General features: G+C 34.8%; 2 protein-coding genes and 3 pseudogenes across 4 annotated transcripts; 2 read left to right on the top strand and 3 right to left on the bottom strand.

Annotated features, from left to right (window-relative positions):
* Nucleotides 1–27,170: 27,170 nt before the first annotated feature.
* Nucleotides 27,171–27,877, bottom strand: LOC117020687 (arginine-fifty homeobox-like; annotated as a pseudogene).
* An 18,836-nt stretch (nucleotides 27,878–46,713) lies between these two features.
* On the bottom strand, nucleotides 46,714–59,542 carry GJA1 (gap junction protein alpha 1). Its single transcript, XM_033103183.1, has 2 exons — nucleotides 59,331–59,542; nucleotides 46,714–49,599 (listed from the first exon to the last, which is right to left on the bottom strand). Exon 2 carries the CDS (start codon nucleotides 49,581–49,583, stop codon nucleotides 48,435–48,437), a length of 1,149 nt encoding a protein of 382 aa, XP_032959074.1. The 5' UTR covers nucleotides 49,584–49,599; nucleotides 59,331–59,542; the 3' UTR covers nucleotides 46,714–48,434.
* A 46,907-nt stretch (nucleotides 59,543–106,449) lies between these two features.
* On the top strand, nucleotides 106,450–285,854 carry TBC1D32 (TBC1 domain family member 32). Of its 3 annotated transcripts, none has more exons than XM_033093938.1 (34): nucleotides 106,450–106,569; nucleotides 106,746–106,901; nucleotides 118,583–118,744; nucleotides 123,543–123,720; nucleotides 134,393–134,461; nucleotides 136,373–136,498; nucleotides 137,974–138,052; nucleotides 138,191–138,294; nucleotides 138,388–138,449; nucleotides 139,035–139,179; nucleotides 141,645–141,704; nucleotides 148,260–148,350; nucleotides 151,942–152,082; nucleotides 154,611–154,703; nucleotides 156,687–156,829; nucleotides 160,399–160,526; nucleotides 169,471–169,672; nucleotides 170,394–170,476; nucleotides 174,713–174,851; nucleotides 178,037–178,124; nucleotides 179,964–180,082; nucleotides 187,225–187,341; nucleotides 198,517–198,605; nucleotides 222,879–223,001; nucleotides 224,174–224,282; nucleotides 225,116–225,209; nucleotides 245,728–245,853; nucleotides 249,494–249,577; nucleotides 257,143–257,212; nucleotides 259,053–259,168; nucleotides 259,953–260,107; nucleotides 267,788–267,925; nucleotides 274,531–274,719; nucleotides 284,042–285,854. In XM_033093938.1, the coding sequence occupies exons 2-34, from the start codon at nucleotides 106,747–106,749 to the stop codon at nucleotides 284,159–284,161; spliced, it is 3,897 nt and encodes a 1,298-aa protein (XP_032949829.1). In that variant the 5' UTR covers nucleotides 106,450–106,569; nucleotide 106,746; the 3' UTR covers nucleotides 284,162–285,854. The 3 variants fall into 3 exon arrangements, with proteins under 3 accessions (XP_032949829.1, XP_032949822.1, XP_032949836.1); XM_033093931.1 differs by having other exon boundaries at nucleotides 267,785–267,925; XM_033093945.1 differs by lacking the exon at nucleotides 267,788–267,925.
* LOC117018293 (malate dehydrogenase, mitochondrial-like) lies at nucleotides 209,259–220,017 on the bottom strand (annotated as a pseudogene).
* Nucleotides 237,397–238,872, top strand: LOC117015345 (fibroblast growth factor receptor substrate 2-like; annotated as a pseudogene).
* Nucleotides 285,855–288,358: the final 2,504 nt, after the last annotated feature.

The raw sequence follows: 288,358 nt of genomic DNA, 5'->3' as shown, positions 1-288,358 counted from the left end.
GTGGGGTTTTTTTGTTGTTGTTTGAACCCCTCAGGGATTTCAGTTATTGTTTGACTCCACCACTTTTAACCTCCATCTGAAGGAATCAATATCCAGAAAGCTGCCAATTTTGAATGTGTACTCAGGACTCAAGATGCAATGATAAGTTCAGAGATTCAAACATGATATGGATCTGACCATTTCCAATGGTTACATTGTATTTGAGCATATGTAATGGAAAATGTCTAAAACTATACCTGCTGCCTGCAGTCATTTTCCCTGGAGATACTGCTATGATTCCTCTATTCAGTGTGTAGCTAAAGTAATCATTTCATTTGTTGCTACCTAAGCCACAAAGAATCTTTCTTTATCAAAGTCACTCAAAGATAACTACAATGAATGATTTTATCTATGGTATCTCCCAAGCAGATAAAAATTCCTCTGTTCTGTAAGCTTTCATGCTACGCCATTGGATTTTTTTTCCCTCCAAGGAAAGTGATAAAGCCCCTTTATTTAAAACCTTTCAAATCTTGGCTAGACAAAATAATTTAAATCACTTTGTGAGAAATGAGCAAGATGTTTTAACTATTTAAATCTCTACTTTCTCTAACCTGCAAAGCTAAGAAAATCATTTGGGGGAAAACCATGCAGTCTTCACCCTGACCAATTCTAGAATAAGGGTGTGGTACATTCTTAGAGGCATCAGCCCACAAAAGTTCTTTTCCACATTGGTTAAGTTAATTTACATATTCATTTCCTCAACACAATAATAAGTCAAAAGAAAACTTGTAAGCTGGGCACCTATCACAGAGTTGCTCTCCTACGGTATCAAGAATATGCTCCCTTACTAGATCTTTGAAAGCAAACCTTTAAAACAACTTTACCACTTTTCTTCCTCATTCTTTACAGATGCTCTTCTGGAAAAACTCACTTCAGTCAATCTCCTGTTTCTTCTCTGTGTGTCTCCTTTACTGATCACACAGAACACATCACTTCTGACACTTCTGGTCACCAAATGTGTGGAGGATTTTTCCCCACATCAAGCAATTCTCTGTGACACCAGCTGGTTACCCTACTATTTAATTCAATTCTGACACTGTTGTCGACATAAGAATGTCCAAATCTGCAGAGAATTTTTTTCAAAATTATTTGAATCAAACAGGATATGCCTGGAAGCAAGATCTCAACTGACTGAGAAAAATTCTTCCAAGAATAACAGTTTGCACTTTCTTTTATGTATTTGAGATTGAGGACGGAGGTAAGATGGGAGAAAGCAAGGTGAGGATTGGATTATAGACTAGTTACGATTATGTGCTCTCTGGAGGGTGGTCTAAAAGGGGGCATTTTAAAGGTATGTTAACCTAGGTGCACAGAAACAATGGACAGGGTTTGCTTCAGGCAAAGATAAGCCTTTGACTCAACAAGTTATAAGTTTGGATCATGACTACTCCCTACTATTGCAGAAAAACGGCAAGGGCAGAGATCAAGGAGAACACAGCTTTATTACGCCGGCGCGCTCAGTGGGATCCTTCCCAAAAGACTGAGCCCCTAGTAAGGTTTTGAGCAGGTTTTTGGGTTGGAGACTTCCTTGAGTCGGGGAAGGGGTAGGTGTCATCTGGTGATTGGCTCGGGGTGTGGCTTGGAGGGGGTTATGCGGAAGTGGGCTGGGGCTTAGGCTGGGGACTTCTCTCTCTTCTGGGGCCACTATTTTAGCTCAGTTCCACGTGGCAGGGAACCATTGTAAAGTCAGTTTCCCCATCACTACGACCTACCCAGTTAGGAATTCATGATCAGATCACACTGTGAGGTTACTGTCCATAAAGCCCCTTTTTCATCCATATTATCTACCTAAAGATTTCAACAGATCCTAGGCGTTAAGTGCTCAGTCCTACAAGACTGACCCCCTCCACCACAACACACACACACACACACACACACACACACCCGTGCGCACAAACACATTTCAGATACCAATCGCAAGCTCACATCATCACCTGTGCGTCTGGCCAACCAGCTATAGATGAGATGTTCCAGGGACCCCCTCCTTGGGTTTGATTAATTTGTTTGAACTGCTCACAGAATTCAGAGAAATATTTGTGTTTGCCAGTTTATTAAAAGATGTGATAAAGGACACCTATGAACAGCCCCATGAAAAGATCCATAGGGTGAGGCCTGGGAGGGCCCTGAGATAAGGAGTTTGTGTCCCCATGGAGCTGGGTTGCACCACCCTCCCATGTGGATGTGTTCACCAACCTGGACACTCTCCGAACCCTCTACTCTTGGGATTTTATGGAGACTTCCTCATGTAGCCATGATCAATGACTAACTCCATTTCTAGCTCCTCTCCCTTCTCTGGAGAATGAGAGGTGGGGCTGAAAATTCCAAGCTTCCAGATTCATAGCTTGGTCTTTCTGGTGACCCATCCAAGAGCCATCCAGGAGCCCACCAAGAGTTTGTCTCCTAAATAGAACAAAAGATGCTCCTAGTTCTCTTATCACAGAAGAAATTACAAGGTTTCAGGAGCTCTGTGTCAGGAATGGGAGGAGGGCAGAGACCAATATATACACTTTTTATTACCTCACAGATGCCTATTGTTAGTGAGCAAATTTTCAGAAATTATTAACTTTGAATAAATGGGTGTTTTATTGATCACTTATTTGGTGCCAGGTACAAGCAGATCCTTTCTTTTCAACCTCACAGAGAAAAAATATCGCATGTTATAGAAAAGGAAGTCAATGCTTAGACAAGCAAAGTGCTTTGTCTAATAAATGGGAAGAATAGTATTTGAACTCTGATCTCCTAACATTCCATCCTCTCCTAACATTTCTGCTCTCCCTCAGGTGACTCAATTAATTTAGTATTAATTGATCTAGAATAAGAAGAGGATTAACATTGTAGAAAACAAGTGAAATCAGGGAATTCCACATAGAAACATCTGTCCCAGAATCACCCGTTAGTTCCAGGCCAGCAACCTCTAGTCTCACTTCTTCCTGTCCTTTCTCTCATAGTCACCTTCACTGCCCTTTCTCTGATCACAACTATGGAGGGGAATGATATTACTGATTGCCAACTCAGATCCAGGTAGGGAAGGCTGTTTGAAGACCAGCACAAGAGCCTTTTCATTTAAAAGTATCATAGTGAATCACTGTGAGAAAAGTAAAATAAGATTTGAGCATTTGGCAATTTGTAAAGTTTAAAAACTAGCAAGACTGGGCCCTGGCTTTTATAGACTCACTTGAGATGGGAATTGATTTTATTTAAGCTGGAGCTCCCTTATCACTTCTGTGCCTTCAGGAATGCCCTGTAGGTGTTTTCCCTGTGAAATAAATGAACAAGTCAGGATTGAAAATGTCATCGGAGCAAATCTATAGGCACCTTCTAGTTCCAGGGAAACAATTAATATATTTAAGAACCTTCAACCGAATTATATTGGGAAGGCCTGTTGCCCAGCAATAATCTTCTATGGTCATTTCCTCACAGTTCAACAAAAAAGAAAAAAAATCAACAACAAACTGTAGGTGGTAAATTCACTTCTACTCAATACACCATAAACATTCCTTGCATGCAGAGAAATAAATTTTATTTTCATCCATTTCAAAAGACCTCCAATTCTCCCTTGGGAAGAGGCCTCTTATTGAGCTAACATGTTCACCTCTGAACACAAGCAGGGGAAAAAATACAAGGAAGACGCCAAAATAAAATATGTAAACCTTTTTTGCCTAAAACAATAAAGTCAAGTTTAGTGGGTTTATGTTTACAAATTATGACTAGTTTAACTAGCAAAAAATTCAAGACCACATTGTTTTATCTATCATTATCTTCATAAAAGGTCAACCACAGATTATATCCTGACTTTTGGGGGTAGTGATTTTTGGCCACTTCATAGTAAGATACCCAATAAATCTATGAGAACTCTATGGAGCAATAAATAACTAGAGTTCCTTTCTATGGCTTTGCCCTCAGAGGTCTCCCACATTGCTCATTTAATTATACTGTTGCCCTTCAATTTTATCAAGTTTCAAAGTCTTCTAGTATATAATAAAAGGAAATGCTAAAGAGAGTGTAGCAGTGTAGGGTATGTGGCAATGCCCTTGATAGTTGTAATATACCCTTGAAAGTTGAAGTAATACTTGACACAATAGATTTGGAATTCACTTTCAAGGTATAAACTAGTTCTCAATTTTGTGAACCATAAAAATAGAGGGTTGGACCAAATGACAATAATGTCTTCAGTCCTCTAATTCTTTGTTTTAATGGTGATTTAATTCAATTAGTTGATTTAAGCTGGGTGTGAATAAAAAACTGCAGTTTTCCTGGATCAGACTTAATGTCCATTCAAACACAATATTGAAGTAGTCATAATATTTTGGCTTTGAAAGGAAAAAGTATTCAGTAACGGAGTTATCCAAGCTGGTTCTCTTCATTCATTCTACTAGTCTCTTTTGATCATGTAATCTCAGTCTCTAAAGCAGAGCTTTGCTACCAGTTATGTCATTAAATTATCTATTAGGTTATCATTAAATTATTAATGCCTTTACAATCTAGATATTATTTCATATTTTAAATCCTGCTTTAGATTAAGGTTACTAATAGATCACTAAAACATTTATGTTGTTGATGACATGGTTAACACAACATAATTTTGGCAATGATAATCGAAATAAAATTCTTGTCACTACTACTTATCACATACGCACAAATAAACAAATCTAAAGATTATCCTAGTCAGCATGCTGTGTCTAAATTGCTTTGTCTTGGAGATGATTTTTAAAAAATCATTGGTCACCATTAAAACAGAATAAATTTAAATACAAGGCCAAATCAAATAAGAAATAATTACTGTGTCAGCCTGATCTTCCATTCAGTTTTTTGCTGCATATTTGATAGCTCTAGGGAAAACAAATAACTACATATAGCCCACCAACCTGTGCTAGGCATTGGGCTTAATACAGTGTTTTTTCATTATATGAAATTAACCTTTTCCAATTTTGATGAAAACTATTAATAATTATCATTAGAGGGATCAATGCTAGTATTTTTGGTTTCTTTAAGCATGTTTATTGCCATAAATTTGGTTGATATTGATAGAAGTGAAAGTAGGAGAAAGAAGGAATAAAGGAGCAAGCAAGGGGAGTCTCAGGTGCCGGAGCTCACAAAGTCACAAGACGAGGAAGAAGGGTAAAGTACCTCCAAATCCTATGCCCAGAACCTGTGGCCAGGAAGAGGAAGGACACAGAAAGAAGCCCTGTGGCAAAGCACAAAGTCAGTGGATGGCAGCAATTCATTAAGTCACTCTTCATTAGAATCTACAAAACAGGTCACCAATATGCCAGTCAATGCTTAGGCTGAGGCTCTGCCAATGTGACTCAGAGCTTTCCAGACCTCCTCAGGAAAGTTTTACCTCTCTCTGGAGTTAGCCACTGAGGTGTCTGACCCCTCCTGAAAAGCATACCTCTCTCTTCAAGGCCTCTGCAATGAAATTAGATCCCACTCCTGAGATATTTAAAAATAAATCACTTTTTTTTTGTTTTTTTTTTTTTTTTTTTTTTTTTTTTTTTTTTTTTTTTTTAACGAAGTCAACTGTTTATCACATGTCCTTTCAGAAGTGGCTTGTAAGATAAGTTTTCTCTTTAAGTAACCGATACTTCAGTTTATCGCTATTTTTATCACTCACCTATAAAAATTCCATTTCACAAAGGAGCAGACAAGAATATTAAATATTTTTTGTTAACCATTTGGTCTTAATTTTTATGATTGATTTTTAAATATTAATATACATCTTAAAATTACTTCCTCTTATGACCTCCATTATTTTGCTACCAATACAAGTTTATCTTAAAAGGCAGTTACTTGGGGCATATTCCCAGCAAACAAATTTCTCATTCTTATGTTATTAACTGATACACATTAAGATTGAGGACTTAACTTGTGGTATCAAACAACATATATGATTTTATCACTTTGCAAATTGAGAGTTAAGTATATTGGAAACTATTGAAGGGATAGCAATTTTATAGCTCTGATCCAGCCTATGTTTCTCTGACCCAATGCTTCCTGTCTTGATTTGAACAAACAAGAAGTTGCTTTTCACCTACTATCCTAGATCTGGACCACAACGTTACTCCAGCAACCTTCTTTTCTCTCTTTATCATTTGTTCTTCTAATTCTAAAAGGCTTGTGCTTTGAGAGGCCGAAAGACTAAATTTTTGGGAGTATCTCTTTATAAGTCTTCTTCACCCTTTTTATTTCTGTCAACATGGTAATGACTAGGTGTCATTTCAAAAACACACATTTTCTTGCTTAAGTGGTTGGTGTTTTTTTTGTTGTTCTTTTTTCTTTCTTTTTTTTTTAGTATAGAAATGTGCATAGTGAGCCAGAGAAAAGGGAACCCTTGTGCAGTGTTGGTGGGATTGCAAATTGGTTCAGCCACTATGGAAAACAGTATGAAGGTTCCTCAAAAAATTAAAAATAGAACTACCTATGACCCAGCAATTCCATTTCTGGGTATTTATCTGAAGTAATCTAAAACACTAATTCCAAACGATTGATGTACCCCTGTGTTCATTGCACCATTATTTGCAATAGCCAAGATATGGAGGTAACCTAAGTGCTCATCAATAGCTGGGACAACTTTATTGTTATTTGTTCCTATGCCTTCTCCAGGCAAGTCACTGAAAAATAGCTACCCTGGAATAGGAAATGTTGTATCTGAGAGTATAAGGTCAAAAGCTGGCCATTAATGGAAACTATCATAACATTTTAAAGAATTATTTAGGTGGTTTTAGCCTTTTTGTCATCAAAATGAAGGTGGTTTGATAGTTCAATGGACTACTCAGAAACAATTGAACTTGCATTTAGTAATAGTTTTTAATACTATAGGAACATCTTTATGATATAATGTTAAGCAAAAAATAAAAGATATTAAGTATGATCTTAACTGGGTAAAGAAAAAATTCACACTCAATAAATATAACAGGATATGAATCTGTCAAAATATTATCCACTTATTATGGTGGATAATTTGTTTTCTTGCTTCTTTCTACTTCTATGTATGTTGCCAGCCTTCTATAATGAGCATGCATTCCTATGATTTTGAGGGGGAAAAACACTTTACAAAAGGAAAATTAGTTATAAACAATGAGAACTAATATCATTCATCATCATAATATTGACTATATTTTAAATACTTACAATGTGTTATTCAATGTACCTGTATCATCATGAATCTTTATGATAAATATTATAAGGGAAGCATTATCTCCATTTCACAGAAGGTAAAACTGAGATTCAGAGAGATTAAATAACTTTCCCAAGGCAACACAGAAGGAAACCAGAAAAGCTAAGATTCAAATACAAATTTATCCCTTTTCAAAGACTGTTGTTTTTCCTACTACTGAGGACAAGAATATTCCTACTTGTCCTACTACTACTGAGGACAAGAATATTCCTACTACTGAGGACAAGGTGTAGTCTTCACCTCCATGATACATTTTGAAGAAATACAGAGGAAAAAAAGGAATCAGTCAGTTTAAGGATGAAAAGGGGTAGCATGGATCAGTTTGGAATGGACCCCACATCTCATGGGACCAATACTTAATAAGAAACTGGATTCTGAAAAAAAGAAAAACATCCTATAGGATTTACCTTAAGCATGATTAATTATTAGACTGCTTTTTTTTAACTGTAATAAAACAACAATGAACCTTATTTTTAAAAACTCATTATCCTGCATGAACTGATATAACATATTACTGCAGAGATATGTATTTATTTAAAAAAAAAAATAACTTTCCTCTGACAGTTCCAGAATCAAGTCATTTCTGGAAAAAGTCAAGTCTGTTCCTTCAACTGAAGAAAAATACTTTGTCAGGAACTGAATAAAGATACTTATTTGTCATTGATTTGTGATGTTCTGAGTAAATTTCAGCTTCAAGTTATTATTCTTTCTAAAGTAGTCTGGTCTTTATCAGTGGTTTGAGACTTCCCAGATATAAGGTATATTAGTTTTGCAAGTAACTGCCCTTTCTTCCATCCAGTTATTTTAGTACCACTAAGGCAGTGTGTTTATAAAATATCAACTTATATTTCTTTGTATATTAATTAGGGTCTTTTAAGGTTTCAACTTGCTGTATCCACAGCAATTGGAAGGTAGTGGTTGAAAAAAAGACAGTTGCCAAAATTGAGCTTGTACGTAGACAAGAATGAAATGAAAGATAACACAAAATTTAATCTATTTTATTAAGGCTGACCAGATTTCAATATTCTGGATCATTGGGGAAATGGAAGGACTAAAATAGGAAAATTTGAGATTGATTATCAGAGAAGTAATTGATTGTAGACCCAATCTTGTCTATACGTATTTTGTTTCTAGTCTTAGAAATAAAAGACTTATTAATTCAGAATACTTATTCAGATTCATTCAGTGAACACATACTTGATGAACATCTATTATGTCCTACCAGAGGCAGCTTCAGGTGTGTGCAGCCCGTATTGTTGCACAGCGCCCCGCAGTCAGAAGGGTTCTGCGCTTGTTTTAATGTTCTGCTCTTATTGTCTTAAAATTCTCAATAAGTTTTGAACAAGGGATCCCGTATTTTAATTTCACCTTAGGCCTCAGAAATGTTATGCTAGGTACTGGAAATATAGCAGGAAACAACAAAGACATAGTTTGCTTCCTCACATCATTTACAGAAATAATAAAAATGGTATGCAGTTAATTAACAAAGTGTTATTAGTTGTGTAATAAGGCAAGTGCAGAGTGAATATTATGAGATGGACAGTGTTCATAAGATCTATTACTCTGTTTAGAAGTGAGACACAAAATCTATCCAAATGATAATGGATATATATGCTTCTATCTTTTCCCATTGCTTCAGCCTTACCACGATGAGAGTTGAAATCCAGTAATTTTGTGGTTCAAACTCTTCAATTCTGCTGATCTTCATCTTGCAATAGTTAATATACTTAAGGGAAATCTAGGACATCACAATGCCAGAACCACATCTATAGGCTTTTTTCTGTCTTTGCCTCTGCAATTCTACTCGCAGTGCTTGATCTTGTGGTAAAAAAAGGTTGTAATCTGGGTTGCAGTTTTCGTAATGTGCCAAAAGATGAGTCAAGAAAGAGCGCTATCATTAGTTCTTGTCATGTGAAGTTAAAAAATACCTTATCCTGCCATAGCTCAGGGGAAAGTCTGAACATATCTGCATTTAGTGTTTTAAGTAGTTAGATTTAATAGTGTGTTGAGATTTCATAGTGTGTTAATATAGGCTATGACTGCTTGCTGTAGGAATAAAACAAGAAAGGAAGCAAAGGGGATCTTTTCAAATCCTGGCCTCTTGGTGCCTTGGAATAGGACTAAAGATGAACAGTATCCCATCTGGAGGATGCTGGTCTAGTTATTCAACTCTCTGTATCTCTTTCTAAAGCTACTTAACTGCATTTATGGTTCCAACCTTTTCCAGCTCCTGATGACATTCTCTGTGTTTGAGTACCACTGCTCTCTATGCAGATTTTTGTGTATTTTATATTCAAATTCACCAGGAGAAAACAAATCTAATTAGAATAGACTCAACAAGAAAGAAAATCTCCTTTGATTATTTCCTCACTATCTGGTGTGAACATATGTTTCTAGAAGAAATTTGCCTAAGATCATCTCATAGGCTGTTGGCCATCACACAGAGAACCACCCCTGACTCAATTCCAATCTCTGGTCAAGGTATGGTTTCAGGATCAACTGACCAAAATGAGACGAATCCCTATCCTTTACTGAAAAGAGACTTGGGTGTGGTATGTGACAGCCCTCAGAATATCATTGATGTTTTAAAAAAAAAAAAAATAGTTTAGCCTGATTATTCTATGTGAGTTTTGGGGAAGGCAAAAATATTTGCATGTTTTTAAAGTTCCAAAGTAGAGAAAAAAGCCATCTCTTACTACTGCTTAATATGTGAATATATGTGCACATATGTGATATGAAAGGCGTACCGAGAGTTAAAGGAGAAGCCTGGACAACCTGAATGCCATGGGAAGGAAAAATCAAATATTATTTCAAATCTGCAATTGCCATAACATTTTTCATTTTTCCTAAATATATTTTAAATCTTCTGATTTGCTGACTTGAGAGAATCATGCTGTTTATATTATAATGTGAATTTCCTCATTTGAAAATAAAAAGATTAAGTAAAAGAGGGAAAAATCTATGGACAAACCCCAAAGATCGATGATGAGCTGTTGTAATTACAAGGAGCAGAGTTTCAGGACCTGATGGCATGTTATCACCTCACGGAGACAGCGTTATCTCTGCCTATGATACTCGATAAAGATGTATTGAGTAAAGGGAACTTTTAAAGTGTTTTTTGTCATTGACGTTTTTAAAGACCAGGACATAACTGCAATTTTCAGTTAGCTGTAGATTTGGGAGGTCCAAGGGAGTCATATGTGAGATATTTAACTCCCTAAGATCATTTCCTTCATAGATATTCCCCAGCCTCTGATTTCTGAGCCCCCTACAGCTCTAGCTGCTTTTCAGAAAGAAGGCTTTTCTCTCCACTGAAGTAACCGCTCTTAGATACCTAGCTTTCACTCCTATCATGATAGAGAAACCAGACATAACCTAATGAAAGGAGAAGGAAGAAATGTCTGTCTGACATGGTGACACATTTGGCTCCTTTTCCAAACCAACTCTTGAAGCATATATCACAGCCCAGCTGTATCTGCAATGCCAGTTTAGGGATAATGATAAGGAAATAGGATCAGGAGACAGAGCGCTCTGATTATGGAGGCCAAGGAGGCCATAAAGATAAAGGCAGATTTCTGGGTTTCTGAAGTGTTTAAGATAGTAAATCCATTGAAAATTAAAACATTTTAAAAGAAAGCTAGAATTTAGAGATTATCTATGGGGATTATCAGAAACTTGCTACCTGTCTTGAAAAGACAGATCTAAATGACCATTGTACCTAGCAAAAAAACTGCAAGCCATTAGTATGTAGGAACCAAAACAAAGGATTAAGTTAAATCTTTGAACTTCTACAATGACAAAAATTACTTAGCCTCTCTAACCTTTGTTTTCTTCTTTTATAAAATATTTTACACGAGACCTCAAAACTTCCTATCAGCTCAATGAAATGTCTTTAATTCTAGTACAGTATTTCTTTCAAACAAGATTCATTCATGAAGTTTCTAGGAACCAACTAACTCTCTAATTCTCTTCATAAACTTTTGTAGCTTCGAATCGGAAATCTCAATTTCATTCCCAGAAATAGAATCAGTAAATGCCTCATATTCTTTAAACATACTAGGAAGAACAAGTAAAGCAAATACTGGAAATTGGACATCTGAACTCCACAGGGCTATCTGTTAAGAAATGACCTAAACTACTGTATTTGCATGTCCTCTTAAACAACACCAACACCACTTCCTCCTCCTCCACAACCACATTCTGTGAATCATTTCCAAGGGAATAGGCCTGCTCTGTACTTAGCAACCAAATATTCTCACAGTTTCTGGAAGTAGAATTTTCTCCAGAGAAGACACAGAAGGTAAAGTGGTTTGTCCCCACAGCTTTCATACAATCTGAAGAATGTAAATAAAGGAAGAGTAGTTTTAATTCAATGGAAGGAAGATGAAATATTATATACTTCTGAGCAAAAGTGAGGTTTATTATATAAATGGGTCCATACATAATAAAATAGAAAGTTGAGACAGTATCCGAAATCCCTCAGGTTACCAAGTATTATTTTTTCCTCCAAGTACATGCTTGTAAAAAGCAGATATTTGTTATTTTTGATACTATCCTGATCCTTAGTTCTCTCCCTAACTCACCTGGTATTTGTAACCTTCGCTCTTAGTTCCTTCCTTGGAGCCTGTTTTATTTCTTCAAACAATATCATCATCAAAATTTGGAAGACAAACTTCCTGGTAAGCAGCCTGAAGTTTTAACCACACAGATAGCATTTCCACCCCAAGCGTAACTTCATCGGTTAAATGAAAGTATGATGACAATTCTTTTAAATAAAAGCTCCAATGTATATCAAATGGCAACAAATCCAACACCGAGTTAGAGCAATATCCTGTCATCTGATTTTATCTCTGTTAAAACAAACTATGACTCTTCAGCTTCTCATAGGACAGGAAGGTTAAATAGACAATTGATGGAGAAGGAATGCAGTAGAAGTGTGTGAACGTGTTCTTCATTCACCTGACTTTCAGGCTTTGGAGAAAACCATGTACCATCCAGGCATTGTTCTTCTACGGCCTGACTCAGTCCCCTAGCAGACTCACTCTCATGATATAACTCCTACATTCTTTCTAAAGTATGCATGCAACCCTCCTTATGGGGGTTAGAGAGCATTGAGCAGGCATAGAAAGGTGGTCTCTCTAGCTGAGTGTGGGGTCATGTTTGGGAGCAGATGAAATGCTTGACTTCTTCTGCCTACACTCACGCACAGCTGAGACTTTGGAATGCCCCTTAGTTAACAGTTTCCTGGGTGGACTGAATATACTAAATAGCCACTGATAGCGCATGAAGAGGGAGGCTGCTGATTGTGAATCAGAAATATTCCACTTGAGCTGGGTGTAATTCGTGGCAAGAACCAAATTCTAGAAATGATTTGGAATATGAAGGAGTGTTTTTTACATTGATAGTTACACAAATTTCATTAGTTTGCATTATTAAGCTCTAAAAGAGAATAGGGTGAACATCTCTCAAGTCAAGCCCACAGGTTAAGAGGCACTTTTCAAGAATTTGAGGAAATGTCAAAGTCAAGATTGATATGTTAGTGGTTCTATCACCTACTATAAAATTAAATGTTAAGGTCTGTCTTTTAAATGATAATTTGTGTGTTGAGTTATAAATATACACCAAGAATTTATTTTATGGCTAGTAAAATTCACTTTAGTTTTATTGATCTATATGTTTAATTTTTAAAAAGCTAATAATCTCCATGGTTCAAAATTCATGGACAAAGAAGACAAAAGTTCTTCCTCCCTCACTTATACCCTATCCACTCAGTTCTCTAACCTTTCCTATCTCCTTCTCTGTTTCTGAGTGTTCTTTAGGCCCAAATTACAGTAAATCTAGAGGACATCTATGTTTTTGGACCTTTTGGAAACAAGGTCATCATTCCATGAGTTAGATAATAAAAAGGGGATTTGTCTAGTTCTGAGGGGATTGTTCTGCCATTGTTGAGTACGGTGAAGGCACTTTTAACTTTTCTGATTTGTAGTGAAGTAGCAGACTTACTGAAAGAAAGTGTAGGAGGATGTGAAGCTTGAGAGGATGGACAAAAGTAACTGCAAGATTGGGACAAAAAAAAGAGGAATGAGGAAAAGAATCACGGTGGTTTTCGTCACTAATCCATAGCATGTTCATAGTAGCTAATTTCTGTGGTTAGAATCAATACTTCTATAAATGCAACTTGATGAAGACACTGAGTGTGTTTAACTCTGCCATTCTTACTTTAGTTTCCAAAGGAAATCATCAGTGTGTCTTGTTAATAAACAGATTGGGAAAGTTAATCAAAATATTGTTGAGTGCTTACTAAGGCAGACATTGCACTAGGCTCTGGAGAGACAGTATTGAATAAGAGAGAGAAATCTCCTGCTCTCAAGAAGTTTACATTCTTATAGGACCAGAAAAGTAATAAAAGTGAAAATAAAATGTAAAGAATGTAAAAAGAAGTAGAAAGTAAAAAGCAAACAAACAATGGGCCTTATAGTTAATAAGTGTTTAATAAGACAAAACAAAGCATTCTATGTTTATTGTTGTGTTCCTAAGGCTTATTGAACGTATTTTCAAACCGTATCTTTCTATGTATCACAAATGAGTTGTTTTAGTTATGATGTTTGCAAAATAAATCACTCCATTGGAAATAGCTACAAAGTTATAACCTACTACATTTCTAATCCTTTGGGGTATATTAACAATTTGCTAGAGTTCTAGCCTAACATATATCTCTAAGCATGTAATAAAAAATGTGGTGAAATGTTTGACAAGAATTCTTCCTTGATCAAGAAATAGACTAAATAGATCTGGAGAAAAAAAAATGCTCTTACTAACTGGAACAATGGTGTAAATCGGACTAATAGAGGAAAATAAATATAAATAGAAACTTCAAAAGTAAACAATCAAATTTAAATAATTATATGATGGGAGCAGAAAAGAGGGACTGGCTTAGAAAACTTTCAAGGGCATGAATTTGGCAATGCTTTAATTGTAAAATAAGATTAATGAATATGACAGAATTTGGAGAACTTAAAAGTACAAATTGTTTACAGTCCTAGTCCAGGCATAACTGCTGGCTAAAATCTGTAACTGTTGAAGATTTCTTCACTGTTTTCTTACTTAAGCCTTAGCCTTCAGCCAAGTATCCATTTCCTTTTGCTCTTAAAGCCAGATTAATGACATTTTAATTTTTACATTATCTGTTTTTTCTCCCCTACCTATGGCTTTTGGAGCAGTTTTTTTATAGCCAACAAATTAAAATTGAAAGAAGTCCAGGGAAAAGGCAATAAACTAAGGAAGAAGATCCCCATATTAACTTCAGATGCCCATAGTGTTAAGTATCCTGAACTATTCTTAGCTCATCAATACTTCCGATTATTTCTTGTTTCCCAATAGAATGTAAGCTCCATGAGTACACTGTCCTTGCCTATTTTGTTCAACGTCTTATTCCCCAGTATCTTTCAGAGTACTGAGCCCAGCACTGAGTACTGAGTTAGTGTTTCTGAAATATTGTTGAACAAACAAATACAAAAAATGAAATATCATTTTAAAATACACTTAAAGTCTAACTTAAATTCCTTCTCTGCTACAGCTTAAAGTTATGTTTCTCGTGTTTCACTCCTTCTGAGAAAAAAATGTTAGTTTATCATAATAAAAGACTTGATTTTCTTAATATTTTGATAATGGACATAAAATCCACGTTGAAGAAGTGGGTTGGTGCATGTTTGGTTGTGGTTTAAGGCTAATTAGCTCAACCTAGAGATCCTTGATGACCAAAATTTTTTTGAGGCCATTATAGGTACTGATGGACAGGGGTCTTTATTTTTATATGTATATATTTTTTATTCATTTGCACCCCTCCATATTTTGAAAAGATTTCAGGCAGGTTTTATGGTTCCACGGATGTGTTTGTTGTTATTACTCTTATTAAATTCTTAAATTACCTCACCTAGGTTGCATGATATACAAAAACAGATCATTTAGGCACATAAATGATCCTCAACACATCAATGAATTTAAGACTGTTCACTCAGAAAAATTTCTGACCTGATTAATGACATGCATAGAAAATAATGAAAACAATTTCTTGGCTTAGCTTTTCTCTAATGATGTTTATATTGACTTGATACTACTTTCCAAAGTTTCTCACATACACATATTACTCATCAATCATCATTGACTATTTATGAGGTCCTGGCCTACCTATCGCTTAATCCTGCTAACATCGGGCATTGGAGGAGGTTACATTTATCATTCTACAACGATGCATTATCTCTAAAGCTCTAAAATAGAGATTACATTTTGTGAAGTACAAAATGTCCAAGTAGGAGGTGACTTGGTCATTTTGAGCTCACGAAGTGTCTCACTCATATCTGCAATTTAGGGTTACATGATATACAAAAGCAGACCTTCACTTCAGGAGCTTTCATGAATCTCCCATTGTCAATATTGTAATTTTGCCTGGCCTCTTTACATTCAGCAACTTTCAAACAAGTATTGTACTTACAATGATGATACATGGAAATCAGCATCGCTTGTAGCTACACAGACCAATCTTTAGGTGAAAATCTGCAAAAATGATAATAATTAAGAACATTACAGAGAGTAATAGTTCTAAAACAGAACACTCATGTGGCAGCCATAAAAAGGAACTAGGGACTTTTTCAGCTTGTATTTTAAAGATGCAGACAGCCAACGTATCAAAACAAACCATTTGTGTTATGTCTCCTGTGTCTATTCAAACTGAGAAGCTCAAGAAAATTTGCCAGGTATTTTAAATAAACATTGCTGGTTAATGTCCCTATACCAGAACAAGCAAAATCTCAAGAGACTATTTCTGGTGGGCAGAAGATGCTTTTTATATCCAAAATGGTAAACTCTCTTACATAAATTATAAATTTTCTCATTAAATACTTGAGGTTTTTTTTTTTTTAAAAGGAAAACCTCAAGAAGTACAATATATGAGTGGCCATTTAAAACACAAAAAGAAATTATTATTTTTTTTCTGCTAAGACACCGTAAGTTACATCATTGTCCAAAAGTTAAACAAGATCTTAAAGTATCAAGCCTCAGTGCACCTTGACCTGTAGCTCTTCTCTAGAATGTCAACAGGAGGGTGTCTCTGCTAAAGCTATCATGTCCTGACTGAACACCAAGCACCCACATGCTAAGTATTATATGAATATTGTTTCACTTAATCATTATAACAGCTGCTTGAGCATCATTCCTATTTTATAGACCAAGAAGCTGAAGCTTGAAGCGGTCAACCACGCAGCCATAAAGAGGTGATATTTAAGAATTGAGTCTACTATTATCTTACTCCAGCGGATGTTCTTATCCTGTCTATGTTCTGCCCCTTCCAATGCAATGCATGGCTAATTAGTGGGCTACCTATCGACCTGGTACACATATTTCTTCTTTCAACCTTTGGAGCTATATTCTTTATTATTTACTTCTTAATCTCCTCTTCTAGAATTTGAATGTTCTAAGAGCAAATTCTGCATCTTATTCATATCCAGAGCCCCAGAACAACTGACAGCCTTGTCCCTCCTGAAGTACGTACTCAGTGACAACTAAAATAAATTGAAATCATCTATTGCTCTCAGGTCCTATAAGAGTTTGCTAAACCTGAAAACAGACTCTCGTAATATTTTGCTGAATAACTTCACGTATCTCCCACATTATAGTCTTTAAAATCAAGCAAATTAATTAGCTGTAACAGAATAATGAAAAAAGGACAAGTGAAGACTGTACACACCCACGCACACACTTTGAAACGAATCTTTTCCTTTTGATAACAGTAGAACGTTTCTAGTTGGTTGCTAATTTCAAGGCATTATTTTCCCTAAAAGATACAATTTAAAGCTCTTTGGGGAATAATATCAGAATTTTGATAGATATGTGACTGTGTAGCCACATGTGCACAGTTGTGCTTCATTTCTAGTGAGCTGTTGCTTTCAAGAACAAACCATGAGAGAGTCTGGCTGCTAATCAGAGATGAACTTTGCCATTCCTGATTGTTTAAGCCAGAGGCCTCTTTTGAAACAGTAATCCTCCTTCAAGAGGAGAACATCTTCTAAAGTTTAAATCAGCGCTTCCTAACAGTGGTCCTTGTCATTATTTGGTTTGCTTTTAAAATAGGGCAATTCTTGGGCTCCTCCTCAGGCCTTATGAAGCAGAATCCTCTTAGGTTGTGCTCAGAAATCTATATATTTGAAAATGCACAGGGAATATTGAGAACCACTTTGTTCTAACCTGACCAAATTCCCTCCTCCAACCAGTCCTCTGTTCTCTCGAGTCTGCACTCTCCAATCTGCTGCAGAGGGTCGCAATTTTAACGACCTAAGTGTAGTCTCAAATTACAAACTAAAAGTCAGCTTTCAAATTACTGCAGGCTGCTGTTGTTTCCACTGGAATGTTTGAATCCACAGAGCAAGTTAATTCCATCTCCAGATACATGAGTGAAATTCTTACAGAATAACTTTCCACTAACACTGTCTCCGGAATCTAGAACAAACCCTACCAACTTCTACCTTATCCAGCCCCTAACACGATCTACATTTTCAGCCTGTATTAGCCCAAAACTAAAGCTGCTGGATTCCCACCATTCTGCTTTTCTCTGTTACTCTGAGTCACCAGATGATCCTGACATCGTGACACTATTTCTTGCCCACTAACCTCACTGCTAATGTCTATTCCATTGATAGTTTATTTCCTCCAGCCACCGTCCTGCCTTCACTAAAATGTTTCTCCCCTCATGACCTCTCTTCCACCACAGGCTACGGGAAACAGAGGCAGCTCATTCTACCACATCACGTTTCCTACAGAGTCTACAGATCATGTCAAGCTCCCCTTACTCCTCTATCCTTTGAGGTTCATGTTATCTGGCTCATGAATATTTTCCTCCTCAAATGTCTCTTGACAATTCATTCATATGAATCGTTCATTTATTCAATAAAGTTTATTGAGTGTTTACTATGTGCCAGATGCAGGGAAGAAAAAATGAGTGGTAAAACAGGGAGGCAGATTGTAAGTGAATGATTATATTTTATTATAATGTTATTATAATAATATATTATATGAAATATTGAAGAATTTATTGCATCCATGTGTTCAGACGGCTCTTCTGATTTGCTGACAATGATTGCCAACTCTACGAAACACTTAAAACCAAAGTTGTCAATATTTTGCCCTAAACTCCTTCTCCTGGCTTCCTTTTCCCTCATTAACACCAGCCATGCAGATCACTAAATTAGAAACCATAGTACAAGGATAGAAAACTCAAAATGGTTACAGAAGAGAAATAGAATCCATAAGTGAGTGATTAGGGCAGTGGTAAACAACTGGGAATGATGGAAACTGTGGCAAACTGAAAACCACAGCCTCATTTTTAGAAGACAATCACTGCTCCATTTCTAGCAATTATTCAGCGCAGGAGGAATACAGGCCCAGTGTTGCCGCATCTTCCAATTTTTAACAAGAACTTGGGAATCCAGATTTTTATAAGCAATGTCCTAATTTTTCTAACATTACACAGCCAGTTAAGGATCACCAAGATATGCAAAAAACATGCATGCATGGGGTGAAATGTTGTTAGGGAGCGATATGGGCATAACACGTTTAGGTATAACCTCACAGATTACTTAGTAGTTACAAAAGGGAAAAAGCACCTTTACAATGAGAAGTCTCGTACAGACCACCTTGACAATGTGATTAAACTTAACATTACCAATAACAATAACCAGACAAACTGACTTATGTTCCCCTGCTACAATTCAATGGAAAGTACAGTAAGTTCCAAAAAGGTTTAACCTAAATCTAATCATAAGGAAAGAATCAGACAAATCAAAATTAAGTGATATTCTATAAAGCAACTGACCAGAACTCATCATAAATGCAACAAAATGTCACAAAAGACTTTGCTTCCCTTATTAATCTGGCAATTTCCAATTCAGCATTCAAAACCCCAATCAAATATCAACTTTCATGAATTTCACCTCCCTCCTATGAAAGAATGAAGAAATTCTTACTGTACATGTCTATTGTACTCTCTTCTTTATTGTGTCTCTGTGTCCCCCTTCACATTGCATGTCCCCTGAGGAGAACCCAGGTCTAGAATGATGGCTGGTGCTTGGGAAACTTAAGGAAACATTTGATGAGTTGATTGACTTTTTAAAAATCGCTTTCTTCAGCCTACTTTTCTTTCACTGCTTTCTCTGAAATATCTGAACTGTTCAGAAAAGGTCAAAGATGGGTACCCTGTGAGAGGTAACGAAGCACTAGAAATAAGGTAACAGAAAACACAATGAGCGTGTTGTGGAGAATACTTGTTTCAAAAGCAAAATTACATTTCTGGGCCTATCTTAGATGAGAAGAAAATAAATCCCAGAGGCAAGGCCTTCAAAGTATGACCAAAGAGGTTTGTTGCTGTGAGGTGTTAAAGGCTTAACTTCTCTGCTTCCACATGTCTGTACTCTCAAGATCTCCTTCTGTTCCTTGGGAAATTCTAAACATATTACCATGGCCTTTTCAATGAAAGGGTCTGTTTCCTGTAACTCCATGCCTCCTTTCAATTAAGATCAAATGAAATTTAACATTAAGCGGAGCCAGGACTCTTTCTCAAGTTAATGTTAATTATAACTTTGGTGGATGTGTTGCAGCTTGTTCTCAGCCTATCTGATTTTTATGAACCAACAGGGGCAAAGCTTCAAGGAGACCGAGTATTCTGCCTCTATTATTATTATGTTTGCCTGTAATAATACATAGGAATGTTTTCTTCCCAGAAAACCTTCATGTAAGGATTTCTTATATTGAAAACATTAATCATTCCTAGAAGCTAACAATAAAATTGTCTTTTTATTCCCTTTTGCTATATTGTTTAGGTAACTGAAAGAATCTCAGATGCTTTGTTCTTACATATTTAATGTGAAATTTGCTACCTCAAAAATATAATATGCAAATAATTTACTATAGTGTAAAAGGAGAACAACCATCTCTGAACAAGTGTTCAGAGTAATATGTGATACCCTAAGTGAAGGTCACTGACAAACCTCAGAAGTGAGTACACACCACAAAAGTCAACATACCTATTGTCTCCTTAAACTAAAGTTTGCAAAGTGGTGGGTGACTTATAGTTAGGTTTGCCAGATAAAATACAAATAAACAGATAAAATTCAAATTTAACTAGAAGTCCTGTATTTTTATATGCTAGACCTGGCAATTCTACATGTAGGCTAGTTTTGTTTGGTAAATATACTCTTTTTAAAAATCCAGACTTTTTTTTTTTTTAATGTAAAGTATTTCTGGCAACATTGGGCTCACATCTTGCATTATATATACAGCTATTAGCCGTAGCTGTGTATGCATGTCCCATCTTTTAGAGTTTCATTTGCTTTCTACTTCAATGCAGTCACCATCTGGCCCTTTCCTAATTCCTTGACTCTACAAGCATGTTTTCAACCTTGGTCTGACGCACTATTTAAGTTTACAAATCATATAGTTGCTACATCCACCAGCTGTGGCATCTGCACCTTGACCGTGCCCAAACTCCATTTGAGAAGCAGGTCATTTCATTACAGTGGTGCATATTTGCACAGACTATACATTGTGGTATCTATCTCATCATATATTACTCAAATATGCAAGTTATTTTTCAGATACTCTATAGTTTCTTCTCCAGCCCACCAGTCAGTTCAGCCTCAGCCCTAAGCATTTTAGGTAAGATACCATGCCGTAGTGGATTTTTCTATAAGAATGGTGAGTAGTTTAGTCCCTGCTCAATACCTAAAATAATCATGTGACTTTGGAAGGTTATTTGATCTCTCAACATCTCAGCTGTCCCATTGGAAAAATATAGAGGTTCGACAAAATACTTATGGCTTTAAGTCCATATTGCTATTAATAACTAATGATTCTATGAGGTTAGTTTATACTCAAGGCTTTCTGAAACTCTAGAATCGGGAATCAACTCCTGAGGCAAACAGTTGAGTAACTTTCCTGTATTACTGTAAAGTTTTATGTCATTGGAAAACATTTATCTATTGTCAGACTTGCATAGCATCACTGCAGATTGCTAGGAGACAGTAAATGTTTTTACAAGCAAAAAGCCTTCGCTTTTTCCTACTGCTATCTACTGAAGGAAAAAAAAAGTTTGCACAGCTACTGGTGCAAACATACTCCTTTTATTGACTCAGAGCAATAGATATACCTTTTAAAGATCTAAATTGAAGAAAAGGAAAAAAAAAGCTGTTTATCCTTTAATCTCCTTAGCAGCTCAATGAAAGGAGGGAAAGGGTCTGTGTAGACAAATCTCACAATAATGAACTTGAAGAGCTATCCCAAACCGAGCTTTGGTTGATTTCTATCTACCAAAAACAGTGGGCTTTAAAAACCAGGGAGGTGAAACTGGTTTTTAAAACCAGTGGTTTTTAAAACCAGTGGGCTTTAAAAACCAGGGAGGTGAATCCTTCAGATTGCAGAGACAAGACCGCACCTGAATACACCTACTCTCTCGGAAAAAATTAAGCACCTACCTCATTAGAAAAACTTCCCTTTATGCAAACCAACCAGGTTGCCTCAACCTTAAATGAACACAATTAACACTTTCTCAATAGATGCACTTATCTCCCCCCCACAGCTTTTTTCTAGGTTCCTGTAATCATAGATCATTGCTTCTCAGAAAGGTCAGCATCAATCCTATCCCCATTCCCACAATTAACTTTCAAATTAAATTTTTTCTGTTGTGAAAACTAAAGAATGAGGCAGAAAAATGGTATCCTGGAAAGAGAATTGGTTAGCCATGGGACCAGGAAGATTCTTTTAAAGTTTATTAACTCACTAGCTTTAAAAAAAAAAATAACAATCCATTGTTATGCTCAGTAATTATATAGATTTAAAATGAACCAAAGTAAAATAAAATGAGAGTGTACAATAGAAGATATAATCAAAATTTTAAAAAAATTCAAGATTTTGCAATGACTCTTTTCTGCCTAGCATTTAGTTTAAAAGATATGGCAGAAAACATAAAATATCCCAATTGTTAGGTTCTTAATATAGATTATATTTGTAACAGTGCATATTACCCATATCTCTAGGAAGTTGCACAGTAGAAAAAAATATTATACTATTTTGGTATTATAAACGAAAAGCATTAATATAGGTATGCTACTGCAAATAGTATAAAATTATTCCCAAAGGAGCATTCTAAATATAACCTCAAACTACCTCATCTCTATTTAATAAGTGACCACTCAATGATGAAATACAATAAGCAAATAAAAAATTTATCATCTCAATAGAATAAAGATGCCATGTCAATGCACTACCATTTCACAGTTAGTTTATAAACAAGTCGGTAAATGTTAATAATACTTTATATTGTATTTACATATCTGGTAGTAGGCCCAGAAATACCTTACAAAGATAGCAAAAATACTAATTAATAAAGGTTAGAAAAAAATGTTGGATCAGGTTAGAGCAACCCAATAAAAAGGATTTTTTAACAAGGATGTTGGAAGTTCTATATACCATATATACAATGGTGGAATAGAGCCTCTGTATACAAAAGGCAGTACTAAAGAAAATGGATTTATATGATACTTAACAAAACCTTTCTGAGCCTTTTTTTCTGGGGAAAAAAAAGGTGAGACTAAGAATGGTGGTTTTATCTGTGATTAAATATATACATTTATATATATATATATAATATATAATATATATAAATATAAAACATAATATATATATAAATATAAAACAAAATATATATATAAATATATATATATTATATATAAAACAAACTTCTTAGAATAGTGCTTCACATAAAACAAAATATATTAAAAATACTGTCAGTAGCTATTACCATTTTGGTTTGTGGGAGGACATGGCAGGAGGGGAAAAGGTAGAGGTGAAAATTCTTTTCTATCAAAATCTTTCTCATGAAAGCACAAAGTTCTACATTATATGGAAGCAATATTGTCTTTTGGACTATCTAACTAGCAATACAAATTCTGGCCTTTTTAAAATTTGCGGGAGAAAATAAGAGATGTGGTGTTTCTAGAGTATATGAGGGTGAATGTATAAACACGAGAAATATAAAATGGCAAAATTTCAGTCTTTCTTTCAAGGGATTTTATAGACTGTCTTTTATAGGACTATGCCACATGCTCTCATAGTATTTTTCAATTGTTAAAAGAAAAAGTAGAAAAATTAAAAATACAGATATACTTAGTAGTGGGGCTTATTCTTATACGGTTGTCTACTTTTAACACCTTTCAAGTCACATAATTACACATTTCAAATATACCAAGATTGTACAATGTATAGCTTTGTCAATTTTCCTTTATTACATTCTTATGAGAAAATGAAGAATGTCATTCATGAGTGAAAAAGTATTTACCCTTGGGTTCTACTTTGTTCTAAATAATGGGCAAGCCACTAATATTCAGAAATATAAGCCAAGCGCTTGTCCTCAATTTAATCCCTTAATTTATAGAGAGCAAAACTGTCAAAGAACAGTAGAGAAATTTCATCTTCAACAACCAGGATAACATTCTTCATTTGAATATTGGAGATAACTCGGAAGACAAAGCAAAAGGAGAACTATTTAGGGAGAAAAGAAATTAAATAAAAACTAGAGAGGAAAAATAAGAAACGGGAAAACAAAAATCCAAGCTGACAGGTATGTTGAGAGGTGATAATATGAAAAAGAAGGAGAATGGTTTTCACAGTAATGTTTATTTAAGGTTCACATGTGTATTAAGACAAATTAAAATCTCCATTTTTTTAACTTTGGAAAAATCAATGATGAGAAATATAAGATGAAACGTTCAGAAAAGTCAAGAGATTAGAATCAGACCAAAAGATGTGTTCAAAAAAGGTATATTTAGGCTTCTTACTCACCCTGTAATTTATGCTGAATGGTGGAATAGAATGAGATCATCTTGGAAATTGACAATGGCTGGTGGGAGTGGAGGGGGAGCAGAATTGGCATGGTTCCTTTATGAGTAACAAATGCTAAGTGTGTGACTATAATTACCAGTCTGTGCTATAGTAAGAAAAATGTAAAGTTTAAAACTAATATAAGTTGCACATTAAAGGTACTGTTCTTAAAGAAATGGCCAGGGAAAACTCCAGTAAGTAACAATTAATTGCATATATTTGTTTCTAGAGTTTAAGCGGCAGAACACTGGTTAAAAATGTGATCAGTTGAATAAACGTATAAGGTTTTCTCAAGTGACAGTGGTCTTCCTGCAAGGAGGTAGCATTACTTTAATTAGACCTTCATATTTTAGAGTCCGACTCTAGAAATCTTAAATGAATTTGAAATTGAGACATCATAGATGACTGGGTTTGGATTATTTAAATCAAGAGACTGCGGTATAACTGCAGGCCCAATGTACGTCTGTATTCACCGATATATTATAATGAGTAAGTACATGTGGCATAGCTATATTCTTTTCCTGTAGCCCAGTCGCCATGGAAAGTCAATTTATGATTGGGTAGTCAAACATGAAAGGGGAATCACTTGTGTGATTGTAATATTTAATGGCACTAGGTCCCAAGAGTCGGAAGCCTACATCTGCGAAGGGGTGAAATACCTACCTCAAGACTTTCGTCATATACATGCCATAGAAGTGATTTACTGCAATTTTGTTTTCTGTTTTCTAGCTAAATATATCTTTTCAGTTTGAACTTTCCATACTTTTTACACATGATTAGGTGAGATTATACCCCAAATGCTTTGTTTGAGTTTTGGGTGTTTCCAACGTCTTCAATTAAAAATTTAAGCCATCTTTTGGTAACTCCCACAGATAACTAACCTTATTGAATAATTGTGGGTTGTACTATTTTCTCTCTCAGAGGTCATCTACTTTTCCCAATTTCCAAGTGTTTGGAGTACCACACATTTTTTTCATGTTCTGCTTACAAACTTGGTTTTTGGTCACACAGCAATCTCTCAAGTGGAATTTGGGAGGAAAACTATACATTTATCATCACATAGTTAATAAAAATATGCTATTTTTTGCACTCTACTTCACAAAAATATCCTTGTATCCCCAAGACCAATATATCTACATATTGTGAAGTAGTGAAAATGTAAATATTAATGACTAAAATTATATCCATCCATGAAGTCGATAGTGGTGCCATTCATGCCTGTAGAATTCCAGCTGAAATAGATTTTGGGGAAATATGTTTAATTTTATCTTGAATATGTTACGTTTTGCATTCCTTTGAAATACACAAGTATTTTCCAGGATGAGACAGATTAGTTAGCATGTTGTTAGGCAGACAAGAAAGTCCCTGGTGTAATGAACAAAGACAGCCATATCCTGAAACTTCAGGTTCTAAGATAACTCCTTCACTCCAGGACAAAATGTAACAGTGCCTTGAGGTTAATAAATTATCTCGTAAATCCCTTTTGGCTGGATAAACGGAACAGATCTTATAGATAGAAATGGGTTATTTTGCTAATCCCTTCAGGATGTGCTAACAGAACAAACCTGGTAGACGAATTTCATTAGAAGTTGGCAACCCCCTTCCCCAAACAGGCAAGGGAAGGTATAAAAATAAGAAATTTTGCCTCAGTCACTGGGCACCCCCATTCAGGACTCCCTCCTGCTCGGGAGTTCTGACCCTTTGCTTTTAATAAACTATCCTCTTTTTTAAAACTCCTCGCCTCTTCTTGGTCCATACTTCCATTCTTTGGTCTCCAGAGACGCGATCCCCGCAGTCACTGAAAAATCTCCTACATCAAGGAGACAGATGATAAGTGACGTATGCTTTCCCAGGATAAAACAAGGATGGAAAACTGTACCTGACAACTTATGTCTTTGACGATTACTTGAGAATGGTTTCTCTTGAACATGAAGCAGAAACAAGATTTCACTTGGTGGAAGAGATTCCACCAAGAGATTCCAAGTAGAGGAGATTCTTTCAAGAAGTTTGGCTGTAAAAGGGAGGAAAAAAGAGAATCAGCTTGTTGCCAGACAGAGGCTGAGGTGAGAGAGGTTGCTTTATGTTTTGCTGTGTTTTTATAGGACTTAAACATGTCTAAATGCTGAATGAAAGCCTAAAGAAAAGAAGAGGTAGAAGATACCTCAGAGAGTATCTTAAAATTACAAATATTTGCACAGAGATTAAAGAAAATAATGTCATTTTATGCATTACCAAATCCCAAAGAAAACCATGTGATATTTTCTAAGAGGGGTAGTTTGAAAAAAAAAAAAAGAGGGCCAGCTCGGTGGCTCAGGTGGTCGGAGCATCCCGCTCCTAATGCCGATGTCGCTGGTTGGATTCCCACATGGGTCAGTGAGCTGCGCCCTCTGCTAAGATTGTGCACAATGGTTCTCCCTGGAGCTTGGCTGCCGTGAGCAGCTGGAGCTCAGTGTGAACTGCCCCTGGGGTGGGAGGGTGTGGGGGAGGGCAAGGCTCATAATACCAGCATGGGCCAGGGAGCTGTGTCCTACACAACTAAACTGAGAAACAACGGCTAGAACCAGAGTGTGCAGATGGTGGGGGCGGATAAGGGGAAAAAAACAAAACAAAAAGATTAAAAAGGCAAAAGGTATCTATTGGAAAAAAAAAAAAAAAGACCGGCAAGTGTGATAAACTTAGAAGGGTCACATGCGAGCTAGAGGTTGTCATGGCTGAGGTTGTTTTATTGTGCCAGGCGCCAGTTACTGTGGACCGGTTACTGCATTGTCCGCAGGTGTGATGGCGCTTCTCAGGGCACGTGGGGCTCTCTGAGTGCCCAAGGCAGATGCGCAGCAGAACCCTGCACTGGGTATAGCAGTCAACTGTGCTTTCTTCTCCGTTTGCTCTAAATACCCAGATGATTTCCATCTGCCTTGGGTAGTTATCCAAAAAAGATTTTGAGGTCATACCTTCAATTTTCTAAAGAATAACTACGTATCTCTATCTTTATCTACATATTTTTTCCTGTAAAATCTGGCATTTATTAGTATTTTGATCAGAGAAATCCAAAGTCCTTCATACTGGATGCGTTCTGAAATTCCAGGCCGTCTCTTAGACTGTAGGCTGCAAAGCCTCAGCTTGTCATATTGGAGACGTTTTCCAGGAGATGGATCCACAGCTGGACCAGCAAAGATGCTGAAAGAAGAACTCTGTTCTTCTAGCTGGGCTCTGTGGGTGAGCAATACTGATATAGACAGTGGAAAGAAGAGTCAGCTCATCCTCATCAGGAAAACTGTACAGTTACATGATCTGGGCTATGTCGCAGGCATCAGCATAAAAAGCAGGAACTGGCTACTAGCCTCTCCGCTGAGGACCTTGCATGTGGGCATCACTAATGGGATTCTCAGTGATGACAGAGTCCCATGCCCAACGGGAAGGGCCTAACGGCTGAGATGGAAGGGAGCTAGAGAAATCTGAAACTGCAGAAAAGGAAGAATAAGGACTGGTTGGTGTTGTGGGTGAGGTGGGCACATTATGCGCTGGAAGAACCCGGCTTGGTTGCGGTAGTGATAGCTGTTGCCGCTGCCGCTTCCTCAATTTGACTCACCGGTTCCTGAGCTAAGTCTTTATTGTTGATTCCGGGTTGGTTGAGTTTCCAGGCAGATTTTTATCTGGAAACATGGTGTGGCTAAACAGAGCCTCCAACTCCTTATGTTGTGTGTGCATGAAATGAATGAGGTGCATTTTTGGTGCTTCTTTCATATTGACCAGCTGGATTCTGTGGTATCCAGTGCATGCTGGAATCATCCATGTAGATAAAAGGGTCTGGCTGAGGATTCTCTGGGGCCATTCGCTTCATCAGGGACGCTGACATATGGGATGAAATGCCTGTCATGAATCCCCTTGGAGTGCCCATTTTCAAGTCTGCTGGATGTGTCTCTCTGAACACACAGTTTGTTTAGTGTCCAAATACCCATATTTAAAGCTTGGCACCTAAATATGTGAAAATGCTTAAGAGGAACAGAATTCAAGAACAGTTAACTCCAAGTCTAATTATAACTGAAAGAAGAAATCACGCATATACTTTAAAAAGAAAGTGTTTATAAAAGAGAATTAATCGTGTGTGAAAAACCGAAAAGAACTTGCTCAGCTTATAATATTTTTTATATTTAAAAGCTTCTAAAAAGCTAAAAATGGTTCATCATAGTAGGCAGAGCTGATGACTGTAAATGAAACCTTAAAAAGAAAATCTGTCTAGTCTCAAAATCTTGTATACATTCAACTTGCTAAACATAATAAACTTTATTATGATAATGAATGAAATCCTGGAAGAACAATTTACGTTCAATGAAATGATCATATAAATTCATATAAATTGCAAAATGGAACACCAAACAAAGGATGGCACTGAAGGGTGTTAAAATATAAGACTGAGTAATGTTCATGATGAAAAAGCTTAAGAAACCACCCAGTCAGGTCTCAATACCAGAGTCTGTTGTGCAAATCAGAAGTTGGTAAACATTTTATGTTCGATAATTCTATTTCTTTTTCTTTAGTTTAGTTATGAACTTCAACCAATTTACTAAATTTTGTATCAATATCTTGCTTTGGAAACCCCAGATATAAGTACATGCTAAATTTATTTTGTGTATAGGAACTACTGAGGATTAAAATAGCCCATGTAAATATAGCAGTGAATCATTTTACCTTTTGATAAAAGTATATCAGACTATGAACTTTGTTTATACTGGATGACTTATATAGAAAATTTTTCTTATTTCCTTATATTATTTCCTTATATATTATGGCGGCAGGAGTTTCATTTTCTAAATTAATTCAAATTATAGAAGTCACAGTGTTCTCTAATATGATTGCACATATTTTTAAAAATAACCAGAATTCATCTAGGTAAATTCTATTTCCTACGTGTAATTCATATTGTATTCAGAATTGGTGGTTGCACAGGTAAGTGATTGTTGGTTTTAGCTGCAATATTTCATAAAAGAAACAGAGATTCATAAACTTTTTCCTCATTGTCATTTCTTTTCCCTAAAGTAAAACTAAAAAGTTATGTGAATATAGTAATCTTTGCTTAAAACAAAAACAAATAAACCTGAAAACATTCTTACTATGCTATTGATTCATCCTTCTTTTAGCTTAATGTAACAATTTGATAGAAAGAGGATGTACCTAATATATCTTAGATAATTAGCATATATATATAATGTCTTATGTCCTACAGGGTACTATTTGCCTACTGACCTTGATTAGATGATGCATTTTTTATGTAAGATTGGACATGTTTCTTAGATAAGATTACCTATCAAGAAAAAGAAATTTAAAGAGCAATTTAAAGAGCAATTACTAATTTACAAATGATTGACTTACGGGATCTTCCCCGTCATCAAATCAGATAAATTATAGTTAAAGTGAAAATATTTTTAAAACAAAATTATCTCATAAAATTACTTCTGTATCTTATAAAGATGTCTATGTATATCCCGCTGCAATGCAGTTCCATTTTTAAATCTGTAATCATCACAGACCAATATTAAATCCATCCCAAATTTTCACTGAATTCAAATTGCCTGGGAGGTTAGAGTCACCAGATAGTTCTACCAGTTTTCATGTTATGTTTAGATTCCATCCTAAATTTTTATGATACAGGGAAAATACTGTAAGATTTTCAATGATTGTTTGAGTTTCATATTACAAGATATGGTCAAAATTTAATTATATTTCCACAAGAATGTAATCATAGAAGTTATTAAACAGAAGCAACGCTTAAATATTTACTCCATAGAGAGATGATAGAGTTGTAATATTAAAATGTGCCTTTAGTTTTGAAATTGACAGTGGAAAAATTTACCCCAGATAACAGTTCCAGAATTTGATTGGGTTTTTAAGATCAATGTAACCAAATGCCTAGTTCAAATGTCTAAGAGATAAAAAGTGAGAGTGAGAATTTTCCTCCCCTCTCCCAATTTTTTTATCTTTCATTTGCAAATAGTCTCTACTTTGGAAGAAGGTCACTGAAAGGTCAATTAAACTTGATGTAGAGTACCAAAATTGTGTGAAATCTCCCCCTATTATAAAATTGAAATATTTATTCAGAGTAATATTCCTTCCTCAAGTTAATAATTTGTGAGTTAGCATATATAATTCCCTAAATTATACATGTTGCAAAATTTTGTTTTTAAGTAGATTTTTTTGGTAATGAAATGCATATTTCCATACAGTGCTCTAAGAATTTATTTTTAAGGAAGAAAAACATGTACTTAACAATAGTATTTCAGAACTATCAATAGAAAACAAATAAAAAGATTGAAAAGAAAAAAAAATTAATAACTCTTTCTGAATAGTAATTCTGTAGAAACAATTTTTAACCAGGAAACTATAATAGAGAAGGAGATGTTTGTGAAAGAGATAGTGTTTTACATTTTCAAGCACATTAGCAACTTTACTGTGGTTTTCCCTTTATAATTTTAAATTCAAAATGACTATTAGATACACACACACACACACACACACACACACACACACACACAGAGCAACGGCCCATGCACATTTATAGATACATACATCTTTCCTAAATCTGTTCACTAAAAGAAACTAAAGCAGTGATAGCTCCCGGATGACTTGAAGAAATTAACGATTCTGGGACCACAATAAGAAGGGTTAAATATGAGGGTTGAACATCTTGTGGTGGTAGAAGTAAGGAATTGCTCAGGAAATGATAGAGATATATAAGGACATAGGAGCCAGCTTGAAGAGATAACCACAGGCCAAATTTGGGAAAATATGATTATCAAGTTCAGTCTGTGACAAATGAATCTAACTGTATTACAAATGTAGGACATAATCTCTCTGAAGTAGGTAGGGAGAACAGAGCTGACCTAATTAACTTTGGAAAACAATATTTTGATTGGAAACTGTAAGGCTAAAGACAAAAGAACTTCACATAAGCATTGTATTCTAGTTTGTAAAACTGGAGTATGGTTTAACAATTCTGAAAGCACTTTGCTCAGTACTAGGGTTGAGCAAATAGGCAAATTAATGTTAGATTACGGAAGCCAGATTTCTCACTGTTAGAGAAAGAAATTACAATCAAGCAGATAAATCTAGAATGAACCATGTGGTTCTAGGTTAGAGCTGAAACATTAGTATGAACTCATGTTTAGTTTTATAAATAGATGATAGGTTAGACAGATAGATAGATGGTAGGTAAGTAGATTACATAGATGATTATAGATGTATGTGTATACATTGATTCATAAACATAGATGTATTCCCCTGCACTGTTCACTAGAAGCAATGATACTCCAGTAGCATTCAGAAAACAGGTACCTAGGTTCTGGTTTGTAATACCACTCTCAATAACAAGAGAAATGGCTTTTCTAGGACTGGGGCAGAAAAAATACAAGATGAGCCTGGAGCACCCTTTAGTACAACAAAGTAAATAAAGTGCTCAAAAAACAAAATGGGAGGCACACAGGAGTCAATCTGAAAGATCTCTCATTGTCCAAAACTGGAAAACTTGGGACAACATAATAAATACCATACTATGAGATTATAATCCAAAGTATAAAATAAATCTACATGAGCTCATACTGATATAAATAAATAATTGAATGGATAAATAATTGAATAGGTAAGTAAATAAAGGAGTAGATAAGTCCTCATTTATAGAAGAATTACAAACATAACATACTCGTATGTTGATATTCTCTTCCAGGAGACGGAGGTTAATGCTCTCCTTGCATGTGGGCTGGACTTAATGACTCACCTCCAAAGAATAGAGCATGGAAAGGGAAAAGTAATAACTTTTCCCAGTGGAGAGAACTGGCAGACACTATATTAACTGAGTGATCAAGGTTAACAGCACTGATTATGAATTATGCTAATATTATATACTCCCTAATGTAATGTGATACTGTTGCCATGTAAGTGACATTTTTTTTCTTAGAAAATGCACACTAATAATTCAGTGGTAAAGGAGCATGATGGTAACTTACTGTTACATGGTTCGGAAAAAAATACACACACACAAACACACCATGTATATGTGTTTGTGAGTATACATACACACAGAGAAAATAATAAAGGAAATATGGCAAGTGTTAAAACAGATGGAGAATTAGGATGAGAGGCGTATCAAAATTCATTGTACTATGCTTGCAACTTCTCTAACGTTTAAATTATTCCAAAACAAAAAGCTAAAATTTAAAAGTAACAATTTTTCTTATTACAGGATCAATATATCGTCATAAATTTTTGAGAAAAAAACAAAATTTTAAAAACAATATCAATAGATTATGAACATTTCATACTTTAAAAATGCATTTATATTTTGTAAAGGAAACATATTAGACAAACTGATTTTTAACCTGATTTGTTTCCTTAGTATAGTGTGAACATTTTGTAATATCATTATAGTTATGCTATTTTAATAGCTGAGTGGGATTTCATTGTAGGATTATTTAACCAATTTGCTAATGCTGCTTATTCAGAGTATTGATATTTCAGTATAATAGCCAACACTGATACAAAACATATTTCTAGCTAAATCTTTTCTTACATGTGTAAATATTTTCTTAATATAATTTTCTAACAGCTATCAATTTGTGTTAAATAGTAATAATTTTTTATTGTCATATATGCTTAGAAAAAAATCCAATGAAACCTAGGGAATCCATAGACTCCAACACCCTCATTTCATTGAGTGGAGGCCATGACCATAAGTATATTCTATTTTTAGTTCTGGTAGTTCCATTATAACTTTAAATCACAGAGCACTATTCCTTTATCTATTTACTCCCAGCTACAAAAGGTTACAGAGTTAGTGCACTTATATCACCTTTCATTCCCCTTTCTACATTAAAAATAGTGTAGTCATCTTGGATTTATTATCGTTCACATGGACCATATGCCAGGCACTACATAAAGAGAGGAAGAGTATCAGAGAAGGAATAAATGATGGTAAAATAAAATATTTGATTTTCTTATTCTTAATTGATCTAATAGAAAACTGTTTGCTCAAAGTAATCATAACAACAATGTATTGGGTGATTATAGTGTATCGATAAGTAAGATGGATGACATTAGTGTTATAAGAGTGGGAGCACGAAATTGATAATACTGTCATAAGCTACCTGTACTGTCCAGGAAGCATAACAGTGTTATTTAAAGATGGACTTATTTGGTGTAAATGTATATTGCAAACTCTAGGGCAACGACTAAAAATTTTTTAAGAAGTTTGTTTGATATGCTAAGAGAAGAGAGAAAATGGAATTATACAAAATGCTCAATTAATACCAGAGAAGGCAGAAAAAGGATAGAAGACAGAAAAGAAACAAAGAACAAGAGCCAATGAATACCATAGATATTTGTTTTCCACATGTTTAGAAACAGAGCTACTCTGATGATGGCAACAATTGCCATCTCTTCTGTTTTGATCACTTTAGTCACCAACTGCCAAGGATTCTGATACTTAGAAGCTCTCCCTGCTGCTGCGGGTGATCAGAAGAGTGGAAAGAATGTTTTATACATTAGTGCCCCCTTTATTCCTGGTTTCGCGTTTCATGGTTTCAGTTACCCATGGTCGACCACAATCCAAAAATATTAAATGGAAAATTCCAGAAATAAACAATTTGTAAGTTTTAAATTGCACACCATTCTGGGTAGTGAGATGAAATCTGGTGCCATCCTGCTCTGTCCCGCCCAGGGGATGAACCATCCCTTTGTCCAGTGTATCCACATTGTACATGCTTAGCCACTTAGTAGCCATCTTCATTTTCAGATCAACTGTCATGGTAGCATAGTGCATGTGCTCAAGTAACCCTTATTTTATTTGATAATGGCACAAGAGTAGTAATGCTGGCAATTCAGATATGCCAAAGAGAATCTGTAAAGCGCTTCCTTTAAATGAAAAGATATGTATGTATAGAAAGATATGTATGTATAGCAAAACACGTAGTATGTATAGCTTTTCATACTATCTTAGGTTTCAAGCATTCACTGGGGTTCTTGGAATGTATCTCCCGCAGATAAAGGGGGGACCACTGTATTCAGTTATGTATCTTACAACAGTACTGCCATGAGTTTCTAGCATCTGAGATGAGTTTAAGTGAAACACTCCTCTTAGTGTTTATTCCCCAGTCCTCTCTAGAAAAAATTCATGAATTCCTGGAAACTGGGCCAAATGATTGTCTTAGTGACAGACACATTGTTTTACTCAGAATCACTGTCCCTTCTTTCTCTTCCTGAGATAATGTCCTTAAATCAAACTCTGTTAATTTGGTATAAGAAGTTATTATGTGCGCCATACATGGTGGATGACACCATGTGAATATAACCCAGTTCCTGCCGTCAATGAGTTCACATTCTAATAGAGAAGGTAGAGAACCAAAATAGATAATTGCAATATAGTATAATAAATGCTATGACAGAGAGAAGAATATGAGTATAGGGGCACAAGACAGAAGCACTTAAGCTGGACTGGATGGCTATCTAAAAAATAACACGATCAAGATAAGTTTTGAAAGATGAGAAAAGGTTAGCTAGGTGAAGAAATATGTTGCAGATAATGTAATGTGTGCCACAGATGCAAAACATGAACAGATTGCCTAACATTTTAGGGCTATGATGGTGTTCTTAGGATAATTAATTTTCCAGAAGTCTCCTGGGTCCTTTGTTCTTTTTCCAAAGTGACCGCTGTCTGGGCCTACACCTCAGTCTATCAGCCAACCAGGGGCATTTTTTAAACCAATGGTTAAAGTGCAAAGTGGATCATTTCTCAGTAAAAAATCAATGACATTGTTTAAAAAAGAATACAAGAGGTAAAATAAGGAGGAAGAAGAGAGACAACATCTAACTTCACTCCCCTCCTGAAATGTCAGGAGGTACCATATTTCAGGTGTTTGGCTGGGTCTTGGACAGCAAGTGGCCTGGGGAGATGTGTACAGTCAGTCATGTCATGCAAAAGATATTTGTACTAGCATATTTGTGATTGGTGCCAATACTTGGCAAATTAAAATAGAAAATGAAAGTCTTTGCCAGCAACTGACTAAAATGACGGGCACTAGCTTTCCTAATGTGACCCTATCCAGTGAGTTCTCATTGTTTGCTGCAAAAACAACTCCAGAAATTATCTGATGAGTGGATGTCTTGTGTTAGTCTTGGTCATTCAACTGGCCTAACATACAGGATGTTTGCCAGTAAGAAGAGGGGCAGTTGTGTTTTTGAAATCTATACTTTTCTGTCTCACATTTCAGTATTCACAGAAAATCTAGCTAATTCATCTTTAATTTTATTTTCACCTTAATACACAGTGTCCTACCTTGAGTTGAGAAATCAGCCGGTTGTTGGAAAGCAGCATTAGATGTCAAAAACCTATCAAACTTCATTTTACAAACAAATCAGGCAAGTTGCAAAAGCTTGAGATGTCATCCTCGCGAAATGTACGCATAGCAATAAATTGTGAACCTAACATGTCAAAGTAGAGCAGAAAACTAAAATAATTAGTCATCTAAAGTTCTCTCTGCGATGAGCCTAGATCTCAAAGGAAAGGATCTTTCAGAGCATGAATGAAAATGCACAAGCTTAACTCATTGCTTTTCCTGCGTATTCTGCTCTTTCTTGATCAAGATTATTAAATCAATAAAATGTTTTTGAACTTCTACCTTGATTTCATAACCTTGTTATCTACAGCTGCCCATCTTCTCACTTTTCCCCTGGATGCATTTCAGAAGCAGCAGAGGAAAATGTCCTCATCTATTGCTCAAACCACAAGAAGCCCGATTCTCTTTCATGGCATTTCTTTTCTTTTGCGTTATGTCCAATTGTTTACTACAAAACAATATCTTTCCTCAAATTTACTTTTGAATTTAATGAAGGTATTGAATAGATTTGGTTTTTAGATTTGTTTTCAAAAAATTTTGATGTGGTGAAGAGTTGAAAATAATATATTACTCCAGAAATTGTTGGTCTATGTAAGTCTTTTATGTCTGGTGAGAGCCTGTGACCCAAACCTTTTGATTTAACCCCCCCACACAGACACACTTTTTTTTGCTGTGATTTATAGAAGCTAAAAGGATCGAAGGTAGTATCTGGAAAATAAATTCATAACAACATTTAATAAAAATAAACTTCAAAATAGTAAACTGAGCTCTAAAATAGCTTTTTAGATAATAAAATCTATTCTGAAATCAAAATAACTGTTATGAGGCCACGGTAACATAAGCTAGACATAATTCAATAAAACAGATTCGATAGACCAGAGCTGACTCTGTCATATATAAATGATAACATAATATAGGAAGCATCACAATTCAATGAGAAACAGATGGACAATTCAAAACAGTACATTGGCCAAACACTTCAATGTCATAGAAAGGGTGGGAAGAGACCACTAGTGACTTAAGAGACATAACGTATGGACTGGGTTTGGTCTCATATGCAAACAAATCAATTGTAAAAAGACATTTCTGAACTATCAGGAAAATCTGAATATGGACTGAGTATTAGTTGATATCAAGGAATTATTATTAATTTTGTTACATGGGATAAAAAGTGGTAATTATATAGTTTTTTAAAGGCGGTGTCTTGCTCAGTTAGAGAAACATACTAGATTATTTACAGGTGAAATGAACAGATGTCTGGGATTTGTTTGAAATCATCCAAGATTGAAAAATAAGACAAAACAAAAGAGTGGAGGACAAAGTGATGAGATTAAAAAAGATAAAATCATTTGGTGAAATACGGGAATTCATTATTTTATCCTTGCTATGTTTGTGTACTTTCAAAGATTTCTATACCAGAAAGTTATTTTTTAAAAAACACAAATAATTTCTTCAGATAAAATCTCACATTGAAACAGGAAAAAAAAAATCAGAGCGTTTTTCTAGGAAAAAAGAGAGAGGAGAAGGCTGCAAACTCCTCCCAGATCTTCACCCTTTCCCAGGAAACCCCCTGAACCGTCTCCATGGAACACGGTTTGCAAACTGCTGTGTCGGGTTCAGCTCCCTAAGCTGACAGAAGAGTTTCTCTCCAGGCACCAGCAGTTCAGAGTTGACTGTTCCCACCCCACTGCTGACCTATTTATAGGTCCCACAGTGTGAATAAGTACACTATGCTCACCACCCTGCACAACCCAGGGAGGGGTCTCCTTATATTCACACTGACTTCACCCCTTTCCTTGCTCTTGGTGCCTGAAACTTGGTAAATATGTTACTCATCTTTTGATTTATTGTCCTTGTATGCAGAATATTTCACCCCAGGCAAATTATAGTTTTCGTGTTAATAAAGGACTATATAAACTAAAGTTTAAAAAATCACATAAAAAGCTAGAAAAAGACAAGGGGTTATTCTTTTTATTATAAAAAGAGCTCTTAAAAACACTAAGACCACCACAAAAGAGCAAAAGGCAAAAGTCACAGTCATTTTATATAAGAAAAATACCATAGGCATATCTATATAAATACACGTATAAATCATTAAGGTCACCATTAATTAAAGGCATGTACATTTTAAAAAAAGTGTCTCACCTATCAAAACAACAATAAAAATAATTCAACTATAATTCTTTCTAGGTTCAAAAAAGTCTTTAAAATGTTCAAAACTTTGACTCTAATTCTTAGAAATTACCGTAAGAAGTAAATCTTAAATTTTAAAAAATGAAGAAGGTTGTCATTAAATATTACTTATAATAGCAAAAAAGTTGAAAACTAACGTTCAACAATAGATGAGTGATTAGCTAAGTAATAGCTCAAATACTCAAAGACATTTAAAAAGACATTAATGCAAAAATGCTTACATTTTAAGGTTAAGTCTAAAAAATGAAGGATGTTGATTTTCATATAAAAACTATCACTAATATTTTCAAAGTAAAAGCAAATGTATTCATAGATTCAAAAATATTAAAACAAAATCTCTACATTTAGTCATTCTTTTGTTTGGATGTTGAGATAAAAGGAGTGTTTTTTTTTCTTCTTGTTTTTTGTTAAGCTTTAAATTCCTTTCAAATTCAATAAATATTCATTACTTTTACAATTCTGTTAAGTATTATTTGGAAAGATATGTACTTAATTTACAGTGTTAACAACTAGTGTTTATTAGGAAAGGATGACAGAAGTTAAGCAATCGGAGCTGTTCCTTGATCTTCACAGTAATGCATGTCCTGTTGAAATTTATTTGTCCTTTAATTACAGGTCTTTGTATAAAGCAGCTAGCTAGGCAGAAAGTGAAAAGGGATTGCTGAGTGCAGATGAAATAGAGGTCTCTGGCAGAGCTCTTGATCTTCCTTTGGCAAAATTTTCGGATATTATGAAAGATAATGCCTCATATTATTCTGAACCAAAAATTACTATCATGATCAAACTTTTTCTATTGTGAGCAAACATACTGTCATTCATATTAAGAACCACATGCTATTGTAGAGCATTATGAAATATTTAGGATATGTCACTTTGGGAAAAAGTTTCTTCTTTTAATTTTAAGTACAGTGCTTGGCTAGGTTTCCAAGTAATGCAGTATTATTTGTAATAATGACATATTGGGGGGAAAAAGCTGAAATGTCGAACAATAGAGGAATAATTAAATATAGTGCAGAATATTCACCCTGCGGAATATTATATAGCAATTAAAAATGAGGTGGAATCATACATTTTAACATGAAAGTTTATTGTAAGGAGTAAATACAGTAATTCACAGGCAGTATGTATATCTGTGTATAATTTGGTTACCATTAGGGAGCGGATTGGAAGGAGCCTTCACTTTTTTACATGCTTCTGCCTTTGTATTTTTGTGATGAGAAGGTATTGCTTATACAACTAAAGGAGGAAGAGGAAAAGAAAGGAGGAGGAGGAGAAAGAATCAGTAGGAACAGTACCACCAGCAGCAGCAAAGGAAAGAGAAAGAAAAAAAAAAAAAAAGAAGGAAAATTTCCAGCTGCTGCCATCAGATGGATGTAGGGCCATTTTCTAGAGTGGGCCTTGACTATCCAGAGAGGGTGTCACCCCACAGCATTATCTTAGTGGAATCACCATAGGCCAGGGTATGGTTCTAAATTTTTGTCACTCAAAAGTCAGTTTACCAAGAGCTGATCTATTTCTGAGAGGTAGGCCTAGTGTTTTCTCCATATATGAGGGTGATATAAAAACTAGGAAAGCACCGCATGCGTTTATAGTTAGAAATAGATGTAAACAGTGGAGCAGAGCCTCCCATTCTCGGATCAGTCTCGTCTCCTCTACAGCAAAGCCATTTGGGAGAGCAGAGTAGCTAAGGGCATGCAAGCACAGGTCTTGAGTGGCCCACATACAGTCCTGACTTCGGTCAAGTTACTTAACTTGAATGATTCCTCTGTAAAATGGAGGCACTAATAATTATCACTTAGGTTTGTCGTGCAGAAAAGGACATATTAATATATTGAGAAGATAATTTAATGAGCATAGAAGAGGGGGGGGGAAGAATTTAATGTGAATGGCTAGTTTTAACTTCTGTATCTATTTACCTAATGGGAATATAGGTGATATAGAACCAGAGAGTTGTGTCTGCTGCAATTGCTTTCGTTAATTAGCAGTCAGTAATTGTTAGTATTGCTGTTAGTACTATACCAGACAGAATGCTAGACAGTGACAATGAAGCAGAGAAAAGAAAAGGCCCCTGTTTTTACAGTGAATATATATATATTAAGGAAGTCAAACACTGAACCATTCAGTCCATGTTGAGATCAGAAGTGAGCCAGGTGCCATGGGAGTAGAAAATGGGCAGCCCCAGAAAGTCAGAGAACGATTCCAGGAGGAAGCTAGATTTCAGCTGAGAATTAAAAGACAAGTAAGAGTGAGCTAGGTCAGAGAGACGGACTGTGACTCAGAGATCACTGTTTGTACAAGGACCACAGATGGGAAGAAACGGAGAGCTTTGGGGGTACTGGAAAAAGTCTAGAATAACTATGGCTTACAGAGGTATAAGGAGCAAGGAGATGGCAAAAAAGCCCATGTCCAGCCCCTGTAATGTCTTAGAGGCATACTGAAATACTGCAGTCATGATTTCCATGAAGATAAAGGGAGCCATGAAAGATTTCTAAACTGGGAATTCATTCTATCCCCCTTTTCTATTATTATCCTTTATATGTTAGTAATACTTCTTCTTGGAGTTTTATGGTGGGGACACATTCTGACCCTTACTCTTCTAAGTCAATATTGATTCATCAAATTCTCTTGAGTTCTGAAGGTGACTTACTATGTGTACCTATCTACTGTAGGAATTGAATTCATTTAAAATGCTTCTCACCTTGCTTTCTTTTCATATTTATACTATTCTTGTCTTCTAGTCCTCAAACATTAAATGTGATGTAAAACACTAAGGTTTGTTTTCCAATGGCCTTGTGATTATGCAAATTGATGATCATTCTTTTACTTATTACAATATTTATAGAATTAGAAAACACACAGGAAATGTTTTGACATTCAGAATTCAACTGTACTGGCTATCCCCCCTCTTCCTCTGCCCCCCCCCAAAAAAATAAAAACTACCTTTCTCTTTGTTCATCTCCCTTGAGAGAAATTACATCCATTAGTTGATGCCTCCCATTTCTCAAAGAATTTCTGCCTATCCTATGCACTTTACTCATATCTCATTTAATCATCACAACCTTGCCAAAATGGCAGAAAGCAAAGAAGCCATTACCTGAGGACACGTCTTCCTAACAGATGCACAAAATAAACTGAGATGCAGCACTGAGGCTCATCAGTACCGTTCAAAACTATGGTGGCCTGATGCTGAGATGCTGGGTGTAGTTCCCTGGGAAGGAGCCTGGAGGTGCCATTTGTTTCTCAGGGTGGGCACTGCCTCTATAACACCTCGCTGCAAAACAAAGTCGGAACACTCTTTTCACTTGTCACCCTACTTTCACAAAAGCAAAAATCCTCTTTAAATTTCTTCCAGTTGGCAAAAACAGGTATTGATATAGGTCTTCCGTAAAAGCAAAGTGACCTGAAGAAAACTTTCAAAAGTGGGGAATACCTGTATATCTTGCTCAAGGTCACACAATAAACAAATGACAGGCACAACACCCAATAGTCTGTTTCAGCTTTTCGGTGCTTCTACCAGCTCCAAAAATTCCTCGAACCATAAAAAAAAGTATTCCTAGATAGATTTAAAAAACCTCATGTTTGAAATTATTGGCATTGAAAAGTGTGAGAAGAAAGGTATTCTGTTCCTCAAACCTCTAGCCCACAACTGAAAATATGCAAAATCTGATCATGGATGAAAAATACATGTTACTTGCTATAAATGGAAATGAATGGTAAAAATAAAAGTAAGTACGCCATGTCCAAACCATCAATACAGCTGCGCCCTGACATATGGTTGCACTTATGGTTTGGGGAGATACTAAAAATAACAAGAAAGGACACAAGACATGTTAAAGCACCATGTTTTAAAAATGTGTAGTGTATAAGGATGAACACAAGACCAAATCTTTTTTAATGTGGCAAGAATTTTTTCAGACACTCTTTTCTTGCAAATATCTCACCTAATTTCACTTACGTCATTTTTGCTTGACATAGCATTTCAACACAAAGCACATTTTACTTGATTATCCAAGTTTTGTGAACACTTTTCAAGAGGCAACAGAGTTCCTACAAATATTGGAAATTCCCCAGAAGTCCTGGGATTTTTGAAAATCTTAAGACATTCATGTTTCTAATTCTTGAAAATATTTGCAGCCTTAATGTGACTTTTAAAAACAGTGCCTGCTTTTAAAGGTCATCCTGCCTTTAGCCACAAATTCAGAGTATTGTTAAAAATATTTTTTTTAAATGCAAAACAGAATCCTGTCTAAATATCTGAACCAATCATCAGGTTATCTTTGTTACCACAAGTGATGAGCTTAGTACTGAGTTACATTGATTTATGACAAATTAAAAGTGATTTTTTTTTTGTTTTAGTAATTTATTTCCAAAGCTAAGGTACTGCTGATAAATTCACAAGCAAACAAAAACCTGTAAATTCCTTTGTTAACTAGCCAATTATACTTTTTTTCTTATCAGAGCTACTCTTTTTGTTTTTCTTACATAAGGTTAGTTTTATACGAACAGATTCCCACACTGAAATATTTCTCTTATTCAGTGTTACATGTAATGCATTACAGCTTCTTGAGCTTTCTTTTTTGTCTCCCACATAATAGCTAATTTTCATGTAGAATCATCAGTTTAGAGTAGAGCTTGGCTATCAAGTTGACTAAAGTGGTTGAATGCCTAATGGCACCCTGGTTCCCACACTTGCCGCCTTTGGAGTTTTAGATAACCATCCCTACAGTTTTGTACACTTTAAGTGCTGCAAGTTCACTAGACAAGTGAGAATCAGAGTAAACATGAAAATTAAATAAATTTTTTGATGATTTCCAATGACCACAAATGTTAAATATCTGCTACATTTTTTCAGAGTTACTACTGAAATGTTTAACTTGGCACTTATTTGTTAAAAGGCAAATATTTGGAAGAACAAGGTATAAAATATATATGAACAAAAAGAAGTGCTTGATACAACACATAAACAAAATCCAACAACAAAACTGTTCTAAGTGTGTGTAAAAGAGAAGAAAAGGAATTTGATGCAAACTTTCTATCATTTAATCCATTTTAACTTAAACTGTAGATTCAGGGAAAGAAACAAATTACAGAATTGAAATGTCAGTTGTCAACAAAACCTGAGAGACAGAAAAAAAAACATATGTGCATATATACGTGTATATATGTGCATGTGTATATATATATACACACACATATATTTTAAGCTTTGAGAATGTGAAAGTAAAGAAGAAATATGATGTAAAGTTCTAAATGGAAAGAAATAATCTCAGTCACAGTATAATTTGTTGTATCTGCTGTCATTTTTTCATTTTTAAAATTATGAATTATAAAATTATAAATTATATTTCAAATAGACAGAAAATATAACAGACAAATCTATTATAATTTTAACTTGCATTGAATTATAGATGACAGGATGCTGGATATAGTTACATTTAACTTCCAAATTATTTTAGCATCACCGAAATTTGAAACTTACGAATGTAAAATGGTTGTTCTCCCAAAATGTTTTTAAATTACCTGTATACAAAAAGACAGTCAATGACAAGCTTGGCCAAAATATGGAAAATTGTCTCAGAACAAACATTTTCTTTGATTGTATCCATCTTTAAATAGGACTTTATATAGTGAGTAGCTTAGATGATTAGAAATTAATATAACAGAATTATAAAGGTCAATTTAATTCCAGTTGTTCTGCGTTGACTAACTTGAACTTGAGCAACAGTCACATCAAAGTCTTCAAAGGCAATGGCTAATTCATACTCTGGGACTCTGGCTGGGCCTGAGGCTTCACGCCCTGTTTCAGTGAATCTCCACGTTATCCTTTAATCTCTAGAGTTGTTTGAGTTCATCACAATTGTAGTCACTTCTCATTTTATGCTTAAGGTTAGTTTAATTTTCAAAGGGAAAGATTTCTAAATCAGTTAACTGTACTAAGAATTAATAAATGTACCCGAAGATATGAAATATATAACCCTGATTCAAGTTTTTCAAAGTAGAAGGCAGTCTTACACCTCTCTTTATTTTTTTTTTATAAATAGTAACTGTTAATGTTTTATTATTTTTCTAAGAGCATGTGGTCTCTTTGTTTACTTTTAAAATAAAATAACCCTCATGGTTTCTGCTACCTAGCAACTAAAAACTATCTTACTGTCTGTCTACCCGAATTCTGACGTACAGTTTCGTAAAGAGTAACGGATTGACACGAGATTCCAGCACCAAAGCCAGGCTCCATTTCATTCCATATTGCATAGGGGCAGATGGCTCATTGCAGTAAGTCAGACTTGGGCCCAGGGTTTGCTTCCTAACGTGGATGTCTCTTGAGACAGTTTTTATATTCAACAGGAAAGTGTGTGGGCACTGAAATTACTGTGCACGTCATAACCCAAATAAGCATTTGGTCTTTGGAAAGAAATATCCAGAGACCAGAAGAAATAATCTGACTTAAAATTTCAACACTTTTGAAGACCAGGAGAAACAAATGTAAAATTTTCCCTCCAGATTAGCTTTCTTCTTTACATGATACTCTTCTTATTCTATTCTTGAAGCATTGTTTCTATGGTGTTTGTTCCACGTCTGCTCTTGAGCTCTGAAAATTGCCAGCTGCAAATTCTGACATGCCAAGGGCTCAGCTGTATTTGCCCAACCAAGAGAAGGTAAAAACAGAATGTTGGAGCCAGCAAAGATTATAAACATGTTTCTACATTGTTCTGTGCTGTTTATTAAAAGAACTCACTTTAAGACTTTAATAAGCCCCCAAACTTCATTATTTTGCTCTCCCTCCAAGTATAAAGCACAGATGTTTTGGCATGTTGGAATTTGAAGTTTGGAATTTTTAGGAGAGGCAGTGTGTGGGCAGGGAACTAGCACCCTGGGCAGGTTGAGGTTCGGAAATTTTCTCAAAATAACGTAAAAGAATAGCCCGTGTAGCCTGGAAACTTAATAAAGACCCACAGGGGCTAGGGTGTTAATACACTGAATCAAATAAGGGTACTGGACTTCTTCCCAATATTTGAAGACATTAGACAATCCTACCACTTTTAAAAATAGGCAGCATAAGTTTGTGTATAAAATTCTGAAGTAAAACTGGTAATATAAAACATATGATTATCTAACAAAAGACTAGGGAATTTCATATAAAAGCAAAGGCTTTGCTTAGAGTAAGTTTCCTATTGTTTACAGCGTAAGAAATACTGTTATAAGACTATAAAAAGGACCATTAAGTTTATCTTCCCTATTCCCATTTCTAACATGACTATCCTTTCCTCAATTGCCACCCGATATTAAGCTTTTTTGTTTTTTTCTCCAGCGGACTGTAATACTACACTGCCCAATACAATAGCCACTAAGCCACATGTGAGCTATTTAATTAAAATTAAATCAATTCATTCATTTCTTCACTCACTAGCCATATTTCAAGTGCTTAGTAGCTGCAGGTGGCGAGCGGCTACCACGGTGAACAGAAGAAAACATGTCTACTACCACAGAACATTTTATTTCTAGAAAATTTAACATTTTCCAGTTTTTAAACATAAAATTTTATGCCCCAAAATTAGTATCTAATAAATATTGTGTAGTTCACTCATTACTTTTAGTTGTGAAAGCTGTCGGTTAAGATAAGCAAAATGAGGAATGGAACATCATTTTAAAATTTCTGGGAAGCACTCACATTGTAAGCGCCACAGGACAGGGACTGTGTAGTCATTGGAAGAACCGCCACTGCTGACAAAGTCCTGATATATTGGCGGTGGGTGCAACTTTTAACAGGAATTTCCTTTGGGAATTAGAACTTGTCTGCCGTGTATGTTGCAGAATGGGAAGCATTAAGAGGTTTGATTTTCCATTTCATATACTTTTATAGTTTAAAACTGTGCATATTTATCATATGCTTACACACTTTTATAAAAGTGAAGATTTAAAGTTGGGACATTTTTTTGATGGATTAGAACTATTGCTAAGAGGTAGCTTGCCCTCCCACCTCCACACACATATATCAGAAACCCATTGTATAATTCCACCCTACTATTCTAATATTCAGTAATCTAATCATCTGTCCTTCCATACCCGCGGAACCCTGCTTATGTAGGATACACAAACACATACACTCAACTCATCAGTTTCTCTATTCCCCATAGTAAATGCAAACACAAACAAGCACAGAGGAAACTTCCCTCTCCCTTTGGATTCTCGGCCAGCCAAATGATAATACTTGAAGAATTGTTGACACTGACAATTATTTTGACTGTTCATTAGATAATCCTTTGACTGTAGGTAAATCTCATAACCTTTGTTCATCAAATTAATTTAAAAAAAAAATGAACTAGATTATTTTTAAATTAGTAGTATTTTTATGCCCCAGTAACTTACTAGTTAGCTTTGTAATATTTATGAAAACAATTTTAAGTTACAAAACTTTCTTGAAATGTGACTTTAAAATGTTAATATACTTTATATTTAAAATTACAACAATATTATCAATTGCCCAGAATTGTTCTACTTCCTCTGGATGGTTCAATTTTTCCTGGGTGTTAAGAATTTTTTAAATCTTATTTTCTGTATTATCACAATGCCTTGGAATAGAATCATAGAGCTATTTCATTTTTGTCACAGAGCACAACCATATTCAAACCAACACTGTTCCTCTTTTATCTCCAGGAGGCTCTATGGCTTTAAAATTTCAGCATTATTATCTTTTTATCCTTACTTTTGTCATGTATCGATCTACTAAGTTACTCATTATCTTATTTTAAACTCCTTTACACTTCATTAATTGAACATATTCCAAAATTTAACATTGGTTTACTTTATCTTTTTCTCAATTGAATAAATATCCAAAACATGTTAACAATGTTGCACTAAACCTCGCTAATAAGTATTGTCCTTTCAAAGATTCCTGAATCTTGTGAAGCTTATTTGTCCAAATCCTATAACCAAAGAAAACGTCTTTGATAATTGTGAATAGATACAATAAAAGTTTTAAAAATCACACAGAATATAGAAACTGTCTGTACACTAAATTAAAACTTTATTGAATAAAGAACACTCTCCAGAACACATGATCTGATGGACTAGGTTTACATTGTATTCAATGAAGCTGAACATGACAGTAGTTTAACATGGAACGTCAAACAAATTAGTATTTATCATTGTACAAAACAGTTTTTGTAGATGACATGCAAGAAGAAAAGTATGATACTCTGCATTTTCACTAATCATCTGTGATGAGTTTTAAAAAGACATTTGAAGAAACTGGTAGATTTCTTTAGGATATATTGCAAATAAATTAGTTACCTGTACTACTGAACCTCTGTCGATCTCTTTTGCATTCCAAATAAAATCTTAGTGCAAACATCCAAGTTGCTGATCACTCTGAAAGACTGTCAAACTCATAGTAGAATATAATTTCTGAATTAATGTGCATTAAGTAGGACAAAACCAAGAACGCCAGTTACTGCAAAATTCATTTAGGCACACTTAATAGTCCACTCTAAGCATTTCTTCTAAATCTCTCACATTAATTACTAAAGCCTGTTTACAGTACTAAAATTCTATCATTCAAGCATCAATTATTACATTTCAGAAAAAAAAAATCATTCATTTCAGCAATAGCATCACTGCTATATTCTAAAAAAGAGAGAGAAAGGGAAAAAAATCATAATTAACAAAACCAGTATCCATAATAGGATACATGGGGAAAAAACATTTTAGGAAAAAAGTGTGCTTTACTCGCACAGCTGGAATTATATTATGTAAACACCATTATTGGCCCACACCACAAAATCCATGAGAAAGGTTCAAATGTGAACACTGTGGGTACATTATTTTCAAATCTGTTTTTGTGTTTATACTGTATCTGCTTGTACCAATACATGACAAATAAAACACACTCTTTCACACACATACACATACAAGTGATTGTTAAATATTGAGCATGGCTTGCTTCCCTGACTCAACTCAAAACAAATTAAGTGACATCCCAACTATTTTAAAAATGTTTACAGAAATCATTGAATGTGAATAGTAGTTGAGGAATGATGAAAAAGTGATGGTAACATGATGCGAGTGGATGTAAAAAAGAATGTACATATAACTTGGCTGAGATTTGCAAATGGATGGAAAGTCCTTTCCTGGGGGCCTTGTCTGAACTTTTAACTGATACCAAGACTATAGTAGCATGAGTCCATTGACACCTGGAGGGTCAGGCCTAGAAAACTTACTTTCAAAGTGCAAATTTTAACAATGGAATGTTTTAGCAGGGACATAAGAACAATCCTCCATCTTTTTTCTTGATGAAAAGAAATAAGATGTTCAGAAAGTATTTTTTCCTGGCCAAAGTTATTTCAGTTTCTCGGTAAAACAAAAAAGTATTTAGCCAAAAATATCAACCACTCTTTCACATACACAGGAACTATTTTTATGGGGGGTGCGGGGAGGGGGAGAGAAAAAGCCCTTACCTATGTATCACCTAATGCAACTTTTACTTAGAACTTAAGTTCTTTGAATCAACTACATTAAATACCAACATGTACTTCCCTTACCCCCGCCCTCTCCACCCGCCTACCCCTAATACCCCAATGAACCCAGGTATTCTAGTGTCTGTGTTTCTAAGCCTCATGATAAAGGCTGTTGAGTACCACCTCCACTGGAACAAAATGAACACCTAAGGTGCACTTTCTACAGCACCTTTTTCTTCTCCACAATTGAGTGGAATGCTCTCAAGCCTGGATCTAGATCTCCAGATCATCAGGCCTAGGTCGGCTGCTGGCCCGACTGCTGGCTCTGCTGGAAGGCCGCTGGTCCACAATGGCTAGTGGTTGTAGTTCGTGCCCAGCAGCCAATTTTTTAGAATTCTGGTTGTCATCAGGGAAGTCAAAAGGCTGTGCGTGGGAGTTAGAGATGGTGCTTCCTGCCTGCCCCATTCGATTCTGTTCTGCGCTGTAATTAGCCCAGTTTTGCTCACTTGCTTGTTTGTTGTAATTGCGGCACGAAGAATTGTTTCTGTCTCCAGTAACCAGCTTGTAGCCAGGAGGAGACATGGGTGAGAGGGGAGCAGTTGGTGAGGAGCAGCCATTGAAATATGCATATTTGGGAGATCCACACTCTTTGGAGGGGCTGAGCGGGCCGGTGGTAGCGTGGTAAGGGTCGCTCTTCCCCTTCACACGATCCTTAACACCCTTGAAGAAGACATAGAAGAGTTCGATGATGTTCAAGGCAAGAGACACCAAAGACACGACCAGCATGAAGATGATGAAGATGGTCTTCTCCGTGGGACGAGAGAGAAAGCAGTCCACCTGATGTGGGCAGGGTTCTCTTTTGCAAGTGTACACGGCGCTCAAGCTGAATCCGTAGATGTACCACTGGATCAGCAAGAAGGCCACCTCGAAGACGGACTTGAAGAGGATGCTGATGATGTAGGTTCGCAGCAAGCCCCCTCGCATTTTCACCTTGCCGTGCTCCTCGATCCCATACTTGAACTTCTTTATTTCGATCTGCTTCAAGTGCATCTCCACATTCATACCGTCAGTTTGGGCAACTTTCAGTTCCTCCTCTCTCTTGTTCAGTTTCTCTTCCTTCCGCATCACGTAGAACACATGTGCCAGGTACAGGAGCGTGGGGACAGACACGAAGATGATCTGCAGGACCCAGAAGCGCACGTGAGAGATCGGGAAGGACTTGTCATAGCAGACGTTCTCACAACCAGGTTGTTGAGTGTTGCAGCGGAAGGCCGACTGCTCATCACCCCAGGCTGACTCAACTGCTGTCCCCAGCAGCAGGATGCGGAAAATGAAAAGGACTGAAAGCCACACCTTCCCTCCAGCGGTGGAATAGGCCTGAACCTTGTCAAGGAGTTTGCCTAAGGCACTCCAGTCACCCATGTTGCCTGGGCACCTCCTGCAAAGAAACAAAAAAAGGCAACTAAATGATCAGACTGCAAAATATTAGTTTAATATATAGTTTCTTCCAGCCGACAGTCAAAATATTATAAAAGCTCTCATATCTTTTTGGCATTCTTAAAAAAAAAAAGGTGCAAACTCTTCCTGTCCCGTTCCCCCCCTGCAAAGAAGTCTCACAGTTTTCTTGAGATACAGTAAATTTTAAAAGCAACGAGTCTGTGCTGAGTAAATTGCGATCTTAACCCGTGAAGATGAATTACTTGCTCAGCCACTGCCTCCACACGTGACTTCAGAAGCTGCCTGTCTGCTAAGTGCCTCTGCCTAGTTTATCCATCTGATAAATGAGGACAGTTCTTGCCTGGTTGGCCTATGGCTGGATGCATGCCTAAGCAAAACCCTGATGTGTATTATTCAAAGAGCCGTGTATCTAAGAAGTGAAGTAAAGACACCCATTAACACACATACCATGCTCGTGCACATGCAAGCAACCTGTTTCCAAACTCAATCCTGTTATATATATAGCACTCTATTACTAATTGTATTCTGAAATGTTTCTCCTTGGAATTTCAAGTGTAATCTGTGCATTCTGTATCTTAACGGTCATTTCTACTTCTCTGTTTCTTCCTAAGCAGTGACTCATGTGGTTCGGAAGTCTGCCTTCTGCCCAGAGTAAAATATGTTGTACTGAAATACACCATTTTGACACAATGTGTCATTATATACAGGAACTTACTTTCAAAAACCAAATGCCCATCAAATTTCAGGTAATAATTAAATCCACCTCTATTCTAATTATAGCCTGAAAAAATAAAGATCACCTTAAAGTTTATCTCCAGCAAAAATGACTGGTTTTCATCTTTTCATTGCAGTACACTTTCAAGTTCCCTTATTGGGCTTTGGGACCTCAGCCGATACAATACCTAATTATCTAAGGCTAGGACTTCCCCATTATTGGGGATAAGAAAAAGACTCAGTTCTTTAGAGACAGTAGGGATCCCAAACGTTATCTATTCCATTTTATACTTCTAATTGCCAATAGTCCATTTAACTGATGAAAACTGAGGTCTTAGGTGTATAAGAAATAATTATTCAGCTGTCAGTAGAGGCAGAAGAAGTATGATCCCAAGTCCAAGGTTTTCCAATGTACGACACTGGTTTTAAAATTATAATAAAGCTGGCTTAAGGCTAGAAATGCTTCCACGCTTTGATATATACGATCTTAGTGAAGGCTAAAAGCTGGGAAGAAATAAGTACATTACATGTGGCAGGCATAGAGAATATAGTCTAATTTTCAGCTGAGTAGTAATTGGAGGATTTAGAAAAGGATGCAGTAGTCAACAATTAGTTAATAATTAAAAACAAGCAAAGTAAAGACTTTCCAGGAGATTAGTAAGGAATTTTAAATAGTGTAACTAAAAGTAGGATTATATAGGCTTCTTTGAAATATGTTCATTATCTGAATATAAAGAAGTTTCTCATCTGGTATTCAACTATGAGCCATCTTCTCCTTATAGGAAGTAAATGAAATCCTGGAGTCTTCTTCCCCAACATTACATTTCTGACTAATGCCTGTACCTCCTGGCTATAGAGCGAGAAAAAATGAAATGGAAACCTGGCCTGGGATTTCCTGAATGAAACAAAGAGATGGCTGATGCATAAAGTGAAACTATGCACCAGCTATCTAAATTGGCAGGTGATGGGTATCTTTGAGGACAGCCTAGAGACTGGTGCCAAAGAATGCTGGGTGAAGAGTGGGAGGTGGATGGACAGGTCACAGAAATAATGCTCTCCCCGTGGTCATTAAAAAGGGAGCTTCCCTTCTACTTTTAGGAAGGGCCATTTTAGATTCTGAAGTCACAAGTTAGACAGTAAAACCGATGTATGAAAAGAGCAGTCAAACAAGAACAAAGGCTTGTAGGGTTGAAAAGAGGGTTAAATAGCCACAGGAAGGCTTGAAGCAAGGGGGAGTAATTTAGCTTTGATGAACAGTTTGATGGTGAGAGAATGTAAAAGGAAAGAAAACCCTACAATTTAGCAGAAAATACTACATTAGGAATGAAGAAGTACAGTCCATGAGGGTCAAACAAACAACAGAATTTTTGGAGCTATATCAATAGACAGTTTCTATGTGATGATGTGTAAATTGGCCCTAATTCTGTTTGTAGAGAATTCCGATATTTTGCCAGTGTCATCTGCTTTTGCTCAGATATTCCAATTGTGTTGAGGGGTGGGGTGGGGGGAAACAACAGAAACAATCAAGTGTAAAGTGATAAATTGTTTGCATACATATAGTCACCTAATGATCGAGCTCAAGACAAACGTAACATGTTTAGAAATATGACCAGGCACATTGAGATATTGTCATTTTGGTCAATGTTTCATCATTATTCAAAGTAAAATATGATTGCATAGATGCTTGCACCAATTAATTTCTAAGTTTCTTTACATTCTATTCAAAATAAAACTTGACTTTCATATGGTTTTGAGATGCCACAAAATTACCCAGAGTCACAAGATGAATGGGGTCACTGACAGTTCTCTAGGTAGTAGTTCTTTATTAACACACCAGCAACTTAATTGCAAAGTTGTTTTTTCTTTAAGCACCCACGCAGTTGTCATTTGCATTAATGAGCTATCCTCTTTCATCTGAATAAGATGAATTATCCAATAGGACACCTACAATCCTGTAACATGTAGACACCTGTCATTACCACTATCAGAGAGACCATCAGGTAATGTTTAATGTTTTTGCTCATAATGCTTGTGATTCTCAAGGAGAGGCAACAAAAATAGTTACTTTTTTTGGTAGTTGTTCTCTTTGTTGTGAATCAAAAGTTCTGTCAAATGACTGCTCCCTCCCATTAATATTTTCATTTTTACCAGTTTTAGTTGAAAAATTATTGTCTTTTTATAAGGAAAGGGTATAATTATATGTTTATAGAATTCCTGGCATTGATTTATAGACTATATACCTCACTTATATTCACCAGTAAGAGACAGGTATATAGTCCTTATTTGTTACACGGCAGCTGAACATATATTAACATATATCACGAATGTTCATGCTTTCACCATCAGGTTCCAAAGTTGGAACTCTACGCATATATGCAGACTGAGGTCTAGGTGAAGGAGCCAATGCTTGCCAGCAGCTGGACCCCTTTTCCCCTTCCTGTGCTTTCTGTGTACCATGTTAGGTCACATTTTCTTTTCTTTTTTTATTAGTTAGTTTCAGGTGTACAAAACCATATAATGATAGTGATTAGACATTTACACTCCTCACAAAGTGACAGCCCCAACAAGTCTAGCATTCATCTGACACTGTACACAGCTATTACAATACCATTGACTATATTCCCTGTGCTGTACTTCACACCCTGTAGATTGCATTTTCTATTACTCTTCATGGCCCTCTAGACTCGAGGCCAGAAGTCACAGGCACCCAAGTGCGGCCTGACTGAGGCCCCTCTGGTCCCTTTTCAGTGTTTTTTGAACTACATCACAATCACTTGGCAGCATTTGACAAAAACATACATACCGGGCACTCACCATTCTTAATGGAGAGGAGCACTAGGATTTCAGTTTTTTGTTTCTTAAAAAAGAAACGAACCAAAACCCCAATGTACTAGGTGATTCTAAAGTAAGGTAAAGAGGCAAACAATGGGTTGACATTTTTTTTGTACTGTGTTGTTCAAAATATTTAGGAGTGGGGAAATGTCAGGAGACCAGAAAAGGACGAGTCTAAAAAGGCGTTGGCGGGGGAGGGTGGCACCCAGCACTAGGAGCAGAAGCTTTGGGGGCACCCAGGACCTGAGCTCACCCTTCATTGAGCCCTTCCCAAGTGTCAGTGTCACTTCACCATCTCCTGATCCCCAAGGACTCAAACACTTTATTCAAAGTGAAAATAAACCTTCAATTTTAAATTACTTTTGACTGTCCCTTTGCCAGAGACTTAAAAACAAATCACTGTGCCAAAGCTGCAGTCAAGTCTTCATCTCACTAATGTCCTAATAATTAGGAGAATTCGAAAATATTTTACTTTCAATTTTAAAGGTCTTCCCAAGAAGATGCAACTATAGTGAGCTGAGAGTAGGGACTTCAAATAAAGGTAAATAGGACTGCTGAAAACTAAAGTGAGACTTGATATATCTATCACCTTTTTATGATTGAAAGGAAACACTTAGGGAAGATGGGCATTAATATTTGAAAGAATAAAATCATGAAGTCCAAAAATACATCAGGAAATGTCTATGAAAGTTCCTGATAAAATCATTTAATGGATTTCTTGGGGTAGGGGAAATCCCATGTGTGTATTTCTAATGTACTGGAACCCAAAATATTTAAAGCCCAAAACTATAACACTCCTAATGTCTTTAACTTTTCTAAGAACCCCTGTTCCTTGCATTAAATGTCTGAACACAATTGCGAACATTCTTCTACAGTTACAGTCAGATGTTCTTTTGGTGATATCCATCCCCACACATAATAAACATAACCCACATTCAACCCATCAGCAAATACTACAGGTTTTATCTTCCCCCCACAAACAGACTATGGCTGGGTTTCACCACCACCACTGCTCTTAGCCTGATCTCGGCCATCATCACCTCTCTTCAGGTTTCATGTCAGTAGTCTAGTCACGTGGCTTGTTTGCCAACCTATTCTCCTCAGTCAATCTTGAAAAAACAAACTAACAACTAAGCTGCTCTGCCTCCATCAGCTCTGCTCCATCTTTGGCTCACCTCCTCACTTCTTTAGGTGCCTGCTCTGGTTGCACCTCATCAGCCATTCTTCCTGCCCTGTCACTTCCTATTGACCTTGTCCGGCTTTTGTTGCTTAATGGCCCTTAGCTATATTTGACATATTATATATTTACCTGTTACTGTCTGTCTCCCCCCATGACAAGGTTTTATTACTATCTGCTTTCCTCAACTAGAATGTGCGCTCCATGAGGGAGCTTGTTTTGTCTATTGCTGTATACCCAGTGCTGAAGAGAGTAAGAGACGCTAAATAAATAGTCAAATAAATAGTATTGTCAGCATCTCACATGATGCAGACTACTAAATTTTCAAGTGAAAATTGTTGAAACAGAGAGCTGTCTGTTGAAACAATATCCTTCAAATGATCCCTGAGCAGGCAATAGGACTGAATTAATAATAATTTTTTAAAAAAACGCTCTTTAAGAGCTTGCTTTTAATAGATCTCAGTGATTCGGGATGCTCACAAAATTCCAACAGGTATCATAGAGGTTTATTCAGTGTCACTGTTATGTTGTTACAGGTTAAAATTTAACAACAACAAAAACATGTTGTTGTCCCCCAATTCTGTCATATTCTAACTCCGATTTTACCGTATGGTTTTACTGTCACTGAGAACACTATTGCAAGAAGTCGCCTGTTTACACTTGTGTTTATTTCAAGGATGACAAATCTTGGGGGAGAGTTGGGGCTCTGAAGAGGAAGATCAAGATGCGATACTAGCTGATGTGATAGTAAGCCCAGTTAGTATCACATTTCTGTATAGTCTCAGCCTACGCAGGCACTTAAGTGATCTGAATCAGATACCATGAAAATTATTCCCAGTTCATCAGAAAACACACAACCTTTGCTTCCTTATACCTAGACAGTTAGCCTAACTCCGTGGTGTAGCAAATTCCATGTAAACATCTATTCTACTTAAAATTCTGCCTCATGATTCCCGGATTATCCTTAGATTCCTTTGTAAAGAACGATACCGTTAGTTCCATTTCCACAGGTATTTTATGTGTGGCACTGAACTGCATCAAGTTTTGCAGGAGGTGGTGGGAGCTCGCGACGGATGGGATATACCAACAAGCCTTCTTTTCCCTGGCTCTCACCCCTCTTCATTATGTAGTCAACCTACATCAACCTCCACAGAACAAGATGGGGCCTGAGGGCTGAGGGAGTCCATCCAAAGAGGATGATGCCTGCCAAATAGGGACAATTCAATCCCCTCCCTAGTTTAACAGCTATCACTTAACTCCCTCATTAACAGAAGGTTCTCCTGGCCACTCTGGGGTGCTAGAGGAAAAACCCTAGTCAGAAGAAGCTGCAGGCTAAAATGCCATGTTCTTCTATTGTGATCTGATGAACTTAAAAACAGTATTTCTATTAGTTCTTGATGTCTCCCCTTACTCTCGACCTCCAACTTGACGTTTTATTGAATAGCCTGGTTATTTTCTCATAATATTAACAAACCCCTAGGGTGCTCACAAGAATATTAAGAATAGTCTGTTTTCTTCAGTGAGCATTGAATAACTCCTGTACAATATTGCTATTTTAGTAATCCCATCCCTATTTATGAGAAGACTTTACCCTTTATCAATTGATAGGGAGAAAAACCGTGATGAGTGTCTGCCTTTTTTGTTTCTATTTGGAGGCATCTGCCACAAATCATGAAGAAAGCCATACCCTATAGCATATATCTGACTCACAGAAATAGCTAAAAAAGAGTAATAAACACTCTATTTTTATATTACTGTGAATTTTAAGCATCCCATAACATGTATTTTCTAAGAATTACTTAGAGAAGTAGGGAAATTTGAATGTGAAGATTATGGACATTTTTAAGGCTGAAGTCGTTGAGATTTTACACACACACACACACACACCGATACATCTCACCATGGTTTGTGTTTTAATTTTGGCAAAATGCAGTCTGTATACATACATAGCCAAATGGTGAATTTAGACAAGCTAAGTGGAGAATGTAGGCCGTTATCCAAAGGATCTAAAAAATAACCTCCCAGAGAAACTCTGAAGAATTGTTTTTAGCACAACTTATCTTGAATATTGACATTAATGATAAACACTAGGTAATTACTTTTCTTTCCAGAGCTGAAGTAGTGTTGAGTAGACAAGCTTCAACAATCTATTTAAACAGCCAAGAATCTTGAAGGGAAGTCAGAACAACAGGAAAGGTGGAGTAGAAGGGATTAATCACTGGTGACTTTCCTATTGTTCCGTTCCCTCCAGTATCACATATAAAGGCTCTGAGGCTCACACCTAGCTACACCTCTGGATAACAGCAAAGGAACTAAGGAATGCACTGTTATCTAAGTTTTCCATCCCTCTCTATGCAGGAATTGGAAACATGTAAGCAACAAAGCAACTGTCAATATCTGAAAACACACTCTTTTGGATCCTTGCTGCAGAGTATCTTTGGAACTGTTTCCCAGGGAGAGTCAACTATAAAGGGTGAGGGACGGAGTGTATGTATGGTATGGGGTAGCTGTGGTAATAAACTTCAAAGGGTATTAGAAAAATATGGAATATGTTTAAATAGTTAAGAAAGTGGGAGCAAAGCACTACCACTGCGTTTTCCACGCAAAGGATAGGTGACAACTACACCCTGACTTTGGGAATTACAAAGCATCACACATTGGGGGAACACGTTTCAGTAGTACAAAATTCAACACATTCACAGGGCAGAAAATACTTACTGCCATTGGTATAATTTCCAGTCAATTCGGCCTACCTAGAAAAATTCATTATTGCTCCCCAGACATATTTTCTATCTAAATGGCATAATTTCATTCTTGGGCATGGAGTTAATTTAATGAGATCTCTGAATTACTACAGTCTTTTATTTTCAGAAATCCTTGTACAAAAGATTAGGCTTCTTTAAAAACAAAAAAATCTCAATCTAGTCTTCAAATTGCCACAAGGCATTTCTGACAGAGTTGGAGGATGAGATTAAGCATCTTGTCATTACTAACCTCGTTTGGGAAGCAAAAAAAAAAAAAATGAAACCCACCTCCAAATAAAGCCATGTCTATTTTTCCAACAATTTTATAGCTCCCCTTTTCCCATTTTGCCCTTCGAGAAAAACGCAGGCATGCCTTAGGGTGAGGATGAGTATGGGGCTGGTGATGGAGAGTTTAAGGGTAAACTTGACCAAAGATGCTGGGTAAACATTTGGATAGCTACGAACTGAGACAGTGTGGCCGATCCGCTGCTCGGAACTCTAGGTTTGAGTTTCCGAAACCTGATTTGTGTTTGAACACGTCATGAGTTCTTTCCTAATTTCATTACGGTGCTTCCCCCCACCCCGTCGCGCCCTACCCCACATTCTTGGGAAGTTTCGACAACTTCTAGGAGAGTTACAAGTGCAATTTAAGCACGGTTAATTCCTAAGGCATTCTGATTTCCTTTACCAACGCTTGTATAGTAGGATTTCAGAATTTTAAGAAGAAGAAAAAAAAAACCTACGGATGGGGGTGAGAGGGAAATTACATTGACAAGATTAATTAATCATTTGCTCTTCTTTTACCATTGGGGTCCCCAGTCCATCTGCACCCCTCCACCCTCTCCCCCACCCCCACCCCCACTTTTGGTGGCAGAACTGGGACCTGCGTTAGGGTTGACGTGTGAGGGAGGGTTCCAGGGCAACAGCTCCCCAAACCTCTCCAAAACCCAGACGCTGGCGCTGCGCGGGGGCCGGGGAGCGCCGGCGGGTGCTAAGCTGGCAGGAAGCGCCCCGCGCCCGCCACGGCCCCCGACCTCCGCTGAGCTTTCATTTTTATTTGCTTTTCAGCATTCTCTGGTGCAAATACTTCAAACTGCAGGGTCACACCAAGAATTTAAACGAATGAGTGTAGTCTGTGTAGTAGAACACACAAAATCCGTACAGAACACGCTAACAGAATGTGTGTTACCAATAAGAGCATTTAAGAAACTGAATCCTTTTTAATAACAAATCAGCGTAATCTTCGCCTACCGGCAGCACCCTGGGAGCTCCACCTCAAGTGCTGCCCAAAGCTCTGGAGTCTGTTACAGGTTCGGCCAGGCGAAAGGCGGCTGCGGGGGTGGGGGTGGGGGCATGTTAGCTCTCTCTAAGGAGCTGTTTAAGAAATTTCGTTTCATATTCTTTCTAGGAGCTCCGGTTTTAGGAGACGGTTTTGGAAATGCACCCTGGCATACACTCTTTTCTGAACGTGTGTTCAAGCCCTCTAATGCTTTGTAAGCAACCACCGCCCATTCAAAGGATTTCATCTCTTGAATTGCCAACGTGGTTGAGTAAAAGGTGGCTCTCCTGAGAGTCTCAAATTTTTCCACAGTAGTTGCAGAAACAAAGTAACTCTTTACTGTTGATTTAAAAACTTCAATAGTACAACATTGACTTTTATACCATTTGTTTACCGGGGAAAAAATTTTAGGAAGGGACCACGTGGAAGTCAAGTAACCGCAAGGTCTTAACAAAGCACTTTGTTAAGAAGCTTGCTTTGCCAGGCTATAGAACATCAATCAAGATTTCCACATGAAAAAGCAGAAAGTGTAGAATTCTATAGCAAGCATGCCAAGCAAATTTGCACTGATTTTTGTGCTGCTGTCGGTCAAATTTCCAACCCAGGCTCCGATCCACCCCCCCCACCCCCCAAGTTACAAAGCACCTAGACTATTCCTGATTACGAAGTAAGTAAAATTAAACTCTAAAATGAAGAACCAAATATCCAGCAAACTCGTGCTTTATTCTAATTGGAAAGATCTGAATCTTATTTTACCTGTTCCATTATTAATAGAAACTTTATAACAGTCGCACAAATACTGAACGTTCAATTTTAACTTTAAAACTATAGAAACACTTTCAAGTTCATCGTTTCATTTACAGTATGATATCAAAAGTACATTTAACACATTTAAAAACTGTAGAAAAGTTTTACATGTAGAAAAAGAAACAAATAGGTAAAGATTTTTTTTTGTTTTAACTTACTCTTTTCTCTTAAAAGAAGTGAAGTAGGAACGCCAAGTTATTGAACTCCTTAGAGGATGAAGTAAAATGAAAAGGCAAGTTCAGGCACTCAGACCTGTCTATATTTAAAGTTTAAACGTCTGCTGCTGTTTGGTACTTTCCTCACTCCTTCCCCCTAATGAAAGAAAAGTGCTGATACCTCGTAAAAGCTTTTTTCTAACTTGGAGCACACAGCTTTTAAAAGTTTCAACCCACTGACTCAACGAGGAGGAGGGGCTAGGAGAAAGGGGAGGGGAGAGGCACAGCGAGGAGGGAGTTAGACAGCAGGCCGGCGCACGTTGACGGGTGGGGGAGAGGAGGCAGAGAGGAGTGGCGAGGTCGGACACAAAGTTGTAGTTTAAGTTTGCTGACGAAAGAAATGAAAGCATTCGAGGTGAGAATGCTACTACTTGTAGTTACTTTTTACAGATAACAGTTACTGGTTTTAGCGCTGTTTCCCCAGAAGTCCAGAGATAATAAAAAGTTGTATATTTTACAATGTCACAACCTTTCCTAATACATGTAACAGTAAATAAAAATGCTGGAAAAGAGTGTAGCCAGTACAGATGTGTTTCATATTGGCCAAGGTGTGTGAAGTTAAAAGGGGGGAGGGGGAAGCAAATTATTTGATAATCTCATTTCTTCTAGTTTGAGTAAGGACCATTAACAAAAGAAATGGTGGGGATGGGAGAGAGAGATTTCAAAAATGGACAAATGTGGTAGTGTGCCCATCCCAAATCCACCTTCCCACCCCTTGACTGCTTTGAATGTTTACTCTTCAGTTTAGCAAAAGCTGTATTTATATTTATAATTCTATTATATGTGATATAATACGTTTTGCTTGTGAAATCGAGATGTATCTCACGTCTCTCTATCGGGTCTTCAGGGAACTGAAAATGTATAATATCTCAGCCCCATTCATGCCAATGCACTAAAAACTAAATCTTTTGTAGTGAAATGTCAGAATATTTTTAACGAAATACTGACACGGTAAATTGACAGTAAGTGGGTCTCAAAACTATTCTTGAGATCATCTCCTTTTCTAAAACCCATGGGATTTTCTGCCCAATGACAGTAGAGCTGAGCATATCATTTTATGCATTTTTCCACCACTTCCGTGGCTCTTCCTGTTAAGCACTCTGCATTCGGGTATATAATAGCCTGAGTCATGTGGCCTCCTTTGAAGACTCCCCGGATGCCATACCAGATGGCAGTGCTAGGACAATTCCCCATAAACAGGCTTCAGTGATGCTCCCAAGGTTGAGCAGGGAAATCCCTAGACCATTATTCTTTGGAAACAAAGCAAATTCATCCAGTCTTAATATTCCTTATCCTTTTCTTGCTAATACAAATACCAGAAAAAAAGGAAAATGGCAAATATTTTATGGTAGATACATTTCTCTAAATATATCTTCACTAAAAAGATTAATAAAACATCTTTTGAAATGTTGTAGTTTTAAGACACGATATTGCTCTTTCATTTGTTGGCTATACTATTTCCAAGGGTGTATTTTTCTTTAAGTTAGAGGAGAAAAAAGAAATAGAAATTGTAATCTGACTTTCAAGTCTTCAAGCTCAGCAACCCATAAATGTTGTTTTGGTCTTGTATTTATAGTTTGCCTTCAAACGAGTCTATTGTTTTTATCTTAACTAAAAATTATTTTATTCGATTCAGAACACATTCATGAAAATATGATTTATTTTTATAAGAAAATTGGCTTCCCCTTTTTAAAAAAGGTCTGTGCTTCATTTAATTTACATAATCATTTGCTTTCCTTTTAAAAATTATTCAAGTACAATTATTACTGATATTATACATTTTATTAAAAAGTTTTCCTAAAATGCTGATTCAGCATTACTTGCATGAACAAAAAAAAAAAGTTGCAGTGGACTATTTTGTAACAGGGTTGTGCAAGCCAAAAATTGCTTTCTTTCCAGTTACGTTTTGTTAGGTCTCTAAAAGGCTGATATCTAAGTATTCTGCTACCTTTCTTTTTAGTCTATTGCCTATGTGACAAATGGGAAGTAGAACCAAAGCACTTCTTTATACCAAATTAAGTTCCTCATGGATGTCACTTGAACTATCTTCTGAATCAAAAGCTAGTCATAGCATGAGCCACTAATTAAATAATTAGTTCTCATAATATATAGGATGTACTGTGTCTTCTATTTCTAAAATGATTTCCTCATGATCCTTCATTGAAAATTAAGACATTCTCATGTGATCTTTTATTTTGGGATAATGGCACCAAAATGTGACCCTATGAGTAGGAATGCTCAAAGGGAACAGGGTTACTGTGAATGGCTTCCGTTGGAACATTAACAACAGTTTTCTCTCATGCAACTAGCAGCTTCTCCAAATGCTGAGTAGTTACTCTCATTATACCTCACTAATACTCTAGCCGGGTTGGTGAGTTATATCGTGACCTAGAATCTATTTTTATAAAGAAGCCCACTTATATAAACTTAGAAGCATGTCTCCATTGTTAAAATCATGGAATAGATTTTTTAAAATGTGTTTTTATCATATTCTCAGAGATGCCAATGCTATTTCATTAATATAAACACTGACTTCTCCAAACTGTATCTTCTCTGATTGCCAGGCCTGTCTATGCAGAAGAAATGGATGCAGCCTAATTTACTAGTCAGGAAACAGTGCTCAAGCGGGATGAGGGACAGTCATTTACAGTTCTTGTCATCTGTATGGTTTCTTTAGTCACCACCACGAGCCAGACCCTAGATTTTGTTTTAACCACGTTGCTCTGTGTCTTGAGAAATGCACATTGAAGAGTAGACTCTTTTTCCGAATTGTGAGAAGTATTTTTAACCTGAGAACCAATTGCATTTTGGATGTTTGCCTTTGTTTCAGAATACCAATTTCTGGAATTTTAGCAGATGAATGGATTAATTTTTAAGTACTTTAAATGCCTATATCACACAAGTTCTGGCAGGTTACTCTTACTTCAATGAGTAGCATAAACATTCAAAAATATTTTGGGACTGTAGATGAGAGATTACTAAGGAGAATATTGTAATGACTGTGGACAAAAAGAAGGGATGCTGTAATAAATCATAAATTCCTAACTGGGCAGGTCATGGTGGGTAGTCACTCCCCAGGCATATAACTTTAGAAAAGCTTTTTCTTTGCCTTAAGCAAGCCCTGTCCATTGTCTCTCTGTATCTAGGTTAACACAGCTTTGAAATGTCTCTTTAACCACCCTTTCAGACTACTTTTTCTAAAGTGTAACCACCCTCAAGAGAGCAGATAATCTTAACTATCCTGTAATCCAATCCCTGCCTTGTTTTCTCCCACCTTCCTGTAATCTGCCTCAGTCTGTTACTTAATTTCAAATGCATAAAGAAACTGCAAAACTGCTATTCTCCAGAATATTTGAGATCTTGCTCCCCGGAATATGTCATCAGTTTGGCTCAAATAAACAGTTACAAAAATTCTCTACAGGTTTGCACATTTCTTATGTCGACATGGTAGAAGAGTGAGTTTCAAGAACCTGAACTAGAGTACTAGGACAAAGAAAGGAAAGGAAAGAAGGTAGAATGATCAGAACTTGATGACAGATTGAGTGAAGAAGATTAAAGAAGAGGTGTGGAAGATGATTTTGGAGTTTTGATTAGGAAAAAGTTACACAAAAAAGGAAGTCTGGAGGAGGAACTGATTTGCTGAAAGAGATTTAATGATTTCAATTTGGAATATTTTGGTATGAAGAACTGAAACATCTAGGTAAAGACACCTGACTGGCAATTTAAAATTGGGGCTGTGGAATGTAGGTTAAAATTGACATAAGATTTGGGATTATACTCATAGAATTTATATTTGAAACCACAGGTACAGATGAGATTACTAAGAGATGGAATGTAGGCAGTATGCTTAGTGTATACCCTCATTTAATGCAGGCAAAGAAAAAATGAAAAAAGAGACAAGGTAGACTCTGGAAAAGGGAAGAGTGTTTAAAATGGCTATAAGTGGGTTTGTTTGTAAGGAAAAATATCACCTGAACATTGGGGGAGTCTTAACTTTGCAAAAAGGACAGTTATTCCTTTAAAACAAGAGTGAATGCAGATCATAAAGAAAAAATGTTTTGAGATGGAGAGTGTGGGCATTAGGAAGCTAGGGTTGAAGTCGACATCTAAAGTAAAGTAGGTGAGGTTATCAGTTAACTGAGATAAGAGTGAACTGAGCTGAGAAGAAAAGTTTACATCTGGAGGAATCCAAAGGCAGCTGTAGAAGAATAAAAGGATTATCTAAGCTTGAGAAGGTCTAAAGTGATTTTGTAATGGAATAAGATTCCATTGTCTTATGGAATGCCTTTCATTAGCATCAGAATGATACTATCTATGCACCAAATTTCCATTTTATCTAATGTTTGTTATGCAGTGAGGAAGGAGAAAAAGTTCATTGGGATCTCAATAGTGCGCGAGTTCAGAAATACTCTACCCACATTGGTAAAACCAGCCAGAAAATGTGTTCTTGATGTGACTGTTGATCAAACATATTTCCTTTAGAGTAGTGATGATTTCCCATCGTATTACTGTCTTGTGCTATAGAATCCTTCAATAGATGTAATTCTGGGGTGTGACAATGTACTTTGTAGATCCAAAATATTCACTTAGCTGAAACTTTCTTCCCATATATTTAGCACTCTGTCATCCTTGAGAGAGATTTAAGGATCAACGTTTACCTCAACCTAAAATCTGAACTCATTCTGTAGCTGACATCTATGTCCAAGCGAATCTTACTGTGAGGCTACACACATAAAAAGTTTTTGTGAAGGGAAGAATTTTTGTTTTGTTTAATGGAAAAGAATCCTAGCCAGTGAATACATGTGTCTTTGGCTCCACCTTCTGTACAAAGTGAAAATGAACATCGTAAGAAGTAACTGGTAAATCATTTAATATTTTCACTTTTAAAAATTTCGCCTTTTTTATTAGCTTGGTTATCTTTATGATCGTGTGTGAATGTTTACATTCTTTAATTCAGCAAATATTTATTATGTCTCAGGAACTATGCTAAATGAGGATTATTTTAGTTATCCAGTGAAGACAAAAGCAGTATCAGGTTGTGCTTTATTTAGCTTTGGGCTTTGAGTTTTCTTTAAGTGAACTTTGAAAAAGCAAGCAAATATTGGTAGGAAAAATAATACCAGTTTGGGTTTTTTTCTGCTTTTTTTTCTTTCTTTCTTCTTCTCTATAATTCCACAAGGAGTTGCTATTTTTAAGTATCCTATTAATAATGGTGTGCCCACTTAAAAAAAAATTACCAAAAGCAAAGCTAGAGATTTTTGCAGTTAAATGTTCTACCCCCTGAGCTATGCCCCCAAAGCTAGAGACTTTAGATCTGAAACTCTTGATTTTGCATATATATTAGTTTCGATTATGTAAGGAGAGACAATAAGGTATTTGTATAGACTGACAGTTAGCTACCGTGTTTCCCTGAAAATAAGACCTAACTGGAAAATTAGCCCTAGCATGATTTTTCTGGATGTTTGGAATATAAAATAAGCCCTATCGTGTTTCCTCCAAAGTAAGACCAGGTCTTATATTAATTTTTGCTCCAAAAGACGCATTAAGGCTTATTTTATATTACGAACATCCTGAAAAATCATGCTACGGCTTATTTTCTGGTTAGGTCTTATTTTCGGGGAAACATGGTATTTGCTCTAACAATTTAAGTTAGCTGAATATCATCAAAGAAATGAGGAAATATTACAATATTTTAAGACAAATAAGATGAAAATTATTTAATTAATTAAAAATCATTAAACAAAGTAGTTATTTTGTCAGCATAATACATAATCTTTCACCATCATTTTATGATTGGTATTGCAGACTTGACATGTTTGGTACAGTGGAAACTTGGAGAACATAGAGAACATTTTATAAGTGCAGGTGATTCATTTATGTGCAAGGTATTTATAAACAATTAAGAACATGAACCAACGTATAGTTATAATTACAAATATATGAACACAATTATTTACATCCTTGTTGGGTTGATGCCAAAGAAAAAGACAGCATTGCTTCAGAAGTGAGCTAAGATAAAAATTCCCAAATGAAATATTTATATACTTGGTTATAGCACCACTTACCAAAGTCATTAAAATGTCTTTCTGTTGTATGTCTAAGTCTGCTTTAGTGCACAGGAAAGGGTACCTATGGACAGCTTTATACAGTACATATCCTTTATGGACACCACCTAATTTAATAGAGTTTTCATTTAGGATAGCATGAAAATACAATTAACTTTAAGAAAACATACATCAGAGTATCTATAAATTCCATATGTATTAAACTAATAAAAAAATTATGGCCCACTTAGCTCTAAGAATGACAAAATTTAAAAAAAAAACATTAAACTTTTAAGAGAACCTCCAGTTTTCTTATTTATTAATTAATCACTACTAGAAATGAATGGTACTTTAGTGTCAGGTGGTTGCTGATTTAAAAAAAAAAAGGTCTCAATCTATTGTAGCAGACTTAATATGTTTGGAAGGCTTAGGTAACTTTTTAAACTCTTCACATATTCATGTGGTTATCTACAACAAAACACTAGAGGCCAGGGCCAGCCCAATACAAAGTCAGAATATTATCACCCAATGACATAGCTTCTAGACATCTAAAGCTCTTTAAAACCAAATCTGCCTTCCCTAACCGTTCCCTTTGGAGGATAAATTTTCCATCTTTAAAATTCCACCTTTGCATTAAGACATTGGAGTCTTTAACAAGGTCAAAATGGAAATGAATGTTCTTGGAAAGGGTAAAAAAAGTTTACAAAAAGTAGTTTACCATTGTGACTTACAAAGAGAACTTTAAAAGATTGAAGATACAAATTTTTATAGGAATAAACAGAAGTAAATCAAGGGATTTGTGAACTGATCTAAGCCAATTTGGTGTGCACAACTTTTATGTTCCTTTTTGCATGGTATTAGTAACCATCATATCACAAAATACTGAGCCGTACTGAGGATACTCCTCTATGGCCTTAGTACCAGCTAAAAATAAAACAAACTTTAGATCAAGTTTGGCTTCACATTTAGATGCTTATTTCATAAGCTCTTCTTAGTAAGCAAGAACTAAACATTTCATACAACTTGTTTTGTATTCTCTTTGAAGTCCCAACTCTGTTCTTTTTTGGTGCTGAGACCACCATCTTGCATGAAAAATTCTTTTAAGACAGAAGTGACAATATTTCAGAAACATCACTCCTATTATAAACAGAAACACTCATCCACCAGCTACCCTCTAAATCAATGACTGGACATTTTGGACCATTTTGGGATCAAGTCACTAGTTTCTTAAATCCTGTTCGTGCAAATGTCTCTAAATTATAGGCCAATCTATATAGTATATTGAATACCCTAAATTTCACCAACGAGAGCCTATTTCTAACATTCATTACGCTAATTAACAAACAACTAATTTTGCCAGTGAAAAACCATATCTGACATTCAGGATGCTAATGAGCAAATGTCTGGTATGTTTCAAAGATATAGATATAAAAGTACTTGTAGTCATCTCTGAGGTAGCCTTTCTGATGTGTATTTGGCACCCACCCCTAGATCATGAATTCTTGATTAAGTATCCTGACTCTACCTGTAACTTCTACCAATCCACATACACATTAAAGTACTGTACCTTTGCTGAAATTTTTGAATGTAAATGACAGACATTGTTAAACAGGGAGACTATGTACTGCTCATATAGTACAATTTAGTCCACTAGCAAATGGAATTAGCTCCTGGATTCCTGGTGGAAGTGCAAGCCATGAATTAAAAGGAGATACCAGGAGAACATTGATGTTTTCCAGGAGATACCAGGAGAATTTTGACATAGCGATATTTTAACAATTTTATATTTGAATGGCCTCGTCTTAAAAGTTATGTATTTACCCCTAAACTAAGGCATAACTATTTTAAATCTTTTAGTTTAAAATTAATATATGTTCTTAATACTTCATAGTATTTTATACATATTTATGTCATACATATCTTGAATCCTATCTTGTGAAGTTCAGATTTAGTCATATTCAATGGGCTTTCCTTTATGTTTCACACTGACCCTCTTTAGCCCACCCTGTGCCCTGCACCCCTGCCATTTTCCTGGCCTCAGATCCCTCATGTTGAAATACTGGTAGGCAGGTTGTTATTACTAGACTTCTGATCTTGCAAGCAGCAGGGACAGTTGGTATTGAATATTCTCCTGACAATCTTGTTTTATGAAATTCCCAGTCAAAATTGCGGACTTGATATGTTTGAAAGGTTCAGGTGACTTTTTAATCTGTTGTGGGTTCATGTGCTATTGAGTGGAATTCATTCCAATCACCGCTCTCTCTTCAGTAATCTTAGTAGTTCTTTTATTTTCATTCTTGAATAAAATATTGCTGTATTTTAAATATTAAAATTCAAAATATTATAATGTAGGAAGTGAAAGAAATCAACTTATGATTATTATAGGTAATAGAGTATATATATATGTATATGTATATGTGTATATATATATTATTCTTAAGCATTTATTGAGGCAATGGATAGAGCTCAGTGATATAATTCTTGTTTCATACATTTCTATGTAAAGAGTTTCAGTGACTTGCTTGGCTTTTTGCGAAACAGTTTACCCAGCAGGGAAAAGACTACAGAGTTGTGAATCAGACCTCTTGATTACACACATCCATAAAAAACACAGCATACTGTGTTTTTAGACTAAATTCTAAAATACAGCCAGCTTTAACAAATATTTTTAATGAGTTGACCAGTGAACCAGATAGGGCATAAAATCAATCTTTATTTTAGACCTTAATTAGGCAATGAAAACAGAAAATCTGGACTCAGATTCAAGAAACAGTTATGGAAAGCCTATTATTTCTTTAGTATTTCTGTGGTTTTATGTAAAGGCAATCTTGTTAAGTCAGACTCATTTGGACAGCATCCCAATATCCTTAAAAGTGAAGACATGCCAAAGCTTGATTATAAAATGCTTGGTATACTTTAATATTTAAATTAACTAGCTAACAATTTTAATTTTAAAAACCCACAGCACTATATAATTTTGCTATTCATATCATAAATTATAGGATTTATTAAAAACAACATAAAATTATTGCCTAATAATTCATCATGAGGCAGGACGAGCCCATTAATGATTAAAGATTTTTAATGAGTACATTCTTCTTTTCAAATTGTCAGTTTGTCTCCTAACTATATGTATAATCTTATTTGGAAATATCAAAGCTCCACATTTGAGGACCTTTGTGAATACAAGGCCCTGGCCAAATGGCTCTCTGATAATGGCCTCTCTGACCATTCTGGTGTCTGAGTGAAAGGATCTGCTTTCCAGGCTAGAAGTTGGAGCTCCATCTTTACCAGCAGCTTGCTAGTAGTCACTTTTGTTTAAATAATTCTCTCTGTCTCTCTTTTGTTTTTATATGAGCTTTTGACGTGTAACATATCTGCAAAGAGAGAACATACCCTAAACATGTAGTTTGAAGAATTTTTGCAAATCAAATACACCTGTTTAATCAACACCTGTTTAATTAATAAGAAAAAAATGGAAAATTACATCAGCAGCATCACTTCAAGCTTTCCTTGAAGCCCCTTCATTTTATTACTTCTTCCATAAAGATAATCACTATCCAGTCTTTCTTCTCTTTCTTCTTTGTTTAATTAAATTGAATCTTAAAGAATGTACTTTTTATGTGTCTGGCTTCTTTCACTTTCATCTATATTGTTTGTTGTAGGCCGTCATAGATCATTGATTGTTATTGACATGTAATATACCCTTGTCTGAACATACCATAATTTATTTATCTTTTCTACTGTTAATGGGCTTTTAAGTAATTTCCATTTTTGGGATTTTGAAAATAAAAATTCTCTGAAAATTCTAGTACAGTTCTTTTGAGTTGTTGTTTGTCATTTTTTTATTGATTTGTATGACTTATTTATTCTATCTATGAGTCCGTTGTCAGGTAAACGTATTGGAAATATCTTTTTTTTTTCTTTTGGTTGCTTTTTGCTTTCTTCATTGTTTCTTTTGATGGAGAAATTGGTGGATTTAACATAGCCTAATTAATCATTTTTTTCCTGTATAACTAACACCTGTTATAACCTTTTAAAGAAATATCTGCCTACTCCAACCCAAATCAAGAAGATATTGTCCCTTGTTTCCTTCTAAAAATTGAATTGTTTTACTTTTCATTTAGAACTGCAATACCTGTGAAACTCATTTTGTGTGTGGTATAAAGTAAGGGGTCACTATACGTTTTGTTACTATAGAAATTTAGTTGATTCACATCATTTATTAAAAAGACCATCCTCTTCCCATCATACTATAATGTTATCTTGGTTGTAAATCAGATGACCAGATAAGTCTGGGTCTATTTCTGAACTCTGTATTCTATTCCTTTCATCACTTTGTCCGTCTTTGCACCAATAACATATTGTCTTAATTACTATACATTTAGGATAGGCCTTCATATAGGATACTGTAACTACTCCAGCTTTGTTCTTTTTCAGGTCATGCTGGCTGTACGTGTCCCTGCATTTCTATATATAATTAAAAAATAAAAATAAAACTCTCAATTTCAATATACACTAAAAATGAAAAATAAATGAGAATAAAAACTTGCTGGGATTTTGATTAGGATGGCATTAGGATAATTCTATAGATTTTGATTCTTTATTTTGCTTCATTTGAAGAATAGTTTCACTGGGTATAGAATTTGGTGTTGACAGTTTTTTTCTTTAAGCACTTTCATATATAATGCTTCACTCTTTTCTGGCATGATGATTTCTAAGAAGTTAGCTGTTAATTGAATTATTATTCTCCTCTATGTAAGGAGAATAATAATTTATCTTGCTGCTTTCAAGATTTGCTCTTTATCTTTGGTTTTCAATTGTGCAACTATTGTAACTGAAAATTTTGTCTTTCATCAAATTTGGGAAATTTGGGCCATTATATCTTCAATTAAAAGCATTTTGTTTTTTCTGCTACATTCTCATTTCCATGTCCATTTTGGACCATCATGTACATAGAACCATTGACTATCATCAAACAGGTCCCTGAGGCTCTGCCCTTTTTTTTTTTCCTCTCTCTGTTTTTCAAATTGGGTAATTTCTTTTGATCTATCTTCAAATTAATTTGCTTTTTCTCCTGTCATCTTCATTCTGCTAAGTCCATCCACTGGTTATTATTTTAACATATTGTATATTTATTGGTTGTAGAAGTTCCATTTGGTTTTCTTTTTTATTATTTGTATCTCTCTATGTGATTTCCTATTTTTCTTTCAATTGTGAACATATTTTGTTTTACTTCATTGAGGTTAGTTAAAATAGCCACTTTAACACCCTTAACTTCTTGGGTACCAAACCTTGGGTCATCTCAGGGTTGCTCTTATTAATAGTTGATTTTCTTTTCTGTTGGCAGAGTATTCCATTTATGTTTTTTTTTCGTATGCCAGGCAATTTTTAATTATATCCCAGGAATTATAAATGTTGTTGATATTATGGGTTTTGTTATTTTTCCCTGATATTTCTTTTGTTTTAGCAGCTAATTATTTCATTGGAATTTGTGTAGGATAACATTATTTTGGACTAGGACAGCTCTATGATTATCTCTAGGGATATCTGGAAGTCAGGTACCTTATCTTGGCAAAGAAAATGTTGGTCAGCTAACTAATGAGTTATAATATGCTGTCTTAAGTTCAAAACTCCTTTACAGGCACCCAAGACTGGCTTGTTGATTGAAGAATTATACCAGTAAATAAAATTTTATTTTATTTTATCTTGGAATGCTGTCATGATCATTTGTGTATGTATTGTCAATGGCTGCTTTTGTGTTACAGTAGCAGAGATGAGTAGGTACAGCTAATACAGTATGTCCCCGAAACCTAAATATTCACTTTCTAACTCTTTGCAGAAAAAAAATTGGTTAACCCCTACTCTTAAATGATCCTTGAGATTCTCTAATTTTATTTTTTCTCCCACCCTCTACCTTCCCATTTTATTAATAATGTAACTGGAGATCCAGAGAGGCCTAGTAAATACATCAATGACTAGAACCTAGGTCTCTTACTTCTCAATTTGGCACTTTTTAAAAATTTGGGGTTCTTTATTATTTGCACTATACTTTTTAAAGATTTTTATTAAAATATAGCTAACATACAGGATACTAGTTTCAGGTGTACACTATAGTTATTCAGCATTTATATTAAAGAAGTGATCACCATGTTAAGTCCAGCAACCATCTGATACTATACCATGCTATGACAATATTATTGTGATGATATTCCCTGTGCTGTACATTACATCAGGTGTACAGCATTGTGGGTAGACATTTATATAATTTAAGAAGTGATCCCCCTAACCAGTCAATGCTCACCTGGCATTATACATAGTTAACATATTATGTTAATTCCCATCTATCATCCTGATAGATTTAGTGCCTATATGACACCATACTTAGTTATTGCAATATTATTGATTTATGCTTATTATTCCTTACGCTATACCCTACATCCTCATAACTACTGTGTAACAACCAATCTGTACTTCTTAATCTCTCTCCCTTTTTCACCCACCCCATTCCACCTCCCATCTGGCAATCATCAAAATGTTCTCTGTACCTATTTGTTTCTGTTTCATTTGTTCATTCTGTTCTTTAGATTCAACTTATAAGTGAAATCGTACGACAGTGTCTTTCACTGTCTGACTTAATTCACTCAGGACAATACCCTCTAGTTCCACTCATGTTGTCACAGATGGCAAGATTTCATTCTTTCTAATGGCTGAGTAATATTCTAATGTATATATGTACCATGTCGTCTTTATCCATTCATCCATTCAGGGACACCGAGGTTGCCTTTGTATCTTGGCTATTGTAAGTAATGTTGCAATGAACATATGCATGAACATGTCCCCTCAAAGTAGTGTTTTAGGTTTCTTCAGATAAATACCCAGAAGTGGGATTACTGGATCCTTCTTTGCCTCTTGTTATAGTCTTTGTTTTAGTCTATTTTGTCTGATATAGATGTTGCTACCCCAGGTTTTCCGTTCTTTTTTTTCCATTTTCATGAAATAACATTTCCATCTCTACTTTCAGTCTGTGTGTGTCTTTTGATATGAAGTGAATCTCTCTTAGGCAGCATATGTATGGGTTTTGTTTTCTTATCCATTCAGTTACCCTATGTCTTTTTATTGGAGCATTGAATCCATTTATATTTACATTGAAAGTAGCTGTTGAGAGATATGTAGCTATTGACATTTTATTATTCATATTTTTTACTTTTTTTTTTTCCATCTTAAAGAAGTCCCTCTAAGATTACTAGTAATACTGGTTTGTTGATGATGAGCTTCTTTAGCTTTTCCTTGTCGTGGAAGGTCTTTATCTGTACTTTGATTCTGAATAATAGCTTTGCTGAGTAGAGTAATCTTGGTTGTAGGTCCTTGCTTTTTAACACTTGGAAATTTTCCTGCCAATCCCTTCTGGCCTCCAAAGTTTCTGTTGAAAAATCAGTTGACAGTTATGGAGTCTCCCTTATAAGTAAATAACTGCTTTTCTCTTGCAGCTTTTAGATTGTTTCTTTGTCTTTAGCCTTCACCATTTTAATTTTGCAGAGTCTTCGTGTGAGCCTCTTTGGGTTCATCTTGTTTGGGACTCTCTGCACTTCCTGGGCTTGAGTATCCATTTCCTTCACCAGGTAGGGAAATTTCCCATCATTATTTCTTCAAATAGGTTTTCAATTTCTTGTGCTCTCTCTTTTCCTTCTGGTACCCCCATTATGTGAATGTTGGTGCGCTTGATATTATCTCAGAGGACCCTTAAACTGACCCCATCTTTTGGGATTTTTGTTTTCTTTTTCTTTTTGCTGTTCTATTTGGGGGTTTTTGCTACCTTATTTTCTAAATCTCTGATTTGATCCTCTGCTTCATCTAATTTGTTGAGTCCCTCTAATGTAGTCTTCATTTCCATTATTGTATTCTTTCTGACTCATTCTTTTTTATGTTTTCTCTCTCTTTGTAGAAATTCTCCCTGAGATCATTGAGCATCTTTATAACCAGTAATTTGAACTCTGCATCTGGTAGGTTGCTTGTTTCCATTTTGTTTAGTTCTTTTTCTGGAGCTTTGTTCTATTCTTTAATTTGGGATTTGTTTCCTTGTCTCCCCATTTTGGCTGCCTCCTTCTGTTTGTTTCTATATATTAGATAGGGCTGCTATGTCTCCCAGTCTTAGTAGAGTGGCCTTATATAGTAGGCATCTGTGGGGTCCAGTGTCACAGTCTCCCTTGTCACCATAGCTGGGTGCTCCAGGTGTCCCTTGTGTGGGTTGTGTGTATCCTCCTGTTATAGTTGAGCTGTGGTTGCTATATGTACATCAGTGGGAGGGACTGACCTTCGGGGTCATTGGTTGTGAGGACTGGCCGTGATTATAATGAAGGAGCTGTTGTGGATGGGCTGACCCTATAGAGCAGGATTCACTTTAGCAAGGCTCTGGTGCCTGCCCTGTGTGCCCTTCAGGTGTGTTATCCTTAGAGGTGGTTGGGTGATGCTCCAGCACAGTTTGAAGCTGGCTGCTGGGTGTACCAGCCCCAGGGTCACCTGGGAGGGGACTCACTACAAGCCAAGTTCAGCTGCAGCCGGTGGCATGCCCTGGGCCACCTGGCATGAACCACAGAGAAATCACAGATGGCTGCACCTGCACTGTGCTTGGAGCTGCCTTGAGAAGGCAAGCCACGAACCAAGGCTGGCTGTTGCTAGTGCTGGGCTTAAGGCTTCTCAGCCAGAGTATAGGACATGCTGAAGCCAGATCCTGCTTGTTTGGGTTTTGTGAACATTTGAGAAGCTCTAGGGAAGTCTGCAGCATGAGCCAAGGCAGGTAATTTGTGTGAAAAAGCCACTGGAAGCAGCTTGGCTGTGCCCAAAAGTTGGGTGGGACTTGGTCTCAGAATCACCAGGGCAGAGACAACAGTGTTAGCCAGGTTGATGGAGACTCAGATATTGTGTCTGCCTGTGTCTGCATGCTGGGAAGGGGTAGGGCCCAACACAAAAACAATGGCTTCTGCCAGCTCTTTTCTCCAGGAGAAAGCTGCCCAATGGCCCTCACGCTGCAGCCAGACAACTCATTTCCTCCCCATATGTCCCTGTCGCCTTTTGAGCTGCTGCCCCAGCGCTGGAGCTCAGAGTGAGTGAGTCCATCAGCAGATAAGTCTGCTCATGGTCCCTTTAAGAAGAGCACCTGGGAGTGCTGCCACCCTCCCTACTCAGCTACAATCTCCACTGGTTTTCACAACCAGAAATTATGGGGACTTCTCTCCCTGGTACTAGAACCCTGGCAAGCCGGGGCTGGGGAGCTTGGTGCAGCACTGAGACCCCTCACTTCTCCCAGGGGAACCTCTGCAGCTGAGATATCCCTCCCAATTTTTAATGGTCACACATGGTGTGGGACCAGCTCGTTCTGCATCTCTGCCCCTCCTACCAGTCTTGAGGTGGCTTCTTCTGTATGTTCTTAGTTGTAGGGCTTCAGTTCAGCAAGGCTTCAGGACATTCTCAATGATGGTCGTTCTGTAGTTTAGTTGTAATTTTGATGTGGTCATGAGAAAAGGTAAGCACAGCGTTTACCTACTCTGCCATCTTGAACTGAAACTCTGACTTTAGCACTTTGAATTGCCTTTTTTTTCCTTAAGACTTATGTTTGTAGAAAGACAAGGGCCTCTGAGTGAATTTTGTTCCTGTCTTTCTCTAACTCATTTCCCACATGATGAATTAGGTTTATTAACTAGGAAAGTATTAACTTCAAGTTCACAAACACAAAATCCAATTACAAAACAACCTGTTTTAGAAGGCTACATTTTTAACCAAATAACACACACTGTGGCAGGCTGTCATTTAGAAAACCAAAGTCAGTGGGTAGAAATATTTTTTTTTTCACTTCACATGTGCCTTTCTTAAGTTACCTAACTTTCATATTTACTGACATTTTCATGTGTGTAATTGACCTATCCAGTGGTAATTCCTGGTTATCAAACTAATTTCTGAAACTTTAAGACTGATAGTAAACATTTCAGAAAGTTAAACCATGTAATTTTTAAGAATTAAAATACTGCAAAGGCAGGTGTCATTCTAATGGAGTAAGTGCATGAATTGGCCCTTTATGATTCTAAGGTATAATGTATTATTCTTAACATTGATTCTTCCTGAAAACCAAATCAGGGCATGGACAGAAGTCTTCAAGCCTACAGTTTTATTTGTCTGTATATGCTAAAACTTCCTTCTATAGGCACAAGTGATGATGGTGGGATGGCAGACCCTGCTGCACAAAGAGAAGTGTTTTTTTACCATTAAAATCTTGTCTAAACATTATTCACAAAGGCGTTTATTTATATCATTGTGACCTCTCTATCATTTTAGTAGACTCTGGGATAATGGTACCAGTTTGCAGAATATGATACTCGTATTAATTGGTAAACTTGTTTTAAATACAGATGACTGGGGTCCCTAACAGGTATAGTGAATCTGAATCTTGGGGTGGGAGCAGTTAGGGATCTATAGTTTTAGAAAGATCTATGGGTGATTGTGAAGCACTTCAAAGTCCCTCTGGTAATGAGGAAACTGCTCATCTGACAATCTGGAAAACTGGGTTCTAATATTGGCTGTCTTATTACATTGCCCTGTTGCTTTGGACTAGTCATTTAAGTAGCAACACAAAAGAAACAAACAAACAAACACCAAAAAATAAAACAGGGAGGAAGGTTTCCTATTGAAAGATTCTGCTTTTCTTCATAGTAATTCTATTTCTTTAGTTTTCTCATCTGTAAAATGAAGATGATAATGGTATCCACATCAAAATTGTGGTGAGGATTATGATCATACAGATAGTGTTTATTACCATGCCTAGCACATAAGAACTCAGTAAAAGTTAATTTATTATATTTTATTACTATTATAATCATTATTAGTATCAAATGATATAGAACTATAATTCAGTATAATATACATACTGTATCCCCCTACAAAACTAAGAAACAGCTGGCCTTATTTATTTGCTCATTCATTCATCCGTTTATTGTCATAAGTAATCATTGTGTCCTGCCAAATTGAAAGCACTGCACTGCACCAAAGATACAGCATTGAATACTGTAGGTCTCTCACCTCAAGAGACTTCTGAGTTGTGATCAAACAATTCAGTGATTGTTTAAATTAAAAAATATATATTACAGTAAAAGACACATTACCACTCACTTTGAACACACTTATCCCATCATTCTTGCCACTTTCTGAAGCAGATCTGGAAGTCCTCTTTCATGAGTATTTTTAGGTGCCACCAATCTGCCTCAATGTCCTGAAGCGATTCAAAATGTTAACGTTTCATGGTCATTTTTACTTTGGGGAAGAGCCAGAAGTTGCACAGTGCCATTCATCTCGTGAATAAGGTGGATGAGGACACACCCTAATGTTTTTATTTGACAGAAATTGCTGTATACCAGAAGCGATGTGTGACATGGAGCATTGTTATGATGGAGGATGATTTATGGCACACTTTAAAACACACCTTCTTTCAACCATAGCTCATACCCGACTGACTGCACTGAACAAGTTGAAACTTGTCACACACATGCTAAGGTTCGCCAAACCACTTCCCATACTGAAGACTCCTGGCTTTCCATTGGATGGCACTCGGCAACAGCATTCACCATATTTTATAATCACAACGGAAAGGCTCCATGTCACACATCACACCTGGTATGGCAATTTCTGTCAAATAAAAACATTATGGTGTATCCTCATCCACCTTATTCACTGGATCTGGCACTGTGTGACTTCTGGCTCTTCCCCAAAGTCAAAATAACCATGAAAGGTAAACGTTTTGGATTGAGTCAGGACATCAGGGCTGTCGAGGCAGCCAAGACAGCAGCACAACTAAAGACACTCATGAACTCTTTCAGAAAGTGGCAAGAATAATGGGATAAGTATGTTCAAAGTGTGTGTGGGGGGGTTGTCTTTTGAGGGGGATTAATGGGAATGTGCCTTTTATTGTAATAAACTTTTTAAAATTTAAATATTCCCCATATTTTTTGATCACACCGTGTACATCCCGGTGGAAGATAAAACACACACACACACACACACACACACACACACACACACACAACAACAACAACTCAATGTTTCTGTAGTTTTGCCTTCGCAGTACAATCACCTCACTAAGAAAATAAACTGACAATGCTATGGAGCACTTCTGGGATCTTGTTCTTCCCTAATGAAACACACAGTGTATTGCTCACACTCAAATATGCAGCCAGGGAGAGAAATAATGGCTCTTTTCAACAATTCAACAGTGTCATATTGGCATCATTATAGAATATATATCCACTTTCAAAAGACATAGTAGTCAAGCATCAAGCTGCTGCTTTTATAAAGAAGGCCATAAGCGATTGGTGAAAAGCCATTTCACCCACTTCCACAAAGACATAAAAATTTCCATTCGATAGTTGTATCTTCCTTTATGAGTAGTGTGCTAAATATGTGTTAGACAAGTTTGCATTTTGGGGGAACTTGTTGCTGTAAGAGTATTTTAGATAAAATAAACGAAGCGAGTTCAATTAAGCTCCCTGCAGTCTGATGGTATTCACTGTCTTTGATTTTTAGAAGAAGTTTTATAATCCTTTTTGCTATAATTTTAAAGACTTAATAAAATTATTGTTAATAGCCTTTTCATCATTTAAACTGTCTTTCCTTGAAAATTCCATGTTGCTTCTGATAAATTCCTTGTGAAAGAATATGGGGAACTCGGAAGGAAGATGTGAAATGTTTAAATGATAAGGAACATATACAGTATTAAAGTTTATTAGAAATAGCACCAAGAATATTTTTTAAAATCCAGTCAAAAGATGACATGCTTATTGTTCTATAAACTAAAACTTATGTTTTCTACCAAGTAAATTAAATAAGAATATAGATTGAACATGACTGCTTGTCTTATCAGATCTCTATTGCTCAAGTTTGAATTAGAGAAATTTCCCTGGGGGAAAAAATAGGTATTACAGATGTAAAAGTCAAGTAATAGATTTAGCACATATAGAAAATAAAATTTAAAAAACCCTAGTGTAAAACTAATTCAGATTGCATAAAATAACATCAATAACAATAATAGATAAATGAACAAAGTATATCAACAAATCAAAATGGTTAATACATTGCAAAAATTTACCACCACCAGTTATTTAAAAAATGTAGATTAAAGTAAAATAGCACTTCCCATATAAAATTCGAGATTTCAAAAATAACAATATGAAGCACTGATATTGGTGTGATCACACCCTTATTCAATGCTACCATATGTATAAATTATAACTTTGTGAAAGTAATTTAACAATAAAGCATCAGTCAAACATGTTATAGTCTCTTAAATAGTCTGGTCTCTGACAGTTGCAAATGACTGAAATCCCTACCTTATACCCCGTGGGGGAGGAAAAAGTAATTTCCCTTCTGCCTTTCTGAGTTCTTCTGGCTGAACAAATAATCAAATTACTATGAGAAAGATTAACAGGAGAAAATGCCCAAATTTTTTTTACATATGTACATATGAGGGTTCTAGAAGAATATTGAGACCTCAAGGACAAATTGACAGATCAGGCACTTAAGGCTCATATGACATCTTGAACTAAGGAGAAGGGAGGGGCCATGGTTTGGGACTTCAAAGGGCCAGAAGGCAATTCACAAGGAGACAGAAGAGCAATTGTTGGATAAATAAATGTTTGTCAGGCCATCTCTACCAATGGGACCCAGAGAGGACTTTGATCAAATGGGCCTTGCTTGGTTCCTCCCTGTTTATCACACTTGGTTCATATTAAACTATAGTTATCTATGATAATAGCTCCCTTATTGTAGCAGGTCCTCTATCTAAATTCTTTTAGGTAGTTAGGGAGAAGATCAAAGTTTCTCTCTGAGTATTTTGCTTCTTAAAAAAAGCCAGTTTAAAATAACCAATATCCCAAAAGTCATATTCTGGGGTGGAAAACTCTGCTTGCCCTCAACCAACTTAGGTTAAAAAACGAAATTATTATATTCTAGTTTCAGTATGGAATCTTCTATTGAAATTATGTTATTAGGAAACTTTCTTTTCTTCCTTTTCTTCTTTTTTTTAATCTCTAGCTTCTATCTTTCCTTTATGTTAGCTTTATACCAAGACTGGCTCTCTCCAGTGGTCACTAGAAAATTGGGTTAGCCTCATAGCAGATTAGCAATGAAAGGGAATGACTTTTCCACTGTAGTTTCTGAAACTAAGTCTTATTGCTTGAGTTGTGTCTCACATTCAGTCCTGAACCAGTCATTGCAGCTGGGAGGGTAGTATGCCCTAAGTCCCCAGGCTTGGTTCCTACCTGCATGCCCCTTGGAGCCAGGATGGAGTCGGCTTTACTCAAATCTCTTGGGATAAAGGGTGATTCTCTAAAGTAAGGCACTGACACCCAAAGTGGGGAAATGAAGGTCAGTCAGGAAAAATCAATAGATATGTACTACATCATTTCACCCTTTAATAACACTCTTGTGCATGAATATTAAGAAATTATTGATGTATATATACCTCAGTGTTTATTCTAGCTTTGGTTATAATGGTAAAACACAGAAAACAAAAATGTGAACAATGCTGCTGATCAACAATAGGGGAATTGTGAATTAAGGAGTACAAAATGTTTTAGGGAGCCATTAAAATTATATTTTCAAATGATTTTTAGTGCTTATGAGGGAAGGACATTTTATAATATAAAGCCAGAAAGGCAGAATATCAGATAATCTATACTGTATGATCTCACCTCTATAAAAAAAATACACCGGGAAAAAAACTTAGGAAAATCTATTAAAATAATAATTAGCCCTAAGAACTGTTGGAATTCATTTATTCATAAGAAATATTTTTGGACTGCTTATTTTATGGTAAGAATTTTTATTCTGAATATTATTGTCTCTCTAATTTCCATATTTTTACATATGTTACAATAAACAAGTGAGAAGTGCAATGCATTTAAATTGAAATTTTAATAACCTTATTTAAATCTTTATGATGTTCCAAACATCATTCTAAGGTGCTTTCAGTTACATTGAGTGATTCAATATGTCTCTTATGAAATCAGTTGTCAGTTCTATTTGCTCCATGAGAGTATTGTCCTTCCATAGGAGCATAAACAAAATCTATTGTTTGACAGAGTGATTCATTTGTTCATTCATCTAACCATCTATGAATTGTTGGAGGGGTTAAAGAACAACCCCTAAAGGAATTTCCTAAAATTGGAAATGTAAGCTTTTAAATTATAATGGGTCAGTGAACAGGTTTTTTCAGTGATTAGAATACGTTAATTATTCTTTGCTTTAAATAAATGAAGAGCGGAAATGAATGTCAGCAATTCTATCTGAGCCATTGTATGTGAAGAGGTTATGTTGATATATAGTAACACTCAACTGCAATCATAAAAATCCTTTACACAAATGGTCTTTCTGGAAAATTTTGGTATAATTGTATCCTGTTATTAATATTTAAATATATTATTAGTGTTAAATATTGTATATATACATACATGTATATATATATACATATAAATATATATAAAATATATTCAAAGTTAACTTACTTTCTACATTTTTATTTATGAATAATTTTCATTCCATCTGCTGGCTCAGGTGGAGTAAGAGGTTACAAAGTTTTCTGGCCAAAGGAACTTGTGGCAAAAGTTTGAGGCCCCTGAAACCTAAGCTCACCAGAGAACATTATTTGGGAGGGTAGTCTCCTCAGAGGAGACTGCTGTGACCAACTCCCACAGGAAAGAGATATAGGCAGAGGGAGGTTTGCAGGTCAGATTTTGCTAGAAGAGAATGAAGAATGAATGGCCTTCGAGTCCAGCTGGAAGAGGTAATCTTGACTGCATAAGGCTGACTGGGCCAGTATACATTAGTATTGGGTGATGATAAAGGGAACCAACAGACACATGAGAATTTTCCTCACATTTTTATTATAACATTCTCCTTTTTTATTATGACTTAGCATTTTTATTTTATATTTATTGAAACATTGCTTTGGATTTATATACATGTTTTTATCATATGTCACTCCTGGGCATATATAGAAAGAAAAATATTAGCAAAATACATTGATTAAAATATATTTAAAGCTTCTTCACATTCAGTATCCAACTCATTTGAGAGATTCAGAGTCATTGATACTCAGTTTTTCCTTACAATACCATCCTTTGTGCCATCAGAGTATTAGGGATATGAATATATTAAACTTTTGAATTATGATATATAACATATTACAGAAAAGAATATGTAACATATCAGTATAGTTCAACAAATAATTAGGAAGTGATCTGACTTTCTGAGTGATCACACCCCTATGTCAAGAGAACATTATGAACATTCCAGAAGCCTATCATGAACTTACTTTGCCTCCTTACAGTAACTACAACCTGTTTTTATGATAATCATTTCCTTGCTTTTCTTTATAGTTTTACCAACTATGTTTGCATCTGCAAACACAGGATCGTCCCTCTCTCCCGCCTAATAGTCTCTGAATTAGACCACAAGGGCCAGGGCCCCAACCCCTTGAGTGATAAAGGGAGAGGAGGGGGCAGTTACAGGCAGATAGTGTTGAATATGGTCACAGTGAAGTCAAGCTCATCCGCAGTGGCTGGGGATTTATAGTTTCTTCCAGGCCATTGATTTATGTTATGGGCTCTTTCTAGCCTTGAGATTAAGAGCTAGTCAGTCCATTCAGCCTCTTGGTTAGGAGCCAGAAATGCAGAGTGGAGAAGGACAGTAATCTGCTTCTGATGGTGCTGTGCTGTTAATAGTAATTGTGCAAGACGGTTTCTGTAGTGGGTCACGAAGCAGGCAGCTTTGTGCTGCAATGGACTGGGGTAGGTTTTGAGCAGGCCAAAGGAGAGGCATGGCACATTTCTTGCTTTCACTGACTAATGGAAAGCAACAAGGTAACACATGCTGCCTGTCTAGGCCCAGAGTATAGTGTGTCGGATAACAATATTCATAATATCTGCCATTGATTGACTGCCAAATGCCACTCTTAGAGATTCACACACAGCCGTTCATTTAGTCCTCACTAAACCCTATATGATAGGTACTATTATACAGATAGAGAAACTTTTTTTTTTTTAACAAATAAAGAAACAGAGACTTTGAAAAGTTATTTGCCCAAGATCACAAGATCACATAGTTTGTAAATGCCTGAGCTTAAGTTCATGCTATGAATGCCAAAGATTCTAAAATGTTGAAGGCATTACAATGAGTTATGCTTGATAGTGGTAGGTTATCCTTCCTATCTTCATGAGAAATGCATAATTTTTATACTGTAGCTGAATAAGTTTCTTTCAGCTGACCTCGTGTATTTTTTTTAAAGTTCTGTTATGTTTCCAAAGTATGTTTGTTCTTGGAAGTTGAGGAGATGGGGGTTAGTCTGTGAAACACAGTACAATTCCCAATACCACCCGCCTTATATTGATGTAATGGGAAATTCTGTCCTTCCAGCTACACTTGCAATGCTTTCCGCTAGAGGGAGAGATGAGACCATGGAGAGCAGCAGCAAGTAAGCTAAGGAACTCCTTGGCCACTTCAGGCTCTTCATTGGCAGCTGGAAGTAGCATGTAACTGGGGAGCCAGCCCTTTGTTAATAAAAACAGGTGTCTTCTTGTTATCTGGAAGAGATGATTTGCAACCCTAGTAAAGAGAAGAGCCAAGTTGTGCAGGCTTGAGGTGAGAAAGGCTAATATATCATTCTAGATTTGAACTTCAGCACTAGTGACATTTTAGAGCGGATAATTCTGTGTTCCTGGATGTTTCCTGTGCATTGTAAGATGTTTAGCAGCATCTTTGGCCTAGAGGGATGACCTACTAGACACCAGTAGCCCTCTTCCCCCAACCGTGACAATTAAAAATGTCTCCAGACATCGCCAAATGTTCCCAGGGGCAAAATTGCCCCTGATTGAGAACCACTGTACTAGAAATCCCAAATCAGCTGAAGACTTGAGGCCTCAAGGATAAATAAAAGATCTCCTCTTCCTGATGACTGGGGAATCTGGGCTCTTCTTGGTTCAGGTTTCTGCAATTCAAAGAAATGCATGGAAAGGATGAGGTTAGTCCTAGTCCACAAATGAAGTATGGACAAAGGACAACATATAGCACAGCACCAGGCAAAGTAGCTAAGGTAGCAAGAAACAGCTTGAAACTTTACGAGAGAGAAAAGATTTCCCAGTTTAAGAACTGGGTCCAAAGGGATGAACTAGATGATGTCAAGCAAGAAGGAGTTATCAGACTCAAGAAGCAAAGCCTCCCACATGGGGAGACTTCTTATTAGATATCTGCGTGGATGGGAAAAAGCTGTTACATTCTTTGAGCCAATTCAAACTTTTGTCTCCCAAACCTCCTCTTCTAGTTATTTTCTGTCTCACTTGCTAGTACTATTATCCTGTATTCAATCACACTAGAAACCTTGAAGTCATTCTTTGTAGTCATTCTCTTCAGGAAGGAAGTGATTTAAGTATGAATTTTTATATCGATTAGAGTTATCTGTAACCTAGGTTACATTGAGGGTGCTAGCGAACGAACACTCTCTGTGCATTCCATCAAGCTGGCAACAACTTTGTTACTTGCAAGCGTGCTGGCCACCATCTCAAAAGAAGCTTAATCAATAGGAAAGAACCAAACAGATATTATACAAGAGGAAAAATGAAACAGATAATATGCAACTTGTAGAGCACATGAAATCAAAGCCCCACATGTTCTATATTGCCATATAGAGGCTCTTACATGGCCAAGAGCTCTGTTTGTGGAAATGGTAGTATCTTTGGTCCTGGGTCTTGATACCAACAGGTCACTGGTTTGTGCTCATTGTAGGTGCAGGTCCATACTCTGTGGCTCTGTCTAAGCTATCTATGCACCTCCTCAGAGTCCGTTTTCAGAAAGGAGAGTGCATAGATCCATCCCACCCAGGGATGAATTTTTTTGTTAAAGTATGGTTTCTTATACTAAATCGCTGAAAGCCTTTAGACTGTCACATTCAAGGGCATCTGACTCGAACACCATTGCATTGTATACTGGAGGACTCAATAAGAGTTTTGAGTCCTTATTAATAAGCATATTAAGCAGGACGCAATAAGAGTTTATTAATTGAATATATGAAGAAGTAAATAATTAAATGCATGGCTACACTAAGAACTTAGAATATTTTATTATTAACATTTTTTTCTCAAACATGGAAACACTTCTACTTTTTTGAGCACTTGCTTGTGCTCTGGGAGGCAAAGGGATTTTAATCAGATGATGGTGTTAGTACTTGCCTAGGGTCTTCTTAATAGCTGAAGCAACAATCTACAGGGGCTCTGAGTGTTAGCTACTGACAAGTTTCCCCTTTCTTTATACAGAGAATTGCCTTAGGTCAAGTGTGGACAGGAGCCACCTCACCTACGTTGGAGGCTACCCTCTCCCCAACCTTGGCCAATGAGTGCGAGACATAGGAATTCAAAGATCAGCCCTCGTAACTTAAGGCGAGTCAAATCTGTCATGTAATTTATGTTCTGGGGCTTCTCCATGGGATCAGACTAAAGCTATTATTCAGCTGAGACTACATGTCTCCTGAGCTTTATTTTCCCCCGCCTTACTCCTCTTCCCTCACTCTCCTTCTCCTGAGAACACTCTCCAATAAATCCTTTGAGCAGGAATCTCCATCTCTGGCTCTTCTAGGGAACCTGATTTAAAGCAATCATCAATTACATATTCAGTGCAACAAAGACCATGTGTCAACATTGGTGTCTTTCCCAAAATTTTCAGAAAAAAGGGATGGCACAGCACCTCAATCATAGATAACTCTTCTCCACATTATTTAAAACTTCATACTCAGTGTTATCAGTGTAAATTCTTGGGTGAAAGCAAAGTAATGGTAAGACCCCAGGATTGGTATTTGTAGAATGGTAGAATATTAGAGCAGGAAATGATCTTATAAATTATCTAGCTTAACTTGTTATTTTACAAATTAGTTGACTATATTTGTGGCTCAGATATGATTTGCTCAAGGTGATACAGTTAATGAGCAGGTAAAGCGAGGACAGAGCCAGATTTCTAACGTCCCATTTTAGTGCTTTCTGTAAACCTCTCTGCTTCTTGTTACATGAGGCGCTTACATGAGGTGCTTACATGAGGGTATCTTATAAATTGGAAGAAATGTCTTAAGGTCTCAACATCCATAAAATGTCATTTTAAATAAATGTTAAGAACAATGTGACAGTTAATGATGATTACTATATAGATTTTTAATCTGTCTATCAAAATTTACTGAGTTTTCTTGCTCGAAATAAATAAATTAATAAGGCAAGATCCCATCTTCAAGGAGGTTTGTAGGGGAGACTGTCAAGTAAACACTGGGGCTACACTAGAGTTATAAGCAAGCTGTGGAGTCAGAGAGGCGATAATTAATCTCATCTGGCAGAACCAGGAAAAGCTTCCCAGTGGAGATAACATTTGAGATGGTTCTGAAGAGTGAGTGGAATTTTGATAGAGAAGAGAGAAGGAAGGACATTATAGTTAAAGACCGTAGGATGGGCAACAAGAGCACATATGCACTATTAACCTAAAACTATAAATAAATAAATAAATACATACATACATACATACATACATACATAAAAAATAAAAGTACTAAAGTGACAGGCAATAAGCATTTACTCGAGACCCAAAGATTAGCTACTCAGGAAGCACTGATTCAGGTAAAAACTCAAGTAGCGTTCATATTAGGAGATGAATGACTGCCAGGGGTATTTATGAGAAATGGAAGGGGAATAATTATATGAACAGATGGAAGGAATTTCTATGTGTGTTAACAAGCTAAGGAAGGAATAACTATAGGTGCAGATAATCTAGCATAGTGATGCTAATTCTAAAGGATATCTTCAATTTTCAGAGGAGTAGTCATAATGTCTGCTTTCCTATTAGCTTTGCAAACAGTTGTTTGGGATACAATGCTGCTTTAGGCTCAGTCCAACGGTTATTTTGCCCATTCCAAAGGTTTGAGGAGTAAGACTAGCAAGGCAGTTCCTCTGGGATGATAGTTTCCACTTCATTTTTAAGTTGCTCCATTTATATTATTTTAACAACATGTATGTGTATGTATATATATTCTGATCTTTGTTTTATGAAGGCTTAAATTATGAATTAAAATTTAACAAAAAGGAGGCCTTGAAAGGAATGGTCACAACATTTGGGAACAATGTAAGTGTGTTTTAAAAATACCTTCTAAAATGCTTTAAAAATATTCTCAAAAAATATTTATATTTCAGATCTATTAAAATTCTTTATTTTTCTTAAAGTAATATATGTATTGAATTATTTTGAAATGTTCTCATCCATATGTATAACAATGATAAATAATTTATTTCCTAAAACACATTATTTTTTTTCACTGTGGATTAGCATTGCTAAATTAGACTTGGCTCTGAAATGCAATGGGAAATATTAGATTCCGACACTCAGAGGAAATTTTCTACCCGGGCATGGTGGATAAACACACATTATACTATTTACACATATTGTATTTCTTCTCTCTTCCACCTGGGAAAACAAGCCTATAAATTATATTTATACTGTTAGCAATGGAGTCTTTGTTTAGTGAACCTTACAAAGCATCAGGTATTTTTCTCCTTGGGTCCTTAAACTGAAACTTAATTGTCCCATGTCACATCTGTTCACATCAATCATGTTGCATTATTTTCTTTACAATGTGTTCTTCGAGGTGATATGATTGATGTGACTAAATGTGATGGATCAAAAAGGTCTGTCAAGCACAACAGAAAATTCCAGAATCTCAGGCCTGCAGGCCAAGGAATCTGTCTATGCATAATTTGTATAGAGTTAAATTTAGAAGGGCAATACAGTTCACCACATTAAGAATTTTTGACAGCGATTCTTGACAAACTACTTTTTGATGATAAAGAAAAAGTATGAGTAATTTACTAAGGCAGAGTTAAGGTTAAGGAGTCACTGCCCTATTGTAAATCAGATACATTTAAGAAGGAATCCATGTGGAAAAGGATTTATAGTTGGAAGACTCAGTTTTGAATCCTAGCTCCTCATGTTCCAGGTACATGGCCTTGGAGAAATCACTTTAATTCTCTGAACCACAGTTTCTCACCTCTATCATTTATCACACAGAGTACTGTAAGAGTGAGAGGAAAGAATATATCTAACAGAAGGTTATAAATTACAAAGTATTATAAGAAGACCCCACAGTTTTGTTGAGGGCCTGCACTAAGTAGAAATCAAATTATTTTGAAAGGCACAGAAAGAGTAATATTTAACCTAATTAGGTCTTTGATGCCCAGGAACACCTCAAATTATAAACGGAAGTGAAATAGTGGGAGGGTTGAATGATTCATGTCCAGAATCTTCATATATCTTAGTTTTTCAATTCTAATCTACTTACTTAGTTTTTCAATTCCAACGTACGTGGATAGCAGTATTAGAATCGTTAACCTGTACTCCTGTGGAGCAAAAATTTTATCCACTAGTGGATAGTGCTTATGTACCGTTTCATTTGTTTTTAGTCTAACAGACTCCACATACTTCCTAAGGTACTTTTAGGTCAGCACATTTTCCCCTCATCCTCTATACTTGCTTTTTTAATTTGTTAATTTTTGTTTGTTTGTTTTTCATCAGATCTGCACTTATATGAAGTCAGTGTTTGGAGAATTTCAGTGGTTTCTGTACAGTTCTAGTGTGTGTCAAAAATAGAGATACTTTCCCATCTGCTTGTTGAAACTATTATATCACAAGGAGAAAAAATAATAATAAGTCTTCAAGATAGAGACATCAGCTACAAAAGTTTCATTGTCCCTTTATGAAACATCCTGACATGTTTTTCGGTGTCAGCCATAGTGACACAGAATATCCAGGTACTACCTGCACTGTTCCTGCCTTCTGCTTGAAGGTGGCATTCTGTAATTTTCCAATGAGTTTGAGGTTCCAGAGATGAAAGTGAGTAACAAAGAATTTGCTCAACACCTGCAGGGGAGCCTCTCCCGCAGGACTGAGTTAATGTCTGATGGGGTGAAAATGTTCCAACCCCCTTTATTGCTTTCCTCAGTGAAGAAATTGTGGGCCCCTGGTGAGAGGCATTCATGATCCTCATATCTCATCTGGGGCACTGAGGGTGAGTTTCTCCTTATCTTTCATAGACAGAAAAAAAAAACCCACAAGACTGATGCCTAAACAAAGTTGCTTTGAGCTGAGAATGTACACACTGCAAGAAACTCTCTTTTCCAGCAGAGATAGCAGCCTGTTTTCTAGGAAAGGGTCATGAATCTGGACAGTTCTTTGAGTAAGAACAGCAAACAAATATCGTAGTCTGTTAATCTCACCTACTTCCCATGCGGAGGAAGAAACATGTTACATAGTAGTGGCAGATATTTCCAGTTCCCCAAATAAGATTTTCCTGATGGTCTCCCATAAGGCATTCATTTCTCTGAAATAAAAAGATCACTCACAAAAAGAGCACAAAATATTTTCAGAGTCAACTAAATAGCTTTGTGGATGAACTCATCCACACATTGAAACATTTCTAGGTTTTAAATTCCACATTTAGGGAGTCCTGTGGAAAAGCATAATAGGATGGTTTGGAAATCAACTAGTCTAGGCGATTCTGGGAACACCCTCTTAGAATGTTAATAATGCTCTCACCATTCTCAAACACAGTCCCTTAAGTATTGTTTTTGAAGTGACTCGGGTTGTTTTTCCATGAGAAAGTCGTTTTCTAAGCAATTTCCTACAAAAGTGGCAATTTAATTTCAACAACTACAGAGATGATCCTGGTAAATCCTCCATACAAGCTATCCCCAGGAGAATTATCTTTTGAGATGATGAAGGAAAGGTTACTCTATAGCAATCAGCATTGTTACCATGGTGATCATTAGATATATTTGTCCACAGACTGACCCTTTTACTGCCTTGCTGGGACCATTTCCACATTTCTATTACATGCATTACTCTTTAAAGAGACCATAAATTTTAACTGACATCTGTGTCCCCAGGTTCACACCCATCAGCCCTATTATGACACTAAAGCAACGATGAAGAAATCTGATATTACTTTCTCAGGAAGCAACCAGATTCAATAATAGGATTTATATCTATTAGTTTTGGCAAACTTAGTATACATTAAATAAATCATAATATGTAATATATAATTATCTATATCTATCTATCTATCTATCTATCTATCTATCTATCATCTATCTAACATCTATCATCACTCTCTGAAGACAGTGCCTGTCTTTCTGTACCATACATGTGCAGAAACTACGTGTTCCTAGAAACCCTTTTAAGTCAAATTAGTTTCCTTTTGTAAGTCTGAAACATCCTGACATTTTTTTCCTTACTTAAGAAAAAAAATACAGAAAAAAGTGACTTTGCTATTTTATTCTTAAATAAGTCACATCAAGATTTATGTGTGCGTTACTCAATGATGGCAAGAATGGCAGCTCTAGCAGGAAAACAAAGTGAGTAGTAGATGGAGTGGGGTAGAACATCAATGAAACACAGTACACAGTATATTATTTGTGTTACTGAGAATAGGATCGCTTTGAAATTCATATTGTGACAGTTGATTTCCTTATATATGCTTTGTTATTAATTCTGAAACACCTTTATATTCTACTATTTTTTGCTATTTGGGCAAGTACCAGTAATATAATATTTTGTAATTTACCGATCAATTATTAATCTTGTTTCAAGAGATAGTATAATATAGAGGTTAAGAAGGTAGGCTCAGGAACAAAACTGTCTGGTTTTGCACATACTACTACTATCTACCAGCTGGCGTTGTGTGACTTTGAGCATGTTATTTATCTTTTTCCTGCCTCGGTGTCATCTTTAGAAAAAAGCAGAAAAGGCCAATTCTACATCATAGACTTGTAGTGGACATATCAGATTAATTAATACATGTCAGCCACTTAGAACAATGCCTGACACAGAATAAGCATTCAATAAATATTAGTTATGCACTATTGTGGTTTTATCATGTCACAATCTGTTTTAATTTGTGTGGTAATATACTTGGGTCTTAAATATTTACTCATAAACTATTTCATACTTGTGAAAATTGATTTCCTTATATATAAGCTTAATGCAGAATGTATCAACTTCCTAGTCATCTGGTTTTATTATGTTATAGCTCACAACAAAACATGGACAGAATTTTTTAAAAAATAAGACTAATTTTCTTTAAAGTACAGAGGGTGAAAATACAGAGGGTGAAAAAAATTAATTAAATACAGAGGGTGAAAATAAATGTAAACACATTTTGAGATAACATCTCTTAAAATGTGTATACATTTTTTTGATACCCCTGTTATCTACCACCTGATGGAGCAATAATCTATAATTTGTATCATAATCCATATAAAGCTGGACCTCATTGCTGTTGCTCTGACGTCAACCTGAATATAGTGTGTAATTGGAGAACAAAGAAGTATACAAATAAAAATAAAATACAACATCCCTCAAAATGTGGAAAGCAACTTAATTTACCAATGATTTCAGTCATACACAATTTCTTTAAATGCTTTTTTTCAGTTATCTTCCTAGAGTCCTGTACCACATGATATAGCAGATCACCCTAAACTCTCACCCTCAGAACTGTTCAAGACATCCCCTAAGCCAGCGTGGATTGATCCTTACCTTTGTTGCCCTCCTTTCTTTTAGTTTTCATTCTTTTCCACGATTTTCTTCTGCAAGCAACTCTGTCTTTTCCAACTTAAAGCAATGTAACTCCGACTCTTTTCAGCTCTTCCCTCACCTGGTACCCTAATCTGTACAACAGAACCCAGGAATTTAAGAGGGAAAATAGAATTATTCATAGTGAGCAGGGAAAGAAAAAGGATAAAAAGTATTTTAATATTTTTTTCTGCAACAAGTGGAGTTGTAAAATAGGGAAAATATCAGAATACATGATAACGCAGACATATACTTATACAGATATATAGTATTTATTTTTTCAACCCTTGCTTATGCTTACTATTTAAATGAAAATATAAATATGGGAAAATAGCTATAATTACAATCATTGGCTTCTTTAGACATATGGAAAGCTTGTAAGACAAGTCTACTTTTGGAAAGACAATGAAAATCAATTGTTTCTAGTAAAAAAGTAATGATTTGTTACACTTTAAAGTAGTTAAATATTAGTGGTAGGTATAGTTAAGTATGTGTTTTGGACAGCATCTTTGTTTCCAAAATTGACAAAGATAATATTAAAATTCTATTTCATCAGAATAATTAATAGAGGTACCCTTTTTGTATCTTTGAATCATTTTTTTGAATCTCTGATCACTTTATTTCTTATTTTGTTTAAGCAAAAATGAGGGAATGGGGAACTTAATGCCTTATCAGTCAAGTGATTTTTTTTAATTCAGTAAGGAATAGTTTCTGCTAATTTGAAACATTCTATTGGAACATGAAAGCGAAAGGGAGAGTCAGAATTACAATACTGAATAATACCCAGTTCAATAAATCATATTTACCCTCCGGTTTCTCTGATATAGCTTATTGCTGATATGTCCTTTCATCATGAGAAAATAGAATCAGGAGTGGATAACTTGATAGAACATTGTTATTACCAAGTGATAAAATGTTTCATTCCTTTATACTGACGCCTAACCACACCCAAAAAGGAAATTTAGATTAGGAATACTTTTTGAAACATTATGTTACAGATGGTATAATCATTTGAAAAATGTTTGAGGTTTAGAGATAAATCAATAGTTGAAAATATTCTCCATGTAAAAAAATCCAGGGATTTCATTCTCGGAATGAAACTGACACTTCTTTTGGTTCATATTATAAACAATTTATTGAAGGGGCAAGTACAGTTTCTCTGAGCACTCATTTGGATATTTAGAAGAAAGTTATGAGCTATGTTATTGTTATTCTCTGCCACTGGGAGGCATTTTTCTGAAATACATTGATCCTCTGAAATAAAAATGTACAGTATCAATATCAAGAATTTTTGAACCTCATCCTGGTATCTGAGTGTTTGATGCAGATTATCACACTTTTATTCAAAGCCTTAACAGCTAGGTATCTGAAAGAACTATTTGTCTTGGCTTTTTGCCTTAGAAAACAGTTTAAAGTAAATCTAAGGATTAGATCTCCAGGAAAAAAATAAATCATGTAATTCTTCCCCATATAACTTATTGTTTCATCACAACTGCAAGTTAACAATTTTGTATAGTGAGTGTAAGTGTGCTTTATATTTAACGGTGAGAGAAGTTGGCCCAGAAATAAATTAATGTTGTTGCATGGGAGGATAAAGTTCTCATTTAAGCACTATTATAAAATCTGAGCGATTTAGAGAAAATTCTGTCACCCTTAGCCTAGCTGTCAGATAATGTTAAGACTTATCGCACAGGGCCATCCTTAATTCCCGTTAGTGACAGTTAGTAACTTCTAAAGACAAACGCAGAATATAAAATTTGCTATAACTTATCATCGTTACCACAGGATGATACACAGGATACAAGTTAATACTGTTATATTTACTTTTCTCTTCTATCGGCTGTTGTTTGCACATATATGCAATCATTTTTTTTGGTAATATTTAAAGCAAAGGGAAGCAAAGAGTTCATCCTAAGGTGGAGAGAGGCAATTATAAGTTCTCAACAGCCAAGATTAATTATGTGTTTTCTTTTGCAGAAACCAAACAGCAGTATCAAACCAAACAGCAGTATCAAACCAAACAGCAAGATACTAAATTCACAGGGGGCAGAATCCTAGCTGTCATTTGCTGTTGACCCACAGGTCCCTGAGATTGTCTGCTTTGTTCTAAAATGTGCAGTGAAGTAGCTGATGGCAGAATATTTTCTTCACTGGAGTCTAATCCTTCCTTTAAGTTTATCTAGTGCTGCTGAAAAAGAAATGAATAGCCTTAAAAAATTTTGCCCTGAGGAAGCTCTGTCTTGATATCAAAAAGTACGACCAGACTTTTGGCAGACATAGGCTAACTAACAAGCAACAGAAAAACATAAAATATAATTTTTTTATTAATTTACTAACTTGGAAAGTAGTGTATTTCCAGATCACTGGCTATTGGACAAAGTAGAACATTTTAGATACATTAGCAAAGATATAATGAATTATTAACATTCCTCCCCAACCTGTCAAGCTAAGAGAAAGTAATATTGATAGAATGAATTAATTACTTGACATTGTTAGAACAGTGTAAGTTTGCATTTACTCTGATTAAATTTGAAGAAACAAATTTTCCTTCTTCCCTTTCTCCCTTCCTTCCTTCTTTCCTTCCTTCCTTCTTTCCTTCCTTCCTTCCTTCCTTCCTTCCTTCCTTCCTTCCTTCCTTCCTTCCTTCCTTCCTATCTAAACATTTGACTCTATTGAATCCAGCTAGGTATTTTCTTTTTTTAACTGCTTTTCTGGGGTTCTTGATTCTTCAGTTAGTAAGTAATTAACATTGTACTTTATGTGTCTTAAAAGCACTTTTTTCCTATCCATGTGCCATGCCTTGTAGCATACTTAAATGCAAGCACTTACAATACCATGTTATTAGTATTTCCCTTGTGTCTACTGCAGGCAATCAAAGTTGTGATGAGTATAAATACTCACTGTTGTTGTATTGTATGTCTTGACATGCAAAGTAAGGCCTAGACATGATTCAGAGAAAACTACACAGGAATCCAATATGACATCTATGACACATATTAAAGATATTGAAATTTTGGATTCTATCACCATCTTTGATATCTGTAAAATGCAAAGATGCTACGTTTATCCTAATTTTATTCATACCACTTCCATGCCCTACCTCTTGGACTTAAAAAAAATAAGGCTGAGGAAACAAAATTAAGTGACAACATTCATATTTCACTGCTAATTAAAATCTTCAGGGTATATGTAGGGTTTTTTTTGTACAAGTAAAATATTATTGTAGACTTTTCATTAGAGATATTTAGTTCGAAGAAGCAAATCCATAAATGTTATTCAGTCAACGAAGGTTAGTGAAAGTTGGCTGACTGCCAAGCAACCTCATAGGACAGCACTACCTTGGAGAATTTACTGCAGTCTGACACTAAGGTCTGATAGTGTTTCAGGTTACTTATTTTTTTAAACATTTTTGTCAGTGTGCCACAGTTGAAAAACCAGAAATTCACTCAAAGTAGATCAAGTAAAAATGTGATGTATTTGCAGGCTATCAGGGGATCTCATGGAAAGTTCAGGATATGAAGCTGAATCACAAGAACTAAAAAGTCAAGTAATTTTCTAGTTCTCTTTCTTGTACTTCCATTCCCTTTGTGTATCTTTTCTGTTTTCCTCTTTGTAGACTGATCCTCTCTGTTTATTTTCTCTCCTCTTGCTTATATTTTTGCTCAATTTACTCATTTACAAAGAGAAATATAACTCCCAAACGGCAGTGCCTTTTCCCCTAGTGGGCAAGCTTCAAGGTAATCCAAATTATTAAAGCATAGTTTGGTGAGCATGGTATTAGATCCGGTGAACTAGGCATGTCTGTATAACTTCCCAGCAGTGGCCCCTTCTTTGAAATGGTGCTCCTCTCAGAGACCTTGTTGAAGTGATGAGCTTTCGTGCTTGTGTTTGTACTGTGTGATCCCATGAGGGGTAGATGATCTGTATACAGACCTAATCATTCAGAGTCTTGGTTTTTAGAATTTGAATCAAGGGAGACAGACATGCAGTCAGTTTGAAAATTGTGCATGCCGGATTCTCCTTGTGAAGTCAGTGCCATATCAAAAAAAAAAAAAAAAAAAAAAGTGTTGCCAACACATCGTTAGGAGTGTTGGCAGAAAGAAGAAAACCTATGTTTTCTTCTAGAAGTTTTATGACTTCAGTTTTTATGTTTACATTTTTAATTTTGAGCTAATTTTTGTGAGTGATGTAAGATCGGGGACCATTTTCATTCTTTTGCAAGTGATTATCCAGTTTTCCCGACACCATTTATTGAAGAGACTATCCTTTCCCATTGGTTTGACCATATTGTGAGGTCCTACCTCTAGGCTCTTGATTCTGTTGCACAGGCCTATATTGTCTGTTTTCATGCCTGTACCACATTGTTTTGATTACTATAGCTTTGTAGTATAGTTTGAAAATAAGAAGTGTGATGTCTCTGGCTTTGTTCTTTTTTCTCAGGACTGCTTTGAATATTCAGGGTTTTTTGGGTTCCACACAAATTTTAGGATTTTTTTTTTCTATTTCTGTGAAAAATGCCATTGGACTTTTGACAGAAATTGCATTGAATCTATAGATGGCTTTCACTAGTATGGAAACTAACAATATTAATTTTTCTAATCCATGAACATGGGATATCTTCCCATTTGTTTGTGGCTTCTTCAATTTCTTTCATGAAAGTCTTATATTTTTCAGTGTATAGATCTTTCACCTCCTTGGTTAACTTTATTTCTAAGTATTCTATTGTTTCTTATGCTACTTTGTATGGGATTGTTTTCTTTATTTCTTTTTCAGAAGTTTTATTGTTAGTGTATAGAAACACAACTGATTACTGTACTTTGATTTTGTATCCAGCAACTTTATTGAATGTACTTATTAGTTCTAACAGTTTTTGGCTTTAGTGGAGTCTTTAGGATTTTCTCTAAATAAAATCATATCATCTGACAACGAAGACAACTTATTGCTCTCTTTCCAATTTGGATACCTTCTATTTCTTTTTCCTGCCTTATTTCTCTGGCTAGGATTTCCAGCACTATGTTGAATAGGAGTGGTGAGAGTAGGCACTGGAGCACAGTGGTACAAGCCAGTGACAGAAGACAAGGCCAGATCCAGGCCTACAAGCAGCTGTGAGAGCCCTGGCTGTTGGAGTGCTCGCAGGTCTGCATATCTCCCCCGGCATGCACACTTCAGTGGATGCTGATGACAGGTGTTAGGCTGTCATTGTGCAAGTGCACAGCTGGAAGGGCCAGCCCCAAGTGTACATATGGTACTAGGTGTCAGCTGCAGGGTCTAGGCTCTCGTTTTGCAGCACAGCAGCTGTGGAAAGCTGGGGTGGCTGCCAGTGTGGCTCCTGGGCTCTGGTGGGGGTTGGAGAAAGAAACAGGGGATTCATTCAGTTGGCTGACATCAGTGAATGTAAATGCCTCTGGGGTGAAAGCTGGTAGAAAGTACAGGGGATTCATGGCAGCTGTGCTGGCTTTGATTACTTCAGTAGTGAAATCTGCTGTGTTCTTCTATAGAGCAGGTCAATGTGAACTATGATTTCTCCCACTGCATGGCTGCAATTGGTTAGCCCTGTTTCTCTTTCTCTTCTTTATTCCTAGCCATCTCTCTAGTCTCTATACATCTCCGCTTTGCGGGTCCAGGTGTGGTGAAACAAAAACACGATCTTTATGTGCTGCCTCCAAAAGCTGGGGAAGCTGGTTGCTCACCTAGCTTTTCTTTCCTGGTGAGGGTAACTCTTTCTAGCTGAGAAGTTCCCCTTGGCACTGAGCGATCCCAGCTTGAGGAATGGGATGGTGCAGCGAAATGAAGCTGTTTTCCTTCTCTGCTTGTGCAGTTATTCTTTTTCTTTTTTTCTTTCTTCCTTTCTTTTTCTTTCTTTCTTTCCTTCCTTCCTTCCTTCCTTCCTTCCTTCCTTCCTTCCTTCCTTCCTTCCTTCCTTCTTTCTTTCTTTCTTTTTCTTTTTTTCGTTTCATTGTGTTATTAAAGTTGGATGCCAGATCTCTCTCAGAGCTGTTTTTGTTCATGAATAGTTATCTAATTGTTCATTTTTGTCTCAGGATGGAGTCTTGGGTATTACTTGAGTCTGCCAGGTTTTGCATTCTGATGTGTCTCTTTATCATCATCTAGATCATTCCCTCACATCTCTTCTGTATTCATTCATTAATTAATTCATCCATTCACTCATTCATTCATTCAACAAATATTCTAGAAAGCTATGTAGTAGGCTGTTATGCATACTGGAGTTATAGTGATGAAACAGATTGTGAAGTCCTTGCTTTTACAGAGCTAAAATTCTAATGAGAGAAGCATGACACAACAAATGCAGTAGTCAAACAGGAAGTTTCTACTGAGGCACTAAGGTACCATAGCTATTACATTCTAAATTGAAGTAAAAAATCAATACTAAAAATTTCAAAGGAGAGAGTTGAAAAGTTTTTGCATGATTCTTTAACTGCTCAGGAAATAATCAGACAGTGTAAAGACTGAGGAGCATTTTGTGATGAATGATTGGGAAAGAGTATTTAGTTTATTATTTTTTTTAATATAAGGTAGTAAACATCTGTCTTTATTGATCTCTATTTGTTTTATTGATATTTGGGCAGAGATCTAAAGGAAGTGAAAGATCAGCTATATGAATATCTGAAAGGAAGAGCATTTCAGCTAGAGGTAATCAAAACATCAAAGGCCTTGAGATAAGAGAACGCTAAATGTATTTTACAAAGAAGAAGGAAGCCTGTAAGTATTAGAGTGGCTACTGGAGAATAGAGGAAGATTAGATGGAGATGAAATCAGAGAGGGAGCACATGGTGTCTTGACCTGGGGTGGTATCACTGGATGTGATAAGAAATTAATAGATTCTGGACATGCTTGACAGTGGAGCTGGGAAAATTTCCTGATAGCCTGGGTAGAGTATATGACTTAAGGTGAGGAAGCAAGGATGATTTCAAAATTTCAGCCTGAGCAACTGAAAATGAGGGTGGGTCATTTACTGAGATGGGAGAGACTCAGGAAATAATAGGAGGCAGAGTATGTTCAAAAGGTGGATTTGGAAATAGTAAATTGTGAGAGTCCTTTCATCTGTTCAGATGGAAATGTTCACTTTGCAGTTGTGTTTAAGAATCTATAGTACAGATGGATTGTTAGGGTAGGAGATAAAAGCTAGGGAGTCATGATACAGCTGGTACTGTAAAGTCATGGTTTGTTAAGTTTTTGTAGAGTGTTGCTGCCCGAGTTGAGTGAGCTATGTCTTCTGACTATTTTAGTCAACATAAACAAATAAGATTTCTCTCTCAAGTTAGTTTGTCCTTCACATCTCAGTAAACCCATGTCTATATCCCTGGCACACCTAAGCCTTTTCCTCTGAGTACATCTGCCTATGTCTAATGAGGTGTGATTTCAGGATAAATCCTCACTGCCACTCAGAGGACACAAACTTTTCCCTTGACTGCCTCTTGGGAGACAATAAACCCTTGCCCACTCAGAACACGCATAAGGCTTCCACCCAAATTTTCTTCTTTTACAATACAGCTTGACTTACGAAAAGTAGTGTCTACAGGAACCATTGGTATTCTTCCTAAAATATGTTTCCTTGTATAGGATGATGTGAGAATTTAAGCTAAATCATCACTCACAACTTCTAAAGATTCTTCCCAGAACTGTCAGACTACGAGGTCTGACAATTAAGTTCACGTACTTTTTGCAATGATGTTGCTAAACTTTTTTGATATCAGAGGGATTATTCATTATACCATCTAGACAAACAGTTAACAAAGTTTACAATTTGGAAATGCTGAAAAGACTGTGTGAAAAAATTAGATGAAAACAACCTGAACTTTTCACCACCAAGTCATGGCTCTCGCATCATGACAATGTACCAGCTCACACAGTACGGTCTATGAGGGAGTTTTCAGCCAGTAAACAAATAACTCTATAGGAACACCCTCCCTATTCACCTGATCTGGCCCCCAATGACTTCTTCCTTTACCGGAGATAAAGGAAATATTGAAAGGAAGACGTTTTGATGAGATTCAGGACATCAAGGATAGTACAACGACAACTCTGATGGTGATTCCAGAAATAGAGTTACAAAATTGCTTTGCAGGGGGGACTAGGCACTGGCATCAGTGCATAGCTTCTCAAGGGGAGTACTTCGAAGGTGACTGTAGTGATATTCAGCAATGAATTATGTGGCACTTTTTTTAGGATGAGTTCACGAACTTAATTGTCTGACCTTGTATGTCAGAATAGGTAAACCCTCACCTACAGTCTCCACACTTGAACAAACCAAATTCTCTGTTATCTTCTGTCAACATCGTCTTTGTCTTTGTGGACTTCTGTCTTTTGTACTTCTTTATCATCATTTTAGTGGAGTTTCTGGATAGAGTGGAAATCAATGCATGTGTTCAAGTTACCATATCTAACAGACCAAGTAAGTTTTACAACACAAAGATTCAGCAAAACGTTTGTTATAATGTGTTTTTAGTTATAACAAATGTATAATATACAGGTGACCTTCCTTAATTGCAAAATAAGTTTCTTGAAATGACAAAAAAAGGCTTGAAAAATTATTCAGTACTTACTGCTGGTAGTCTAATAGTGCTTTTGCCATTTTAGTATAATTTTGTAATTGATGAAATATAAGGTCTCACCAAACACACACAGATTCTTAGAACTGGAGGGAATCATTCCAGACAATATGTAGCATGGTATCTAATTATTTGTACACATCTCCCTTACCTGTGACATGTCTCACCGTACTGTGAGCTATTGAGGACAGTAGTCTTGTCTTACCTATCTCACTGTTTGCTGGGCCTAGCGTGACATGTAGTAAACTACCTATCACAGAGCAGATGTCTCATATATGTTTGATTAGTAGATGGCTTTTGTGATTTTATAGAGATGATCAGTGATTCTGGAAGAAGTAACAGAATACATTGGCTTCCATTCCTTTCTCCCTTTGATTTTTAGCCTCAGCCTATGTATAGAATGCATTCATTCTATTCTCCTCTCTGCCTGCCACTGTAGAGGTGGCCTGCTATTTTAGAGCCATACAAGTGGTGGGGTGGGTAAAGGCTAATTTAGTGGTGAAATATTAGCAAGCCTGCTGTGCCAGTTACATAAATCATATTCTCCAATTAAACTTTTAATGAAGTTGATATTTTATTTCCAGCTGTCTGACTCCTTTGTTTACCTCTCTGTTAGTTCTGACCTTGGGTGAGAAAGAGTAGTGATATTTATTGGGCTCCCATGTGCTACCAGCTTTCAAAAGGGCATTCTGTTTATCAAATGAAAGCGCAAAATATGTTAATGAAAATCAAATAGTGTAGTAGGACTTATAACCAAAACAAGTGCTTCTGCCTCATTGCTATCCTAGCCCCATCGCAGTTTCAATTTCTCAGAAGAAACCATATTCAAATGTTTGTTTTTAATTTTCTCGATAGTTTCCTTATGAATTCAACATAATACAACTATGCCATTATTTAACAGTTTATCAACTTTAGATCTAATCCATTGGCTTTCTTCTATGGTGTATGAGGGCTTAGTGTACTTATACCATCACTGTACGAAGATTTTTTTTTTATTTTTAATGTTCAGCATTATACATACTAATATTGTATTATGGAAGAAGAAATTTTCACCTACAGTTGTGATATGTCTATGTGTGTGTGTGCATTGTCTAGTACATAATCATGCATTGCGCATTATAGACACTCAATAAATATATATTGAGTGAATATATATAATTTAAGTTCAGAGTTTTCCACTTAAATGTGAGTATTTCCTACTGTGAAACATTCATAGGAAACATTTTTTAAAATGGCTGACATTAACAGCATATGGCTACGTTATAATTTATTTAACTTTCAATATATTAGTAAATATTTAGGAAGTTTTCCAATGTTTTAAAGTTACAAGTAACCTGTCTGTAAACATCTTTATAATATATCCATCAACTGCACCTCTGCTTGATGGAGTAGATTCCTAGAAATGGAATTACTGAATCAAATATTTTTGATACATATTGTCAGTTTCCTTTACAGGAAGATGTTGCTTATTTGCACTCCTCATAACATTGTAAAACAGTAATTGACTGAATATTATTCAACCCTAAATATATCTATGCTCTAAAACTTTGCTAATTTTGTAAATTTAAAATTAATTGTTACCTTGTTTTAGCTTGCATTTTTTTTATTACAAGTGCAGCTGAAAATTTTTTCATATCTATTACTATTACATAACATTTTCATTTCTTCAGTTTAATGTTTCACTATAACCCTAATTTGAATTTTTTAATATTTCAGAGAAGTATTTTATAAATTGATTTACTTCTCTGTTTTAACATTATTGACTATTCTTTACATTAAAAATAAATCCCAAAGGAAAGCAATTTTAAGTATTAGCAGTCTTGTTAATATTGATGATAGGACTCTCACACTTTACTATTTCCAAATCCATCTTTTGAACATACTCTGCCTCCTATTATTTCCAGAGTCTCTCCCATCTCAGTAAATGACCCACCCTCATTTTAGTTGCTGAGGCTGAAATTTTGAAATCATCCTTGTTTCCTCACCTTAAGTCATATACTCTACTAGGCTATCAGGAAATTTTCCCAGCTCCACTGTCAAGCATGTCCAGAATCTATTAATTTCTTATCACATCCAGTGATACCACCCCAGGTCAAGACACCATGTGCTCCGTCTCTGATTTCATCTCCATCTAATCTTCCTCCATCCTCCTGTAGCCTCTCTAATACTTACAGGCTTCCTTCTTCTTTGTAAAATACATTAAGCGTTCTCTTATCTCAAGGCCTTTGATGTTTTAATTCCCTTTGGCTGGGTTATGGGATTTCAATAAAACTTTTTGATACTGAACTATGTGCAGTAGTCATTGCATATAGCTGCCGTCTTGAGGTGAGATGGTTTTTATAAATTGGAAGGCCAGTGGCAATGTTTATTCTACTTACGTATTTGATGCTTTATGATCCTTGTTTTAATTTTGTTCTCTCTTTTCTGTCGTTTATCCCATTTACTTTTTGCTATTTGACTGGTGTGGTGTGTGATGCATGTGTATTGTATGATTGAAAAAAAAGATCCTTGTAGTAGCTTATGATAAGTAAGCAGAGAAGACAGCAAGTCTTTTTCATTGGATTACCAACAAAGTTACATGTGGTAACAACTGATTGACTCAAGCTGTGTCATTTGCCTCTACCTGCCCACCTGGTGTTGAGGGAGGGAGAGTCTTCCTAATGTGGCTTCAGAAATGAGAGGCCCAAGTGGCTAGTTCCCCAAACCTTTTGATGGGATAGAATCTTGGGCAATAAAAATAATATCAATTACATTATCTTTGCTAAAATATTTTCAGTGTAGCCACTGTCTGCAGGATAAAGTTTTATTCTCATACAATGTATTTTCTTGGTCACTAATAATCCAGATGACCACATGTTTATATTTAGCCAGTCAGTTAGTCGTGGGAGTTTGAATTGAATTCTTGCTCAGTCGTGTCCATGGATCATCAATTTCTTTTCTAGAATATGTGGTGTTGCTTGCCACATTGGTATTAGAGATTGGCTCTCACACCTCCAAATCCACACTCCTTTCACTGTGCCTTCCCATCCTTTAAAGACTGTAGAACTATCAATGACATTTTTAGAATACCTTGCGGCAAGTATTCTGGATGTGAATTATGTTCTGCAAATTAAGTATGCTTGCATAACTTGCAAGGTACTGTGTGCATAATTTGGTTGTGTATGTGCTCGTAAACATGGCCATGGAAATGTGACATTTTTTGTAGCAACATTCCACACTCTTACATCGAGCTTCCTATGTATTTGAAGCACTATCAGAGGAGATGGTAGCTATAAATCAGTGCCCAAAAAATGGCTCTGTGGGATTTCGTAGGCATTTGTGCTGATCATAGAGGCTTCGAGACTTAGGCCTCCTATCCCTGAATTTGGTTATTGCCCTGTGTTCACACATGCAATAGTTCTATGGTAGCTTAGATGTAGTATTTCTACTGGAGGATCAGTTCTGGAGTGCTCTAGAAATGATTTCTGGAGGCTGAGGTTAAAGCCGCCTTTTCTCGCCTTTCTAGCAATTTTGTAAACTCCTAAATACCTGTATTTCTTAAAATATCTAGGGTTGTTTTTGTTTCCTGACTTGAATCATGACTGATCTAGCCATTTACTATTAACGTGTAATGCTTAGAAAGTCAGGATAGTATTACCACACAATATGTAGCAGACTGCTAGCTATTCATTAATATCGATTCTTCCTTTCTTCTCTTAGTAACTGAAAATCTTAGTTTTTCTCAGTCAGGCAAAGCCTTCACTTCCTAGCTAGCCTCTGCTGCAATTACCTGTGTTCGTGTAACTATGTTCTTACTAATGAGATATAAACAGACGTTATGTATTTCACTTTCTGGTGATACCCTTGCTTGTCTTTTCTGAGAAACAAATGTTCTCATGGAAATGGGAGAAGCCACCCTGGATGCAAAGATGAAAAGTCCTTGTTGATGATGGTGAAGCTGCTGTCCTGACCTAGGGCTGACTACATCTGTATCCCTGCATAAGAGGTCAATTAACTTCTTTCTTACTTAAGCCACTATATCTTTGCGCCTGACCCACTTTTCTTTTACAGTGCTTATATTGTAAACTACACTAATACAAGATATAAGTGAACTCTGAAGGCTGAGCTCAAGTCTGAAAATGACAGCATGTTCATCTGTCATCAGGTATTATCTAGTTTAACGAGGGAGCATATGCCATATGTTTACAGGAATGGCTTTAAATAGCTCATTTACAGTTCTGATATATAAAAATAACAAAAACAAAAACTAAAAACTTCTGGTTGTGCCCTGAAAACATAGAGTTGGGTTAAGTACTTAAAAACTGTGTTAAGTCAAGTCTTCAAAAGCAAGGTTCAGTTATACTTGACAGTGAATGTACTATAATCTTGCTTTTAGGAGAGTAAGATTCTTGTCTCACTGGCATCTTGTTAAAAGGATTGATAGACAGGGTAGGACAAAAGTTCAGAGACTAATTTGGAAAGTTCTTTAGGCCAAATTAGGAGGGATCAGTAAGTGAACTCTCTACAGAGTAAAAATAGATATGTAAAATAGATATGTAAAAATAGATATATATATACTAATTCAAATTCTTTTTCCAGACTTTGGAGCAAACCCTCAATGACGAGCACTTATGTTTTGGGTAAATGTCCAAACTCTATGTCAGATTTTTGGAGGAATTTTTCATCAGTAAGTCTTTGGTTTCAAAAAAACGCCTATCTGTCTGGCAAATAGCAAAGTTTATTCTAAAGTAGGGGATGCCAAAGTTTTATTCTTTGATTTTTTTGAATTAATTGGAGCTTTTTGTTTAATTAGAATATTATAGATAATTTTATACAGACAGTATTTATTGAGATTTACTTAAATGCATTACACCCTTCACCCCCGTTTTGACTATCTTTCCTTCTTGAATCTCAGGTATTCTTTTACAGTTACTTTTCTTCTTCGTAAGGTATGTCCTTTATAACAGTGGTTCTCAGTCTGAGCAGTTTAGCCCCCGCTCCTGCCCAAGACATTTTGAAATACATGGGGATATTTTGCCATCACAATCTTGGCACTTACTGGCATTTGTATTGTGAGCTAGGGATGCTGAATATCTTGAAATACACACGAGACAATCTCCCACACAAAGTAATTGTTCTGGTTCCCATATGACTTTCAATGGTTTTGCTAGACATTCATGTAGATAAAAAAGCTCTTGATAAGTATCTGAATCTAGGAATTAATTCCAGTACATAAAAAATCATACCTGGCACAGTTTTAATGAACTGCATTTTCCAGGAATGCAGCAACTGTAAATTAAAGAAAGAGTGTATTTCATTTTGTTCAGAATTTTACCAGTAATAGTTTCATTTCAGAAAATCACATCACTAATGGCTAATATCAATCCTAGTGTTTGAGTTGCCAATATAATTCACCTGTGTTAGTCTCAATGTGTAGCTGTCACATTGATGGTGATTCTATGTATGTGCACATACACATACATGCACATATCAGTATTGAGTTTTATAGCTTTAGCTACACATAAAGTCACAAGTGTGCATACTCTACTAATGTTTTTTTTTTAATACCAAATATATGGTATTTTTGTTTGTTTCAGTATACAAAACAATGTTAGACATTTCACCCCTCACAAAGTGATGACCCTCCTCCCCCCATCTATAGCCCCTCTGACGTCATATGTATCTATTACAATTTCATTGACTCTATTCCCTATGCTGTACTTTATATCCCGTGACTATATATATACTACTACTATGTTTTTTTCTTAGTAGCGAGGCAATCAAGACTAAGCATACATTTTACTAAGAAACATGCTGCTATTGCTGGCAAAGACACATCATACGTCCGCTTGTGGAAGTAACAGCATAAACATGAGTCATTGATCATGACAAACGTGAAGTGTGTCAGATATTGTTGGACTGGGGAGTAAAATATAAGGCTGGATAAGGGAGAATTTATTGACATTAAGCTATTTATCTGCCGCTTGGGATTGGGTTGGCATCTTGTAGCTTGGATATGACCATTGTATGGGGATTTATCTAGGTTGGAAATGAGATGAGGGACCATGATTATCCATTGCAGCTTCCTGCAGAATGATCTTTCTGTCTCACAGTTGTCTCTCTGGAATCCAATTGAGTCCTACCACTTGCAAGATAAATCTCTTAATCCCTTAAATGTGCCAAATATGACCCTTTCAGATGTGGCTTATTTACTTTTCTAGCCTTCTCACTTCCTTTTCTAAAGACACTAACTTAAATACCAGAGTATGCAACAATGTCTAAGGTCCTTCTCCTTTACATGTCCAGTTTGTTTTCACTTCGCTTCTTTCCTTGACTCGTACATTGGGTTAAAAGGTGATTCTGGGTTTCCACAGCACTTACTAGTAGTATAACACCTAATTGCACTGAGTTAAAATCGTTCATTTCCTTTTTGTGTCTGTTAGATTATAAGGGTGTCCGGTGTCCTCTTCGTAGTTCTGGTCAAGGTGTTTGGAAAGAGGTAGCCGTCAACAGACGTTAGGTGTTAGAGGAAAAGGGCATTGCAACGTTTCAATACCGTTCACTCCTCAACTGAAACTTTTCTGGCTACTTTCAGTTTCACTTCTATTGTCTTTCTTCTATTGACCCTTTCTCTTCGTACTCTACCCTTCTGCCTACAATTCCCAGGGCAAGGAAAACGAGCGCACCAGGTTCTCCAAGACCGCCTAGAGTCGTCAATCAACAGCCCCTCCCACCTGGCGAACAACGCCAACGTCCTGACGTCACGCGTAGAGCTGACGTCCCGCCGTCAGGCCCACCCATAAAGTTGTATTTTGCGGTTACTTGCAGAGCACCTTGTGTTCTGTTGGTACTGAAGGCCAACAGGAGTAACAAAGGAGGGGCTTCGTGGACCCCTGCTTCCCCCAAGTAAGGCGACGATTTCCCAAACGCGCGGGCAGCGGAGGGCCCACCCCAAAGCGCTGGCCGTGGTCTCCCGGGGAACGGCGCGGCGCGCCGGCCGGGGCGGAGTGGGGCTGCGCGTGCGCAGCGCGCAGCGTTTGCTCGGAACCGGAGTAATGGGCGTGGGCGTTTGATTCTAACAGGATGGCCCGTTTCTCCGGAGAGGACCAGGAGATGCTGCAGGCGATGCTGAGGCAGTTGTTTCAGAGCGTGAAGGAGAAAATCACGGGTGCTCCCTCCCTAGAATGCGCCGAGGAGATCCTCTTACATCTGGAGGAAACTGATGAAAATTTCCACAAGTAAAATGGCTTTTGATGTCTTAAGCAAACAAACCAGCTGTCCCAGAAAAGTCTAAATGTAGTTAGATAAGGAATGTTTATTTGATTATTGTTAAAACAGCGCTCAAGTTGGAAGTTCATTATTTCGTTTATCCACATGGCGAATTTATTATTTATTCCTTCTTATTTTTCATAGTTTCAACTTGCTTTGTTTTTACTACCACACCAAGAGCATATTCTACTTCTCCATTTTTTCCTTCTGGGCAACAGAGTAACATTAATTGTAGATTATACAGTCATGTTCTTTTAAGAGCAGTTCTATTATTTCAGGGTATTCTTGTCACTATACCAAAAAGCATTGAGTTCCCAAGATCCTTGTTCCTTTGGTGACCTGTAACTCAGTGGCTGCACCAATTATCCATTCTGATGATTGCATAAATACTGAAGTGAGATTATTAACTTGCTGTAGCTTACATTTCTATGGAGGGGTAAGGTACATATTCAGATGTTTGTGATACATGGCAGAAATATAAGTGCCACAGAAGAGGTACAGATTGCTTTGGGTTTGGGAGCAGTAGACATACGAAGTTAAATGAGAGAAGTTCCATTTCAGGTGTATCTGGTTTTTTAGAGACTTATGTTTTTCTTTTGATTTGATCCATGTAATTTAAATTAATCCTCTCCACTGAAACGTTTACTGCCAGGTGTCTCAATTTATTAGTAGTAATGGTGTTTTTAATTCGGTGTTTGTATTTCATTTTGATCTTACAGAGATGACATTTACATTTTTTTTTTTCTGTTTATGTTAACCTTTACTGACTTTTGGGTGCCCTGAAGTTATCTGAAACTTCTATTCATTTCATATATGGGCATCAGGGGATCCTTGAGCTCTTTAATATTTTATGCAAAAGTTTGCATTTGCTTGCAGTTCTATGGGGGAAACATTTATAATTTTCACCAGATTCTCAAGAGAGTTTTAAAAAGTGTGGAAAGAATTCCTGTTTAATATAGAGTTTCTAGTTTCATTAGTATTTCTGGGTATACATATGGTTTCTTTTGTATTTCCATGATTTTCTTGTTTATTTCTTTATTAAATCCACTAATAAATAGCTTATTAGATAATAATATTCTTTATTTTGGAGATACCAAAGACCTGCTTTTATTGACTAGCTATTGATTTATTAAAAAAGTGGAATACAGAAAAATTGCAACGTTCTCAAATTCTGTTTTGGTCATTAATGTTTTGTATAGTCACGTAATACTAATTTACCTCACACAAATTCACATCAGGCATTAAATTAGGGGTTTCATTCATGTCTTTTATTTCACATGCAAAGTGTTATTTAAAATGTTTGTAAATTACTGAGTCAGTTTTTGCGAGGATCATATTCTGGGAATTTGTCCATTTCATCTAGATTTTCAAATTTATATAAAGTTTTTTTTTTTGTTACTATCCTATTACCTTTGTAGTATTTTCAGTATCTGTAGTTATGTCCCTCTTTTCATTCTTGTGTTTTTATCTGTGCCTTCTCTCTTTTGTTCTTGATCTGTATGTACTGCTAGAGGTTTATTAATTTTATTAGCTTTTTAAAGAACCAGTTATTAGCTTTGCTTTTCCTTTCTATTATGTATTTTATGGTTCTTTAGTTTATGCTCTTTTTTTTGTGTGTGAGAAACTTTTAAAACTTTTGTAATGAATGCTTAGCTCATAATTTGTGGCTTTTCTTCTTTTTTTAATGTAAACATTTAAGGCTACAGAATTGCCTATAGGTATTGCTTTAGCTGTGTCAACTTTAAAATGCTTTTTCAAGCTAAAGTTGGATCCTTGTGGTTCTTCTCAACCATCTAACAACTCTTATTATAATGTAATTTACTTTTCTTCAACAGTTCATTAGATAAATTAAATGCTTGCCGATTAATATGCATAGTTAACTTGTGTTTACTAAAGAGATTCATTTTTGGCCTACCTAAAAAAATTCAGACACACTTAAGTTATAACCAATGTGGAGTCTTAAAAGTAAGATTTATAATCCTGAAATTAGTTGGGTAATTTGTGGTGTTAAAAGTCCAAATAATAAAATTCATGTGTTTGCTTTGGTAGCCTGTGTCTTAGAAGGAAGGAACTCAGTAGGAGAGGAAAAGAGGAGATGCTTGTCTGTGGTATTTTCATGGCATCTTAGAATTTCAGAGGTGGATGAGATCCTAAAGATCACTCAGTTCAGGTGCTCATATTTTCATTTGTCTTTCTTTTCACTGACTTCACTCTCTCTGAACCGTGAATGTTATTAGTTACTTAGGTATCAATATATTTTGCTTCCCAGGTGTTTCATACTTCAGAATATCTGTCCTCCCATCTCCACTATCAGAACATTGCTTCCTTAAATCCATTTGATGTTGTGGTATTAGCAAGACAAATAATCTTATTAAACAGACTTACAGGGAAAACTCATGTCTAGGCTATTGGCATTTTTGTAAGAAAATGGTTGTTAAGATAGTAGAGTCCATAAATGATGGAATTTCGGGTAGTATAATTAAGTGTGGGGGGATTGCAGTCATTTGCGGAGAAACCACAGTGAAGGCTTTATAGCATTATCTGGGGATTTGCCCCACAGGGCAGCACCCTAAACTATCTCTGCTTTCCATACTGTCTTCTATTTTTCTCCCTTAAACTGTACGTATTGTCTAAAAGATCCAAGCTTTCCCCCTTTTCTCTGAAAGCGGCAGCAAAGATTTGAAGCCTGTGGGAGAGGAGAGAGGTAGGGGAGAGGACATTGCCTTTGTTATGGGTGTATATGTTGTGTAAATTTTACACTTGGACTGACCCCCCTATAAAACAGTTCGCCCTGGTTTTAATCTTGGCTGCACTACAATCATTTGGAGGCTCTTACTGATGATGGACCTTGCTGTAAATGAATTGTCTGGTGGCTTGGCTGAGCAGGCTTGGTAGAGGCTGGGCCTTGGTGTTTTTGGAAAAGCTCTCGAGTGATTCTAAAATGCAGCCAGGGTTGATTTACTTGTGTTTCAATGAGAATTGTATTATAGTATTATAGTAGTCTCCCCCCCCCCCAGGGATATATTCATTCCAAGACCCCCAGTGGGTTCCTGAACCTAGGATACTACCAAACCCTATATGTACTTACTATGTTTTTTCCTGTACATACATACCTTTTTCGTTTAAAGGAAGCACTTCACAGCTTCTCTTTGGCATATCTGAATTGCCAGCATCACTACTCTTGTGCTTTGGGGCCATTATGAAATAAAGTAAGGTTTACTTGTACCCCAAGCACTGCAAATTGAGACGGCTACCAAGTGATTAGTGGGACTTGTCTTAGAGCGGAAATGCTGGACAAAGGGATGATTCATGTCTGAGGAATAGAGCAGGAAGGCGAGCCATTTCATCATGCTACTCAGAAACAATGCATGATTTAAAACTTATTGTTTATTTCTTGAATTTTCTGTTCAATGATTTTGGACTGCAGTTGATAGTGGGCAACTGAAACCGCAGAAAGCAGAAAGCGAATCCACTAATAGGGAGGAGCTGCTGTGTAGTTTTTTCTTTTATTACTTACCAACCCTAATGATTGTAACAGTCTTTAATGCAGAAGGCCATCCTGTAGCCCTCTAGTCTGCTATTTTTGGTTTGATACAGAAAGAACACAATAATATCTGTTGAGTTGAGTTTATTTTTTGTTTTAGGGAAGAGTCTACCAAAAGCTTTTTAAATTATTACACTCTAGTGTGTTTAAGTGTTAACTTCAAGAAAATATCCATATGTAAGTGCTGTCCCTGTATAGAGAAATTGTTAAGAGTTATATGTGTGCTTGCATAATTAATGAATGCATTTTTAGTAACTGTTCATCATGATCCAGAAGTTTATCCTTTGAACTAAAAGGTTGTAGGTGATGTAAAATACTCATTCTTTGTTTTTACATAACCTTTTATATACTAATATGGTACATAGTTAAGTTTGTCACATAATAAATCCTATGATTCTGAAATATAATTTAAGAATTCCAAATATCAGTATTATAAATCATAACTTATACTCATAAAATATCTTTTCAAAACATCATTACTGATATTTTTTTCTACATATGACTGAAAAAATTCTTGCTGATTTAAATAGTTAAGAGGATTATTTCCCGAAACAAACTTATACTAGATATTTTATGTTGTTATTTTGTAACAGTAATCTCTGTATCTGCGTATTTTAATACAAACATTTTGAACATGTCAGAAATTGATCATGGAAAAATCATTAAATTTTCTTTGAAAATTTCGGTAATAAAGCTGTAGAAGAAATAATGGAAAAAGTGAATATTCTTTTACTCAACTTTGCAAAATTTTATGTAAATGTGAAAAATTTCATATTCATCAGTAGTAAAGCAAAGTGATCAGGCACTTTGCTTTGTATTGTAATTGAGCTGCTTCTGCAATGTGGTAAGGTCAACATGTTTTTCCTTAGTAGCAAACAACTGGCCCCTTAGGTTTAAATGTCCCCTTTTTAGGAATATTTGGAGAAAGATATTCTGCATTTATTTGGTAATAGTGTCATTGAAACCAAATTTTAATTTTTTCTTATTAAATCATTTTTAAGGTAACAAATAAGGTTAGTCAAGCATATGTATAATTTATTTGGTGAGGAAAGTGTCAAAGTGTAGGAAAATAGTATATATAATAAACAACAGTTTTCACATTAGGATTATCACTACCATCAAGTAGTGGGAAACTGAAATTTAGCAAGGTCAGGTATTTTATCTAAGGTTGCAAGATGGATTAGTGTAAGATGTAGAACTTAAACCTGATATTATAATCTTGGTCTATCCAGCACAATTAGAATATGTTATCTGAAAAGGTTAACATAGAAGAGCACATAAAATATCAACTGTCTGGCTTTTCTTAAAACATTGAAAGATTAACGTCAGGCTTGTATTTCTGAATGGCAGCAAGTGGCTGGAGCCATGTCGAAGCTTTTCCTTTTAGCTGAGCCATGTCCTTTGAGTTCATCACTGCCTCTATTCTTCTCTCTCTCACCAAGGCTTGCTTTACTTTATGTTTCTACCCTCAGTAACATCTGAGCTCGCAATCCCTCGAATTAGTATAGGACCTTTTGAAGGTCCCTTTAAGGCATCCAGGGTTTTTACTTTTATACAAAATCAAGAGAAATTGCTACACCTCCAGAATAATTTCCAAAAATGATTCAATGAGTTGATTAGAAATCTGTAGTTAACCAACAATCTTTTAGGTTAGATATACTAGTCTTTGTAAGAGCAAGTGGCTGACGCTTGTAATACTATCGGGATTACAATGAAGGCAACACAGCACTCAATTTTATAGTAATATTTCTCCCAACCCATAAGACAATCATTTTCTATCCTGAGACACAACACAACTTCTAGGATTTTTACTGGGTATCGCCATGACTTCAGATGGTAAGAGAACCAACACAAAATGAATGAGTATTTGAAGACTTGGGTTACGCTTACTCAAAGAGTAAGAAGAAATGACTCTGGTCGCTACTTTGGGATTGGAGGCTCCTAGACATTTCCCATGATCAGTGAGTCAGGAGAGCATCCTGAGGGTTTAGGCATCTTAGTAGCCCTTGCATAATAGAGGGCCTTACCCTCCCTGGAGATCTTTTTCTCTTAAAAGATTCATTCAAAAAAAGCAGTAACCTCTTAAGGCAAGATTCAGTCTTGGGATACTTAGGTTCATTTAATTTGAAAGGTGAACCAAAACCTTGAAGCACATTGAAGGGGGTCTTTTGAGAGAGATTACTGTGGTGTAAAAATGTCATTAGAAAAAAGTGTGTGGTTATTCAAGTTCCCAAAGAGCAGATTTAAGAATTTTCTAGCAGATTTAAGAATTTTCTAGCATATTTGCTCTTTACAGCTGATGCTAAATTGTGGGCAATTTTTTTTTTAAAATGTGTCTTTTACAATGATATTTTCTTAACTTTCTTGAATACCTTTTCTTAATGGGCTTGTGTCATATTTCCTCACTACCTTAGTTATGAACATATAATTTTTGTAGCTCACAGGTTGGGCTTTCAACAAAGCAAACACAAAAGTTACATTTTTCAGTTAAATATTCATTTTTCCTACTTACCTGATTTGTGGCATAGAGATGGGGCTGATGAAACTAAGAAGGATAATTCTGTCTTTCCATAGTAGGTATTTATAGTGGGATGTAGAATTCATCTTCAGAGAGGCTATCCCTTTAGTTCCCAAGAAATAACTCAGGCTTGCCCTCCCTTCCATTTCCCACTGAGTAAGTATCTCAGATGTGGAGGAAAACTGGTGTGTCTGACTGCTTAGGGTTGGATAGCATTGTGAAGAGGTTAAAGATTGTTTTTGGAGACCTTTCATGTCCTTTCTGCACTTTCTTCCACTTTTACATTTCTTTTCCCTTTCCCAATAGGAAGAAGCTGGATGTGAGGTCATAGTGATTGGCTGAAAGGATTCTCTATTCCTGGATCCTTTTTCATTTTCAAAGAATTTCAAAGAAAGCACTGATAGTTTTATGGTATTGAAATTTCAGATATTCTGATTCTTTATTCAGAAGGTTCCTAGTTGTGGTGCAAACCTTGTGGAGAACACACATCTTTTTGGGCTCTTCGGATCTCATCACACGCATCTGCCGATTCTATCTCAAAGCCAGCTGTGTGTTTGTGGTGGCAGTATAGGGACTGTCAAATGTTAAAAAATTTAGAACATCTTTACAGGATTCTCTTGAAACCTTAATCTTTGACTTTTTCTCCTTCTTGTTTTTCACCGTTTTGTATAGACTATGCAAATACTTAGTTTATAAGAAATATGCAATCTAAAAAATAAATTAACATTTAGAGTGGATGGGAAGTTTGCTTTTATAACAGAAGATCTTCAAGTAATATAAAACAAGGATGAATCACTGGAAGAAGGAAAAACTGCTTAGTTGATGGTTAGAGGCTTAGAAGTTACTAGCTTTGAGTACTAAATATTAAGCATTTAAATTCAATGAATAATGTAAAATAAATTCATAAGTAAATTATACTTTTAAATGTAATATGCTAATTATAATTTTGAGAAAATGTAATAGATTTACTTCCCTAAATGAAATAAATTTAAATAGTATACAAATGGGTAAAAATATGAACTATTACATATATTTATTTCCCTTTCCAATCTAAATTAACCACTAAAGAACATGTTATTTTGTTACTTAAAGGTTTTGGAATTTTTATGTCTTTGGGAGGGGGGGTTGTGGGAATGACATGGGTTTTGGAGTAAGGTGGACCTGATTAGTAGCTTGAGAATTTGACAGGCTTTTTAACTTTTCAATCTATGTCCTCATCTATTTTACCTATCTCATAAGGTAAATAACAAAATATTAATAAAGTGCTTAGTACAGAGTCTAGCACATGTTAGTCACTTAAAAGTACCTTCTTGCTTACATACAAACCAACATGGTTGGTATGACGAGAATATTGAGTGTGGCCACGTTTAAATGGAGATGCCCTGGGCTTGATTGAATAGGCCTTTAAATTCTAGGCCAAGGAAACTGTATTTGAAAGATAACAGGCAGCCAATAATTAGTTTTAAATACAACAAATATTTATTGAGACTTTATGTATATGGCCTGGAGTGAAGTATTGGTGTGAGTAAAAAGACTCTAACTCAGAAATAATGAAATCATTGATTTTTGCGGACCAATGTAACTACAGTGTACATAAGTAAGAGAGGGAGGAGAGTAGAAGTAAGACAAGCAGGAGGCTGCTGTCGTAATCTCTGTGAAGTGATGTGGTTTTGTACTGATTGATAGAAGTGGGAAAAAAGGAAGTGATGAAGCCACGGGATGTGTAGGAAATGTTAACAAGTGTTGGTGATTGGACAGATATGATAGAGTGGGTGGGTGTGTGGTGCAGAAGATGAAATTAAAGAGTAGTCCATGGGATCAAGTCTGCGAGCTCTGAAAGATTATGTTAGTGCCAGAAATGTGGTGGGTAGTTGGAAAGTGGGGGATTCTTTCTGCTGTACTCCACCCTTTCTTTTTTCTTTTTCTTACAGAGGGGAATATAGGAAGACTAAGAGACCATGTATAAAGGGGGTTAATTGTAGCATAATTCTACCTGAAATTATTAGTAGGCATTTAATGAACAAGGAAATAACCACTAAAATATTTAGAAAGGATAAGCAAGTTCAAACTGACAACCACTGTAGGAAAATGGAAGAGATGAACCCTTCCCCCATGCTTGTATGTTTCAGTTCAACAAGTGTTTTAAAAGGTATTGCAGATTATATGCTGATAAGTGAATTTGTCCTGCTCTCAAGGATGTAAAGAATATAAAACTCTGGGTTTAGATGATCAGGATCCAAGCAAAGGATACAGCAGGTCACATGACTACGCACAGGGAAGAATATTTTGAGTGCTAATAGAGAAGGGCAAAATACTCTTGGGACTTGGGAGAGAAAGAATATCAGGTTTTGGGGAACTAGGAAAGACTATGGTGAGGTAGCATTTTAGGATGCAGAAGGTGATCTTAATTAAGGAGAGGTGGTGGTAAAACACTAAATGGGTGAAATGTTATCAAAGATTTTAGGAAAAGAAAACGCTAGGAGTGTAGGGCTTGTGTAAGGGGTAGTAATGAGACATAAATCTGATAAGATAAGTTGGGATTTAAGAGGGCTTTATATGTCAGTAGCAAAATGTATCTTTAATTATAGTAACAGCCCATATCGATTGTTGAAGTTATGTCAGGCCCTGTATGGGTGCAGGGCATATATTATCTAGGAACTTTATAATGATTTCTAGCATACAAGGTATGATCAAAAGATATGGTGGATATTTAAATAGAAAAAAAAGTATTGCGGTAAAATACACATTGCCATTAATCCTCCTCTAAGTATTCCCCTTTGCTTCACACACACTTACCCCATCGTTCTTGCTACTTTCTGAAGCAGGTCTGGAAATTCTCTTTCGTGAGTATCTTTATTTCATCCTTCATAATGGCAATGTTCCGTGTCACACATCACTTCTTGTATGGCAATTTCTGTCAAATAAAAACATCACAGTGTGTCCTCATCCACCTTATTCACTGGATCTGGCACCATGTGACTTCTGGCTCTTTCTCAAAGTTAAAATGACCATGAAAGGTAAACATTTTGAATTGATTCAGGGCACTGAGGCAGCCACAACAGTGCAACTAAAGATACTCAAAAAAGAGTATTTCCAGAACTGCTTCAGAAAGTGGCAGGAATGAGTGGATAAGTGTGTTCGAAGCGAGTGGGAGTATTTTGAGGAGGATTAATGGCAATGTGTATTTTACTGTAATAATTTTTTTTATTTAAACATTCACCGTATCTTTTGATCACACCGCATAGATACTTTTCCAATTTTAGAGATGGAAAAAAAATGAAGCCTAGCGAGGATATGTAACTTGGGCAGCTTCATACAGCTGTTGAGTGGGGTAACTAAACTTAAAAACTAATTCTAAGAGATTTTTAAAATCATGGCAGGACCTGTTTATTCTGTTATTGGGATTGATAGTTGGCCTGTTAATAGAAAAAGTCAGTTAAAGGATCATAAAATGGTACCTAGGTATTTGAAATATTTTTAATATAAAGAAACTAAATGTACATTTATTCACTAATTTCTTGGGTTAATGCTGCTTATTTGAGTAGGAACCTTAGGCTAGTTTAAGAGCTATCTGTCTAGATCAGTGATTCACCAGTTACGGTCCTGGCACCAGTGGCAGCAGAATTAGCATCAGCATCACCTGGGAACTTGTTAGAAATGCAAATTGCTGGGAACCCACTATATACTTACTGAGTCCAAGCTCTGAGAGTTGGCCTAGCAGTCTGAATTAGATCCATGTTATAGTTTGAGAACTGATTTATGGGATGACTTGAAAGGGCTCTTGAAATTGTTTAGCTAAAGGTTATGAAGATGTGAACATTAATCTGGTGGCAGTGGGAAGAGAAAAATAATTTTTGGAGGGAGAATTTATAGAATTATTGCTAACCCATTACATATGAGATGTAATGGAGAGATAGGATTTAAACTGTTTGAGTCCACAGTTTTATCTGGTTGAAGGATGGTGCCGTTAACAAAAGATACCTGTCAGAAAGAGGGTGGTTTGTGAGGGTGGGTAAGGTGATCGACTTGCTTTTGGTTATGCTGACTGATACCGTGAGAGAACATAAAGTAGCCTTGGCCAGCAGGCAGCTAATGTACAGGTCTGGCATTCTGAAGAGACATTTTTGCTGAAGGAAGAGCTAAAGAAATCACCTGTTTGTATTGAATCTGAAGCTGAAACTATGTGAGTGGAGAATACATCTGCTAAACTCCCCCTTGTTTTTAATCTGGTAGTTTACAATTACAAAGTTTAAATTTTTTGTCTACTGCCTCCTTAATTTAAAGTAGTGGGGTGGAATTAGATTTGATCATTGCCAAGTTACAGATGAGAAAACTGAGATTTACTCAGGGTCACATAGCTAGAGTGGTAGAGCAGGAGCAGGTGCTCAAGCCTTTTTGACTCTGCTGTTGCTATAATACCACGTGGCTTCATGTCAGATATCTCTACTTGAATTTTGAGATGTGCACTGTCTATGCCGGCCTGCATTTACACTACTGAAGCAGCCATGGGGATTCCCAGAGGCAGTGATGTGTTCAGAGTTAAGGAGAATTGGGCAGGGTAGGAAATCTCAATCAAAAGCGGTTAAAATTGAAAATAACATCTTTTGGCTCCCTGGGTAAGGTGGCTGTTCTTTAGAGCACATTCAGTAATTTAATAAGTATTGGACTGAAGACTATGTGCTGGATACCATGATGGACTCATGGGAAGAAAATTATTCAGGCTCTCTTGCTCTGCTGTACTGTATCGATACAGGGCTCTTATGCAGTGGTGTATTCAAACTGAAAGCCTTGAACATAGTGATATTTACAAAATGGAGCATCCTAAATTATCTTTGTCATTTGAGAGACCACAAAAACTCTAACCTTTCTAAACCATGATATTAATTATAGTCATTGCTCTTTATTTTCGGTAAACATATTTCATGAAGTAATTATCCACTCTCAGAACACTTGCCCTCTCATATTTGCTATATTGTCTGAGTTTGCAAATGAATTTTAATGTCAGCATGAACCTAACAGTATGAAGAAAAATGTCCAACACATTGAATTCTCTGATATATTTCTCTCTGTAAACACAGAGAAGAGGTGATTAGGTGGAATTTAGGTCAGTTACCACTTTCAAAATGTACACAAAAATTCTAATGATTAGAGCTTAACATTTTCTTATTTAATCTTTCAAAATTGCTGTTATTCTAGTCTGGATTTCCTCATCAGTTTGAATAATTATAAAAATGTCTAACAACTGTTTTCTCTTTAATGTGCATCACACATTAAAGATAGGAGCATAACTACATTGACTCTATTCCCTATGTAAAAAAAAAAAAAAGACTCCTAACCCAGTAAAGGTTGGGCTGGTCCTGAAATATGTGCCCATCATTGTTAAATAATGTTTGTTAAGTGTCTCAGAAAAACAACAACAAAATTCTAGATTAGTTTGATGATTTGGGATAACTAACTTAATCCTAGTTTAAGGTAAGAAATCTGACTATGTTATAATACAGATCTTTCTATGCTAACATTTTTTCTGGATTTGGTTAATAAGTGAGTTCATGATATTTACTGCATTTATTTTGAAATATTTGTTTCAGCTATGAATTTGTGAAATACCTTAGACAGCATATATGCAACACTTTGGGGTCTATGATTGAAGAAGAAATGGAAAAATGGACATCTGATCAGAATCAGGGTGAGAAATCTGGCTATGACACAGTTGTACGGCATGTTACTAAAAGAACTCAGGAATCTAAAGAGTGAGTATGCCCACAATCATATTTTAAAATAATTTTTCTTTCAACAGTGGTCCTTGAGAGCACCCATGTGCCATCCCCCCAGTCTGTCTCCCTCATAGCAGCCAGAATGATTAGTTAAAACAATTTGTCAGGTTGTGCCACCCTTCCAGCCACACTAACCATACAACTCTTTTTCTGCCTGACCAAGGGAGGGTAAAATTCTTTATTCACTCACTTTCCATTGGCGAAAACTCTGTCATTTGCCCACACTTAGCTACAGTGGAGACTGGGAAGTTTAATAGGTGACGATCATGTGCTACAGGGGTTCTAACCTACTACTATATGGAAGAGGGGGATGATGGATGCAGGGGGCAGTCAACCCTCATAAGGTCATTCCGTCTGGTCCAACAATATTTGCGGAAGACTGAACAAGGTAAATTGACCACTTATGAGCTCAGTTTTTATTAAATTTATTTTAACTCCATAGATTGTTAGGATATCAGCACTGGGAAATTCTTTAGAAATCATTTGCTCTAAGCCCCTCTTTTTATAAGCCCAAATAGATAAGTTAAGTGAGTTGTCCGGAGTGGTATAGCTATTTGAATATGAAGTCCAACGTGGAGCTTTGTCTTTCTGTTAGTTACCTTTTGGGGGACACTCTTCAGTGTGTGCTGCCCTGTAAGAATTCTTGCTTTTTTTTTTTTTTTTTTTTTTACAGTTACTTTTTACAGTTATTTGTGTTGTTGACTCCCTTTTAATCCACTATAGATTCCTAGGGGCAAGAACTGTGTGGTACATACACGTCTGACCTTCAAATCTTTATAAATGTTCTAATGTTCATGTATGTAATTTATTGCTTGACTGCCTTTCTGTCACAACGGAAGATGGGGAAGAATATAGTTTTTGCTTGATTTGGTAGGTTAGAAACCACATCTATTGACTAAAGAGGTCATGAGAATGAAAGTTGGCTGGGTAGATGGAAGCCTTCAGTGGAAGCTGAGTGCATACCATAGATATTAAGGAGCCACTCTTGGTTGTTGAGCTGTGGGACAACATGACAAAATGCCTAACTCTCATACAAAATGCAATTTAATGTAGAGCCATAACTGAGATGAAACATTTGAGGTTTTCTTTTCATGTTGAAGCTCCTATTTCTCGTTTTAATTCTTTCAACACTTGATGATTTAAAGTTTTTTTTTTTTTTCTTTATCCCCGGCGTGAAATATGACATAACAGAAGATTTTAGGGCTATAAGTGACAGGATAGAGAAGTAAAGTAATTTTTTAGTTTCTTCTTAATTCATGCTTATTAGTGTAGATGTATTCTTTATCTTAAAATTCTTAGGGAAGCTAGCATATTTGTATTACCTTCTGTGTTGTCTTCTGAAACTAGATGGCAATGATTTCTTCACTCTAATAAAAATTTTATGTAACTTTTATGCACAGTAAAACCTTTTAAATTTGGATCCCACAAATTTATTTTTTTTGGTGATTTCTCCATATGACATTTGCTTTGTTAATTCTAGTCTCCGGACTTGGACGTATGTGATGTCTTTGGGTGCCTTTGACATCTGGTTTCTCTTCATGCTGAGCCATTATGGTTGCTTCCTATATAGTTTAAAGGCAGACATTGAAACTTAGTATATGGCTCATCTTTCTAGTATTAGAAAATTTGGAATATATAGTTGAGCCTGTATTAGCTATTGTATTTGAAAGCATTATATCTGATTTATTTTTAAATACTTTATTACTTTGGACAAGACCTGTTTTTCTTTGTGACAACTGGTTGCATTATTTAAAAAAATATGTTATTGAACAAAGTGATAGTATACAGCTATTAATAAATCTAGCGTTTAAATCACTAATGCATATTAAGTAAAAGCCATAGATATTAAATTTTCTTATTTGTTGATTTGGAGGAAAAAAACCAAGAACTGGAGTTATCTTCATCTTTGGGTAATATAATTTCTAGTAGTCTATTTCTGGCAGTATTATTAAACTTATTCTAAATAAAATATTAAATACTTCATTAGTCAGAAAATGAAGCCATTTTAATGCTACGGGCTAAGCTTGATATGGGATTATTAGGAAGTTACTTTTTATCTGGGTAAACAATTTTTCTTCTGTTTTAGTTCATCCATGTATAAAAATTAATACAATAATAATTACCTCACAAAGATTTAAAATGTCTTAATGAATGTTTGTCTGCTGCTTTGTGAACATGGATGAAAGACTTTTAAGTTGTACAAAGTATTATTTTCTTTCAATTTTTGTTTTTTTGTGTATGTGTGATTCTTCAGAAATTACTTAAGGCTAATGTGGCAACAGTACACTTATTAATAACATTTTTACTGTAACAATTACAAGTTACTTTCCTGATTAAACATTTTATTTTTGAAATGGAGGTTTGCACATGAAAGAGGTCATTTGTAGGATGTATCATGTATTACATACATATATATATATATATATATATACATATATATATGAAAGTATTTACTATATAAATTTTCATTGTTAACTGACGTAGTTTTTATTTAGTACCTCTTAGAGCTTTTTCTTATTTTGATTTCTTGGCGTCTGAAGGAATCTTCTCAATGGTGTCCATATGCTAGCCTATATGTGTTTTTCCTTGTTTTTTTCCAAAACTGCAGTGTCTACTGTTGAGAGTAGTTCATTTAACTCTTGATATTGAGGGTCTGGCTCTCTAGGGGGTTTTTTATTATAATTTAATTTTTTTTATTATTATTATTCATATCTTTTCCTGTAGCCAATTTGCTGATATTTCTTGCAAAAAAATTCATGTTGGTGGTTACTAAAAGGTCTAGAGGAAACATGTCTAAAATGAAACTTACGGATTTTCTATGGATTTTAATTACCCCTACTCTTACCCTGTAAATCGTTGAGATTTACTTATATATTTTATTAAATCACCATATTGTAAGTTTAGGGGAACAGGACTTTATGTTCACATGGCTATACCTAACGCACAGGAGGCAGGAGTGTAGTTTATTTGTATGCCTAGCTATAATCCAATTACTGTGGAAGGAGAGAGCAGCATTGGGTGGATAGGTATTGATTGCTACCAGAGCATTGTTATACTTCCCTGTTTCTTGATGTTCTGAATTTGTAGAGGAGGAAGGTGCGGCCTCCTGGTTCAGTTATCCTGTATGTACTTCGCCAATTAGTCCAATGAGTGTCCTAGGATTCCTTCTTGCTGTTTATATCCCTTTGCTTGAAACTTGGATCTTCCTGGACTCTTTTTTTCACCTCTATAGCAGTTCCCTTCTGTATGTGTTTGTTCCTAATCTAGCCTCATCTTTCAATAGTTTTGTTTTCTCATAATTTCTGGGGTTTAAAAAATATATACATATATAACAATGTGTATTATATTAATTATAATTACATATATAAGTTATATATTGTTAAATGATATGACTAAACATATACTAGATTTTAAATTATATATAGAAATTACATATATTTAACAATAGATAATGTATATCATTTAAAATACATTTTAAAATTTCTTTAAACTTTAAAATCTCTGTCTACTATTTCTATCTGAATGGGAAAGAGTACTTTACTTAGCCTTCCTTTGATTATTGCAGTTACAATGAACTATTAACCATAAATGTAAAGAAAAGGAAGTTTCTATGCTTAGTTTCCTGATTTATTACCATTATTATAATGATAAGCAATAAATATTTGTATTGTACTTTATACAGAACTTTGCAGTATATATTCCTATGCATTTCTTGCTACAGCCATGTGAAATAGGTCAGCTAGATTGTATTCTTTTTAATTCATTTGTAGTTAAGGAAAATGAGACTTATATGATGACAGAGCTGTAAATAAAGTAGTCAGGATTCTAATCTAGGTTTTCTGATTCCAAATTTAGTAGTTTATTCACTGTGTTTATTTAAATCTGTATGAAATACAGAGATTTCAGTGGTTCAGGTCACATATATTTGTAAAATAAAGGGCTAGACTATGGTCCCATTTATTTTTAAAATTCTATTTTTAAGGTTTTTGTGGATCTTATTAATATGGATGCTTGAGATTTTGCACTTAATAAATGGAGAACTTCATTTTAAGTTCTTTCTGAGGTTTTTTTAGATCTATAGAGCTGAAAGGAATCTTAGACGTTATCCAATTCAAACACCTATTAGGTTGGTTCAAAAGTAATTGCGGTTTAAAAGGTTAAAAATAATGGCAAAAACCACAACTACTTTTGCATCAACCTAATACTAATTATAGGGATCCCTTTTCTAACATCCCTGACAGTGGGTTCTCTAACCTCTATTTGAAAGGACCCACAGATAGCTTAACTCTTACTTAGGTTTCAGTTGTGGCTACAGGTGCATATAAAGAATAGGCAGGGGAAAATGGAAGGAAAGAAAATAGAGGAAGGGAAGATAGAGAAAGGAAATAAAACAAGGAAAGTAAAAAATAAGCTGTGTTTTGGTAGTGTGATATTAACAGTTGACTTTATTGCACGTTTCTGGAATCCATGCCACTGGAACATCTTATCGTAGATTCTATTAACTTTACTATCTTGGTCCATGTAACCAGATGAAAAAAACCTCAGGAAAACACACTTTTTGGATTTCCTATTAATTTTTATTCCTGTCATGTGAATTCTGTTGTACCATTTGTTCTTTAAGGAAAACTGACTTAGGTTTTTTTTTTTTGTTTTCTCTTTAGAATTGTGTTCTTAAAGGGATTTTACAGAAAAATGAATCAGGTATTTAATTTAGTTGAATGTTTTAATTTGTGCTAATAGTCTTTCTCTAACTAAGACTGCTTTGAATTTAAAGATACAAAGAAATGATGCATTCCCTGAAGAACATCATGATGGTAGTGGTGGAATCAATGATGAACAAGTTTGAAGAAGATGAGATACGAAGTCAAGAGAGGCAGAAAAATATCCCAAAGGACAAAAGCAGTAGTTACTGCACCGACAATTGCTCTGACAGTGATTCTTCATTCAATCAGGTGTGTTGGTTAGCTTTGTATTTATGTCTTGAAATGGTGTTTAACAATCACTAGCTTCACTACATTTTTATTAGCCAGCTTTTTTCCTGCTTTTTTAATTATAAGTTTCAGAAGAAGAAAAAAAACAACAGTAAAGTAACCAAATATAAAAGATTTAATCCATGAAATAACATCTCCTAGAATTATATGTTCAGTGAGTGATTACATTATATCTGAGACAATTCTTAATGAGGTAAGGAAATAAACTAATTGAATTTGAAGCTTTAAAAAAGAATAATAGGAAACAAATCTGATTTAAGCTTTAATTAAACCATTTTATTCCTAATTAATCCTTATTAATCAGAGTTCAGATTATAGATGAGATATGGAGATAAAACATTTCCCTTATGTATCTTTTGGAGATGAAGTTTGCTGTGAATTGTTAGTTTTAAAACATTAAGGTTTTTTTTTTGATGTCGAGACATTTAAGGTTTTACATTTTCTCTTTCCAGGTTATTGGAATCCTTATCATTTGGCTACAACAGAGCTAAGAGAAAAGCCAATGGCTAGATTAGTCCTAGTAGAAGATAGAGGAAATAGTTAGACTAGGGACCATGCATGTACCATGGACTTGCACACAGAAAGTTTCGGGTCAGTTGGAGCCTATCTGACCTTCGTGTGAATCCTACCTGATATTTTCAGTGAAACATTTTCACCTAATTAGTTCTACTATAGGGATATTTCTATAACCATATACCAAAAAGGGATTTGAGTAGTTTGGGTGAAACATGAAAAAAATGTGTATATTGGTCACAGTTCAGATTGCACTTTTGAAGGAAAAATGGTGTTGGAAGTGTACTATATATTTTTTGGTTTAGTTTAATGCAATCATATGCTTATTCAGTAGGCTAACTAAACTGCTTCTTTAGATCAAGGACTTTCTGGAATTAAAAGGCACAGAAAAACCCAACTGTAGGATTCTGGGGCTTATAAAATAATGTTTTCTTATTTATTTGATGAACCATCTTTATACACTGAAATTGAACCACAAGAGAACAAAACGGAGTAGTGTTAATTTGTTCAGATTAATTAATTTGTTCAGTGTTAATTTATTCAGATCCACATAGCATTGAATTGAGTAGCTGGCAGTTAAGAGGTGCTAATCCCAAATGCTATATTATTTCCAGTCATAGAATCATGGATTTTTGAAGAAATTGAAAGCTTTGGTAGAAATGGGGTCATACTTTCAGAAGATACTTTTTTTTTCCTTTTTCTTTTTTTTGAGTCTTGAGAAGGAATCAAGCTTTAAGTTTATATGGCATTTTCCATAGGGTATATATGCATTTTCAAGTGTCTGCCCTATGAGTATGAATTTGTTTCAGAAGGAACTAATTGAGTTGAAAATGATATGCCTGCCAACAAAGTGTGGGATCCCTGGACTTTTGGAAAGAAGCCTATGTATGTCAGAACTATCCTGAAAGCTCTTCCAGTGTGGCCAAGCTTTAGAAGATGTTTGGGTAGGCTTTTGCTTAGTGAAAAGAGACCAAAGAGAGGCTAAATTAAATGATCAAAAGTGAAAAGGTCTCATGGTTGCTAGATGGGATGGAAGTTGGAGGGATGGGTGAGAAAGGTGAAGGGATTAGGAAGTACAAACTGGTAGTCACAAAGTAGTCATGGGGATGTGAAATACAGTATGGGGAACATAACAATGTTGCAAAAACTATGTATGGAGTCAGATGGGTACTGGATTTATTGGAGGTATCCCTTCATAAATTATATAAATGCCTAACCACTGTGCTATACACCTGAAATGAATATAAAATAATATCGAATGTTAACTATAATTAAAAAATATATATAGTCACTGGATGTAAATTACAGCATAGGGAATATAGTCAATAGTATCTTAATTGCTATGTATGTTGTCAGATGGGTAGTAATTTGTTGGGATTATCAGTTTGTGAGGGGTCCAAATGTCTAATCATTACTGTTGTTTTGTACAACTGAAACCAATTAAAAAAACAAGTAAAAGGGTCTTTGAAAATATTAATATATGAGACGTTCATTCCATTGAATAGTGATGTTGTTAAGGATGCCTTCAAAATTGATAAATACTTGCTCTGGGCTTAAAAACAAATTTGTCTAAGTTGTTTCATGAATAACATTGAGTAAACATTGAATAACATTTGATGCTCCTGTTTTGATACTAGAACACTTGTATTTTGTAAATAGAATTGACTTTATTTCATTGTTACTATTTTAAAAATTTCAGCCTTATTATATATGGATTTTTGATCTATTATTGAAAAACCTTTGGATATTGCTGGTCGTGGAGACTATTAGTGTAAGTTTGATAATATTAAAGAATAAAGAAGACAGATTGGTTTTTACTGTAGTTGTTAGCAGAGCACTGAAAGGATTTGGTATCATGATTAAACCTGGAAAAGGTCTTTGAAAAATAATGTTGGAAAGAGAGAATTAATAATATTAGCTATCTGTTATTGAGACTTCTGCCATATATTGGTCCCTCTGCTTGGCTTTATAATCTCTATTGGTATTACTAGCTCACTTTACAGAAATAAGTGAAGATTGTAATAATAGGTAAGTAATTTGCTCGAACTTGTACCGCTAGTTAGGAGTGAACCATAAGTTTAAGCCTGCTCTCTCTCCTTCATGTGTTCTCTTTGTTCTGCTACACACTACCTGGAGACTGCTTGGGTTCAAATCTTGGTTCCACTACTTACTATTTATGTGACTTTGGAGAAATGTCTTAACTTCTCTGGGCCATAGTGTTTCTCATTTGTAAAATAGGAATGATGATACCATTTACCCCATAGGGTTGATGAGAAGATTAACCGAGTTAATGTATATCACATCCTTGGAGCAGTCGCTGCTGCTCCATACATGTTAGCTTTCATTGTTATTGCTATCTCTTGAACGGTGTGCTGAAATGGATGCTGTTCAGAGACGTGCTCGAATAGAAAGTTTCTCAGCTGTGGTCATGCATCATTTCTGAGCTTCTCTGGGTCATTTTCTACTGCTAGGAAATGAGATTTTCTCTAATTAAACTTTCAAAATTCATACCTTTTCCTCTTGCAGTTTTTCTGTCTTCCTCTTCCCTGACAGTATTCAGTGTAGTATATATTATATATCACAGCCATTATACTTACTCCTGGTATGCAGATTGTTTTATTATGTTTTAAGGGAACCCAGGGTTTACACTTTATACGGAGAAGTTGAATTTAGGATAATAGTCCTCTATTGCTCTTGCATGACATGAACCTGTTTAAGACATTTACTGTTTCTTTGCTGTCGAGGCAACCTCTTATGGAAACCTATTTTTTGGTACATATGGCAGGCAAAATAATGGCCTCCTCAAAAATGTCAATGTCTTAATCCTCAACCTGTGAACGTGTTACCTTACATGGAGGGACTTTGTTATTAAATGTGATTAAATCAAGGATCTGCAGATGTTGAGAGCATCGTGAGTTATTCAAGTGGGCCAAATGTTATTACATGAGTCTGTATGAGAGAGACTCTGGAGAGTCAGAGTAAGTGCTGTGCAGACTGAAGTAGAGGTGGGAGTGACGTGATTGTTGGCTTTGAAGAGGGCAGGAGGTCCATGAGCCAAAGAATCAGGTAGTCTCTGGAAGCTGGGAGAGGCAAAGAAATGGGTTCTCCCCTAGAGCTCACAGGAGGATCACAACCCTGGCATTTTAGACTTCTGACCTCCAGAGCTGTAAGGTAATAAATTTGTGTTGTTTTAAGTCACTAAGTGTATGGTAATTGTTGTAGCAGCATTAGGAAACTACTGTAGTGCTATTGTCCTTACTACTTCACCTGAAGGACAGGGCTTATCTTTCCTGGTTTTTAATTCTGGGAAAAGAACGTGCTGTTACTTCGACTTTGTGTTTGAACTGCCCTCTGGGAACAATCAGAATTCCATCTTGTTGTTAGGCGTTGGTTCTTCCAGTGAGATTATTCGTGAGTAGCTTTTTTCCTTTACCAGGTGCATGGCCTTTCCTCTGTCTTTCAGAGTGTGTGTTTTCAACTATCTTAATTTATGTTTTTGCCCTGACTTCTCAACTTTTATTCAGTATTTTGAGTTCAACCATTTTTTGGCCTCTCTTAAAATCTTCAAATTTTCAATGCTCTTTTTGGTGAGGAATTCTGCTTTTGAGGATTTCTTACTACTGCTGAGGAATTACAAGACTCTCATCTCGTTTGGCAACATAAGCCAGAACAGTAGCCACATCCCAACCTACACTTCAGAAGTTCCTCCACTTCTAGCTACGCTCAATTGATAAGATTTTCTTATTATTTATCTTACAAGCAGAAAAAGATAGGGGCCTAAAATCTTAAAAATGTCGAAGGCAAAGGAAAATGTAGCTGCAAGTAGACAAAATGAACCCTGTAGTATTGACAGTTCAGGTGCCTAGAATTAGGTCTGAGACAGGTGGATTGTTTGGGACAAGAATTGGGTAGGTAGGTACAGGTATGAGCTTTTTTGTTGTGGCTTGCTTGTTTAATAATAGTCTCTTGAGACAGTTTGACACCAGAAAAACGAATATCTTTGATTAAGTGCTAATATTCTTTATGAATCCCTAAAGTTTCTTTATACTTTAAAATACTAATAGATTTTTGTTATTACCTCTTAATGGTGGCACTTTTAAAGAAAGGTTCAAAAGTTCTTCTTTTGTTAAAACAATAAAAGCATCCAGGAAGTTAAGAAAAATTTAGTTTATTATTTGAAAATGTTTTTAAAACCTCATGCTTTTGTTTTGAATTAGTAATGTTGTTTTGTATTTAAAGCTTAATGAAGGGGGGGCATAATTTCAAAAGTTTTAGATGCACTAAAATTTGAAAAGCTATTCTACATGAAGCTAATTCATTCCGAATCTTGCAAACAAACCGGTCTGACATAAACTGTGGCTCTGCCATTGATGAGCTGTGGACCTTGGATTCTTAGCCTCTCTCAATGCCTCAGTTTTCTTATGTTATAGTGGACATAGAAATAGGACCTGACCTACCTTATAGGATTGTTTTGTAGATTTAATGTGTGCAAGCATTTTGAACAGTATCTGGCATATTCTAAGAACTTAGACAACTTTTGGCTGTTATTATTGTCATCAACATTGGGTGGTGTTTTTCTTTTCCTTTAGTTTAGGACTAGAAATCATTGTGCAGTTAGACATGTTAAAGCCTGAAGCATCATTAGATTCAATATTTATATATTTCTCTTATTTCGCATAGCCATTTCTTAGAACAATAATAATAATTGTCTTTCTTTGGTTGTATTTTAAAAAGTTTATACAGTTTGCAAACCAAAGTTTTAAAATTTCTAGGGTTAATTAATTTGAAGATGGTTTGATTTTTTAATTTAAGATGTAGTTATTGAATAATGTGAATATTCTTCAGTATGTGGTGTAATAAAGTAATTGAGTATATCTCTGTAAAAATTACAGAATGCATCTTATATCTATAATTTATAGGTAAACTGCATACGATAGAAATATATTCAAATTTTATTTTTAGCATGTAAAGACCTTTAATTAGATCCATATGATCCTACAAGAGGACCAAATCTATCTTAGACTAACAACCTATTCTACTTTTTGCTTTTTACCTTTTAGTGTTTGCTTAGAAATTATTTCCTTAGTTTATACTTTCACACATGTAAATATGTTTAAAAAGCTTTCCTTTGTTAGTATCTACTTATATTGATATCACCAACAAATCTGTCTTATGTTGCTTTATAAATCAAGTTGGTAGGCACTGCTTCGCTCCTCAGGATTTTTAATCTAAGAGATAATCTAGAATGTCTGAAAGTCTAACAAATCTGTATTCAATGGAACACTATCTACATGCTCTAGTTAAATAAGTTATTACAGTTAGTTACTATGGCAATTTATGTCCATACATGGATACACAATAACACAAAAGGAGACCTTAAAAATATGGGTAATGTTTAAGGCAGGTATTAGACTCTTTCTGATTTCTGGTGTAATACAAATTTTTTTATTGCTTAAACAACATTTTAAAGAGTATTTGTACTATGTTTAAGATGATAATTAAAGGAATCTTATAGGCCAGTAAGTAGATTAATGAGGGTACTCCAAACAGAAAACTATTAAAGACTATGCTTTTCTAATACACATTATAACCTGGGAGTACATGTAAATATGGTAGAATTGAGGGGTTTCAAGTTTCTGGATGTATATTCATCCAACAAAAATTAGTGGACTTATGCTATGTGCATTATATTGTGTTAGGCCCTCCAAAAGTGCAAAGATTAATCAGATATGCATTGTTTCTTCTAAGAGCTAACTTGGATACACTCATACGTTACAGAGTTATAAGGTAAAAATAATATGTCATGGGGATTCCAAAGAGGAGTCCTTATAACCAAGAATTCAGAGAGCTATAGAAGATAGTATTTCAGACAAAGGAATGGACCAAAGCTCTGAAACAACAAAGAATGTGGCATATCTGGGAAACTGAGTAGTTTATCTGAAGGGTTAGGACGAAGGGTTTGGGGGGAGTAAATCGGAAGGGTAGATTAAGGCCGGATTATGGAATAAAGACAAGAATTATAGCTTAATTATTACAGTTTTTAGCTATAAAATCATAGTGCCTGGTATATAATAGGTGTATGACACATAATAGATTCTGAATAAATATTTGAGGAATAAATGAATACATTCAAAAACTAAATTAGATTATGTTTTGTAAATAAAGGGAAATCATTTTAGGTTTTTGAACAGAGAAGTGTATATCAGGGAGATTTACTTGACAGTTTGCAGAAGGACATGAAAGGGGGAGAAAATTGATGTAGGGAGAAAAGTTTGAAGGCTGTCCTGGTAGTTGAAGTAAGAAGTAATGAGAGCCTGCTGGATTTGAGGAGGCTTTATAGGAATAAATAGGGACTGATGTGAGAATATTACAGAGATAGGATCATTTAACTTGATTTTTGAAGTGTTTTGGAGGGAGTAGTGCAAAGTAGGTGTGCAGTCAAAGGTCTAGCTAGTTTCAAGCCACAGTGGTCAGAATAGGATGGTGTCATGAACCACGCTTGGAATTAGGGAGGGAAGTTTGGTGTGGAGAAGCATATGGTGAGTTTATTCTTTTTAAGATACATTGAATTTTAGACATCAGTAAGGTATTCCAATGGTGAAACAAATAGTTGAAAATGCAGGATTCACTTGGTAGAAAGGTTGGGGATGACACAGTATGAGACAGTTGTGCTGAGGTGTTACTACTGAAGGCATCTCAATAGGTGAGACCTTAGGAAATACATTTTCAGAGGGCTAGTAGAAACAAACAATGGTTCAGAAAAGAAGGTTCCAAACCATAGGGCTTAAGGGTGGGTGAATTCCAAGGCAGGGGTAATGGTTAATTAGCTGCAATGAAGTCCAGAGGGAAGTCAAAGATGACTAAGAAAAAAATCTTTGCATCCGGTGGTCAACAGTTCACTGCAGAATAATATTGAGGGAAGTTGAGGGATCATCATATTGATTAGCCTTAGTCATTTCTGAGAAATAAAAGGAAGACATTTTCAGAGACTAAGGGTTGCTTGTCTGGGGTTTGCCCATAAAGAGATTAGGAAATGAAGTCTTTGCCATGGAGAACAGTTAAACAAATTAATTTTGTTAAAATTGAAGTACTACCTTTTTTATTGATTGCTACTTGACATAATATTGGTTGTCTCACCAAATATAAACTCCCTTCAATTGAGAAATTTCAAACAATGTCTGACTTCCCATTTGTCAAAGCTGTTATAGAACATGTCTCTTTTTTTGGGGGGTGGGGGTTGGTGGTGGAAACTGGATTAGAATGGAAATTTCTGGAAATCAATGAATTATATTTTTACATTGCTTGATCTTGAATAGGCAGTTGGTAGATGGAGTCAGTTATTTGATATTTTCTCATAGAAAATTTCCTGAGAAATATGAGATTTACTTCAAATTTTAAAATTTTAATAATGATCAAGAAAAGACTATAATTATTTTCTCATTTAATTCTTACAATGATGTTCGGAGGTAGATGTGAAAACAGAGGGTGGGGTTAAAGACTCCAGGGTCATATAGGTAGTTAGAAGATTGAGTCTATTGGATTCAAATTTATGTCTTTGACATTATGCTTACTTTTTAATGAGCTGGATGGCAATACATTTTAGACATAGATACTGATCTGGTAAAAGTCATGATGATGGAAGTAGAAGCACCAGAAGAAATCAGGTTTACAAGAGAGAGGTAAAAGGGCCAAACTAAAGAAAAAAAGCTTGTTTAGCAATAGAATAGAATGAGTATGTATACACACACACACACACACACACACACACACACACACACACACACAGGGTGCCAGAATAACATGTACACATTTTAAGAAAGGAAAACACTATTAAAATTGTAATACTCAATATATACCAATAACAAAAGATGGATACAGGTCATGTTTGACTTCTGCAATTACAAGAGGTGCTCAAAGTGGTTACCATCAGCATCCAGACAGTTCTGATTATGGCGAACTACTGCTTGGGCAACGCTGACCAAAGTGTCCACTTGTATACGGTTTTTTTTTGTCTCTCTCTCTCTCTCTCTCTCTCTATATATATATATATATATACACACACACACACACACACACACACTATGTAAGATGCCGTATGTTATCTATGCCTATATACTTTTTTCCCATTAGGCAAGACAACTACATTCATATATACTTACATTTACTTTGTTAGTAGTTATCATTTATAAATATTAGTATTTTAACTGTAATACAATGAATATTCAAAATTAAAGCTCTATTATTTAATATACAGTATGTTTAATTTTACAACTTACCATGTAAAGACTTTTGAGTAGTTGAAATATATACTTTTAGAAAGGAGTGAAACTCAGGACATTTTTAAGGCTTTAAAAGAATTATGTTGTATGATACGAAATATTGGTGTGTTTTGGGTTTGTTGTGGAGTTGCTCTATGTGGCCTGTATTGTTAGGGACATGGTGAGAAGACTGGCTTTGGGGTCTTTCTTGTATTAAGCAAATGTGCATTGAGTGCCTGCTTTGTATTAGGTACTATTTTAGGTATTGGGGGTACTATATGAAAAATACCAAATTCTAATTGATAAGAGTACAGCTTTGGAGGAAAAGCATTGTGATGCATCAGGAACAGCGATAGCAAAGGTTCTTAGGTTAGAGCGAGCATAGCATCTTCTAGGGATGGAAAAGCCAGTGTGACTGAAACCTGGATGGCAGAGGGAAGAATGGTATGAGAGAGAGTTAGAGATAAGCAGGGGCCAGATCATGTAAGTAAAAGTTTTATATTTTATTCTGAATAAAGTGCAAAGTCTTTTGCAAGGTTGAAGTAAGGGAGATGAAGGGATTTGATTAATAATTTTGAGAGGTTCCATCTAATTATTGCTGGAGGATGGATGGTGGGGTGGAGTAGGATGGGAGAAGAGTAGAAACAGGGAGATGCTTTAGAATGAGTTGATGTATTCCAGACTAGAATTCATTGCCTTGGCTTAAGATTTTAGCAGGGGAGTGGTAATAAGTAGTTGGAGTTAAGATACGTAAAACTTGGGGGTTGTCTTGCAGGACTTAATGATATTGGATATAGGAAATGAGAGAAAGTGAGGAGTCAAAATTGACTTCTATTTTTGACCTAATTCCAAATCTGGATGGATGGTAGTGCCATTTACCAAGATAGGGCAGTTTAAAGGAAGAGCAAGTTCAGAATAAAATCAAGAATTCTGTTTTGTATGCGTTAGTTTGAGAAGCCTAATAGATATCCAAGTGGAAATGTTGAGAGGATAATTATATAAGTAACTGTGGAGATGAGTGACTGATAGAAACGAGTCATCATGGTATACTTAACTGGATGAGAATTCCTCAGGAAGAGAGTGTAGATAGTGAAGAGGGTCTAATGTGGATGGGAATCAGAGTTCTGATAGCTGGGTGACTTGAAGAAGTTATTTAACCTTTTGTTTGTTCTAGTTCTCATACTTTACAGAGTCATTGTGAATTGAGAGAGTAGAGGACTTGTTACATAATAGGTAATACATAGCTGCTATTATTATTGCTATTTTTGCTAATTTTAGATGATTATTTTAAGTATTCATATTTAAATTGCCTTTGTCAATAAAAAAAGACCCTTCCTTTTCCAAAATAGCTTATGGTCTACTGTAAACGTTTTCCTAGATGGAAGTTTTTACTTCAGGAGTTTTCACCAAAGAGGAGGCATGGAGAAAGGCTGAGGAAAAGTGCAGGAAAGAAAAGGAATAAAAAAGTTGAGCAGCATTGTAGTTCTGCTGAGGGTACTGTTAGTGCCTTGTTGTTTATGTTGTTTTATCTTTTGGTATCATTAATCTCACATTTCTGGGTACAAAACATTTTGACTTTACGTCTTTTGAGTCATATAATGTTCTACACATTGCAATTGCTCAGGAAATAATAATAGTTTTTATATACATGAAGGTACACTGTTCTACTGGGACATTCAGTTCCCATTTAAATGCCTTGGGAAACAAAAATTCTGTTTGCTGCCAAATCAAAATAGATTACCCCCTTCTCTTTTTCAGAGTGCATTTTTTTTTTTTTGCTTTGAATTATATTTAAAAATCATTTAGAGCAGTACTTCTAAAGGTCTAGTAAATAAATGACTGTTCTGTTTATTGTGTTGCAGAGTTACAAATTTTGTCAAGGAAAATTACAATTGATTTTAGACCAGTTGGATCAAGGGCAACCTAAAGAGGTAAGTTTAAAGGATAGTTGTCAAGTTCAGATATATATGATTATAATCGGTAGCAGCTGGACTGTTTCTCTTGAAGATAACCTTTATTATTATGGCAATTCTAGACTGATGTGTCTGCTAGACTTTCCGGTCTTGAAATGAAAGGTCACAGTAAGGGTGTCTCTCTTTAGAGAATAGTCATGGTTTGTAAGAGGAATTTTTATTTCTAGTTCCCATTTTGAAGGGATGAAGTTATGAGCAGTTGCCCCCCAAGATGTTCCTTCACTGTTCCTTTGTATGTGATATTTTAGTGATTTCTTTGAAGAAAAATTTTCATTTAATGTTCTGTCTACTTCAGGAATATGTGAGCAACTTTGACACATATATTCATTTATTAGAAAAAGGATTTTAAAGAAGCAATTACATTGAATTGTGTCTGTTTATATTTTAAAAGTTTGTATAAATTACTATTTATGAAGTATTATTTCATTTGAAAGTCAGCCTGAAATAGAAAATATGATAGGATTTTTGAAGTACCTAAGACTTTTGTATATATCTTGCCATGAGGTCTCCATTTTTTAAATAAATTGTTTTTCTTCAACTTTTCATTTTAAACTGAATGAATGGTTATGATTTACTCCCACTGATTTAAAAAAAATCATAGAATTATTTTTCCCCTCAGCATTCTGCATTCTGACTTATTTTCTAGCTTCTTAGTAAATATATATTTCAAAAGATACTAAAATGGGATTTGAATTTTATGTGATAATAATCTTATTATCTTTAGTAAGTGGATTATTTGGCAATCCATGCTTGTTCAGAAACCTTTATTCTACTATTGCAAGTAGGAATTTTAAATGGGATTTTGTTCTAAAAATTAACTGAAAAGGAGAAATTACTTAATGTTTTTAAACTTTCTCCATAGTCCCCCATAATCCATATCACAAAGTTGTAGTTAGTTTTTCTTTAATATGAATAGATAGACATTTTAAAATACCTGTGTATTCTGTCTATTTCCATCTAAAACTTGACATCTTGATTCAGGATTCAGAATGTCTGGTTTCCTGAGGTCTTTAGCTAGCTCTTCTGACTCTTCATGGTTTTGTTTTGTTTTTTCCTTTTCTTTTCTTTCTTTTTGTTTGTTTGTTTGTTTTAAATCACCAGTCTTTAGTTATTTGAGCTGGGAACAACCAGATTTTGAGGAACAAGTTGGAATCAGTGTGTTACTACTCACTAGTTAGAGAATGAATAGGGGAGCAACTTTGTACCATTTGTGTTAGAAGTAGAGCTAAACCCTTCACTGCTGCCCCTTGGTTCATACTGTTTTGAGTGAATTCTGATTGGATTTTGAGAACAATGATTAAGAAGTAAGCTTTCTGTGAAAATACAGAAATTCAATTTTGCATCACGCTGCTGAATGACTTTTTTTCTACCTCAGTGGTTAGAAGGTCAGAAAATATGATGTAGCAAAAGTACATTGTTTTGTGAGAATTGCTCATATATCCTGGAATGCAAATGCTTCACCAGGAGCATGTTTTAAAATTACAACCCTGAAAATGTGGGACCACCTATGTGGGCCTGCTCAAGTAAGGAAAGTCTGTGCGATGAGGCCCTTGGAAAACCTTCCCTGGTGATTTTAGATTCTGCCACTATCCTTCCTCCTCTCCCACTTAAGAGATCCTAGGTCACATGGCTAATACACATAGTATTTTTATTTTTGCTTTACATAAAATAACCTGTTTTTTTTCTTTGTTTAACACAAGTTTAAAAAATGAGTTCTCAAGAATTGTTTTATAAAAGGACATCTAATTCTCATTAATTGGCTCTTTAAAACAATTATCCAGTCTTTGCCTCTCAATATTTGTTAAATATTTGGAGACTTGGTGTTATTCTAGTGACTGACCATTAATAGAAATCTTTTAAAAATTACAGGTGAGATATGAAGCCTTGCAAACACTATGTTCAGCTCCACCAAGTGATGTACTGAACTGTGAAAATTGGACCACTCTCTGTGAAAAACTGACAGCATCTCTTTCAGATCCTGATCCTGTGTTTAGTGTAAGGAAATGTTTATAGAAATATTAAAAATAATTTTCCTATCAGTTTAGAAGCAAATGGAATATATTTTTTAAAAATAGTAGCTCAAATATTTATGAAATTTCAGTTATAGCTTTTGAATTATCAAGATTTTCTTTAAAGGAGTTAACTATTTCATGATTAGATTCAAAATATGGTCACTATAACACTTCACTGCCAAATAACAATAGACTGTTACCTTGCCCATTTTGTTTTATCTTGTAAAGTGATATCCAAGTATTTCTGTCATTGTGTTTGAATTAAGAAAAATATTTTAAAAGAACATTTAAAGTATTTTTGAAAGAATTCATGATATATGAAAATTTGAACTAAAAATGATTAATTAGAATTTATTCTAAAGGATTCATAAGCATTTTCCTTTAAGTTAATAACATTGGAAGAAGTTGTTAAAGAAGGGAAATTGTAATAGAATCAGTCATTTTGGAGTAGAACACAAGGCATGGTATTCTTTATAGAAATTTTGAATTTATGCTTAATCTAAATTCATATTGAGTTTGATTCTGTTTCTTCTTTTCCTTGTCTAAAAGACTCAACATATTAACTAACTGAAGCGTATAGTGTTTGAAAAGTGTGGCATGTTGATGAATTGCTACAACTATAAAAGTAGACTTCCCAAAGTATTTGATTTCCTATATTCAGTAGGAATCTCTTGGAGTTATGAGAAGATATTTTTAGACACTTTGGTAACCATTTTTTGTAAGTACATTGTCCTAGTATTTGATATAGGCAAGATTATTAGTGTTTTTTTCCCCCAGAATAGAACATTTGAGGCAATTTTATGATTTTATTTAGTGGGAAGTTGAATTTCACTATTAGGATTAATCTCATCACAATATTAAAGTTGGTATAATTAAAATGACAGTGATAGCTATCATTTTAAGTACTACTACTGCGAGCTACTATTCTAACTACATCTGTTATCTCATTCATTTACCTTCTGATAGTTTCTACTTTAAGTTTTAATAATGTAAAGTTCTGAAAAATACATTATTATATAACACTTTTTCTTGGGAATAGGCAAAATTATTAGTCCTACATGTCTAATTACTGAGATTACCCATGTAAGCAAGTAAAAAAAATGTACTCGGAGAGGAGTGATTTTTTTTTTTTTTTTTTTAGATTTAATAATCCAACTCTTTTTCCTTGTTTGAGATCTTTACATTGTACCTTTCTCTGTCAAACCTTACCACTCACCCCATGTTTGTATCTACTATTATCAGAGTTTACAATATGCTGCTGTCTTAGATTTACTATTAGTTTTAGTCAGTTTTACTTTTTTACTGACAAAAGAATGTGCCCTGTTTTATAGGTATACTCATATACAAGTTTCTGAATGATTTATTTTCTAAATTTTTTTACTATGTGAAAAATGATTCATCTTTCTATTTTTGTAGGAATTTTGTATGCAAATCTTTTTTTCTTTTTAATTTCCATAGGACCGGATTTTAAAATTCTATGCACAGACATTTACACTTTCACCATTACACATGACCAAGGAAATTTATACAAGCTTAGGTATGTTTATTAAATCATTTTTATAATGCTTTTTCTTTTATTTGTACTTGAGAAAAATGGATAAGAAATAACTTTTTTTAGAAAGCACTGTCATTGAATGGTCTAATAGTCATAATTTTTTTTACTTTTTCTTTTCAGCTAAATATTTGGAGTTATGCTTTATTTCTAGAGAAAGTCATATTCCTACTGTTTCAACTGGTATAGATCTAACTAATCCTAATGTGATTCGCTTACTTAAAAAGGTATTCATTTACTATAATATGCCTTTATTTTTATTTCAATAGTTCTATATTTAAGAATTCTAGTTTTTTGAAAACTTCGTAACTGCTTTGTAGGTTCGTCTTCTAAATGAATATCAGAAAGAGGCTCCATCTTTCTGGATTCGCCACTCTGAGAAGTAAGTCCCCTAATTTATGCCAACATCAAATATAGGAATATCACTGTCCCAGTTACATTTCAAAGAGAAAGAGTAGAGAGAGTCTTAATGATTTACTTGATAGGGAAGGGATTAATAAAGTTTTATTTTTTAGCTTTTCATGTTTGTACTTAGCTCTGTGAATGGCTCAATGCAGGTACCATTTTACACCATTTATTTATCACCAACAAGGTAAAAGGTGTTATAGCCTCTGATTCTTTTATTATTGGCCTTTAATATTGCTTCTTTGGAGAAGTTCCTTATGTGTTTGTTAAACTTTTTCCTTTTAGTTCTAAAATTTTTAATAAGATTGTAAGAGCAATGATGAGTCTAAAAGGGAAAGTTAAATTTGGAGAGCCAGTGTTGAAGTAGAAAGAATATAAGTTTATAAAACAGAAAAAAAAAAAAGGTGTGAATCCCACCTCTGCCATTTACTGAAATATTAAAAAAAAGTTGTTTCTAAAGATTACTTAAGACTTTATTATTCCATAAATATAAAATATATCAACTGTCCTTGTATCTAATAGCATTTATTTGTTCTAAAATCACTTCTTTCCAATCTTTAAGGTATATGGAAGAAATTGTGGAGAGTACTTTGTCCTTATTATCAGTTAAACATGATCAAAGCCATCTTGTCTCACAAAAGATTTTGGATCCAGTCTACTTTCTTGCATTGGTTGATACCAAGGCTGTGTGGTTCAAAAAGTGGATGGTAAGGAACAATGAAATATGTTTTGTTATCTTTCAGTTTATAGCTATATTTCAAAGAATAGCTAATATTTGAGTGTTTGCTGTGTTCTAAGAGTTATAATCACTTTTATTTTTTGAACTCATTTAATTTTTATAACAATCTAAGAGATAGATGGTATTATTACTCCATTTTACATATGTAGCAACTGAGGCACAGAGAAGTTAAATGACTTGCTCAAGATTGTTTAACTAGTAAGTGACAGAGTCAGAATAGGATTTTAAATTTGATCTAAAATTTCGAATTTAAATAGGATTTAAGTTCAAATGAACCTAAAGAATAGTTTCAGTTGGACCAATTTCACTGAATGACCTATCCAAAATTTGATCATTTTTACTTTAAAAACTTTAAAATTTTTAAGCAGGTGTGGTAGAACATAAGGGTTCAATGCTGATTTTTCTTCTGGCTTAGGTGATATGTCTGAAAATATTTCTTCTTTTGCCTCTTACTAAACCTGCAGTTCGGGAAATGTGTTTAATGCCCAAATGCTGATAATCTCCTATGAAGCTCACCACTGTCCCAGAACTGAAACTAATATTAAGAGTAAAGAGGTTCTTATACTGCTACCTCTCATTTGCTGTTGAGTAACAGTAGTCTGTGTCTGGCAGTAGCAGCAGCAGTGTTGGCTTATGTTCTCACAGCTTTGTCCCTTTTAACCTGTCTACTGGGCATTATGTATTTGTGGCTTGTGGAAGGAAGGGCTGGGCCTATGACTTGCCATGCAAAGCAGCAACATACATATTCATTTATTGCTCAGCACAATTTGGACATTATCTAGCTGATGGCTTTTTTTTTTTTTTGCCTTGTGTTATCTAAACTGTACAATAATGTCCAATTAACCAAAACACAATTCTGTCCAGTACTTAGCCCTTACCTGCCTTATCTAGTATGTGTTCATAAATGTTTGCAAAATTTAATTTAACCTGAACTTTTTGTTTCTCACATTTGAGACTGAACTTTTAAAAAATTTGTTCTTGATTATCAAACTAACATTATTGTAGAAAGTATTTGAAATATGTAAAAGCACAAATAAAATTAAATTTCTCTAAATCTACAATGCAGGGATAATAACAATTACAATTTTGATATATGTAGTTATATTTATTTCATATACTTTTAAATTTATCTGTTTAGGTCTTTTTTTTTTAAACAAAAATCGTATTCTGCTAAGTTAATTAACTTCTTCACTTAACATTTTTGTCATCAGTATTTGATTCTTAAGAGAATGAGGCAGATCACAGGAAGACTAACCAATAGAAAATTACTAAAAATCAGCTCCCCAAATGTGTTCTAGTATTAATGAAAAGCCGTCAAATTCTTCTACATCCTTAAGCCAGAGGTTGGGAAACTTCTTATGTAAAGGGCCAGACAGTAAATATTTTTGCCTCTGTGAGCTATACTGTTTCTGTTGCAACTACTCAGCTCTGCTGTGGCCCCAAACATGCATGGATCATATATAAATGAGTAGACGTGACTGTGTTCCAGTGCATTTTATTTACCAAATCAGGTGGCAGCTGAAATTGTCCTAAGGGCTATCGTTTGATGGGTCTAAGGGAGGAACTATGAGGATTTCTTTTCAGAACATGGCCATTAGTTTAATTGTAGGTCAACATATTTCTCTTACTAAAGCAGAAAAAGATGAATGGTTTTAAAAACATTTAAAGCTGAATGTTTTTAGCTTAAAACATAGGGTTTTGATTAATCCTCCGTTTACTAAAACCCCATTTAATTAAATTCTATTTCCCAGAATTCAGACAGTTTTTACAGAATATTCCATGTAATCATTTTTATTCTTAAGTAACATGAAGAAACTACATACATTGAACACGAATGATACCTAATGTAATTTAAATAATACATGTATTTTCCCCTTGCTTTGTACAATGCATAAAAGCATGTTTTAATCCCATCTATATTTAGTTCTAAGGAGAGGATTAAAGATCTTTCTGGCACATCCAATCATTTTAAAAACATAGTATGTTTAAGATACTTTTCCTTTAGAGCATTTTGACCTCGGCACATTTCTGCATATCTAGACAGTACAGTACCCTCTACAGTATGAGGGCTGTGATTTCCATCCCCTGTCCCCACTTTTGTACCCTTTAGGCTCTATCATGCACTGGTGGGTAGGTACGTTTTTGGGTGGTGTTTTTAAATTAGGTTAATATGGCGACTGGTCACAATTGAGGGATAGAATATTTTTCTACTGGTTAGTCATTAAAACCACGGTTTATTGATATGATTTGGATTCTTGTGATTGCTATGGTCATAATTCATTATACATAGAAAAACCTGTTTTGCACTGATTACAATAATTTAAAGCTAAGTTACTGTGTAATTTATGATGTTACTAGAAATGATGCAAGATAATAGATTTTGAATGGTATAGTTGAATATTAAATTAAACACCATTTTTCTCTTAATTTTAGCATGCATATTATAGCAGAACTGTAGTGCTGAGACTTCTTGACAAGAAATATAAATCTCTGGTAAGGCTATATTTCTGTTCTTATGGAGAAATAATATCACAAAAAGATATATGATGTAATAACTCGAATGTGTAAAGTTGAGATAATTAATATTGGATAATGAAGCAATACCCCTTTTATGTGATTTTAAAAGTACTATTCTATGAAACATAAAATGATAAAAATAGAGACTTAAAATACAGTCAGGATAACAAGTAGGAAATACTAACTGCAAAGTAACTTGGGCTTCAAACAAGCCAATTTGAGAAACCATATTTTTAAGTATTATCATGTAATTTAATTCATATCTGGTATTTGTTAGTGAGCTCTATAGAATATACCCATGCTTTTGACTAAAAGTTGCATGAAAAACTAAGAATGATAAATGCTTTTGCATTTGCAAAAATTAATTCAGTTCCATAAAATATAAATTAATACTGTAAAATATATTAGCAAAATTTTTTACATTTATTGCTATTAGAGCAATATGTAAGGGCAGTGAAAGAAATTGAAATTAAGTTAAATAATTGTGACAAACATGAAAAATGTGAAATGTATTAACATATTAAAAATTATGCTAATATGACTTTGAGATGATAAATATGGTTTATATAGTTAATAAAATCTTGAGTTTAGAAGCCAAGTGAAGGGAAAGATTCCTGGAATGGTGAATTTTTGTGTGAATGCAGTAGAGCATAAAATGAAAGAAAGAGAACAATAATTGTTTCGTGTTTGAGAATCAAAAGAATTGAGCTTCAGAAGTGAGGAGAGAGGGATATTGAATAAAAGAAATAGAATTTATTTGTAGAGGTAATAGGTGCTTAAAAATCTTTAGACAAACTGAATTGAAATAAAGTATTTCCACATCTCATTTCTCTCCCATTGCCATTTTAAGTGAAAGTTGTTGTAACCATGTGAGCATAGACTGATCTTGTTAGAATAGAGAAATGAGAAAAAATAAAGAACAAAACGATTTTTGTCTCCATTGTTTGGCATACAGATAACTCACTGTTGGTATCACAGAAGCCCTGGTGGAAGCATTTCAAGTATTTTTTTTGTATATTAACTCTTAAAATCTGTTCCTTACTTGAAAAGTTAATTATGCCATAATCCACTTTTAGCCTGCAAATAGTTACTTTATTATAAACAACTTAAATATTTCATCAACTTGATCAAATATTTTATTTCATGTACATAATGGGTCAAACTTTTGTGAGATTTCAGCTTAAATTTCATTTTTCTTAAAAAAAGATTTCCTAAATTTACAAAATATCAAAAGGTTATTCATATATAATGTTATATGTTTTAAAGTGAACCTGGCCCAACTTTTGAAAAGAAATATTGGGAAAAATGGATGCAAGATCTGTTTGTTCCCCTTTTTTTTCCCAGAATTGATGATCACATTTTGTGCATCTGCAGTGGAAACTTTGCACCACTCCATAGATTTGTTTTTTGTTCTATAAGAGATCCTCTCATGAGGACTGTAGTTACAGCAGCCTATTTAGCACGTGACCTACTACACCATTTCCTCTAGCTTCCCTTTAGTGCTGTCCGATAACATTTTCTACAATGGAATGTCTCCATTGTCCAATAGGGGATCCACTAGCTGTGTGTGTCTACTGAAAGTTTGAAATGTGATTAGGGAAACTGAGAACAACAAATAATTTATGTGTACATGCTGTCATTTTTTAAAGAGATATCTAAGAGTCGTGACCTTTATTTCCATTGCATTGCACAGTCATAAACTAGTTGAAGAGCATTTTGACTAAATCAGCATAAATATTTAACCTTTTATTTTTCACAACTTGAATCTTTGCCCAATCTACCCTTAAGGAAATCGCTTCTGAAGTGGCTTTATGTAATGTATTTTCTGTTTTTCTTGCCCTCTCAAAGTCATTTAAAAAAATATTGACCACTAGGTTATTTAAATTCTCCCTTGGTTTTTCTTACCATAGTGTATTTTTAACCCCCACTCTGTCCCATCTTGGTGTATATTGATAGTGCAGGAGAATAAGTATCAAATTAAATTCCTAATTTTACAGCAAGTTTCTGTCTATCTTCCTGAGGTTTAGGAAAATCATTCTTTATACCCTCAGCCTGACTCTTTAGTATTTACATTTACCAACTCTAGATCTGCTTTCTGCTCCTGCAATTTAAAGGAGGTATTATGTAATGTGATTGTTTCTCTATGGAAATTGTACTTTTTTCCTGTGATTGTTACCTTTTCTCAAATAAAAGGTGGCACGTTTTAGAAGCGAGGAGAAGGAGTAGAAGGAGCAGAAGTGGGTATGAGTGGGTTGTGAAGATGAAGCTGGTAGAGATGGGTGCAAGGAGGATAGGTTTCTGAAGGTTTGAATAGAAGGTATCTAAGTGTTCTTGAGAGATTGTTTTGGAGGTAGTGTTTTGAGTTCTCAGTGAAAGGAGGTGACTAATCTTTGCTCTTTTGTCTCCTAATTCTTTAGAGTTTCTCTTAAGTGTATTTATTTTTTTTATGTCAAAATTGCTCCATAATGGCAATTGGTATTCTAAGTCCTTTTTTTTGTTGTTACTGATTTTTACCAAGGTACATGTAAGAATTAGGATTGTAAGAATAAGTTCATCTAGAAAGTAGGAGCTCTATCAGGAGGAGGTTGTTGCTTTGACTTAGAGAAACTCGTGACAACCATGAAACAGATCACTGCATTTTTGGGTAGAACTGTGTGCTTATGAACGGTGTCTCAGGTTCTGACCAAGCAGAAAATAGAAGGGGCTATATAATCAGTGACAGGAGAATCATTGACTTCCCTCTTTCATGAATTGCCAAGTCAGGGAGCGTCCTCGTGAAATTTTTGTAGGAGTCCTATGGCAGTCTGACCAGTTGCTTTTGCATGAATTTGTTGCTGGTAGCTAATAATCTCAGGGCTGGTTTGCCTTGATTGATTGGATTGGACTATGCCTCCTTCTGTTGCCTATAAGGCACTCCTTTACGTAGTCAGTAGATACAAGATAAACCAGAATAAGACAGGAGTTAAGACTGTACAAATAGTAAAGCAAAACAAGCACAGAAAAATAAGCAGGTTAATAGCAAAAATGTTTACCGAATGGTGCCCCTCTAAAACAAGACTATTTATACAAATTTGTACAAATTTCATTAGAAGCCCTAAATAAATTTAGCAGTGAAAACTCAATGAAGCAGTCAGTGCTCAGACTGTTGTTGGCACAGACTCACGTGGTAGCAGATCTGAAGGACTGCCAGTTTGGGACTCCAGGGGGCCCAGTGAACAACACTCATCTTTGTCTGAAGAGCCCAGTGAATGCTGCCAAATCAGAGTATTCACGGTAATCCTAATGAAAGCTCCAGAATTGTCAAGGATTGATACCACTGTTCAATATCTGAAACAGTGCATAAAGCTGAATTTATTTCTTAATTAAGTCAGGCAAAGCGGATTGTTAATCTTACAGGGTTTTTGGGAAAAGCTTGGAACTCAGGGATTGATGGTCTTTCAGAGGGGAGAGTGAGTTCAGCCGATTGTAGAAGAATGGCAACTCAGGTGAGATTGCAGCTGACTAACTGGTTTGTGCAGATAGGTTTCCTGGAGTGTGTCTTTTGTTGTTGGCAGATGTTTAGAAGCAAAGGGCTAACACTGATTGCTTGGCTTTCAGAAGTATGTTCATTAAGATCTGTTGACATATATTGGTTTACAAAATTTTAAACTCATTCTGCTGGATACCTGTTACCATGATTATATTGGTTTATCATAGAGTAATAAAGTAGATTAAAATCAGTATCTGGTGTTTATCGTTACATATAGAAAAAAGTACTCTTTTCTGAGAATTGGGGGGAATTCTGTTATTCTTACTGAGTTGGTGTTATCTTGATTGGGGGGTGTACTCCAGGTAGTGGCAGGAAAATATTTCAGGGTAATGGAATAGCATGTTTAACGTCCTGGGGACTGGAAAATGCATAGTGCATTTGGAAATTGCACATGTTTTAGATGACAATATAGATTGCTAAGGCAGTGTGAATTAGTACTAGTGAAATTTTTTGAAAATCAGTTCTCTGAAAGCTAATGTTAAGTGGATGAAGATTTTTGAAATGTTCTTGGATGCTTTACTTTGGGTATATGTCATTTTACTTCAGTTTGTTTAATTCATGCCTGGTGCAGGGCATAATTCCATAAAAGCAGAAAAGACCTACTTAAAGGAAATCTTTAGCCCCTTTTGCAAATGACAGAGTTCAGTTTGTTGTAAATGTCAGTTTTGAGTGTGTTTCAAATCTAACTGGTGTGTGTTGGTGGGTGAGATTTTCATTGAGTTTGCTTTTGATGAGTTGGTCTTTTGACTGTTTACATGTTGAATTGGCTTTTGGTGTCTGATTTTTACACAGGTAGATGTATTTCTGCATTTGTTTGTGCATATGTGTGTGTGGTTAGGGAGGAGGACACCTGAAGGATAAGCAGAGTAAGACTGTCAGATCATAAAAGAATTTTTGTATAATGTCAAATTTAGGAGATTGGCATTTATTCTGGAATTGTGGTGAGCCACTGATAGGTTTTTAAGTACTGAAGTGATGTCGTATGAAGGCTTTGGAATATGGGTTTAAGGTGCTAGGTGAAAATAGGGGAGAAATGTTGAAGCAAAGAGATTAAGAGGCTTTGCAGTAATCCTAGCAAAAGATGATGGAAACATGAATAAAGACTCTTGACAGTGTGAGTTGGGGTAAATGGATGGACTCAGGAGTACCATATTTAGAATGTGGGATTGAAAGGACTTGCCTTTTTGAATGGGGAGTGGGTGAGGACATACTGAGTGACTAATGTCATTCATTGAGATAAACAGCAGTAGGAGAATAATAGGAGAGTGGGGAAAGGTAGTAACTTTAGATTTGGTAGATTTGATCACATCTAGTTTGAGATTCGGATTTTTAGGACTCAATTTTATATTATTGATCTGAATCCCTACAGTTTGATTAAAGAAGATGTATAGATATGGGAGCGGGTACCCAAGACACCCCCCAGATTTGATGATTTTTCTGGGAGGATTTGCAGCACTCAGCATATAGTCATAACAACCGCTGTGATTTATAAGAAAAAGTATACAAAGCAAAATTGGCATATGAAAAAGGCACATTTGATCAAGTCTTTTTCCCAGTAGACTCCACTTCATTCCTCCCGAATAAAATTGTGACAGCGTATGTGAAAAGTTATCCACCAGGGAAGTTCATTTAAGAATGTCTATTTTTTTAAAATTGCTGGTTGATCACATAGACATCTTCTGTCTAGCACAAACCAGGATCCAGTCTCCTGGAAGAAAAGAAGGTGTTCAGCATAAATTACATTGTCTGTACAGTTTAGGTATAGTGAATTTCTCTTATTCTCGGAATGGTGGGAACCCTCCTGAAATACAAGTTCTTAGATGTTAGTAAAGCAAGGTCCAACCTCGTATGCAGGCCTTTCTAATTATGGAAGTCCTGCCATGTTAGCACTTTTCTGCATAAAACTGATAAGAATGAATGAGACTGAGAAATCCATCAGTTCCTTGACACCACAGTTACGAACTTGCTTCTATCCATACAACCTTCATCTTTTTCTCATTTAAAGCTTAATCCTTCCTTCACCTTCTTTTCTCTCCTGTATAGTCAAGCTCTTCATCTCTAATGGCTTCCTCTCATGACAGTTAAGCGTGATTATATCCTTCTCACCTGAAAAATAATTCAGTCTGGACTCCAAGACCCCCTATACCAGCTGTTGTCCTCCTTTTTCCCCTTTTCTTCACAGCCAACCTTCCTGAAAATTGAAATTGTATTAGCTGCCTTTACTTTTTCAGTTCCCATTCCTTTTTGTTGTAATCTATAATCCCCAAACCCTCTTGAAACTGATCTTTTCAAAATCACCAACAACTTCCTTATTATCAAATCTAACAATTGTAACTACTTACCTTACTGGTGGCTTCTATTTTCTATGAGAATTAGAATGAGGTCATCTATCAGAAGTAGGTAGGTGCAGAGGAAAGGGGAGAAGATTTGAAATCTCTGCTTGTGGAGAATGGGAGAAGAAGGTAGAATGGAGTCACAGGAGAGTCACTGGGTACAGCAGAGGAGATAATTTTTTATTGTGACAGTTCTTTAAATTATGAGATTTTTCTTTATCAGTTTTCAGTAAATCTGGTATCTGAAATGGAAATGAAGTCTTGATCTAGTTTATATTTTGTTGGCTAGGTCAGAGGAAAAAACTCTTAAGGCAGGAGAATTGGGGATATTGGGAAGAGTTTTTAAAATCATGGCCATAGAATTTTTGCATCTTTAATTATAAAATGTGAAGTATGTGTCTATTTTTTTGTCTATTAACACCAACATTATAAAAGCATTATACTTGTTGAACTATAAATATTTTCAGTGTTTCCCAGAATATGCCATAGTTAAAATGTAATTGGGGAGACTGAACTTTAGTGGCCTGCAAAGGAACTATTATTCTAAATAGTCTAAATATTTCTCTTAAATATCTTTTCAGCGTATTTTTACAGCCTTGACTAATTTCTTTTAATACTTGAACTTGTAGGCTGCCAATTTCTATAATTAATAAGTTATTATTTTATTAGATAACTACAGCAGTTCAGCAGTGTGTTCAATACTTTGAGTTATGTGAGACCATGAAAACTGATAAGATTTTGGGACATTCAAAGCATTGTGGTAAGTCTAGTTTTCTCTGTTATATACTTTTAAAAATAATACATTTTATTAATAAAGACAGCTTAGTAATAATTTTTATTTTTAAATAGTTTTTAGTACCATGATAAATTAGATTACTTTTGCTAATGTAAAATATTTTCACAAATTTAAAAGATACACCATAATGATGGCTTTTTGTAACAGATCTACATTTGAAAAATGTATTATCATACTGATTCTTACCAAATGCAGTTTTTCAGTTCATCCTAGAGTATATGCTCTAGTCTGTGTATACAGCAATAATATACTTCACACTTTTTCCTCTAGTATAGCAACCATTTAATCATCACTTATGCATTTTAGTGGAAGGAAAATTTCTATAAAATACTGTTTTATTATTGGGCAACCTACTCCACTCTGTGATTCTTCTCTGCTTATCCCTAGTCTGAGCTAAAATAGCCTAGATGTTTCGTAATCTAGCCCTAATCTCTCTCTGTAATCTTATTTCTAGTCATTGATTAAAGTGAATTTTACAGTCAGATTCTTCTGTATACCAATGCCTGAACACCTTTGTCATTCTATTCCTACTGACTGCCCCAATCCATAGTCCCATACATTAATGTATATCTTATTTATTGTGAAAAAAATGCACTTTAGTTTAAATTTTTCAAGAAGGATTTTCTGCCTATTCTGAATTTTTATTATATTTTTGCTTACCTCACAAAACCTGTCATATAAATTAGGTATTTATCATTCTGTTATTTTTATTTTATGTCACTTCTCTAAGCAAATAGTAAATCCTCTGAGAGTATGAAGATACCTTATTTTTTTTATCCTTGGGTAAATTCTTTATCTAACTCATGCAAGAAAAATGGTTTAAGACCAATAACTAATGGGTTTCAAAAGCTAGTGTTTCATAATGGAGGAGAAAGTGCAAAAACCAGAATTTATTCTTTAAAAGGAATAAAAGGATAAAAAGGAAAGGATAGTTAAGTTTGTGTCAACTTACCTCATTTATAAATTTATAGATTTTTTTAACTTCTTGATTTTAAAATGTTTTTATCTAGCTTTTTTTTTTTGCACCCTCCCACCTCCTTACCCCTCCACCCCCAGCCTTTCACTTCTTTTCCTTCTTCCCTTTCTTCTTAGGGTGTTTCACTGCATTCTTCTACCATTCCTTTCAAAATTTTTGCTCTTTTTTATTTCAGAGTTTTCTGCCTGCAGTTTCCCAACTTTAGATCAATTCAACCTTTCGTCTTTTCTGGTCCTCAGGAAATTAAGCAGAGTGCGATGTAAATTGATAGTGCACATATATACTTTTCTAACCTCAGCTGCTGTCTGTGTTGCTTTGGGATCCTCTTAGGTGTTCTTTCTTCAGTGTTTCATAACAGCTACTGTAAGCCTTCACCAGTCTCATCAAGCCCCCCGCCTTGTTCCTGGCTACTTTTCTCTCAAGAGGAGACCTTCATCCTATACTTCACTAGAAAAATGGCACTTTCCAGATATAAATTCCCCACATGTCCTGCTTCTGTGCATACAAATGCATGTTTATATGCTTTTGTCAATATCCCCTTTGTTTGGGCCACAATGAATGAGGAGGTATCCTTGTGTTCCCGGTTGATCTCTTTGTTCTTCTGTTCCTGTCTGGCGTTCTTTGTGTTTTTGCTCGTTACTGTGTATCCCTTTCTATTGGTACCTTCTGCTGCATCCTCTAAACCTACTTACATATCTTTCATAAAAAACAGCAAATTCACATGTACCTTACTCTCTGCTTTCCTTCAGAGAAAAATCCTCTAAGTATTCTCTATACGCCCAGGCCGCATTTTCTTCCACCTCTTACTTGTTTTTCCACTGCAGAAATGAGGCTCCTATTTCTGCCACTTCACGACCTTCCCATTGTCAACTTCCCCTCTTTCTTGTCCTCATTTTACAGCACTTGCCTCTGTTGACCTTTTCCCTTCTCTTTCTGGTACCATTCTTTCTTGGATTTCCTCATTCTCATCTAACAAATTCTTAAACACTTGAGAACCTCGTTTCTTTTCGTGTTTGTACTCACAAAAGTTTTGCCCTTTGTTCTTTTCTCACCTTAATCTACTTGTTCTTTCTTGGGGAAGCCTGTTCACTCTCATGGTTTCAAATATTATGTCTGAAATATTTAAGTCCACACTCTTTTCCTGAATTCTAGACCCATGTGTTCATATTGTATTTAGCATAACTGTCCACGGGCATTTCAATATTTAAATGTTAAGGGCTAAAATCACTTTCTTCTCTTTCTAGACCTGTCTCCCCCTCCACCCTTTAGAATTACTTAAATAGAAGAAAAATTCACTATGTACAGATATTTGAGTTAGGAACTTCAGAATTTTCTTACTTTTTCCCAGTCCACAGGCAGTCCCGTCTAAGGCATGCTGATTTTATTTTCTTGAACATTTACTGTGTTTCCCCTAAAATAAGACCTAGCCCGACCATCAGCTCTACTGTGTCTTTTGGAGGAAAAATTAGTATAAGACCCGGTCTTATTTTACTATAAGACCGGGTCATATAAAATACAATACGATGCAATACAGTGCAATACAATACAATACACAATACAATACAATATCCGGTCTTATTTTACCATAAGACTGGGTCTTACATAATATAATATAAGACCGGGTCTTGCATTAATTTTTGCTCCAAAAGACACATTAGAGCTGATGGTCGGGCTAGGTCTTATTTTTGGGGAAACACGGTATTTTTATCTATCTGCTCTTCATTCTTTTTGCTGAGGCTTTTTGTTTATGATATTTTTGATGATTCTTATTTCAAGCTTTGACCTTCTTCCATCCACCTTTTGTGCTGCATTAGAATCAGTTTTATACATGCATATTTGATTGTTACTTTCCTGCTTAAAACCCTTTAATATTGTCCCAATTGCCTCTATAAGAAGGCCTATATTCCTTCTGGGATTAAGTTTTCCATGTTCTACTCTTATGCCCTCTAGCCTCTTGTCTCTACCACTTGTCCTCCCCATTCTCTGGCTACATTAGACTGTCATACTCTGAGTTGGAAGGCCAGTCATGTTTCTGATTGGTTTTTGACACCAGCAAATTGTTCAAGGTCTTGTATAAAACACATACTCAATAGGTCTTGAATATATGAATGAATGGTGAATGAATGATGTATATTTGAAGGTTTCTATTATTTTAGAGATTCTAATTTCATTTGCTAACATGGTTATAAGTATAATCTTTTGTAGCACTGACTTTTAGTTGGTAAAATTAAATACTAACAAATGTTTTCTATTGATTTCCTCCCTCCCTTAACTTACTCTTGAAGTCTCTCTTGATGATAGATGATAACTCTGATAATCGGAGGGTATTTGTTTTAGAATGACACTGTGTACATATTATACTTTTCTGATTGTTAAATTTTATAGCAAATGCTTTTCCCCAGAGATTTAGGTGTTAAAGGATCTTAGGAAACGGTAAGGAAATTATTATTTTTTAAAATTTACATCAACTGTCTCCATTATAGACTGTAAACTTGTTTGATGTTTAGAAGGGAATGAAGACAGGTACTATAAAATATAATGGCATTAAAATAAATGTAATTGTTTACCTCTCTCTTAAGGAAACAAACAGAAAACTTTCTACTATTCAGGGCGAGAATTACAATATATTTATTTCATCCATTCACTGTGCCTTTTGGGAAGATTATTGATCTATACACAAGGCAGAAAGCTATTTCCCATAAAGCTGAAGAATAAAAAAGGTATGTACAACTAGGATAAATGAATATGTTCAGGTATGATAAGATTTATGGACTATGGATTATTAGAACTTGGAGATTTTGCATGGTCTTTTCTAGGGCACTTAGCAACATACTTTTTAGTCTGTTGATGGCTTGTACACCTTGAAGTGGTACATTATTTTTCGTTTTCAGTACGTGATTTTTCCTTCATGTGTAGTTTTTTCTATTCATCCAGTCTTTAATGCTTACCTTATTTCTCTCTGCCTTTCAAAATCCCGAGCGATCCAGGTCTGGATTTAGAACTTGAAGACCTAGTTTTAGTAGTGTCAAACTACTAAAACTATAAATTAGTTGTTTCATTTTCTTTATCTGTAAAAGTGGAATAATGATATGAATAATGTTGGGATCACAGATTTTTTTGTGATTATCAAAAACATGATGTTTGAGAATACTGGTTTATAAATTGCAAAGCCCTGTGACCTTTGATATTTTACTGTGTTATTGTTACCCTAAGTCCATTTTTAAAGTTTTCCTCATCAAACTTCAGCACATGATGTTAGTTAGTTATCTTCCTTACCTCCCTTAAAACTTCAAGTCTATACTAGGATATAGTATGGAGATAAGCAAATGTTTTCTGTGATGTGCAGGCAATACATATTTTGGTTTTTTGTGGGCCACATACTCTGTGTTGCATGTTCTGTGTGTGTGTATGTGTGTGTGAGTGTGCATGCATGTGCACGTGCATATGCTCATGTGTGCAAAAAAGAGTTACCACAGCATGCCTGAGACTGCTACCCTTAGAAAGGCCTGGTTACAATGTCAGACCTTGGCTGGCAACTGGGAAATTGGATAATCTCACTATTTCTAGAACTGATAGGAGTGGCACACTCTGCCTAAACTGTTTGTATACACAGGGTGGTGTATGCTCTATTACTGCTTTCCTTTTGGGAGTCTGGAGTCTTCTTATGTGTTAGGCAAAGGGTACTTAAGTGCTCAACCCCGAATAAAAACCTTGGGCACTGAGTTTCTAATGAACTTCCATGGTAGACAACATGTCATGTGTGTTGTCACACATAACTCATTGCTGGAAGAATTAAATGTATTCTGTGTGACTCCACTGGGAGAGAACCCTTGGATGCTTGTACTTGCTTTGCTCTGGACTTCACATTTTCCTTATTGATTTTGCTTTGTATCTTTCTGTTGTAAAAAAAAAAAATCATAGCTGGGAGTACAACTATATGTTGAATCTTGTGAGTCTTCTCAGTAAATCATTGAATCTGGGCATGGTTTTGAGGACATCTGACACATTTTACATGCCTTTAAAAATTAAAAAAAAAAAAATTTCTTAGCTTGCCAGCCTTACAAAATTAGTCCAGAATGGCTATAGTTTGCCAATCTTGTTACAGAGTATGTTCATTTTGAACACATTTTTTGTTTCCTAATTGTTTTATTTACCTAAATCATTTTAGGCTGATTGTGAGCTCCTTGAGTAAAGAAACTGTTATATGTCCTTCTCTTGTATTTCCTGTGGTAGTGTAATTCTAGGCATAATGGGTACTCAGTAGAGAACTGACTTTCAAGAAAAGTGCTGGCGTTTTATAGGATATGGTTAAACTTAGCAGACTTAGAAAGCTTTATATATACTTATGATGTTATTGCAGTTATTCAACTGATGTTTATATGTCTTTCATCTGTAGTTTAGCACTTTATGTTGACTTTTAACATTACATTTTGTCCTATCAAATATCACAGGTCATCTCTAAACTCAGTTTTGAGAGCTCTATTCTACTGTATTATCATAGGTCAGCATTTACCTTTAAGTTTCACATGTGCTTTCACCAGAATCTTTTTATGGGAAGGTTCTGTAGCAGAGGTTGGTAAACTACAGCTGGTGGGCCAAATCTTATACATTGTTTTGTATAGCTTGTGAGGTAGGAATAGTTTTTATGTTCTTAAAGTAGTGGAAAAAAATAAAAGAATATTTTGTGATGTGAAAAATATATAAATACCAGTTTGGTGTACATAATGTCTTATTGGAAAATGGCCACAATTGTTCATTGCATATTATCTATGGCTACTTTAGTGCTACAGCATCAGAATTATTTATCATAGAAACTGTTTGGCCACAAAGTCTAAAATAGTGACTACCTGGTCCAGAAAAAGTTTTCTGACCTTGATTCTGTAGTGCTATATAGATGAGTTAACTGGATCAAGACATTAAGCTGAATTGCATTGATCCTAATTGAATAAAATCAAGCAGTCCTGGTCAGATTCATAGATGTTCCTATGGTAGGTTTATATTAAGTGATTAGTTCAATGTAAATGGTAAAACTACACCTTCACGTAGCACCTACTGCATCACTTGCCTTATCACCTTTTAATTTACTTTAATTTGTTCTTCTGGAGTCTTTGGTCTTAGACGATAGCCCCTTTCTCCCTGATTATACCACAGTCTGTGAAAGCTCAGACTAGGACGTTGGAAGCGCAGTTAAATTTTTGTAAGTTTTAAATCTGTGCCAGAAAATAATTTTCTTTTTCTTTTTTTGAAGATTCAGTTTCCCTCACGGATCTTCTGGTTCTGTTTATCCAACTTATCTATTACTCACCAAGTTGTCCAAAGATAACATCAGCTGCACATTTAGGTAATTCTGCTTCTATTTTAAATAGAGAAATAGAAAACGTCTAAAAATACTCTAATAATCTGTTGTCTAGATGTTTTGATGACTGACCTAGTTTAGTAGAGAGGTTTCGTAAAATCCAGTATTATTCGTAACAAATTACATTGGTCTTGGAAGTAAACCATGAAATTTAAATTTGTTCATTGATGTTTTAAGATGTTCCTGATCTGCTTTTTTATTTGGACTCAATTTTGCTGAGAATTTTAATGTTGTTCTTTATTAACATTAAAATGTTGTTAAGTAATGCTGTTAAGGGAAGTTTGATTGATAGCTATGAATGTATTATTTTCTTCCTATTTTGTATTCTTTATATTTTCCTGGATGTTTGGATCAGCTTGCTTTTTTCAGCTCACATCCAAAACTTTATGATCTTCTCTTACTAAAGAATAAAGTCCCCAGTTCCCAAAAAAAGCTTCATGATTTTCAGTAAATGCCTTTTAGTGTTTAATATTTAAACACAGTGTTTTAAACATTAACATTTAAAAGATAACATAATTTTTCCTTTGAATATCAATGAAAATTTCCAAAGTGAAATACTTTAACAAAGCACCCCCATAATCTATAGACTTATAGTGTCCTAGACCTGGAGGTTACTCTAGAAATACTGGCACAGAGTCTGAGTGAATCATGGGGAAAAAATGGTCTGGGCCTTATGTTAGTGCTATAATAGCGCATCTGTCAATTGGTAGGTTTTATCTTTGCAGTTATAATGGCATACTTGTCCTAACAATGGCTCTCACACTCTTTTTGCCTTTACATCATTTACATGTATAAAGTACTGGTTAGGTTCCCCCGCTGTGTGCTCCTACAGCATTCTGTGCTTCCTTTGTGACAAAAAAATATCCTTCTTTGTTATAATTACTTTTTAATGTCTTGGCTTACCATCTAGTGGACTGTTTTTGTCTTATTACTTCTGTCTACATTGCCTAACACAGTGTCTGACACTCAAAAATAGTAGATAATTGGATGAATGAATGAATGGCCATATGCTCATCAATGATATCTCATTGCAAATAGGGTTTCTCATCTGGAGCTGGTTCAAAAAAAATCACTTAACTTTCCTTTTCCATTTTCTTTTTGTCAAGTATTGACTTGAAGTCTTAGTGTGTTTATGGAGTATTGAGTATTGTAACAAATTGAGAACTTTGGTGTTATTTTAGTATTGTATCTTACTAGGACAACCTGACACTGCCGGCTTTTGGTTCCTTAATTTCTTCTTTTTCTGAGTATATTAAGTAAAATAATCTGAGTATATTAAGTAAATAATCTGCAAATACATTTTTTATGAAACTGAAAATATCGTTATCTATTTTAATGACCATTCTGGTTGTTACATTTATGTATATTTGTATTTTCCCGTATATATATTTAAAAAAAATCTTAAAAGTGCTCATTTATTTCACTGGTTTTATGGTATCACAAGAAGTATACTAGTCTATAGGAAAATTCTCCTCTCCTCTGCCTTCTTTTTGGCTATTTTGTCTTAATGACTCTACTTTTCTACCAGATCAACACCTGAATACACATTTTAAGAAAAAGAATAAGAGTAAATATTACATATAATAATAAAAGTGAAAGTAAATGTTTGCCGGGAGAGAAAAGTTATAAATTTGCTTCGAACCACATCCTCACTTTCAAGCAATGATTTAATTTCAAACAGCAAATAACCCTACAGTGTTATCTTTTGGCATTCATATTTGTCATTTATTCACTTTTTATTAACTTGAAGATATGTTAAGCTAATTCTTAATCTCCTTAAGTTTCAGGTTATAATTTGGTAATACATCATCCTTTGGACATTTGAGTTTATGATTTTTAAACTATTTAACCTTGACGATGGACTTTTTGGAACAGCAATAGCTAACTCATAAATAAAAGATAAAAGATACATTAAGTACTTCATGTTTAAGGTTTTAATTAAAACAAGAACTCCTTCTTGCTTTACAGAGAATTATTCTCCTGCAAGTATGGTGACTGAAGTTCTATGGATACTCTGTGATCAGAAAGAATGTGCAATCGGATGCTTATATAACAACATTGTAGTTGAGGCACTTCTTCAGCCTGTTCATGATTTAATGAAAGGCACTAAGGTTGGTATTGACTAAAGAGAAAAAGTCTCTTATTTGGGTATTAGTGAATATTCAATGGGGTTTTATTTCTAAATTTTATATATTTGAAAAACTATTTTATTATACCATCTTTCCTTAGACGGATGTATTTTATGCTGGCAGATTTTTATTTATTGTTAAGGCCTAAGTTTATGCAGTCAATGGATTTATTAGTTATGACAATGTGGGAGAAAAACACATATAACATCTTAAATTTTTTTTTTCCTAGTTAGGCTTAGATCTGCAGATTATTGTAAGGACTGAAAAAAAGTTATTTTGTTAAGAAGCTATTTGTCTTGCAAATTTAATAAATCTTGTGAATGTTTTATTATTTGTCTTAACGGCAATTTTATAGCCTTTGGAAATATGATTATTTTTCTGAAAAGCCAGCTGTTTTATAAGAAGAACTAGTACTACTTTAGGAAAAAAGCTTACAAACATCCCAGTTCTAAACATGTATATGTCTCTCTACAGTTTGTACAGTATACTGCCTCACATTATATAAATTAATCCTTACAACCGAGGCTCAAAGAAGTGACATGTTAAAGGTCAGATAGTTAACAGTGGCAGAGTTGGTACCACTGCTAGTACTGCTGTCTGTCTATATCCCTTCACTTCTATGATTTAAGCTTCTGGGGAGTGACTTAAAGCTTGTTAGTAAGCTAAAGGTTTTTGCCTTTCCATGTCTGTGTTATGTAGTGTTTTTACTGATCGCATCTGCCTCTTATGCTTACCCCTCAATGGACTGGGCAGCTGCTCACCCATTCATGTTTTCATTGTTTATTCAGAAAACATTAAGCATTTATGTGAATGTGGTACTAGGTATGGGATTCTGCGAGATTAAGGACATATAATGATAAATTACGTTGATGATCTTACAGTCAACCCTGGGAAAACAAATAAGTAGGGAAGAAACAAATAGGATACCTAATACAGCTTAATATAATAGAATGTCATAATATAAATAGTATTGTGAAATATAAACCACGTACCAGAGCAGAGAAATGTGCTCCTGGATCTTATACCATAGCTATTTTTGTGTCTTTGCTTTCATATATCTTTAGTGTTTTATTTTCTTTTGGCATTTTTCCTTTGCCTGTAAGTATGTCTGAGTCTGTCTCATAGTTGGGATGGGAAATGCTCTTGATTACCCAGTGTATATCTTTATCTGCCACTTAATATCTGATCTTTCTAATGATAAACTTTTAATTATGGAAGGATGCCATTGTTGTCTTGGCTCCCTCTCCTCCCAATCATTTTTCAAATAATTGCATTATGATCTTGCCTTCATCATATCACTGATGCTGCTTTGATTGCTGTTGCCCATAGCTTCCTAAATATGTAGCTACTGACCACTTTTAGACTGTTATTTACCTGATTGTTAACACAGTATACAACTTCTGAAATTATGAAGTTATGTTTACTTGGCCTTCTTAACCCTTTTGCCGTGACATTCGTTTATATCCGAATGACTATATCCGAAATTTTTATACATAAAAATAATGGCATTTATATACAAAGCAGCTCAAATTGCTATTATTAAACACATAAAATAGTCAAAATATCAACTTTGTGGTTTTTGTGGATTTCTGACACATTTGAAAAAAAAACACCTTGAAATCAATTAATGTAGCGAAAGAGTTAAAATCATTTAATGGAGGGAAGCCATTTGTCTTTTTAACAAATGATGCTAGAGTAATTGGACATCCATAGGCTAAAAAAGGAACCTCAATCTAAGCATCATATGATACACAAAAATTAATTCAAAATGGACCATGTCACCCCTCCGTTTCTTTCCGTTCTTTCTCTGTCACTTCTGAGGGCTCCCCTTCCAAGTCCTTGCTTTCTTCAGTGATTCAGGACCAGGTTCACTTTCTTTTCTCTTAGTACACTTTTCCTGGATAATCTCCTGTAGTCCCTTGGATTAGATATATGTGTATAGTTAACTCCTAAATTTAGATCTCTTAAGCTCCAGAGTCGTCTTTAGCTGCCTGCTGAGCACCTTTTCAAGTTATTCGATGAGGAAATCAAACTCACCATTTTAAAAACAGTATTTTTCAGCCCATGCTCCACTTCTTCAAGCTTGCTCATATTTCCTGTGTGGGGAGCAGGACTACTGTAAATCCACACTCCTTCCTCATTGTTTTCATTCAATTTGTAATTCAGACTTATAGATTTGTTTTCCTGCATATCTCTGAAATCCATGCATTTCTCTTAATTCCCATTGCTACTGCTTTTGCTTAAACCCTGCTAATTCCTTGCTTGGAATATTGAAATAATTTTCTTACTTTCTTACAGTTTTTCACCTTTCTAGCCTATCCTCTATGTTGCCACTAAGACTGTTAATGATGCTTTCCTGCTTGTTGCTTGCTAGATAAATTTCAAACTTTTAAACTAGACATTTACCAAGCTTTCCATTTTCTTGTATCCTACTTATTTTCTTTCTCATATATTCCAGTTATAACATCATTTGCATTTTCTAAACAAGGTTATAATATTTCCCTGTTTGCATATGTTTCCCTCACCCTGGAAAGTCTTAAATTACTTGACAAATTCCTCTCTTCTGAGAACGTTATATTTTTCTCTGATGTTTTCTCCTAATTCTGGCAGCGAGGTGTTTCTCTATTCAGTAAGTCCTCACTTAACATCATCTATAGATTCTGTGACTTTAAGAGAAACAACATATAAGAAAGTCAATTTTACCACAGGCTAATTGGTATACGAGGTCTGACAATTACTTTCCCCAGCTTGTGGCAACGATGTTGCTAATCTTTTTTGATATCAGAGGGATTATTCATTATGAATTTGTACGAACTGGACAAACAGTTAACCAAGTTGACTATTTGGAAGTGCTGAAAAGCTGCATGAAAAAGTTAGATGACCTGAATTTTTCACCAACAATTCATGGCTCTTGTATTATGACAATGCACCAACTTGCACGGCACTGTCTGTGAGGGAGTTTTTAGCCAGTAAACAAATCACTGTATTGGAACACTCTCCCTACTCACCTGATCTGTCCCCCAATGACTTCTTTCTTTACCCGAGGATAAAGGAAATATGGAAAGGAAGACATTTTGATGACATTTAGGACATCAAGGGTAATACGACGGCAGTTCTGATGGCCATTCCAGAAAGAGTTCCAAAATTGCTTTGAAGGGTGTACTCGGTGCTGGTGTCAATGCATAGCTTCCCAAGGGGAGTACTTCGAAGGTGACCATAGTGATACTCAGCAGTGAGATATAGCACTTTTTCTAGAATGAGTTCGTGAACTTAATTATCAGACCTATAAAACTAGTAGGAGCAGCGATTCTGTCAACTGTCTTAATAAACAATAACTGGTTTGGGTAAAAAGTCTGTTTGTATTTGCCTCATCAGCTATGCTGGTAAGAGAATATATATCTAATGAAACATTTAATTCTGACATTATTTCACAGCCAAATTACTTTATTGTAGTAATATAACTTCATTAGAATATACTACCACCCTTGAATTTTAGTCTGTGATATGTTAGCATGTTATAAAATTGTATGATTTATCTTTTTAATGTACAGCCTGCTTCAAATTGCTCTGAAACAGCTTTAATTCATATAGCTGATATTTTGGCAAGAATTGCATCCACAGAAGAAGGACTTACCTTACTTCTTTATGGAGAAAATATGAACTCTTCTGAAGAAAAAAGGTATGTGTCTGTTTTAAATAATCTGTGGAATTTTTAGGATATTTTCTTAATCTGATTCAAAGTTTCAAAATGTCATGCTATATGTTAATGAAACTCTGGATAACTATTTGAAGTAGAGGTAGCTTTCCTGACCAGTCGCTGATAACATACTAGAATGATCTTGAGAAAGTTGAACAAGTAGCCAAGATATGGACTATGCTGGCAGATGTCTGTCATTTTAAAATGAGAATAGGAGGGCTCACTCTAGATGGGATCTTTTGGCTACTTTGGACTCTTGTAGTTTAAACTTCCAAAGCCACACATGATTCAAATCAAACCTCACAAAGGTACACAAAGGAAAAGCAAACTATTTCCTCATCTACCTTCTGTACCCTTCTTCAGTTTCATCTCCTGGCTCAAGCAGTGCTAACATTTTGGCTATGCTTCTAGATGTCTCTGTGTTTATAATGATGCGTCAAACATATGTTCATGGAATTTTTATTTCCTCTTTACAAAAGAGGATGCTCTTTACAAAAGAGGATGTATAACCATGATTATCTTTCTAGGTGAATACAGAATGAAACACTATTCTTAACAGTTCCATAATAATTTTTGATATGGCTTTACCATAACTTATTCAGACTTCCCCCTTACTAATGGATATCAAGTTGTATCTAGGATTTTGCCTCTATAAATAATGCCACAGTAACCGTTCTTTTACTTTATCCTGTTGATGTGATGGATTACATTAACTGATTTCTGAATATTGAACCAGAGGGGCATACGTAGAGTAAATCCCATTTGGTTGTGGTGTATAATTATTTTTATACATTGTTGGATTTTGTTTGCTAATATTTGTTGAGGATTTTTGAGTCTATGTTCATGAGAGTTATTGGTCTGTAGATTTTTTGATATCTTTGTCTGGTCTTGATATCATTGTAATGCTGTTTTCATAATGAGTTAAGATGTATACCTTTCCTTTCTGTCTTCTGGAAGAGACTGTAGAGAAGTGGTATAATTTCTTCCTTAAATGTGATTGAATTCAACAGTGAACCTATTTTCTGTTTTGGAAGATTATTAATTGATTCAGTTTCATTAATAGATATGGGCTTATTCAGATAATTTCTTTTTTCTTGTGTGAGTTTAGGCAGATTGTATCTTCCAAGGAACTGGTCCACTTATCTAGGTTATCATAGATCGTTTGTAACATCCTTTTTAATGTCTGTGGGATCACTACTGATGGCCCCTCTTCCATTTCTGATATTAGTAATTTGTGTCTTCTCTTTTTTTCCTTTAACCTTGTTAAAGGTATTAATTTTATTGATCTTTTAAAACACTAGCTTTTGAGTTATATTTTTAATTTTTCTCTATTGATTTCCTGTTATTAATTTCATTGATTTCTCTTCTAGTTTTTATTATTTTCTACTTTCATTGGATTTAGTTTTTTTCCTAGTATTTTTTTTTTTTATGATGGAAGTTTAGATTATTGATTTCTGTGTCTTTCTTTTTTTAATAATATGGGTTTAATGCTGTAAATTTCCCTGTAAGCACTGCTTTTGCTGCATCCGACAGATTTTGGTAAGTTGTATTTTTCATTTAGTTCAAAATATTTCAGAACTTTTCTGGAGACTTCTTTGACCTATGTTTTATTTATGGATCTGAGAACATATTTTGTATGATTTATATTATTTTCAAATTGTTAAGGGGTGTTTTCTGGCTAGAATGTGTTCTTGGTGAATGTTCCGTGTGAACTTGAGAAAAACGTACTCGTATATTTTGCTTTTGTTGGATTAAAGTTTTCTGTAGATGTCAATTATATCTAGTGGGTCGATGGTGTATGTTTTTCTGTTCAACTATGTCCTTACTGATTATCTTCGTGCTGGATCTGTCAGTTATTGACAGAAGGATATTGGAATCCCCAGCTCCATTAGTGAATTCTTCTACTTCTTGCGGTTCTTCTATTCCTCCTTGCAATTCTATCAGTTTTTACTTCACATATCTTGATGCTGTTAGGTACATACACATTAAGGATTGTTGTGTCTTTTGAAAATTGATCTCTTTATTATTATGTAATGCCCCTCTTTGATAATTTTCCTTGCTGTGAATTCTGCTTTATCTAAAATTAACAGCTACTCTAGCTTTCTTTTGATTATCAGCATGCTATATCTTTCTTCATCCCTTTACTTTTAATCTATCTTTCTCCTTATATATAAAGTGGGATTCTATAGACAACATATAATTGGGTCTTTTTAAAAAAATCTGTTTGACAGTGTGTCTTTTAAATTAATATATTTAGATATTGACATTTAGAGTGATTATTGATATAGTTTGATTAATATCTACCTATATTATCTATTTGCCTTTGTTCTCTCTTTTTCTGCCTTCTGTTATTTATTATTTATTTTTTGTCGTCATATGTGTGTGTTAATCTGTTTACATCTGGAAACATTTTGTCTTTCTGGTAGTAGTCACACAGGACCAAACTCACCATTTAATCCTCAGAGCAACCAAGGAGGGAGCCTCTGTGGTTATCTCCATTATATAGATGGAAACATTGAGGCTTGGGTTTCCTTAAGTGTAATTCAGTATAAGGGGAGTGATTTTTTCTTTTGTTTCTTATTCTTTATTTTTGACCTATTTCACACTGATTTATATATATATCTATATATATATATATTTTTTTTTTATTTTTTATTTTTTTTACTTTTTCTGCCTACAAAAGTAACACATACTCCTGGCAGTGAACTTGGAAAAGAGGGAGGTAGCAATAATAACTAAGTTGAGAGGCAGCGTGGTATGGTGGTATGAGGTTTAGGTGCATGGGCCCTGGTTCGGACCACTTGGGGAACGTCCCAGCCCTACCGCTGGGTCATTGGACTTCCCTGTGCCTGAATTTCCTCACCTGTGAATTAGGGATAATCAGCACTACCTGCTTCACAAGGCTGTTGAAACTTTAAACATGTTACCATGTGTGAGGCACTAAGGGTTAGCTTTTAGTGTGTACACATGACATGTACCTTACAGAAAGTGGGCTGGTGCTGTGTGTGGTGTTTTCTTCCCGTATCTAACAGGTTTTACAAAAGGTAAGCTTTCTGAACTCCCACCTGTCTCAGGCAGAATGAATACATTTTCATACTTGGCTGATAGCTTGGCTAGATGGAAACTAAAGGCATTCTTACATTGTGTTCCAGCATCCACTATTACCAAGTCTCATATCTGAGTTTCTTCTTTTTCAGGAGCCTCTTTTGCCTCTGAAAGTTTCTAGGCCTGTTGTTTCATGAGGGTGTGACTTGATCTAGTTTTTTTGTTGTTGTTGTTGTTGTTGTTTTTTTACTTTTCTTAGGCTTTATCTGGACAATTTTAGGCCGAAGACTTGCATCCTTTGGTCCAGGTGATTTTGCTTCTATTGTGTGTTTGATCATTTCTCTGCTTGTGTTTTCTCTTTCTGGTACTCGTGTGAATTGGATATTAAATTTCCAGGAGTGATCCTCTTGGTCCCTTAACTCTTCTCTCTTAGTTTTGGTTTTCAGTGTCTGCACATAGAAGATGTTTTTTAATTTATTTTGATAATTATGTTTACTTTCTAAGAACTCTTGTCCTTGGCTTATTATTTTTCATACCTGTCAAATGGGGTGGGTTTTCCTGCCTTGGGGAACACCTGTCTGGCCGCCAGAGCCTGTGGCCTATGGGGGAGGGACAATCCTCCAGAATGCCGACTCCAGCCCCTCTGACTTCCTCTCCAGTCAGGTGCCACATGGATGCCCTCAGTCGTGCCTGGCTTCCAACTCAGCCTCTTGGGCTTACCTTCTCCAGAACAACTTTGTCCAGTAGAGCTTTATGTGTTGATGGAATGTTGTAGATCTGCATTATTTAGTAAGGGTGCCACTAGCCACCTGTGACTATTGAGCACTTGAAATATGTCCACGCAGCAGCTTAACCGTTTGTTTCCGTGTACCTGCCCCCAAAGTAAAGAGAGTCTGTAAGATGGATCCTTTCAGGGACTTTGCTAAACCTTTGTGTTTGCACCTTATGCCTCCCTGTTTGCTCCCAGAAAGATGACTGGGCAGTCAATGATGAGTAAGATTCTTCACAGAAGGAACAACTCAAGCCAGGCGCAGTCACATGGGGACCAAGAGGAGAACCCATGGGGTTCACAGAGGTGGGCACAACCCCCCACTTTTCTCAGGCTAAGGAAAGCCTCAGCCTCTGTGGCTGCATTCCTTCCCAGACCTTCAAGGGAAGTGATTCAATGAGGTGCTCTCCATCTAGTCAGATGCATATAAGTTTTGTCCCTTGGGGAAGTTGAAACTTATGGTCCAGCTGTCTGCAGGCAAGGGTGATTGACTTAAATTGGTTTCCTATTATGATGTATGGAATTCACAGATCTTGAGATTGACAAGCTTTATCTCCTTTACTTCTCCCCTAACTAATAAAAGCTGATGCGAGGCCCGATTCGGGCGCGTCCAGTCCTTGAGACTGGGGGTCCCTCGGTCTACTTAAACTGTATTCATGACTATTGTCTTTTTTAACCCTGCGCCGCCCTCCTTGCTCCCCACAACTCGTGTCGAGCAGGACGTGACAGAAATATGACTGGTGTGACCAAGCAGAGTCATGAATTTTATTTACGTTTCAAAACTAATATGGCTAGTGGCTATAGTATTCACCACTCTAGAGAATACACCTCCAGTTTTCTACCAGGTTGGGGAAAGGGCTGTGAGCTGGGAGACCTTAGACCACTCCTCCTGTTTTCAGCCCCACTTGTGTCCTGCCCTTCGCTGTCCCTGGGGCCTCAGACATCTGGGCTTGGGACTGGGTCATGCCTGAGTTCTACAGCTCAGCCTGTCCTGGGCTGCTCCCGTTACCATGTGTCTTGCTGCTGCTTTCTCAGTTGAGTCACTGCTAACATCTTTTGGCTATTTTCTTCTTTTTCATTGTGGCCTTACATCTTTTTATTTCTTGATTCCCTTTCTTTTCTGGGACTTGCAGGGAGGACACTGAGTTAAACTATATGGTTTAATCTGCCATGATTGATCTGCTTTCCTGGTTGTCTGTTTTTGCTTAATTGCTGTGATCTTTCCGGATCTCTTTGAGTGCAGTAATTAGCTGTTCTCCTCTATTCCCAAAGTCCTCTTCTTTCCTCTCGGATCAGCTTTTCTGTGTTACTTGGTCTTTTCATGTTGCCCATATTTAAGCCAAAATGGGTTTAGATGAGGATTCCACCACTTATTTTTTATAAGTTGGAGAGATCCCAGTTAGACGTTTTCTGAACAGGATTCTGATTGGCAGCTTTGTGGGTACATGTATATATTATATCTCATAGATACTACCAAATTATTTTCCACCGTTGTCAGATTTTACCTTCTTGCTGGCAGTGTATAAGAAGCATGGAGTGCACTTCTTTCCATATATTTTTTGGGACTACGTAATCAGTTTGAAATGGTTTTGGCAACCTGATGGGTGAAAGATCTTGTTTTGATCCATATCTACCTGACTCTTGTTGAATTCGAGCATCTCATTGCTTCTATGGTGATAACGTTACTGGCTATTCCATTTCCTAATAGTACCATATTTCCCCGAAAATAAGACCTAGCCGGACAATCAGCTCTAATGCGTCTTTTGGAGCAAAAATTAATATAAGACCCGGGTCTTATATTATATTAAAATTAAGACCGGGTCTTATATTAATTTTTGCTCCAAAAGACGCATTTAGAGTTGATTGTCCGGCTAGGTCTTATTTTCAGGGAAACACGGTAAGTTCCTTTCCATATAATTTGCCCACTTTTTAGTTTGATTTTCCTTTGACTGAAAGTTTTATATGCACACAGTAAGCATTTAACGCTTATTATAAAAAGCGGCAGTTCCTTCCAGTTCTCCAGAAGCAGCTACTTTCAGCTGCTTTAGAAATGTTGCCATTAGAGTTTACTTCTGTATCATTAATAGTATAATATTTCTTGATTTCAGTTTAAGGCATTATCTCTTGATTTGATTCAATGATTTATCTCTTCTTATCCCCCCAGCCACCCACATATACAGGCCTGCCCCCCCCCCCCGCCAGCCCCACCAATCAGTGCAGTATAGTTAGAGTCATAATGTATGAACCTTATGAACAATCTTCGGAACTCAGCGATGTGATTTCTTTTCTTTCACAGCTTCTTGTTCTGGTATTGATCATGTTTTTCTTTTGTTTGTTGAGATAATTTTCAATGTATTTACCTTTCATTGCTAAATCATCCATGTGGTCTTCCCTAATTAATTAAATCTTCTTTTAGTATATTTAAATACTAGACAATTTCTATCGATTTAATTTAATTAAAGACATCCCCCTTCTTTCCTTCCTTCCTTTTTGAGCCTTCTGACCTACTTTATTTAGGACTGGTTGCTACCTTGGTCTGGTGCATAGCTTTCGCCCAGGTAAGAGCCTTTATCATTATTATAGGGTGGCTCTATCCTCTTTTCCCTCCTCTTTCTGGAAGCTTTTCAGTCTTCTCTTGGTTATTACTGTTCTGAAATTTTCTGATGATGTTTCTTGATGTTCTGCTTTTATCTACTTGATGGATATTTTTAATCTGAAGATTTATGTCTTTCATTTTACTGAAAGTCATTGGATTATTTCATTTATTGTGTGTGTGTGTTTTCTTAAACTCCTGTTATTTGGAATTCCTTATCTGTTTTGTTTTCTGTACCTTTTTTTTTTTTTTTAACAGGAAATTTCTTCAATTTTATTTTCCAGCCCTTCTACTGAAATTGAGATTTTCATATTTTAGTTATTTTTTTAAGGAAGAGCACATTCTTTACTTTAGCATCCTATTTGTTTTATGGGTGTAAGTGTTACATTTCTCTTTTTTTTTTCCAGTGATGTTTCTGTTTTTTGTTTGTTTTGTTTTGTTTTGTTTTGGTCTTTGACTTTTAAATTAGAGATTTCGTTGAATATTTAAAAGTAAAAGCTTCTTGAAAATTGTACAGGAAAGTGAGGCTTGTCATTTTCGGCCTTTGCCATAGGAACCTTGCCATAGAATTGTTTGGGGAACCTCTAATCTCAGTGTCTTTAGTCTTTTCTTCTGGTCAGATTCCATAGAGAAGGCTCTTTGGGTTAGCTGCCTGAAGAGAATATAAGCCTAGCAGGAGGAGATGACTGGGTAGGAAAGGTGATGAGTCTCAAGCATTAGTGTATAAACTTGGATTTAATGCTGTGGTTGGTACTCTACTGTCCTCGATCTCTGTCTCCCTTGCAGGACGTATACTGGAATGGACCGTGGAGGTCAGACTCTTTCTTAAATTGACTGTCAGACAGCTCTTCTGTTTTCAGTTCCACTTTTACCCCCAATTTAAGAGATTTGGTGCCACCAGTTTGAGTTTTTTGAGAGCGTCTATGAAATAAATCATCTTGATTCTGTTTTCTACACGGTGGCTGATGATTCAGTTTTTCCAGGTCCTGAATTACTTGTTTTTTCTGCTTTGTAGGTTCCAAAATTTTGTTCCTATTCACATCCTTTCATTTCCCCTTGTCCTTGAGAGCTGTAAAAGTCTTCTGAAAATTCCTTTTACTTTTGCTTTTTAGCATTTCAAGAGCGAGCAGATGTGAATGTATGTGTTCAATCTGCCATTTTTAATTGGATGTCTTTTTCTTATTCATATGTACCACGTCTTTCTTAAAATTGGGAAGATTAGCCCTTGTTATGAGTGCTGATGTTTCTTTTTATTGTCCATCACTTCCCTATTTACGTTTTATCTGCTAGATAGGTATAATTTAATTATATGTAGTTAAGTTTTTCCCAATCATTGCCTTTATAATTTCTAGGTTTTTTTTTTTTTAAGGTCTCTCTCATACTGACATTAAATAGATAAGATATAAAATGTCAGAAAGAATTTTTCTGAATCTACATTGTGCAGCTGTCAAGATTTTCTGATTATTTATATTAGCAAAAGGCTGGTATTATCTCAAATGTCCAATAATAAGAGGCTAGTTGATTAAATTATGTTCGCACAAAGGTGCACTTAACAGCTGTGCAAACGGAATGCAGAATTTTCTATGTACTACTGTGGAGTTATCATCAGGATATATGAAGTGAAGAAACAAAGCACAAAAAATGTGTATAGAATGCTACCTTTTGTATAATAGAAAGGAATATAAATAAATAAAATCATATGTATCTTCTTCAAAAGGGAATAATGGAAGGATAAACTGAAAAGTAATGAAAATAGTTTTAGAGAAAGGGAGAATAATTTGTGGATTGGGAGTTATCGATGTGGTACATCTGGGGTTATACCTTGATTGTAACCTAGATTTGTAACCTAAATTTAACTTTGGGATCATGTAGCTATTTTAAATACTAAACGTAAAACAAAGTTAAATCAAAAATAAAAAGTCAAATTAAAAAAATATAAACAAATGGAAATCAGTGAACTTAACTACCAAGCAATCAAGTTAGTGACATATACATGTGGTGAAAACAATTATTTCAAGTGACCTAATTCTATCAAACATTTCTGGCGGGATATATTCCACAGTCAAAAACAAAAATCCTCAAAGTAATCTTAAACTTCATTTAGTATATTTTGAAACAATTATGCACATATTCTAAGATGGGGAATTAATTGTGGTTAATAGACCGCGGAATTTGTAACAAGTGCTAGGAACGTAGAACTCAGGGTTATGCTTTCACTATAAAAATCAAGCAAAGTGGTGACACATGGTCCTGGACTCATTGTCTATAACCTTTAAAGTGTATAAGATTTGTTGCTTTTCCTATCTTTATATTCTTCCCTCTATTCTACTGAAAATACTCTCATTATTAGACAGCTGCATATGGATGAGAACAAGCATGTTGATATGTCAGAAAAGCTAGAGGAGGACTAAAAGGAAGCCAAACAAATGAGGACTTTGTGGTCAGGCTAGCCTTTTTGGTAGGGTTTTACAAAATCATGCTTTATAACCTGGGATTCAACTTACGGTATCATCTTTTAGTTCCACAGGTGCTCATATAATTGCTCAGTTTTCAAAAAAACTTCTTGATGAAGATATTTCTATTTTTTCTGGATTGGAAATGTTGCCTGTGGTTACAGGAGCTTTTATTTCTGCATGTCGCCAAATATATGGTACATGTGAAGGCTTGCAGTTGTTAATTCCTTATAGTTTGCATGAATCTATAGCAAAGGCATGGAAGAAGGTAAGTAGTTTCAAGATTTTTCTTTTTCTCCCTGCAAATCTTTATTTGAAATATAGCCACAATTATAGTGTCTGTCATACTGCAGTTAAAATATTTTACTGAGGGCAGATATGATTTCTTTAGCATCACAGTGCTCTAGGAGACATGATGCTTTTTAATTTGGCACAGGATGACTTTAGTACCTCCTCTTCTAATAGGACACAGCTCTAGGACCTAAGTGGGCACTGCAAAGTCTTTTCTTCTGGTACCGTGTTTCCCTGAAAATAAGACCGGGTCTTATATTAATTTTTGCTCCAAAAGACACATTAGGGCTTATGTTCGGGGGATGTCATCCTGAAAATCAAGGTAGGTCTTATTTTACGGTTAGGTCTTATTTTCGGGGAAACATGGTAGAAGAGGCTTTAAGTAAATTATCTTTGCATAGACTGACGTTCCTCTTTGGAAGTTATTTCTGAGCAATTTTTATGGATAGCTGGATTTTTTATTATGGACTCTGGAGATCATAATGTAGCAATAGTCAAATACAGTATATAATACTGGACTGTCTTTTTCCCCTCAATATACACTGTATGAAATACTTTACATGATATTTAATTAAAAACCAAATCTAACTTTTGAAGATCATTTAATTTTAATTACATTAAAGATCAAATATAAAAATGTAGCATGAGGTCTTATCAGTAAAAAAAAAAATAGTGTAAATCAATCTGTTATATTTTAGACAAGTTTGCTATCAGAAAGAATTCCTACTCCAGTAGAGGGTTCGGATTCTTTGTCTTCAGTAAGCCAGGAATCCCAAAACATGTAAGTACAATTGATTAACTCACCTGCTTTTTTTTCACATTTGCTGAAATAATTTAAAAATGAGAATGTAGTAGAATACTGTAGCAAAGATGTTTTATGGGAAGGTAAATGTATACATATAGGATCAAGGAAAATTATACCTAAGGGGAACTTGAGAGATCATATAATATTTATACCTTTAAAAAAAAACACCTTAGCAATATTTATTATCCTTGCTTCATCCTGTATTTATATTTTGGGTTAGGAAACTTGACATCTTTTAGTATTTCCAGAAAATTTAGAAAATTACCAAATGCTAAAACTAGAAAACTAACTAAGGAATTCAGTAGAAGAAGTGTTTTTAAATGACAACGAGGTCCATTTATATTTAAAAATATATTTTCAAAATATGTGGGAATTCATTTTAATTAGATTTAGGCATGGGAAAATTATTTAAATCAGTATTTATACCAATTTTTAATTTAGATGTCTCTCCATGTTTCTTCACAAATATCAATAGGACGTGGGGTCAGATTAATGGGGAAAATACATATATGTATTTTTAAAATGAAGATCTGACATATGTTCTTGGATTCTCTTCTTACTTGAGTGCTGGCATAGTCTAAAAAGGTAAAACTTAGAAGAATCTTAAGAGATATTCTTAAGAGAAATCCAAAAACAAATGCTTCTTTTTAGGTAGTCAAAGTTTAACTAAAAGAAAATCAACCAGTCGAATAAAAAGCCTTTTGCATTTCCTTAATAGTTCAACAAATAATTATAGCTAATTTTTAGAGAATTAACTTTTTTCTGATAGTTGTCATAAACTTAAATCAACTTCCATTTTTTTTTTCTTTGCACTAAGGAGTAAGAAAAATATTTCTGCAATTCATTTTTGTGTTAATTTTTAGATCTGTTCTTTTGGAAGTCTATGATTTGTCACTTTTTTTCATTCATGCATTCATTTTATACTCATTCATTCAGCTATTTATTGGATGAAGTTCTTTGTTGAGTTCTGAGGATACCTATATACCTGAGAGAGCTTACTGTGTAATGTAGAATACAAATAAATAAATACAATATGGCGAGATAGTATGCTAAATTTATATGATTAGGGTCATGTGGTGTTCATTGCTAATGAACTTGTAGGGAAATCTTTCTAAAAGTTGTTAAACTAAGTGAAAACGAATACATTGACACTAATGGTCTAATGGAAGAACATTATTCCAGGTAGAAGAAATAGTGTGGTCAATACGCTAGAAGAGGGAACATGATTAATGTACTTAACATGTTTTACTGTCAGTAATATTTTTAGAATTTTGATGGTACAGTCTGAGTGAGCTAATAAGTTATATGCCACTCCTTTCCTCCTGAATTATGAACCAATTAATAAGAGATAAAAAAGTCAAGCAAATCAAAATACTGAATAACAGGCTTCCTAAGATTGATCTCAAGAATTAGACAGATTTACCCTTCTGTCACAATCAATAGTGGATGCCCATAAGATTTCCTCTAAGGCAGAATTTACAAAGATCAAACTTAATTACATAGTAGAACAGAGCAGAATGGGTGCTTCCTACAATTGGCTGCACAAAGAGGAAGTAGACTGGGGAGAGGACTTGCTCAGCCAAGCAGCCGTATTTAAGTCGTTCTCCAAATCTCCAGTATCCATTCTTCTTCCAAGGGGAGGAGTAAGTGATTAGGTGGAGAGAGGCAAGCAGCGTTAAACTGGGCATTATACTACGGTAGATATAAAACTTAATGCCAGGGGAAAAGGAGGTTTCCCCAACATTAGATATTAATGTCTTTGGAACAAAAGATTTAATAAGACTTTTTGGTAATAGTCAAAGCTGTTGATTTCATTTTTTTGTCATCAAAATTAAATGATTTCATAGAAAGAATCAAGTATCTTTTGTTATTTTGTGTTAATTGAAAAGTTCGCATGAGATGGGCATTTTTTGTTCCTTCGTAGTTTGGTAAAACTTGAGTGTAAAACCATGTGGGCCAATTAACTAGACTAGTATGATGCCAACACATACAACCTCTTCTTGTCTCTCCCTGCCCCTCCAACCTTGTTAAACAGTAGTTTCTCTGGGTATAAAGGTTTTGATAAACAATTATTTCTCATCAGAATTTGAAGCTATTACTCCATTGTCTTCTGGAATAAGAAGTAACTGATAAATCTGTCAATATAATTGCCTTTCTTTTATAGGTCATACCTTTTTTTCTCTCATAGATTTTAATTTCTTTTTTGGTTGTTTGCTGTTTCTATGTCATTTAAGTATATCCTCCTTAGTACTTTGGATGTTCTATTGATCTATAGCCTGGACTGACTGGTGTCTTTCCTCAAATGTAGAAAATTCTTATTATTTTCTTTTCAAATATTCTTTCCATTTTCTTCTCTTAGACTTTTTATTAACTGTATATTGAAACCTTTCAGTCTATGCTGTATGTCTCATTTGTTTTCTCAAATGTTTCTTTTCTACTTACCATTCAATTCAATAATTCTCATCTTGACCATGGCCTAGAGTAGTTTATCCTATCAGCTTTTTACGTGGCTATTTTTTTGTTTTGTTTTGTTTTGATTTTTAATAAATAACAATTGGAAAGTTCCAAGCTCTCCAGTTGTTACTTATTAAAAATCTAATTTTTTATTTCATTACTCCTTTTTGTTTTCACAGTTGTAATGGAATTTTGAAATAAGATTATTTTAAAATCATTATTTCTGAAAATTATTTCAGCTGGAATAAATTCACTTAATGACTATTGATTCTTCTAGCTCTTAGCTGCATATAGCATTTGAAGTTTGATTGCAAGTCCATTTTTAAGTGAGAATCTTTTTTTCCTTTCCGACTTTCCTCCTGCCTTCTTTCTCCCAATTTCTAGTTCTGTGTTCATTGTTCCCTGTTCAGCATTTTTATGGGTTTTCTCTTTTACCCCCTTTTTTAAATAAATATTTTATTGGCATTAAGGCTCCTGTCAGTGATGATGGAGATATGAGACATACAATTAAAGAATTAGAAGATGAATTGATCATCTCATTTCTAGAAATGAGGCTTTATCTGTATTCTCCTGTCTAAGTTTATGCTTTGTCAAAAGCCCCAGTTTTATACATGTAGTATATGTATTTTGTTTATAATATTTTCTTTAAATATATAAATTATATATTAATTTTAATTTCAATTAAATATATATTATTTTTACTAGTCTATGCAGTCTTGAGTCTGGTACTGGTTTTTTGTCTCACATGTGACTCTTTTAGTGCTATATATTGTGTTGGAGACAAATTTGGCTTCCATTGCCTACATTTGCCCCAAAACTAGTCTCACTTCTTTAGGCTTCTGTTCTTTTTGTCCATGGTGATTTTTATTTTGTAGTTGAACATGGTTATATCTTTGACCATTGCTGTGTGATTTATGCAGAGGGATATGTGTCATTTTTTTTTTTTAATCAGAAAAATCCCAGATTTCACATCTCTTTTAAAAGAAGTCCCCAAATAGACCTGAAACTTCCTTGGAGGGGTGAGGAAAGGCATACTTTTTACATACTTAGTTTCACTGTGTATATAAACATTTGATTTTGACCTATTTTAATCTCCACAGTTTGTTTTCAGACAACCAGGACTACCCAGTAGGTAGTATGTTTTCTCTTACTTCTGGTACTTCAGAATGAAGTGCTCATATTCCTTCCTGTGTTTCCAGTTTTATAGCTCTGACTTTTTTATTAACTGTGTCATCTGACTGTTTCAAGTTTATTTTTCTGGAGAATGCTACTAGTCTTCATTTTGGAAATATTTTGAGAAAAAAATGTCATTTTCCAGAAGTATAATTAAAAACCTATTAAAATAAAGATAATATGCCTGATTTGCTTTAGAAAGTCAGAAGATACGTACTCTAAAGTGAAAAGAAAGTATATTTCAATATGATGGAGAGTTTGGGCTTGGGAAATCCAGGCACGGCAGAATTATAATAGGAAGACAAAATGAATTTAAGGAATGGATAAGCGAACCTAGGTATAATAAAAATGCTGGCATACACAGTTAACATTTAATTCATTCAGAAAAATTATTGGGATATAAGATATAAGAATACAATTATTCACTATCAAGGAAGACATGGTTTTTATTACATTTTTATACATTGATTACTTTGCAAACCAATGTGAACTCTAAATTTAATTGTCAGCAGTATTAAGCTGAAATATTTTCTTTTCAGTTTGAGTATAATAAAGAAACTCATACCTTTCTTTTACCTGTTTCAGTATGGCTTGGGAAGAGAATTTGTTAGATGATTTACTAAATTTTGCTGCCACCCCCAAAGGACTACTACTTCTTCAAAGAACAGGTGCCATCAACGAATGTGTGACATTTATGTTCAACCGATACGCAAAAAAATTGCAGGTATGAATTACCATCTGCCACAGGCAGAAGGAATTTTTGTTTCTTTCAAAGCCATTAAGAACATCATTCTGTTTTTTGCGCTTGAAGAGGTTATTAAACCTCAGTTAAAAAGCCATACAGCATGGTAATATTTAACATGATATTCTTTTCTAGAAAGCGTTAGTGAGTTGATGTTGGTATCTATGGCTATATTTACAGGGTGGCAAACAATGAGATGGAATTCAAAATTTCAGCTAATCCAGATGTTTTATAAATGTGATATCAAACATCTGGAAATACAAAAATTGGGTGGAATTCCAGGAGAAAAATCTGTTGGGTCTAAGTGTACATGTCAGTGAAAGCGTAGGCCTCACATTTAAAAAGAAACAAAACTATTTGTAGAGGGATTTTATTATTGCTACTATTAAATGAAATTTACAGTATAATATGCCTTTCTAAGACAGAAGTCATTGAGGTATAGTCAGTTATTTGGTGTTAAAGTCTCTAGACTTCTGGGCTTTGTAGGATCATAGGTATGATTTTAGAAGTGTTTTCTTTGTCTCTGACAGGTGTTGTTTTTTGATGTGTTATTAATACGTTACCTGATTGTAAATATTACTTTGTTTTTCCTTAGTCTTAAATTCTAATTTTTTGTTTAAGCCTATAAAAAAACAAATAATTAACTTTTAGAATTGCTTTTCCCTATGAAGAATAAGTAGTTCCTGAGGGAGGGCCCAGGCCATCTCTATAAATAACACATACGAACATTAGTTCATGGGTTTATGATATTCAATTTGTATGTACAGATACGTGTTTTTATTGTTTTATTTAAATGGACCTCAAGTATAGAAAATTTATTTACATGTCTCAGTTCATGGCTTACTGTTTTCAGTTGTCCATGGAAGGTTTCTGTCTTGATTAATTTTATCGCCTGTCATTCCTGATTCGCATTTCCATTTCACTCTGCATACATCCCCTATCCTGGGCTTTCACACTAATGTGTTATGTGTAATGTCCTTGGATATGTATATTTCTTGTAGTATATTGTCTTAGTCCATTTGGGCTGTTAGGACAAATTACCACAGATTGGGTGGCTCACGGTTCTGGAGGCTGGATGCCAGCATGGTCAATGGAAAGTCGTCTTTTGACTCACAGACTTCTCATTACATCCTCACAAGGCATAAGGGCCTAGGGACCTCTCTGGGATCTTCGATATGATATAAGAGCACTAATCCCATTTATGAGGAGTCTCCACCTTTATGAGCTCCCATTTATGAGGAGTCTCCACCTTTATGAGCTTATCACCTCCTAAAGTCGCCGCTTACTACTGTCTATTTTGGGTCTTAGGATTTACACACATGAATTTTGGAAGACCACACATTCAGACTATATCAAGTATAGAATGTTTTCAGACTTTTTTTTTTTTTTTTTTAATTTGAATTTCTCTGCTGGTGAGTTTGAATCTCCTTATGTACTAGTTACCAATTTGGGTTTTTTTTTTTTTTTTTTTTTTTTTTTACATTTCTGGAAATATTGAAGCCGTTCAAAGACATTTTCCTTGCTCATTCAGATGCTTGAGATCATGCAGACACAGCTTTTACCCTTGTAATACACCTACAACTACAATGTTACTTTTTACATTCATAAATTTGAAAACAATCTTGTCTTCCTTTGTGCCATGCTGGTGGTTATAATAGAAGATATTGTGCCCTGAACCTCAGTAACTTATAACCTTATAAGTTAATACAATGCTTTAATGGTGCTTTATGCTATTCAGAACATTTTCTGAAATTTTAGATTCTCAGTTACCTTGTTAAGAAAGCAATGAGGCTATTTTCTTAATTCTGCTGAAGAGAAAGTAGAGAGGCAGGCTAGTTAAACAATCTGCTTATGTTTACACATCTGGTTACAGAAGTAAGACTAGAATTCACAGTTGTATTTTACCGTGTTCATGAAATCTGATTCTTGTTTAGTAAAGCATGTCTAACTTTTCTGTGGGTTTTCCCTGCCTCTGCCTTTTTAGTATTTAGCGTGAACCTGGGAAACACCTATGGCTACTGATACCTGAATCAGCAGGGTCAATGGGGGTGATTGAGTAAGGTGTTTTTTGAGTTTTTATGGAGAAAGGCAAGTGGCAAAATGATAGATATTTATTTTACTGTACTTCTATGTCATTTAACTGTAGGACTAATGGATGATAAGTTAAGGAGAATGAAAATGGAAAACGGAACTCAAATTATAAAGACACGAACAGCAGAAAATTGAAGAAATTAACCTAATTCTTTTTCATGGTCCTTTAGTTTATCTCTATTTTTTTTTTTGCCCTTAAAACTGAATGTATAGTCTATATTTTGAAAAATTTGATTGAAACAGATCCTTTCAATGAAATATTGACTAAATATAAATTCTAAATGGTTACCTCTGTTTAGAAGTCAAAAACCAATCTGATCTTTTATAAACCAATCTGATCTTAGCCAAAGTCTAGAAGGAAGAACGTTTTATAATGTCTTTGTTACTGCTTATTCTGATTTCAGCTAAGAGAGATACTTCTGTATTTTACCATGAATATATGTATAATACTCTCTTTGTATAATAACACATTATTTAAAGTTTTCTACAATACTGCTTAGAAACCTGTGCATTAATGATGAGCATTCTTTGTTGGTATTTATATATATTTCTTTTCCTTAGGGGCAAATATTGCCTCTAAAAATAATTGTCATTTTTAAGAAGATATCATTGTTCTTTTTAAAGTTGTTTCATTATTTAAAAGCCTAGTTTAAAAAACTAGCAGTCAGTATATATTTTTTAATGAGGAAATTTATTATTGAAGAACCAACCTAAAGTATAATGTAAGATAATAGAATTTAGAGTTTGAAGAAACCTTACTTCACATTTGATCAAAGTCCCTTACTTTATGTATGAAGAGATTTAGACCTAGAGAAAGAAGTGACTTGTTCAAGGTCAAAAAGCTACTTAGTTTCAAGGTTGGGACCAGAACCTAAATCTGAAATAAGATTGTTGAAAATATTACATTAGTATTAACTCATTAATTGTTATAGTTTCTGAGTTTGATGTTGTTGCGCTTATCTTTACTTGAAAGAATGTGTAGTGTTCTAGTTTTAAAAAATCAGTAACTCTACATGTAACATATAAATAAAACATTAAGCTGCTTCTCACTATTGTTCCCTATTTATGTTGTTTAGATCAGCAGGCATAAGAAGTTTGCTTATGACGTTTTGGTTACACAAGTGGCATCAACAGCAGCAGGTGCAAGAGCGCTGCAAAGTTCAGGTCAGTTTTTCTTTTAAGTAGAATTATAATTATTTAAATAAAATGGAAAATTTAATTGGCATGGTCAAGTATCAGGATATTACTCGAGTAAGGAAGTTAGGCCTTAGGTAAAAGAAAGTTATAGGGTTTCCTTTTTATCTTTTCCATCAAATCCCACTGGGAATTTTCTTTTCCTGTGAAAGATATGCCTCCTTGGGCGCTTTCCTCAGAACAATGGCACATAATGAACTAAACTAAGAAATACTGGATGCTTTAAGAAGCTGCCTTCATCTTATAAATCAAGAATATCATCCTCTTTCAGTACAGTTGCATCTGATAGGATTTCTTAACTCTCAGTTTCAGTGGCTTACATATGCGTCAAAATGGACAATTATAATAGTTATCACACAGACATACCCTTTTACTCCCTTTCTTCCTCTTTCCTTCTTGAAAGCTTCCTTCTCACCTCTTACCTTTCACCACTATCTTTGCAGTTTGCAGTCGGCTTGTATAATCCACTATGGATTGGATTTCTAAGAAGTTCAAATATTGTGAATTTAATGCATCATATCTTACGGTTATCTCTGAACCCTGAACCAGACACAAGATGTAATCTCTGATAGAGATGCTATGATTATATTTTTCAAGGCTTAGAGTTGATGAATCATAACATCAGTGATCACTATTGATTCTCTCATTAAATAAAAATATTTTTCTATAGCATATTTTAAATATTTTATGGCTGAACTAATCTGTACTTGTATTATAAAACACTTTTCTTGGCAGAAGTTGCCCTAAGCTTATTTTTATTTCTATTTAGACTGAAATCCAATTTATTGTAGTACTCAGGGCAGATTAATAAAAGTATTTGGAGACTAGATTTCATCTCAGATTTTCTTGTTGTTCAAGTCATTAAACTTCTGAGCCTGATAGTATCAAACTTTTCATGAGAGGGTTAAAGGCAACTTTTCATAGGACAGAGGAGGAAAGACTAACACTCTTGAGTTCCTGTAATGTCTTAGATACTGTATTGACAACTCTACGTGTATGACTTTATTTATACTTGAATGTAGCACTATTCAGTTTTCACCTGGGGAAACTGATGCTCTAAGAAGTCAAGGGATTTGTCTCAAGACATGCACCTAATAAACTGGCAGATTTGTAGTTTGAAACCTGATAGGTTCAGTTTCAGAGCCTATATTTTTTCTATTACCAAACTCTTTCTGCTGTAATGTTATTATTAAAAAGCTACTGATTTTTATGATTAGATGTTCTGCTTTACATGTTTCCATATGATTTGATTCTTCACAAAAGATTTAGTAATCAGACTGAATAGTCCCTTTCATTTAGATATATAATACCTGATTCATGCGAATTTAAAGATGACTGAGCCAAAAGTTGTATGAATTGGAAAAATGTTCTAAGCATGTAGAATTACAAAAAAATAATTAGAATAAAGGAATGCATATGCTCTTTGGATGCTACCCTTGATTCTAATACCTTCTCTACCCCACATCCTACCTTTCACTGTTGGCTCATTTGCAGAGTCAAGTGTAAACCTTATTTTTCAGAAAACATGCTGAGAGAAGTTATTGGCCAGAGGATAAAAGCTGGTACTCGAAATTCAGTCCTACAGGAAAATAGTCTCTAAGAATTTCATCATTCTACACTTTTATGATAATGAGGATCATAAAAGTAAATTAAAAAATAGCAGATAGAGTTTCTACCAAGGATAGAGGTTATTTCTTAATGTGTTTTTGGCCAGTTTGGACCAGTCTTGTCAGAGGGATAATTATATCTTGCCTCCATAATCCAAAGAAATAGTATACGATAAATATGATGTAAAATAATTCTTTTTAGGGTTTATTAATGCGCTTATAACTGAATTATGGGCCAATCTGGAATGTGGAAGAGATGATGTTAGAGTAACCCATCCCAGATCTACTCCAGTGGATCCTATAGACCGAAGCTGTCAAAAGGTAAGAAATCATTTATCTAGTTATGTAAAAATTTTAAGTATATCTCTCAGAAATTTCTTTATCCAGACTTTAATCTATATTCTGTTATATCCAGCAGTCTTTCCTAATTTTTTCTTTTCCCTCCTCTTTTTTCATTTCTAATTTTTTCTTTTTCCTTATTTTTTTATTTTTACAATAAATTTAGTGAATGATAGAAATACCAGTGTTCTCTGGGAATGAAGTTTTGGAAGGATGTTTTTCTTTTATATTATTTTTACTAAAATTTGTATTTGTTAAGAAAGAGTAATGCACACCAGACATGTTAGAAAACAAACACACAAAAAACCCTGAAACAGAAACCAATTGATGGGAGAAAAAAAAAAAAAGCAGACACTTTTCCCCCTTGAATTCAAATCTAATAGAAAATTGTTAGGATTATTTGAAGAAAGGGTAGGCAGAAAGAAGGTGCAGTCATTTAGAGTAATGTAGTAAAACTGAAACAAAGCAAACAAAACTCTTAAGTATCCACACGACGTCCTATTGTAATTCAATGGGTTTTATATATTTAACATGCTTTCCAAATTTCACTAAAATGAAATGATGATTCCTGGCTTTGATTTTATGGTAGCCTGGGAAATTTTCATTCAAAGGGTGTCATAAAATTAATCAAAATAAAAAAAAGAAAAATGTTCTGCTTTCTGTAATGGTGGACTAGTTCCCTCTAGTAGAAAACACAAAGTCAGGAAAAATAACTTAAAAAGCAACTGTTTAAAAGCACTGGAATGGCAAAAAAATAGACAAGAAATGGAGGGGAGTCAATACAGATGAAGAGAATCCTACTGTTAAATATTCTGGATTTAACAGATTTTTGCCTGCGGGCAAGTACCAGTTGGTGCTCCACAGATAAAAATCCATACTCTAACAAACTTGTAAAAACCAGAAGACAAGTTTTAGGGACTTACAACAACTGGAAAAGGCAAGGAGATGCCTGGAAAGGAGAGAGGAACATAGAGGGTACTCCAAACTGTCTATATAGTCTGTCCAAATATGTCATTATCTCCTTAACTGTGCGCTTGAATTTAACAGATATCAAATGCTCCTACCACAGTAAGCAGAGTTTAGAGTTCGTGTTTAGCCACATCAACTACTACTAAATTAAAATCAACACTCTTTTGGGAAATAATAACAGAATCCAGCATTTCTACATCATATTCTGCACAATGTATGGGATACAATCCAAAAGTATTAGATATATAAAGAAAAAGAGAAATGCAATTTAAAGTCCAGAAAAAGGCAACTGATAGAGATTGTGAAATGATGAAGTTGGAATTATTTATGAAGGATTTTAAAGCAGTTACTAGTAAATAGAATGCAAAAGACACTATGCTTATAGCTAGTTAACAAATTAGAAATTATGGTGGAGAAGTATGAATTGTATAAAAAAGCCAGATAGAAATTCTAAACCAAATATTTTATTTTCTGAAATAATTCTGTAGATGGTCTTAATGGAAATTTAAAGATGATGGAAGAAATAGTCAATAAACTTGAGATTAATATAAACTAGGTCTGACAATTAAGTTTGCGAACTCATCCTACAAAATGTGCTGCATACTTCATTGCTGAATATCACTCTGGTCACCTTCAAAGTACTCTCCTTGGGAAGCTATACACTGATGCTAGTATGTAGTCCACCCTTCAAAGCAATTTTGGAACTCTTTCTGGAATGGCCATCAGAACTGCCGTTGTATTACCTGTGATGTCCTGAATGTCATTAAAATATCTTCCTTTCGATATTTCCTTTATCTTCGGGTAAAGGAAGAAGTCACTGGGGGCTAGATCAGGTGAGTAGGGAGGGTCTTCCAATACAGTTTTTTGTTTACTGGCTAAAATCTCCCTCACAGACAGTGCCGTGTGAGCTGGTGCGTTGTCGTGATGCAAGAGCTATGAATTGGTGAAAATTTCAGGTCATCTTTTTCATGCAGCCTTTTTAGCACTTCCAAATAGCATACTTGGTTAACTGTTTGTCCAGTTGATACAAATTCATAGTGAATAATCCCTCTGATATCAGAAAAGGTTAGCAACAGTGTTGCAACAAGTTCGCGAACTTAATTGTCATACTCGTATATGTACAATCTAAAGAACAGAGATAAAAAAATTTGGGAAAAACTTCTGTGATTTGTGAGATTATCAGAAGGTTTTTAGCATGTGTGATTGGAATACCAGAAACACAAGAGAGAATGGGGCAGAAAAAAATATTTGATTTTTATCTGAGTAATTTTTGAATTTATCAAAACTTCTAAATCAAGAAACGATGAATCCCAAGGAAGAATATTCAAAGAATGAAATTACAAAGAAACCACAGCAAGTCTCATTATAGACATACAAACTGCTGAAAACTGAAGATAAAATGGAAATCTTGAACGAAGTGATAGGAAATCATGCATTACATACAGTACAGGGTAACAGCAGATAAATTTGCTGCTATCTCTTTAGGAACAGTGGAGGCCAAAAGACAAAGGAACAGGTGTCTTTAATGAGCTGAAAGGGGAAAACAAACAAGTCAGTCTTTGTTTATTTCTAGCAAAAATATTCTTTAAGAATAAAAGTGAAATATAAAATTGAAAGCTAAGAAAATAATTTATGGCAGATCTGCATTTTAAATCATAGTAAAGGAATTTCTTCAGATTGAAAGAAAATGATAGTAGATATTTGGCTTTTCAGGATTAAAAGAGGAAATTGCAGATAGATGAAAGAACATAAAAACATTTTTCTTGGCTTGCAAATACATGTGCCTCTTTAAAAGAAAACTATGACATAGTGGGGTTCATTTTATACTTAGAGGTAATAGATATGGCAGCTACACTATTCAGGACAAGCAAATGGTATACAAATCTTCATGGTTACAAGTTTTTTACATTTTACATAAAGTGACCCAATATTAGTTCTTAATCTCTAGGAAATAGTTCTAATTCAAATTTAAGGTTACAGGGATTTTATTAAACTTCATTTTGAATTAGTAATGTCATTATAAATGAATAATTAACTTTTCTCTTTAAAAAATTGTATATTCCCTTACGCCATGCACTGGAAGATCTAGAAATAATAACTCATGGGAGTAATCATTCATAGTGTGAACCATGTAGTCCTAAATATTCCCTAGGGATTCTGTTGTCTTTTCGGATTTAATTTTATCTTGTCCTTTTAATTGTGCAAACCAATAATGTGGGCACAATATATAATGAGATACATTGAATAACGTACTTCCAGTCCCCTCAACACTCTTCCTTTACTCTATTGCTGAGCTTTGTAATATGATAGACAGTGGTCCCATGTTACTATGCAAATTTAAATGAATTAAAGCTAAAATTAAAAATTCAGCCTGTCAATTAGAGTTGGGGTTTAGCCATATCAACTACTAAATTAAAAGTATCACAAACAAAAAACTTGCCTTTGAACCACTTTCTGATTATTCTAACCCTTTAAAAATACATCTCTGGTTTTAGTAGGTATAACTGATATGTTTGTCATTCTTAGAACTTCCAAATCGCATTTTTTTCCTCCCAATTTTGTCTACCCTTGCAACCATTTTCTTTCATAGCATTCTATCTAAAATATAAAATATACTTCCCTTTGCTTTTCTGAAAACACTTCATTAGTTCCTTCTTTCTCCTACAGTATAAAGGTAGAGGTCATTCACATGGCACATCTCCTCCTGCCTACCTGCCTGCTACCTCTGCAGGCAGCCATGTCTCTCACTTCTCCCTGCTTTACTGTGTAGTGTCATCCTCCCAGTGTCCTCCCCACTCTTCTCAATACCAGCAGATCATTGCGGGCACTATTTTAAATTCTCTAATGGTGTGTTTATTCTGTACCACACTGTGAGTCCTTGAGGGCAGGGACCGTTTTGTCATTCCTATGTTTATGCTTAGCATCAGGCACAATTGCTGATAAGCAGCTGGCATTAAAATATTTGGAATGAATAAATAAGTGAATGGATCATCATTGTCATCCTGAAGGGTTTTTAATTCATAAGACAAGTTCTTGGCTTTAGTTTTTATTTTATGCTGTAGTCTTCAAATATATCAAACATTTAACCTTGCATAATTTTCTTATCATTACTACATAGAACCCCATTATTTTCTTCAAATCATTGATGAAATAGAATTTTGTTTTATGCTCATATAAATTTTAGTATAATTAGTATCTGATATTAGCAACATCTTATGTTATTTTCCTGGGAACTAATGATTACATTGTAAATATTTTCTTGAGTTCTAGAAGTGCTCAACACATCACAATTTTGCTAATGTCTTTTAAAAATGCTTAGTGTGTGAGAAGTGGATTTGTTTCTCCTAGTAACAAGCTGCTAAAATCTTAAGTTTCTTTAAAATTTTGTTTAGGTCGTTTTAGTTCAAATACAGTTACTGAATTGTTTTCACCTAGAGTTCTATATAATTTTAGAGTAGCGTATCAGAAGTTATGATTCTATTATGTGGTTCACATTGTTTTATTTTTCATGTGAAGGTGGGGAGGGTCCATAAACACGAATGGAATTCTTCATGTGTAAATAATACAAAACCCTTAATATAATGTATTTTTTAAATTTATTGGGGTGACAATTGTTAGTAAAATTACATAGATTTCAGGTGTACAATTCTGCATTACATCATCTATAAATCCCATTGTGTGTTCACCACCCAGAGTCAGTTCTCCTTCCATCACCATATATTTGATCCCCCTTACCCTCATCTCCCACCCCCAACCCCCCTTGCCCTCTGGTAACCACTAAACTATTGTCTGTGTCTATGAGTTCTTGTTTCTCATTTGTCTTGTTCTTTTGCTGTTTTTGGTTTATATACCACATATCAGTGAAATCATGGTTCTCTGCTTTTTCTGTCTGACTTGTTTCGCTTAGCACTATACTCTCAAGATCCATACATGTTGTCACAAATGTAATATAATATTGATATATGTGATTTGTAAAGACCATACATCTTTATGGATGATGTTAAATGTCAAAAAGGATATTTATTAAGTTGTTTTTTTGTAATCTGTCATGGTTGTAATAGATAACAAAGATGTTTTAAACATAAAAGACATTTATGACAGTATCTAAGTATTAGTGGATCTTATAATATCTTAATATTATAGAACCTTAACATTATTAAGGACATTTATGAAATATTTACATATTCAAACTAAAGCATGTGTTAGCTTTATGATAAAGATTAAAAATAAAACTGTTGTGACATCTGTTTTAATCTTCTTTTTAGGCAGCACGCTGGTGATTAGTGAATTTTTAGAGTGGTTTCCTATATAGTTTTCCTGCAGTTCATTTTATGTACAATTCATAGACATATTCCTCAAACATCTTTTCCTTGACATCAGTGTTCCCCTTCCTCCTCTATAGTACATACTTTTAGCATAATGTTCTCTTTAAATAGGCATTCAGTAAATGGCAACTAGGCTATTAAACATATTTATTCTACTTTATGATAATGTTAGTGCTACCCAAATAGATACTAGCTTTAAACCATGAATATGTTGGTTATTTTCTTCTTAGAATTGGTTAGAAATTTCATCTTTATTTTATGGAATATTTATGGGGGGGAAGAAAGGAAACTTTTAAAAACGTGATGTGAATTCATTTTTCATCCTACCACAGCGTTTGTTAAAAACTGTGTGTGAAAAGTGTTTCCTATAGTCGTTAAATAACATTGCATTTGGTCTGATAAGGGGGATGGTATAAAATGGACTCTACCATCCAGGTCCTCAAACAAGGACTATGCCGCAAGGGTTAAATAGCATCTGTTAAGTGGCATCTGAAGATTATCCAGTGATTTGTAATGAATAACCTTAGCCTGCAGATGAGAAAATGCAGATTAGTTCTAGGACCGACTTTCTGATTTTGTGTCTTTGACAGGTCACTTTACTTTGCTGGTACTCAACTTTTCTCATCTATTAAATGAGAGATTGAATGAACTGTTCTTTTTAGTTTTCTCAATGTTCTGATTTTAGTGAAAATTCTGAATTTGTCTGATTCTTAAATTTTCTGAGTCTAGTGAAAATTTTTTAAAAAGGCAAGCAGAAAATGTAATAGTTACAAATAATTACAATTAATACAGTACAAACTGAACGTACAGGTATTGGTAGAATAGAGGGCTTCTAGTGGATCGAGTTAACTTAATTGGAAAGCCTTCTAGATAGAAATGATGTGACCATTTTTGAATGTTTATGAAGTGGGATAATGAGTATGTCAGAGGGCAGGAGGAGCGTGTTAGTAGATAAGAAGACTTTGTATATGTGGCACTCACTTGAAAGAGGCCACAGGCAGATTTGATCGACTGAAGTCTGACTGCATGCTGAGGAATAATGGGAAACAAGGCTTTTGAGACTCAAGAGAAGAAAGGTGTTGATTTGTAAAGTGCCTTGAAAATCATGCTGTGGAGTTTAGATTTGATGTTCAGTGATGGGCAACCATTGCATGCTTTTGCACAGGGGATCCAAAAAAATGAAACGTGCCTGAGAAAAATATTCAGGTTGCCTTTAATAAGACAGAATGAGATGGTGAGCTTAAAAATTTTCTGGCGAGATTACCTTGTTAAGATTGCACCAGAAAATGAGCTGATTTTGATAAGAAAAGCCATGGCTTTAAAAAATTAACTATAACTAGGTTAGTTGTATTTACAGTGAATGTAGTTAAAGGATAAAGATGGACTTGTGACCTAAGTAAAGAATATGTAGAATTTATCATTTTCCCCCAGACCCCTTGGTAGTATTCTCTTATACTTTCTTATATGTCAGATATAACAAGTGCAAAGAAAGAGAAAGATGGATCATTTCATTTTTTTCTCAGAACCAAACATTTCAAGAGATACATATATTAAAACATTTTCCAACACTCAAGTATGTTCTGTTACAATTGTTATTATGTATTGTCAACACATAGATTATTGTTAATGTTAACTATTTTGTACTTATCATATATGTATGTATTTCACATTTATGCGGATTAATTAGGCTTATTTAAAAAATTAACCCTTGCAAAAAAAAAATTAACCCTTGCAGTCATACTGCTATAAAATTTTACCTTGATTATTCTTCCATGGATGTGGTTAAAAAAATGAACCATTTAAAGGACTGTTTTCTTTCTTTCCCCCTAGTCTTTTCTAGCACTGGTGAACTTGTTATCTTATCCTGCTGTTTATGAGCTGGTAGGCAATCAAGATCTTCCTAATAAAGCAGAATATTCTCTTCGTGAAGTCCCAGCGTGTGTTATTGTAAGTCATTTTCTTTTAATCTTTCCCTTTTATAAATTATACTTTTAGAGATTTGCAGTAAAAATGCAATTTGACAGAAAAAAAAATGAACACTATTTAATGGCATTTAGAGGCTGACTTATTTACCCATGGAATATCAGCTTCTGAATTATCTGTGTATGGAATCTTTGATTCAGGCCACTTAGTAGTTGCAACACCTATTGGCATGAATACAAGGTTAACACTCCCCAACAAGGAAAGAGATTTGGCACACATAGAAGTATGATGGAAGTATGTGTATGAATGATTTTTAGATAACTTACTATGTCATTCGTCATACCAGTGCTGTTTCTTTATTGGCAAGGATAATTAGGAATAAACTGTTCAAGGAGTCCAATACATTTTCTTCTTATATTTTAACGAACTACATATTACTGCCCCATGAGGGCAGTATATACATGTTTATTTAATTTGAGACTTATTTCACATTCATACTCCCAGATGGGTAACTTGTTTTAATCATCCAGAGATATTTAGTTCCTCATCTTTGGATACATTTATGAATTAAACACACATAAATATGTATATATATGCATTAGTAAAGAATTATTTGATTAACACTGAAATTGTACAATTAATCCTTACTTTCTAATTTTTCTGGTCATTTGTCCTGTATGGTGGTGTGTTTTTTTACATGGTTTTGCTCTTTTGATTACTTTTAATTCTTGATAGCCCTAAACATTTTAATTTTTTAAACTTTCTCTACGTTGGAAAAGTTTTGATAATCTATATGAGTAAAAGATAAAGGTTGGTACTTCTATCATTAAAGTTTTATTTTATATTCTTTTTTCCTTGAAGGGATCCAATGTTGTCTTGTGCTTACTTGTATTTTGGCACTTCTTAAGTAGTTTTTTAATTAGCCAGTTATCTGCCTGTCTTTCCTGATAACACTGAGTGCCTGAGAGCAAGTAGGATCTTAGTCAACCTTAGAATCTAGAACATAGTAGATGTCCAATGAATAGTTTTTGAAAATATGCCTAATATTATTGCCTTTACTGAAATTGATTATGGGAACTAAGTACAAATGAGCTGCATCATTTAATCTAGAGCAATAGCTTGGATGTTTGTTCTGTTAAGTTTTCATGGATATCTAGTGTATATTCAAAAATGTCTTTTCACTTAGGGAGAGATTTTTTTTTTTTTTTTTTAAATCTTAAAATACTTAACTGCAAATAGCTTTGTTAGTCCACCTCTCCTGGTAACTTTTTTTTAGCCTTGTAGGAGAATCACTTCTTCCCATCATCATTTAAACATGTATAAACTCTGTTAAAATAAACAAACAACTCCCTTGACCTGTGTCTTCTGTAGCTACCGCTCTATGGTTTCCTTTTTAGTTTCCTTCCTGAAAAGCTTCCTGAAAAAATTGCCCATACTTGAAGTCTACTTCTTTCTCCTCTATCAACTCTGGAAGCCACTGTAATTTGGCATCTTGCTGTACTCCTTAACTGAAATTGTTCTGCCAAAAGTAGCTAATAAATATGTAATTTCTTTACCAAATGGAACCTCCCCATTCCTTTAATTTGCCACCTTGTGGCATTTGGCACTGTTGATCCAGTCCTCCTTACTGACTGTGGTACTACTTCTGGTTCTCTTCCAGCTCTCTCATCTCTCCTTCATGGTCTCCTTTGTGGATTTCTCTTCCTGTGTCTGTCATATGTTCTCCAGGTTGATTTCACCCAGTTCCGTGGCTTCAGTTGTACACGAGAACTCTCTGACCTATATCACTCACTTGACTGCCAGATCGATACCCAGATTTCTACCAGACAATGGACATCTGGAAAACTGATAGGCCTCTTAGTCTTACCATGTCTACAACTATTGAATATAATGTTTTCTCCATCCTAAATGAATTCCATTTTCTATTGTCTTATCTCAGGATATGTCAGCATTATCCATATAGTTGCATAAGCTAGAAACCTGGAATTCATTGGAATTCATTGTTGACTCCTTTCTATAGCTAAAATTAATTACAATTTATAGATTTTTACTTTCCTAACAACTTGGTCTTATTTACTTTTCTATTCCTATTGAGATCACCTTAGCTTTGACCCTCATTTCTTGCTAGATTATTTCAATAAGATCTTAATTGCTCTTTTTCTTCCACTCTTAACCCCTAATTTATCCTTACACTAATTTATAATCAAAGTGGTCCTTCAAAATGAAAACCAAAAGACACACACACACACACACACACAGAAAGAGAGAGAGAGAGAGAGAGAGAGAGAGAGAGAGAGAGAACCAGATATAATCATTCTGTTGTTTAAAATCTTTGCTGATTTCCCTATGGAGGACTTTGCCTCCATACATAGTCCATATTCCTTTATATGGCGTTCAGCTTCCCCTTATTTCTCAAAGTCCTCTTTTGTTCTCTTACCTTCCACTCTCAACATCCAGAGTCTTTGGACAAGTTTCTTTCTTTCTCTGGAGTCTGGAAGGTATATAACCTATTTTTCGGTTTGATAGCACCTCCTTATTCTTCAGGACTTATTCATGCTTTACTCCTTCTGTGAAATCTTCTGTGTCCATCTTTCATCACATTTTTAGTGGGTTCCTCTTAATGTACTGTCATAGCACCTTGTCCATAAATAAAGCATATGTCACATTATTTTATAATTATTTTTGTATTGTTTCTCCTAATATACCATAATACCCATGAGGAGAAGAACTGTGTCATATTTGCCTTTTGCCCCGGAAGTCCAGCAAGTTGGGTTTTGGGATTAAAAAAAAATTTTTTTTTGCTACTATGAACATTGTAAATTCTCAGTAACCTCTCTATTTTATTATTTCTTAATGATTTGGTTTCTTCTTAGGCTTTGTCCAAAAGGATTTAATTCAATAACTTCATTTTCTTTGGGAGTCAGATGATGGCAGGAACACTAGGAAGTGATGCTGAAGAATTGTGCGCCCTCACATGCATGTGCACATAACACATGTGGGCTTTATTTGGTGGCACTTTCAAACTTACATGCAATAAAAATAGTATCATGAACTCTCTCTCCATTACTAAACTGCAGCTTTTATCAGCAGTCTGTCTGTGTTCTTCCACCTATTCCCTATCCATTTCCCAGTTTTCTCTCCATTACTCCAGCTTTTTTTTTCCCCCGGAGAATTGTAAAGCATATTTTGGGCGTAATGTCAATTCATCTGTAAATAATTTATCTCTAATTAATAAGGACTTCTTCGGGTTTTATTTTGATTTGAATGACCACCCTATAAATCATTGTGGCTTTATCATATCTAAAATATTAGCTGTAACCTCTTTATATTGTCTAATATGTCATCTATATGGAAGTTTCCTTTGATGTCTCAAAGATATCCTTTTTTTTTACAGTCAGTCAAGTTATGATCCAAACAAGGTCCATATGTTGCATCCAGTCATTATATCTTTTAAATCTCTTTTATTCTAAAACAGTTTTCCCTCTTTGTTTTCATGTCATTGATTTTTTTGGAGAAACTGTTATTTGTCCTGGGTTACATTGTTTCATTAGGAGGTGTGAAATAGTGATCCTAGTTCTGTCATTCTTTTTGTATTTAACAGGAATTATTTAATAATTAAACCCTGAAGTACAGCTCTTTCAGCAATGGCAGAATACATGCTTCACTCATTCTGTTTTTTTAGTACATTTTCATAGTAATGAATTGGTGGTTTATTATATCCAAAAGAGCTTTGATTATTGTCATTATTAACTTCTAGTTTTTATATGTATATGTTTCAATCCGATGCAGTCATTATTGGTTTTGATGATCAAGTTATTTCTTTTTTGGCTACTGAGTCCTTTTGGCATACACTTACTAGTTTTTGATATTTTGCTTTTTTTCTTTCTTACATAAGATGTTCCAATTCTATATATTTTCTGGCTCAGGCCTGGGATCAGCCATCATCAACTTCCTTTTAGTAGGAAGTGGTATTTAGAAACTATAACCTAGATACTAGGAATATTCACTGTTTAGGGTTGTCATTATTACTAGTTCTTTCAAGGGACAGCCAAGGGGAAAACATAGTTTCTTGTTTTTTGGGTTTTTTTAAGAGAAAAATTAAGTATAAGCCTATATTGATATTTTTTATTGCTTATATATTTTTCTCTTTCACTGGAAAACTTGATTCCTAATGCATGATCAAACTTACTTGTTTTATTGTACAATTTACATACAATAGTTTTAAAATAAGAGTTGTGAATGCATGCTGATACTTCTTTTTTTTCAAGAATTAGATTTTATTTTATTTTTTTAATTAAATTTATTGGGGTGACATTGGTTGGTAAAATTATGTAGGTTTCAAGTGTACATTTATGTAATACCTCATCTATGTATCACATTGTGTGTTCACCACCCAGAGTCAGTTTTCCTTCTATCACCACATATTTGACCCCTTTTCTCCTCATGCTACCCCAACGCCCACGTTACCAGAGTGATGGAAGGAGATCATGTATTTCTTTTCAGTTAGTTTTGTTCTTAGAATATATGCCACTGGGAATTTATAATCAAAATATTGTGTTGTAAAGTCATTCGAAGTAAGTACATCTCTATTTAGCCTGGCTATGCCACTAAGTTGATAGGTTTGTTTCAGCGTGTTTTAAATTTAGAGAGGTTGTTTTCTTTTTTCTTTTTTCTTAATTTTGTCTTTAAAAGTTGTAGAAAAATATGTGATTTCAGTATGTATCAAGGTTTACAGATTGCTCTTATATATTAATACCCTTTTCCCTCTCTTAGAGTTTGACTTTCAATAAAATAGCTACTAGCCACATGTAGATATTTAGATTAATTATAAATAAATAGAGTTAGAAATTCATTTTCTTTAAGTACCACCGCAATTCACGTTCCCATATGTGGCCAATGGCTACCACGTTGGACAGCACAAAGGGAACATTGCAATTGTTGCAGAAAGTTCTCTATAGCACTGCTCTATAGCTAACAAGTCTATGAGTTTTTGATTTATCCTCTGTCCCTTTAAAAAATATGTATATTTTCTTTCCCCCAGATGTCATAAACAAAAGATAATACGCTACAAGGTGTATAAACACTACACCTTGCCCTTTGCCTTTTTCTTTTAATTCTATCATCTTTTTGATTACTCCAAAGCAGTATATAGTGCTCTTCTCATCACTTCTAATAGTTGCATAGTACTCTATTGTACGGAGGGGGGCTATAGTTTATTCATTCAGTCATCTATTGGTGGGCACTTGCTTTTATTCGATGTCTTTTGCTATTGTAAAATATGCCAATATTAATAGCTTTACCTTATACTACTCATATATTGTATTTGCCAGTATGTGTTTTTTTTTCTATTGCTGCATAGCAAATTGTTACCAAATTAGCAAATTAAAACAACACCTATTTCTTAACTCACGATTTTGTAGGTGAGATGTGGAGCACTGTGTGCCTGTGTGTTCTGCTCTGAGTATTACAAGGCTGAAATCAAAGTTTGGGCTAGGCTGAGTGCTTGTCTGGAGGCTCTGGGGAAAAATCCACTTCCAAATTTATTCTTATGGTTCAGTTTCTTACAGTTGTAGGACTTCAATGCCTGATTTTCTGCTGGTTGTCAAGCAGGGGGTGCCCTCAGGGCATTGCCCTGTGGCCCCTCCATGTCAGCAATGAAAACTCACCCTAAAATCAAACCCCTCTCCTGCTGTGACTCTCTCTGACTTCCTCTTCTGTGATCAGTGGGAGAAAACTCTGCTTTTAAGTGGATGATGTGATGAGATTAGGGCCATCCTGATAAAATTCTATTTTAAATACAACTAATTAGGGACTAATTACATCTGTAAAAATCTTTTCACAGCAATGACTGTATTAGTGTTTTAAGATTAAGATTGAGAATCTTGGGGTCCTCTTACAATTCTGCCTACTACAGTATCTTTGGTCTAGATTTCTAGAAGTGGAATAACTGGGTTTTGAAAGGTAAATTCACATGTCATTTTGGTATATGAGTTGTGATCACAAAATACAGTGAGTGTTTAAGTTAAAAAAATTTGTTACAGTAAAAGACACATTGCCATTAATCCTCCTCAAAATACTCCCCTTCCCTTTGAATACGCTTATCCTATCATTCTTGCCACCTTCTGAAGCAGTTCTGGAAGGCCTCTTTTATGAGTGTCTTTAGTTGCACTGTCATGGCTGCCTCAATGTCCTGAATCGATTCAAAACATTTACCTTTCATGGTCATTTTGACTTTGGGGAAGAACCAGAAGTTGCACAATGCCAGATCTGGTGAATAAGGTGGATGAGGACACACTGTGATGTTTTTATTTGAGAGAAATTGCTGTACTTGAATCGATCTGTGACATGGAGCATTGTCATGATGGAGGATGAAATAAAGACACTCACAAAAAAGAACTTCCAGAACTTTTTCAGAAAGTGGCAAGAACGGTGGGATAAATGTGTTCAAAATGAGGGGGAGTATTTTGAGGGAGATTAATGGCAATGTGTCTTTTACTGTAATAATTTTTTTAAAATTTAAACATTCACTGTATTTTTTGATCATACCTCGTGAATTGCTAGATTTTCACCCACAGGGACTAATCCTTCTGCATTCCCATGAATAAGATATTGTAGTGCTTTTTTCCTGGCAGGTTATTAAGATTATAGATGGTCAGAGATTTAGATATTTGTCTGTTTGACAGGAGAGAAGTGTTAATTTATATTTTCCTTATTATGAACTGAACATCTTTTCATATGTTTAATGGCCATTGACATCTCTTCCTCTCTTTCAGGTCTTTCAGTATATTTTTGCTATTTTTCTATTTGTGTTACTCTTTTTCCTCTCAATTTTAGGGAATTCTTTATATTTTTGGGATATTTGGCTTTAACTTTTCATCGGCTTTGTATCTGGTATCTACCAAAATGCTAGGCCCTGCGAACAACTCTCTGATTGTACTTTGGTATATTAAAGGTGAATGACACAAAAATCTTTTCCTCTAACAGATAACAATTTTCAATTACTTTTTAGTTTCTGTCACTCAACTTTCAGTTATATAAGTGATAGATAGGACCCCTTTGGTTATTGGAGAAACTAGACTTAGTTTAGGCAAAAGAAGAAATGTATTAACTTTCACAACGATTTGTAGGAAAATCAGGGACAAGTGGAAATAGAACTTTGAACGCAGTCAGGTCCGCATCTCTCTGTGTGTCTGTCTCTCTCTGTTGGTCACCCCTCCATGCAGTACCCTTTCCTATTATTACTGTCCATCTTGGCTTTATTGAAAGACATATGCATAGTGCAGTTGTTAAGAGTTTGTATTCCAAAGCCAGACTGCTTAGATTAGATTTCTAATTCTGCCTCTTGCAAGCTGTGTGACCTTGGAAAAGTTAGAACTTAGTTTTCTCCTGTGTTACAAGAGGGAAATGACATTCCTATTTCAGGGTTATTGTGACAATTAAATGAGTTGAATTAAATGAAATATAAAAATTTAAACCACTGCCTAGTAGGTAAGTGATATATAATTGTTTGCTATAATTATCATTAGCATGTTCTTCTCGGATGGCATTCTTTATATTAAAGGCCATGGGACTACCCATTAATAAATAATGACATCTTCACCATCTCACCTTGTACTAGTTTCCTAGGGCTCCCATACACATTATGAGAAACCAGGTGGCTTAAAACAACAGAAATGTATTCTTTCACAATTCTGGATGCCTAAAGTCTGAAATCAAGGTAACTACAGGGCCACATTCCCTCCAAAGGCTCCAGGGGAGAACCCTTCCTTGCTTCTTCCAGCTTCTGGGTGTTCCAGGCATTTCATAACTTGTTGCTGCATAATTATACTTTCTGACTCCATCTTAACAAGGCCTTCTTCTCTTCTGTCTTAAATCTCCCTTTGTCTTTCTCTTATAAGGACACTTGTTATTAGATTTGGGGCCCACTGGGATAAACGTGGGTGATCTTATGTCAAAATCCTTAATTTAATTACCTCTGCAAAGACCTTTTTTCCAAACAGGGTATCAATCATAGGTTCTGGGAATAATGACATAGAATTATCTTTTTGGGGGGATCTTTTTTGGGGGATGAGATGGGGACATTGTCACGATTTAACTCACTATACCACCAAACGAGAGTGGCATTTTCCTCTACCTCCCTGCTATTGACTGAATCTTTCTATGCCCCTAATATTATTATGTTGAAATCTAATTCCCAATGTGATGGTATTTGGAGGTGGGGCCTTTATGAGGTGATTAGTGCCTCAAAAAAAGAGACCCAAGAGGAATCCCTTTCCTCTTCTGCCATGTGAAGACACAATGAAAACGCGACTGTCTATGAAGCAGAAAGTAGGCCCTCACCAGACACAGAATTTTCTGGCACCTTGATCTTGGATGTCTCAGCCTCCAGAACCATGGGAAGTAAAATTTCTGTTGTTTATAAGCTAAGCCACCCAGTCTATGGTATTGTTATAGCAGACTGAATGGACCAATCCACTCCCCACTTAGAACAAGGAAGGATCTTCCTTAACAGACTGAGTTTTGTTTATGGATGTTCATGGACTAACCAGTCACAAGCCACTCCTAGTAGTGCAGCTGCAGGGATATTGGAATTATGATTGAGGAATCCTTCACTCTTCACCTGACCCTTTCATAACAGGGGTCAGTCAGATAGCACAGACACAGCCATTGGGGCAATTGTAAATAGAGTAGGCACTCAAATGTGTAGCTATCTATATAGACTAGATATTCCTCTTTGTTTTTCCAGTCTTGGTCTCATTCTGGCCTACTAAATTATTGAATATATTCTTAAGCTGTGTAATATTCTTTAAAAAGACAGAGTTTCAGACTACTTTTTGTGAGTCCCAAACCTTTCTTGCACTAGCTTATTGCTGGGAAGCTGTTTATTTAGGAAACCGATTGCCTTACTGACACACGTTTCAATACTTAAAAACTAAAGTTCTCCATAAGGTGGGCTTCCTAGGAATTTTGTTTTCTTCCTTAACTGGTGATCCATCAATGTAATCCCCTTTGAGGGAGAAATTATTTACTGTAATGTTCTTTGAAAATGCATTTTCATTGATAGATGGCTGCAATCTACTCTTTCATTAGTTTGTTGGTAATACAGTCTGTCTTTTTTATTTGTACAGCATCTAGTACTTAGATTCAGAGCTAGAACTTTAGAGTCACAAGGTATCATTGGCTATCAAATAATCTGAGCTTATGACTCAGATAGCTGTGTCAGTTTTAGTGGCTTGTGCTAGTACCCTCTGAATGAAGAGAAATCTATAGTAACCCTTTCAGAAACTATGCAGAACTAATTGGCAGTCTCTCCCCTCTCAGGTAAGAATAGGCTAGTGATATATAATCAACTTGAGATCAACCTGTGAAGATTTACTATAGTAAAAAGTGATAACAATAGATAACATCTTAACAATTACCATATTAAGCAGTAAAAATATATACCTATTTGAAGAACTAGATAGCAAACCAGTCGCTCCTATGTGTACGGCAAAGACTACTTACTTAATCACATCCGGGTGCCAGGGCAAGTCAAGGAGAGCTCCGTGGCTCAGTAACCACGGCTAAATCAGGACTGTCAAGTAATGAGAATATGAATATGAAGCTGGGATATGAACGAGTTACTTAGCTCATGTTCTAGTATGATAATGTCTGAAACAAGGAGTCTCCAGCTAAGCAGCTGACTACAATGGAAGAGCATTTTAAGATAGCAATCTTTTTATTATTGATTGTTAGTCAGTTTAATATTTTCTGATTGTAAATTATTTTGCTAATATTGTTTACACATTTTTACAAGATACCTGTGGAATGGTAAATGGATTCCTAAGTGTTGGGTATAAACTTTTACTAGGTAAGTTTAAATAATCTGACTTTTATTATATTTTGATTAATATTTTTTCAAATGTGATTTTGAGATATCCATTATATCCTTCTCCTTACAAACTCATTGCCTCACTTCTTACTTATTTGATGATGTGACATTTGTTCTATCATCCACATAGACCTCAGTAAATATTACGTGATTTTACTCCTTAGCAAAACCTTTCCTGTTTTGCCCAGTTGGTCACAGAAATATCTTGAATTTAAATTCACATGAGCAATCTGCTTCACACTTGTAGATTTTATATTTGTTTTTCAAAGTACTTTACATTTTTAGCAGTTTAATCAGTATTTAACTGGCTTCATAAGCTGCTCGCATAGTACTACCAGGATAGGGTGTAAATTAGTAAGTCTCCACTTTGGCTAAACATTAGATAATTCATTTCAGGAACTTTCACAATTCATAATGCCCAGACCAGTTAATTCAGAATCTCTAGGGATGAGACTTCAGGGATTAGTAATATTTTTTAGTTTTTAAACAGCTCCCTAGGTGATTCAGATGTAAAGCCAATAGATTAAGGCAGGGTCTCAATTGAAGAGAGATTTGAACAAATGAGCAAAGTACTGGTATTTTTGGTTTTCTTTAGAATATCCCACTGATAAAAAATGTGAAAGAACTTAAGAAATGCCACATGGATTCTTCACGCTAATTAAGGAATGTAAATCAACACACTGCTTCCTTCATCAAGAAAGTCTTGCTATGAAACAATACCAGCTGAATTAGAGTGTGCCTAGGGATACATTCTTTCAAAACCTCCCCGTCATCTCATCATAGACCAGCAACCAATATTTCATGGACTAGCATTCTGAGTAGTACCAACCTAGATACTGCTTCAGGAGATGTGGAAATCTCCTGATAGCAATTTATGTGGGAAAATTAGAATATTAGGTAATGTTTCCTGTAATAATAAGTTACCACAGATAATTTCACTACAGTGTTTGAACATGATATGTAAAATGTATGGTTAACTTCTGAATCTAAGTACTGCTTTATGGAGTATGTTTATAATTCCAGTTGCTGTTGTATCAGAAAACTGAAGTTTCTCCATCTAGAACTTAAAGCAAAATTGTCAAACCTCAAGAACGGTTGTCTAATTTGGCATTTCTGCCAACAGAACAAAAACTTTTGTAAAAATCTTTATTATAACAACATAAATAGTAGTTTTGTTGGAATAAAAAGAGACCAATTGTATGAACTAAAGAAAAAAAAAGTAAAAAGCCAAGTTTGAGAACCACAAATCTGAATAAATATCTGTTGATTTGGTTTTCTTTAAATGGTTTTAGTCAAGCACAGTCTCACTCTAAGTCTTTCTTTTTCAGAATATTATTGATAGACTTGTAATTTTGAATTCTGAAGCTAAGATTCGTTCTTTATTCAACTATGAACAATCACACATCTTTGGTCTAAGGTAAGGTGCTAAATTTTATTTGAAATACAGTTTCAGTGTTGCAAAAACATGCAAAAAAGCATATGTTCTATATACTTTCAAAAAGAATTTTAAGTAAGCTAATTTTTAAAGCATGTTTAAAGATAATTTGTCTTCATGTAATATAGATGAAATAAATTATAGCCATTCGTTTTTTACATTATGGCCTTTGTCTTCATTTTGATTCTGTATTCTTACAGCGTCTTCCATTTTTGTTTGATTAAACTAAAGGCATTTTGCAGATTATTCAGTTTACTCAGGAATTAACTGAGGATTCCCTAGGTTGGTATTCAACTGGATTCCTGCCATAATATAGTCTTGAAAGAAATGAATGATTTATCTTGAGGCCCAAATTTTGCTCCTTGATGTTAATCATATTCTTTAACTTTAGTTTCCCAAGGTTTAAATCTTTTTGGTTGAGTGTGTATCCTTAGCATTTTATTTAGCATGTTCAAATGGTTGGGGGCTAGTGGTGGTGGGGGAGTAGAGGTGTTTGGGCTAGACACCATGAATTCTTAATGTTTTAGTCATGTTTAGACATATAATATACTTCCCTGTCTACAAATTATTACCTTTAAAAGCAACTGAATTAAAGAAATTTTCCTAGGTTTGTGATTCCCCCCCCCCCCCACTTTCTACTAAGTAACTTTTTCAAGCATGAGGTCAGGGGGTCACTGAGAATGCTTTACCTAAGAAATAAAGCAATTACATTTCTAAAATTAGAATTCTCTGATGGTAAAACATATTATAGATCTTATACGCAAACTTTTCTTTTTAACCGTTCATTTAATATCTGAGTTTCACTTGACCATTCATTAATAGTTCAAAGAAGGTAGAGAAAAGCTGCAGCTGTTATAGTTCTTTGGGTGATGCACTCTTTATCTTTAAATGATTTTTATATTAAATTTTAACTTTCCGTGTCGCATCAGATGTCGCTTTCCGATGTAGCATCAGATACATCATAGAGCAAGCAGTGATGAGGAAGTCTAGGAAAAAGTCAGTAGGACTCCTTTTGTATAGCAAGTATGATACTGAGTTTTGGAGTTACAGAACATAGATTTTGGCTTCTTTTTATTGATATATTGTATGATTTCTTCTTTTTTTTTTTTTGACAATAGTATTTTCTCTGTTGTTCTTCTGGCAAAAAAAAAAAATTAACAATAGTATTTCAAGTCATGTAAAAAGCAATCCAAGAAGTAAAATGCTCCTGGGAATAAAATACATTAATTTTTATAGTGTGTGATTTCTCATAATATCCAAATGGAGTCGTTCTATTCTACACTAGAAAATTTGCCATGCCATTGTTGATACATATAATAGACCGTGCAGTATAGTTGTTAGCACCATGGACTCTATAGTCAGACTACCTGCTGTTTACTAGTAGTGTGAGGATGAGATCTCAGTTACCCATCTGTAAGATGGAGGATAGTTGTATTATTGTCATCATAGTTATTGTGAGAATACATGTGAAAAATATAAAGGGCTTATAACAGTGCCTGTCACGTAAGAAGCACTATGAAAGTGTTTGTAGTAGATGTAACAGTGGTAGTACGTCAAGTGTTGACTTTTATCTCCTTGTTCTTTACTGTTTTTGTGTTTTACTAGGAAATACATTTATCTTCATTTTTTTTCAGTATCCCAATAGTCTTCCACATGCTGCCTAATAGTTTGCTATGTTTATAACATCAGCATTCAGATAAAGAAAATGACAAAAATCACTTTCTGAGGAAGTTTGTATTTTAAGAAGTTTTTCATTGACAAGACATTTATTCCGTTGTATTTTGAAGTTCATTCTCATGCTAATACTTAATTGTTTTATTTTTAAATCATACTTTAAAGTTATTTACTCTTTTTTTAAACTAATTTCAGTCTAACATTGGTCACTGAGGTCCAGTGATGTGATAATTTAGATCATAGCTTTGTATTATATAAATCTTGTATTTCTGTGTGTTTGGATTCTTACCTGTATCTTTCACTCCCATAGTGTTTTCGTTTGTTTCTAATTGTACCTTCATTGCACCATTCCCTTCAGTAGATAATCTCATTAATGTATTTGACTTCTACATTTAGCATTGCTTGTTCCATTCACTTTATTTTTTCTTTACTTCAAAAGTTCAGAAATAGCATAAAGGTGAGTTTGATACAACTCCTTTAGGTTTACCATAGCACTTAGATGAGGCTATATGGGACTTAGTGAAATGTGCATTTTAATTTTCAACAGCGTTACATTCTATTTAAATTTCTGAATTTTTATTTGCCAAGATCCTCTTATAAATCTTATATTGTAAATGACTAATAACATGAGCAGATTGCACTTCCATCATGTCCTTTTTTACTGTTGGTATCAGTGTGCAGATATGCCTTCAGGTGTCCCATCTTAAAATGAAACAGAACAAAACACACACAGAAACTCCCTTTGACTTCACATCTTCTTCATCTACTAGCCTATTTCTCTGTCTCTCACCAATTAGCAAAACGTGATCTGTACACACTGTCCCCACTTGGCTCCCTCTATTAACTCCTCAGCCCACTTAGATTTGACGTTGACTCTGTAACTCTGTCAGAACTGCACATCCTGCTCATCTCAAGGTTACTTGTAACTTCTATAATGATGAATGTAGTGGATTCTTCTCTTTTTAGTTCACTTTTTACTGTAACTATCAGTAGCATTTGAATTAGTGTGCCATTTGTTTTGTGTGAAAGTTCTCTTCTCATCTGTGACACATTCCTATGGCTGCTATTTCTCCTTCTTTGTGTTATCTAACCAACCTCTGAATGTTGGATACTCAGGTCCTGGGTCCACTTTTCATCTATACTGTAGTCACTTCTTATTCACAGGGGATATGTTCTAAAATCCTCAGTGTATGCCTAAAACTGTGGATAGTACTGAACTCTGTATATGAGGTGTGATAAAAAAATACGAATGTTTAAAAAAAATTATTACAGTAAAAGACACATTGCCATTAATCCCCCTCAAAATACTCCCCCCTCGCTTCAAACTTACTTATCCCATCGTTCTTGCCACTTTCTGAAGCAGTTCTGGAAGTCCTCTTTCGTGAGTTTCTTTAGTTGCGCTGTCATGGCTGCCTCGATGTCCTGAATCATTTTGACTATGGGGAACAATGAAAATCGCATGGTGCCTGATCCAGTGAATAAGGTGGATGAAGACACACTGTAATGTTTTTATTTGGCAGAAATTGCCATGTACCAGAAGCGATGTGTGACATGAAGCGTTGTCATGATGGAGGATGATTTACGGCACACTTCAAAACACACCTTCTCTCAACTGTAGCTCACACCTGACTGACCACACCAAACAAGTTGAAACTTGTCACACACTAAGGTTTGATGCTCTGCTTCCCATATTGAAGATCCCTGACTTTCCGTTGGATGGCACTTGGCAGCAGCATTTACCATATGTTTTGATCACAACAGAAAGGCTCCAAGTCACACATTGCTTCTGGTATACAGCAGTTTTTGTCAAATAAAAACATTATGGTGTGTCCTCATCCACCTTATTCACTGGATCTGGCACTGTATGACTTCTGGCTCTTCCCCAAAGTCAAAATGATTCAGGACATCGAGGCAGCCACGGCAGCACAACTAAAGACACTCATGAAAGAGGACTTCCAGAACTGCTTCAGAAAGTGGCAAGAACAATGGGATAAGTGTGTTCAAAGCAAGGGGGGATATTTTGAGGGTGCTTAATGGCAATGTGTCTTTCACTGTAATAATTTGTTTTTTATTTAAACATTCACTGTATTGTTTGGTTACAGCTCATATACTGTGCTTTTTCCTATACATACGTATAGTTTAGAGCTTTTTTAGCGTATCCAATTGCCAGCATCACCACTCATTCACTTTGGGGCCATATTAAGTAAAATAAGGGTTACTTGTACAAACAGTGCTATACCGTGGCAGTCAGTTTGATAATCAAGATGGCTCCTGAGTGACTAACGGGTAGCTAGCATTGTATAGTGTGGATATGCTGGACAAAGGGATGATTGATGACCTGAGCGGCACAGAGCAAGATTTCATCATACTACTCAGAACAGCAAGCAATTTGAAACTTAGGAATTGTTTATTTGTGGAATTTTCCATTTAATATTTTCAGACTGTAGCAGATCACAGGAAACTGAAACCACAGGAAGTAAAAACCACAGATGAGGGGGAACTACTGTACCCTTTGCCTCTAAGTATCATCTGTATGTCAGTGGACGCCCCAATTTATATCCCTTGCTTACACCATTACTCTGAACTGTCAGACTCATGTATACAACTCCCGCCCGACATCTCAATTCATACATTTTTTAGACATCACTAAGTTAACATGTCTAAAACTGAACTCTTGGATCTCCTCCCACAAAATAGAACAAAACAACATAAATCATTGTGGCCCAACCATCTATTCAATTGCTTAGTCCTAAGAGTCATCTTAACTTTTCCCTTTGCTTTTCAAACAATAATTTATCTTTATTATGAAGAAATTAACCAATGTAAGAAACTAATCATAATTCCTCTTAATTCCGAAAGTGACATTATTAACATTAAGGAAAATTATATACAGACAGAATAGATACATAGAAATAACTTCTTTTATAAAAATGAAATCATAATGTTTCCATTTTAAATTCTAACTGAATTTTATAGAAAAGAATAGAAACCTTAGTGACTCAGATGGAATTGCTAAAATTCAAATAACTGTTTTTTTCACTCCGGGGGTGGTGGTTTCCCCAGAGATTCCCCTAAGGTTAAGAAAATATTATGTAAAACATTTGGAGTGCTTTGAGCATTATAGTTCACTTCTAGGCAGTATTGTTTGATTCTATGTTATGAAAGATGAAGCCATTAATGCTCTCAGTGGGCTCCCACCTTTCCTGTCTCCTGTATTAGAAGGATGTTCTCCTGCTATTTCCTAACCTGCCTTAATGAGTCAGAGATCCTATTATTTTCCTCTACCCAGGAGGGAGATTAAACTAATATGGGTTTCTCAGTGAACTGACATAAGATAGGCAGTACTTACTATATATGATGGCAGAATAAGGTTTACAATTTTTAAAATTTACTGTTATATACTTGATTTACTCAGCCAGTGTTTATTGAGTGCTTGTGCTCTGTGCTAGATGTGATGAGGTAATGATGTAATAGTGAGAAAGATGGGGTGCTCATTCTCTTTAACCTCACTACTAGTGAGGAATTGGATATTAAGAAAAAGGAAAATGTGAGGTAGTTCATGCAGAAAAGACACACATCCTTGTAAAGCTCCCCACCTTCCCATTTTAAATAACTGTTAATTTCAGAATCCTTTAGGTGGCTTTCAAGGAGTTCCATAATAGATTTCTACCTTTCCTGTGTACATTATTTTCTACCTTTCCTCAGCCTGAACTAATGCTCTGATTAGGTGAGACAGCCTACCTCCCTCAACTACAGTGTTTATTATTGCCTCAATACTTGTATTTTATAGTTGAATATTGCCTTTACTTTCATCGTCTTACACAAATTTGGCTCATCCTTCAAGGCAAAGGTTGCTTTACGAATTACTCTCTCTGTGACTTCCTGTTGCACACCCTGATCTTGTCTTTACTGCATGTCCTTTGCCTTCACGGTCATTCCCACAGAGTTAATATTTATTTCTCCCACTGACTAAAACATCCAGGAGTATCATTTTGTTTTACTTTCAAGTCCACCACATTGTCAAGTACTTTTATATAATTTGATTGACATTTATTGACTAAATCTGTTGATTGCTTAAAACAGTTGCCTGGAAACATTATTTTAACGAAAGCTGTACATTTATTGAAAATCTTAGGTGTAAACCTTTTTTTGAACACATTATCTTTTAAGGATACCAATTAAGGCAAAATGGGGTTCTTATTCTCTATTTTTTTTTAAAAAAAGAGGTATAGTTGACCTAATATTACATTAGTTTGAACTGTACAACATAATGATTTGATACTTGTATATATTGGGAAATGATCACCATAATAAGTCTAGTTAACATCGGTCAGCATATATAGTTACATAATTTTTTTTCTTGTGATGAGAACTTTTAAGATTACTCTCTTAGCAACTTTCAAATATGCAGTTATACAGTATTATTAACTCTACTAACCATGCTGTATTATTTCCCCAGGACTTACTTATTTTATAATGGGAGTTTGTACTTTTTGATCCCCTTCACCCATTTTGTCCACCCCCACCAATCTGTTCTCTGTATCTATGAGCTTGGTTTTTGTTTTTAGATTCCATGTATAAGTGAGATCATATGGTATTTGTCTTTCTCTGTCTGACTTCTTTCGCTTAGCATAATGCCCTTAATGCAACTGGAAAGATTTAATTTTGTATGACTGAATAATATTTCATTGTATATATACCACATTCTCTTTATCTGTTCATCCATCGATGGACACTTAGGTAACTTCTGTATCTTGGCTATTGCAAATAATGCTGCAATGCACATGGGGATGTATCTATCTTTTTAAATTAGTATTTTTATTTTCTTCAGATAAATACCCAGAAGTGGAATTGCTGGATCATGTAGTAGCTCTGTTTTTACTTTTCTGAGGAACCTCCATACAGTTTTCCATAGTGGCTGCATCAATTTACGTTCCCACAAACAGTGTATGAGGGTTCCCTTTTCTCCACATCCTCCCCAGCAGTTGTCATTTCTTGTCTTTTTAGTAATAGCCATTTTAACAGGTATGAGGTGATATCTCATTGTGGGTTTGATTCTTATGAGGGATGTCAAGCATCTTTTCATGGACTTGTTGGCTATCTGTATGTCTCTTTGGAAAAATATCTGTTTGTATCCTGTGCTCATTTTTTCATCAGATTGTTTCTATTTTTGCTATTAAGTTGTATGAGTTCTTTATATATTTTATCTATTAACCCCTTGTTAGATATATAATTTGGAAACATTTTTTTTTCCCATTCAGTAGGCTGCCTTTTCGTTTTGTTGATGATTTCCTTTGCTGTCCAGAAGCTTTTGAGTTTGATGTAGTCCCACTTGTTTATTTTTGCTTTTGTTAGCCCTTGCTTTTGGTGTCAGATCCCCTAGAAACTTGATTCTGCTCAACGATTTGCAGTTTAAGATTTTCTTAGCTATATTTAGGTTAGAGGAATGTTATTCTCTGCCCTATAATATTTTATTTCAATATAAAAACTATATATCACATGGAGAAATAATTTACATTTAATATTAATAATTTTCTTTTGTATCAAACTACAAATTAAGTTTTAGTTACAGACATAGAATTGCTCATTATTAACAACTTAAATCTTATGTAGTAATTTTCATTAAATATACACATTAAAATTTAATATGGTTAAAGAAATGTTAATATAGTTCTCCTAAAACCTATTTCTTCTACATTTGAAACCCTGATGTTGTCTATTTATTGTTAATTTTCTTTAAAACAAAGCTCAAGAATCCATACTTACAGAAAAGCCTTTAAATTTGATCACTTGCTGTTTCAGTTAATATTTTATGTTTATACAGTGGGATGAGCAGTTTTATGCATAGCTATCCTCTTTGTAAAAAGTCTGACCTTTAAGATGACTTTAAAGAGGAAAAGAAAAAGTATTTTTGTTTTTCTGTGTAGCAGCAGTCTTGTTATTTTAACAAACATAGACAAGTGTTAATATTCTTTCACAACAAATCGCCAAATTATTTATTACCAGTGACCCAGATGTTAACTAGACTTAAATATGATTAACATTAGTAATGAAAAAATAATTTTACAATTATCACTTGTAATCTTTTTAAATATCAGAAATTAGAATATAATCTGACACCAAAACCATCCATATTTTGGATTTACATGCACAAACATGCAGACATTTATACACACATATCCGATTTCTAATCTTACTCTATTAAGTTAATTTGAAGAAAACAATCAAATGGTCTGTTACTAATTGAAGACATCAGTAACTCATTCAAAATTTATATTTAATCGACAAATTTCTATTTGTCTATATAGATTAGAAATCAAAAGAAAAAATAATGCTCATTATATACCTCTTAAGATAATCACCATTAGCCTCTTCATGCCCATGTTTTTCAAAGTTTAGCTGAAATATTTTTTGAGAAATAGGAGTTTTATTGTTTTAAAACTCTTTTACTTTTTTTAAATTATCCTTTATATCTATATATGTTCATCTATACCATAGTTTCAAAGGACTGAATAATATTCCAGTACATGAATGAATCCTAGTTTTCTGTTTTTAGACGTGTAGGTTATTTAAAATTTTTATTATGTATCTTCATAAATAGCTGTATGCCCATGATTATTTCTTTCCAACAAAACTTTAGAAATGATAGGTACATTTTCACACCTTATGTATTTTATCTGCCCTCTTTTTATGATTCATTTTAATCGACCTCTTTGTACCATTGTATATTCTACCCACTCTTGACCTTTTTTTTTTCATTCACTCAGAAAATACTGAATTCCTGCTAAGTATTACACTGGTATACATGACCTTTATTTGAGGATTCTATGACTTTTTTCTCTTCATTTCTGGATTCCTTTCTCTCAGTCATTTGTGCTGATTCTTCCTCCTCTTCTACTACGTATCTTTCAATTGAATTATCTTGTATTGTTTGTCATCAGTTCTTCTTCCATTTTTTTTCTACAGTGGCTTCAATTATCACTTCTTTACTAACACTGTATGTGTTGTATGTCTGTCCCTAAGTTTTCCCTTCATTATATGTCCAAATTTTTTGAGCATTTGGATCTGCATATCAGTCAAGTAAATTTCTATATACCATGCATTAAAGACACAGAGATAAAATTTAATAAGCTGAAAGCGCCGAATCCTAGCCACTAGAGAGGTGAGTGGAAGATACAGAGTAAGGTGGCGGAATTACATCCAAGCCTACAGGCAATCAGAATGAATGCACATCGACAAAACTCAGATGGAGTTTATGGTACGTGGGGTACATTTCAATAAAGCTGTTAATATTCTTTACATTAAATTCCAGTGAAGAAACCTAAAAAAAAAAAAAAAAATTTTAATAAGGTGAAAATGACTTTTTAAAAGACGAGTTAGAGCTTAGAAAACATATATATAGATATGTATATATCTATATATACATATGTATTATTATTATAGTATTATATTATAGTATATATATAGTATTATTCTTTTTTTTACTATTTGAGCAAAAGCAAAGAACTAAGTAAAGATCCAGATTCTGTGGGGCTTAAATTTACTTTCTACTTCCAGCCCACAGTCTATAGCTTTTTTGGCAGAATAGCTGGACAGGATCTTAGTTCATGGTTTCTGTGACATCTACCAAACACTGCTTAGTATTTATTTTTATTAAACTAACAAATGTACATTGTTTAAAAAGCCAAATTGTATGGGAAGGTGTTTGAGAATGAAGTGTAATCCGTTACCCGTCCTTCCCCACTCTCAGCTCCCACTCACCAGAGGCTGGCACTTTCAGTTCTTTGAATTGTCTCTTTTGGTACTCACCTCCAGATTTTTAAATTGCATGCTTATATGCTATGTCTTGATTTTTAAAACTTACTTCTTGTCTTTAGAGATTTAGAAGCTTAGGATGTAGATTTCCTCTTCGTTTCTCCCTGCTGTATAGTTTTCTTCACAATCTTGATAAAATCACTATTGAACGTCTGTGGTATTATATCTATATAAATATTATTCACTTATAAGCGAAGTAGTATATTATGACTGTATTTCCCTTTTCATAACCTTTATGTTTCCCGAAGCTAATCATTGCATGATTTCTTCCGTTTGCTGCATTTTCTGTGTATCTGGTGCTGTATCCCTAGATGTGCGAAGTCATGCAGCCGCCTCCGCTACTGCCCAGTGCTCACATAATGCTCAGCGTGGTCCCGGTCCTGGGATTGCTTTCACAGTTAAGTCACCTAATTTCAGAACACTCCTATGAAACAAGTACTCTGATTACCTCCATTTTTACGAATGGACTCACCTAAGGCCTGGTTTCTGTAATGTAGTGGTTATCACGTTCGCCTCACAAATGGTCTCATCTAGGCCAGAGGGAAGTTAAGCCCTTTGCTTAAGGTGACACAGCTAGTAATTGGTGAAGCTGGTATTTGGACCCAGGTATCCTGGTGCCAGAGAGTGTACTGCCTGTCCCATACATTGTACTGCTCTACAAGTTAAATGCCAAGGTGCCTTGTAATCATTCTTTCCAAGTATGTCTCAAGGTTTTCACGTTCTTGAGGGCAGGGACAATGTTTTTTTCATATTTGTGAAAAGAGAAACTCTTCAATAAGATAGAAGACATCTGTTGTTATCGATTTTCCTGGGTCACATCATGCAGTATCATTTTGTACTGGATGATCTTTTGGCCCTGTATATTAACCTTCTTGGGAATTTTCCCTTCACCGTCCTGGGAATTGCTTTTGTCTTTCACCTGAGATCCAACTTCCTATTTCTTGGTTTATTTCCTTGTTTTTTCTTTCCTTTTCTTTTTTTTCCAAAGCCTAAAATTACTGATGTATCAGTAAACTGACCCACAATTTGGAAGTGATGGTAATGCCAGTACAAAACTTACAATCTTTAAAGCAAATTGAAATACAAAGATATCTGAAATGGCTTTACAGTGACACGGTGTTTTTAGTTAAAGAAGCGGATTTCTCACTAATTGCTTTTTGATTTTATGTTCTTTACAAACTCTTCTCCTTTCTTGATTGAGGTTTTTAGCTCTGGAATAGCCTCAGCTATCATCTTCTCTTCGAAAGGGGAAATTTTCCCAATACGTTGATTTTTCTAGGTACACTTTCCCCCCGCTGCAATGGTGTGAAGTAGGGACAGTCCGTTTCTTGGGACTTCACAAAGGAACATTTGACAACTCCTTCCTTTCCATTGATTGCATCCCCAAGGGAAAGACAAACCGGGCTCTGGCATAAGCCATGGGCAGAGTGGCAGAGGCTGCTCCAGCTTTGGCCTTGACCACCTGTGTGCCAGCCCCTTGTGTCTGCCCAGTGAGGGCTGTCAGCTGGTCTTGGGCCAAGTGTCCCGTGGGAGTGCACTGAGAGGTCAGGGGCATGATGGCCTTCGCAGCATGACCGGCACTTTGACTTGAGCTGGACCCAAACCTTTCAGTTCTGCAGCAAAAGTGTTGGCTCTAACAATGTCCAGGGTTGTCACCCAAAGGTTTTATTGGGGCCATATAACCATGTTTCTTGAAAACTTCCGATGTGATTGGGATGGTGGAGTTTACTGGATTGGAAATGATGCAGATGATGGCCTCAGGCCATTGCCGAGCACCGGCAGCCATCAGGGTGGCCACAGTTGTGGCACTGGTGTTGCACAGGTCATCCCACGTCATGCCTGGTTGTCTCGGCACTCCAGCTAGAATAACCACCAAATCACAACTGTTCAGGCAATCTGGCAGCTGCTCAGGTCCGAGGTAGCCCTTCACAGTCGCTCTGGTCTCCATGGCTCAGATCTGCAGCACTCGGGTGTATGAGCAATATCATAGAGGGTCAGCTGGCTCAGCCGAGGGCTGTTCTTTAGGAGAAGTAAAAGGGGCTGCCCAATTCCTCCAGAAGCCCTGTGCACAGCCACTTTCGCGTTGTTCTGGGCTGAGGTGCTGAAGCTGCAGAGCGGCGCCTGGCAAGGGCAGAGACCAGCAGCAAGTGAAGGAGCTGGTGGCAGGCAAGTGACTCCAGTGGATTTTCTCCCTAGTTTTGATGAAGACGCTTTCTCAGTAAGAAAGAACTGCAGGAGGAAGTCTTTTGAGACAGATATGGGTTGGAGACTTCCACAATATAGTTTTGGGAGCTACAGAATAAATGGATGACTAGCAGGCCAGGAAAGCTAAAACCCAAGCTGGCAGGAGGGGAGGCCCCGAAGCAACGTTTTGCGTATCACAGCATTCTGGAAGCACTGGGAGTTAGAGGCAGCACTGAGAATGGAGATGGAAGTATAGGATTATTTGAACATTTAAGATTTTCAATAATGGGACTAGTTCAAATTGTAAGATACAGATAGGCCCTCATATTCCCTCCACTTCTACCCCACTCATCTGGGCGACTGTTCTTCCCCTCCTTCCACAGAGTGTTTCCTTCTGGAAATCATGAATGGGAAACGAGTGGAAGAGAGACTGCTGAAAAAGGCAACGTGTTATTCTGTGCCAGTTCAAGAGACACGTTATGATTCTATTTCATTTCCTCCCCACATTTATTTTTCTTAGCATTAATAAGACATTATTTTTCCATTTGCTTAGTTTTTCCTATGTATTTAGCAGTCATTTATCTCAAGACTGTTCCCACAAAAATATAATTATTATTAATAGTAATGCCAAATACAACAGTGATTATTGAGCGCCACATATTATTCTAAGTACTTTTAAATATTTTGAGTCATTTAAATCTCAGAGCATTAAAAAGCTCTAAAAAACAGCAATACAAATACCATTCTTTCATAGCACAGCATCAGTCCCCTCCCACAAACAAAAGTACTCTTAAACTCTTCCCTAACGGGCATCTAGGCTCTCTTCTGTCTTAGCATAAATCTCTAAGTAATTTTCATTGTTTGTTAGTTTATTTACAATCACTTATTCATAGCCTTTAACACGTAGACTAAATTACAAATCAACATCCTATATAAAATAGCAGGGGAAAGCAACATGGAAGAAAAAGGAAATTGGTTAATATATAAATGTTTGCTTAACAGAGCAAGGTTGAAAATATGGCTAGCTACTATACCTTGTTTCTACAAGTGGACATGAGGCTTTAGTTGATATTTATAACTTCTTTCCCCTACTGCTCATTCTGTTTTCCCTTGATACTCAATCAACCTGAGCTGGTTAAGGTTCTTTATGTATGGGACACCCCAAAGCTTCGTTTCTGTGGTTCTTGAACCGTTAGTGGTCTTGCATTAGTGTTCCATTAACTGACTGCTAGACATGGCATTATTAGGAGGTGCTACAAAGTATTCCCTGGATAGTAGACTTTGCTTTTCTGTCTCCATTGCATAGCTGCAGTTTTCTTAATGATCATGGTCAATTTCTCCCTGCAGAGTTACCTTGTTTTGCTATTGGTCCAGGTGTTTGAGGAGCCTCAACAGGTTAGGGGTAATTTTCAGTTCTGGTAGAAGTGTAGGAAGTATTCTCATTTGGAATAAGATCTCAAAACCACCAATCTAGCCCCTTCCACCCACCATGCCCCACCCCACAGAGTTGAGGGTTTAGAAAACCAAAGAAATTTATAATTTCCACTTCCACACGGTAGTTCCTAGACCCAAATTATAGTTATAAGGGAAATGGCACCTGTATATCTTATTGGACAGCACCTTGATATTGCAACGTATTATGTCCTATGTGATGCCACACTTAGTTTTCAGTGTGTCATTCTGCCAGTATCTAAAGATACCACTTCTGGGAGATACGGGTACATTATTAAGTTCAGTGAATATTGTGGACGTTTTTCTCTGTACTTCTTGTGTAGTTAGTTTCTTATCAGAAGTAGTGTTTTATAGATGCCATGATCTTCAGTAAGGCATCGGTAAGTATATAATTTGTGAGGTAGTGTTTGGTGGTAGAGAAGCATTATGGTCACAGATGTCCGATTTCATAGCTGAAGTAAGAAGGCATTTAATGTAATTAGCCTGCTACCAGGTAGCTGGTTTGTTTCCCCAGATTGTGTGCTGCATCTTGAGTCTAGTGTTGGTCTCTGCCTATGACAATGTGGGTACTCGGTGATAACTGTAACCATATCATCTATGACAAGGGGATTCATGTTGTTTAAATTAATGGATATCCCGTATGCAAATTAGCTACCAGTCTGGTATTGTGCACTGTGATTTTCCGAAACAGTTATGGGTGCATGGAACTCCATCATCGAGTATGCAAATAGCATTTGTAAGAAGCTTAAACCGGCTCTGAGGACACAAGTACAGTGAGTGAACACATTCACACATTCACAGCACACTCTTTTGGCTCATGAGAAGCTTTCTCTAATTAGGTGACCAGGGAAGAAGTAAAAATTAAATCTAGTTTTAGATGACACTGTGTTAGTATGCTAATACCTGTTAGAGTTGGATAGCTTTATAGCTTTTCAGAGGGGAACTCTTAAGGTAGCGTATCTACTTATTTGTCTGGAAAGAGATACGCGTATGACTTCAGATATTGATTTCATAGACTTATGAAACATGGCTAATGGTTGGGCTGGATGGTCAGGCGCTCAGAGTAAAAAAGATCAGGGGATTAGTTTAAGACAATTAATGGAAGAGGCATATAGATTGCCCTCTGAGATTACACCCAAATTGAAAGAATATTTTTGACTCATGGGAATGCCCTTGAAAGGGATTCCTCCTCTTGCAAAGGAGGTAAAATAATCTCTCTTGTTGATGGGCCAACCTCTTTCTTCAGCTATCCTAGTGCTTATTCAGATGGGTTTATGAATGAAGTGGTCTTGATTCCAGTGCCTAGAAATGATGTTTATCAAGGGAAGATCATAAAGCAAGAATATTTAATAAAGAGAATGTGAATGTACTCCATGTGTGAATTTTGTATTGTACCTTGCCAGAAGCTGCATATGGTATCTAATCAGCCAATAAAACTTTGACCAACATTGAATCTTCTGGATTCAAGGCTCATTGAGAGACTTTTCTTGAGTTAGATCCTGCCTGAGTTTTATATCGATTCTAGCCTCTGAGTCACACAAAGTTGGTACACTTATGGGTTACTTGACAAGTAATTGAGAGGAGCACACCCAAATGTGGTTGATGTTGTTTCCAAAATTCAAAGAGACTACAATCGTGCATTATATCATTTTTTGATGATAAGTAGGATAAGACTTAATAATGCATCATGCATAGTACATGTGATATTTTGACGTTATCGGCTACTAGAACTCAGAAACTTCACTGAGATGACAATGAAATGTCTGAATTTTTATGGATCTCATTCTCTGGCAAAACTATGCTTTATTAAAACATCTGGAGAACCAGCTACTTCTTGCCTGCCTGGGTCCAGTGAACATTATAGCATCAGTAGAGTAGTTTTTCATGAGGACCTGAGACATGGTAGGACAATCAAGGCTGTCCTGGACTGAGCTGATAAAATGATAAAGTGTATTATTGTTGATGTCAAGTAAAAGCATACTGCTCCGAGCATTCACATTGACCAAATCAATAGTCTTACCAGTTGTCGAGACTTTGCTAATTCAGTCTTGTAGAGACTTTACCTTGATGATGTTGTGTTACATATAATGCACAGATACACTAAGGCTTAGGGAAGGAAACATAACATCGGGTAGATTGAGCAGTGCTTCCAACTTCCTCTGTTATGAGAAGAGTCTTGGGAAAATCCTGAGACTCTCCATTAGTATCTTCTGCTGATTTATTTTTTATCCAAATACAGCTCGTAAGTTGTGATCTTTTTATTTAAGTAATGTGTTTTAGGGATGTCTGTGTTTCTTCACAGAATATTTAGTTTACTTCTAGCAACAAGGGAAGAAAAGGTTTAATAGGGATGGTAAGATTCTATGAAAATTATTTGTCTAGAAACCATGCTTATGTGTAGCATGGAATGTCTAATAGAGATAGGGACTTAGCCTTCCGTGCCTGAGATGAGATGAGAAAGCCATTATTAGATGTTACCAATAAACCTGACTCAAATGAGTCAACAGATTTGAGGGAATATCACCACAGGTATATTCAGATGCTTTCACAGAGTTAACTAAAGAGGTCTAGGTCCCCAAACCCACCTTTAAGGAGTCATCTGTCATGCTTCCAAAAGCTTTGCTATAGGTAAACTCTCTCTTTTATGTCTTCACCACCTTCAAACTGGCAACACCATTATCTCCTGGTGTGCAAGACTGCTGGGGCTTCTGGGAGCCATAAGATTGTAATAGTGTGGGTAATATTTGCACATTGCTCAGCATTGCATGAAATAGGAAAGGAACAGCCAAGGTCTTTGACTACTATCTGTCTTTTTGGTATACAGAAACTTCTCTTATTTTGATAAAAGTAACCTGTTAAGGCCTAAGCTTAAAAAGTGTGTGTCTGGGATAGGTAGAGTTAATCTATTTCTAACTGTAATCTATTTCTAACACACATACACACAAACACTTCTGAAATTTGCCTATTTAATTAATTGTTGATATCTTTACATTAATTTAGTTTAAATCATTTTTAATACTTTATCTCTGTCCATAAAAAATATACCATTAAAACTTTTACTTAATTTACCTATGAATTTGCATTTACCTTGGGTAATTGTTATCTTTTTTTGGAATACTTCTTGATATAACCAGCTTGCTTTATATGTGAAAAAAGCAGCAGACTCTTTTTTTCATAACTTTGGGAAATTTGGATTGGAGCCAACAAGAATTATTATTTATTATATAATAAACTTCACAATTTGTTGCTTATAAGCCCAATAATGTGTAAAATTTGAGACATGTTTTTCTGATCATTTTTCTAGATTAATGGATATAAAATAATCTGCACACTTCTATTCATTTTGTAAACCTACCCTTAATATTATGGTTAGGCTAAAAAAATAAAATTGTCTTATTCAGGTGTCTTTTTTTCCCATGTTTACTCTAGCTGCTAGCTTATACAAACATGCTGGTATAATTAATGAACCACGAAGATCTGTTTATTAGATGATTAGGTAATTGAGTAGTAAACAGCATTAGTTGTTATTGAGTCTTACATGAATCTTTATGAGTTATCATTAAAGTGTACATTCGTTTAGTAGTTTTATGAATTTGTTCTCCTGTTGAATACACATTTATATGTCTTACGGATATAGTGATATACTTTTTCCCATTATCTACCCTACTATAGCACTTAAGTATTTTATGAAATATTAAAAATATAAATATTGCGTAAAATATAAACATACAGCTTAACAAATTGTAAAATAAATGTCCACATAATTCCAATCAAGTAAACCAAGACAGCGCTATGCATTTGTTTGATCATGACTCCCTCCCTTGTTGCCAGTGGTAACAGCAATTTTGACTTTTATGGTATTTACTTTTTATGTTTATGACTTACTTTATATTTTTACTACCTAGTTATGTATTCCTAAACAATATCTTAATTTTACTGTTTTTTAAGCTTTGTATTAATGGTGCCATTGACTGTATATCTGTCATATGTGCTTTTCTGTGTTGCATTATGGTTTCTAAGATTAGTGTTGCATGTGTTTCAGTTAATTTATTTTCATTGCTGTATAATATTCCATCTGTGGCATGACTATACCATGTTTTGTTTATATATTATGCTGTTAGTGGACATTTGGGTTATTTCCAGTTTCCCACGTTTGACTATTATAAACAGCTCTGTTACACATAGCGTAGGAACACTAGCTACATATCTCTTTGTAAACATGCATACATAATTCTTTATTGTGTTACAAAACAATTATCTGAATATGCAAAAGCCTTGTTTCTGAACTTCCTCTTTTGTTAATTGGATTTTTGTTTATCCTCGTGCAAATATCACATCATTTTAATTGCTATAGCTTTGTAATAATTTGTAATAACCGATAGAGCAGTTCTTCCCACTTTCCTTTTTCAAAAATACCTTGGCTACTTTTAATCTTTTGCTTTCTATGTAAATTTTAGAATCAGCTTGTCACACAAACTAGTCCACTGGGATTTTAATTATCATTGGATTGGATCTATAAAACAATAGTGAGTGAACTGACATCTTTATAATACTGAATTTTCCAATCTGTAAACATGGTATATGTCTCTGTTTAATTTGTGGGCTTTAATTACTCTAATTAAAATGTTGTTTTTTCCATAGAGGTCTTATATATTTTTTTCTGAATTTAGTATTTATAGCCCCACTATGTGCACAATACATGGCAGTGTCAGAGCATAGATTCTGGAATCACATTGCCAGATGATCTTAGGCAAGATCCTTAATCTCTCCCTCCCTCTGTTTCCTCATGTGTGAAATGGGGACAGTAACTGTACCTTTCTCACAGAATTATTGTGAGACTAAATATGTTACACCACTCTCAAATTTAGATCATGCTAAGCACCTCATCATAGAGATAAATCTCTGAGATTGTATAGATATACTAATTATTTGTTCATTTTGTTATTCTCCTTTATACAATTATTTTAGGTTATTAGTGGAGACATTTTGTTGAGCTTTATAAAAATCTTAATATTTTGATTAAATTGTTGCATAATGTACATTTAAATTCATTAACTGGATTGGAAAACAATGCACATTTTTATATTTAATATTCTCATCCATGTAGGTGCTATCTTTGTATTGAAGTGTTTTACTTTCTTAAGTGATACATTGTAGCTAGCTGTCTTCATATAGGCCTTGGGCATTTATTATGTTTCGTGTTATATTTTTTTGCTATTACTAAGGTGATTTCGTTTTCCTTGGTAATGTTTTAATTGGTTATTATTGGTATAAGTAAATTATTTTTTGTATTTTTTTACTGGTCACCCTACACAAACTTGGTGGCTTAAAACAACACACATTCATTATCTCAGTTTCTATCTAGGTACACTTTAGCTGGCTCCTCTGTTCAGTCTCCTAAGACTACACAATCCAGGTGTCGGCTGTGGCTATGGTCTCATTTGAAGCTCAGTTAGGGAAGGGTCTGTTTCCAAACTCACACAGATTGTTGGTGTTATTTTGTCATGATTTTAGGACAGAGGGTCTTGTTTTCTTGCTGCCTAGAGGCTAGATAGAGGCTCTTGCAGCTTGTCCGTGGAAGGCTGCCCTCAACTCCAAGGGGCCATCTGTTGTCCTTGCCATGTGGTTTTCCTCAACATGGCTTCTTGCCGCTTCAAAACCAGCAGATGGGAAAGACTCCAGCAAGAAGGGCACTTATGTGATCATGTAATCACATCTGTCCTATCACCTTAACATACTCTGATTGGAGGAAAGTCACAAGTCTTGCCTGTACTCGAGAAGGGACTCTCACAAGGGCATGAGTACCAGGAGGGTGGGGCTCCTGGGGCCCCCCTGAGATTCCACCACAGAGCCATTCTTTCAATCACCAAATCCTCTTCTGACAGTACCCTGGTTTAAGCCACCGCCTACTATAAATCATTACTATAGATTTTTTAAAACTGGTGTCTCTGTTTCTGTCCCTTTCTAATATGAGCCTATTCTGCACAGCAGCCCGAGTGATCCCATTACAACACCAATCACATAATCTTCATGCTGTATTCACAAGGCTTTTCATATCATCCGGATGGAACCATACCACCATGGTTTCTCTCATGTCATCAAAGAAAGACTTCATAATGGCTTTGCAGAGTCCTGTGTGATCTGAATCCCTAATATGACTTGGACCTCATCTCCTAATACTTTGTCCTTGCTTATTCCTCTTCCACTGCATGGGCCCCCGTAGTGTCCTTCCGTCATGCCAGACGTGCTCTCACCTCAGGTCCTTTGCTCAATCTGTCTGTTCTGCCTGGAACGTTTTTTTCCCCAGATCGCTCCACGGCTTGCTTCCTTCTTTGTTTTAGGTCTTTACAGAAGTGTCATCTTGGTGAGTTCTTTCCTAACCATCTTATTTAAAATTGCATGCAGTCATCCATCCCCATTCCCCCATTGTTAGCCCTGCGTTCACTTCTCTGCTTTAGTTGTATCCATGCTGTGTTTTGTTTTGTTTTTTAACTTTTTATTTTGTTCATTGTCTGTTCCCCACCTCTAGTATTTTGCATTCCATACAGAATTGGGATTTTTGTGTATGTGTGTTTAGTGATGTATCCTCAGCACTTAAAACAGTAGTAGGCGCTTAGTAGGTATTCACCCAATATTTCTTAAAATTAAGTGAATTTTAAGTTGCAGTGGGGTGGTTTCCAATAAACAGTTTTATCATCTTCTAATAGTGAACGTCATCTCTTTTCAGATAGCATGCATCTTTATTTTTTCTCATTGTCTTGATATTGGCTTAAATTTCTAGAACAATGTTAAATAATTATGGACAATTTTAACTTCCTCATGATCTTAATGGAATGCATTTCCTGTTTATGCTTTTAACTCTTGCCTTGAGATAAATTTGTTTTGTAAATCAAATGAAAGAAATAACCTTTATTTAATTTACTTAGACTTTTTTGGAGGACAGGGAATAGAGAGTAGATGTTGAATCTTAAATCAAGTAGCTTTTAAGCATCTGGCCAAATGGTTATATGGTTCTTTTCTATTACATATTGATGTCATGGATTACATTAAGACATGCTTTCATATTAAACTATCCTTTTCTTCCTGGAATGAACTGTACTTGGTCACCGTATGCTATTCTTTAATGTATTGCTGGGTCAAATTTGCTAAGCTTTACATCATTCCTAGTACTTGTAAGATCTTAAAAATCTTACATCATTTGTTAAAGTTTTTTTTTTATTTACTCATTCTCTAAAGAGGAGAATTCAGTTTGGACATGTATTTGCTTTCGGAGTTGCTCCCGTTCATCTTATATCATCTCATTGTCCATCTAGATCCTAAGAACCCTTCTTTACTTTTTTTTAAATTTTATTTTTTAAGATTTTTATTAAAAGCATAGCTAATATATTATATTAGTTTCAGGGATACACCACGGTTATTCAACATTTATATACCTAAAGAAGTGATCACCATGGTAAGTCCAGCAACCATCTGACACCATACTATTCTGTCACAATATTATTGACTATGTTATTCCTTATGCTGTACATTACATCCCCATGACTTACTTGTTTTATACCTGGAAATTTGGACCTCTTATATCCCCCCCGTTTTTAATTTTTCAATTACAGCTGACACTCAGTATTATTTTATATTATTTTCAGGTGTACAATATTAGACATTTACATAATTTAAGAAGTGATCCCCTTGACTATTCTAGTACTCACCTAGCACTATACATGGTTATTACCATATTGTTGACTATATTCCCTATGCAGTACGTCCCCATGACTATTTTATAAGTACCAATTTGTATTTCTTAATCCCTTCACCTCTTTCATCCTACCCCCAAACCCCCACTAGATTTATCACGCTGATAAATCTGGTACCCATCTGACACCATACATAGTTATTATACTATTATTGACTGTATTGCTTATTGTATTAAAATTGTAATACTCATATATACTGAACAAAAGATGAATACATGTTTGACTTCTGCAATTACAAGAGGTGCTCAAAGTGGTTACCATCAGCGTCCAGATGCTTCTGATTATGGGGAACTACTGCTTGAGCAATGTTGACTAAAGTGTCCACTTGTATTGCTGTGCATGCCGTTTTTAGTTTCTTCAGGAACACAGGACCATGCATCTCAAACTTATCACGTGCAATTGTTAGGCATGTTGGAGGTTCTGTTGCGTACTCAGGCCTCCATTGTTGTACTTCCACAATGTTCTCGAATTTCAAATACCATTTCAAAACGGTCTTGCATTCCTCGAACGACAACCATGCTTCCGCCATTTTCTTTGACTATCCTGCCTGTCGCCTAATAATGCCAGCATTCATTTGATTAACACCATCTTTTGAGCGGACATCGTACTATGCATTGCTACTATAATTCAGTTCAACTTCAAAAAGTAATACATAGATAACGTCGCTCAAAATGTGTATACATTTTTTTGGTACCCTCAGTATGTACCACTTCCTCTTTATCCCTTCATTCATCGACTGACATCCAGGCTGCCTCCACATCTTGGCTATTGTAAACAGTGCTGCAGTGAACATACGGATGTACATGTCCCCTCAAAGTAGCATTTGGGTTTCTTTGGATAAATAGAAGTACGATTACTGGGTCCTTCTTTGTGTCTTGTTGTAGCCTTTCTTGTAAAATTTATTTTGTCTGGCGTAAGTATTGCTACCCCAACTTTTTTTTTCATTTCTATTTTCATGAAATATTTTTTTTCCATCTTTTCACTCTCAGTCTGTGTGTGTCTTTCAATCTGAAGTGAGTCTCTTGTAAGCAGCATATGTAAGGGTTTTGTTTTCTTAGCCATTCATCCATCCTATCTTTTGATTGGGTTAGGTGTTTCATCTAAGGGTACTCCTTAGTTTGAAACATTTGTTGATTTTACTTAGAAAAATGTAGTTGCTTTCTTTCTTCTTTTTATTTATTTTTTGGGGTATCTTTTTCCCCCTGTTTTTCACATTAATGGCAGCCTGGCAGCCATGCCATGACATTGTTTCTCAGTTTCTTTCCCTCTCCTAGCAGCATTTGCCCTATTTTGATTGCCCTACTCACCCGTCAACACATTTGTGGGCAAAATTTTGATGATATGCCTTTCCTTCCCCACCCCCCGCTCAATCCCTGGGGTTATTTCTAGGATGAGAAAGGGGAAGTGTCAATTTACACTATCATCTTTAAATTAGACATCTAAGGATTGTATCATGCAAAATGTTTTTACTTTAATAAACTAAGTATGGCACATATCTCTAAATTGATGATAGCAGATTTCCCCTCCTCTATGCATGGGTTATTTTGCAGTTACGTTCTGGGAATGATATTGAATTGCTATTTTTGCCTCTTAAAGGCATCCACGAAACATTTTTTCTCTCTATAGATGCTATTGAATAGGTAAAACACACAATTGTACCCCAATTCAAAAACTATAGAAGATACACAGTGAGAGCTATGTTTCCTTCCAGTCTCTCAGATCACCTTCTAACTCTCCTGCAGAGCTAACAGTTCTTACCAGTTTCTTTTCTGTCTTTGGAGAGAGATTTCTAGGTAAAAACAAATGCGAATTTTATGTGTATTCAAATGTTTCTCCATTTTTATTCAAATGTTTTTGCCTTTCCTTTTTCACTTAACATTACCTTGGAGATAATTATTTTATCAAAACATATATAGCTACCCTGTTCTAATATCTGCATAGTATACCACTGTAAAAATGTATCCCAAACGTTTAAACTTCTTGCTATGGATGGGCATTAAAACATTTTTTTTTTTTTGCTTATGACCACTCCACAATAAGTATCCTTATATTTAGGCCTTTGTGCTCATGTTTGAATATATCTCTAAGAAAAATCAGCAGATATATAATTAGAAGGTTGGTTTATTCTTGAATCTCATGTTTCCTCAAATGCCATCTTTCAGAGAAACCATCCCTAACCACTCAATATACCATAGCCACTCAATATACCATAGCCACCCAATGTTTCCTTTCCTCTTTATCTTTTTTATATATATTTTTATTATAGAAATTGTAAACATATAAAGTGTAGAATGAGCACCAGTGTAATGAACCCTCTATGTACCCATCTCTCATCTTTATCAATTAACAGTATTTTCCAGTCTTGTTTCATCTCTTTCCTTTTCCCATACCCACTTTTTCCTTAAGTACTTTAAAGCAAATTCCAGATATAATGCCATTTTACCTATTCATTAGTATCTCTAACAGATAAGGACCTATTTTTTTTTAAAAAGTATATTACCTCTACGCTATTGTTAAATCTAACAAAATTAACTGCATTTTCTTGATCTCATCTAGTACCTATACCATATTTTCCTGTTTGAGTCAAACAGGCACTTTTACATTTTTTGCTTGAATCATAATCAAGCAAAACCTTTATGTTTGCTCGATGTTTTTCTTTCAATTTATAACTTCCCTTATTCCCCTTTTTTATGCCTTTTTCCCCCCTCTGGGGGTAATAATATATAATCATGTGTAGGGTTCTCTAAATTCTGGATTTGGTTACCTGTTTTCTCCTTGTGGTGGATTATAAAATATTTCTCTGATCCTTGTATTTCATATAACTGATAGTGTCAGTTACCGATTCAGTTTCCTTGGGAAGAACATTTCCTAGATGGTGCAGTGTACATCCTCTTGCACCACAGTAGAAGCCACATGATTCCTACTTGTCTCCCTTGTATTGATGTTGGTGTTCTCAGCTTTATCTGAAAATTATGAAGTTAGCCATTGACCTTTCCTGGATTGGTAGCAAAATGATTCTGTGATTCATTTTGTAATGAATTGCTGAATAAAAAGTGGTGGTATTTTCTATTTTTACGGATTTGCTAATGTTCCCTAACTAATTTTTAAATTAAGTAGCAGTTGAGAAAAAAAAAATTACTGTTTCTAATTATAGATACATTTTTTAAACCTAGATGTTACCCATGATTTTTAAATAATATTTTTATAAGAACTTTTGAAGTCAATTACTATTCAAATTGATTAAAAATGTATCCTAAAAAACTGCACGATCTTTCTTAAAATTTGTATTTCCATGTGTAGGTATTTGAGACACCAAGAAAATCTCTAAACTTTTAGGATGTTTTATAAAATCTGCTTTTTATTGTTTCTCTTCATGTAGGTTATTAAGTATGGTATGCTGTGATCTAGACACTCTTCTTCTGTTAGAGGCTCAGTATCAAGTATCTGAAATATTATTAAATTCTCAAGAAGAAAATATCTTAGAGACCTCAGAGAGCCACAGGTAAGTAAAAAATAAAAAGAAATATAAGCCTATTAAGACATGATAACCCAGTTTTCTTTACAGACTCTCTGTGTAATTTGTTTAATGTTTCTTTACTATCTGAATTCTATAGGTTTAAATAGCAGAGTAACAAGCAATGAAAGTATAAGTGTCACAGTTAGAAACTTTGTGATAGCTGTTCTTGGGGAGTACTTGCAGAGTAGTACTTCCTAAGTTTTTGTTTTAGTTTTTTAGTTATTTTTTTAAGCCTTAACTTTTTAATAGTTCCATGAATTGTATCACCTTTAAATTCAGGCTGCATGTGTAAGATGATCCATTAAATAAAATGTTTGATTTTGTGTCCCTTGTAGAGGATCTCTCCTCCATTCTCTTGATTATGTTAGTTCATAGTCATAAATTCTGATTATTGCAAAATGAGGTTATGGTCATATCTTGATGATTTCTTTCTATTAATATATCACACTTGTCATTACCTCAGTTTTGGCTTACATTTATTGAAAGCCCATTTACTAGCTGGCATTGTTTTTGTGTCTAATTTTTAAGAAAATGTGCCTCCATCATAGCTAGGTTTTGCAAAATTATAAAAGACAAAGCACATTACTGGGTACTCTACGTTTGATATAGGATAGTATTAACAGCTACAGGAAGTGTGGAGGCTGCTTAAGAGCAATGTTTAGATTTTAATTTAAAGCACTATGTCTAGAACTTAAGGGAACATTAACTAAAAATGTGATAAAGTCATTGTGAAAATAATGCATGTCTTAATCCCATTTCTTTAAATGCAGTCATATTTGTCAAAGAAATAATCCTTTAATAATCTCATTCCTCTCATTATATCAGTTATATCTCCATCAATTCTTTGCTCTAGCAAAGAAAGCTATAAGATAGAATCTACCATGTTTCCCCCAAAATAAGACTTGGTCTTATATTAAGGTTTGCTGCAAAAGACGCATTAGGGCTTATGTTCAGGGGATGTCATCCTGAAAAATCATGCTAGGGCTTATTTTCCCATTAGGTCTTATTTTTGGGAAAACATGGTGGATTGATAATCTATTTTCCAAACTTTTCTATAGAAAATTATCTGCCTTTTTTCTTTAGATTCCACTGACTTGATTTTAAAATTAAATCATCTCCAATTACAGAGATAACAAAATTGATACATCATTTTTCAGGGATTTTATAATTGATGGCTTATCGGTAGAGAGAAACCATGTTCTTGTTAGAATAAATCTTATTGGTGGGCCAATGGAACGGATTTTGCCTCCCAGGACACTGGAAAAGGTGAGTGGGGTGTAGAGGAGGGGGGATGTTTTTTTGATATATTTTGAAGCAAGGTAGCCAACTCAGGTGACACAAAACAGCAACTACTAGATGTCCAAATCACAGAGTTGAACTTTTATTACTAGAAAAACTTTAGAATGCAAGGAAACACTTTCCAACAAAAGTGGTATTCTTCATGGCAAGGGGTTATGAGTGCTGGTTTGCATTGCAAAGTAGGGTATTTAATTAAAAAGTTGTCATTTTCCTCATGTCTGAATTTTTTTAACTTTTGATCTCTTTCTCTTTCATGACACCTAAATTTTATTAGATTACTATATTTTTTTGTATTTAGTTGACAATATTGTGTACCTCTCCTTCCAATAGTTTGGTTTTCTCTTCAGGGGTTTAGTTATTTTCATTGTTATTGTTACTGTCATTAAGTACATTTTGCTTTGGTTGTCACTCTGGGACAGATGAGATAGAAATGATTGACAGCACAAGAGAAACAGTTTTGTAAGCAACATAGGAAATGCAGGCTTCTTTTGAAGACCATAATTTTCCAATCATGAAAAAAATACTAAAGCCTTGATTACCAATCCTAGTTATGAGAACAAGTTACCATATGTATTTGTCTTCAGTACTTATTTAATACTGTTTCTGTTACATTTCATTATAGTTATTATCCATTAGAGCACTGAATTGTAATATCACATAATTTTTCATTAGGCTACAAGTCTAAAATTTTTATGAAACAAAAGCCAAATTCAGTGAATGATATTTCAGAAAGCCTTAAGATTCAATAATATTTTAAACTATTATACTTCCTAAAGTTGTCTGTCTTGCTTCTTTTTTAGGGTAATGATCCATATCCTTGGCCAATGTTTTCATCATATCCTTTACCAAACTGCTATCTGTCAGAAGTTCCAAGAAATACTGATCTAAAACAAGGTAAAATATTTGCCATTAAATGTCATGTTATTTTGTTGCCTTTTTTAATAATTTGAAGAATTATTAAGAGAGATTAATGCTATTTTTCACTCAGCTTGTGTACGTGGATACAATACACCAATTTCTTTGTAATCTTTAATTTTTTTTAGGTTTCATACTAAGTTAATATTTGTGTGATGCCAAATAATTTTTATCAGAATTTCTCTCTTGTTTTGAAAAAGGAATTGTTTTTTGATGAATTAATTCTAGGTGTAGAACTTGATTCAACAAAGTGATATTTTTTATTACTGTGCCATATATAAGTCCTGCGTGCTCAAGACTTGAAATATAAACATAATACAAACTATATAAATATAATCAAATAAAAAATTTAGATATCCACCTTAGAGGAGTTCATGAACATTTAGAACATGCATTCAAGTAATCATATAATTAGATAGGAGCTAAATAGACAAATGGTATCCTGGAAAACTTAGAGAACATACTTAGAATAACACATAAGTATGATACCCTTCCAAAGAAAATTATGTTTAAACCAAGTCATGAAGTATAAATATGTGTTTTCTGGGTGACAGAATTACATTTTGAACTGAAGAAACAATAGAGGCTAGGGGAAGCAAATTATATTCAAAGAACTGTGAGTAGTTCAAGGATGACTGAGATTTGGAATGTGAGGGCAGAGAAGACCAGACAGGTAAACTGAGTTGAGACATAAGGCTAGTGTAGTTCAAGTTCAGGTGTTTAGACCTTTCCATAAAAGCAATGAAAATTCAGTTTTTTTTATACTAGAGAATTTTAATTTAAAATGTGAAGATATATGATCAAACTATTCATTAATTTGTTAAATCTTATATCAACATGAATTCCTTTATAATACCATCGACCTTGCATTGGACAGAAATAACATAAGATTGATTTCACAAAGGTTATGTTCTGGAGTGATTGTAGAAAAACAAGGTTTTTTTCCTTCTTTGTGAGGCTTTATATGTCACCTTTCCCTACATTTATTTGACTTAAAGCAATAATGAGAGCCAGTCAGTTGATATACATGGTTTTTGTTTTTATCTAGTGTTTGAGGTACACATCATAATACCTCACCTAGGGTTCAGGGAAAGAGAAAAAGCATGGAGAAGCTTTTAAAGATTTTCCTGTTTGTCTTTATAACACACTTGAAAAATTTTGCCTTTGTGTTTTTCTCTGGTGTGACCTAATCTATTGCTTTTAGAGATTGGGAGTGATAATTAAGTTTTTTTTAAAGAAGAGACTCTTGAGAGAATATCACTGTGGGCCTTTTTCCCACTGACTCATTTTGCAGTGAACCCAAGCTGTTCTCAATCTCTTATTCTCATGTTTTCCTGTCTTTAGTCTTCTGAATCAGTCTTTATATTTTCTCATTCTTCTTTTCGGTTTCATAATTCATTTGCCCACTCATTCCTTTATTTAACGTGTTTCTCGAGAGCTGATTACCAGGTGTCTCACTAGTCATTGGAGGTAAGGTAACGTATAACACATGGTCCATTCTTGGTGCCTCAGCCCTTTTCCTTGTTACGACATAACAGCACTTCTGCTAAGTTCTCTTGGAAACAAATGGTACTTTATTAGTTTTGTGTTAAAAGCAATTTCATTATCTGTTTTATTGTGTTACTCCCACATTTGATCTTTTTTTTTTCAATAGTTTGGTAGAAAACCTGCCTTATTTAAAACTGAACAAGGCAGACAGAAATCAAAAAGTAAGATTAAATAGACACTTACCTGAGAAGAAAAAAAATGTATACCATCAATTCATAGGAATCAGTGCTCAGAGGAGTGTGATTTTACTCCCTGCTCTACTCTGATAAGTGATGTAGAAAAAGGAGTAATGATAGCTTCTCTGTCTAGTGCAGAAGATAACTGCAGAATGGTTATTAATCTCAATGGGCCCGTAATGCTGCCAAGCAGTCATATAGTGTGCCCCAGGGCCACTTACTCTCCTAGTCTCTAGATGACTGTTTTCAAATCTTCTCTCATCAAACCTTCCTCACCTCTTCCCATCCCTCCTGTCAGACGGTCACTCTGCCTGATGAAATAGAAACAGAAAAAAGTGTCCATGTGCCATATATATATATATCCGATGAGTCCCTTATCGGAGGCATTGTTTAATTGGATCGTTTGTTTTTTCGTTTTTGAGTTGTATGGGTTCCTTATATATTTTGGATATTAGTCCCTCATCGGAGGCATTGTTTGCAAAAATATTCTCCCATTTGGTTGGTTGCCTATTTATTTTGTCGATAGTTTCTTTTGCTATGCAGAAGCTTTTTAGTTTGATAGAGTCCCATTCATTTATTTTAGCTTTTACTTCCCTTGCCTTTGGAGTCAAATTCATAAAATGTTCTTTGAACCCAAGGTCCATAAGTTTAGTACGTATGTTTTCTTCAATGCAAATGGAAGAGGGGAAGTTATCATGGATGCCACAGAAATACAAAGGATCATCCAAAAATACTATAAAGGACTAAATGCCACCAAATTCAATAACCTCGAAAAAATGGACAAGTTCTTAGAAACATATAGCCTTCGTAGGCTGAATCACGAAGTGGAAAATCTGAATAGACCGATCACCAGTAAGGAAATTGAATCAGTCATCTGAAACCTTCCCCAAAGCAAAAATCCAGGACCAGATGGCTTTACTAGTGAAATCTACCAAACATTCAAAGAGGATCTAATACCTGTCCTACTCAAACTCTTCCAAAAAATTGAAGAAGAGACAATACTCCCTAACTCACTTTATGAGGCTAGCATTACCCTGATACCAAAACCTTGTAAGGATAGCACAGAAAAAGAAAATTACAAACCAATATCTCTGATGAATATAGAAGCAAAAATCCTAAACAAAATACTAGCAAATCGAATGCAACAATGCAATGCATTGGTTCAACATACACAAATTGATCGATGTGATACACCACATAAACAAAATAAAGGACAAAAATCATATAATTATATCAATAGATTCAGAAAAAGCGTTTGACAAGATACAACATCCATTTATGATTAAAACACTTAGTAAAATAGGTATAGAAGTAAAATACATTAACATAATAAAGGTCATATATGACAAACCCTCTGCTAATACCATAATTGTGAAAAACTGAAGCCGTTTGCTCTACGTTCAAGAACACGACAGGGCTGTCGCCTATCACCTCTGCTTTTCAACATAGTGTTGGAAGTCCTCGCCAGAGCAATCAGGCAAGAGAAAGATATTGCTTATAAGAGTTCTTTTTCTTTCTTTCCTTTTTTTGATTTTTAAAAATTTTTTTAGGGCTAGGTGAGAATCTCTACTGTAGCTTTTCCATAGCCTAAAAGAATGCAGTTAATTCTTCTATATTTAAAATATCTTCTTTTGAATTCACACTCCCTTCACTACAATCCCATTTCTGTCCTTTTACTGAAAAATTCCTTGAAGGAATTGTCGAATGTTGGTATGTCAGTTACTTTCTTTCCATTTTCTCATGAAGCTACTCAGGCTCTCACCCCTACCATTCCACCATGATTAAATCCCCTGGTCAGATCTCAGCCCTCGTCCTATTAGACCTAGCATTACCATGTAACATTTTGGATCCCTTCCTTTTTTTGGAACACTTTCTTACCATGGCTTTCAGAAAATACATTCTCTGATTTTCCTCCTGCATTTTTTGGCAAATTATTCTTTGTCTCCTTTGTTGGATCTTTCATCTCTCTCCAATTTCTAAACTTTGGAGTGCCCCAGGCCTCAGTTGTCAGTTGTCTCTTTTTTTTTCTAGCTGTACTTACTCTTGGGAGGAAGTCGTCTAGTCTCATGACTAAAATACTGTCCAGCATGCTGATGGCTCTTAGATTTATATCTTTACCTCCTATCTCTACCCAGAACTGTGTACTTATATCTGTCTATTTGATGCGTCTGCTAGGAAGGTTAATACGCATATCAAACTGAGATAAACTCATGATACTCCCTCAGAATCTATTCCTTTGGTATTTTTGCTCATTTCAGGAATGGCAACTTCGTGCTCCAAGTTCTTCAGACAGTAAACCTGAAGGCGTTCTTTCACTACTCTCTGTGTTTAGACCCCATATTTATTCTGTCAGCATATGCACATGACTCTACTTATCTGAAATAAACCACTTTCACTCATCCACTACCACCCTCATCTCTCACCTGTATTCTTGCAGTAACCTGCCAAGTGTTCAGTGTGTTCTCAACACAGTAGCTAGAATAATGCTGTTGAAATATGGGTTGGATCATATTACTCCTCTAATTGAAACCCTCCAGTGGAAACCATGTAGCCTACAAGGTCCAGCACATTTGTGACTTTTTTCCTGTCACACGGTCTCTTTTAGTTTATTATAATTCCAAGCCTCTTTAATTAATTCCACATTTTCCCAAGGTGTTGGACAGCAACTTCTATTGTCTTTCTGTCCCTAAAACACAAGTGTTCACATAAAACAAATATCAATTTAACAGCAGTACCTAATAATTTATCCTAATAATTGTTGTCCTGGGTTTACTATGGTTCTTATTAAGCAGGAGATCTAGGCAGGAGTGGATAGCCCAGGAGGACCTCAGGAAGAGATTTTTACATAGATACATTCTGAATCAAATATGAGTAAAATGTATGCCATTCTCATATTGCTGGTGTGTCACTGATCCGATACTTATAGTAGGATGGCAGAAAATGAGAAAATTAGAAGCATGGCTGGCTTTTTGTTGTACTGAAGAGAGTATAGTGATGATGTCTCTGAAAACTATGAGAAAAATGGAGCCAAAGGTATTCCTAGCAGGTATAAAGGTAGCTTCAAATTAATGTTTCTGGTTAAATACAGTTCAATAAATTAAACATTAACTGTGTACCTTTAAAATACTGTGTTTAAGCTAGTGATATTTTAAAATGCACATTGCTATTTTAAAGGCAAGAGTTCATATACTTTCCATTTTAGTTTTTTGATTTGGAAGAAATGACTCACTAATTCTGATAGGTGTTATTTTAGTTGTCATTTGCACTGCAACATTTCATTGTTGTGGAAAAAAATCACTTCAGCTGTGTGCACATGGTGACATCGTCCTCATTTGTCTTCTAGATTTATCCTCCCTGCTACAGTTAGCATCTCCTCATCTCTTAAATTGCCTCTTGTTAGCTCATTGGCATCAGTGTTAGCTATTAGATGATTTATCTTCATCTGTAAATAAGACTCTTGAGACATCATCTGCTTCAATTATTTTTCTTTGCACGTTTTTAGGGTCACCGTATTATAATGTAAAAGCCCTTTAAAAGCTACTGATTAATATCTCTGTGTGTATGTATATTTATACATATATGTATGTATATGTAAAGTATACATGTGTATGTATGTACGCATGTGCCTATGTGCATATGCCACATATGTGAACATATAAATCATACATACATGTATAATTGTAAATCATCTTACACATGTGAGAAAATTCCCTTCCATGTGGTAGAAATAACTTCTACTCAGAATGTCATATCTCTGTTGTGAGAGTTTAGAAAAGTAAGAATAAATATGTTAGTGCAGGAAATTTTTGTTACCTGTACAGAAGATAAGAAAGAGGCAAGGGGAATGTAGAAAAGAGAGTTGTGTAATGGTTGAAAGCCTGTGCTGGTGACGTGTCAGGAGCTGTCAACTTGATTTACTGGAGATTGGCTCATAAGGCCTTTCCTACAGGAATCAGGAAGATTGTGAGATAGCAGTCTGCTTTGATCTAACCTAAAATTAGATCTCCCAAGAGTTATTGGTACACCCTTAATTGGCTACATTCAGTTTTGGTGTGTTCAGGATCAGGATTTGCTTCTCTAAGGAGGAAGGAAAATCCAGTGCTTCCATACTGAGGAATTGGATAGCATGCTCTGGTCGTTAGAAGCATCAGAGAGACATAGCTCAATAAAATGAATCATTTTCTCTTCTAACTTCTCTTTCCACCGTCCTATATTCATTTTATTTATTATTTTTATAATGTTTAGTCAGGCTGCATTATAAAATAATCAGCAATCTAGATTACACCTGTGTCCTATAAACCTTACTGCAGTTGCCCCTGTATACCTGTGGGGAGATTGGTTCCAGGATCCCCCACAGATACCAAAATCCTTAAATCTATTAGTCAGCCCTTCCTGTGTGAATTCCTCATCTGCAGATACGCAAATATGGAGGGCCGATTGTACTGTGAAATTTCTGTCTTTATCAAGAAACCATTTGGATTTATATTTACTCAGCTAGGGGTGTTATCTTCGAAGTGGAGAGTAGTAGGGTTTTTTTTGTTTGTTTGTTTTGTTTTTTTGTGATTGTATGTTTCTAGTACTCCTTACAGGGCCAACAGAAGAGCAGAAGCATAGCACTAATTCACAAGGTCACTGGCATCCAGGCCACTTAGCATTGATTGCCTTTCTTTGATCTTAGAAATTCAAATGGCTTCTCACTGAAAGCTTCAATCATATTAGTAACTCCTACTGCACCTGAATTCTCAGTGTTCCTAGGAACTCCTCAATAGTCACTTTTTACCTGTACATCCCTCCAGAGGCCCTTCCTGAAAGTTCACCTCCTTGGGAATTTTTATGTGAACAGAGAGTGACAGCTAATGTGAGCCACCTATATAAACAAAAGCGTCACTTTCCCATTCTTTCATCTCCATATTCTGTCCTCTCTTTCTATAGTAACTATTCCACATAGTCTTCATAAACCATAGATGCCTTTTTTCACTTTTTAAAAACAGCTTTATTGAGATAAAACTGACGTGCTTCACCCATTTAAATGTACAGTTCTCTGGCTTTTAGTATATTCATAGATTATGTGCAACCATCACCACAGGCAATTTTAGAACATTTTCATCACCTCAAAAAGTAACCCAGCACCCTGTTTACCCCTTTCCCTCACCCAGCGCTAAGCAACCACTAATCTACATTCTTTCTCGAGAGACTTCTCTAGTCTGGACTTTTATATGAATGGAATGATATAGTGTGCAGTATTTTTTGACTGGTTTATTTTCCTTGGCATAATGTTTTCAAGGTTCATCCATGTTGTAGACTGTGTAAGTAGTGCTTTCCTTTAAGGATCAAATAATATTCCATTTTATGGCTAGAACACTGTTTATATTATTATACATTTGTCTGCTGATGGACCCTGGGGTTGTTTCCATCTTTTGGCTGTTATAAATAGTGTTGCAATAAACATTTCTGTACAAGTTTCTGCATGAGCATATGTTTTCATTTATTTAGAGTATATGCCTAGGAGTGGAATAAATGAGTTATATAGTAATTCTTTGTTTAGTAGTTTGAGGAACTGCTTCTGAAACAGCTGCACCACCATTTTACATTCTCACCAGCAAGGTAAGAGAGTTCTGTGTTCTCTACATCGTCATCGTTTGCTGTGATCAGATTTTTGATCCTAGCCATGCTAGTGGATGTGAAGTGTTGTCTCATTGTGGTTCTGATTTGCATTTCCCTGATGTCTAATAATGTTGAGCATCATCTTCATATTCTTATTGGCCATTTGTTTATCTTCCTTAGAGAAATGGCTGTTCAGATCCTTTCCCCATTTTTAAATTGGGTCATTTTCCTTTTTATTATTGAGTGGTAAGAGTTCTTTGTATATTCTAGATATATATCCCTTGTCAGGTATACGATTTGGAAACTTCCTTTATGTCTTAAAATACATTAAGTTTATGCCTTTGGGTGTTTGCTCTTAATGTTCCCTATTTCAGGAATACTAATTTCTACTCTTCATCAGTTAGTTCCTTCTAAACCTTTTAAGCTTAGTATGCATGTTTACTTCAGTGATGCTACCTACTAACATTATCTAAAATATACTTCTTTCCTTGCTTATCACTCTCTGGTTCCCTGTTTATTTCTCTAACAGCACTTGCACTTTACTATCAGCTTACATATTTACTTGTTCACTGTCTGATGGCCTAGAATGTAACCTCCATGAGACAGCGATGCTGTCTGCCTTAGGTAGTAGGTAATAATAAATATTTACTGAATGAGCAGATGAATTAACATTGGCTTGCTTCTCCCTTTATTTTTCCCATCATCAAACTCTATCTTTCATATCTTTGTCAGTTGGCACTGGGAATTCCTTCCAGGCTAATGTGAAGTAAGTTTAGAAATTTTTCCTCATACCTGAAAAAACCTCTGATCTGATTTATTTTTTAGAGTTTGAATAGCTTTGTAGTCAGAAAGCTCGTTGAGCTCGACTTCTACATGTAGTTTTTATCATTTCCAAAGTGGTGCTTTTACGTTTTCATAGAACATAAAAGGTATGCCTCATTAGCATTACATCTCATTTTTTCACAATTGAAAAAAATAACCAAAAAAAAAAATACACAGCCTTTATCCTGTGAATAGTTTAAATTTAATCTTTCATAGCTTCAGCATCTTAAATTCACTGCTTCCCTACTGCATTTCTACTTATCTGATAGGAAATTGATTTTCTGCCTGGCAAAACATTCTCTTTCAAATACTCTATAAAAGAGTAAGTTCCATGGTAATAATTCCCTTTTAATTGAATGCACCTAATAATATTAAAATCTTTGCAGTCAGATTGTTTAGATATTTTTAATTGGATATCTTTAGATGACATTCCTATTTGAGAAAAGATCATTTTGAAGTTCATATTATATGAGATATAAATATGTCTCTGTAGTTTTGTGGGGCTTTTTTTTCATCAACATAAGTAGATTTTCTCCAATATGTTAAATGAGAAAAGGAACGAGGATATCGTACAAAATTGAAGCAAATTACAATTAGAACTTGCTTTTTACAGTTTGTAAATTTTCAGTTCTGAATGAATTCAGTATAAAATACGTGTTTAATCATTAGGTTGTATGTATTGATTAAATGTCTGTGAGAACCATATTATGTTCTTAGATGAGGACCATGAATCTTAGCCACTATATTAAATTTATATTGCTTGCATAAATGTGGTACTTTATAAAAGCACTAGTAAAAATTCAAACCATTGCAATATTTAGATATTAATATTGGGGGGATGGAAAAGACTTTTTGATAGGTATTATATATTAGCTTGTTTTGAATATTTTACAATTGCAGACTACTGTTTATAAAACAGTCATTGCAGTGTATTTTGGTCAATAAGAAAACTCTTATTAATAGATAAAGTTTCTAAATTAGAGGTGGAGCTGAAGAACAAGAATACCATATTCTTTGTTTCTGGAGTTACGCAGTTTTCAGTGAATGAGCAAGAAAGTCCATGGGTTTTGTAGTTACATTCTTATGATGCCAACATATTTTATCCTAGTTCTCAAGAGTAGGTGATATTACATATTCTCAAGACTATGCTGATATTACTTTAAAGTGTGTGCATTAAAGTATGTTAAAATTTAGCCAGTTTAATTATAAATACTGTTATTTTGTCATTGGAACAATATCCTTATTCTAACAAGACAGTTTTTATTTATTTTGATTTTAATAAATTTTCATGCCCTTAACTGGGTTTAAGTCTCTTCACTGATGCTGCTTCTTGGATAATTTCACTGATGCTGACACTTGGATAATTTCTGTCTTTTCAGACATTAAATCCATGTCCATGTCCTGATGAATTATCATGTCTTTTTAATTTACAAATGGGATGACAATCCTAACAGTATAGATTACACAAGCCTAATAATACAGAATCAGAACTGAAATACGATCTACATAGTTTGTAGAAATAAACCAGAGAAGAAAGGGGAGAATGAAATGACTTAATGACAAGTACATTTTAATAAAATAATGAAAATTGCCCAATTAACAGATGAATACTGGAATTAACAGATGAAGATTGGATTGCTTTCATTGCTAGTCTGATAAATTATTTAGGATTTAGGATTATCACTTCTCCAATCAACTAAAAATAGAATCTCATAGGAAAAACCATAAAAGTGCTTTGAAAAATAGTATGGTACTATATAAAATGTAATGTAACATGATGACAGATACTGTTGTTTGTTCTGCTTTTAAAAGCCGTTTCTGTTATGTCTTGAACATATAGCCAGTCTGTAAATATTTTTGGTGAAGAATTCTCCCTTTTATCAAACACTTCTCTAGGCCTTCATGTTGAGTCAGACGTTTTCTCATTCTTTTTTCTTACTATTCCTAACCTATTCCTAACCTTGGAATTAACATTTAGTCTCTGCAGATAAAGGTAAAGGTAAAGGTGAATTTTATGTGACATCATCCTATTAACTGAGGAAACTGGGAATCTGAAATTATCGTTGCCAATTACTCGCCAATGTAGTACATCTTGAACTGTAGCTGTTGAGATCACATTACTCCTCTAAGCTGTTGAGATACGTAGTTGAAAAATCAAAATCAAAATAAGTATTGTTTTTTGAATAGTAAAACTTCTTATTTTCATGTTCTTTTTACTTTCATGTTAGAAATAAGAACATCTATGGCAATCAGGGGAAATAGATCACCTGCTAGTTTAGGTGCAGGTGATAAGGGAAGAGTAATTTCTCATTTTTTTAAAAACTCCTCATTGATTTCTCCTATACTAAATGCTTAATTGTGGCATATTAAATAAAAGTGAAAGTGATATAATTCCAAAGGGAGGAATAATCTATATAACATACAGATTTCATGTGTTAAGAACCCACAGTTGTTCAAACAAAATAAAGATGTGTAAGAATGTAGATACTCCCAAATACAGAGAGGTACAGAGAACTAATATAGAGAATTTAAGCATATTTCCAATTGCTTCTTGGATATGTAGAATATCAACCACTCCAAAGTCTAACCTTGTTTATTATAATACGAGTAAACTGAAATGCCTATGTTAATGTACATGGGAGAAGAGAAGAAATGGAAAGCAAACATTCCACAGATAAGCTTCAGGATAATAGAGAAGGGTGACCATCTAAATCAGGGGTGTCCAAACTGCGGCCCGCGGGCCAACTGCGGCCCGCAATCCATTTTTAATTGGCCCGCAGCAAATTCCAAAAATACATTTAGTTTACTTAAATAAACCAGGTGAGGCAATACGTACTTCACCTCGAGTGAGTGGCCCGGCTGTTTGTGTATTTTACCGCGTATGGCCCTTGGTGAAAACCGTTGAAAAAAGTTTGGACACCCCTGATCTAAATGAAGCCTTGGAATCTGTTGCTGGTTAGTTTATGTTTATAAAATCTCCCATTTATTTTGTTTCTTTTGCAGCATCTGTTTTGCTATTCTGTATAAGGTGGGCATTGAACATTACTGACTGACATCCTAGGAAAGAAGTACTAGAAGCTTTCTGTGTAAAAAAATGGTTTTTGAATTTATATTGAACTTACATTTTCCCTCCCCTTGAAATTGAGGCTCTGTCTTTTTACATTACCTATAATAATCTTATCGATATAATTTTCTACATAATAGTATTTTGAGAAACAAATTATACAATATCCTCAAGTATGAAAAGATTATAGTTCTCACCGTAATAGAGAGTTTCAGAGGTTAGGTATGAAATATTGTCAGCTATGACTGGTGAATTTTGTAAACCCAGAACTTGATATTTCTTTTTTCCCCATTCCCTCAGTGGTAGTAAGGAATGAGTTTAAAATAGATTTTTTTACTTGCTCTTCCAATTTTTCATAGTTGCCTATAAATCATCATGGTCTGAAGGAACATAGAGAAGAAGAGTACACCCTTCTCTGTCTTACTCCCTAGATACACCAAACCTTTCTTGGGAAAACAAAAGGGCCCTTTTCCATGGTAACTGCGTCATCGCTAGGTATATAATGGATATACTGAGACCTAATTTATTGTACTATACTGTCTCTTAAAATAATAAGTATGGTTAGAAGTATGTGAAAATGATTGCTATAAAAAATATAATGTGGGATCTGAGTAGGGGCTGCTGCCTGGATCGGAGCCCAGGGTTCCATGTCTACAGACCTGCACCTTGACCCCTCCCAGCGCCCGGGCAACGAAATGACTACTAAGAAGTAGGTAACCAGATGCAAAGGTCACAAAACAGTCCATTTGTCATAAAGTAAGATGCAGCTGGGGCTTTTCAATCAGATTAGAACAAAATTGTATCTTTTTCTCAGAAGAGAATTCCACAAGGTTAAGGCATGAAACAAAGAAAACATAGTATTTTGCAGTCTGATTAAACTCCTGATGCTGCAGCAGAGGCTAAGAATATTATTGGCCAGATCTAGTGTTCATGTGGTCTTCTGAAACTAGCCATGGGTAGCTGTCATAGCTGTCCAGATAAAGACACTGTCCCAGATAACCTGCGGAACAAGTTTAAGGTCACTAATGTGGATGGTGATGGGAAAGAGTTAGGTTCTGGCATAATGGAACTTGCAGATACAGACCTGACTTTATACACTCACAAACGTTACTCGGTGAAATGGCACTACCTCTGCCTGCAACTCTATAGTTCTGATTTGAATCTTTTTTCAATTGAAAGTGGTCCACAGTGTCAAACTAAACAAAGAATCTTTGCCTTTAAGTGTGCCCCTGCAGAAGAAGTATTTAACATGTTGCAAGAGATTATGCAAAATAATAGTATAAATGTGGTGGAAAGGAGTAATCACCAGTCAGAATTGGAAGTCCCCAGACCACCTTGAATACCTACAGCTCCAGGGTTTGCTGCTCAGAACTTAACTGCTGGATATCCCTGATATGGAGACACTTCATTCCATCCTCAAAGCAGATGTCCTTCTATAGGCAGTGCACACCTGCTTCAGTAGGTGAAGAATCTACACACCCTTTGCTTCTGATTGAGGAACAAGTACATACCTGTGTCAACGCTACAGGTATGCATGAAGAGTGGAAAAATTGCACAAGCGTGCATATCTCATTAGAGGCGAGGATTTCTAATGCTGAAAGGAACACACCAAAAAAAGAACCAAGTAGTATTGAGGATAGGGATCCTCAGATTTTTCTTGAACCCCAAGGAGTTAGATTTGTCTTAGGTCCAACCCCTAATCAAAGCAATTAATGGAAAAAAGAGAAACTAGAGAAGCTTGGAAGAAATCAAGTCAGTGGAAGAGGTGCAAATAACAGAACGGGACACTGGATATGACAGTGATGAATGAAGACATGCACCCTCTGTTAACAAACTGGTGTATGAAAATATAAATGGGGGTCAGGAGAGGTCGACTGACATCTGCCAGTACCTCAGGTACCCAGAATATCAACAACTGAGCTCAGAAGAACTACATCATTAAACTATGAAAATTTACCATCTTTTCCTTGGGTGTGGGAAGCCTACAAGCTAAATGATGATGAGGATAACAGTAGAGGACCAAAGACACCCATCTCTAAATGGCTACCATAATAATCTAGATCCAGTGCATAACTATGTAAAAACAGAGAATGTAACAGTGCCAGAAAGTGCTCACAAAACATAATATTCAAGGCTTTGGGACTATACAGTGACAGTTTTTAACTTTGATATCAGACACCGAAGTTTAGAACACAGGCAGCTCAATTATATACAAGTTGACTTGGAAGGTGGCAGTGAGTCTAACAACCGTCAGACTCCAAAAACGTCTCCTGCTCCCCTTCCACAGACCCCTACAGGGCTCACAGAGCTGTATGCTGTGATAGACATCAAGAGAACTGCTGCTATGTCCAGTTTGCAGAAAGCACTGCCATGCGATGATGGTACGGCTAGGAAAACCAGATATAATAGTACTGACCTGCCCATGTGACCTGCATAGCATTACATTCTTTGCACCTTTGTGAAGTTTTAAAAAATGAAGACACAAGTGTCTCATTTTCATTTCTAAACACTACTTTTATAGACTGATAAAAAGATTTAAAAATATATATTTCATGTGCTTCTTTAAAGGGAATTAATGTAGAGCAGGTACTCATTAAAGAACACCAGTTTCATTATATACTACTCAGTACAGCAGCATTCCCATTTTCACGCTGCCTATTTAAAATGAGTGGAAGTGAGTGACGTTGCGGTTGATTTTTATTAATATTCTGGACTTATGCATATCATTCATGTCTAAGTCGTGGTTGGCATTTAAAACACTTTATAAATCCTCTTGATAATGTGCATTGCTAACAGATAGCTCTAGGCTTTGAAAGTAGTATTTGTAGCTTCACTATTCATGGTATGTAGCATCTAGCATATAACACGAAGAATCCTTTTGACTTGAGCCGAAACGTACATAAAGGAAATAGAAGTACCACACTTCTTTATATACCAGTCACTTCCTTTGCCTTCAGAGTTACTAGAAAGAGTCTCATGACCGTGAATATGGTTTGCCGTTGATGTGTTGAAAGTCAGGAAGCAGACAAGATTTTCTTTTACTCATCTCATAACATGATTTGAAGGGCATGCCCAGATATCTTAATCAGAATTACAGTAGGCTTCAGAATCTGTAGTCTGTCTCATGTTACTTTACCAAAGACATTTGAAAATCTGAACCATAGTCTCTTGAAAGTGTCTCTCCTATGGATTATTAACAATAACATTGGTTCTGGAGGCATTTGCGCCATTAGATTGCCACTTCCGCTTTTTCCTTTGATATTTGGGATGTCTTATTTTGTTGCTTAATGTCTTTTTCAATTTAAAATGTTAAAATGTTTGTATTTGTATATAGTTTTAAAATTGGAGTATGTGTTTATTGTTGTTGTTTAGTTTGCATTTTTGTCAAATTGTGGTTTTGAAGGTTCACTTGGAACTTCCTGTTATTCTATAACAAGATTGCCTTTGTCCACTACGTATTTACAGTATGTGCTTTTTACTTTTCAAGTTTATAAAAAGCATTCTCTCAATTTTAAATAAAAATAAATAAAGTGAGTTAAGAAAGGCATTATTCAGTCAATGGATAGAGTATCAACCTGGGTACTTCATGGTGAAATATATATAGTTTTAAATTAAATTTATTGGGGTGACATTGGTTAATAAAATTATGCAGCTTTCAAGTATACAATTCTGTAATAAATCATCTATATATTGCAATGTGTGCTCACCACCCAGAGTCAGTTCTTCCATCACCATGTATTTGACCCTCTTTAACCTCTTTTTTCATTTAGCCCTAAGAAGTGAATATTCGTTTCATCACAGGATTGCACCCAAAAAGCAGCCAGAACTTGATTTGAAGATATATTAATGAGGATTTGAATAATTTATACTTTAAAACACTGTAATGATTACAGTTCTTGCAAGTAAATCATTTTATACATGCATATACGTTTAATTAAAGTTTAGTAAGTTCTAATACAGAGTTTATACCAAATTATGACCTATATAACTGCTCATATTTTAGTGACACTACTAGGTGTAGAAACTTTTAGTCACTTAGGTAACTTTCAATTATACCACACACATTTAACATACTCATGTGCATATATAATCAATTTTTATATACAATAGCATGTACCCATTTAAAGAATACAGTTTTAATTTTTACAGATTTATGCCCACATAACTACCACCATAATCAAAATATAGAACATTTCATGAAAGTTCCCTTTTGGAATTCCAGTATTGATAATTTACAGTTTGGTTAAATATCCACTTTTTCTTTGTATTTTTTTCTTTCTTTTTACATTAAAGTTTATTTGGGTGACAAGGGTTGTAAAGTTACGTAGGTTTCAAGTGTACAATTCTGTAATACATCATCTATACGTCACATTGTGTGCTCACCACCCAGAATCAGTTCTCCTTCCATCACCATGTATTTGATCCCCTTTACCCTCATCTACCACCCCCTCCCTCCCTACCTTCTGTTAAACACTAAACTGTTGTCTTTATCAGTTTTTGTTTCTTCATTCGTTTGTCTTGTTCCTTTGTTGCTTTCAGTTTTGTGTCCCACATATCAGTGAAATCATATGGTTCTCAACATTTTCTGTCTGATTTATTTCTCTTAGCATAATAATCTCAAGATCTATCCATGTAGTTGCAAATGGCACTATTTCATCTTATGGCACAATAGTATTCCATTGTGTTTGTATTTTTTTTATCCTTAAAAATAGCTGCTTTAAAATCTTTGCTAGTTAATTGTGTCACTTTAGTCCTTTCTATTAATTGATCTATTACTGGTTATGATTCACACTCTTTCCTTTTACCATGCTAGTGATTTTTAATTGAATATTGGGTATTATTAATTTTACGTAGTTGAGTGCTACATTTTGTTGCCTTTCTTTAAAGAGTAATGGACATTTTTTCATATGCAGTTAAGTTACTCTTGGATCAGTTTGATCTTTCAAAGCTTTACTTTTATTTTTTCTGTTAAAGTGGTTATAGAATTGCCTTTATTTATGGCTAATTAACTGTATTACTAAGGGGTGACTTTTCTGACTCTGTGGAATACCCTCGTAGTTAAGGAGGGCCCTTCACCCTGTTTGGAACTTGGACATCTCTTAGCCCTGTGCATACTCTGGGAATTCTTCATTGTACAGCTGCTGGCTGTTTTTGTTCTTTTTTTGTTTGTTTGTTTTTGTTTTGGTTTGGTTTTTTTTGCCTAGCCTTGTGGAGTTTTCACTCCTCACCTGCACAGCTGATTATTTTGCAACCAACTTGACAAAGAAACAGATTTCTGAAGTTGTTTCACTGCCCTTCCACTCCAGTGCTCTGATCCACAGGTCTTAGCTTCCTCAGTACTTCTGCAACTTAACTTCTGTCTCTTCATTTCAGCAAGATTTCTGTGGTGTCTCCCTTTCTGCATAGTGATCTTTCAGGTACCTACAAAAAACAAACAAACTAACAAACAAAATAAACTGAAAAACAGGGCCAATTGGGCAAAGCTTACCTCATTAGTTTCCCTTTTCTTAGACATGACAGTCCTGTACTGACTAATAGCCAATGTCTGAAAACAGTTTCTTTGATACATTTTATCCAGTTTTTGTGGTGTTTACAGCAGGAGGGCAAGTCTGTTCCCAATTTCTACATCATGATCAGAAGGAAAACTGTTTTTTAATTTTTTGTGTGATTAGAAACAGAGAAATTTTGGGAAACATGTCGTTCTATGATTCTATGTATCATTCACATTTCTTCTCACATAATCATTAATTTAGAGTTAGTGTATTTTTGTGATACTATTTCTGTGATTCCATTTCCCCTTGCCTCATTTTCTATATACTGGACCTTTTCTGGACTTAACACCATTGTCCTCTCTCTGGATGTTCATACGTATTCTATACAAAGTCAGGTAGGAAAAATGTATGGTAGGTGAATTTGGGAGAAGGAATGGAAAATCTTGGCTTAGCCTAGTTGTAGGCTGTACTTTCAAGTTAGCCTGTTTTTAGGTATATTCACATTTTGTAATAAGAGCAGTCAGGAGAGACCTTTGGTTGTTTGTCTTGATTTGTGATTGAGTAGGTTTGTTCAGATCAGGGAAGATATTTGTACGTCCATGTGGCAGCAGACCCAGATAATAGTGCCTAATTTACTTGTTTCAGTGCTAACACTGATATTTTGAACTCCATTTATCTACTTGTATCTACTTTTCAGTTGGCCCCAAATTTGGATTGGGAAATAAAGGAATTATTGTTCCCCTCAAACATAATACCACAGATACACATGGTTTTCAGTTAACATTACATCAAATTACTAAATATTTTTAACTTCAAGGAATGCAAATTGGCAAGCTCACACATTGATGGTTGAGGAAAACTTAAATCAGAAGTATATGAAGAATACAAAATTTTCTCTCTAGGAGTCTTGTAGTCACTCTGTCAGCAGTTCTTTGGTGCCTCAAGTCCAATCCACGTACATAAACTGGGCCCTTAGTCCTTCTGCCAATAGGCAGATTCAGTGACCACCACATCGGCCACATCAGTGCTGCTTACAATTGTGGTGCCTTGTGCTCTTTTCTTTAGAATGAGGTGATGAAAAAGCAACACAGAACAGCAGATGTGAAAGAAGCGGAGAGCAAGAGGAGGGTGTAGAGTGAGAACGGATAACATCGGAGTTTTAAATCGCAGGTCATTTATGAAAGAGCTATGTGGACATCTATCTTGAAGGAGATAGTAGTGGATTTAAAATATAGGGTTAGACGTGGATAAAAAAGATGACATAGGGAAGGAAATAAGATGAAAAATAAGCCAACTTTATTTGTCTTTGCAAGCATATGCCAGTAGTGATTCTTATTAGGCTCTAAGATGTTTGTTCTTGGGAAATGAATAATGCAGATATTCTAAATGGAAACTATACATCTTCCATTTTAATGCTCTTGAATTAAGTCTTTTATCTAATTCGTATCGAGAAACATTGAACATTAAAACTTTGTTATTAATACTTTTCAACAAAATTATCAGCTCTAAAGTTTCTCGAGTTTAGATGAAAGGTTTTGAGAATTTTTTATTAGAAAGAAAATTTTCTCCTTTGATTTAATCAATTTAATTTTCCTGCAGTTACTCCTCCTGATTGAAATTATGTATGAAATATTACAGGATAATTCTGATCTTGGTATTCAAAGACAATATATTAGATTAGTACTAATATCAGAATTATACATTCTTTCAATAGAATTATTTTTGGTTTATGTATATATTTGTGTGAGTATGCATGTATTTGTTATATTTATTTGTATATCCGTGTTTGTACAGAAGATCTTTGATATGAGGTTTTTTTAGTGACCTAAATGTAAAATAGGGAAATATTTACATAAATTATGATTTATTACTTAATCATATAATTTTATATACAGAGGGTACCAAAAAAAGTATACACATTTTAAGAGAGAAAAAAATGATGAAAATTGTAATACTCAATGTATACCGAAAGCAAAAGATGAATACAAGTCACGTTTGACTTCTGTAATTACAAGAGGTGCTCAAAGTGGTTATCATCAGCGTCCAGACTCTTCTGATTATGACAAACTACTCTTTGATCAATGATGACCGAAGTGTCCACTTGTATACATTTTTTTAGCACCCCCGGTGTAATAATCATGCAGACTGTGTGAAGATACATAGCTGTATTTTAGGGCTTAATAAAACCAATTTACATCATAGGAATGATATGTATATCTTGATGACACAATTGTAATCTGTGTGTGTGTATATGTGTATGTGTACATATATATATACACACACACACACACATACGTTCACATACGCTCCACAATGTGTAAGTTTCATGAGGGCAAGTGACCATTGTCTGTCATGATTATTATCACTTCATAGGAAGAACTCCACACATACTTATTGAATGTAATTTTACAAAGATTAGGTAGAAAACTAAAATCAAAATGGTTTTGTATGGTTGAAAGATTAATTTATAAAACTTATAAGAATAAGGACTTGTTTTATTAAAATTTTATTCATTTTAAGAAAAAGGCAGAGTTGGTTGAAATCCTCTGTAGTACCAAATTGACCACTGGTATTGTAGTGGAGGGATTCATCAACCCAAAGTATAGCAAAAGTGGATGTATTTTGTAGTTACTGTTCCCAGACCACATCTTTGGACAGAAGCAATCATGTCTTTGACCCTTTATATTCAAGAGGTTCCTGTTCCCATTTTTCTCCTGAAAATTGCCTTTAATGAAAGTGGTAAAGGTATGAATTCATATGGCTACTTATGCCCCCCCCATGCTATTCTAGAAAATAAGAGAACATCTTTGCCGTTTTTTCTCCCCCTTAAAGTATTACTTACGTGTATATGTGAGATTATATATATATATATATGTATATATATATATGTATGTATGTATGTATACTTATGCTTGTTTTAAATGACACCTAAATCCTCATATTCTTCTTTCCCCCCCTTCTTCTGCCTCCCTCCCCCACTCCAGTTCGAGCCGTTGTTTCTCAGTCTAGTTGTATAGGACACAGCTCACTGACCCATTCTGGTATTATGAGCCTTGTGCTCCACGCTGGCTGAGGCAGTCGGTCGCCACCTTGGCATTAGGAGCACGGTGCTCCAACCACCTGAGACACTGGGCTGGCCCATATTTTTTATAGATGTTTCCTAATACAAAATCTTATGGGAATAAAATTAAATTGGAAGGTGAAAAAAATCTCGTGACTACAATTAAAATTATAATGGAAAAATAAAATTAGATGAAAGCTGCCATATATTCATGAAATTGTTTAGAAAGAAAAGTTATATTTTAGCCATATTCTTTCAGCACCAATCATTATTTTAAATATAATTTTTTTCAGGAGAGGAAATAAATTATTGACTAGAGAATTTCTACACTTATGCTTTCTTTTTGCTTTTACAGAAATGAATAAAATTGCACCTGATTGTACATGAAGAATTAGTATAATGTTCACATCAGTCCAGCAAAATTTTAAGCTAAATCATATAGTCAGTAATGAGTCATGTTGTATAAAGAAGAATATTTAAGAATTATGGTTATAAATCAATCCATGTCATGAGCTTTTAATAAATCAATAATCCATTTTTATAAGATTATAATAAATGTAAATAGCAATTGAAGGTGTAAGACGTAATTACAGAAAAATATGTTTTCCTTTGAAAGCCATGTATAGTCTGTATTTTTTCTAGACTTTGTAAGTTTACATGCTTATCATTAATCTTATTTTTCAGTGTATCTAGCATGTCTTATAATAATATATGCTGTCTCTCTTATTAGACAATGATCTTGGGAAACTTTTATTACTCTTCAAGATGTCTGATAAACAAACTGAGTGGATAGAAAACTGCCGAAGCCAATTTTGCAAAATGATGAAGGCCAAACCTGCTGTAATCAGTGGAGATGGTGAGTGCTTTGGTAATTTTTTGTGATTTTATTTTGTATGAAAATTATATTAATAGAAGCTGTATTTCTGGAAGATTAGTACCAATATGTCTAGGATACATAATACTAATTCCAGAATTTCATTGACTTCTGAGAATCTCTGATGCTGGAGAACAAAAATTAAAATCTGAGAAATTACAAAGCTTTTCAAAAAACTAAGAGCTCTTGGTAAGCAAAACTGAAACACTACTTTACTTTTCCCAGTTAACAGTTTTGCTTGGTTTCACCAGCTTTCACCTGAATATACCATACTGCTATATTTTTGGAAAATTATTGAATTTTTTATTGACGGATTTTGGAATTCTGCCACGTCCAGCAAAATAAATTGAATGATTCCTAAGGAAATTTTGTTTTGAGGGTATGGCTATATTTTCTTTCTTTCTTTTTTCTTTTTTAATTAAAATTTATTGGGGTGACAATGGTCAACAAAACTACATAGGTTTCAAGTGTACAATTCTATAATACATCATCTAGAGGTCTCACAATTAAGTTCGCAAACCTGTTGCAACAATGTTGCTAACCTTTTTTGATATGACAGGGATTATTCATTATGAATTTGTACCAACTGGACAGTTCACCAAGTTTACTGTTTGGAAGTGCTGAAAAGGTTGTGTGAAAAGTTAGACGACCTGGAAGTTTTCACCAACAATTCATGGCTCTTGCATCACGACAATGTACCAGCTCACACGGCACTGTCTCTGAGGGAGTTTTTAGCCAGTAAACAAACCACTGTATTGGAACACCCTCCCTACTCACCTAATCTGGCCCCCAATGACTTCTTTCTTTACCCAAAGATAAAGGAAATATTAAAAGGAAGACATTTTGATGATATTCAGGACATCAAGGGTAATATGATGACAGCTCTGATGGCCATTGCAGAAAAAGAGTTCCAAAATTGCTTTGAAGGGTGGACTAGGTGCTGGCATTGGTGCATAGCTTCCCAAGGGGAGAACTTCGAAGGTGACCATAGTGATATTCAGCAGTGAGGTATGTAGCACTTGTTCTAGGATGAGTTCGTGAACTTAATTGTCAGATCTTCATGTATTGCATTATGTGTTTACCACCCACAGTCAGTTCTCCTTCCATCCCATATATTTAAACCCCTTTACACTAGCAAACAGGTTGTTTTATATTAAGATATTTGAATGTACATTCATTTCCTAAAATCATCCTTTTATTCATATTATTTTGAGTAACGAAGGTATAAGACAAAAGTTTTAATGTAAATATAAGTTAGATTCTTCAAAGCTATAATTTAAAAGTAATTGTCTACTTTATCAGTGACGCTTTATGCTTTTCATATTTGTATCGTTGGTTGTAAAATTAAAAGTGGGAAATAAAAATAAGGTTATATATTGTTAGTTGAAGAAATTGTATTTTAGAGAATAATGATATATCTATGGACAAGAAATCAAACATTTTCAAATTATGATGTAAAATGAGCAGTTAAACTATATTTTACCTTTAAATATTTATAAAGTATCTATAATAAATATATATTCATCATTGGTTGCATAATAGAGAATATTTACAACAGACTAGCAGTGAATTTTTTACATACCAAAAGGTAGAGAACAAATTGAGAAAGCAGAAGCTTGGTACAATGTTTAGTTTAAACACAATAATTATACATGTAGTTCCTTGTCCTCGCAATAGGGATAGTGATGAGACAAAAGAGAAAAGTCACCTATTCTACCATTATTCATGACTATGAAACAGGATAAAGAAGTAGAACTTTACCATTAAAACTGTTCCATTTGGAATTTTGGGGCAGCTCCCACAAGTGTTGACCTCCATGGTTCGTTATCCTGATAGCGTGTTCACCATTAGATTGCAAGCACCTCTCAATGATAGATCTACACCTCTGCACAGCACGGTCTAGTAGCTTGCATCAAACTCTGTTACTCTTTACAGAAAATTTCTAAGATAATCTACATTTTATGAATAAAGAAACTCAGGTCTAGTTCATGTGATGAAACTTACATTCAGCCTCAAATTTAATTATCATGAAAAATAATTGTCATGAAAAAAGTACAAGGTGACTTCTACTTTTGAAAGATGGAATAGATGTTCTTTTCCTTATCATCCCTCCTACTATGTGCAGCTGAAATCTCTGGATATCACATATAAAACATAGAATGTCTCTGGAAGATAGGAGAAGGTACAAACTGGCTAGGGATTTTAGGAGCCAAGGCACAACTCAGAGGTGAATTCCTGTGTTTTCTTTTTGCCTCATATATTCTAGACTGAGAGACTAAGAATGCCAACAGATGAAGAAAAAGAGGGGAGGAGAGAGAGGTAAAAGCTTGCTCTCTCTAGTGAAAGGACCAGGAAAAGTTTAGTTTACTAAGACAGAAAACTTGTAGAAAATGACTGCTTTAATCCAGCTAAACACCACAGAAAATCCTGCCATCAGGACCTGGGGTGAAGCCTGGACATCCATCGTCACTTGGCAGTAATTGGCACCAGTGATAAAAGCAATTTTGGAACTCTTCAAAGCAATTTTGGAACTCTTTTTCTGGAATGGCCATGAGAGCTGTTGTCATATTACCCTCGATGTCCTGAATGTCATCAAAATGTCTTCCTTTCAATATTTCCTTTATCTAAAGAAAGAGCCATTGGGGGCCAGATCAGGTGAGTAGGGAGGGTGTTCCAATACAGTTATTTGTTTACCGGCTAAAAACTCCCTCACAGACAGTGCCATGTGAGCTGGTGCATTGTTGTGATGCAAGAGACATGAATTGTTGGCGAAAAGTTCAGGTCATCTAATGTTTCACACAGCCTTTTCAGCACTTCCAAATAGTAAACTTGATTAACTATTTGTGCAGTTGGTACAAATTCATGGTGAATAATCCCTCTGATATCAAAAAAGGTTACATTGTTGCAACAAGTTGGCAAACATAAATGTCAGACCTCATACTTAAGATAAAACAATATTCTATAGTTTATTTTCTGGATAACAATATCCTAGAGTTAATTTGTTTTTGAAGTTAAGAAGTCTTTTGTGACATGAATTAATTTCCTTGAGTTGTGTATAATGGATTTTTTGGTGCACTGAAGACCTTTATTGCCCTAAAAATCCTGTGCTCTGTCTACCTACTCATCCCTTCTATCCCCCCAACCCCTGGCAAACTTACTTTTGATCCAGTGCCTTGAACAGAGCAAAATTTTAAAAATGCATAATGTGTACTGGTTTTGAAAGGGACATGAGCTCTGTGTTGATCCTGGTCTTGGAGTTCACGCATTTTTTTTCTGTATGTGTGAATAATTATGATAAGATATTATAGTCTAACTAATAATGATATTCTTTCTGTTTGAAATCATTTTGAAAATTCTGAAGTAATCCTTAGAGGATCTAAACATAACAAATTATTCTTTTTTAGGTTTACATTCGTAGGTTCTCAGTTAAGCAATTAAAATTTAATTTAAATCAGCAACATTGTTAGGAATATTAAAATGGTATGTATTTTGAATTGGATTCCCTATAAGCATAACTGGAGAAGTTCAGATGACTTTTATCTACTGTTCGGTGATTTAGAGATGTGTTATAACATATTACTCTTGACCTTTAATATTCTAATTATTCTCTTGTTTATTGCAGCTTTAGCAGAGTTACTTGAAAAATTTGTGCTTCATCTCTCTGGAAGCCCATCAGAATGCTACTTCCCCTCAGTGGAATATACAGGTACCTTTTAAACATTTTGAATTTTGAAAAGTATTCAATGTGCAAATAATATTTCTTAGAGATGTGTACTTAGATTACAAATATGCCCAAGGTTTCTCATCCTTAAAATCTCTCACTTGGTGCCATATACATTCCAGATATCTTTCAGTTTCTTCTGTGCAAATGTCTGGGTTTCCTTGTAACTTCTAACTTGTTTTTGAGCTCCCTTTTTTTTTAACCCATTAAAAGTTTTTTTTCCTTAACACGATGTATTCCAATATCTTCCACTTTTCCGATTTTATCCACTATTCCCTAGTGATCTCATCTGCTCTTACTCAGATATTGATGATTTCTAAATTTACATCTTTTACCAACAGATCTACTATAAGCTTTATTTTCATATTTCCATCTGCTTAGTAGGTAAACCTCACCTGGATGTGCTACAGAAACTCTCAAACTCTAAATGTCCAACAGGGCCCTCACCTCATCAGACCTTATGTGATACATACAATCCTCCTCCTACTGTGTGTATTTTGGTGGGGAATACAGTCATCTATTGTCCATCTAAGCCATAAACCACAGAAGGATCGACACTCTTAAGTCTACATGTCCCTCTCAATCCCCAAATCGTGTTAATTCTGTGTTCTTAATGTAGCTCAAATGTATGTGCTTATATTGATTTCCACTCTTCTTTGTTAGTTCAGGCCACCATTACTTCTTGCCTAGGGAATTACGGCAGCCTCTTCACCTGGGGTCTCTTACTAGAGTCTGATTTCTTTTCTCAGGTATTTTTTGTGCTGCTTTCAGAGTGACCTTCAAAGCGCAAATCTGACTCCCTCATTTCTCTACCCCTTAGAAGCTCACCATTGACCACTGCATAAAATCTAAGCTTCTTATGGTGATAACCAAGGCCTTATATTAGTCTTCCCTTTCTTCCTCTCTAGTATCATCCCTTTCTAGGCCTCATTTATTTTTCAGGAACACAGAACTATTAGCACTGCCAATTTACCCCTCTGTCCCTCAGCCCACACGCATTCATTACCTTAACAAATAGATACTGTCCTCTTTTATGTAATAGAACTTCTCTAAGTATTCAGACACAGCATTGAACAAAGGAGAGGAAAAAAATCATGCCTTCATAGAGTATACCTTCTAATGGGAAGAGAGGCGATAAATAAGTAAAAGATGCAGTATGTCAAATGGTATTAAGTAAATGAGAAATACACAACAGGGAAAGGAGCTAGGGAGTGCTTAGTTTGGGGTGAGGATTACAATATTAAATAAAGTTTAGACCAGCAGAAGCGGGAGCAAGATATATGGATATTTTCAGGGGGAGGGAATTTCAGCAAGTGACAAGGAAGGAGACTCGTATGGCTAAAAAGAAGTTAGGGGGAGGGGAGATTGTTGGTGTGGAAATCAGGAGAGGATTTTGAAAGTTATTGCAAGGTCTTGAACATTTGATTAATGTGCTCTGATTTACATTTTTAAAAGATTACTATGGGTGCTGTACTGAGAAAAGACTTCAGGAGGACAAATGGTTAAAGCTGGGAGACAAGTTAGGAGGGTATTGAAAAGATCCAGATGAAAATGGTAGTGGCTTGGTTGAGGATGTAAGTGGAGATGATGAGAAGTACTTGGATTCTGGGTGCATTTTGAAGATGGGACCAACAGAATTGGGTAACAGATTGAATGTGGGTATGAGAGAAAGGGGGGAATCAAAGAAGACTAAGGTATTGATTTGAGCCACTAGAAGGATGGGATTATCATACATTGTGATGGAGAAGAATGAGACAGGAACAGGTTTGCAGAACGAGATTTAGGAGCTTGTTTTTATGTTACTTTTTGAATACTTGCTACACATTTAGCTAAACATGCTTTGTACATGCTGGATATTTGAATGTGGAATTTAGCTGAAATACAAATTATTAAATCATCAGCTTAGTGTGTAAAAACTAATTTGCGTTTGTTTGGCACATCATTCTCATATTCTGACTAATATCTACTTGTTTACATTGATGTAAACTGCAGTAGGGGTAATTTTCATGTTTTGCCTATTGTTTGTATCCTCTGCACCTAGAATAAGTGTCAATATATGTTGGACAAATAAAAGAATGGATAAAAGAATGAAGGAGGGAGGCTTTATATATATACTGTGTCAGTCAGTTCATCTTAATTTTAACATGCAATAGTGTAAATCATTTAAGATTTCTGAGCAGAAGCTTTACTTGATTCATATGTACCTCAGGGGGATTATTTTTGTAACTATTTATATAAAGGATGAAGTACAGTGCAGAACTGAAATTTGCCAAATGTGACTATCCAGTACTTGGGAGTTGGTAAACAGAGAGATGGTGAAAAAAGCAGACAGTTAGATATAGATTCATGATAATAGATCATCAAGGGATATTGCATTTTTTTCCTCCTAAGTGTGACATGACTTCTGTGCTACAGAAACCATCATTCATATATGTTACTTATTCAAGTTAGACCCTATATGTCATATCCTCATAAAAATTGTATGTTTCCCATCTGGCCCAGCCTGTCTTTCTAGCGCAAGCACATTCTGTGCTTTCATGTCACTGGACCTTTGCTCCTACTTTCTGGATTAACTTTTTCTTCCCCAGGACACATGATTTGTCTGGACATATGATAATGTCTTAACTCAACTGTAAGATTGAAGCTAGTATGTCACCTTCCCTCGTCCTCTTAAGCAGAAACCCCTCTTCTGTGCTCCTATTGCGTTCACTTTACCATTTTAATATTCATTATATTATATGTGATTAATTTAAATTATTCCGTTAGGTCTCACACTCCTTTGTATCTTTAATTTAGCATTTGATATGTTTTTAATTGGATTAAATATACATATTGTTGAATAAGCATGTATGTTAACCCCAATACATTTGTATAATGATTCTAAATATATTGATATTTACAGAATACACATATGAACATATACTTAATTATTAACAGATAGTGACATCTTATGTAGATTTGGGAAAGGGATAAAAGAGAACATAAGAAAATGAAACAAAGAAATGAGAGGAAAATACAAGGTAGCATTAATCAGAAGTTAGGTAGGTGTAGGGAATTGATATCTGTTGAGCACTTCTTGTGAGTTGAACAGTGTGCTGAGGTACTTGATGTGCATTGTACAAGTAAACACCGTAACTACTCCTTGAAGTAGGCATAATCATTACATTGAAAATCCGGAAATTGAGGTAAAGAGGAAAGAAAACAAATTGTGAAGATAATTTTGAAGAAAAGCGTTTGTGAAGAAAATTATGACTTTGTGAATGAACCTGAAAATGTATGTGGAAAATACACAGGTATTAACGATCAACTCTATGAAAAAGAAAGGAAATCAGTAAGAGAAGTGATAATCATGGAGATTTGCATGGGGAGAGTGGGTATCTCTTCAGTCTTTAGCATAATTATCTCCAATTTCTACAGCTCTCCTTGGCACATTTTTCTGTTGGATTGTGTATTCTGTAGATAATGTAAAATTAACATTATGTTGCATGCTTTATCTAAATACTCAGCAACCTGATTGCTCAGTGTGCACATATTTACTGCCCTCTGTTGTACTTCTGAATTATGCTGAGGGGGAGCCTCACATATTGTGTTTTTTTGAATGTGGTATCTAGGCAGATAAACCCTGCATGTGAATTTAAATTCTTTAAAGCCTCTATTTGAACAATTATCCCCTGGAATTTTAGAGTATAACCCAAAACAAGGTATCTACTTGTTGATTGTTTAATATTTCTTATTATATGTTACACTTGTTGGTAGTATTGTTTTCTTCCCAGGGCTTTAGATACCATCATCCTTTATCATTTACTTTTTTGGCTGGCGGAACAATGGTTTGCTGTTTCCAACTTTCACTTTATTTACTTTAAATAAATTTCTTAAAAAAGTGTCTTGATATAAAAGATTTTCAAAGCAAATGCTGGATAGATATATTCAATGTTTTTTCATGTTTCCTGAAATGAGAAATTGATTGTCTTTTTAAAAATGACAGCTTGCTAAACCCTAAGGTATGTGAAATTAGAATAACATCATCATCCATCTGTTAGCTCCCTCAGGATTTCCATCCATTATAAAATTTGCAAATCTGGAAAAATCAAATTAGTTTGGATGTTTGTCCCCTTGAAGAAAGAGGAAAGAACAAATTGAGAAAGTTCTGCACATTTGTAGTTTATAAATCCATACAGGTATCTTTCTACATTTTAACAAACTTTAACATTTTGTTGGCTCAATTCCCTGGAGCAAGTTGGGGATTTCTACTACTCTAGGGCTTCTTTGAAACAATAAATTAAGTCCTCCTTTTAAAGTAGTAAATATTTTAATTTTATCCCTTTCCTCTTTATGTTGTTAATCAAAAGATTGGAAAAAATATCAAAAGTAATTGTGTTGTTTCACCTTTTGACTATTAAAATATTTTTAAACTTAATACATACAGTTAAACACCTTTTATACTTTCTCTGGGTTTTCAGCAAATATGGTCTTTTCTGTCTTACATTCATGGAGTATATTTGTGAATATGCTCTACAATTGCAAGTAAGTATATTATATGAATGACCCTCTCCTTAAGGACAGGAAATAGGCATGCACCTAAGATGATGAAGGAAGTAAATTGTAGAATATAGTAAAGTAGAAAATAAAGAAATGAGAGGAAACTGACATTTTTCAGCTGGCTACTTTGTTTCAGGTAATATGCTAGAGTCTTTAAATATGCTATTTGAATTGGGTTATCATTCACAGAGGGGTTTTGTTGTGAGTGCCCAGAGGTGTTTAGTGGAAAGAGTGATTATTGTTGAGGAGTGCCATAATGGAAGATTAGAGGAGAAAGCAGGAACTGCACAGCTTCCTGTGCACTGCTACTTGTCTCCTGGGCTATTACAGAGGAAAGAAATGGGAGAGGGGAAGACTCCTGTAGGCAAGCGTAATTGTATAATTAAAGACATGGAAAGAGAAATACTTTTCCCCCAAAGAACTCTGACTGCCATTTAAGAGACAGACTTTTTTTTTTTTTTTTTAAAGATTTTATTGGGGATGGGAAACAGGACTTTATTGGGGAACAGTGTGTACTTCCAGGACTTTTTTTTCCAAGTCAAGTTGTTGTCCTTTCCGTCTTAGTTGTGGAGGGCGCAGCTCAGCTCCAGGTCCAGTTGCCATTGCTAGTTGCCAGGGGCGCAGCCCAGCATCCCTTGTGGGAGTCGAACCGGCAACCTTGTGGTTGAGAGGACGCACTCCAACCTGAGTCATTCAGGAGCTCAGCAGCAGCTCAGCTCAAGGTGCCGTGTTCAATCTTAGTTGCAGGGGGCGCTGCCCACTGGCCCATGTGGGACTGGAATCGGCAGCTTTCGGAGTTAGGAGCATGGAGCTCTAACCGCCTGAGCCACCGGGCCAGCCCCAAGAGACTGAGACTCTTATAGTAGCTTGGTCACAAGGAATTGAATTTTATATCAGTAAAAACTGAATAAAATGGATAGATACAACCACATGTTAAAAAGGAAGTAACAGAACCTGCAGATTGACTTTGGGGGAGGAAGGAGGTAGAAGAAAGTATACTGGTCAGTTGATTTCTTTGGCTGATTGAGAGTTTTCTGACTTTGCAGCAGATACAAAAAGTCTTCAGGAGAGTCAGTGAACAGCCAAGCAGTAACTGTTTCTCAGTATGGATTTGTCCTCCGTGGGAGAAATTCTTTATTCTTCTGAAAATTTATTTTTTTCCACATCGTTATTCTAAGTGGCAGGCAGAATAGATTTAATTTCTTCTACCGTTGCTCTATGTGCTGGCTTTGCAAACAAAATAGAACAGAATGCATCAGCAGAGTGAGTGATTTCAGTCAATATTAAGTAAATTGTTCAACTCATTTTGTTTTAAGACTATTATATTTATAACTAAAATGATTGGTTATTTCAAATAGTTGGTTTAATATTCAGGCTAAGATTGAATTAGGCATTGTTAAGTAAGTGGGGGGAATAGGATCCTACAGGTGTCATTGATTGAGTTTTTTTTCAACAGCTTATTTTGTTATGCTTCTCATAGTGACTCCAGGGAATCGTGTCATACCATCCATCTGTTACTTGATTTCAGTATACAAAAAGTATTTCTAAGTCCATATCTGTTTCCATCCGTACCTTGCTTCTCGTTTGATATGTAAAGCACAATTTCTCTCTCTTTCTCTCTCTCTCTCTCTCTCTCTCTATCTCTATCTTTTTCTTGTTCTTTAAGGAAATTACCACTCTAGGCAGGTGACCAAGCAGTCTGGTTTGCCTGGGACTGTGAGAGATTCTGAGACCTGAAACTTTTTGTGCTAAAACTATGAAAGTCATCCTAGGCAAACTAGAAATAGGTTACCTTAGCTCTAAGAGCTCTAAAAGATGAATTATTGCTGGTCCAAAGAATAGGTGTTTGATAACAGTGATATTTAATTTGTTCTTGTCTTTCTCAAGTCTACCCATATTTTAAGGTTCAGTTTAAATGCCACATCTTCCTAATCTTTCCCACTGCTGAATTCACGTAACATTTTATCTGTACGATTCCTATTCCTCTTAGCACATTAAAACATCAGAGCTATATATATACAAATTGTATCTCTGACACTACATGGGAATTTCTTTTAGGACATGATGTATGATTTATCTTTTATCCCTCATAGCTCCTGGCATAGTACACCACACTTAATCAGAAATGTTAATTAAAAGGAATGACTGAGTCCATGAATTTCATAGATTGTGTTGATAGTATGTGATGCCACCGGTGTGTAATGGGAGGCAAAGAAAACTTGTGATATGGGATTCAGAAAACTTAGCTTTTGGTCCTCTCAATCACTAAATAACTATGATTTGGGGCAACTCCTTTAATATTGTGTGTGCTATGCACGCTATCGTTTCTTCAGCCCCAAATTGAAAGTTTCAGCTAGTCTTCAGTGCTATCTAGTGATACTTTTGAATCTTACTCTTTGCTTGGTCATCCAATGTTCTCAAGGACTAATCAGACTTTCAACCTCTCCTATAGTCCTCTGTACCTTACAATCTCTTCTCTTTCGGTGGATGATCACAATTCCTATCTCACTGAGAAAATCCACCTGCAGGAAGAAACTTGTTCACTCCCCCCTCATACACAGTTGTACATTATAAATAGAATACTGATTATTCCTTCTTGACACGCATGTTTAAATCTTTAAGAAGTACACAGCAATAGTTATATGTCATTCAAAATCTTATATATGCATTGATTAACAAAAGTACAATATTCTTCACTGTTTTGGGGTGCACAGCCTTTGTGTTCTGAGAGCCAAGCAAAACTCGATTGCTTTAAAACTATGATTAGTTGTTTTGTATTTAATATGCTTTTAAAAAGCTTTTTATAGGAGAAAAGTTATTTGTAAAAAGTTTCCTATTATATAATTCCTTTGACAATATAACTGAAAGCTCTTAAAAGAACAAATTCACCAGTGTCTTCAAAAATTCACATTCAAATATGTAAAAATATTGCTTTCATCAATTTTCCATTAAAATGTGATTATTATGCAGACTTTTATACATTTTTAAATCCAGTTTTCTATTGTTTTTAGCTGCTGATGCAAATGTGAAGAATGAAAATCTTTCATCTGTGCAGCAACTTGGCATTAAAATGACTGTCAGGTATACCTGATATGTGCTTAATAGTATTTAACAACCAACTATTTTGTATATTTCAAATGTAGAGTTTGTCATTCAGAAAAGAATACCTTTATTTTGAGGACATTGGCACATGATTAAATTACCTCTGCAGGTAAATCAGTATGGTTCATTATTATTTCAGAGTCTAATTACAGTGTGTTTAAACTACTATGACTAACAAGTTTTTTCCCCCCAAAAATAGCATTGAAAAAATCAGCACATTGGTAACACAATCATGCCTTTTTCTAAAATACAATTAAATTATCAAACTGCAGTGATGTGCACAAAAGTACCATAAGAATAGATGTAGAAGTTTAAATGAATAAACCATTTATTGTAGTTTGAATTTTTAGTGCTCAAGTTGTAATTTTCAAAAGAAATGGACAAGCTAAACAGCAGACTGGGAGTTAAGGATTGTGAACTCAACACCCCGCCCACCACCGCCACCACCACCACCATTCTTGCTCTTTAAATGGGGTTCTTGATAAGCCCTTTCTGAAGAATCAGAATCAAGTTTTAAAAGATAACATGAGAAAGATGTTAAAAAGACTGAGTATTTTTATAAATTTGTAGCATTATAATAAAAACTATGGTCCTAATTCTTGCTTATCCACCTTTATCACGTAGGGCATATAATGCAGTGATTGTGTTTTGTGACCGTATACATGCTTTTTATTTTAAATGTCCTATTTCTATTCTGAAATGGTATCCATAGATAATATAAGCAGGCTAGTCACAACGTTGTTGTTTTTTTTTTAAATTCAATATAATGTCTTAGTAAGAAATAAATGGAAAATGATTTATAATGAACTGTTTGTGACTGACTCTGGGTGGTGAATACACAATGTGATATACAGATGATGTATTACATAATTGCACACTTGAAACCTATGTAATTTTGCTAACCATTGTCATCCCAATAAACTTTAATTAAAAAAATAAAAAATGTTTGTGGGCGACTAGCATGTAAGACATAGCTGGCCTTCATATAAAGTCATCGTGACTCTGGCAGCTACAAATAGAGACTCATTTTTTTTTGGTGCTTCAAATACTGTAAGAGAGTTGCCACTGGCAATGTGACTTTCCACAGTGGTGAACAAGTCTCAGTAAGGCTTCAAACAAAACAAAGAACTGTCTTTCCCTGATTTACACCTAGTTGCATGCAGTGTGTATAAAAAATATAGAAAGAACATTTTAGATGCATGCAGTGCGTATAAAAAATATAGAAGGAACATTTTATGATTTTATATAAAACAGAATTAGTCTCAGATCATTATGAGTAGCTTTTTCATCCACACAAATAACAGGTGGGGCATTTGAAGTTATTATTGTACAGGACTGTCCCGTATCTAACCTCCTTGCCCTCACTCACCACATACCGGTAATGCCCCCAGTTACTATGACAATAAAAAAGCTCCCATAAATTTCCCTGTTGGCTCCAGGGGGAAGTGCCATCCCCTTTTAGAATCTTTGAACTAAATGAACTCTAAAATTGCTTCTAGATTTAACATTCTGTCAATCTAACCTGCAACCATCCCTTATTTTACAGTAAGTTCAGGAGAAAAATGTTTATATTCTACTTGTGGATCTATGGTATCTACATTGTCTTCTCTCATTACTGTTTTATTTTCCTTTCAAGTTACCAGGGTTTACCAGATGAATACCGCTAGAAATATCATAATTATCAATAATTATATTGAGTTTTAATTTTTCCTAAGTGCTCTATATAGCGTAGTTTGACGAAAGGAGAAATTTGAAAACAAATTTACAATACAGAGACTGATGTTTTCCATTTTGTATGTTTTGTGGGTTTTTAATGTAGGTATGGCAAGTTCCTCAACCTGTTAAAAGATGGTGCAGAAAACGATCTTAGCTGGGTTTTAAAGCACTGTGAGAGATTCCTGAAACAGCAGCAATCTCCCGTAAAATCTTCTCTTCATATCCTTTTTGACATTCCTCATATATTTTTCATAATTCTTTGATGGGGGTACCTTAACACTTTTGTAATAAAATGATACTTTAACTAAAATGATATTAGTGATTTATTTGTTATGATATGTCTTTATAGTATTTATTCTGTATTTTAAATATGCATTTTATTGAGTAGTAGTTATTAAATTCGATTTTATTGAATAGTAAACTGAATAAAGTTATTAGAATATTAGAATGTATTTTCAGACATATATAAGGAAGTTTTGAAAATAGGTTTAGTTAATCTAGAAAAATAATATTCTGATGTGGTAATATTCTAGAATAAGAATAAAACATCTATTATTTTATTTGAATTGGTTATCAGAACTAGGATTTGACTTAAAAAATGTATACAAACTGCATTATTGAGTCTAAAAGTATGGATTTTTTAAAATGCGTTTATGCTAGTAATTTAGCAGATAATCTGAACTAGACAAAGGATGGTACTATCATGTTAATGATTTGAACAAGTGTGTTTCTATAAAGCAGTTTTTTCTCTAGTTGCTAGTGCCATTGGCCTCCAATAGACAATTAAGCAAATATTACATTAAAACAGTTACTGTGTAACTTTTTTATTACTAAAATTTAGTTTTGTATCAATAGCTTGTAAATTGGTTAAAGACAAAATGAAGACTAAGTATCATCACTACATTTTTCCTCATAGAGAGCCTGGAAATGAATATTTATGGAGTTGTCAATATTTCATTTTATAAGATAAATATTGTAAAAGTTCCTTAACTGTGCTTTTCAATCTGCCTGCAGGGGAGTTATGCTGGCCATGACTGGTTTGTATCTTCTTTGTTCATGATAATGTTGGGGAACAAAGAGAAAACATTCCAATTTCTTCAGCAGTTCTCCAGGCTTCTGACCTCTGCTTTCCTTTGGTTGCCAAGGCTACATATTTCTGTAAGACTCTTTAGTCTTTTTTTAAAGGAGTGTTTTAAATTTTAAGACAAATCCTCTTTAAATTCATTGGGATCTTATTATTTTATTTGTAGAGGACTCTGTATTAATTTATATCCATTTTCTACCTGAATGCTTTTAACTGATTTTCTTTGAAGATATAGATTTGACATTTTCTCAAATACTTGGAGTCTTACCTAATGATAACTGAATGAAAGATTAATGGTAGTAGATATATTATTAAATTTTAAACTTGTCATTTAGTAAATTATAAAATTCTACGTATGAAAAGAGAACTATTGAATGCATTTTTTTTGCTTTGTTAGAATTTCTTAGTAAAATTACAGTATAAGAAAATAATTAAGTTAAAATTGTAACCATATTCTATAGAGAAAAAACACATTTTATATACATTTTGGAAATCTATGATGAGTTTTGATCAAAGGATTATAGTGTATTTTTAAAGATTTTACTAGTCCCATGAGATCTCAGATTTTAGTTTAGAGGTAAATGTATCCCTCAACTAATGTTTCTGTATTTTGTTTTACTTATTTACTTAACGCCATTTAAGATCTCCAACTTGGGGAAACTGTCTACTATATAATCTATGCTATTGCTTCCCAAACCTTTTCCATGACATGTTGCACACGGACAATAGAATCATTGGCACCCAAGCATAAGTTAAGGGGGCCAGAGAGTATCTATATGAAAGTAAATGAAAACATTTAACATATGTTTTTTCGGTTTACATTATTGATAAGGAAAATAAAAGCAAAGCATTAAAGCAGTAAATACTGAAAATTTATGACTTTATAGTTGAAGTAGCTATATTCAGTTCCTCAAGAAGATTTTCTAATCAATGAAACTATTTTTCCCTCTGATAACCAAAACTTGAACAATTATTTTAATTGTACATAAAATTTTTAAAATCTTACAGATTTTCCACTCTTTCATTTAGAAATGTAATTTTAAAAATTCTTGATAATGAATATGGATTTTGAATCCACACATTTTCTTATCAAGTATTCTTAAATGATGCCTACATTCCACTAGTGTTAACTATTCTACTTCAGTATTCAGATCGTAACACTGTCAAATATCACCAATTAACTGTTTTTAATCATAATTTTTTAAAGGTGCATTTCTGCTTTGAATCTGTAAACTTTTTTCATAATACATTATTTTTAACCTAACAGTGATGTTGTATTACAATGGCATTTCTTCTTATAAAACTGAAACCAGGCCTGACTCCAGCAGCTTGGATTTTATTTTGATAGCATCGTTTAGTACAGAATATAGATCTGTGAATTGAATGGAGTGATACGTAATTTAGGATTTTAGAATGAACTCTTGTTACAAAGCCTTGACACCTTTCAGGTGGTGCAACTATGACATCGGTGAAGATTTACGCAGTTCGTTCCTTAGTGTCATTTTTTTCTTTTCAAGTAGAAATATACCTAGTTGAGTATTTCATTACCAATAGTTTGTTTTAGTGCTTCTTTATGAAACAAATAGCATTCTGCTAAGATTTCTCTTTAGGGATTCTATCTAGAACTGTTATCAAAATGTACTTACTAATGATTGTGCAGTCACCACTACACAGTATAAGTGTTTTTTATTTAATAATCTTTTGGATTTGCTATTTTTCTATGCCACTTGACTTGTTATTGCATTCAGTAAGTCTTAATAATTTTTTTAAAAGAGGTCTGTTTTCTATTTTCGTTGATCCATTAGTTTTAAACGTTGCACTAGCAGTTTTTATGCAGGTTAATAAAGTAAGCATATCTACAGTGTGGTGAGATACTTTAACTTTAGCTATTAATAGCACAAACTTGTCCACCTTCTTTAGCTCCATCTCACGTTATTGTAATCAATCTCAAAAACGCTTCAACCTGTCCCCCTAGTCCCATATTCCCAACCTCATTATCCTGGTCTAATTTTTCCATTTGTTCCATAACCTACATCAATTCCTAATATGTTGCTTAATTTATGTATTTATTCATTCTTAATACACTTAAATGTAAGCTCTCTGAGGGCAGGGTTTTCTGTTTTGTTCATTGATGTGTCCCAAGCTATGACCCATAATAATTAATAAATATGTTGAATTTGTGAATTAATATTTAAATAGAAATATGTATGGGCTATTAAGGCTCATGTTACTTTAGAAAGATATTGAAAAGATTAGATCCTCTGCATTCTTAAGAATGTTATAAACAAATTGAAACAAAAAAGGTTTAAAAATTGGCCTAAGACGGGATGTGGAGAAAAGGGAACCCTTGTGCACTGTTGGTCATATTGTAAGTTTGGTACAGCCACTATGGAAAACAGTATGGAGGAGCCTCGAAGAATTAAAAGTAGACTACCATATGCTCCAGCAACTTCACTTCCGGGAATATATCTAAAGGAAACAAAAAACACTAACTTGAAAAGATAGTTACACCCCTATATTCAAGCAGCATTATTTACAATAGTCAAGACAGGGAAACAACCTAAGTGTTCATCAATGGATGAATGGATAAAGAAGTTGTGCGCGTTTGTGTGTACTGGAATATATATAGTGGAATATTATTTAGCCATAAAAATGAGGAAATCCTACCACTTATCTCAGTGTGGATTGACCTTGAAGGCATTACGCTAAGTGAAATAAGTCAGACAGAGAAAGACAAATACTATATGATCTCACTCATATGTGAAACTAAACAAAAAGCAAAAAAACAAACTCATAAAAAAAGAAAAAAAAATTGGCCTAGGATAAGCAGTATAGGAAATAATGAAATATTAATTTGAAGTTCTCAAAATTTTATAAACTATGACTATCATGTGAGATAAAAATAATTTGAAAAATGTATCCGTTGAAGCCATTTAGACCAGAAATATCCTTTAATGTATTGTTTTAAATATTTTCCATTATTTGTTTTCAAGGGGAAAAATACTTTCTAAATGATGAAACAATCACTTTATGGAATTTCATCAAGAATCGGAGTAATCAGATATTTCTATGTAGCAATACCTAATCCCAAATAATAATAATTATAATAAAAGTAAGAATCATATATGCCTACCCTGTTTGTAAAATCATGAAAAAGGAGAACAAATTAAATTGAACTATTTTAAGAATACTTGATATGAAAATGTGTGAATGGTCTCAAAATCCATACTCATTACCAAAAGAATTTTCAACATTACTTTTGTAAATGGAAGAGTGGAAAATCTGTAAGATTTAAAAAAAAAAATAAGTATTACTTTAAGAATTGTTTCAGTTCTGGTCATCTGAGGAAAAATTATTAATATACACATAAAAGTCCATTGATGATAAAAGTAATACTCAAATGAACTAGCATAGTCAACAGGAAGTTCAACAGGGATGTTTATTTTATATATGTGTGTGTGTGTGTGTGTGTGTGTGTATATATATATATACACACACACACATACATATTTGTGCATATACATATATTTATACATATATATGTATACATATGCACACAGTTCTCTCTTGTTCCTCATAAAATGATAGTTATTCAACATAGAAATGCTAGAGTTAAAAATTCTAATAGAATTCAAATACACATTTAGATTTTTTTTTCACTTTTTAAAAAATGTTTATTTTTTTTTTTACTTTTTGGTATAATCCCCCTGCTTTGGTATGGTACCACTGTCCTTAATGGTGTCTTTATGTCCTTGCAGCCAGACAGCCAGAGACCTTTGTTTTATCCTTTCTAGGAAATAAAATCTTAGACTTCTGCCCAGGTGGTAGGAGAGGTCAGATGCCCAAAGGTTCATCCAGTGTTTCTTATTTTAGCCCCTTCATCTTTATTCCCACTTCCAGAGATTCCTGAGGCTTTTGAGGATTTTTCAGGGTAAATTTGGTTGGATTTCAGCTTTCTTTACTGTTAGCTTCGGATTCAGCTTTTTCAAGCCTGCAAAGTCATCCATCTGCTTTCCAGTTTACAAAGTTGTGTTGCTCTTGTCACCTATACATTTACTAGATTTAAATTTTGCAACCATCGTCAGCTTGTCACGTCACATTTGTGACCCACTCGTAGCACATCAGCACTACTAACTCATGTCACCAATCACTTGTAGGAGGAAAGAGTAGTGTCAAAACCCCTACTTTTCTGATGCGTCACGTTACATCTTATATTTATATTTGAAGATTCCATTTTCTTATGCATTTTTTTTCCCCTGAGAGGAGAAAGATTTATGTTTTATAGAATGAAATTAGAAAATATATCTTCGGCGTTTTCTGTTCACGCGTCTCTGCATGAGGCACATGCTGCACAGGTTCACTGCAGTGTTGTCACAAAGCTGGTCCGTCCGCTGCCCACAGGTCCCCTGAGTAGAGGACTGGACTGGACTGGACTGGACTGGCTCAGTTTGTATTGGCTTGGAGCATTTGTCTCTAATTGGGTCTTTCTGTTTAATTTCTGTAGCCACATAGAACTAGATTTTTCTTAGTGTCAGAAATAAAATATTAATAACTCATCAGAGCTATCTATAGTGGAAGAAAAAACTAAAAAAAAATATTTCTATGTTTCATTTTTTTAAAGCACGTATCTTTATTTGTAATCATTAAAGTAAAATATTCTGAGTGTTCATTATTTTATGAAGTCCTTGTTTCATATTTTGCCACCTTCTAGCATGTCCCAAGTCAAAATTACTGATACTTTTTTTCACAATTTTAGCATAGTTTACATATTGTTTAGGTGATATAGTAAAGGCTGTTATTCTACATGTGTTTTACTTAATCCGATATTCTGGATTTTATTTGGAGTTACCTTTATTAAGAATTACCATCCTTTTGGAGAGTTGTGACTAAGCAAAATATATGAAAACATTAAAAGTATAGCAAACATAATTTGTAATTTGATGATTCAGCCGACTCTGTTGGATTCATGTGGCTCAGAGCGATCGTCAATCTGGCTTTATGAACACTGTTTACTATAAATTAGAATTATGAAATGGCAATTAATAGACCAATTAATAAAACTTCATTATAAGTGAGTTTACTGTGATTACTGTATGCAATTGTTAGCAAATTTTCTTATCATTCAGTCAGTAATTTGTTGAGTAACTACTCTATGCAAGGTTTGGTGCTAGGAGCTTGTGTTGGTTACCAGTAAGTATGGGCGTAATTTCTTCCAACAGAGTATAATCCCTAAGAGTAGAGGAATTCTTACCTTATCTTTGAGAATCCATTACATGATAATGGCTTGTTTTCTTTGGGAATATAATTAATTAGTCTATTGCCACCATCTCTTAACAGACCAGCTCTAAATATGTTATTTTCAGTGCAACATAGACAGATACTGTATAAGAATTATTTTCTATGCAGACAATTCTTACACTATTGTACATGTATTCAGAAAACTGTTACCTAAGTTTGCACTGAAAATTAAAATAGATATATAAGTTAACATTTTTTGCTTTTATATATGCTTATTAAATTCAGTAATTTTACTCTACAGTTATTAGTGGAACACGTGAATTTTATAAAGGAAGATAAAAGATACTAATTCTTATACTGCTCATATTATTATTTTTAACTACTCAATGGAAAGGTTATTTTTTGGTCCTAGACATCCATCTGAAGTTGACTACAAGATGTCCACTTAATATGTTATGTATGTCTTGTCATCAATATAGAGAATTAATGTTTTTTGTGTGTACTGTGAAGTATCTTCCTGAGAACCTGTTATAAAATATATTTTTCTACAACGTTTCTACTCCTCCAAATACATATTTCTGCAATGTGAAATGGTAAATCATCAGTTATGATGATGAATGATAAAACAGGAAAACTAATAAATCAACTCTAATTTCAGAAATTTTAGTATATAACTTGAACCTAAGTCCTTAAAAGCAGCTTAGCTTTTCAAATTTGAAAGAAATCCTCCTTATTTTAACTCTTATCTAATTTTTATACATGTTTGATTTGTTTTAATTTAAAAGTATTAGTCTTCTTTTATTAAAAAGTTTTAAAAATAGGAGTTGCCCAGTAAATCTAAGAACAGAAATGCTTGTATAAAACTTTCTTAATTATGTATTCTTCAGATCTAATTTGAAGATCCAATTCAGTATCAGTTTTTATTATACGTCTGTAGGATGTAATTGCTAGTCTAAGAGTTTTTCCTGCCACAAAATTATATCTTCAAATTTATTCTGTGTTTTAAAAAAAAGTTATCTGTGGTTAGATGTTGGATTTACAATAACACTCATTAAAACATTATAGACATTCATGCTGATAAATTGTATCTAAGAGCTAGATTGAAAAAACCAACTTTATGAAGAAATTGCTGGAATAGGCAAGTTTGTAAATACTGTATTTTGCTGTGTATAATGTGCACCCACATTTTTGGCCCAAACTTTCAGGAAAAAATCTTTCATTTTAATTCACATTTTTATTTGTTTACATGTAGGTACTTGTTTTTTGTATTATAAAAGAATTTAGCATTAATTTTTTAACACATTATGGTACAAGAAATTTTATGTACCAGTAACAAATTTACAACATTTACACATCATAGAAGGCCAAGAACTCTTTCTTCATTTTTGCAAGTTCCTTGTAAGTTCAACAAAATAAATTATTGTATTCCCACGTATTATTCTGCATACGGATATTGTTATTGATTTCTAGAGTCACACTTTTAACTCACAAGCATAAATAAAAGAATTAAAAACATTTATGTAGATACAGAAATAGTACTACCCATGTATAATATACATCCTTATTTTCCCCAAATGTTGGCAAAATAGTGCACATTATACATGACAAGCTACAGTATGTGTTTATATATCCACACATATATAAATATACATATAAATATAAAATACAAAAATCAGTAATGTAAATCTGTACTTATTTTTATGAACACGTATTTTGCCTTGTATAATGTACACTTTTTTCCCCATTTGTGAGGGAAAAACAAGGATGCACATTATACATGGGTAGTACTAATTCTGTATCTATATAAATTTATGTATCTCTGTTATTCTGTATCTATATTATTTATGCTTATGAGTTAAAAGTGTAACTCTAGGAATTACCTGTTTATATATATATAATATATATATATATATATATATATATTATATATATATAGTTGGCCTGAGAACTTTGATGTGAATCGTTACATACTTTTGCCTAGTCTTAGTGATGAATTTTTTATGGCATGACCAATTTCAGTTATTAGTAACTCAAGTTTATGTTGGGGTTAACATGAACTTAGAACAAGGAAACTAGACAAATATCCCTAAGAGCTAACAAACTAAAACTTTTTAGCATTATGGAATCATTGGCCAAAGCCAAGGATAATAACATACTGAAATACCCTTAGCATTACAAAGTAAAGCATTTATTGCTCATGTACACACTGATGTATTTATTCTTTTATACAACACCCATCCCCATCATTCTATAGGGGATTGAAGTTGCCAAAATTAGTGTTTGCTCTTTTTCCTGTGTCTTGGAAAGTATATCATATTGTCTTTATTGAGATTTATGCTTTCTACAAGTGCTTAACATTCTGACTTTTAAATTGGCATAAGTATAATATTTGCATAACTTCTTATGCCACCACATTAATTTTGAAGTAGAAATTCAAAGCAAAAGATTTAGATGTTTGATTACTTTAAATTAGCTGCATATTCATTAATTCTCAATTTCTTTCTTTTATGTAGCAGTACCTACATGTTGACACTATAGAAACCGGCATCCATCCAGTATATTTTTGCAGCACTCACTATATTGAAATGCTACTGAAAGCAGAGGTGCCACTTGTGTTTTCAGCTTTTCATATGTCTGGTTTTGCACCATCACAGGTAATGCATTACAGAGTAGTATTTCTTCAAATCGCAGATCTCAGGATCTTTAAAGAAAATTACATTCTCATCAAATATAGGAAATACATTTAAATTAATAAAATCATTTTTGTAATTATTTATACCTTTGTGTTTAAATCCCTAAACTGGCTTTTTCTCCTTAGGTCTATTATAATATATAGGTTTACTTTATAGTAGATCCCTGGCATTCACAGAATTCAAATTAAGATTCAGCTATTAAAAGGTATAGATGTTCTGAAAGTCTATGACATATAGGCTTTTTAATGGATATAATATCTGCTTCATAAGGCTAACTTAAGGATTAAGTCATTTAGGGCAAGGATTCTTATCAACACTGAGTATCTGGTATGTGAGATACTGTATGTTATCTAACAAGACAGCCTAGCACTCTGTTTCTGTTGTTGGGATCTGGGACGGCTTAATGATTTTTCTAGGACCTGGATTTCTTCCTCTGGTCACACGCAATAACCACAGGATGGCTCCCTCGTATGCATGGCCAGTCCTTCATTGGTGGAGGTGTGGATTGTTTTTTCATGATGTTACAATCAGACTAAAATTAATATTTTAAAACTTAAACCTGGTTTTCTATTTTTAGGTTTAAATCTTTAGATCATAATCCCGGAAGGTAGAAATATTTGATCAAAAGATTTGAACACTTTTAAGGCCCTTGATGCATGTTATCAAATTGCTTTGATTTTACTCTTCTAACAGAAATGAAGAGAGTATCTCTGTTTCAGGACTGGGTATTTGGCTTCTTCAAAAGTAATCACTAAGTTAATAGGTGAAAATTGTTCCTCTTTTAAAATTTCTGTTTCATTTTTTTTTTTTAACATTAGATGGTTGACTAGAATTCTGGTTTTAACTAGTTGAACCTTCTTATTAATTGCCCACATGTCTTAGTGTGATTCCTGTTGATTGTACATATTCTTTAAAAGTAACCTTCACTATCCAAATCAATTCCTGAGGTACATATTTTATTTATTTACTATTGTAATTAATTGACTATTTACTTTTTATTTATTTACCATTGTATTATTTACTGTTGTATTTTATTTATTGTAGATTTATATGATGTCTTAGTGTTGGGTAAGAGTAAGCCTATCATTTGCTTCCTAATTCCCCCTAAAAAAAAAGTTAATTTAGCTGTTTTTATTTATGTGTACTTTAAGGTGATTTTGCACAGTTCAAATTGGGCATTTTTGAATTTAGATGAAATTTAGATTGCTATTATGTTAAACTATAAATTAGTTTGAGAAGAATTATGTTTTTAACAACCTCCTTATCTAGAAACATAGTAAGTTTTTTTTCATTTATTTTCTTTGTACTATGTTTTACTAATTGTAGTATAGATTTTTCCATATACTTATTCATTTCTCATTTAATTAGTGTAGTGTAGCTTGAGATCTCTTTTTCAAGTTTATTTTCTCTTTGGTTATTGTTAATAATAAAGTCATTAGTTTTTTACATTCATTAAGTTATGCATTTTTTTCTAGGTTTGTATGTTTTCCTCCAACTTTCTAATGTATTTCATTTCTGCTTCATTTTTCACTAAATTATATAAATTTTCCAGAGTAATTCTAAATAATAATGGCTTATTTGTTTTGGACTTGAATTACTGGGAAAGCATTCAGCATTTTACCATTAAGTAGTAACTAGTGGAGAGAATTACTTCCTATCATGCTATGGAAGAATCCTTCTCTAGACTATGTAAAATATTAAATTTTGTTGCCTTTCTTTTAATCAAGTGAAAATGTTGAATTTTGTCAAGTTCCTTTATGGTTAAGATTGTCTTGACCTTAGCGTTTATTTGACCTGTTAATGTGACATCCTGATAAATTTCTTCATTCCCTTGGATTTGTCATACAGGAAACCTTTTCCTTTTGAGCAGACAGTAGTTCTTAACATTATGACATGTGCTTTTATCCTTACTTTGAAGTACCCTTTTGTCATTTATTAAATTAATGCATCAGGTGACTCCACCTGTTGAGTTTTACGTTTCCTGAAGTTAATAAGGAGTCTAAATATAGCAAGGAATTGCATGTAGTGGAAAGGAAGACTTCCTCAGCCAATTCTAGCTCTTACTATATATGTACCTAAAACACTTTTGGGGATTTTGAATCACAAAATGTTTAATTCTGGTTGGAAGTAGTTACATATTTAAGTTCAACATTCCATTCTTTCCATTCTTCTGAAAATCCAAGCCAGGGAGCAGTAGGTTCCTGAAAGTTCCTTTTTGCCATTCTAGTCTTGATGAATACAATGTATGTTGTTTAATACCGCCAATCATTTACTAGTGCCTAACATATATCTTTTAACTTAAAAATGAATAACAAAGACTGTGGGAAAACTTGCAGTGCCTCGGGGGCCCCCCCTGTATCAATCTGGTATCTAACATTTTGGCATCTCTTTATCAGTTTCATATATCTTGATCAGTTGGAAAGTGCTTGCATGTAACAAGCAGATTTACCTAGTAAAAACCACTGCATTATTTCTGAGCAATAATGTTACTGTGTTTCTTAAATTATCTAATGTCAAAATGCCTTTTTAATGGCTTCCTTTGTGAGTTAATGATTTTGTGTCTGGATATATACCATTGCTTTGTTGATATTATTTGCCATTTTATTGCTAATTATAAAATATGAAAACTACTTTTAAGTAATTAAATGGGTATATGTGGTTAAGTAATTATTTGGGTACAAATTTTGTATTTCAAAGCTTATTCATTCTGATCTAATTAGAAGCAGTGCTTTTTGAAGTTGACACTAAGGGATTAGGAATGGTGATTAATGAAGGATTTCTGGGCAGGTTGCTAAATAAAATAGAGAGCTCTCTTTAGTAAAAATAATAAGCTCAACTAGAACACAAAAAATTGTGTAGTTAGAAATATATATTTGTTGATTAGAGTTTATTTTAAGAATAATTGAGATTGGGAAGGAAATAGAAATTCAAATATACTTTCTTTTTAAATGAACAAAAAAAAATCATATGTTTTATTAACTTTTTGACCGTTTTACCTTTGTTAAAAATTTTTTCTTATAGTATTTTTATTAGCTTTCCTGGTTTAAGAAGTACCATGTGTCTTTAATTATTTATCTCTTGTAATTCCTTGGAGACATCATATCACTGATTATTGTATTAGGTTGGTGCAAAAGTAATTGCAGTTTTTGCAATTTTTAACCTTTTATACTACAACTACTTTTGTGCCAACCTAATACTATGTAAGCAAGTGATACTGTGTACCCGTGGGCTAACAAGGATAATCCTCTGAATATACTCTAGAAACACCTCTTGTTTTTTTTTTCCTTTTTGCCCGGTCCCCACCACAACCACTACCATAAAAGCAGAACTATAGAAAACTGTTTTTTCATTTCATATTTTTTGACAGTTCTTTTTGAAAATGTAAAATTATACAAATGAAAAGCAGAATGTTAAGGCTGCGAATCTATACACTTTCTTTGTATACCATTTCATAAACTACTTAATAATATTTTTTCAATGAGTATAAGGACTCAACTGGTTGGTTTTAAAAACATTGTATATTTTCGAGACTTGTAAGAGGGAATTTGGCAATTTGTGGCAAAATCACATTTGCATGTATTTACCCTTTCACCCCACAATGCCACTTAAGGAAATCTTTCCAAGAGATTGGCAAAATTTTGAAAATACATACACACAGGTGTGTTCTTATAGCATTGTTTATAGTATTAAAAGACTGGAAGTAGTCTTCATGTACAGATGTCTGTGAACAGGAGTTTGATTGAATAAATTATGGTTTATCCACAGTGGAATACTATGTAATTGTAAAAAGAATGAGAAATATCGCTGTATGTTGCCATGGAAGGATATATGGGATCGTTTTGTTAACTGAGAAGAAGGTGAAGAAAAAGTGTTTAGTATGTTACCATTTATATAAGAAAGGATGGGGTACAAATTTATATAAACATGCTTATATTAACATCAAAGAATGCACCATTTTTTTAAAAAATCATTGCTTTTAAGGATAGGGAAGGAATGGGCCAGAGAGCCAGGGAATATACTTTGCTTTGTATTTTTACTTTGGAATCATTTCAATATTTTTTATAGTAATACAAATAAATATATATAAATAACCAACTAAATAAATTTGGTCCCTAAAAATACAGTCAAACTGAATCAAATGAACCAAATGGTGTAACCTCATGAAAAGCACTTTAAAACACTGTCATTTGACTGTACATACTTAGTGATGTGTCATCTAAAGACAAAGAGAACAGCAAAACTACTGTGTGTTTTAGGTAATCGTATTGCTTGTGGTAGTGTTGGTATTATTCTGAGATTTTCTTGTCTGATAAGTGAAATGAAAAGTTATGTTGATTCTGTTGATAACTGAGACTTTGAATGTGTTTTAAAATAAACACAGACATAATGTATAGCCCCTTACAATGTATTTTATCTTAAAAATTTTAAAGAGAGGAGCCTATAGAGGCAAATGGACTGTGGACATATCAACCAATCAAAATTTCGAAGCTGTGATAGGTCGGGTTCATGTACTGTTATATATATATAAAATTCTGTTCGCAGTATAAGATATTCCATATATATACTGAGAACAGAATTATAATAAAAAGCAGAAGAAAACATTTGGTCATATAGTTGGCATTATCAATAACAAAATAGGAAATATGACCTGGAGGTGAGATGAAAAGATATGCCCATAATGGCTGAAATTAAAAGGTTAATGGTTGACATGAATAATAATATATGGAAAACAAAACTTCAATGATACCTTCTGGTATCATGTCCCCCAAAAATTCATATGTTGAAGTTTTAACCCCTAGTACTTCAGCATGTGATTATATACAGATAGAGTCTTTAAAGTGGGTAATTGACTTAAAAGTGAGGTCGTTAGGGTGACACCCTAATCCAGTATGACTGGTGTCCTTATAAGAATAGGAAATTTGGACACAGACATGTATTGAGGGAAGACCATGTGAAACTATGAGAGAACGCTGCCATCTACAAGCCAAAGAATGAGGCCTCACAAGAAACCAGCCCTGCCAACACCTTGAATTTGGACTTCTCAAGAATTATGAGAAGATAAATTTCTGTTGCTTGTCACCCAGTCTCTGGTACTTTGTTATGGGAGCCCTAGTAAAGTAATATACAACAATAAAAGCAGTTGAAAGTGGAACCAGCATTCCAAAAGACTGAATCAGGGATATCAACACAAATTTCAGAAACCATTCAAGAATATATTTTTAAAAGGACAAAAATGATAGAATAAAAAAGGAAAATTTATATTTCTATATCTTTTGTGTCTATGACAAACTCAAGTAAACCATCGTAGCTGTTCCTATTCCTTCCTCCCCACCCCACTAAAATGTAAAACTGCAGGAGAAGAGAGGATCAATAAGGGAAATATTTCCTCAGTGGTAAACTGTTAATCATAATGAAAATTAAAATATTGGAAAGTAATTGTCTTAGTTTCCTAAGACTACAGTGTCAAAAGTATTATGAGCTGGGCTACTTAAAGAAAAACAGAAATTTATTGTCTCACAATTTTGGAAGCCAGAAATCTGAAATCAGAGTGTTGGCAAGACTAGGTTCCCTCTAACCATACTAGCAAAAGTTCTGTTTGATGCTTCTTTTCTAGCTTATAGTAGCATCAAATGTTTCTTGCTTGTAGATGAATCAGTCATCTGTCTTCATGTGTGACATTCTGCATGTGTGACTTTTCAGCATCTTCCCTTTCTATGTGACTATCTCTGTGTCCAGATTTCCCCTTTTTATATGGATACCAGTCATACTGGAATTGGGCTCCCCCTAATGACATCATTTTAGCTTGGTTACTTCTGTAAAGACCCTGTTTCCAAATAATGTAATATTCACAGGTACTAGGGGTTAGGGCTTTGATATACTCTTTTTGGGAATACACAATTCCACCCATAACATTAAAGTACCAAAATGTTAACAGTGTTAAACTCTGTCGTTGTTTTTTTCTTAAGCTTTTTTTGTTTCTTTTACCACAATGGGTATGTATGGCTTTTGTAATCTGAACAAATGTTATTCAAAAAGATAAATGATTTTTTTAAAAGTCTCAGTTTTGAATTAGTCTCTACATTAGATCTCAGTTTTTACGTTATATAATTCTGTTTGGAATAAAGTGTTTTCTGATTCAGAAAGAGTCCATTTGCATTAATGTAACATTTAGCAATCTGTCATCTGCATAATTATACATCTGTGATTATAGGTAGGATAGAAAAAGCTCCCATCTCTGAATTAAAATAGTCTCTCAGCATTTGTTATCTGTAGAGAGCAGACTGGTATTATAGGTAAGAGGAGGACAATATGACTAAATGCATTTAGCAGTAGGTATTTGAGCAGTGTGAACTCCATCGTTTACCCCCAAGTCCTGAAGCCATGAAAGTTTTTTCCTGCATCAAGAAAATAGGTGAAGAAGCATCCTTGTTAGGCTGGTGTGCAGAATGTCTTTTTGATTAAATGCTAAGCTCTTCATTGGTTTAGTGTGAGTTACTGGTTATTGCTTTTTGAAAGTCAAATATGGTCTTGTAAGGTTTCTAATGAACTGGCTTCTTTTTTTCTAGATTTGCGTTCAATGGATAACTCAGTGTTTTTGGAATTACTTAGATTGGATAGAAATCTGCCATTATATTGCTACTTGTGTTTTCCTTGGTGCTGACTACCAAGTGTATATCTGTATAGCTATATTCAAACATCTACAACAAGACATTCTGCAGCACACTCAGACTCAAGATCTGCAGGTTTTCCTAAAAGTAAGTGTCTTTGTATCTATGGGGAAGATGGTTATGAGTTAATAGCTAGCTTTGATGGGTGGTTAATGTCAGATACTTTTCTAGACACTCATCCAATCCTAAAAACAACCTTCAGAGGTAGGTACTATTAATATTATCATCCTCATTTTAAAGATAAGGAAACTGAGGCACCAAATTAAGTAAATTGCCCCAAATTATACCAATAGAGGGGATGTGAAATTAAATTGTATGAATCCAAAACTTCACTTGTAACCAGTATGCTTTGCCAAAAGACATATATTTTTTTATATTCCTATACCTTACTTGGTCATTTAAAGTTCAAGTTACTGTGTTAATACAGAGGTTTGATACTTTTAAAACACATTTAATATAATTTCTTATGCCTTCATAGTCTGTATTTTTCTGAACTTCCAACTACTTTTATAAAAGGTTTTCTTGAAAGATTATTCTATCATAGTACTCTTTTTAAAAAGTCGCTACTATATATAAGCCAGTATTTTAAAACAAGATATAGTTGCTTACTTTCTCACTCACAATAATGTGACTTGAAGCTCTGGACTTTAAGAAATACATGATGTACAAGTACATCCCTGTGTGAAATTCTTGGTGGAAATCCAACTGTGTTTTAAGTTAAAATCTTTTCTTGAATTTAAAGTATGTTTCCCTCCCCCTGTTGCCCTCATCATCCCACAGCACACATTTACATACATACACCAAAACTGGTATTTGTCATTTCCTAGTTTCTCTAGGTCAGTGACTAATTTCTGTGTAAATCAATTTTATCTTTACTATTTATCATTAGATATTTGTCCAAGCTATTTTCCATAATGATGATTCTCTGTAAATAAATGTCGGTGATCATTTAAGATTGATCATTTAAGATCATTTAAATGCTTGATAAACTATCAAGCATTTTTATTTCATAAATACTGAATTCAAAAGGTCACAAATTTTTACATATATATGTATATCTAGATTTATGATCTTAGAAACATTCTTAATGAAACAGTGTACCAAAGCAGTGGTTTTATATATATAGGAGGAAAACTTAGGTAGAAAAAGAAAAAAAAAATTATCTGTAGTAGGTAATTCGGAGAACAGGGATGGTTAAGCATTTGGGAAATATGTTGAGGACAAATGTGGGTTCCATTTCAGTAAGGGACATTTTCATCAGCCACAGTGGTCAGTTATAGGGATTTCAGAGTCTGAAATTTTCCCAAACTCCTATAAGTGTGTATCCCCAAACCTATAATTCTCTAACCTCTTATTCTACTTTAGTTTCTCTTACGTGAGGTATTTGTCACTAGCTGAAATTATTTTATATATATTTTTTGTCAGTCTTCCCCAGAAAATGGGTAAGCTCTACCTGAACTTTGATTTTGTCTATTTCGTTTACTCATGCATTTTCAATGCATGGAATAGAACCTGGCACATAGTAGATGCTCAATAAATAATTTCTAAGATAAACAAAGATTGTAAATAAAGGGGAAGATAAATGAACTTAGTTTTCTTCACATTGACTAACAAACATTACTAACTTATTCAAATGATTGTCACTTATCTTCCTTCCCTCCAGAAGGCTGTCTTCATATTTCGTCATCTTTAAATCTGATTAATAGTGGTGATTATTGCAGTTTCATCTCTTTCTTGACAACTGCAGGGGAAATTGTAATAGGGTTTACAAATGGTGACCTTTTAATGTGACCTTATATTTGTCTGAAACTCTGTTGTGCTCTGGGCATAATGCTATCAGTTTAAAACTAAAGAATGTTTAAACGAGGGGAAAAATATTATCTTTACTAAGTTTTACATAAATTACCAAATTTTAATTGAATTGGTTTAAATCCAAATTAAGAACATGTTAGCAAAGAATTAATTGTTAGCACTTGTCCTAGAACAAACCTTACTTCTTACTCCTGTTATTTGCAGTCATCTGAGGGATTAGAAAAAAATGCCCTTCTGTGACTTCACTTTTGTTTTATTTTCAGCACGTAGGCCTCAAGTTCATCAATCTCTTTTGGTGGGCAGTTATTATTCTCCTTAGACAAATTCCAGTGCAGATTATTTCAAAATGCATTTACATACTCCTTTACTCCATTAAGCCTTGTTACATATAATAAAGTAAATCTCTTGTTTGCAAAGTATGTAAACATATGTGTACCATTTTTCACTTACATTATTAACCAATAATGAAATTTTGATTAATAAAGTGATTTTTATTCTTTCCTCAAAAGATCCCCATAAGTCAGGAATAGATATATGATTTAAAAATTCCTCATTTAATTATAGTTATAAGGTATAAACCTTGGACATTATGTTTTATACTTTCTGATCCAAAATCTCATTCTTATATCAAGGGAGAAAAAAACTTATCAACAATTTCCCATAACAGTACTTGTCACAGCCATAATAATAGTCTTACATTGATTGCATGTTATTCCCTGACTCTACAAATTTAGTAATGATTGTTTCTGAGAGGAAAAGGAAGTAAAGTATAATAGGAGACTTACTTTTTATTATATATTTTTGTGTGTACTTATGTGGACTTTTTTATTTTGAAGAATGGGCTCATACTTCTTTTATAATAAAACTACTTTTTAAAAGGAGAATGTTGAATCATTATATAAAAGTAGATAAACATCTGACTGCTGTACATAAGTTCAAATAATCAGGCCCACTTGAATTAGTTTCAAAAACACTGAAACTAAAAAAACACAAATATATTATGTTTTCCACTGTTATAAGTTATCGTGAAAAACTTCAGGTAATGAAACGGTTCCAGAAGATTGAAAGTATGCAGTTCTTTTCCTGGTTTAAGTTTCATGTATTGATAGAAAGTGACATGATAGAAGCATAAACAAAATATCAACCTTTTTGTATTCATTTTGATTTCAGCTCAAGATTTTAAATCAGATGATTGAGAATCTAGACTCATTGCATACAGTTGTAATAATCCACTGAACCTTTCTTCATGATCCATAGATATATTAAAAAGACTGCTTAGAATTTCTTAGAGCAGAAGGTGATGAACACTACTAGACAGCCCAGCCCAACAAAACAAACACAAAAATTGTTTTCCTCCTTTTGATTAAACTACTAAATATTAAATTAGATATTTGGGTATAAGTAGATATTAGGTATCGATACATGGGTACAAGTTGATATTAGGTATCGTCTGAGTTTTTCACAATATCCTGGCAGACACAACAAAAATGTGTGTTGGATAATAGAGCAGCTAAGTGCATTATTTGCACACTATAGTGATTAATAGATTAGTACTGAGCTTGAAGGCAGCTTCTGAAAGTATGCTGAAGAGTTTCGTCCTTGGACATGGGGTTCTGAACATTTTTATCTGTGACAGAGGATGGTTCAGGAAATCTGGAGGCGTCAAACTTCTGGAGAAAAACATCCAACAAAATAAATATTCTCAAATATTTCAGCAAACTTGACAGTCTAAAGTTGTTTGTTAATGTAGTTCTCTCTCTCTCTCTCTTAGGTTTAGTGAGAATTAATTATTTTAATAGTACTTCAGAAGACCCTCTGCTTTAGCCACCTGGCTATATTGCATTCCTCTCTAGCGTGCTAATAGGCTGGCAGTGATCTTGTTTTTAGTTTGTAAATTCAACCTGGGGACAAACATCACTGAAATGCCAGGCTAGGAAAAGACTGCGTTGCAGTGAAAATTAGGCTGTGAGGACTCAAAATAATTAAAATGCTTCAACTAAATTCTGCATGTTATGGCAAAATCAATTTATAATTATGAAAAAATCTGATTAATTTCAACCCAATCAGTAAATTGTCAAGAGGTGTGTGTGTGTATGTGTTGCTATTAGCAGTTGCTCCTGAACATGTTGACAGGATAAGAAATGGAGATTACACTGAGGAAAACCTATTGAATACTAACCTTGTAAAAGACAAAAGTGTACATAATATTAAAAATAATTCACTATCTGAAGGAATAGATAAAACATGTTCAGTATTAAGTCAGCTGTGGTTTACAGATATGTTTCTGCATTGTCCTTGTATCACTTGAGTTCACCTGAATTAAAATTCTGGCTCTGTGTCTCGCTAACTATTTAGACTGGGATATGTTGCTTATGCCTCAGTTTCCTCATCTGTATAATTGGATGTGACATAATAACTATCACCTAAGTTTGTTGAATGAAATGAGATGATATCTGTAAAATACTTCTAGAACATTATCTGGCGCATCGTATGCTCTTTAAAAAAAACTTAGTTAAGGAGTTTCTCCATTCCAATCCCATCCCTCTCCCATGTCTCTCTTGTTCTTATTTCTTTAAGAAAAAAGATGTATAGAGAATACAGTAAAGGAAACAGGGTTTTCCACTGAGTCCATAGTTAGACTATATACTTTTGCTACCATTTTTTTTTCTGCAGCCCCAAGATGTCTTAGTAGGTCATATCATATTATTACTTGGCATTGACATAACCTTCAGATCTATATCAGGAACATTCTTTCATATTGTATGTGACCCAGGCATATTCCTTCATGTATCCAGCCAAGATTGAATCGTCTCTAGCCATCACAGATGCCCATGTACCTCTCAGTTGAGTAAATTCTTTAAGAACTACATACTCTATCCTAAATATTCTATCCAGAACCACAAACTCTATTTAAACTTCCCTGATCCTAGGAATCACTAGGGTGCTTATTAAAACTGATATATTTAGACTCCTCCCCAGACCTTTTAAAACAGAATTTTCATGAGAGAGGCCTGAGTTGTCTGATTTCGGTACAAACTCTGAAGTAGCTTGAAACTTTTAGAATATGTAAAAAATGTTAACTGGAGCTTGAATACAGAATGTCAACATCAAGGATTCAAAAGTTTGGAAATATGACATCCAGGAATTTTTAGTCTTACCAAGGACGTCAAGAAGAATATAGTAGAGGAAACATTATTTTTAGGTTGTTTGTGTTTCTACCCCTTCGACTAGGAAGGGTTCTTTTTCATATAATAGGTCAGACACAGTACAGTACAAAAAAGGTTATGTCTAACAAGGGTAAAGAGTGGAACTGTGTTCACAAAACCCCTTCTCTCAGGTGACTCATTATACGATTTTGTGTTTCTCAGGAGATTTGACATTAATGCAAATTCTTTGTTAAGTGACCTCAGTATATAGTAAATTCTATACCTTTTGTGGTAAGCTTTTATTTTAAATGCTTCCCGATGATTATTAGTAAGAATCAACTGTTCCAATTTAACCCAAAGTGACTTATCTTACTTTTTTCCTCTGTACTTTACAAAGAGCTATTACATCCCCTCTTTAAATCACCTTTCAAATACATTAATAATTCAACATTTGGAAAAGAGCAGATCAGAAAACTACGTAACTTTGGTCCTGAAATCTTATAACCAAGGTATATGTCATGTTAGCACCCTTGATCTTTTTGTGCTTTGTATATATGTATCACTCAGACAAGCTTTGTATTAAGTTCAAATTCCAAATTTACAGGCTTGCAGTAGCTCTAAAAACATTTGTGTTGGACATTACTTTTGAAAACTTTAACTGATACAAATAATGCTTGAAAGTGTAGGTATAGCTTGATTTCCATAACAGGCATATTCCTGAGAAGTTGCAAGAAGAGACAGTGATATCTAAATATCTTAATATTTTAGATGAATTGTTCCCTTATATTCTTGGTAAGGGATTGAAGATCAGACACTGGAATCAGTAAGTTTTGATGGGCTCATCTATGCTTACAATATGGATTTGCAGTGTGATCAAGAAAATCTAACTCAAGCATTTTAGACACCATCAGTTAATTAGAAGTATGTTCTGATTCTGACCACCAGTAACACCTTCAGTGCTCACTGACTGTGAGGCACTGGGCAAAGGGATTTACAAGCGTTACACATTCACTCACTGACTTATTCAACTATTGTGCAAGAGCTGTGTCCCAGTAACTACTGTAGTCACAAGACAGGCCGTGTCCCTGCCCCCATTGACCTTACATTCTACTGATGGATAAATAATATGCAAATGATTATATAATATTAGATATTGATAGATCTTATTATAAAGACATCAAACATGGTAAGGGAGTCAGAGAATGACTCAGAGATACTATTTATAATCAAGAGTCCAGGGAAGGCTACTCTGAGGGGGTAGCAGAGACCTGAATAAAGCAAAGGAAAAAACAAAGACTTATGGACAGAATCTTTCTAAATGGGAAGAAAGACAAGTGAAAAATCTCAGAGGAAGGAATGAGATTGGCCCTCTTTGAAAGTGTTGAGATGACCACTGTGGCCAGAACAAGGTGAGTGAATTAGAATTGTGAGAGATGAAATGAGCCAGATCACACAAGGTTTTGTAGTCCATAGTAAGGACTTTGGACAGCACAAACTTATGCTGGTATTGTCCACGTTTTACACATGAGAAACTGAGGCTTACTGACTCAGTAAACTTTCCCAGGTTCATACATCTAGTAACTAACGGGGCAGTTTGAACTCCGTTTTTGGTCTGAATACAAATCCTGTGCTCCTAATATGTCAAATTGTCTCTCAATGACTAGTCATAGACATACCTGTAAAAAAAAAAAAAAGGTGATCCTAAATTCAGTGGACCTTCTAATCAAATGTTCTCAATAGTAATAGAAAAGCAGTAGATGCATATTTGAAACTGGATTCTATATACAAAGGAGAGAGGGAAACTGTGTGTATGGCACATCATACAATATTGAAGACACATATAACATTGTGTTTTAGGATGGTAATTTTTAATGCTTCTTGATGATTCAACAGTTGAAATTCAAAATTAATGAAGCTAGCCAACCATTGAAGGTACCTGGTTGAAAAGCCATTAGGTACAAAAAGAAAACGTGATGTGAAAATGAACTTCCTAACCAAGATATAAACTACTCCAGTAGTAGTAACCTATTAAAGGAAAACCGTTTTTGAACAAATAGTGCACTGTTTATATAAACTGAGAGAGTGTTACATTATATAATTATGTGTATGCCTATTTAAAGAACAAGGGAAGTCATATTTTTATACAGAGTCCAGTATACTTAGGTCTATAAGTGCTATTAAAGCATTATTCTTAGGAAATGGTCTGTTATAACTTGAATGATAAGCTTGCAGTTTAAATGGTCATAATTACAAAGAAAAGTTATCCACTTAAAAGGCTAGTAGAGAACATTTAGGATAAAATGAAAAATATTCCTATTTGAAGAGAGAAAGTGGAATTCCGAGATTTTGAAATTTTGTGTAGAGCTAAAATTGCCTGCAAATTTTAAATAACGAACTTACGTAATTTAAAAACATTACGTTTAAAATAAATATTTAATTTTTCTGTTATGAAATAAGACCTTAATAGCATTACTTGTCATGTTTTATGCCTGTCTCTTCAGTACAAATTATCAGGGTATTTTTTTATTTTATTTTAAAACTAATGTCCAAAATAGAAGCCATTATTTCAAAAAATACATTCTAAGGAAAAAAAAACATTGAAATCAAGTAAAAGTTATGGTTCTTGATAGGTAGTTTTATTTTTAAATTGAAGTGGAACAATAATTAAAATGTTAAAATAAATTTTGCTTATTTTTGCCCAGATAAGAATTAGAGCTGTTGTTCAAATGCTGTCATCTCTTATTGTAATTCACATTTTAGGAACAATATGTATTCTTTTAAAAATCATGAGTACGTACTAAAACAGTTTTTCCAGCATTGAGTTTTTATTCTCCTGTTAGAATAACAAATTACTATAATTCCTCTCCAGCATAGGTGTAATTTTAGTGAAGAGGTGATTAATGCCAAATCATACATTATTTGCATGAAAACAATGGATAAATTTATAATAGTTCCACGACTATAACGATAACTGTTTAAAGAGAATTCCTGAACAGTATGAATGGACAATTCAAAACCCAAAGAACAAAATGAAGCATTTTCGATAGGAGAGAAATTTACAAAACCCAGTATTTCTGCTATTCATAAGATGATCACCTACCCTTCGATTTAGTTGCTTATATATAAAACTGGAGACAATATATTTACTGCAGCTGTTAATGTTTAATGATAGGGACCTGTCTCATTCATCTTTGTGTCTTCAGCTTATAACCAAGAACCTTATATACAAGAAGAGAATAAATGAGTTAATGAATGAACAAATGAAAGAATGGATGACACATCAAAATTATTTTAAAATTAAGAGAATTAGCTCTAGCCTTAATGGTATAATGTTATGCATATAACTTAACATCATTTAGTTTCTTTAGCTATAATATTTTCCTTGTCGATTACTAATAATTTTTTTTAATTTTTTTTTTAATTTTTTTTAACTAACTTTCCCCCAAATTACCCACATTTTAGGTGATACATAGCAAAATAAAGTAACATTCTCCCAAGTTATTTGCAAGCTATGAACTTTTAGTAACTTAGAAGTTGACCAGTGACATCTGAGGCCTTTAAAAACATCCTTTCTTATTGAGAATTGTGTCATGTTTTCCTAGTTACTCCACATTAATGTCTTTCATCTATTACCTGATTATCTCTAATATAATATATGTATATTTTATGCTTTTGAATTGCTTTTGTTTTTCGTTAGTAACTTTTGCCTTTAAACTATAATCTCCATACAGGCATGGATTGTCCAAAATTTTTTATAACCTCCAAAACTCCTAAAATAAAATTATTACATTAAGTCAAGCAAATTTTGTTGTTGTTGTTGTTTTGGAAACTTTGAAGGGTAGGTACTGCATAGCTAGTATTTGAAGATGCTAAAAGGAATAGTCATAAAATTCCCTAAAAGTTGCGAAGATTCTAAACAGATGTCCCTACTGCTTTTATTTTTGAGTGCCTCATTTGGAACATTAACCATTAAATTTCAAATTAGGATAAACATGCATAGTACCAACATTATGAATTGTAGACTGTTAAAAGGTCTTATGAACAATTGCTATAAACAGATGCATATTTCTCGCAGTACTATAGTATCCTTTGATAGAAAAGCTTTATAGAGTCTTTACTAATTACAAATGTGAACCAATCATTCTGTCATGGAAACTATTATATCAAAAATACTAGGGAGATTTCATTATCTAGGAGTTTGTTTTATTTTTTGTTAACTGTAAAACATTTTTGGTTTTGACAATAGATAACTTTGCTTCATAGGGACGTGATTTCTCGCTATCATATACATACACAGCCCACTAAATAAAAATTAAAAAATTACACATTTACTGGCAACATAAAACCCCCATTTATACCTGAAAAAAATGCATCAACTATTTAAAAATTATTAACTTAGAATTGTGTGTTTTTACCTGAGCGAATGAACTTCCCTTTGTATTTTTTGGCAGGAGGAAGCACTGCATGGGTTTCGAGTGAGTGATTACTTTGAATACATGGAAATTTTGGAACAAAACTACCGACCGGTGTTGCTGAGAGACATGCAGAATATTAGAGTGCAAAGCACATAGCTCGTCAAATGCACAGTCTAGTTTTATATGTTTTATTTATTTTTAAAAGAAGCAAAGAGACTTGATTGCTTCTAATCTGTGTCTATAACAACATATACTTTGTGAATACACATACTGTAAATCAATACTGATGGTTTTTGAATATAATAATTTAAGTAGGTTTTAGCTCAATTTTTGAAATGAGATGAATTCATTTTTATAAATTTGTTGTGTATGGTTGCTTTAAAATCAGATCTAGCTCACTTATGGTTCTTTGTATGTAAGAACTAGTTCCAACCTATATCTCTTCCTTCACCGCATGATTAAAATATTTTTTCCAAAGACTTTGGAAAGAAGCAGCAATATTGTAAATAATTGACTAGCAAAAAGAGTCCAAAGAGACAAAGAAAAGACAGTTGTTTTATTTATTTTTTTATGTCTGCACATATAAGAAAAAGAGAAAACCACAACTGCTTATTCTACATGTGGAGAAACAAATGGTATTTATCATGGCAAGTTGTAGGAAAATTATTGTCCTCAGATATAATTGTTTTTCTAGGAACTGCTTTTGGTACCTATATCAATTTATAATTTTTCACGTGAAATGTGGTCTCTACATGGTTCATTTAAAAGATAGATTGGTTCTTTCATACTGGTAAGCATTTGACTCTCATTTGTCATGCATTTTCCTTGGTGATAGATTTGATTTGTACCGAACTAGAAAACATTAAGGAAAATAGATTTCCAAATTATTTTAAATGACTAACACTGTTTTATTTGAATAGAAGTCTCTGCTTCGATGAGGTTAATATATGTGAGGGTCTATTTTCTTATAACTGTCAACATTTAATATATGAAAGTAATACACAAAAATATTAAATTGTTAATTTTTCAGTCATCAATTTCAACAAGTTTTTAAATCAACCATTAAAACTATTTTGAAGCTTTTTTTTTTTTTCCTTTTCAACCCAAAATGGCTCATCCATAAACTCATTTTTCCTTTTAGTATGATAAAACAACTGGTCCCGCACAGGTTTCAATTTTGTGATATTTAGGCTATTGTAATATCAACCTTCCAAAATCAGGTTTTATGTTGTAAATGCCAACAATAGCTTCTCAGTAATGGTGTTCCTAAAGGGCATTGGAAAAGTTGAGAAAAGAAAATTGAGCGAGTTAATTTGACATATTGCTCACTTTACCTCTGGCTGATGCAAGTTAAGAAAGAGAGTCCTACGTGACCCCAAAACACCAAGCTTTGTCTACTTTCAAACTTAATTTTGAAAAGCTGTTCTGCAGAACCTGTAATACATGTTTATGGATCCATTTCCTCTCATTTTCTTCCCGAGTTATTGTTATTGATCCTAAGAAACTTACAGTTTTATGTCTTTTTAAAAACTCTTACATGGTAGCTGCAAATACGAATGGAGAAGAAACTGTAACTTAATTTTGTAATATTCATTGGTGATTTTGATTGGAAACTGAAGGAAGATTTAGGTAATAACAATTACATTTTGGAAAAGTGACTTCAGCTGGATCTAGAAGGCTTTTGTTTACATTTGATAAATATCTTATGAACAATGACATGATCAGTAACATGAACAATTAGCAATCTAGTGATACAAAATGTAGCATATGGTAGTTTGTGTAACTAACATTGTGAATTATTTTTGCACCTATTTTTATTTTACGAATACTCTTTAGAAATAAAACAGCTCTCTTGCCTCTCAGTTTTGTTTTTATTTAATATAGAAGTCCTTAGGACAAATGTATTTCTAATTTATGAAGATACTTGGTACATTTTATAGTACTCATAAACTATTTTATGATACAGTGTAAACAAATTTGTGAAAAATGTAAGTGCACATATATAAACCTTCAAATATCTGTGGTCAAAATTTAATTTTTGTAGTTGTGCCTCCTCATGATACATAGGCATCTAAAGAATCTGTGAAGGTCAAGTTAAGTCTCAGAAAGTCATGTAAGCTTCCTAACAGAATTCTACCTAAATTTTATATTATGGTGTGCTCTAATTTGACCTTGCAATTCCGATATATTAAATAAATTTCTTTGATTATTCATTAAAGACATGTTTTGAGGGTTACATATATAATTAATATTTTTAATGTTCAGGATAGGATAATTGAGATACAGCATCTCCCCTCAAATAGTCTGTAGTCTTCGTGGGGAGATGAATTTTAAAACTATGAAAATACAGTTATAAAGATGACAAGTAAGAACTGACCTCTGGAGTGGGGACTTTGATCAGAGCACTTTTGATGGAGTAGTGAGGACAAAAGTGTGGTTGGAGCAGGATTAAATGATGCTGAGAAGCAAGATTTTGGAAACTTCTCTCATAATATTGCTGCACAGGCAAAGAAACTATGGGTGGTAGCTAGAGGAGGCATGGGATCAAAACAACTGCAAGTGTGGAAATAATGCGGTAAAGGAGGAAAAACGTGCTGAAGAGAGAAACGCTGGAGTGAATGTCCAGCATTCATTAGTGAATACGCTTTGGAATTAGTCTTTGCCTGGAGCATGGATACTTCATTCAGAGTAACGAGGAGACAGTGTACATGGGCACAGATACAGGATGGGCTTCCCTGGAACTTATTTTTTTCTCAGTGAAATAGCAAACAAGGCCATCATTTAAGAAGATGTCAAAAACCTTGGTAGGTTTTAGGAGATGAGAATAAGTGAAACGGTTGTCAAGGATAGTGAGAGAGTAAATAGTCTAGGAAAATATAGTTGTGATTTAATGGTCATAAGATGAGTTAGAATACTTGTGTTTTCCTCTAGCCACATTTCTCTGTGAAGGCATAGACATGGAATGGGTAGTGAACTGTGCAAGTGATTCCTACCACATAAAAGACAAACCATAAAAAAAGAAAAAACTTTTACAGACTTCAAAATTTAAAAAGGAAAAAAACTCGTTAAAACACATCTCAAATAAATGAAAAGATGTCACAGTGAATAGATTTGCAAAATATATCTAGCAGAAGACCTTATGTTCTCATTATAAAAAGATTTTTAACCACTCAATAACAAGAGAACAAGTAACCTAATAATAGGCAAAATTTCTGAACAAAAGCTTCACCAAAGAATATATACAGATGACAACTGCACAAAAGATGCTGCATCATCATTAGTTATAATATTAGGGAAATGCAAATTAAAACCACAGGTGATACTCACTAAAATTTATAAAACAAATGCATACACAAAACAAAACGTGATTGCAAATCTTGGCAAGGAAGTAGAGCAACTGGAACTCGTACATTTTTAGAGGAATGAAAATGCAACAGCGTTTGGAAGTTTGGCTTAAAAAAAAAAAAACTCACTTAACTGTATGACTCAGCAATACCCCTTCTAGGTATTTCCCTACAAGAAATAAAATGTATGTCCATACAAACACATATATGAATAATTACAGCTTTATTCACAAACTGGAAACCCAAACCTCAATGGAACGGATTGACAAATGTGGTTCAGCCTTTAAATGAAACAATTCAGCATTAAAAAGTATCCATCTACTTTGCACACAAAATCATGGATAGATCTAAAAAGCACCATACTAAGTAAAATAAGAGAGACATGAAAAAATTGATTCCATCTATATGAAATGACAAATCTACAGTGACAGAATTAGTGGTTTCCAGGGACTGGGGGGCAGGGGAATGGGTGTGAAGAACAGGGATTTTCTGCATTCCTAAGATTAACTTGGTTCTATTTTATCATGTTTACATATTAGATTTTATTTGTTAAAATTTTGGTACGAGTTTTTATATCTATGTTCTTGAAGGGTATTGATCTGTAGTGTTTTTTTTTTCCTTCTGATTTTGATATCAAGGTAATGTTGGCTTCATAAAATAGGTTAAGAAGTGCTCATCTTTTCTAGAGGTTTTTGTATAAATGGTATTTTTTTTTTATTCTTTTCATGTTTGGTAGAATTTTCCAGTGAAATCTGGAATTTGATAAGATTTTTAACAAAAACATTCAATTTCTTTAATACATGACTATTCAAATTATTTATTAAGTGAGCTTTGTTTGTTTCATTCAAGGAATTTGTCCATGTCACCAAATTGTCAAATTTACTGGCATTAAGTTGTTCATAATAATGCCTTGTTACCCTTTCCAATGTGTAGAATTTGTAGTGATATCACCACGCTTATTTTTTATATTGTTAATTTTCATCTTCTCTTTGTTTCTTGATTGGTCTGA

The sequence above is a fragment of the Rhinolophus ferrumequinum genome, chromosome 3 (assembly GCF_004115265.2).
Source record: "Rhinolophus ferrumequinum isolate MPI-CBG mRhiFer1 chromosome 3, mRhiFer1_v1.p, whole genome shotgun sequence".
Classification (NCBI taxonomy): Eukaryota; Metazoa; Chordata; class Mammalia; order Chiroptera; family Rhinolophidae; genus Rhinolophus; species Rhinolophus ferrumequinum.
Note: the sequence above shows the minus strand (reverse complement) of the source record. Positions and strands in the feature narration are given on the sequence as shown.

Excerpts from the sequence above, each read along its gene's own strand:
- GJA1 (XM_033103183.1), bottom strand. The coding sequence starts at position 49,583 with ATGGGTGACTGGAGTGCCTTAGGCAAACTCCTTGACAAGGTTCAGGCC.
- TBC1D32 (XM_033093931.1), top strand. The coding sequence starts at position 106,747 with ATGGCCCGTTTCTCCGGAGAGGACCAGGAGATGCTGCAGGCGATGCTG. Across the intron at positions 245,854-249,493 it reads TGCTGTAATCAGTGGAGATG|CTTTAGCAGAGTTACTTGAA; the intron begins GTGAGTGCTTTG and ends TGTTTATTGCAG. Across the intron at positions 274,720-284,041 it reads ATCTGCAGGTTTTCCTAAAA|GAGGAAGCACTGCATGGGTT; the intron begins GTAAGTGTCTTT and ends ATTTTTTGGCAG.